Genomic DNA, 286047 nt, shown 5'->3' on the forward strand with positions numbered 1-286047 from the left:
GGCAGCATAATCAATGAAAGAAGTCTCTTCCTGTTTCTCTCCCTTAGGTCAACCTAGCCTAGTGACACCTCGCCTTCAACCATTAGCCTCCTCACGCCCTGCAGCTGCCCTTAGTAAAGATGGCTGACAGTCGCAGAGAAAAGCAGGAAGTGGGCGGGTCTGAGGAGCCGACAGGGGGCGTGTTGGTGGGCGTGGTCTGGCTGCCGCGGGGCCGGGAGGAGTGTGACCAGCCTCCCTGCTGGGTTTTCGGCCAGTGGGGCGCACTCACCGCAGGCGGCCGCGTCCTTCCTAAAGGTGGGTCACCATCGGCCACGCTCCCTCGCGGAGCTTTTCTTCCAAAGTTCCCTTTGGTCTCGGAGATTTGTCCCGAATCCGGCAGTGGTCCTCCAGCTCCACCGCGGTCAGAGTGGCCATGGAGGGCGCCCAGGAGAAACCCCCGGCGTCTAGCTCCTGCGCCCCCGGGTCCGGAGAGCCCGAGGTGCTGTCTCCCGAGGAGTCAGGGGGCTGCGCCGGGCCCCCGGAAACGGTCCCCAAGAAACTCTGTGGATACTTATGTAAGTTTGGTGGCAAGGGGCCCATGCGGGGTTGGAAATCTCGCTGGTTCTTCTACGACGAGAGGAAGTGTCACCTGTATTATTCGCGGACCGCGCAGGATGCCAATCCCTTGGACAGCATCGACCTCTCCTGTGCAGTCTTTGACTGCAAGGCGGACGGCGAGGAGGGGACTTTCGAAATCAAGACTCCCAGCCGGATTATTACCCTGAAGGTAAATGGAGTGGTTTTTCCCTTTTCTGCAGGGATGAGTTCCCAGGGCACGTCCGGGCGCGGGTGGGTGGGCACAGACACTTCACTGGAAAAATGATAACGGACCCCGATCGCCCAGTGAACCCTGGGTGCCCAGGTGTTTGGACTTTGGGAAGCTCATTCACACCCATTTCCTCATGGGATTCCCACAAAGTGTTGGATCCATAGTGTGGGTCGGACAAATATATGTATATATATCCCACAGTGGTGGGTTAAAGAACTGAGACTCATAGGCACAGGTAAAAGTACCGTAAAGTGGTTTCTAGGAGGAGTGGGCTGGGGGTGTAGAGAGTAAAGAAGGATAAATACATGGTGAGGGAAAATGATTTGACTCTGGGTGATGGGCACACAACGCAATCAACAGTTCAAATGCTCTAGAGATGTTTACCTGGAACCTACGTGCTTTTTTTTTTTTAATAAATAAATTTTTATTTTAATGGAGTGACATCAATAAATCAGGGTACATATATTCAAAGAAAACATTTCCAGGTTATCTTGTCATTTAGTTCTGTTGCATACCCATCACCCAAAGAGAGATCGTCCTCCGTCACCCTCTATCCAGTTTTCTTTGTACCCCTCCCCCTCCCCCTTTCCCTCCTCCCCTCCCCCCCCCAACCACCCCACTCCTGTCCATGTCTTTTAGTCTCGTTTTTATGTCCCACCAATGTATATAATCCTGCAGTTCTTGTTTGATAACATTATGCGGAGTGAAATAAGTGAATCAGGAACCTAGGTGCTCTTATTGATCAATGTCACCCATTAAACTTAATTTATAAAAAAAGAAAAACAAACAAACAAACAAAAACTGAGTCAGAGAGGTGAAGTGACTAGCCCCAGGTTGGGCATCCACACTTGGAATCTAGTCTTTCTGCCTCTCAGTACTGTATGGAAACTTTTACTTCTGGGTGTGCCTGATAAAGGCAGTTCCTGTAACTTGCTTAGTTGGGGCTGAAGGATATAGTCAAAATATGAGCTTTGCAATCCTCTCTCAAGGCCTGGATTCTGAATCACACAGTTCTTGATGTTTGGGGCCAAGATGAGTGAGTGCTGAGAAAATGTTGGCAGGTATCGGGAGATAAACATTTAGTTTCACCGATCAGCCTCGGTGGTTTGTGAAGGCATATCTAAACCTGTTTTCCCAGTCAGTAGGTTTTGTTTAATCTTCATGTTTAACTGAGAAAGTCTGAAACATTGAAAAGGCCACTTGGGATTGGATTCCAGTTCTACAGTAGCTACTTACTAGCTGTGTGACCCTGAGCAAGTTACTTAACCTCTCAGAATGTAGGTAGTTTGTGATTTAAAACAAGATGTGTAAGCATCCGGAACATCAGAGGCACCTACAAATTGTTGAATTACTCCCAGCACTTATAGTACAACGTGGTACCTGATGGGTGCTCAATAAATGTTTGTTGAATGAACACACATGGTCATGGAACCAAGGTCAGAATGTTCATGCCCAGAGGAGGCGTCCCAGACCTTACCTGGAAAGTCAGGTCTGAGCGCAGAGTTCCAGGATTCACACTCATCAGAGAAGAATGTGTCAGGAGATAGCTTTCTCCACCCCGTCCCATCTTCCCACCCTTCCACTCTTACCTCCAGCCAATTGGACATCTGTTGAGGCCCACAAATGCAGCCCACAGCTTTAGTTTCCCTTTCCTGGCTCAGCCTGCCCGGTGACCAGGGTTGGGGGATCAGTTAAAATAATGGTAACCAGGAATTCCACCCAGGGAAGGCAGGCATTTCGGAGGGCATGTGGCTTACAGGTCCTGTGTCTCCTCCCACAAGGTGAATGCTGTCTACAGTGTCTCCAACCTGTCTGTTACTTTTCCATTGGTGTGTGTGTGTGTGTGTGTGTGTGTCCATTTCCCCAGCTCTGTGCTAGGCACTGAGGTGTGGAGCAAAATCACACCCGCCCCCTAATGCTCAGTTTAAGATCTGTTGGCTGACAGGGAGATTGGATCGCACAATAGAATGTTATATAGAGACATTGGGAGTCTATACCGGGAAAGTGTGACAGGAGGGGTCAGTTCCACTGAGTGGGAGGGGCTATCCAGAAAGAGCATCATAGAAGAGGGGATGACACCAGAATCTTGAAAGAGGAAATTGTTTCCTACAAGCGGACAAAGAGGGAGAATGTTTTTTCAAGTAAAGAGAGCCCCGTGAACAAATTCAGGAAAGCATGCTACTGCCCAAAGTACCCCTGCAAATCCCAGGAGCCTGGGGTCCAGAGGGGCCCAAAATATGGAATGGAAGAACCTAGCCCAAGGGAGGGGGGGCATTTGTGAGTCATGACAGGGCGCTTGAACTCTGTCCTGTGGGCTGTGGGAAATTGGCAAAGAGCTCTAAGCAAGAAAGCACTATTATATTAGTAGGTGGCAAAAGCTCAGTCTGACTATTGGGTCAAGAACTAATTAGGAGAAGGTGAGGGTGGTGATCAGGGGGCCCACCAGGAGGTCATCGCGAGAGAACAGTGGCTGAGCCAGGTCAGTGACGGTGGAGAGGGGTGTGAGGCAGGAGGAATGCGAGAGGAGTCAGGGTCGGCTCCCGTAGTGGCAACCGCCTGGTTGGGCCGGCCATTTGCTGACAGGTGAACCCAGGATGAGCAGACCATAGGACATCCAGAGGTACGTCCCCCTCAGTAGACCCTTAATTTCCTAGAGAACAGAAGCCATGTCCACTGGCTCACTCCAGTATCTCTAGCGTCTGCCACAGTTCCTGACACATATCGTAGATGCTCAGTATACACTTGTCCAGTAAATTAATAAGATGGGTTTGGGTATCAACGGGCTGGAGCTTGTCAGCACAAGGTCATGGTGAAGCCTTGGGAGGGCCTGAGGTCTCTCGGAGAAAGTGCATAGAAAGAGAAGATAGGGGGGCATTCTTTTATCTTATTGGGTGCCTCCGGGAGAGACCCAGGCCTCTTTCGTGGAGCCCCCTGGCCTTGTGCACACCTCACCTCAGAGCTTCTTGACGGGGCACTTGCCCTGGCTGCCTGTAGCCTGATGCGTTTCTCATGTGGCCATGATTGTGAGCAGCTCTGTGAGGCTCACTGTCCACTCCCAGCCAGCGCCCCAGCTTCTGTGCCCAGCTGATCCCAGGCCAGCTGTATATAAGCCACACCTCCTGGCCATAAATGACAACAAAGCTCTGGTCAAGAAGTGGGAGCCAAGGTTCCGGGACCAGCTCTAATGCCACCTGCCTGAGCCACTTCAGAGCTTTAGTTTCTCCATCCATGGAAGTGACTGACCCCTCCTGCCCTGCCTCCGTCCTGGAGGATCTGGAGACAGAACGGATGTGAGAATAGGTATTCGGACCATCCACTGCTGGGGGACCAATGACCAGCATAGCCATTACCTGGTTGGGGCTGTCTGGAGGGTGCTACTTTGTTGTACTGTGCAAAATGGCTCTCCAGTCCCTAGTCATATGCATGATTTCAGTGCATCCCAGAATAAGAGGAAGTCTCCATTCCACAAAAAATCAGGTCAGACACTGAGATGTCACACAGGGAGATAAAGATAGTGATGGTACCAGGTCAGAGCTTTAAAGCTCTTGACCTCTCTCTTAGCGCCTCCAAATCCCTTTACCCAGGGAGCCCATTCTGAGCACCTGCTGTATGTCAGGTGCTACACTGGCCGCTTCATTACCTCATTTCACCCCCATAACAACCACCCTGGGAAATGAGTGCTGTCATCACCATAGTACAGATGGGGAAACTGAGGCCCAGAAAGGTTAAGGAACCTCTGAGCTGAGACCGGAGCCTGATTATCTTCTGTGGATGAGAAGCGTGTGGTATTTTTGAGGTGGGCACCCAGTCATAGTGAATTTTATTTTTTCTGGGAAGGAGAGAGTTGCCAAGCCTCCTCCTTTGACCTTCCCACACCCCACACCCAGTGCCACCCCATGGGCACAGGGCATTGCCAACTAACCCTTCTGCTTCCCAGGCCGCCACCAGGCACGTGATGCTGTACTGGCTGCAGCAGCTGCAGACGAAGCGCTCAGAGTTCCACAACAGCCCGCCTGCGCCTCCCGCCGCCCCTGACGCCACCCTGGCTGGGAACCAGGCTGCCCTGCGCCTTGAGCTAGGTACCACGGGCTCGCCTCCTGTGCACACCCAGGGCTCTTGGTGACTGAGCCTCTGCCTCCTATTGGCAGTGAGTGGGAGGAGCTGAGGGTTAGTTAGGGCAACGGTATAGCATCGAGGGCAAGGAAATGGTCTCTAGGCCAGGCTGCCTGGGTCCAATCCTAATCTCGTGTGGTCTTAGGCAAGTTGCTTAACCTTTCTGAGCTTCAGTTTCCTTCCCTGTAAAATGAGGTCAATAAAGAAATTATACCTATTTGTTAGGGTTATGGTGAGGATTAAATGAACCCATACACCTTAAGTGGTTGGAACGATGCCTGCATATTGTCAGAGCTCAAAAATGTCAGCTACTGTTACGATGCCTATTATGGGAATGTCTGAAGAAGGGAAACTTTCAGAGCTGCTGTGAGGAAGGTTAATGAAAATATGCAGTAATTGTTGCTGTTTTTTTACACAAATGCTTTTGTGCCGTGAGTTGGGTAGACCAGTGATTTTATCCCTGGTGTTCGCATAAGCCAGAATCTTTCACCTTATGTGGCCCGCAAATGAAGTTTCTTCATCCTAAATCCTAGAACTTCCCAGCTATCCCGACATGGAGGAGTCCTGGAGATCACATCCTCCCAGCCCTGTGCCGAAACCAGGAGTGTGACTGGTAGATCTTAGAATCAGGACAGACCACCCACAGCTGCCCTTGCAGGAGCATAGAGAATGAGGTCCCAGCACAGCTCTGCAGCGTGTCTAAGATGCCTCATCCTCAGTTAGCATGGAGCCAAACCGCTGAGGGCAGGACTGCGGCCCAGTACATGTTAGACCTCTACACCCAGATGTTTTACATGTCCCAAACTGAGCTCATCTGCCCTTAACCCTGCTCCCCTAGTTTTCCTTCCCTCAGTAAATCCCCCCATTTACCCAGTTGCTCCAGTAACCAGGAGCCACCCAGTGTCCTCCTGGATCTCAGTGAGCCAGTCCAGTATGTCACCGGTGCTGGCCACGTCTCCCTCTGGCCTATACGTTGGAGCCGGCCCCCTTCACTGCCGTTGCCTCAGCTCTTAGCTGGAAAATCATGGCAGCCTCCTCTTGGGTGTTCCCATGCCCCAGCCTGCCACCTCCCACCATCCTCCTTACTGCAGGTGGAGGGAGCTTTCTCTGACAGCGGAGCCCCGCCCTCCCCTGGCTGCCCCTCTGTCCCAGGCACAGCCCTCCTGGTCTCACCCGTCTGCTCCCCGTTCAGCAGCCCAGCGGCACCGCCACTCTCCTCTGCCTGGCAACCCCCCGCCTACTTGATGGCCAAGCTTTAGTGTCATCTCCTCTTGCCAACCTCTTGGAAACCTTTTGGGGCTTTGCCAGCTGGACTCGATGAGTCCTCAACACTTTCAGATCATTCTTGAGGGCTGTCACATTGTGGTGGTTGTCGTTTTGTTTTGTTTGATCACATTGTGTTCTAATTAGAGAGTCTTTGTCAGTCTCTGCCCACTAGCCCACAAAGGTCAGGCCGTGTGTTTGTCACCTGTGTCCCCAGTACCTGGTGCCCTACCTGGCACATTGGATATTTATTGAGTGAATATATGAGCAAATACATTGAGTTTTGTAATTAAACGAGGAAAAGAATGTAAAGCCTCTAGCATAATGCAAAGCACATAGTGCTTAACACAGGGCAGCTGTCCTAATAATATTATTACACGTGTGCTTATGTACTATTACTGTTAGAACTGTGTCTTCCTATTGCTAATAATCATCATACAGTAATTTCTTCTGAGAACCTCTGGATGTCTTATGCTTGTAGGGCTTTCTTTGGGGAAGGGTTTATTTATTTTTCCTTCTACACTTTTACTCCACCTCCCACTCCCTACCTCTCAGAGAGCCAGACATCCCTGCTGAAAACTTCAACCTGAGTTGACATAGTTCCCCATTAGCCTTGGACCAGAAGCGTCAAAAAAACCCTCCCTGACTTGAAATGAGAACCAGGTTATTGAAAGAGTAGCTTTGGGCCCTGGCGGGATAGATAGGTTGCTTAGAACAGTGGCAGTCAACCTGGTCCCTACCGCCCACTAGTGGGCATTCCAGCTTTCATGGTGTGCGGTAGCTGAGCAACCAAAGTATAAATAAAAAGATAGATTTAACTATAGTAAGTTGTTTTATAAAGATTTATTCTGCCAAACTTTAAAAAAAAAAAATTTGTTCTGCCAAACTTAGCAAAAATCCGACATAAAGTACTTGGTAAGTAATTATTATTATATGCTTTAACTTGCTGTAACTCTGCTTTATAAATTTTATAAAGTAAAGTTACTCCCTTACTTTATAAATCACCATTACTGTGGAACCGGTGGGCGGTTAGAAAATTTTACTACTAACAGAGATACAAAAGTGGGCGGTAGGTATAAAAGGGTTGACTACCTCTGGGTTAGAACATTGTCCCAGTACCAAGGTTGTGGGTTAGATCCTTGGTCAGGACACATACAAGAACAAATTGATGTTTCGGTCTCCCTCTCTCCCTCCCCTCTCTCTCTAAAATCAATAAATTAAAAAAAATTTTTTTTCAAAAGTAGCTTTGGGACCTACTGTGCTGAACCCTTTCCCAGTTCTTGAATTCTGTGGCTCTGGTTCAGCATCCTTGGTAGGCCTCCTCTGGGCCAGCTCCTGCTGCGGGCATGGAGGCAGAGCAGTGGTTGTCATGGTGACCAGGGCACCAGTCTCCCAAGGAAGACGCTAGGGAGGTACAGGAAGCAGGGATGTGAGTCAAGGAGGCCAAGGGACCGTTTCCACTGTGAAACCTTCCCAAGCTGACCCAGAAAGACATTTCTGGTGTCTTGAGCAAGCTGGCAGGCCCTGGATTGGCAATCTGGAGTCAGCTGCCCCACCTCTGCAGTCTCTGCCCTTCCTGGGAGGAAGCAGGGGCCTGCTGACTCACGTCTGACTCTGAGTCACAGACGCTTCATCTTGTACAGGAGTGTTTCGTAACTGCCTTCGAGTGTCCACAAGCTATGTTCTCTATAGCTTTTAAGTCTTCGCGCCTTTATTTTATATTTCACCTAAACATTGGTCTTACAGAGCCAAAACAAATTCAAAGATAAGCCATCAGACAGATAATAATGACATGTTGCCAGAGTAGAATACATTCTACAAAGCACTTTTATAAATTCATATCATAATAAAAATATGCACACCACTTACACTCTTGTAATACTTTACATGCATCATCTATCTAATCATCACAACAATCTTATGAGATAGTTACTGTTATTCCCAATTTAGAAGAGGAAGCTGCAGGTCAAAGAGGCCAAGGGACCTGCCCTACAGTAAGAAAATGTCAGTGCTGAAACTTGAACCCTAGTCTGCAGACTCACACCTGCAGCCTCAAGCTGAGGAGGCAACTGGCCGTGTGTCCAGGGCCCTCCAGGAAGCCAGTGACCTGCTAGCCTAAGCCCTATTTGTTAGGAGATTACTTCTTCCTACTGCTGATGGGGCAGCCTCTAACGGTTAGGCAAAAGGAGAATTAGAAATAATGTCGCTGAGCCTGACCTGTGGTGACGCAATGGATAAAGCGTCGACCCGGAATGCTGAGGTCGCCAGTTCAAAACCCTGGGCTTGCTTAGTCAAGGCACATATGGAAGTTGATGCTTTCTGCTCCTCCCCCTTTCTCTCTCTCTCTTTCTCTCTCTCTCTTTGTCTCCTCTCTAAAATGAATAAAATCTAAAAAAAAAGTTGATAAAAATATTTAAAAGCATAGTAATAATAATGTTGCTGAAAATTCTTTGTGCGGTCACCTCACGAGGGCATCTCTCCCGGCTGGAGAGGGGCCTGGAGGCCGTAGACCAGAGTCTCGGGTCAACTCTGTTTCCTGGTGCTAACCTTCCCTGTGGCATCGCCACCATGCGCCTCTGATCCTTTGGACGCTCTTTGCCCTGGGAGCTTGTTCCTCCCTGGGCACCCCTCCCTTCTTGGAACTGTCTGCTCATTAAAAAGGCTGCTGTAATAAAGAAAATGAGGGACTCTGTTGTATCCATGACTCTACTAGCAGCTGTGGGCACAACCTTGGTCACAAAATTCACCCTCTCTGAGCTGCTGTTCCCCAGTGGTGACATTTACCCCTAAGACTTACTTCTTTGTGGCCTCAGAGTAGATCTAGATCAACAGGTAGAAGTTAAAGAAAAACATATTGCCCTGGCCGGGTAGCTCAGTTGGTTAGAGTGTCATCCTGGTACACCAAGGTTGTGGGTTCAGTCCCCATCCAGGGCACATACAGGAATCAACCAATGAGTGCATAAGTGGGACAAGTTTATGTTTCTTTTTCTCCACCTCCCCCTTCCTCTCTTTCTAAACTCCATAAATAAAATTATTTTAAAAAAGAGAAAAACCGATATTGGCAGTTAGGGAAATATTTGCCAGGACATTAAAGTCTTAGACATGGTAATATTTTTGTTCTGAAGAAGGGAGAACAAAGATGTTAAGGTATTGATAAACAAGGAAACCTCGGTTATTTTGAATCAGCTCCCATTCTAGATCAAAGACTACTTTGAAAGATGAGCCTCTATGGCACCTGATGGTTTTCTAAACATTTTTATATACTTGAACTCTGAAGGAGACAGGTGCAGAGTGGCCCTCCAGTTTTAAAAATATGGAACCTGAAACTAGAAGAGAAAAAGTGATCGAGTGTGTCACAGCGCCCCCCCAGCATAAGCGTGGCTTGGCCTCAGGTGTCCCTGCTCCGCAGTTGTGGCCCCTTTGAGTCAGCCAGGTTTCCTCAGGCCCCTGCTGAAACCCCCAGGGGGCTCTGCCGTTCCAGTCAGATGAGGGTTCTTCTTAGCCACCCCCACCCCATCTGTCCTGTCAGCTCCTTCTCTGGGTCCTCTTAGCAACCCCAGCTCTGGCTCTGGAACCCCTTGGTAGCCTGTGCTTTCACTGCGGGATCCACCTTCATTCCTACAAGCCCCGATCACTTCAGCCCGGCAGCCCACAGGCTTGCTCAGACAGCTCCCGACGTTGGAGCGGAGTGATAGCGCCCACCTGTCTGTCTTACCAGGTGCAGTGACCCTGGTGGGTGATTTCCCTTTTTTTGTTCCCAGAGCAAGAGGTGGCGGAGCTGGAGGAGTTCCTGTGCCCCGTGCAAACGCCCCCTGGACACGTGGGTGTGGAAGCCGCCTTGCAGCCGGCCCCTGCCATGCCCTTGGCCCTTCAGAACATTTCCCTCAAGCACCTGGGAACGGAAATACAGTAAGTGCTAGGGGGCGGAGGGGCTGGCCCAGAGGCAAGCAGCCCCTTCTCCAGAGCTCACTGTCACTGGGTGAGTCCCAGGAGGGAGGTGGGCCTGGCAGGGACCTGGGCTTTCTTTTCAATTCATCACCTCATTACTTTAAAATATTGCATTCATTGTTCTGGTTTTAAAAGTAGTGCATGTTCTTTGTAGGAAATTAGAAACATCTCGAAAGGTATAACTTTAACATTATCCATAACCTATCACCCCGACAAGCATTCTTAACATTTGGTGTTTCTCTTTCCTCCTTTTCTATACACTGACCTGCGTAATTGAGATAATACTGAATGTAATGTGGTGATGGCTTCATAAAGGTCTACATGAGAGGAGGAGATAGAGAGACAGACATGTCCCCGCATGTGCCCCAACCGGGATCAACCCGGCAACCCCTATCTGGGCTGGTACTCGAATCAAGAGGGCTGTCCTTAGTGCCCAGGGCCAACGCTTGAACCAGTCTAGCCACTGGCTGCGAGAGAGAAAGAGAGAGAGAAGAGGGAAGAGAAGCAGATGATCGCTTCTCATGTGTGCCCTGGCCAGGGATTGAACCCGGGACATCTGCATGCCGGACCGACGCTCTATTCACTGAGCCTACTGGCCAGGGAAAATTATTCATTCTTAAGGTTTAATTTTTTGTATGTCTATCCTAGCTTATTTTATTTAATAACGTATTATGTGTATAGCTTCCCATCGACACACGTTGTTTTTTTTAATAAGTTTATTTATTTATTTTTAATTTATTTATTCATTTTTAGAGAGGAGAGAGAGAGGGAGAGAGAGAGACAGAGAGAGAAGGGGGGAGGAGCTAGAAGCATCAACTCCCATATGTGCCTTGACCAGGCGAGCCCAGGGTTTCAAACTGGCGACCTCAGCATTCCCAGATCGACTCTTTATCCACTGCACCACCACAGGTCAGGCTCAACACACGTTGTTTTAAAGAGTTTATAAGAAGATAGCAATGTGGCCTGGGCTTTGGAGTCAAACCGCCAGGATTTGTATCCTGACTCTACCAGTCATGGCTATGGTATCCTTGGCAAGTTGTTTGACTTCTCTTTGCTGCACTTAATTGTTAATAAATAGAAAATTTAGCAATACTTGCCTTGTAAGGTTAGCACAGGGGTTAAATGGTCAGTGCACGCAAGCTGCTTTAGAACTGCTTGGCAATAGGTAGGCACTTAATAAATGCTATTATCTGCTGCTACTATTGTTGCTCTGACTGAGGAATGGAAGCTTTGGGAGAATTTAGACTATACCCAGTACTGATTCTATTTGGGTGTGAACTTTCTGTGAGGACTTCAGACAAACTGGACCTCTCGGAAAGCAGAATAGATTGCTCACTGGGCTGGACAGAGTAGATTAGAGACCCCTAGCTCTGGGTGACTCCGGCATAGCATTTCCCTCTGTCAGTCTCAGTGTTTGAATTTGCTTGGGTCACTAGAGGGGTAGTGATACTGTTCCCAGGACAGAAACAGCTTTTAGGGAAAAGACCATGAGTGTTCCTTACACCTGGGGGTAGAACTACCCAACAGGCCCAGGATGGAGGAACCTGGAACTCAGAAAGATCTGATGTAAAGAGAGACTTGAGGAGTCCGGGCGTGGCTGGGCCCCCAGTGTGATCGGACAGGGGGGTGCCCTGCTGGAGATCGTCTCTCTGGAGGAGTTGGAGGAAAGGAGTTGGAGGGAACCGGGTGCATCGTGAGCCTGATGGGAGGTTTGAGGGGCCCTGAGAAGTCCAGCCATCTAGCCAGTACCCACCGTATCCAGGTGGTCTCACCAAGGTTGAGCCAGGTCTGTGCCTGATGAAGGCCGTAAATAGCAGAAGTGGAGCACAGAACATGCAGAGACAAAGAAAGGAAGGAAGTTTCAGGATATCAGTCAGTCACCTCCCTCCTGACACTTGCAAGAACCCACAGAAATTATAAGGCAGTGTTGGAATTGCCCTAGGGAGAGCCCAGTTAGGTCTGGGTTGCCTTGTCTCCTGCACACCCTTGCCCTGCCTGGTCTTAGAGCTTGCCGTTGGGTCTGCCATGAGCCCAGGTCCTAGCCTGGGGAAGGGAGTAAGAGCTTGCAGCATACTGTACTGGGTGCTTTATACTCTCATTGAGTTGTCTGGACAACCCTGCTAGGTGCTATCATAAAAGTTAAGTTCTCAGGCTGTGGAGACAGACAATCCCTGTCTGATGTTTAGCGCCACCACTTACCATCCTGTGGCTTTGGTTACTTATCCTTTCCGAACCTCAGTTCTCTCTGTACAATGAAGGTGATAATAGTACTTACTCCATTGGGCTGTTGTGAGGATTAAATGCATTTAATGCATGTATTTGAGGGTTAAATGAGTTGTGTTCCTAGCGCTCAGCTTAGACCCCTGTCCCTAGTCCATAAAAGGGTCTAATTGTTTGTTGTGAATATGTTCATCATCCCCACTGCAGGTGAGGGACCAGGCTCAGAGAGGATAAATGGCTTGCCCAAGGTTTTCTTTATGACCACTACCTTCATGCTGAGCAGGACTTTCAGACCTGGAGAGAAACATACAGAAAATGATCTATGATCTGCTCCAACTTAAGTCAATACATTTATGAAATGGAGGTGCCTCTTCCAAGCATAATAGTTTGGTTGGGTAGAGGCCACATAGTCTGTGTCTGTAGTTAGTGAGCTCCATATCCCCAGAGGCGATGTGGGCCGGAGCTTAGAAGGCCCTTTCCTGCCCTGAGTTTGGGGTTTCTGTGTCTCCCACACCCCAGGAATGACTGCTTGTGAGCTCCGGAACAGGTTGGGGAGGTTGCAGTTCCTCATCAAAGGAAAGTGTGGGCAGCAGTGACTGTCGCCTCACCTAGCCAGTTACTCTGGCTATAGGGATTTGTCCCTGGGTCTTCTCCAAGTAATGTGGCTTGTGGCTTGTGAGATACATTGTAATGGGGCTCAGCTCAGTAGATAGTGCTTCTGATAGTTGTCATCATTCTTTTAGTACGACTATCACCCTTTATTTTTAGATGGGGAAAATAATAACTGGGAAGGGGAAATGACTAGCCCAAGGAGTCAAGCACTCCTTAAAGTAGGACCTTAATAACAGAGTAAAAGGAGTCAGAGGCTGAATTTCAGTCAGGTATTAGGAGTGCTGAATTCTAATTTCTTCTCTGTTCTCCCCCCCCCCCCATTGATTTGAGAGAGAGGAAGTGGGTGGAGGGAAAAGAGAGAGAAGGAAACATCAACGCATTGTTCCACTTAGTTCCATTTAGTTCTACAATTCATTGGTTGCTTCTCGTATGTGCCCTGACTGTGGATTGAACCTGCAACCTCGGCACTGAAACAATGCTCGATCCACTGAGCCACCCATCCAGGGCCTTCTCTGTTGATTAAACTGATTAGTTTTTCCTCCATCAGTCAGTAGTACAGTCTGTTTCTTTGCTTATTTTGGACCCAACTATACCAAAACACTGGATTTTTTTTAAAGATAAGTTTCAGATTAAATAATGGTTTTTTGAAAAAATTGACAAACCTTTAGCTAGACAAAAGAAAGGAATAAGACTCAATTACTAAAGTCAAGAACAAATGAGGGGACAATGCTACCAACCTCCCAGAAATAATATTTGAGCCAGCTGGTTACAATCTCCCAGAAATAATAAAGATTAAAATGGAAGACTCTGAACAAATATTTGCCAACAATTTGGATAACTTAGATCAGTGGTTCTCAACCACTGATCTGCAGTCCCGTGCTGGTTTGTAGAAGAATTAGCCATCTTGATGTTGTATGAAGATTATAGGGTCTATGACCATTGGGTCTGCCAGAATTTTCATGCTGGTCTGCAAGAGTTAACCACCCTGATGTTATTACCTCTTTTGCAACTGGCCAGAAATTTGACTAAACCATTGACTTAGATGAAATAGACAAATTTCTAGAAAGACACTAGTTACTAAAACTGGCTCAAGAAGAAATAGAAAGTCTGAGTAGACCTATAACATGAAAAGATACTGTTTAGTAATCAAAAATTAGTAATCCAAATACCCACAAAAATTAATAAAAACAAAAATAACACCTGAACCAGATAACTTCACAGATGAATTCTACCAAACATTTAAAGAATAATACTAATTCTTCACTAATTCTTCCCCCCAAAAAGGGAACACTCCCAATTCATTCTATAAGGCTAGTATTACCCTGATACCAAAACCAAACAAAGATATAACACAATTTTTTTTAATATGCATAGCTCTCACCTAGAATTTACTTGTGTTAATTTTGCCAGCAGGCATGTTTTTCTAACTTGCCTCTTCACAGAGGATATGGATTTTCAGGAGTCCCAGCTTTGTATAAAATTTCAATTTCAACTCCATACTTTGTATGGGCCCAAATCTTACTTTCTTTCCTCTGTTGCAAACAAGGCTTTAGGTTTTTGGTATCAACAATTGATCTCTGATCACAAGGAAAAAGGTGTAACTGTGGATGAGGGATGCTAACTAGACTTACCGTGGTGATCATTTCACAGTATATACATATATTGAGTAAATATGTTGTATATCTGAAATAAATAAATGTTATTTGTCAATTATATCTCGGTATAAAAAAACAAAACAGTTGATCCCTGGACAGATGTCTAGCCTAGTCAGTTCTCACAGTAATGCTGCAAACACACACTTCAAAATTCAGTGTTATATAATATGCGTTTATTTTGCACCCACGTGGGTTCAGGTGATACAGGCTAGGTTCACCTGGTCATGACTCTTAGCTGTTGGTAAGATCTAGTTCTACATGTGTATCTCATTTTCCGTGCACCAGCAGCTACCTCAGACATGTTCCTCAAGAGAGTAAGTCCTGTATGGAAGCACTGTTTAAGCCTACATCACATCTGCTAAACTCCCTTTGGCCAAAGCAAGTCACGTGGCCACTCTCAGAGTCAGGAGGGGGTCGGGGAGATGCTGGGCTCCCACAGAGGTAGAGGGGAAGGACTGAATACTGGCATACCTTGTTTTGTTACATTTCATAGAGACTGGTTGTTGTTGTTTTTTTATAAATTAAAGTTTTGTGGTAACCTGCACGGAGCAAGTCTGTTAGTGCCAATTTTTGAGCAGGCTTGGCAATTTTAACAATAAGGTATTTTTAAATTAAGGTCTCTCCAAGGTATGCCTACATTTGTTGAACAGTAACCTACATGTTTATGTTCCTCTAGACTTTCCACTTAAGTTTCGCCTACTTGTTCATGTTTAATACCTAGAAATTTCTCTTACTTTCCTGAGAATTCAGCAAAAATAGTTTTGAAATGTGTTTTGTATTTATCTACCATCTGGGTGTTTTGAAATAAAGGTTTTTCAGACAGAGTAATTTGTCCTATATTGCTAGAAGTCGACACTGTACATCACAGTGACATAGAGCCAGGATTCCGGCACAGATCTACAGACTCCAGGGTCCTCTTCTCTGACCACACTACTGCTGCCCTTAAATAAGGGGCTTCCTAGCGCAGTGTGTTCTGTTGACCATGGCCACAGTGAGAAATAGCTCAGTACACACACATATATATTTCACAGAAAACTGAGCCTCTCCAAATGGGATACGTTCTCATGTTTTCCATTTTGTGTTTTAAATGCTGGCTGTGACACTAAACTGATTTTACAATCTACCAATGGTTTATCACTTGTAGTTTGAAAAACACTGACCTACTAAACTCCTTTAATCATTTTTTCTTTCTTGCTATTAATTTTGGAATATGCAAACTTTTATATCTTTGTGAAGGGAAAATTAACTCAATTGAACTGCCTTTTCATCTGACTCATTATAAATTTCTCTGTGTTCCCTAGTCCTAGGCCCCCCTTAGGGTGCTACCTTGTTCCTTCCAATAAACTAAACATGTATTGACCTTGCACTCTGGGCACGTGCAACCCCAGTGCCAGGTGCCAGCAACATGCAGGTAGGTTAGTGCCCAGTCGTGAAGGAAAGACATCGTCATTATTCAGCCTAGCCAAGTACTTGGTCACAGTTGCCCATTCATGAAGTACAGTGAGCTGCTTGGAGGCTGAGATGACCAGTGAAGGCTTCAGAGAGAACAGATAGGAGCAGGGAAAGAAGGCAAGAGCAGAGGATGCTGGGAGATGTGTGGAACTTTTCTCAGCAGAAGTAGGGAGTCACTGGTGGTATATTTGAGCCAGCTGGTCACAAGACTAGGTGAAAGGTTTAGGAAAGTTAGTTTGACAAGTCTGTTCAAAATTCAGTCAATGCATAGGTAGTAAGAACCCTCTATATTTCAGACACTGTTCTGGTCATTCAGAGTACTTCAGTGAACAGAACAGACAAACATCCCTGCCATCATGGAGCTTATACTCCAGCAGTGGGGTTGGAGCAGGGGAGTCAGCGTGTACTGTGTATAAGCAGTGTTGTGGAAGGTGATAAGTACAATGGAATAGTGGAGAGGGGAGGTGGGGGCATCAGAGTGGCTCAGATGGGGTGCATCACACAGGCTACCTGTTGTCTAGCAGACTGATCAAGCCATGACTGAGGGTAGAGGTGGGGTCTGAGCTCTAGCAGTGACAGGTGGGAAGAGAGGGGCAGAATAGCAGGACTGTCAACCTCATGTTCCTCTGTTTTCCTACAGAAATACGATGTGCAACATCCGAGGCAACAGGCAGGCCCAAGGACCAGGCCATGGACCTCCAGAGGAAGGTTCTGCACTGGGCAGGGAGCCTCAGAGGGAGGAGCAGCCCTCACCCTCCGACCCCAGTGCCCCAGGTGAGCCTGTGCCAGGTCTGAGCTGCCGTCAGAGACCGAGTGAGTGCCCTGCTCCTGCCCAGAGCCAGCCTCTGTGCCTTTGTGTGTCAGCGATGGAACTCCCCGGGCCACTCCCCCGGGTGTATGAGTCTAGGAGCCATGACTTATTATTGTTGTTGTTTCTGTGGTAAAGTATACATAACATACGATGTAACCAGTTTCGGTGTACGGTTGAGTGGTTTTAGTACATTCACAGTCTTCTGCAAACAGCACTTCCATCATCACCAGAACTCTCTTCATCTTCCCAAACTGAAACTCTTAGCCATGATTCTTGAAGTTATAAGGGAAAATCTCACTTACCTTCTTAATTTTTTTAAAAAATGTATAAGGAAAGGCTTATTAAAATTGGTAAGATCTGCCTGAAAAAGCGAATCAGGTGACCTTCAGGTACCCACCCAGCTGTGACAGAGTGCTTTATTATGTCTGTCACACAATGCGAGGGACCTCACCATTGGAGGAGGGCAGCTTCTTTGAAAGTAACATTGGTGCCCTTAGAACATAACTTAGAGTTAGGAGAAGAGTGGCCGAAGCAGCGTTAAAGGGTCTTATGGCGAGAAGACCCCTGGGCCATTGAAAAAGTGACTGTAGAAAAAGCGCCCTTTGGAGCAGTGCCTGGTGAGACCTCGCAGACCACAAGAACAGCCCAAGAGCAGTCCTATGCTGAATCAATAATAATAATGAAACTAGCACTTGTATATGGCAGTTACTTTGTGCCAGAGCTACTCTAAGCACTGTTGGGGGGCAGGAGGTGGTGGTGAGAGCTGTATTAGGATAAAATTCACATTCCGTACAGTTCACCCATTTGAAGTATTCAGTTTGTGACTTTCAGTATACTCAGAGTTACGCAGCTGTCACCATAATCAATTTTAGAAAACTTGTAATACCTGCCAAAAGAAACCCTACATCCCTGAGCCATCAGTTGCAACCTCTACCTCCCTCCAACTCTAGGCAACCCCTGATCTGCTTTTTGTCTCTGTCGAGTTGCCTGTTCTGGATACTTTGTTCACATGGAATCATACATGTCCTTTCTGATTGGCTTTTTTCACTCAGAACCTTTTTAGGTTTCAACCATGTGAACTAAGCGCTTTCTCTGCATAAACTGTTTAATCTCTACAACAGCCTGAGCATTAGATACTGTTGTTGTTGTTATTTAATAAATGAAGGAACCGAGGGCAGGAAAATGGAGTGATTGGCTCACGACCTCACTGTGAGTGACAGAACCAGGGTTCAGGCCCAGCGCTCTGGCCCCATCCTGTGGCCTGAAGCCTCTTTTCCTAAACCAGTGATTTTTAACACTACATCTTCATTGCCATGCAACCTTCATGGCATAAACAAATTCTAATATACGGAGCAGGTAACAGCTGAGTTGAGTCATGGCTGGGAGTCTGGGCACCCCTTGGTCCCCCACCTTTGTCCCTCTCAGTCAGCCGTGAGGCACTCCCACGAAATCCTAGGGGACTGATTGAGAAACGCTGCCTTAGGCCTTGTTTTCTCCAACTGCAAAATGAGCACAGTGATCCCTGCGCGGCCTGCGGTCAGGGCTGGTGGGCGATAGAGACAGCGGAGATCAGCGGGGCTCCGGATCTGAGCCTGGAGTCCGACTGCCTAGAGTCCTGGGCCGGGAAGAGAGAGGCACCGCGTCCTCGGAGCTCTGCGGGCTGCTCTGCTCTTAGTTCGATCGGATTTCTTTTAAATCTGGAACAAGACCATTCTGTTCTAGTACCCAGCAAGTTTGAGGAGTTACTAGCTCCTGTCATCTGTTCAAGACTGGCTGGCTCTCACCCTGGTCCCCAGGAGAAAGGTGCTAAGTCATTTGGCTTGTCCTCCAAGCCCTTCCTGCCCCCTTCCCTGGGATCCCATTCCACATCTCCTTATTTTTAACACCTTAGTCTGGGGATAGCTTATTAAAATACATATCTGGGGAAAGAAAGTGAGTGATTAGGGTTAGAAAATTTAGGTATGAGCCTTCAGAGTAGATGTGGGTGGGCAGCAGATGTGGCTCTGAGCATCCCAGCAGCCACTGCAAAAAGGGAGCTGCAGTGGTAAGATTAGTTCCAGTGTCCATCACACCAAACACGTATTTCCTTGGAAGAAGCAAAGCGTTTTCTGTACTGGGGCCTCATAACAGGCGTGATGTGTATGTGCCATGTAACTAAGATTCTAAAGGTCCCTTAACCATATAATCAGTCATTAAATGTTCCTGGTTGCAGACCAGGGCCATTAAACGTCCCTAAAGCAAAGGCTGAAGACAAGGCAGGACAGGGTGGCCTGAATGAGTGACTCTCTGATCTTGAATTTGACTTAAGAATAAAAGCACTGGTCAGCAAAGGTTTTTTGTAAAGAGCCAGATAGGAAATATAGGAGGCCTAGTGAGCCATATGGTCCCCATTGCAAGTACTTGGTTCTGCCTTGTGAAGTAAACCCAGCACAGATGATGCACAAACAAACAGGTGTGGTTATGTCTCAATAAAACTTTATTTACAAAAGTAGCCTGTGGGCCATTAGTTGCTGACCTGGCTCTAGAGGAAACAAAAGGACTGTGCAGCCTTGAAGCAATTAATTGTGGAAAATACGTCCCCTAACTTAGCTTGTAGTAGGAATCAAATAAGAGGTTGAGCTACTCTCTCAGGCAAGAATGCAGAGTACGGCCCTAGTGGGCTAGCTCAGTTGTTTAGAGCATCGTCCCAAAGCACTGAGGTTGCTGGTTCGATCCCCAGTTGATCATATACAGGAATAGATGTTCCTGTTTCTCTCCTGCCCTCTCTCTCTCTCCAGAATCAATGAAATAAACATTTGGAAAAAAAGACTGCAGAGTAGAGATACTCCGTGTTCCTGTCAAGAGACAGGTCTGTGCACTCTGATAGTTGCTCAGAGAGTAGAGGTGGGATTCTGACAGAGCCTGTGACTGAGGGGGCAACCACCTGGCAGACAGCAGCAGGGTAGTCTGAGGTACCCCTGCAGGTTGGGACCCAAGGGTAGGGGACAGGCAGATTAGAGGAAGGGCTGACCGACCTGGCCAGCACGGTGTAATAGTGCTCATTTAGACCAGCCCTTAGAAGCAGCATCAGCATCAGCTAGGGATGTTTGAGAAATGCAACTTCTCAAGCCCACCCCGGGCCTATTGAATGAAGTGCTCTGGGAGTAGGTCCCACAGTCTGCACTTGACCAAGCCCTCCAGGTGCTCTGCAGCGAGCTCAGGTTTGAGAATTGCCAAGACCCCTGGTCATAACCTCTGCGTTTCTCCTGTTGATCAGGGAAAGATCCAGCAGATTCTCTGAAGCCTATGCCCAAGTCCTCGCTGACTGCCAATTTCATTCAGAAAGCCAAGCTCCAGAACAGCACCTTCCCGCTCTTTGCTGAAGGACTCACACGGAACCGGACTGCCCAGGAGAAAGCCTTGGCCTTGGAGCAGCAGGTCCTGGTACTGACCAAGGAGCTCAAGTCGCAGAAGGTGGGTTCTGGCCCCAGAGAGACCCCGGGCTCCAGGATACCCCTCCGGGTAGATGCCAGTCTGTGGTCCCTAACAACCAAACTGGGTGGTTGAAAATGCTCCACTGTTGATTACTTGGGAACATGCTGCCACTCAAACTAGATGACAGAAAGCTACCAAGGGCAGGGTCTCTGGAGACGACTTTAATAATTGCCTCTCAGGCCCCTCCTGAAGGACTATGCGTGGTCTGGCCCCACACCTGAGGAGGGACAGTATTTGGACAAAGGTGATTTGGATGGAGGGTCCTGGAAGGGCCACCAAAGGAACCAGGGGATCTTGTGGGCTGCTAAGTGGGCGTAACTCTGAAGGACATCATGGGTCAGAGAAAGCAGGCACTTCTTCCAGCCCTGGGGCTGAGTCAGACCCAACAGGGGGCAGTAAGAGGGGGAAAGATTTAGGCTTAATAGAGAAGTTAATTAGAGCCGTTAATAAAGAGCTACATGGTCATTGTAGAAAACAGCTCATACACTTGCACAGGCATGAAAGTCATTAAAAACCCTACCACCCAGAGGGTAAATTGTGTTCACATCCAGGGGCAACCTCATGAAGCAGTGAGGGTGACATGGCAGGGAGGCGAGGCGGCTGCAGCACGGGGCAGGGGCTCTCTTTAGCTGTAGTAGCAGCTGCCTGATCCCTGGACCACGACAACTTAAGTCCGAGACCCGAGCCCGGACAGGAAGAGAAATCTGGGATGCAGACACTGCTTCTCCTTTCGCTGTATCTTCCCCTTCCTTCTAGGAAATGGGGCAGCCTCCCTTGACTTGGCCTTTCCTTCTAAGGCATTATGGATTGTCACATGACATAGGCCCCGCGGACCGAGGTTTCATTTCGGTTTGCCCCTGGCAGCCCTGCAGTCCTGGAGGATGCGCCATTCTTCACGGAATGCAGCCAGGGTCTCGGACATCAGTGAGGGCCGCCCAGGCTGTTGGCGACTCCCGGCAGTTAGAGCGAAAATGTCAGGAGGAAGTTGTTAAAGCATTAAAGAATCTGGACTTTTTACTAGTTCACTTTCCAGCAAACCTCAATCCTGTCAGGTAGTGGGAGGAGACCGAATCTTGTGGTTTCGCTTTTGACCCACAATATGAGTGGGTTCTCTGACTCATCTCACAAATGCATTTCAGTCTAGTGGGTAATTCAGAGCATAGGCCTTTACTAAGATGGTGCGGACCCCAGTTCTAGCCCTGAGCAGGTTCCTTAGCCTCTCAGCCTGCTCTGTAAATGGAGTTAGAAACATGTTTCCTGGAGAGGTCTGTGTCCAGATTCATGTCCTAGGCCTGGTCCCCGGCAGCCGCCCAGCAGATTAGGCTTTGGTTATTTTAGCAGTCACTGGCATTCCCCGCCCTTTTTGTTGATTCCTTCCTGCCTTAGAAGGAATGACACCCCCACCCCGAGGGGTTCTGAGAAGAACCCTTCTGAGGAGTCCACACATGAGCCCGTGAGGCTTCCAGGAATGTGGGGCATAGCAGTGAGGACGGCGGTCAGATCTTCATTCCACGTCAGGAAGGGGGAGGCCCGGCCCTACCAACTCTGGGGTTTCACCTGCCCCCGGCTACCAAAACCAAAGGGTGAAGGAGAAAAGGAGGCCAACGCTTCGCCCAGAGAGGGCAGAGGAGGCTGCGCACCCTTGGGATGCCAAGCCCTGGGCACTCCAGTGCTGGTTGGAGAGCAGCTCTCCAAGTCCAGTTCCTCAGCTGGGGAAATAGCGCTGGCCTTCCTGGGCCCACATCTGCGGGATGCCCCTCCCGGGTCTCTGCAGTGGGAAGGCTCCATCTTTCTACCTGAGGCTCCCAGAGGACGTGGGGGCTGGGCGTCTTGTTCTGACTCAGATAGCCAGGTGGCCGTTGCCAACAGCTTTAGTGTTCCTTTAAGAGTTTGTATCTCAAACTCCATTGGATGCTGTGGAGGGCCTGGTCTTTTTCTCCAGGTTCAGGACTCTCGTCACAGGTGCCTCCTCCATGGTCTCGTGACACAGCCCAGTATCAGACACAACTGCTCTTCGGAAAAAAATGCACAAACTCTGCGCTTCCTGGTGTCATATTAAACTACAGAGCGACTCTGATACCCATTAAATTATTATCTACCCCAGGCCCCTGCAGTCTGGCCGCACAAGAGATTTGTACTCCGGGAGATAGTACCAGGTGGCTGCTTGGCGAGGGGACTCGGGCTCTCAGAGTTGACAGAATTGCACCGAGCCTGAAGACCGTCTGCTCCGGCAGATGGAAGGCTGTGGTTTGTGGTGATGTTCACCATCTGTTGGCTGCTGGGGATGAGGAATTCCTCCCGGGCCCTGCCTGGGCCTCTGGAGCCAACACAGCTCACTCACAATTATTTGGTGAAGGCATGTAATTTGCTCAGGAAGCTCAGTGGGGGCAGAGTGCAGCCTGTCATTTCCCTAGAACCCCAGCCAGAGAGTTCAGACTACATGGCTGCTGCAGAGCATGAAGACTTCAGCGTGCACTCCACGTGAAGTGGCTCCTTTTATATTGTTTTTACAGGACAAAAGCGGCTTAAAAACCAGATCACAAGCTTCTGTTTTTGCTTTTAATATTTCTATCTGGTGTGTGCATGCATTTTTGTGACTGGCTTATTTCACTTAGCAAAATGCCCTCGAGAGTCATCTGTGTGTGGTATGTGGCAGGATTTCCTTTATTTTTAAGGCTGAGTAATATTCCAGTGTGTGCGTTGGGCACATTTTACCTGCTTACTGTCAATAGATGCTGGGTTGTTTACATCTCTTGGGCATTGTAAATAATGCTGCTGTGAACATGGCTTATATCCGTTTTTAAAGAAATTGAAAGAAGCATTTCAGTGCAAAATCCATTAACTACACATCGTGGAGAAGTAGGAGATCCTGGGTTGGGAGTTGCGAGCACTCAATTGTTGCATGTTTTTCTACTAGTGGGGATAGGTCCCTTTAGTCATCTCCCTTCTCCTTTCTTCGACTTGTCTCCTGGGCCTCCCAGCCTCCAGGTTTTCTGAATCTGCTATCCATTCCCACGCCATCTTACGCTTCTTACTCTGGCTCCACCCACCACCACCCCTTCCTTTCTTCCTGTCTCACCTTGTTGCAGGGATCCTGAGGTGAGAGGAGAGCCTTCTGGGCTGGTGTCTTGGTGGTCTTGGATTTTGAGAGCCAGATGTGAGAAGGGGAAAACAGCTTGATATAATAAATTGGACTTCAGAGTGGACTCACAATTTTGTGAGGAAAATACCCACCTGGTTCTGAGCCTCAGGCAAGTCTGAACAGTGGTGTCTGGTGGTAATGTCCCCAAGCAGTTACCAAGGTGATCCCCAAATCTCAGCTGAACCAGATAATGCTCTGGGCTTCTCAGTTATCTAGGAGCTGCAGGAATGTTAATCTCTTTCAGCAGGGCTCTGGGAAGCTATTTTTTTTCATTCCGAACATTCCGGTTTTGTTTGCAACCACCCTCTTCCACTTCCCACAACACCCAAGAACTACCACAGCTCCTCACCTGCTCTTTCATTTTTCTGGGGCTTTGCTTGAGCTGTTGGTTGAGTTGTCTGGAAGACCCTTCCTGCCGTCACCTTCTGCCTGCTGACCCTTACCTCCCACCTACTGACCCTCACCTCCCGCCAGCTGCTTGGCCATCTCTGGCCCTCTCTGTTCTTAGGGGTCAGTTGAAACTGACATGCCCTTCTGTAGAAGGTGCTGATCTTCCCCCCACCTCCACCCCGAGCAGAAGTCATTGCTGTCTGTTCTGGGCCCCCACAAACACCTGCTTCTCTCAGTCGCAGGAAATGGCTCTTTTACAGTGGTTCACCTTCACTCCCACCAGCCTGGTTTTTGAAGGTGAGACGTATGACCAGTCAATCTCTAGGTTTCAGCAGCTGGCCCTAGGGGTTGGCACTGAGTGGGTGCTAGGTAAAAGTTGGAAGAGAGAAGCAGAGAAGGAAGAGCCACTAATACTGAGGTTTCAGAAGATGCTCATTAATTTGGTCTCGTCATTAATTTCTTATGTAAAGTCATGGTTTGCTTTTTGTTTTTTGGGGGTTTTTTTGGTTTGTTTTTTTACAGAGACAGAGAGAGTCAGAGAGAGGGATAGACAGGGACAGACAGACAAGAACAGAGAGATTAGAAGCATCAATCATTAGTTTTTCATTGCGCATTGCAACACCTTAATTGTTCATTGATTGCCTTCTCATAAGTGCCTTAACTGCAGGCCTTCAGCAGACCGAGTAACCCCCCGCTCAAGCCAGTGACCCTGGGCTCAAGCTGGTGAGCTTTTTGCTCAAACCAGGTGAGCCCTCGCTCAAGTTGGTAACCTCGGGGTCTTGAACCTGGTCCTCCGCATCCCAGTCCGACGCTCTATCCACTGCGCCACTGCCCAGTCAGGCTAAAGTCATGGTTTGGAGCAGTTCTCCTCCAAAATAGAATTGTTCTTAGCAAATAGCCCTATCCAACTGATCTATTTGTTTAAATGCTCTGGCATGGATACAGTTACTGTGGCTCCAGGAAACCGAGTGTTTTACCGGATGAGGCTGGCGTGGAGCTCAGTGACAGTCTAAAGACCGTCCAGTTCCAGTGGAGCTGGCGGCTAGGCTGCCTGGCTTCTGATAATCTGATCCTGGTCCTGAATGAATCCACACCCCTGCTTTGGGGTAAGATAGGTTCTGGAGAGGTTGGAGGCTCAAGGGCATCAAGCAGGCCTTGAGTTTCCATGTGAATCACATGCTCTGCCAAGGACTAAATTGAGGTCTGTTGCTGTCTGGCTCTTCATTACACCAGCCTTAGTGGCCTGAGGGAGCCGGGCACAAATGGATTGAGTGAAGCTCTCTGTGTGTGGCCTAGCCTGAGGATTGCCACAGTGTTTCCTCTATTGCAGGGGTCCCCAAACTACAGCCCTCCTGAGGCCATTTATCCGTCCCCCACCGCACTTCCGGAAGGGGCATCTCTTTCATTGGTGGTCAGCAAAGTGCGGCGTCGCTCATGTACAGTACTACTTCCGGTGACGCGGGATGCATGCGTCACGGCTCCAGAAGCGCATCATATCACTTGTTACGGCTAGCAGTGACAAATATGGAACCAGACATTGACCATCTCATTAGCCAAAAGCAGGCCCATAGTTCCCATTGAAATACTGGTCAGTTTGTTGATTTAAATTTACTTGTTCTTTATTTTAAATATTGTATTTGTTCCTGTTTTGGTTTTTTTTACTTTAAAATAAGATATGTGCAGTGTGCATAAGGATTTGTTCATAGTTTTTTTTTATAGTCCAGCCCTCGAACGGTCTGAGGGACAGTGAACTGGCCCCCTGTGTAAAAAGTTTGGGGACCCCTGCTCTATTGCTATCTCAGCTAGATTGGTAGTCCCTGATTGGGTGCTATATTTGGAAGGATTCTGAAGCCTCAACGGGCCGAGCAGGAAGGAGTGCTGAGTTTGATTAGCAGTGCCTGCCACAACAGTGAGAGGAGGCAGAGCCATGCCCTGGCCCCACGCACCCCAGCTCTCATTACTGACCAAGCACAGGCTTTGAATCGGGGTGATTTGGGGATAAATGCCATACTGCTGGGCCTCAGTTTGTTCATCTCTGAAATAGACAGGTATTACCCAGGATAAGGGCTCAGCTGCTGTAACAAAGAAGCCTCAAAGTACTGTGGCCTAAAACATTGGGAAGTTTATTTCTCTCTTACATTCTCATGGAAGAATCCAGAGGTAAGCGAGCAGTTCTGAGCTGGGTGGGGGGCAGCTCTGCCATCCTCCCCGTGCACCTTCTGTTGGGAGTGCCATGTGGCTGCTGTGGTTCTTGCCTTTTCTCAGCTGGAAGGAAGGGGACCTGGACCAGGGCAGTATGTAGGTAGTGGATTCAAAGATAAGACCCATGAGCTGCCAATATTTCTTGTATCGGTGTAGGTAGAATTGTCACTTGGCCACACCCAGCTGTAAGCTTGGCTGGGAAACGTGGTCATGAGCTGGGGAACGGTGTGTTGAGCTCAGACTCTTGAACTGAGAAAGAGAAAATGGGTGCTGAGACGAGAGGACCGAGAGGATGGTGCTGGCCACCTCTCAGGGCGGTTAGGACTGCTGAGAGCACGTGCCTCACCTCTGGCACCTCACAGCCCTCCCCTGAGTTCATAAGACCCTTCTGTGTCCCCGCCCAGGATCTGGTGAGGATCCTGCACAAGGCGCTAGAGGCTGCCCAGCAGGAGAAGAGGGCGACCAGTGCGTACCTGGCGGCGGCCGATGACAGGGACCGGCTGGAGCTGGTGCGGCACAAAGTGCGGCAGATCGTGGAGCTGAGCAGGCGGGTGGAGGCCCTGGAGCAGGAGCGAGCGAGCCTGGCACAGACAGCGAGCCTGCAGGAGCAGCAGGTGCAGGAGCTGCAGCAACACGTGCAGCTGCTCATGGACAAGAACCAGGCCAAACAGGAGGTCATCTGCAAGCTGTCTGAGAAGGTCACCCAGGACTTCATGCATACTCCGGGCCAGCCCCTCGTGCCCCCGGATGCTGCTGACAGGGACTTCCTGAGCCAACAGGAGAAGATGGAGCACCTGAAGGTAGGGGCCCCTCCCTCCAGGCCCAGGGCCCTAGGGGAGGGCACTGCTGGCCACCCTAAGGGTCTTCTAGATACAGCAGGCATAACCCTTAATACTGGAATGTTCGCATTTGAAACAGATGTTGGTAGAAATATTGCTACATACTTCCTCACTTTCTTAACCTGAAGGCCCAATGTAATTTGACCTTTTCGTGGTGTTCTGGGCTGAAAAAGGAAGCTATCTCTAGCTTATCAAATTAGGAAGAGCCCAAGGTGGGTCAGAACTGCTGAGGGCCAGACCAGCTGTACACCTGGGCCTGGCCTGTTCGGGTCCGTAGGTGTCACACTGATGCCCTCGGGAGCCCCCGTGGTTCCAGGGCGTCCCCCCAGCAGGCCTGCACACAGCACAGGTAACCTGTAACTGGCGGCGACCTGCCCATAATGATGGCACTCATCACTGCTCCTGTCCTAAGTGCTTATTACCCTGCATTGTGTCATTTAATCCTCGCCCCAGCCCCGCGAGGCAGCCACTTCCGTGCTCCTCACTTCACAGATGGCTGTACTGAGGCTGAGAAAGGTGAAGTTATTGCCAGGGTCATGTGCTGAGGAAGTCGGGGAACTGGAATTGGTTGGAGCACAGTCTGTTCACTCTACTGCCTTCCAGCTTCTTTGCCTCTTCCGGCTATGGCCACCATCCCCGCCTCCTCCTCGCCCAGGCTGTGGCCTCCACCGGGGAAAGGCTGCCCCATCCCACAGGGACCATGGTGGCACGGGAGGAGGAACTTTATTTTAGGTGTGATGCCTGCCATGGGCTGTGTCGTCCTCTCTAGAGGGTGATGACAAGAGCCAGCAGAACACCTGGAGGCCTGAGGCTGGGGATAGGCTCTCATAGTCCCTCGTCCCTAAAGGCAGCGTATAACCAGGGCCAGTCCCACCCCAAACCCTGCCCCTTGTAGCCACACTTGTATACATATGTGTAACCATGGGAACTCCTGTGCTCCTTGACCAAAGAGGTGCTATGGGGGAGGTGGAGGTGAGATCCAGAAGCTTCTAAGAGACCAGTGGGCAGTGTGGACAGGGTACAGTGTTAGGAAGATAAAGGAATATAACAGAAACCCAGATTCCTTTCCTTTCTCAGCATCAAAACCATAGAGCCAATCTCTGAGTCTTCCTTCAAGTCAGATTTTTTTTAGTTCAAAATGAAAACAAAATTCTTTAAATGCAGACACCGCTAGGTTGTTAGAAAGCTCTTCGTCCTTCACCCAGCAGTGAAAATGGCTTCCAGAAGATTGCTTTCCCGCCCAGCTGTGCCACCTTGCTGGAGTCCACTGTTGAAGATGCAGTAAAGCAGCCTGGGTTCAGAGGTCAGGAAAATAGACGCACTGGGTACCTCCAGACGGCCCCAGAGAGCTGGCTGGAAGTGAGCATGCCCCTGAACTTGCATGGGCAGGAATTTAATTTATCACAAGCCCAGAGGAGACTCTGGTATGATTCACATCAACTGAACTTATATATGGAGCTGATCCTCAGACACCCAGCATTTTGTGCTAGAAAGAGTTGCATGTACCAGCGTTCCTTAGTTGTTGGCCTTTAGATGTCTGATCTAGACAAAAATAGAAGACCCATCAACCATCCATTGTCTGAGCTTTGGAACATAGTGTGTCCACATTTCCTGCTTGCCCTGTGATTGAGAACAGCCAGCTCTAAGGAAATGCCTCCTGTTGTTGAAGCTGTCAGTTTGAGAATAAGATCACTGACCTTGAATATCAGAGCTAGAGAGACTCAGAGATCTAGTCTGTCCCCCCTTTATCTGGCAGGACTGCCGGGCCCTGGAGAGGTGAAGGGACTGGTAAGGGTCACACGGCACAAACAGCAGGGTCACACTAGGCCTCAGGTCTCCCCTTCCCCACCAGCACATGGGCTAGTCCACACAGCATTCCCCCTGCAAATTTCCCCGGTTCTAAATCCCTGCGAAATCAGGCGAGCAGACTCCTTCCTTTCACCTGTCGCCTTTCTCCAGTCGTGATTCCCTCCTTTGCTTCACTGGTGACTGTCATGTGGCTTTTCTCTCCTCTGAGATCTCTCTTTTTCCTCCCTACAGTTGTGAGCCAAGGAGAACACTAAAGGTAGGGCGCTGAGCTGAGGGGAAAGTGCTGCCCGGACCCCACCCCACCCCACCCCCACAGCTGTCCCGGGGTGCTCAGCCTTGCCCACACTCAACCCTGTGCAGCATGTTCAAAGCCTGGGCCTGGTGGGAGGAAAGAGGGACGGGCCCAGGTGGTGGCACAGAGCATGCTCAGCAGCAGACTCGGCTGTCCTTTCACCTGGAAGTAGTTTCTTCCTACAGGGGACTGCACACACCTGGGTTTGCCTGCCTCTCTCTGTACTGGCCACATGACTGAGGAGAACTACCTTCTCTGCGCTTGTTTCCTCATCTGTCAAGGGGGAATGATAGTACTTTCATACTCAGCCCACAGCGCTGTGGTCAAGATGAAATCACATACAGTAATGAATGTGGGGGTAATGGGCCTGGCACATAGTAGGGACTCAGGCAGCTGGAAGCTCTTCTTCCTGGCCTGGAGGCTTGTTTATTTTCCCAGGCATTTGGGAAGAACGCACAGTAGCAGCAATCAGAGGTCTTCTTTGATCAGGTAGAGGGGAGCACAGTGGGTGAGAGAGAGTAGCCTTCAGCGATGTGACAATTCTTCATCACTGGAGATGATGTCCAGTGTTCTTGCCACATGCCAGCCACCACTCTAAGCCTTTTGCACATATTAACTAATTGATTCCTCCCAACAACCCCTGAGGTGGTGCCGTTCATTACCCTGCTTTCCAGGTGAGGACACCAAGGCATAGAAAGGGTGAGTCACTTGACCTGAAGCTCAGTGGTAAAGGCAGGATTTATACCGAGGCAGCGCAGCCCTGGAGTCCACGTCCTGACCTCCAGGCAGCACTGGACTCGGGCAGCACATGCGTCACTGACATGTTATTACAGCTTAGGAGAGCTCAGCAACCCTGTGTGCATTTAGCCAGAAGACTGCTAGGGACAGCCTTGAGGGGTAGGACTAGACTTTGACGTCAGTGGATTCCAGTGAGGAGGGAACTTAGAGCGTGTCTAGGCAGTAAATGCAGTGGTTAGGACTTGTCTTTAGAATCGGACAGATCTGGGCTCAATCACAGCCTGCCTCATACCAGCTCTGTGACCTCGGGCAGCTTACTACTCCTTTCAGAGACCTCATCTGTGTTACTGTCTGAGCTGCTGGGAGAATTATGATATATGAGATAATGTGCTCAGGATGGGGGTGGGGGCCATGGCACAGGAAGCTTGCGTAGTCCCTGTGTTTCATGAGTTCTCTACATCTCCAGACACTAAAGTGTAAGACTCATTGGAGTGGGAGTGGTCCTGGGAAAGCCCAGTGCTCACAGGAGGTTGGTCCCTGTGCTGCAAACATGAAGTTTTGCACCAGTCTCACTGCCCCCGGCCACACAAGGTTAAGGAAGTGGGGTCATAAAGGGGAAGCAGGCAGATGCTTGTCCGGGAGAGCAGCTGACACCCTGGCAGCATTTCCAGGAGAAAGAGCCTAGGTTTTGGTCTAGGGCGGGGACACCGTTGGAGGGTAAGAGCAGGTTTGGGCTGGGAGTAGAAGCTGCCTGGGACCTGCTAGGGGAGAGCAGAGAGCCAGTGTAGCCTAGGCACAGCCTTGCAGCCCAGGCACAGTGAGGGGGACGAGAGAAGGTGGCTGGGGTGGGGACATCACGGCGAGCCCCAGCAGATGGGAGAAGCCACATGAGCCACAGGATGAAGTCAACCCAGAGCATTCATTTCCGGCTAAGGAACTCTGGGAACATGTGGCCCTCCCACTGTGTCAACTAGGTGGAAGGCAGCAGGCCCTGGACACCACTTGGAGCTTCTAGGCCGGGAGGGGTCTTGGCCAGAGTGAAGACCCACCCAGGAAGGGTCAGGATCGCCTATGAGCAGTGCACAGTTGACCTTTCCCTGATAATGAGACTTCACAAGCCAGGTGTGATGCTCTTAGTTTCCAGATAATTCAGGACCTAGCCAAAGTCATCCCTACAGTAGTGCCACTCACCCTCACCTACAGCCCGGTATGTTTTCTTGAGTGGAAGGCAAAGGGGTTGAATTTCAGCACATAAATTCCCTAGAATTGCTAGGTGTAGCTGTGAGTGTGCGTTGTCCATTGTTCTGCAATGTGCATCCAAGCAGAATAAAGACTGAGAGCCGTTGCTGTGGCTGCTCCCTTCTGAGGCCCAGCCTCCTACCTGAACCTCCCCAGAGCTTGGCCAGCTTCTCCCTGCACGCCCCAGCAGCAGGCTCTTTCTCCACTGGACAGCTAGGCTTAGGGAATCAAAGCATTATTCATAATCAGAAAACCCTGAAAACACTCAGGGCTCAAGTTAAAACACAACAGCAGGAGGATTATAACTAAGTTATAGTAAATTCACCCAATGGAATAGTCATCTGACATCAAAAACGATCACTAGGAAGTTTCTGTAGCAACATAGAAAAGTATTTACAAAGTGACACTAAGTAAAAAAATTTTCCACCCAAAATTGTTTAGTATGATTGTAAATATATGACAAAATATGTTTATGTTAAAAACAAACATTACTTAGTATTTATGTTTTGGTCGCTGTACTTAGTGTTATGATACATGTTACCTCACTCAGTCTCCCTGCTGCCCAGTCGGGTTGTTGGGATTTGTTCCTTTTACAGGTGAGGAAACAGAGGGTCAGAGCAGTTCAGTGAGTTGCCCAGCCAGGAAGTCAGAGCTAGGACTTGAACTTGAGGCTTGGTGCTCTCTCCACCATTTAATTCTGGGATCAAGATTAGAGGAAGGGACTATCAGTAATATATTTTATTTTCTCTCAGGCTTCCTTTTTTGTTTGCATTTTTGGACATTTCTAAAGAAAGGAATTGTTAGCAGCTCATTTGAGGGTGAGACCAGGGCAACGTTTATGATGCAAGTCCCTAACCACTTTGTTCTCTTCTCCAGGATGACATGGAAGCATACCGGACCCAGAACCGCTTTCTCAATTCTGAGATCCACCAGGTCACAAAGATCTGGAGAAAGGCAGCTGAGAAGGAGAAGGCCCTCCTGACGAAGGTGAGAGGTGGGACCCCTGTCCTGGCCATCTCTATTCCTGCCCCCTTTCTGTCTCCTCACCATCCCACCCGTCTCACTCTCCTCATTCCTCATTACCTGTCTACTCTCCCTCTGGACTCTCCCTGTGCCCTTTGTGAGTTGTCTTCCAAATATCAGGTGCAGGTATTTGGAACAGAGGAAACGGTAGGCAGTCATTGTTGCACCTCCCCCATTATTTCAAGCCCCTCATGAAGAAAGTAACTTCCATGGAATGTAAAGAGCTAGCACTTTTCTTCCACCTTTATTTTTCTCATTTTTTTCCTTTTTGGGAGCCAGATATTAAAGATCAGACACTCAAAAACAGCTGTACATATGTAAAATTAGAAAGTGACCTTGCATGCCCAGGGAAAGCCTCGGAAAAGATGTGAGGAAACCTTAAGTTCACACTTCAGGCTGATCCTTGGCACAGAGACAGCCTACAACAATGAAAAAAAAAATTTTTTTTGAACAGCAAACCCAAGGAAAGAGGGAGAATCTGATTTCCAGAGACACCACATTATTAGATTCAAACATCCAGTTTTCAACAAAATACCACAAGGATACAAAAAAAACAGGAAAGGATGTCTCTTTCAAAGGAAAAAAATCAACAAACACTGTACCTGAAAAAGAACTGATGGCAGATATACTAGACAAAGACTTTAATGCAGTTATCTGAAAGATGCTCAAAGAACTAAAGGAAGATGTAGAGAATCAATAAAGTAATGTATGAACACAATGGAATCTTAATATATAGAACACCTAAAAAGAAACCAAAAGAAATTCTGGAAATGAAAAGTACAATAACTGAATTGAAAAATGCACTAGTGAGATTCAAAGGCAGAGTTGAGCAGGCAGAAAGAATCAGTGAAGTTGAAGATAGGACAATGGAAACTATTGAATCTGAGAAACAGAAAGAAACAAGATTAGGAAAAAATAAACAGAGCCTAAGTGATCTGTGAGATTAAGTGGACCAACATACCCATTACATTATGGGAGTCCCAGGAGGGGAAGAGAGAGACAGAGGGCCAGAGAAAATAGTGGAAGAAATAATGGCTGAAAATGTCCCATATTTAATGAAAGACATGAATATAATTATGCAAGAAGCTCAGTAAACATCAAGTTTAATACAAAATCAAAGAGACCCATACCAAAATGCAATATAATAAAATTTTCTAATGCCAAAGACCGCTATCTTAAAAGCAGAGAAGTGACTCATCACATATAAGGGATTTCAAAAAAATTATGAGATTTTTCATCAGAAACAGTGGAGACTAGATGGCAGTAGAATGATATATTCAGAATACTAAAAGATAAAAGTCATCAAACAACAATTCATATCTGGCAAAACTTTCCTTTGAAAGTGAAAGAGAAATGAAGACATTTTCAGATAAACAAAACCTGAGGGAGTTCAATACCATTAGACCTGCCGTACAAGAAAAGCTTAGGGAGCCCTACAGAGTTAAATGAAAGAACAGTAGATAGTATCTCAAAGCTGTGTGAAGAAATAAAGATCTCAATAAAGGTAAATGCATAGGCAATTATAAAAACTAGTATTGTGAAAATTGTAACTCCACTTTTTGTTTTCTACATAATTTCAGAGACTAATGCATTTAAACGAATTATTTATGTTTGGGGGCACATAGTTTATAAAGATGTAATTTTGTGACAACAGCAACCAAAACAGTAGAAATGGAACCTTAAAGTTACAGTTTTTGTATTTTGTTGAAATTAAACTGGTATAAATTTAAATCAGAATAATATAAGTTTAGGATTCTAAATGTAATCCCCGTGGTAACCACAAAGAAAATAGCTATAGGATATACACAGAAGGAAACAAGAAAGGAATTCAAACATTTTGCTACCCCAAATTAACTAAACACAAAAATGACAATGTAGGAAATGAGGGACAAAAGTTATAAGGTGTCTAGAAAACAAATAGCAAAATGACAAAAGTCCCGCTTTATCAATAATTATTTTAAGTGTAAATGGGTTATTAAACTCTCCAATCAAAAGACAGATTGGCAGAATGGATAAAAACACGTGATCCGACTGTATGCTACCTACAAGAGGCTGACATTACATCCAAAGACACTAACAGATTGAATATGAAAGGGTGGAAAAGATACTTCATGCCAGTAGTAACCAAAAGAGAGCAGGGTGGCTATACTAATATCATATAAAAGACTTTAAATTTTAAAGTAGTTACAAGAGACAAAGCAAAACATTTGTTAATAAAATAAAAAGTTAAATTAAGTGCGAAGATATAATAATTACAAACATTTATACACTTACTAACAAGCCAACAAAGCATAGGAAGCAGAAAAATGACAGAATAGAAGGGAGACATGGATAGTATTACAACAATAATTCTAGACTCTTAATACCCTACTCTGAATAATGGGTAGGACAGCCAGACAGAAGATAAAGAAGAGCCTGGAGGGCTTGAACAACACAATAGACCAACTAGAACCCTCTACCCGACAGCAGTATCACACACATGCTCGTGTGTGTATGTGACATTTTCCAGGACAGACTATATGTTAAGTCACAAATTATGTCTCAACAGAGTTTAAAAGACAGATGTCATACAAAATATATTTTCTAACCACAATGGGTTGAAGTTAGAGGTCAATAGCAGAAATGAAACTGGAAAATTCACAAATCTGTAGAAATTAAGCAACACACTCTTAACGAATCAAAGAAGCAATCACAAGGGAAATTACAAAATATGTAAAGACACATGGAAAAGGACACACAGTGGACCAAAGCTCATGGGACGCAGTGAAAGTCTTGCCAAGGAGGAAATTTATAGCTATAAATGCTATAAAGAATAAAAATAAGGAGCTCAAATTAACAACCCAACTTTACAACTTAAGGAACTAGAAGAACCAAACCCACTTTAGCTGAAGAAAGGAAGAGATTAGAACAGAGACAAGTGAAACAGAGAACAATAGAGCAAGTCAGTGAAACCAAAAGATTTTTTTTTTTTTTTTACAGGACAGAGAGTCAGAGAGAGGGACAGACAGGGACAGACAGACAGGAACGGAGAGAGATGAGAAGAATCAATCATCAGTTTTTGTTGCAACACCTTAGTTGTTCATTGATTGCTTTCTCATATGTGCCTTGACCGTGGGGCTACAGCAGATCGAGTAACCCCTTGCTCAAGCCAGCAACCTTGGGTCCAAGCTGGTGAGCTTTTGTTCAAATCAGCTGAGCCCACGCTCAAGCTGGCGACCTCGGGGTCTTGAACCTGGGTTCTCTGCATCCCAGTCTGATGCTCTATCCACTGTGCCACCGTCTGGGCAGACCCAAAAGATTTTTTTAAAAGATCAACAAAATTGTTGGCCCTGGCCCGTTGGCTGAGTGGTAGAGCGTCGACTTGGCATGTAGATGTCCCAGGTTCGATTCCCGGTCAGAGCACACAGGAGAAGCACCAATCTGCTTCTCCCCCCTCCCCCCTCTCTTTTCTCTCTCTCTCTCTCTTCCCTCCTGCAGCCAAGGCTCCATTGGAGCAAAGTTGGCCCAGGTGCTGAGGATGGCTCCATGGCCTCCGCCTCAGGAGCTGGAATGGCTCCAGTTGCAATGGAGCAACGCCCCAGATGGGCAGAGCATCATTCTCTAGTGGGCATGCTGGATGGATCTGGTCAGGCACATGCGGGAGTCTGTCTCTCTGCCTCCCTGCTTCTCACTTCAGAAAAATAAAAAAAATAAAATAAATAAATAACCCCAAAATAAAAAAGATTATTAAAAAAATCAACAAAATTGATAAAACTTGAGTTAGATAGACTAAGAAAAAAAGAAGACTCAAATTAAAATCAGAAATGAGCCTGACCGGGCGGTGGTGCAGTGGATAGAGTATCGGACTGGGATGTGGAGGACCCAGGTTTGAGACCCCGAGGTTGCCAGCTTGAGCACGGGCTCATCTGGTTTGAGCAAAGCTCACCAGCTTGGACCCAAGGTTGCTGGCTTGAGCAAGGGGTTACTCGATCTGCTGTAGCCCCACGGTCAAGGCACATATGAGAAAGCAATCAATGAACAACTAAGGTGCTGCAACAAAAAACTGATGATTGATGCTTTTCATCTCTCTCCGTTCCTGTCTGTCTGTCCCTATCTGACTCTCTCTCTGTCTCTGTAAAAAAAAAACACACACAAAAACCCAGAAATGACATTATTACTATTGAATAATTCTACAAAAATAAAAAGGATTATGAGAGAGTGCTATAAACCAGTGGTCCCCAACTTCTTTTGGGCCACAGACCGGTTTAATGTCAGAAAATATTTTCATGGACCGGCCTTTAGGGTGGGACGGATAAATGCACAAAATAAAATTATGCAACCGGCGTAAAAACTGTGGTATTTTTAAATATAATTGTCGAACTTACGAGACAAGCATCAAGAGTGAGTCTTAGACTGATGTAACAGAGGAAATCTGGTCATTTTTAAAAAAATAAAACATCATTCAGACTTAAATATAAATAAAATGGAAATAATGTAAGTTATTTATTCTTTCTCTGCGGACCGGTACCAAATGGCCCACGGACCGGTACCAGTCCGCGGCCCGGGGGTTAGGGACCACTGCTATAAACAGTTGTACATCAACAAATTGGATCGCCTGACCAGGCCGTGGTACAGTGGATAGAGCATTGGATTGGGACGTGGAAGACCCAGGTTCGAAAACCCAAGGTCTCTGGCTTGAGTGCAGGCTCACCAGCTAGAGCGCGGGGTCACTGTCTTGAGCATGGGATCATAGACATGACCCCATGGTCACTGGCTTGAAGCCCAAGGTTGCTGCCTTGAGCAAGGAATCACTTGCTCTGCTGCAGCCCCCTGGTCAAGGCACATATGAGAATGCAATCAGTGAACAACTAAGGAGACTAAGGAGCCGCAACGAAAAATTGATACTTCTCATCTCTCTCCCTTTCTGTCTGTCCCTATCTGTCCCTCTCTTTGTCTCTGTCTCTGTCTCTGTCACACACACACACACACACACACACACACACACACACAATTGGATCACCTAGATGAAATGGAAAAATTCCTAGAAACACAAAACCTACCAACACTAAACACAAAGAAATAGAAAGTCTGCAGAGACCTATAACTGGTAAGGAGATTCAATCAGTAATCAGAAATCTCCTGACAAACAAAGAAAGGCTTCACTGGTGAATTTTACCAAACATTTAAAGAGCTAAGACTTCTCAAGAAGGGTACAGTGTGACCAGGCACAGTGGATAGAGCATCAGCCTAGGATACAGTGGACCCAGGTTTGAGACCCTGTGGTCACTGGCTTGAGCAAGTGGTCAGTGGCTCAGCTGGAGGCCCTCATCAAGGCCCATATGAGAAAGCAATCAGTGAACAACTAAGGTGCCGCAGCGAAGAATTGATATTTCCCGTCTCTCTCTCTTCCTGTCTCTTTTTCCCTGTCTCTCTGGCTACGGACCAGTGAGGGAGTTGAATACAATCAAGATGCTGTTGGGCAGGGTTCTTTGGGGCCTAAAGAGACCTGTGTGGGCTGAGGCAGGGAGGAGGAACAGGGTGAGATGTGAGGACTGGGGAGTTGTTGAGGGGTTTGAGTGGGAGAGCCTCAGTTAGACTTTGTTTTGAGAACGCTGTAGTGCTCTGTGGACGTGCAGAGGTGGGCCTGGAGGTGGGACGACTTGGGAATCTGTAGCAGAATCTCAGGAAACGGCCTTGGCAGTAGAGGGAAGCAGAGGTGGGGCCTGCTGACACAGAGCAGGCCCACAGGATGGCTTGGAATTGGTGCTCAGCAAGTATCTGCAGGTGGTGACCCCAGCAGGGGTACACAGAATGGCAGCCTTGCCCAGGAGGCTTCCACTTACCCGCGCCAGGATGAGACAGGAGCCAGGCTGGTCCAGAGGCCGTAGCAGTGCTACAAGGCAGACCTTTCCCATCTCCATCTTACAGAGAAGGAAGACGGGGCCAGACAGGTTACCTGACTTGCCCAGCACTGCCCAACTTGTCTAAATAGAAGCACAAAGTTCAAGGCAGGCCCTGGCCAGTTGGCTCAGTGGTAGAGCGTCGGCCTGGCGTGCAGGAGTCCCGGGTTCGATTCCCGGCCAGGGCACACAGGAGAAGCGCCCACCTGCTTCTCTACTCCTCCCCCTCTCCTTCCTCTCTGTCTCTCTCTTCCCCTCCCGCAGCCAAGGCTCCATTGGAGCAAAGTTTGCCCGGGCGCTGAGGATGGCTCTGTGGCCTCTGCCTCAGGCGCTAGAATGGTTCTGGTTGCAACAGAGCAACGCCCCTGATGGGCGGAGCATCGCCCCCTGGTGGGCATGCCGGGTGGATCCCGGTTGGGCACATGTAGGAGTCTGTCTGACTGCCTCCCCGTTTCCAACTTCAGAAAAAAATACAAAAAAAAAAAAGTTCAAGGCAAAGAAAGTGTGTGCACTGTCTGACCCATGAGTCAGGTGAGAGGTGGCACATTGGAGAAACAGAAGGAGGCCATGTGGCGGCAGCAGCAGGCACAAGGGCAGTGTCCAGCGCTCCACGTCCATCCCCGGCACTGCTCAGTAATCCCACAGACACAGAGCCTACTCTAGGCCGAGAGCCCTGGGAAGGGCTCTACACACCCCAGCTCCTCTAAGCCTCGCCGGAACCCGAGGTGGTCTCTGTGTTATACACAGTGTTCAGATGCAGAAACTAAGGCACAGAGAAGTTAAGTAACATGTCATAGGTCGCCCAGCCAGCAGTGGCTGAACCAAGAGGACAATAGGCCATACAAGAGCCTGTGCTGTCTCACCCACCCCTCCCCACCTGAATCCAGCTCCAGCCCTGGGCCTGCTTGTCTCTTGCCTGGAGCCCTTTCTGCCTTACGAACCCTTGGATTTGGAGCCCATTGCCTTTTCCTTATATGAAGGGCTGGGGGCAGGGAGGGAATGAGAGGCAAAGTTGGGAGAAGGGTGTGCTGCCTAAAGCTGTCCAGGCCTCTGGCCTCTGGGGCAGTCCAAGCCCACCCCAGCGACCTGACCAGCCCCTCCCCACACCTCCTCTACAGTGTGCCTACCTCCAAGCCAAGAACTGCCAGGTGGAGAGCAAGTACCTGGCAGGGCTGCGGAGGCTGCAGGAGGCCATGGGGAACGAGGCTGAGTGCTCCGAGCTGCTCACGCAACTCATCCAGGAGGCGCTGCAGTGGGAAGCCAGCGAGGCCTCTGCTGATGGTGCAGAGCTGAGCCCCATCAGGTGAGCCCAGGGGTGGCCAGGGCACGGCTGGCTCTGCATGACTGGGGGGTCTCCAGCCCCGCTGTGTGTGAGCCCTGAACATTTCTTACCTCCTCGCATCTTCAGATAAATGAGCATGTGGTTGGGACGGGCCTCACTTTACAGCGGAGACAGTGCAGGCTCAGAGGAGGCAGCGCTTTGCCCAAGGCCACACAGCACAGGAGAGCAGCTGACCTGGGTCTGCCTCCAGAGCTCCATTTTTCCACTTCCCCAGGCTGCCTTCCAGAGGTGCTTGTCAGAAAGAGGAGGAGAGGTGACAAGCCACCTGCTTCCCCTTGCTGAGCACAATGGACGAGGACAGTTAAATATGACAGAAGGGGCTGTGGCTGGGGTCAGAGGCCCTAGGAGGATGGGTAGCCCAGTGGCAGGAACCCAGACTTTGGATCTAGACTTGGATCTCTCACTGTGTGACCTTGGACAAGTCACTTGACCTCTCAGAGCCTCATTCAGCCTCCATAAGATGTGTACAAGATCCCTGCTTTGCAAGATTACCAGGATTCAGTGAGATAGCTCATGCAGAGCACACATGGGGAAAGTAAATGTTGAATAAATGAAAGCCACCTAGAATGAATCCCCAACTCTCACATCAGTGTGTCATTGGTGCTCTGTTGCCCATCCATTCAGGGCTTACTGGTGAGGAAGTCGGGTTCTATATTGCAGTGCAAGACTCCTTGGGCCTACGGCAGCATGGAGTAATAAGAGGATCTTTTAAGTTTGCACAGAATGAATGAATGAATGTCTCTTCAGCACTTATTATGTGTCAGGCACTGTCTAGACCTGCAGCAATTTATAACAGGACCTGAGTGGGTCTTCAAGAGGCAGAGCAGGAGTTTCTCTACCCATTGTACAAATGAGCAAACTGAAGTTCAGGTCAGCAAACTGACCTGTCCAGAGCTGCGTGGCTAACCCGTGGTGTAGCCAAGGCAGGAGCCCTGCCCAGGGTGTGCCCCCACCGCACAGCCCCTTATCTGAGGAAGGGCTCTGCGAGGTGTTGCTAACATGGGCTTTTGCTGGCAGCGAGTATGATGAGTATGGCTTCCTGACGGTGCCCAACTACGAGGTGGAAGACCTACAGCTGCTGGCCAAGATCCAGGCCCTGGAGGTGCGCTCCCACCACCTGCTGGCCCACGAGGTTCTGGAGCGGCCACTGCGAGAGCGCTGGGCTGCACTGAGGGAGCTCGCCCCCTCCCTCGAGCTCAAGCAGCTGCTGCGGGTGGGCGTGTCCCGAGAGCACCGGCCCCGTGTCTGGAGGTGGCTGGTCCACCTCCGCGTCCAGCACCTGCAGGCCCCCGGCCGCTACCAGGAGCTGCTGAGCCGGAGCCAGACCTGCAGGCACCCTGCCGCCCGGCAGATCGAGCTGGACCTGAACCGGACCTTCCCCAACAACAAGCACTTCACCTGCCCCACCTCCAACTTCCCCGACAAGCTCCGCCGGGTGCTGTTGGCCTTCTCCTGGCAGAACCCCTCCATCGGCTACTGCCAGGGCCTGAACAGGTGAGCCCCGTGACTCGGGCGAGGACCCGGCCTTTATCCTTCAGAGCAGCCCACTGTCTCTGGAGCCTCCCAAGAGCCAGGATTGGTGAGCCCAGGAGGCTTGATATGATCCTCACTCTACAGATGGGGACAGGCGAGTGAAAGGACATGTTCAAGGCAGATGGGTCAGCGCTCAGGGAGGTGCCACTGCCATAGAAGGCATGGTGAACGGTCCCCTGGAGTTGTGTAATCCACAACCCAGCTCACAAATTGTGGAAGTGTCTGATTTGGGCATCATTTGCTTTAACTGAAACCCACTCAGCAGAGCAGAAGGAAAAGAGAATTTGTAAATGTTGCAGGGGAGCCTTAAACATGCCAGGAAAAGAAAACAGCTAGAGACCACAGGGTCATTGGAAGCAAGGCAGCTGCACAGCCCCAGGGGCATCATTCAGTGTAGTCATGGAGATGAGTCCCCTGCGTGGTAGCTGTGAGATAGTACTGCTCTGCAGTGCCCTGTGGGCTGTGTGGGCTGTGTGGGCTGTGGCTCTCTCACTCTACACTTCTCCCTTCTCTCAGTAGACCAGCCTCTCTGTCCATCATTCCTTGGACATTTAGGGCCTGTGAAGGCTGTCAGAATGGAGACCTCAACCCCTAAGTTTACAGCCTTTTAACTGGTCTTCCCTTTGTCTATGCCCTCATATCCCAGGCCTAAATTCCCAAAGGAAGGAATCTGATTGGCCCAGCCTGGATTAATGTCTCCTTCTAGTCCAACAGCAGGAGACAAGGGATAGGAGTGGGCTGACCTGGTAGGGCTGTCCCCTCCAGGACAGTGAGGGATTCTCATCGGGGCTCCCTGTCATCTCAGTAGAGGCTGTGCAATCTCACATACTTCCCTAAGCAAGTTTTGACTCAGTTGAAACATACATATGCTCAAGCAAAATTTGCTTACGCCATTCTGCTCTTTTGTTCAGAATAGGCAGTGTGTGACATTTATTCGACACAGAATAAACATTCAGACTGCCCCTACTCAAATTGGAATGGTTCCCAAGGGTAGATATTTTTGATACTTTATTTCCAGCCTAAACTGGGTGAAATTGAGAATATAGGGATACAATTAGTGGGAATTCCGAGTTAAACTCCAGAACAGTTTGCCTGTGCTAAAGAGGCATGGGGAGATTCTTGCAGCAGAAGGGGTCTTGAGCCTCTTGGAAAGAAAGAAGCTTCTCTCTGTGTGGAAAGAGGTAGGGGTACAAAGGAACAACTGAGGCAGGGGTACATAGGAACACCTGAGACTAAGGGGAGGGACTGACCCCCCCCCCCCAGAGCATTTCTTTACTTCTTTCTCTGTGTGCTTTTTTCTTAACCAATTATAGGTATTTAGGAAAATATTTATGTTACTCCTTTAAATAGGAAGTATTTGTAATAGAACCTGTTCAAATGTAGACAGTGCTGCTGCTTTCTTTCAAAGACTCTTAAACCCAACCCTACAGGCCCCTTTCACTTATTGAGTGCCACCATCTAGTGGCAGCCACAGGAACTGCATGTGTCGTGTCTTCACACGCAACAAATCCTGCCTGTTTAGAGGATGATAGAAATGACTTAGTGCTCATTTAAAGCAAACATTTTAAAGCCATTACCCTCTAAAATATAAGTGGAGTGCTCTAAAAGTTATTCTCCTCCCATTACCACACTCCCTTCTTTGTAGATCCACTGGGCCTACTTGCCTCAAGTTGCAGTCTGCCTGCAGCCCTGAGCAGTTAGTAGGCCCTAGCTGGTACCAGCAGCCTCACATCACTGACCTTTTAATGTGCAGAAATCTGACCCAATGCTGGCAGCCCGCTCCTGGACTGAGCACATCCTGGGGCTCCAGTAGAATGGGCTGAGGTGGAGACAACACCAGGGTAGACTTGGGGAGCCCTGGGTTCTATTTCCACTCTGTTGCCAACTGCCTGTGACCAACCTTGAGCAAGTCACTTTTGCCTTCTGGGCCTCAGTCTTATTGGGTCTGTAATGTATTTGTCTAGACCAGTAGGATGCAGCTGCCTGAAGCCTTGTCTTGTAAGTTTCTGAGGCGGCCTCCAGACTGGGTGAGAAAGAGTGCCAAGATCAGTTAGTTACGTCTGCCCTGGCCATAGTCAGAGAGTCATCCCTAAACTAAATGACCCGTGAACCCCCTAACCACCACACCACCCCTCTAGGGTTAGTCTCTTCTGTTCCCAGGAGACCTGTGACTCTTCCCTGCATCCACTCACCTCAGACCGTGAGGGTTTGTATAAATATTTTAGTCAGAATGGAGAGGAATTCCTTCTCAATCTACTGGGGAGATAAAAGGAATTTCATTTTTCTTTTGAAAATTGTCCCTCTTTTATTTGTTTGTATTTTTCTGAAGTAAGAAGCGAGGAGGCAAAGAGACAGACTCCCACATGTGCCTGACTAGGATCCACTTGGCATGCCCACTAGGGGTGCTCCGCTGTAACCAGAGCCATTCTAGCGCCTGAGGCGGCGGTCATGGAGCCATCCTCAGCACCCGGGCCAACTCTGCTCCAGTGGAGCCTTGGCTGCGGGAGGGGAAGAGAGAGACAGAGAGGAAGGAGAGGGGGAGGGGTGGAGAAGCAGATGAGCGCTTCTCCTGTGTGCCCCGGCTGGGAATCGAACCCGGGACCTCCACAAGCCAGGCCAACGCTCTACCACTGAGCCAGCTGGCCAGGGCAAGAATTGGCCTTCTTTTAAAAAAAGATAAAACAAAAAACATGAGCCTGAGAAGAGATTGGACGTCATGAGTCCAATCCGGGGAAAGCCCAGAGAAGCATACATATCTGGACAACGCAGAGGGCTCTGTAGCCTGTCAAGAGTGTGAGCCTTCCCGGTTCTATAAACTGGGGCCCCCCTAAGGATGCTCAGGGGGTGCACTAGACAGAAGGGCCTCCCCTGCCCCACTGGACAGCGCTGGGTTCGAAGGTTCTTTTCACTGCAAGATTTCTCAGGGGCTTCTCAGATTTCTCCTTCTCAGTGGGAGCTAGAGTGTACAGCATTCCCTGAACATCTTTGAATATGGGATGGACAGGTACATTCTGGGAAGTATATTATTGGATTAGCCTCAGAAGAGATCCATCAGGAAAGATGGGAGAACTAAATAGTACTTCTGCAAGGCAGACTTTTCTGCTCAGCACTGTGGGTGTTTCCTTTCTTCCCCACGATCTCATTAGAGCCTATGATAACTTGGGGGGGGGGGGAAGCAAAGGAAAGAAAGCACTTTGTGTATTGAGTACCTGATGTGTGCTAGACAGTGAGCAGAGCCCTGTAAGGGCTGTCTTCTCGCTCCGATGCTTCACAGCCCTGAGAGGTAGGTATTATTAGTACCACTTAATTGGTGAAAGGCTCAGAGAGGTTAGCATATTTGCAAAGATCTCAAAGCCTATGGATATGAAGATGAGGATAGCTAACATTTATAAAGCACTCAGCACGTGTCAGGCACTCGGCTGGGAATTTAACATGTGTTAACTGTATTTATCCTCATAACAGCCCTGTGTTTAATAGGAGGATGCTGAGGTTCAGAGAAGTTAAGTAACTTGCCTAGGGTCACCCGGCAAGGAAGTGACGGAACCAGGATCAGACCCAGGGAACAGGACTTTAAAACCCATGCTCTAAGATGATCTCCATTGCCCTGGAAATCCCCTATATAGTCCTCCCCAAAAGCATGTTTGTTCCACCTCAGGTACCAAGAACACCAGTCTGGTTAGGGAGTGGGACCCAGGAGCCTCTGCCACGCACTGCCTGGCTGTGACTTCTCCGGGTCACTCCAGGCCTACTTCCCTCCCGCACAGGCTGGCAGCCATCGCTCTGCTGGTCCTAGAAGAAGAGGAGAGTGCCTTCTGGTGCCTGGTGGCCATTGTGGAGACCATCATGCCAGCTGATTACTATAGCAAGACGCTGACAGCATCCCAGGTAGGCAGGGCAGGGACGGGACTTAGGGGTTATGCAGTCACCCGACTTGTTCCTACAAGCCAGTGAATCTTGGAAAAGTCAGGACTTTCTCAGGCCTCCACTTATCCCTCTGTGCAATGGGCCAGTACCCCTCACTGGCTCTGCTAGGAAGTTCTGGTAAGTTGATAGTCTACAATTTGGGGGACTTTGCCCACAGGATGGACTGTTGTTATTTCAGTGGTAACATTATGTCATTAGAAACAGTTGGCTTCCTGCGGAGGGGAGGAGAAGAAAATCTAGTGTCACCTGCTATTTGCCAGTAAAGAATTTCAAAACAGAGGTTAAGTGGGGTGGGAGATGGGACTGGGAGGAAGGAGGTGGTGACGATTCCTCACACGCTCATCGCTTCCTGCCAAGAAGCACACTGCCTCCACTGTCTCATGACCTCCTCTGCCGTCTGGGCACAGCCCAGCCTGGAGCTGGCAGACTGAGTCAAAGTCAGGCCCTCCAGTAACCAGCTGTTTGGCCTTGGCAAGTGACGTCGCCTCTCTGACCCCGTGTTTGTCCGCTTTTGAATGGGAGGAACACTACTTCTTGGGTTTGTTGGGAGCTGTAAATGAAAAACCATTTCAAACCTCCATCTCTACCGTCCCATGTCTCCCGCCTCGCCCCTTGTCCTGTTCTTGCTGCGTCAGCACCATCTGCTTTGCGGAGACAGGCCACCTAGAGGGAGCTTTCTGACATCCCAGCCCCAAACCTACCAAGCCATGCCTGCGCGCCCATCCTGTCTGCCTTCCTACTGCGGTTGCCCAACACCAATCCCGCCTTCAGGGACACCCGCCTGGGTGGGGGCCCAGGAGCCAGTGGTTGGCGGGTGTGGAGTAGAAAGGCCAGGCTGGAGATCAGGACATAGGCGTCACAGGAACTAGGTGGTGACTTGGGTAAAGATGTGTTTGGCTGCATGGAAGGAAGCCTAAAGCAGCTAAAATGGGGGATTCTTCTCAGGTCATGGCAAAGCTGACGGCTCCTTCCAGCCCTCTGCTCTGCCATCCTGGCGTGTGGCTTTCGTCCTCCCGCCTGTCATCTTGTGGTCGCAGGACGGCTGCACCACCGCTGGCACGGTGCCGTGGCCCAGGCTGGAGGAAGCGGGGGTGAAAGGCAGGACCTGGCTCCCTTTCACAGCTTTCCCCAGTCCCGCAGTCCCTGCTTCCACCTCCTGGGCAGAACCGAACGACACGGCACCTCTAGTTGCAAGGCAGGCTGGGAAATGGTCCATATTTTATTCTCACGTTCTAACAGCTCTGAAGTTGAGGTATGTTGTATAACCAGTGTGTTATGGTGGGTTGTTTTTTCGATTGTTTTTTTTGTTTTGTTTTCACTTTTTCGGATAAAAAATTTTGAATGTCCATAAATATTAAGAAAAAGTATATGAACCTCCATGTATCCAATTACATAGTTTCAATAATTATCAATACTGGGGGCCCCTGATGTGTAGTCTAAACCTCCACCCACTCCTCCCACTCTGAGGAGCTCAAAGTAAGTCTCAGACATCATTTCAGCTCATCCATAACTTCTCCAGGAGGTTCGGTGGCATCTTAAAGTGGATGAATGACCCTAAGTGTTGAGCTGGACACTAGACCTCCACAGCGGACTCGGGCCGGGAGAGGAAGGCAGGGAGGAAGCGCATCCCGCAGCCCACAGCTAACACCTGCCGGAGGACTGCAGGGGACGGGAGGGCTGAGACAGTAGCAGTGACAGGAAAACGGCGCAACAGGAGACTCACAGCGGTCTTGGAGGCGGGAGGCCAGCCACAAAAGAACCAGTCTTACAGCCAGGGAAGGGGCCAGTGCCGGGAGAACCAGCACAGTCAAGTAAAGCAAGGGTGGAGCCGTGACAGGGACCACCGGAGAGGTCACTCAGCCATCTTCCAGCAGCACCCTCCTTTGGGAGGGTTCCCTGATGTTCAGGGTAGCAGAACAGTGTGACTCCTTGCAGGACCTCCGCCAAACAGGCCCAGAGCCTCTTGTGCGTCAGGCCCAGACTGGGTGGAGAAGCAGCCACGTGTCAGCTGGTACAAACCTGAGCTCCTTCTTGGCTTGAGGGGCAAAGGGGCCAAAACTCCACTGGCCACAACCTTAACAGCCCACGGAGACCCCTGTGTCAAAGCCCAGTGCTCTAGCCCAGGGCCGCAGAGGGACATGCCGCAGCCAGGCTGCCTCTGTGCCCCTGGGCAGGACGGGGCCCATGCTGAGAGTCCAGGACTGTGTGGCTGGGTGAAGGGCAGGCAGGGCAAGAGGTAGCCTCTTCCCTGGGGCTGCCCCTTCCCTGGGCAGCAGCTGACGGGCCCTCACGCGGTCTCTAGGTGGACCAGCGGGTGCTCCAGGACCTGCTCTCTGAGAAGCTGCCCAGGCTGATGGCCCACCTGGGGCAGCACCGTGTGGACCTCTCCTTCATCACCTTCAACTGGTTCCTCGTGGTCTTTGCTGACAGTCTCATCAGCAGTATCCTCCTCCAAGTCTGGGATGCCTTCCTGTATGAGGGCACCAAGGTAGGGCACTGCCAGGGGGTGAGGAGGTGGGTCCTGGGCAAGACCCTTTATCCTCTGGGTCCCGATTCTGCCCCTGGAAAATGGGAGGACAGTGACACCTGTCAGGGCTGGTGAGGACATCTGCTGGGAGCATGGCTTAAATTAAAGTGCTTTGCACAAATGAAGGGAAGTGGTTCTGCCTCCACAAGTTGGGGGAGATGGCGTTCCCTGGAGAGGCAGCATGAGCACAGCCCAGGAGGCCCATCCCGCTTCCGTCCATTGCCCTCCAGTCCTCTGGGCCCCTCCTCTTCCGTCCCCTGGGCCCCTCCTCTTCCGTCACCTGGGCCCCTCCTCTTCCTGTCTGTACCAAGCCCTGGATTGGAGGGTCTGGTAACAGCTCTGCCCCTGACCTTGCCAGGAGACCCTGGGCAGGGCCTCTCACACTACCTGATGTGTGGGTTCCCCTCCTGGGGATTACCTGCCCTGGACCCCAGGCCCCACCTGGCCCCCTCCTTGCCCCCAGGTGGTGTTCCGCTATGCCCTGGCCATTTTCAAGTACAACGAGGAGAAGATCCTGAGGCTGCAGGACAGCCTGGAGATCTACCAGTACCTGCGCTTCTTCACCAAGACCATCTGCAACAGCCGGTGAGAGCCCACACCTGCCATCTCCACTACTCCCACTACTCGCATCTGCTCATATGTCACCTCCTCCAAGAAGCCTTCTCTGACCAACCTTTCCTTAGTGGGTTAGAGTTCCCGTAGTCAGCCCTAAGCTTCCTCCTGCCGTAATACATAGGACTTTGGTTGGAAATTGTCTTCTTCCTCACCCCAGAGGCCAAGGGCCTTAGCCATGTGGGCAGGATGAATGCAGATCTGCCTAGGAAAGCAAAGTGAGTGCGGGCCATGGACACGGCTCTGGGCTGACTCTGCTCTCCCTTCAGGAAGCTGATGAACATCGCCTTCAGCGACATGAATCCCTTTCCTATGAAACAGCTGCGGCAGTTACGGACAGCCCACCGGGAGCGGCTGGAGGCTGAGCTTCGGGAGCTGGAGCAGTTCAAGGCCGAATACTTGGAGACCCGGGCTTCCCTGGACCCAGTGGTGCCTGAGGGCTGTACCAGCGAGGATGAGGGGGACGGGGAGGCCTGACTTGGCCACCTGCACTCCCCAAAGCCCTTTCTCACCCTCGACTGGAAGGCCAACAGGAAGAGGCCATAGAGCAATGGTCCAGCCTCCTGAGCCCCATCGCCCTGTGATGCTGGGCAAGTCTCTCCCCTCCGGGCTCCAGTGTTCCCGTCAGCACACTGTCTGCTGGCTGGGCTGCCTCAAGAGCACATGCCCAGGGATGCTGCCCCTTTCTCACTTCCTCCCAGAGCACTTCAGCAGGCAAACAAGAGCACTGTCTTTATGGGAAACCTTGAATGTTCTCTTAAGTTTATCTGTGTAAAGCAGTGTAAATATGGGAACTAGTTCACAAGCTTTGTACCTTGCATGGTTCTCAGTAACTGACCATTCTGGGAGAGCCCACCACTAGGGCCTTCCCAGCCTGGGACATCCCTGGCTGCGGTTTCAGTGGGCACCTCTCCAGGGCCAGCCCCCCCCCCCCCCCCTGTTCCCGAGGAGGAGGCCCTGCGCACTGGGGCTTCTGTCTATCTGGGCGAGAACACCACCCCCGTGCGGTGCTGCGGGGCCTGCGTTCAGGCTCGGCGGCTCCCGTCTGCCGCAGCCGGCTTCCTGAGCTTTGTGCCTGTGCTCTTCCTGCTCACGGCCCACCTGGGGCAGGGGGGTCACAGGAAAACCCTCACCCCCACCAACAGGAACTTATTGTGGGGGTTGGGCAGCGAGCCCTGGGTCAGTCGTCCAACCTGATCTCGCCCCACCAACCTAGTTGGCCAGAACAAGAAGAGTCACCTCCTGTCTGAAACTGGCTGTGTGGACGGTGAGGAAAAGGCCACGAGAGGGGACAGCTGCAGCCAGGCCCTGAGTCAGGGCTGTCAGGAACTCGGTTTCAGTTCTGGGCTCCTCCAGGCCCCCCCTCAGCAGACAGAGGCTTCCACCGTCCCCCTCAAGGCCAAGAGTCAAGGCCGCGCAGTGACTGCGGCAGCTCGCTTGGCGGAACGCATGGCTGAGCCGGTCTGGCCGTGAGCTTGGCAGTCTGGTATGAAGGACTGGGCGTGCGGGGGCCTCACAGGGAAACCGGGCTGACTGAGGCGCCTGCCCAGGGCTGCGGACCAGAGGCAGGCGCTCTGTCACTCACAGGTGTGCACTTGGCTGGCACAGCAGGCCCCAGACCCCGCACACCGCCCTCCACAGCCCTGGGGAGGAACGGGCGGCTTCCTTTCCCTCCCTGTTCACAGGGGCTGCCGGTTGGCCAACGACGCGGGCTTCCTGCAGATTCCCCACACGGGCTTGATGGCCTTTCTCATTTTTACTCGGCTTTTTCCATGTGCTGAGACCCCCTCATCAGGAGCCGGTACCTGTGAAGCGTGGCGGAGGTTGGACTGGGGGTCCTGGTTGTACCCCGACAGGCTGTGTGCCGTAACCCAGAGGGCCGTCGTCGGGGAGATGGCGGTGACACCGGCGCTGAGCCTGGTGTCCGGTCCCTGCAGAGTGGCGGGCTCGGGCCTTCAGGCCCCAGGCTCCAGGATGGGCTGAGCCTCGCTGGTCCCTCACACTCCAGACTTGAAAACCCAGCCCCTTCCTCAGCAGTACGGGGACGAGCCCAGTCAGACAGGGCTGCCCATAAATGGCACCTCCTCCCGTCTTCCCTCCATCCTGCTCCCCACATCTTTCTTCCTCCTCCTTCATCTTCCTCTCCAACCCTGGCCCATTCTCTCCCTCTTCCCCTCCCTCATCCTCCCTCTTCCCCTCCCCCATCCTCCCTCTTCCCCTCCCCCATCCTCCCTCTTCCCCTCCCTCATCCTCCCTCTTCCCTTCCGCATCGTCCCTCTTCCCCTCCCTCATCCTCCCTCTTCCCCTCCCCCATCCTCCCTCTTCCCCTCCCTCATCCTCCCTCTTCCCCTCCCTCATCCTCCCTCTTCCCCTCCCTCATCGTCCCTCTTCCCCTCCCTCATCCTCCCTCTTCCCCTCCCCCGTCCTCCCTCTTCCCCTCCCCCATCCTCCCTCTTCCCCTCCCTCATCCTCCCTCTTCCCCTCCCTCGTCCTCCCTCTTCCCCTCCCCCGTCCTCCCTCTTCCCCTCCCTCGTCCTCCCTCTTCACCTCCCTCGTCCTCCCTCTTCCCCTCCCCCGTCCTCCCTCTTCCCCTCCCCCATCCTCCCTCTTCCCCTCCCTCATCCTCCCTCTTCCCTTCCGCATCGTCCCTCTTCCCCTCCCTCGTCCTCCCTCTTCCCCTCCCCCGTCCTCCCTCTTCCCCTCCCTCATCCTCCCTCTTCCCCTCCCTCGTCCTCCCTCTTCCCCTCCCCCGTCCTCCCTCTTCCCCTCCCTCATCGTCCCTCTTCCTCCTCTCCACTTGCCTCCCCCTCTCCAGCTTCTCACCATCCATTTCCTGTTACCCCTCCCGTCAGAGGAGCAGCGCTGCCCAGAACTGGGTGCCTGCACCTGCCCTGCCCCACAGGGGACGGGGTAAGACTGCAGTCAACCCAGCACTGTGTAACTGTTTGGTTTTTTTTCATTTTTACTTACTGATTTTGGAGAGAGAAAGAAAAGGAAAGAAAGAGAAACATTGATTTGTTGTTCCACTTATTTGTGCCTTCATTGGTTAATTCCTGTATGTGCCCTGACTGGGGATTGAATCGTGGATTGAACCCGCAATCTTGGAGTGTCTGGATGATGCTCTAACCAACTAAGCTACCCGGCCAACCTGACCAGGTCCCTGCGTGGCTACACTGTGGAATCGCCTAAGCATCTTTTTAAAATACTAGTGCTGACCCCACTCGGAGCCTGTTGTGGGGTATGGGCATTATGATACACTGAGGTTTGGGGACCACAAAGCAATGAGGACTATGGGGCCTCCCCCAGCCTTGAAGAGGGAGCTCGGGGCAGACGCAGGAATGAGAACTGCCTGTCCTAGAGCACCACCCCACAACAAGCCAAGCTCAGTTTACAGGGAGGAGACCAAGACTCAGGTTAACTTGGCCCAAAGTCACACAGCCACTGAGTTGAAGCCATGCCCAAGCCTAGAGGCCCTAAGTGCAAAACCAGGGAGGGCTCCTCCCAGCTCACCTCCCTTTGTATGGAGCCTAGAGCCCCCACCTCCCCACCCTCTGCAAGGGCCCAGGGGAAAGGGAAGGCTGCACCGTGGTCTCCTGAGTGGTGGAGGGCCTGTGGGAATAGCTCAGGCAGAGGAAAATGGGAGGAAGAACCAGCCCCGAACAGTCTGTAGCAGGTCGCAGGGAGAAGTGGGGTAGAGTCACTCCTGACAAAGTGTGGGGCTGCTGCTGCTAGAGACCGCCCACCCTCCCTCTGCTCTTCCTGAAGGGCGTTTGGGGCCTACCCCTGGTGTCAGGTTCCCTGCCCTGCACCACAGCTGTCGCCCCCATCCCCAGGGGCCTCTGCCTTCCAGGGCTGGAGGATCTGATCCCTCACAGCCCCCACTTTCCTACCCTAGGGGATGGGACTTCTTGCTCAAAGCATCCCTCTCCAGACATTAGACCCCCAGCAAGCTGAGGTCTACACTCCATTCTGCAGGGGAGGGGGAAGGAGTTACCCTGGGCACCTTCCTGGGCCAAAATCCCCTAGAATAAAAGGACTCTCAAAGGAGGAGGCGGGGCCTGGGGGCACTTTGGGAGGCCCCCCTCACCCCAGCCACAGACAACCTGTGTTCAGGGCTACTCGCCCCCACACTCAGAACCTCACCTCCCGGGAGCTGCTGCTCGCTCTTTCTCAGCTCACTCTCCCATGGGCACAGGGCCATATGGTACAGAAAGCTCCGTGTTGGACAGGTAGGTGAAGAACTTGCCTCTCACACACACACTTATCTGGTCCCTTACATGGCAGGTTAAACAAAGCAGGCCATGTTGACACATAGGGAAGAAAGGTGTTAGTTTCCTGGCCCTTCCCAATCAGCAGTATGGCCCAGTAGGGTACTGGAAGATGGACCCAACTTTGGGGCTCAACCTGTTATGTCCTTTCCTGGGCAAGTCACCTCCACTCTGGCCTGTTACCCCATGTGTGCAATGCAGAGAATGGTCAGGGAATCGCCTTAAATGAACCAGGGTTGGAGGGAGGGAAGGGACAGGATAATGAAGACACCCTCCCCCACATATGCACATTTCCAGGTTGTGTCACAGAGGCCTCTGGTGGCCTCCCCTCTGCCCCTCAGTACATGTGCCCAAGGCCCCCAGAGGTCGCTGTCAAATCAGCCTTTCCCCAAACAGTCCCAGCCACCTACCCTCGTGGCACAGGGAGGAACAATGCAGAAGCGGTGCTGGGAAGACACTCCACAGGGCGTCTGGAGAGGCTTCCTGCGGAGGGGTGCTGGTGCCAAGCCGGGAAGGAAGGATGAATAGGCTTAGACAGTGGAAGGTGATGAAGCACAGAGCTGTGAGTGTGCAGAGGGGTGCGGGGAGGCACCAGAGATACTGTCTAAGCCCCAGGTGAATTAAGATATTCAGATGCCTTAGCCTTCAAAAGGTTATGGTGCCCACCTCTCAGATGTAATTAAAAATAAAGGCAATACTGAACCATAAGTTTAAGGAACTTCCACAACATTCTGATTTTCCATATCCATTTCTGGAACATCAAATTATCAACTCTTATCATCCTGATACCAGAAGTGTGCATTCAGTTGGCCTACTGAGCTGGCCAGCTCCAACAGTCCTGGGTTGGGGCCCGAGGGCTACGGTTTTGCAGGGTGAGAGGCTGGGCTTTGGCTGGTAGGCAAGAGCCCATCTGCTCTGAACAAGGAAGTAGCCCAGTGAACACAGTCACAGGACTTAGCCCTGGCTGTGTTTTCTAAGAAGATCATCAAGAGCCCCCAAGTACTTAGTGACTCTAAGCCTCAATTTTCTTATCTGTAAAGTGGGGGTAATTATAGTGGCCAAATAAAGGAGTTATCAGGATTAAATAAAATAATATATGTAAAGTAGGACATAGTATACACAGTTATTTACTCAACAAACGTTGAGTGTCTGTCAACTAGATTGCAGGCACTGTTCTAGGCCCTGGAGATACAACACAACAAAAAAAGAGCTTTTCTCAAGACAGGTGGCATGGCTATCAGCTTGGGTTTGGGAGCCACGCTGCCTAGTGTTGAATTATTAGCTGTATGATCTTAAGCAAGACATTTAACCTCTGTGCCTCAGTTTTTTATGTGTGAAATGAGTAATAGTGTAACCTCATAGCCTTGTGTGAAGGTTGAATGTAGTAATGCATTTAAGGTGCGAAGAACGGTGAGTGAATCGCTCAGTGTTTGGTGGTGGTATTCAAAGGCCGGACCTCCCCATCTTCTCTGGATGGCCTGTACTCAGGACCCCAAACCTGTCAGGCTGCACAGCAGCGCCCCCTCCTGGCTACCGGGAGAAGGAAGGGACTCCTTCCCCACTCCTGCGGCGCTCCCTGCCCTTTAGCTCCTCGTCCGGTTTACCTAGCGCTTCCCCTGTGACGGGCTCTGCGCGTGCACTTTACGGCGAGATTAGACCTCATCTAATTCTCACATAGCTCTCCGAGACGGACACGATACTTTCTCCATTTTACCCAGGGGAGAACGAAAGGCTCCAGGAGGTCGAGTCCCTTGTCCCGTGCCGCGCAGCGAGGAACCGGCGGGACGTGAAGCCAGACGGGTCTGACTGTTACCAGCCTCAACCTGGTCGCCGGGGCGCCCGCCCCAATCACTGCGGAGTGTGCGCGCCACTGTGCGCGCCGGTTCTGTGCGTGTGTGCACGCCCGGAGACCAGCCCCCGGGGGCCAGGAGTGCGGGCGGGAGAGAGGCGAAGGAGGGGTGGCCCCGCGGGGCGCGCGGGCGGGGCCTGTGCTGGGCTCTTGCCCCGCCCACCGGCCCCGCCCGCCCGGCTGCGGGGGGAGGAGGCGGTGGCTCTGGGCGCCGGGACTCCGCGGGCGGCGAGGAGCTCGGAGCGGGAGCCGGACGCCACCGCCACCTGCGCGGCCGTCATCAAGGTAGGGCGGCCCCGCACCGCTAGCCGTACCTTCCCGGTCTGCATGCTGTGTGCGTGCTGCGTCTCCCGGCTGCAGCTCCCTGGGAGGGATGCTGGGGCAGGGCGCGCCGCGGGGACCCGGCGGGGCGTGGGGGACCTGGCTTCCAGCCCCTCCGCGTGACCTTGCACAAAGCACTGCTCCTCTGCAGGCCTCAGTTTCCCCCGTAGATAGAGGGCGCAGTGGTGGCCTCTTCCTCACAGGGCCGGGAGGAGGGGCCGCCCCAAAGTCCAGGCTCCCGACGGCTAGGGCCCTGATGGGCACTGCCTGTACCGGCCACCCCTCCTGCCGGCAGCGAGGGCCGCTCACCCTGGGTGTGGCCAGCAGCCCGACATGCCCCCTTGTGGCCTGACTGCCCCCCCCCCCCCCCCCCCCCGGGACCTGTGTTGGTACTCTCTCCCTCTTAGCTAAGTGACTTGCTGGGCCTCAGCTTCTCGGTATAAGAAACAAGAGGTGGGGACACTCCCAAATCCCTATCAAGCTGGCCTGGGCATGCAAGGTGGGGGTTGGGGGGTCTGAGGCTGCACACCCAGTCTGCTTCATGGTCTGGAGCTAGGAGATCCCTGGGCTGGAGGTGGTGGGGTCCTTGGTTGCAGACTTGTCTGGACCAGACCCCCATACACACCTGGCTTTAGGGGATGTATGGGGAGTCCCTTAAATATGTTCAAGTGCTGGCACCCAACTCTATGTCCCAGCCCAGTGTGATAAGACTGGCTCACGTCCACGCGTGGACCCCAGACCAGGACAGTACTGAGAGAGCCGTGTCCGGGTGGAGGAGGTGGGTCTGCAACAGAGCACATGTCTGAAGAATTGTGGCTGGCTGCTCTCTGAGTAAATACCTCTGGCATCTGGCCCACGCCCACCTTAAGATTTCCTCTGGAAGGTCTTGCTGCCCATTGCACGCCCCTTATGATGTGATTCTCATTAGCTGTAAACAGAATCTAATGATCCTACTCTGGACACAAAAACAACATCCCACCCTTCCTCCTCCACCAGGGCAATCATCTATCCCATAAAGCTTCTCACCTCCAAGCTCAACAGGCCCCTGGCCCAGCACTGTTTTTCCTGCCTGAGCCAAAGGGAGCAAAGGCAGGACCAGGGAGCTGAGGTGTCTGCCCCTAGCAGGCAGTAATCAGCCTGCGGCTTGTTCAGAACCCACCTGCATTATGACCAAATGTGGAATGTGTCCGTCCCTGCACTTCCTGTGCATCTTTGGGTTAGCAGCTGCCTTAGACATCTGGAGTGAGAGGAGGAGCCAGAGAAGACCTTCTCCAGGCCTTCCTGCTGACTGGTCCTCCTCACCATCCTCTGTTGCCTGCCCTGGTTGAGGCAGTAGTTTCTGAGAATCAAGGCTAGGCCTTCTGGTCTCTCTTGTTTTCCTCATGACCTGCCCCTCTCCCAAGAGCTTTCTTCCAAGTAGGAACTGCCTGGACAGGTGGTGAGCTCTGTGTCATCAGAGGTATGCAAGCAGAAGCTGATGAATATTTGCTCAGGGTGAGCTACCTTTGACCTCAAGTCTGGGATTCTAAGGGCTGAAGTGACCATGACCTCGCCTTCTGGCCATTGTGGAGCTGCGCAGAACTTGGAGCTAGACCACAAATGAGTGTTATTAGACCCTTACAAAAGTAGACTAAATATATGTGCTGTCACTCAAGCGTAGCCCTGATGCTCAGGCTTAAGTGCTTCCTAAGTCTTCTGTCATTCCTATATATGTATAACCTGGGACCCCTTTTCCTGCTTGGCTAGTCCATGCCATTTTGGCCTGGTTTAGGAGCATGACAGATTCTGGTTTTTAAAAAGTCATCCCATGCTAATAATTTTAAAATGCACCATAGAGTTACCAATGTCCAAGCTGAAAGTGATCTTAAGAAATCCTCTCCGCCTGACCAGGCGGTGGCACAGTGGATAGAGTGTCGGACTGGGATGTGGAGGACCCAGGTTCGAGACCCCAGGGTCGCCAGCTTGAATGCGGGCTCATCTGGTTTGAGCAAGGCTCACCAGCTTAAGCCCAAGGTCACTGGCTCGAGCAAAGGGTCACTCGGTCTGCTGTAGCCACCCGGTCAAGGCACATATGAGAAATCAATCAATGAACAACTAAGGAGCCACAATGAAGAATTGATGTTTCTCATCTCTCTCCCTTCCTGTCTGTCTGTCCCTATCTGTCCCTCTCTCTGACTCTCTCTGTCTTTCCCACAAGAAAAAGAAAAAAAAAAAAAAAAAAAAGAAATCCTCTCATCCAACCTCTTCATTTTACAGATAGGCATCCACTGTCTGCAAAGGGGATGTGACTTGTCTAAGGTCACAAAGCAAACCAGCAACCAAGCCTGGGGATCTTAATTCCAAGACGTGTGTGTGTGTGTGTGTGTGTGTGTGTGTGTGTGTATGTGTGAAAACACATACCATATAGTAAATGAAAGCATTCTGTTTTTAATACTATAAAATTAGCAAAATTAAATATAAAAGGATAAACTTCTATGCTAAGAAGTCTATAGAGATTCTCTGGTGGATTTAATTATGCAGGACAATCTGACAGCTTGTTACAAAAGTCCATGAAAATGATCTTAATTTCCTTTCACCCCAGCTTTCCATTCTGAGGACTTTCCCATAAGGAAGTAACTGCAGAGAAGGACAGATGACTATAACGGCCAGCGTAGAAGCAGTGTGGTCCAGAGGCAAGGCCACAAGACTGAAGTCAGCGGACATAGGTTCCAGGGTGAACTCTTCCCCTCCCTCCTCTGACCAAAGGCCAAACCCTCCCTTTTCTGTACCTTACTTTCCCCGTCTGTGAAATGGGGTAGATTCAGTGATTGCTGCATTTTTTTCTAGCTCTGACAACCATGCTCTAGACTTAAACCTCTTTTAACTGAAGCCTCTCTTGGAAACAACAGGGAACACAGAGATAATCAAAGAACGTTCCAGGCTCCCTCTGCCATCATCACATGAATCCCCTTAGAGGCAGGCAGCTAGCCTTTATCCCTCAGGGAGGGACTTTGCTCAGCCTTAACCTTGGCTATTTCCAAGTGGCTAGAACCTGGGTTATTTTAGAGCATAGTGTGTTTTTTGTTTTTATGTTCTTTACCAGATATCAGAGGACGGAGATTTTTTAAGAGGACCAGAAACTAATTCAGCCAGATTCTCTTTTTATTATTTTAAGTCAACAGTCTGTACCTTGCCTCCTTCAGAATGATAGGAGGAGCTTGGCAATCACACTTAATGGGACGGGCCAGGAGTAGAGGACTGCATTTCTGTGGACAGACAGACATGAGGTACTTCCTGTGTGCTAGGCCTTGAGGTGCCTGCCAGGGGCCTGCAGGCCGCCATGGGAAACATTAGCTTAAACTATATGAAATGGCTACTCTCTGGCTGCTTTTGACTTACAAGAAATGGCTATTTTATTTGGTTTAGACTAAATGGGAAAATGTATAATTAAAGAGCAGAGTTCTTACTACCTGCCTGATCTGTCGTAAGCACTTTACGTGGTTCATTTAGTCGTTCAACCATTCACTTATTAAGCACCTGCATTGTGCTAGGTATTTTCTGTAGGGGGCGGGGTCTGGACAGTAAAAAAAAAATAGACCAAAAAATCTGTTGTAGCCTGACCTGTGGTGGCGCAGTGGATCAAGCTTCGACCTGGAACGCTGAGGTCGCCTGTTCAAAACCCTGGGCTTGCCCGGTCAAGGCACATATGGGAGTTGATGCTTCCTGCTCCTCCCCCCCTCCTCTCTCTCTCTCTCTCTCTCTCTGTCTCCTTTAAAATGAATAAATAAATAAAAATAATTAAAAAAAAAAAAAATCTGTTGTAAAGGAACTTACAATCTAATAGAAAAAAAATAAGTAAAACAGAGGGTGATGACCGTGATGGAGCAAATTAACATAGAAGCGCGTTAGGGGTGTGTGAGGGGAAAGGCAAGGGAGGGCTGCTGTTTTCAACAGGGTGCTCAGGCCCTGGCGGGTTCTTGATTGGTGAGAATAGTGTGCCCATATGCAAAAGTTGCTGGTTTGATCTCTGGTCAGGGCACATATAGGAAACAGATTGATGTTTCTGTCTGTCTGTCTGTCTCTCTTCCTCTCTCTCTCTAAAATCAATAAAGACAATTTTTTTAAATTAACAAAGAGGGTGGTCAGGGGGAATCATTGAGAAGATGACTTTTGGGCAAAAACTGGAAGGAGGTGAAGGAGTGAGCTGGGCTGATTTCTGGGGAAAGAGCCATCCCCAAATGGTGGAAGGGTGAAGGGAACAGCCAGTGCAAAGGCCCTGAGAGAAGGCCATGCCCGCAAGTTCAAGGAAGAGCGAGAGAGGACCGTGACAATGGAAGAGGGAGGAGGAGACAGGTGAGAGAGGCCGTGGGTCAGACTGTATACCCCACCCAGACAACACGGAATCCTGTGAGTTTTGTCAGAGAGGTACTATCTTTATTCTTCAGAGTACCAAGCTACAGAGCAGTTAAATAACCTGCTGAAACACTGTCTCACGTAGGAGCCAGGCTGTGAGTCCAGAGCAGTGGGGAGCCATGGGAGACTTTTGAACAGGGAAGGGGCATGGCCAGATTTGACTGTTAGTGCAGTTCCTCCGGAGCACAGACAGGAGATTATGGAAGTAGTCCAGGCCTAGGGTGATGAGGTGGGTGCCTGGCAGTGAACCTGGGGGCAGGGAATTGGGGCTTGGTGCTGGGGGTGGGGTGGGAGGTCCGTCCAGGTGAGTGGGGAGAGGAGGAGGAAGCCAGGCTGCTCTTGGACTTATGTATTTAGCAAACAATAGCATTTCTTTATGCTCCAGGTACCTCTGAGATTTTACAAAGGTTAACCCATTCACTCCTCAAAGCAATCCATTGGATAGATACTATTACTCATTATTATCCCCATTTTTAAATGGGTATATTACATTGTATGTAAAATGTATCTCAGTAAAGTTAATTTACCAAGAAAGTATATTTGTTTTTTCTATTATAAATAATCAATAATGGGGAATTTAGAAAAAGACAGGAAATGAGACAAAATAAATTACCTACATCTACTCTTTATCTCAGATAATCAGTATAGGTATTTTGGTGTATTTACCGTCAGTCCTTTTTTCTACTATTATCCCCATTTTACGAATGAGGACACAGACCCAGAGAGGGTGGGCAGCATGTCCAGGGCCATACATTGAACCCGTGTCATTTGGATTGTGTCCAGGGTCTTAATCCCTGTGCTGCGCTCCTGCAGGCAAACCCTGCAGTGTCAGTCTTTGGGTTCCATCCACCCCACCCCACCTCTCATTCACCCCACCCTGGCACCGTTTCACAGGTAGCATCTCTGACCAGTTGGGAGAAAATATGGGAGGTCTTATTCTAATAAGAAGAAGCAGGGAGCTGAGAACTCATGCAGGATTAGTGTGACAGCTGCTTCCAGCCTGGCCTTGAGCCCGGGGCTTGTGGGGAGCCGGCAGGCGGTGTGACCCTGTCCACAGGGGGTACTTGGGGACTGCAGGGCCAGCTTGTGTTTTCTGGGCCTAAGCCTCATCCTCCAGCCGGCCCTGGATGGGAGGTGGCCAGGTGATGGGAGGGAGAGTTTGGGGCCTTGCCAAACCAGACCTCCTGGGAGGTGTTGTCTCTTGTATCTGACTGCACATTTGTTTCTCTCGTGCCCGCATGCTCCTGGGACTGCTGCTGCCAGGGATAAAGCCCAGGCTTCCTGGCCCCGCCCTGGCCAGGGTCTCTACCTCCACACCTGTAAAGTGGCATCATAATGGTGCCAGCCTGCAGGGCCAGATGGGAAGTGCTGGCACAGGGCGTGGCACATGCAAGTGCTCAGTGGATAGCAGCTACTGTGGCCATTCCTAAGGCTGCCCCAGGGTGGTGGCCCAGGCTGGGGCACTGAGCCTCCCCTAGCCAGAGCCCCTCCCACAGCACGCCCCTTCGCACCTGGCCGGACCAGGTAGGGCCCAACCAGTGCAGGAGGAGCCCAAAATGAACCTCTAGCCGTGGCATGTGGAGTCCAAGATCACAGACAACGAGGGCCACAGGGGAACGAAAGGAGCCACACCTCTGAGGAGGGGGACCTGACCTGACCACTGACGTGCTGTGTAGGCAAGTCCTGTCCCTTTTTTATGCCCTTGTCCTCATATGTGAAATGGAGAGGCTATTTCCTGCCTTGGTACCTATCATGATCTTCATTCCAGCAGCCAGCGATTGGGGGTCTTCCTATGCTTGGGGAGTGTGGATGAGGACAGAAGCCAGACCCACCATGGCCTTCAGAGGCGCACAGCCAGGGGTGTGGTGGGGGTGGGGGAGCCAGGCTGCTCGTGCAGTTTGAAGTGGGCCAGACTCCAAAGGTGAGGAGAGCAGGGAGGTCATTTGGTAAATCACCCCACCTCTCTGAACCTCAGTCTTTTCATCTATAAAATGAAGATAATAGCTACCTGCATAGCCTAATGTATAGGGTTGTTGTGAGACTCAAAATTGGATAAAGAGTATGGAAATGCTTTATAAGCTGTAAAGTGCCAGGCACCTGTTCATTGTTGTTCACTGTGATGTCTGGAGCCCCCGGGGGAGCGGGAGATGCCCAGCCTGCATCTGGGCCGGCGGAACATCGGGCCTGTTTGCAAAGGCCTGCAATCAAATCCAGCAGGGACAGACAGCCGCCACTCACCTCACACCCCTTGATTTAGGAGTTTGAGAGTGCTTCCGGGAGGGTGTGGCTTTGCTTGGCGGGGGGCCCTGAAGGCAGCCATGACCTAATCACAGCCCTGTCCGGAGAGAGGGGGGACAAGTGCCCCCAGAAGCCTTTCAGGCCGTAAGCGCTGCATCCTGGTGGAGGCTGGGCACTCCGGTCAGGCCTCAGGGACCAGCCTGAGGGGCCGTTCGACACCTGCCAGGGGACGGGCTGGAGGATGGCAGAGACCCCAAGGCCACTGAGAGGAAACTGACATGCAGAGAGAGGTCTGCTGTGTCGTGTTAACTAGAAAAGCAGAGGACAGAGCATGTGGAATGAGCCTGTTTTGGTTTGAATGTGAGGAAGGAACATATCTACACACGTGTAAGTGATAAAGAAACAGACACAGAAGCTGGTTATTACTAGATGGCAGAATTTTATTTTCTGTTGTTTTTATTTTGAAATTTTTATATCCAGTAGCTGTTTTATTTCTATAAAAATTTGGCTGTGTGTAATACATGTTACAATATAATAATAATGTAGGTAATCACCCACGCAGTCTGGCCTCACCAGGCCGGAGGGTTTAAGGGGCACCCATGGTACTAGGACTGGGGGGAGGTCTGGATGACATCCCCAGTACTGGCCTTCTAGAACAACTGAGAACAGGGTCCAGGGGTGGCTTGATAAATGGGTCACACTGGAGGGGAGATCTCTGGGTGGGCCCCAGGACTCTCCTCTTGGGACAAAGACTGGGGTTTTAGGTAGCTGCAGGCACGATCGACATTGTGACCAGACTGCCCCCAAAGCCAGGCTCTGCAGGCCATATCCCCAGGAGCATAGGGTCAGATCCAGAAAGGTGAGGGTCTTCCTGGAGTTCCGGCCACCCCTGAGTGGGACCGGGACAGCCATCAGGCTGGGGAAGGGCCTGTGCCTTCAGACCGCCTGACGCTTTAAGGTTCCGTGTCATCATCCCGGACCCAGCAGAGCCTTTTTCCTCAGCCAGGTGTGTTCTTGGTCTTTGGACCCTAGACCCCCAAAACCCTCTTCCTCTTTGCAAAGGAGGCAAAGAAACGAAGCCGCCGCTGTATTCGATTGAATGCAGGGCACCGTCTACTGTGAGAGGCGTGGTTAGTTTATAGTTCATTGAGAAAGGAAAAATGGTAGACAAACTCTGATTAGGAGTTGTATTTCAGTTTCAGAGATGTTAAAATGTTAAAAAGCTGTGTCTTGAAATCAAGTATATATAACAGACAGGCCCCACACTAGACTAGACCCTTAATATACTTTTACTCATCCTACAGCAACCTCTGGCTAGACATTCTTGTCGTATTTGTACAGATAAGGAAATGGGGACCCAGAGAGGTTAAGTGACCTTTGCAGGGTCGCACAGCAGGCAAGAGGTAAAGCTGGGATTTGAATCTCACTCTCACTAGATTCCAATACTTTTTTCTTCCTCCAACCCCACAAAGGAAAGCCTCCTGAGTTCTGGCCCTTGGGAAGAAGGAACTGTTCACACTGCAGAGTAAACCGTATGCCGGTTCAGAAATGCTCCAGGAGCCTGCTCATTAAAGGCCCAGTGCTAGGAGAAATGGGGCGGGCCTAGAGGAGGGCTGGGAGGTGATGGACAGGAAGGAGCCCTGAGAGCTTGTTGGCTGAGTCATTACCCTCATCGTGTTAGGACCATCACCAGTCGGTGGGCCTGTGATCCACCCTGGAGAGACAGAGATGCACCCCACACAGATATGCCTAGAACCTCGCCCAGAGCAACCCGCTTATTCCTTAAAGTTATTTTTTAATTTAATTTTGTGAATGAGACCTTTGGTTACGTACCGATCACTTTCTGCATGTGAAGCACAGCTCAGCACTAGGGATGAGCACAGCAGACATGGGCACTGCCCTCGTGGGCTCATAGACCACAGGAGATACAGGCAGTAATCCTGGAGCCCCACAAGACCTAGAGCAGGTAGCTGAATGAAAAGAGAGGGTGTGACAGTGTACGGAGCAATGTTCCTAATCCAGGGTCACTGCAGAAGGCTGTTCTAAGGAATGGACTTTTGAGCTGAGATCTGAAAAGTGAGTAGGTATAGCCAGGTAAGGGGGGAGGGGAGCATGCTGGACAAGAGAAACAGCTTGTGCAAAGGCCCTGGGGCTGGAGGAATGGGCCTTTGAAGAATGAAAAGCACTGAGTGTTGGTCTGATGCCTGGCAAGGTGAACTGAAGAGGGTGGAATGAGCCATGGATTATGTTATAGAGAGGTCTGTCTGTGGTCCAGGGCTCTCTCCCTGGGTCTGAATCTGTTTTTATTGATCCATCAGGGGTACTGACAAAGGGCTGGTCATATCTGGCAAGAAGCTGGAGGCAGGGAGGGTATGGTCAGCAAGGGGTACTTGAATCAGTGACTTTAGAAGCAGGTGGCACATTTTTACACATTGACAAGGTACAGGGTGTGGCCAAGAGAAGGAATGGTGAGGTCAAGGCAAGGAGACGATTTGAAGATGAGATGGTCCTTGTACACAGGGACACTGAGACCGGTGAGGTCATGGGAGCTGTCTGAGGTCACACAGCTAGGACATGGCTCTCCTGGTATGGTTCTCTGTGCTGTAAGTTCCAGGTTTCAAAGGGTGATTCCTTTCTTGAATCTTCCACTGGAGGTGAGATCCTAACACTACGGCCCAGGCTGGGAGTCAGGAGGCCTGGGAAGGTAGCCGTGGCCAGCTGGGGAATGGACAGGAATGCATGCAGGAAGACTTCCTGGAAGAGGAAGCAGCCTAGCTGAGCATTGAAGAAGCTGGACATACAGAGTAGGAGGGAGTTGTTGGCAAAGGAACCACACAAGCAAGTGGCTGGTAACAGGAAGCATGGGAGCCTGTCTGGGCTGCGGCGCACATGCAGTGGGTTTGGCTCAGTCTACGGGGAATAGCATCAGGCCTGGGTCAGATGCCAGTGGCAGGGAGGTGGGGCAGCCACCCTGGAGGGAGGAGTGTTTTATCACTGACATTTTGTAGAATTGTAGGCCTATTGTGATGATAAAAAGTCAGACTTTTGGACGATTTTATTATTTTTAAGTTTACTGTAGTAGAACATGCACCTCCTTATTGTCTGCACCCAGGCTGACTGTTCCCTCCCTCCTGCCCTGGCTCTCCCCACCCCCACCTTCCCCTTCCCAGCAGGGGGAAATAGAGCCACAGAGACAGGAGCAAGGTTTCAGGCCTGTGCCTCAGAAGGCCCAGGACCCATGTGCACAGCTGCCCATCACCAGGCCAGGCCCGGGCTGGAGCACCCTGGGACCACTGGGCCGCAGGGGCTCCGAGTCCGGCAGCGTCTAGGGCTGCTCTTGGCAGGCAGAAGTAGATTCTCAGGCATTCAAGATTTCTCCCCCAAAACAGAACCTACCAGAGGATAAGGACAGCAGTAACCCCCCTCAGGTTACTCCCCAGCTTACAGATCTCTATGGGACCCCATGGGCACTCAAACAGCAGCCTGAGAGCTGGGTTTGATTATACCCATTTCACAGATGAGGAAGGTGAGGCTTCGTAGTGAAGCAGAGTGCCTCCTAGAACCAAGGCCTGCTGATGGCCCCATGTCCCCCGTCCTGATAGCACTTGGGGATGCACACTTCCCTGACACCCACAGCCACCCTCCAAGCGGGTGGGTGATCTCACTCATAGAGGAGGCAGTCCCAGCAGACTGAGCAGTGCAGGGACCTGCCTGCGGCCCGGTAGGTGGGCCAGTAAGGGGCTGGACTGTGGCCAAGACACGGAGGCAGCCGGTTTTAGCATTAAGAACTAGAGATTCACATTCTTTCTGGGATCTGCCACTGGCCAGCCAGGTGACCTCGGACAGCATCCCTTCCCAGGCCCTTGTGTCCTCACCGGCAGGCTGAGGGGGTCAGACGAAACCATCTCTGTTGTCCGTTGCAGCCCGAAGATTCTCTCTGAGAGTCTCCCTGTCACCCTCTATTCCAGCGTCCTCCAAAGTGAGGTATGTAAGGCACTCTTTGGGGTGCAAGAAAAATATTATCTGAACAAGAAGACAGTTTTGCAAGCTTGGGTCCCGCCGCGCCCACCTCCTGGCCTTTGCTGTGCTGATGCCGCCGCCACCCTCCTGGTCGCGCTCTGCTCGAGTGGAGTCTGATTTCAACATTTTCCTACCCATTTCCAGGGCAGAGACCTCAGGGCTACCTCTGGGCCTACAGCACCACAGCAGGGGGGGGTCTGACTCTAATTGGGGGCTTGGGAAATGTGGGTTGAGTTGTTGTACCCCAATTTACCCTTCCGTTGTAGGGGCTCCTGCAAAGATTGGGGTCTGTCTTCTCTTTTGACTCCCAGGATCTTTCCCAGCCTAAACCACACTCCAGAGAAAAACAGCTCCCCTTCCAAAGACCCGAGCCACAGGGAGGCCCAGTGAGGATGGGTGACCCCTGGCCTCACAGTTAGAAGACCTTTCTTCCCCAACCATCCTTGGAATTTGTCCCTCTGAGAATGGCAACACAGATAAGGAACAAATATTTGGTATAGTATCCAGGCGCAGGATCAAAGGACACTTTGTTCCCTGTCTTGGAAGACTGGCTTGGGTTGGAGGACTGGACACCTGGATCCTATTCCTGGCTCTTCCCCTTTTGGGTGGCCTTGGGCATGCTGACTTAGTTTCCCCTCCTGTATTGCCAGTGCTACTGTTCTGAGCTGTGAAGTCTGGGATCTTTGGAGAGGACCTGCCCTACTGAACGGTTCTCAGGCTCCAGCTGGAGGGTCTGAAGATGGTCCGGGCTCCCAACTGGGTGCGAGATGGGGACAGCTTGGAGCATTATGGGGGAGGCAACCAGAATGGGGGAGAGATGGATGGGAAACAAGTCATACAAGAAAATTCCTGACCCGGGAGCCATCCCAGGGGCACGTGGTCAGGGGCCTCAGATCTCTGCAGGGCTGTTATGGGGCAGCGGATGTGGTTGGTGAGGCTCCAGGCACGGAGACACACAGTGGGGGAAATTGTACATTTCCGCTCAGTAGGAGGAGGAAGTCGAACGGTTCACTGTTCTGCCCCGGAAGAGGTGAGCGTCTCATCATTAGAATCGTACAAGCCGAGACCCTGGCTTTCCAGACGGACTGCTGTGGGAAGGAGGGCAGAAAGCTGGGCCGGGTCCCTGACCCTGGGCAGTCCTGGGATATTGTGTCTGTTTCTCGCCCCCAGATGTAATCAGATCATTTTAGAGTGGCTCTAGCTAAGAAGTAGATTAGATGAGAATGGGAGCTTTAGATTCTCAACCAGCACTAAGGGGAGAAGGGTGGGGCACAGGCTTGCTGCTTCCATCCAGTGAAGGGGGTTTGTGCCTCCCAGTGGAGACGACCTTCCCCATCTCTGAGTCCTTAGGTTGTTATGTATCCGCACTTTGAGTAACAAGAAAGGAACCTGGACACTTTGTGCTTCTGGTTTCACCTCTAACCTCTGTTTAGAGTCCTTATTCATTTTGCTAAATGTTCACTTCAATCCATCGATACAGGTAAACAGCTTAGAACAAGTGACTGCTCACACTGAATAATCAATAGAAGTTACTGTTGTTACTTATCTTGAATTTACCTTGTGTGTACCTGTGCCAGGCAGTGTTCCTGGTGTTTGTCAGATAGGAACTCACTGTTACCATCCCATTTTACAGATGAGAAAACCTGAGGCCTACAGAGGTTGACCTAACTGTCCAAGGTCTTGTGGCTGGTGTGCGGCAGGGCCGATGTTCGAGCCCAGCAGGCCGGCCCTGACCATGTCTGTAACCACTGTCATGCGGCCTCTCGATGTGGTCATGTCACGTAGTAAAGAAACAAAATGCCTGGGCCTCCATTCTCCCTTCACGAGGGTGGCAGGCAGGGATGCCTGGTCCCATCTACGGATGGGGCGCTGGGGCCCAGAGAGGGACGATGACTTGAGCTGGGTCACACAGCGAATGAGGGCTCCTGGCCTCAGAATATCTGTGGGCCTTCTGTCTATAGTCAGGGCCCCCGGCTGAAGCCCTGAAGGAGTACGCGCTGGCCGTTGAGGGCACCGCTTCCTCACGGGGCCTTTCCTTCACCAGGGGTAGCCGGAGCCAGCTCCCCAGAGGGACAGCAAACCAGAGGGAAGTCGACCAGAGCCACCCTTCTGCCTAGGAGCAGGTCACCCAGGCCGTGCTGAAGGCGCCTGGGGGCTGGTGAGGAGCCGCGCCCCACAGGGCCCCTTCTGCCAGAGGCCCAGGCCGAGGAGGCCCTGGCTAGCCAGGAGTGAACGGGGAAGCAGTAGGGGGAAAACCAGCCTGGGCCCCCCATCCACAGGGTTCTTGGAACCAGTTCCCACAGATATTGAGGCACGACTGAAGTTTTGGAGGAGTCATGTGTTATAATGAGGATTTTCGACTGCACAGGGGTGTCGGTGCCCCTAACCCCTAACCCCTGCATTGGTCAAGGGTCAGCTGGACAGTTCTGTGGTGTGGGGTGCTTCACACTGTTAGGCCACCATCACCACCCTGATTATTAAACATTGATTCACAGTTGCCTACAGTAACCTTTCATGGTTCTGCTGACATGTGTTAATGACCATGCTAAATGGTCAGTGCTAAAATATCGTGCTTGACAAAAGGACATCACATAGGCGCTCGCCCGTGCCAGGCTCTACATGCCAGCACTGTAAGTGAATACACTCGTTGAATCCTTACAGCTCCCCTGTAAGTTAGGTTCTATTACTGACCCCAGTTTGCAGATGAGGAGACTGAGGCCCAAAGCGGGTTAGTCTCTTTCCCCAGATCCCTCGCTGACTATCGTCTGGGACCACTGGTCACTCCCGTTTATTGAGGACTCCCTGTGTGCTCAGGCTAAGTGCTCTGGTCAGCCTCCTCCGGCAACCCGGCCAGAGGCAGGTGCCCCTGAGGTGCGGAGACTCAGAGAGGGTGAGTCTGGGTTTGCAGCCGGGTCTGACTCTGAAGCTAGTGTCGACCTCCTGCCTCAGATGGCGAGGCTGTTGTGGGAACCCCTGCCTGGTTCTTACGTGCTGGCCTGAGCCTGTGTTTACGTATTAGGAAGAATATTTGAGAGATGGTAAGCCCCCAGGAGATCACAGCCCCAACTGGCCCGACTTAGGACGTGACTGTGCACTCAGAGAGGACCGGTTCCTGCTGCCTCTTAGTTGCGTAACGGCGTGACCTCAGAAAAGTGACACCGTTGCTCTGAGCTGAGCACAGCTTGCTGCGTTGGTAACATAGGGGTAATTCTCCCCACCCCAAAGTGGGCGTGAGGAGCAAGTGGAGCGGTGAACGGGAAGGACTCTGTAAACCATGGAGCAGGGTGATAGAGCAGAGGTTCCCAAAGAGTGGTCCCCGGGCCACCTGCACCATCGTCGCCTGGGAACTCGCTAGAAATGCAGAGTCTCGGGCTTCACCCCACACCTGCTGAATCAGAAACTCGAGGATGGGCCCAGCAACTTGGTGTTCATGAGTCTTCTCGGTGACTCTCATGGGCTCTCACGTTTCAGACCCATGGCTGCATGCAGGATGTAGAGGAGATACCGTCACCAGTCCTAGCAGAGCCTGTCATCAGCCTGGGGCCCCGAAGTCGTTCCTGCACTCTCCATCCTCAGCTGGGCCTCCTGCCCTCCCTGGCCCGCAGGCCAGTCTGAAGATACCATTGGACAGATGGCGGGGAGGCTGGAAATGGGGAGAAGGTGGCCTCACCCTCCTCTCCCAGCAGCTGTTACAGACGCTACCTGGGGACTTGATTAAGGCTGAGAGTGGCATCGATCTGCAGGCTAATATACGGGTGAAGGAGACGCAGGAAGGAGTTTCCCATCAGCCTCCTGGTGTGCAGCTGAACTAGGAAATTGAGCGCTGGGCTGCCCAGGTGCAGGCGGGAGCAGCAGGCCTCGTCATAGCTGGGGACTCTTATCACAGGGAAGGGGTTGCAGGGTGAAAGAAAACTACCTTCTAATTTAAAAGCCCCAGCTGTTGAGATGTGGCCCAGAGGCCAGGCCTCCGGCTCGGTTGTTCTAAGAGCTAAGATGTGTAGAGGCAGATCAGGCCTAGACTCCTGGTCACCAGGTCCAACCGCTCTGCATACTCCTCCCTAATCAATAACCCTCTCTTCCTCCTGAGCCCAGACCAGGAAGGCCTCTCAATCATCCCCTCCTCCTCCAGCCCACTGGAGCCAGCCAGGAAACAAATCCCACTCATTTTTTCCTTAGACCAAGCCCAAGTTAAGAAAGAAAAAGCAGGGTGAGGCAAGAGTAGGTTTACAGTTGTGAGTATGTGAAACACAGAGTTTATTCTTGTATTATTTATTAATTATTGTATTATTTTCCATGTGAACAACTGTAAGCCTAATTTGCCCCACCCTGTATTTTCCCAGGGCCAATGTTCTAACCACCTGATGGCGGGGGCTAAATCCACTTCAGCTCTGACGAGGTCACACCACCAGTGACAAACGTTGACGCTGCCTGCAGTTGCAGGTGCCAGCTCTGTAGCCGGCACGTGGAGCCCTCCACCTCTCCAGCCGCGGTCCTCACTGCTCCCTGCATTTGCCCAGATCCCAGCAGACCAGACCCTGTGGTTTCCTGGTTGTGCCTTTTGCCTCCCTGCCCCACGTTGCATGCCCCTCTCCTCGCCTCAGCGCTCCGCCCTGAGCCGCGGTGCCACCAGGTGTGACGGAGCGCCGTGCCCTCCATCTGGAGTGCCTTCCCTTCCCTCTGTGCTGGGCACGATCTGTGGCCTTTAAGATTTAGTTCAAAACTCTGCCCTGCAGCCCTGACCAACTCCCCAGATTCCATCTTCCTGCTGCAGCCTGTTTAGCCTGTTTGCCTAGAATTGAGCTTGCTGGCTTCAGGGTGGCCGCCCCCCCCCCATCAGGGTCAGGGTCGTCATTGGCTCTCCCCAACATCTCAGCAGGTGCCCTGCCCCTCAGGGCCTAGGGACCTGGCTCTGTGCAGTGTCAGATGTCAGGAGGGGGTGCGCCCTGGACAGGACAGGCTCTGGGAAGGCCCCAGTGATGCTGGTGGAACTCACTCTGGGTTCCAGGTCCCTTGCAACAGGGCAGGGTGTGTGCTGATTTGTGGGTCCAAGGCAGGGGCCTGCTGACCACAGAATGCAGGCCCTGGCCAGACGCCCATCCCAGGAGGCGCTACAGAGCTTCCGCCCCGTCTCCTGCTCACTGACATCCTTGAGCACTCTTCCTCTCGGGGCCTCAGTATCCCTTTCTGTCCAAAGCCGGATCCAGAAACTCTGCCAGGAATGGATGATGAGCAGGAAGTAGAGGCTCCAAGTTTTCAGTCACTTGGAGGTGTCTTTAGAAAGTCCCATGTGACTCTTATCTCTCGAAACTGCCAGATAAGGAGATCCTGGGGCAATAAATCTGCATGGAGTTTTGGTCAGAGCCTGATATGGGGGAACACACAGGAAGAAGCCCTGTCCATAACTCCAGAGGGTGAAGTCTGGACGTGTGAGGACTGGGGTGGCTGCCGGGCAGACAGCGCCCCACGCACGGGTCCCGGGCTTTGGCGTGGGCAGGCTGCAGAGCCCTCCTCACTGGACTGTCTTAACAGGTGGGCAGGGCGGGGGCATTGCCCTTCTAGGGGTGTGAAGTCAAACCTGAGATGGGACAAGATTTTCCCAAGGTCATGGAGCAAATGGGTGTCAGAATTAGGACCTTCCAGACTGACCAGCACACCAGCTATGGAAGGACAGGCCCAGCCCCTAGGTCCTGTGCCCAGAGTGGGGTCAGGAGAAGCTGGCGGTAGGTGAAAGCTCAGTCCAGAAGCCAGGTCGAGCTCTGTCTTGGTGCCTGTCTGTGGGATCTGACCTGGGGGTGGGCAGAGCAAAAGGGAGGCCCAGTGGGGATGGATGGATAGACAGATGGACAGATGGATGGATGGATGAAGGAAACGGAGCAGGACAGGAGGAAGGGGAGGGAACGTCCACCAGCTGACCCCTACTTAGTACCAGGAATATACAAGGTATCTGCATCCGCTACCTCGTGACATCCCGGCCAGACCCTGAGAGTTAGCTGTTAGGATACCCTCTGCAGGTGAGGGGCTGAGCTCCACAGGCAAATGAGGTCTCGGATTTGAACCTGGTCCTCCTCTCCCCCTGCCATGGGCTACCTCATTGGCAGAGAGATTGCTCAGTCCTGGGAGCCAGGGAAACCCCCTCAAAGTGTTCCTATTTGGACTGGGCTCAGGACAGTGTTGTGAAAAGGAGGGCATCCTAGGAGCCCAGCTAAGTGCCCGTGGACTCATGTGGGCTGACTAGGTTCAAGGCAGAGAGATGGGGTGTGAGCAAGGATGGGGTGTCTGGGATAACACGATGCTTTGAGGGGAGAGCAGATAAATCAGTCTGACTCGAGGGGCAGGTCTGTGGAGGTGAGAAGGCCATGAGGGGGTGTGGGGGCGCCTCACAGCCCAAGTCTAGCTGAGGGCTTTATCCTGAGGACAGAGGGCTGCTGAAGGAAATGACAGGTCAGGGTGGGGGCAGGATATGAACCTGGGAGGGGGTCAGGGAGTGGAGGCCAACAGAGTCAAAAGGCTGCCCAGGCCACTCAGCAGGTGCCCTGCCCCTCAGGGCCTAGGGACCTGGCTCTGGGCAGTGTCAGATGTCAGGAGGGGGTGCTCCCTCAGGCTAATCTCATCAGGAGGAAAAAGGCATCTTCTTGGCTCTCCCTCTGACTTAATCTGTATTTCCTGTGGGCCTGCAGCAGGGCATCTGTGCTGGACCAGGACCTGAGGGCTGGAGGAAGGGCAGTGCGGGAGGACGCGGGAGGACGCGGCAGACAGAGCCTGGAGACAGGACTGTTTTATCCCTAGTGGCTCAGGGGGCCTCTGCCTCCATTGCTGATATGGCGGGGGCGTTCTAGGCAGGGCCGTGCCACCGCCCCTTCCTCCCCAAGAGCCTCGGCCGTCCCAGTCCCCCGAGCACAGGGCTGAGCTTAGCTGCTGGCCTCTCCAGGCTTTTCCTGACCAGCAGCGGCTGCTAGCTTTACTTTGGGTGGTCTGGTCCCTCCATCAATGCAGTAAGCACCAGGGGTCAGGACTTCATGCCTAGCAGGCTGCTTTGCACTTTGAGGTTTGGGATTTGTACTCAGATCCCCCAAATGTTGCGCCTTCAGCACGTACCTATCATGTGCTCAATCAAATCTTAGTGTCTTATAAACATTTGGACCACAACAGTCTTAACAGAAAACATTTGGGGAACGTGAATCATTCACCTACCATCATTCCTTGTGCTGGGTGAATTATCTCATTTAAGCATCAGAGTAACCCTGTGAGAAAGCGTGGACCCAGAACTAAACAGGTTGGCTTTGAATTCCAGCTCCGTTGCCTATTAGCTGTGTGATTTTGGGCAAGATATTTGACCTCTCTGTGCCCCCATTTCCTCATCTGTAAAAACAAGGTGGTAATAATTATTGAATTGCTGTGAGGGTTGAGTTAGTACATGGAACATACTTCACACATAGCAAGCAATGTGTTAGCTATTATTTTTCTGTTACAATCCCTGGTTTTACTGGTGAGGAAAGAGACAGTAAGTCACACAGGGATGATGGATATGTTCTATCTTCCCCCTGTTCAGACGGATACCCGAATAGCCACATATGGCTATGGAGCGCTTGAAATGGGGTAAAGGAGCGGACTTTTATATTTTATTTCATTTTAACTTTAATTTAGAAGTCACGTGTGACTAGAGGCTCTGTGCTGAACAGAGCTGGTGCCCGGGATTTCACACCCAGGGATGTGATTTAAATGATTCTAATGTGCATTCAAAGCTGCAAACCACTGCCCGGTGCTTGGCTATTTCCCTGAGACTTGGAAACATGTGGAAACATGTGACTGAATCGCTGTCTCTGCCCCCCCCTCACCCCACCCACACCCCCACCACAGGGCCTGGCACGGAATAAGCTGATGGAGGATGAATGTCGGTGATTGTATTAAGTCGCAGTCACCTCGCTTTACAAACCTTCTTGGATATTTCTGCTTTGAAATGTTCTGTTCTCTGGTTCAGAATGTTGGGCTCTTTAAGAAGTCAGTTCTGGAGTCTTCTCCTTCCCGGGCAAGTTGTCGGAGCCGTGGTTACTAGTGACTTAGAATCATTGCAGGTAAATCAGCTCCGAGTTTTTGGAGACTTCTGTGGTAGGCGGTCAGGGGAACCACGTGTCCCTGTTTGCCTGGGACTTTCCGAATTTCAGCACTGCAAATTCTCCAGCCTGGAACTGCCATCCTGGGCAAACCAGTAAGGTGGGTCACCCTCCTTCTGGGGACAGCAACAAGGCTGCTTCTTGCTTTGAAGGAGGGACGAAAACTAAGCCTGAGGGATAGGACCCTTGTCACTTCAGACTCTGATGCTGGCCAGTGGCAGTCAATATAAAGACACCTGGTGCCAAGAAGTGACAGCTAACCAGGGCGTGGCCTCAGGGGAACAGAAAGGACTGTAAGATAAAGCTTCACTAGGGAGAAGCTGCTGAGACCGGGTTTCTTCCTTCTGCCGGGTTGGAAAGGAGGCTCCGTGGGAAATCGCTGGTTAAGCAGAACCCTTCACTGACAGCAGGGCACCTTGACCTCACTCTTGGGCCTCAGCTTCCTGATCCATAATCCCACCCTCTCATGGGTGCAGCAGAGGCCCTGATAAGAATTCAGGATAAATTAGAAAAGTGCTTTCCTACTCAAGTTTGGGGCCAGGGCCAAGATCAGGATAAATTCTATGACGGATGATAGTGGGTCAGGGATTAAAGTCAAGGTGGGGGACCCACCCATGGCGAGGTGTTTATTGTGTTAATTATTGGTCTTTGTAGATCACCTTCAAATAGAGTGTTCTGTACTCTTACAGTAATATTTTTTTATTTTTTTAAAACTAGGAAACTTGTGGTTCTAATCTCCCTCTGTTAACTGCGGCTGACGTAGCGTGGTGGTTCGGACTCTCACGAGGCACGCATGGGGCTAGTTCACTGACCACAAGATCAGGTTTTAAGAGAAAAAAATAAACTAAAACTCCAAATATTATATGTGGAACCACAAATTTACAAAGGGACAATGGTAGCCGGCAGCACAAGACATCTACCCATCCCGGATGCTCCAAGACCAAATCAGGTAACTTCATTCTTTCCCGGAGGCCAGGAACAGTGCAATTAATGAATAATCTATTGGGCTGGTGTGCACCACACCCAGGTTGGGTTTCTTTCAGCCACCCTGCAGCTAACCCTTGCTCTGTGATAATTGAGGGCTGGGCGGGGAAGACAGGCCTTTGGAGGCAGGCAGGAAAGTCTCTGTGTCTGTCTGGCTGTGTCTGTCTCTCTCACCTGTCAGAGAGGAGCATGCGGCAGGAAGAGGGGCCTCGGGACAGGATTTGGCTTCTGCCTCCCACCTGCATTACTCCTACACCTACGATCTTGGTCAAGTCGCTTCCACTGCACCAATAGAGACAATCCCCAGGAGAGGAGTGAGGGTGGGACAGGCAGCCAGCCAGTCCACTGCCAGGCACTAAGAAACCAATTCAGTGGGATGTTAAACCCAGAGATGACTAATTCCTTTTGGAAGGGGAGCAAGGAATTCACAGCCCACAAAGCCTAATCCCTTGGCCTAAGGGCCACTAAGCATGCATGGGACAGAACTGGTGCCACCCCTGCTTTGTGCCCCACCTGAGAAGGCATGCTGTGGCTTTGATGTGGGGCCAGCCAGAAGGGACCAGGCAGGATAGGACAGGTGGCATGGGATAAACCTGGCCCAGATCAGCCATTCTGGCCCAGCCCGTGGGCGAGGCCTCGCAGTGCTGAGGACCCACTACCGTCTGCATTTCCAGCAAGTGCCTACTTGTAGGGAAAATAAAATTCCAGTTCTCTGAATTACTGAGTCCTTACAGTCATGCATGCACAGATGCAGTTAAACAGCCAACCAGATGCATTCGTGCATGCACACCACAGGAGTGAGTACGTGGGTGCCTATGAACACCCTGGGGGATGCAGTGCCCAGGTGCAGACTTGCGCACAGCACACACAGAATCGCACAGACGTCACTTGCATAGATGCGTGCATACTCTCGTATCCGGGCAAAGGGAGAGGCAGCTGCCTGGCTTGGTGCTGCTCCATCCCCCACTTCTGTAGGTTTCTGTCCGTGGCAATAGGTCTGGAAGAACCTTGGCAGTAAAGATAAGATGGTGGGAGGGGTGGGGGGGGGGTGGGGAAAGGTGTCTGGGGCAGGGGGGCAGAAGGTCACCGATGCTCACGTTGCTCCGCGGCCAGCAGCCCCTTTCTGGAGGGCGTGCACGCACTTAGTTTCCTGAGCCTGGTTTTCCTCTTTGGTGAAGCGGGGTGATAATGGTCATGGGCTGAGGTGGGATCTCGGGTGTTGTGGGTGTGGAGGAACTTTTGTCATCATGGTGGTGACCTTCAGGAACCTGGAGGTGGAGGCTGCGGGGGCAGCAGCGTTCCTTCCCAGCTCCAGGACTCACGGCTGTGTGACCTGGGACGGGGGGCAGTTACTTCTCTGCCTCAAATCTGCATCTGTAGTGGGCAGCCAGGTAGCACCTCCCTGGTCAGTTCATACAAGGATGGCACTTGGAATGGCACCTGGCACACAGCAGCCACCCCAAAACTGGGAGTTGCTTTGTCCATAGAGGTGACTGTGAGTTCAAGTTGAGCTGTTGCCTAGGGCCCTTGAGGCCCCCTGACCCTGACCCTGGGCAGAGAGCCGGTCCCTCAGGTGTGTGGCCAGGCCCCGGGCTGTGAAGAAAGAGCACTGGGGGTGGCCAGAGGGGCTGGGCTGCTGCTGACCAGCAGATCATGTTGATTTCAGTGGCCGTGACCTGCCCCTGCCCGCCAGAGCCCACCACGGCACTCGGGGCCCAAGCTGGTTGTTCTGCCCTCCGTGGTATTTCACTAGCGTGGCGTCTCCTGCCCACCCCCTCTGCCCTACCGCAGCCCAGGTGACCGTCATCTCTCATCTGGTCCGCCCTGTCTTCTCAGTGGTCAGGAGTCCGTCTGAAAGGGGAATCTGGGCTTCCCACTCTCCTGCTTTCACCTGCAGTCGCTTCCCACTGCCCTCAAGCCCGGGTCCTTCAGCGTGGCTCCCGAAGTGATCCGGGTCCTGCCCTCGCCCACTTCTTCCCTGCAGGCTTCCTGTGCCCTGGCCACTCCAAGCACAGGCCCTGTGTGCCCACCACCATTGGCTGGGCCTGTGTGGGGCGGTGTGTGGGGCAGGATGGGCAGGCTACGCTCCGTGACAAATAACCCCGCTATCTCAGGGGTTCCCTCTTATTTCTCTGTCATGCTCTATGACAGGGGTCCCCAAACTTTTTACACAGGGGGCCAGTTCACTGTCCCTCAGATCGTTGGAGGGCCAGACTATAAAAAAAACTATGAACAAAACCCTATGCACACTGCATATATCTTATTTTAAAGTAAAAACACAAAACGGGAACAAATACAATATTTAAAATAAAGAACAAGTAAATTTAAATCAACAAACTGGCCAGTATTTCAATGGGATCTATGCTCCTCTCACTGACCACCAATGAAAGCGGTGCCCCTTCTGGAAGTGTGGTGGGGCCGGATAAATGACCTCAGGGGGCCACATGCAGCCCGCGGGCCGTACTTTGGGGACCCCTGCTCTATGACATGAGCCAGCTGGGGGTAGAAGCTCGGTTCCATACAGTCCCTGGGGGAACCCGGGATGATGGAAGTTGTGCCATCTAGAACACGTGGCCTTCTCATCTCTTGCACCAAGGACAAGAGTTCTGGAGGGTCACAGGCAGGTTTTCTATGCTTCAGCCCGGAAGTAGCACACGTCACTTCTGCCCGTGGCTGCACCATGGCTGCCTCACTGCAAGGAGGCTGGGACGTGCGGCAAGTGGCGGACTGGCTGGTGAGCATCGCCACTGGTCGTAGACAGGTCCCCCCCCCCCACCCCACTGCTGCTCAGAGGAAGGTGGGGTGGGGGACCTGGAGCCCAGCCTGCTGACTTCTCCCTACTTTCCCACCCCCAGCCCAGACCTAAGGCAGCTTCTCAGCTGCCACCTAATTGACAAGACCTTAGGGAAGTCTGTCCCTACTGTTCCTTTCTCTCTCTTTCTTTTCTTTTCTTTCTTTCTTTCTTTCTTTCTTTCTTTCTTTCTTTCTTTCTTTCTTTCTTTCTCTTTCTTTCTTTCCTTTCTTTCTCTTTCTCTTTCTTTCTTTCCTTTCTTTCCTTTCTTTCTCTCTCTCTCTCTCTCTCTCTCTCTTTCTTTCTTTCTTTCTTTCTTTTTAAAGATTGTATTTATTTATTTTAGAGAGAGGATAGAGAGAAAGGCAAGGGAGGATCAGGAAACATAGTAGTTGCTTCTTGTATATGACTTGACCGGGCAACCCAGGACTTTGAACTGGCGACTGCAGCGTTCCAGGTCAACGCCTTACCCGCTGCGCCACCACAGGTCAGGCTGCTGTTCCTTTCTAAGAAGACTCCCAGGACCCATTTCTCTCAGGACACAGGGCGGAGAAAAGCTGTGCCGCTCCTTAGCAGGGTGTGGCCTTTATCTTGCACACACTGACTAAATCCTTCTCTGATTCTGTTTCCATTATTGAATTGACCGCTAGGAAGCTCATGAGGTCTGCATCCTCTGTGTGGAGGACCAGGCAGCACACATTCAGTAGCCTACCCCCCCCCCCCCCCCCCCCCCGCATCAGATGATCTCTTCTTGTTCCTGCATTGGCCCCTCCCCATTTCTTCCTCATGGCTCTTCCATTGCCTTCTATCTTGTGTCCTATTTCTGTAAGGCTTCTTACATCCTTTCTGGGATCAGATGGGCATTAATTAGCCAGTCCCTGCTTTTTGTAGCCCTGGCAAATACAGCCAGGATTTGGGGCAGGATTCCTAAAAGGAGAGAGGAAATGTCTGAGTTTCACAGGACAGACTTGCCCCCATGAAGCAGATGGGCTAAGTAAGGTCAGGCCCTTGATCAGCTCTACCTCCTGACATCAACAAGTCTAGTCTTGTGCCTTTGGACTGAGCACAGAGAAGAAGAGCCTGAGGGTGAGCTGCCCAGGCTGGGCAAATGCCTTCTTTGTCTTGACCCCGTGGGTATCCGGCCAAACTTGTCCTCCCCTGGGAAATTCCTGGGGTCTGGGCGGGCAGTGCTCTGTGCTGGGCACTCCTGTAGCAGAGCCCGGGCTGTTTGTTCAGGACCTTAAGCTGGTAGGGAAGATGAGACCTGACACTAGACTCCAGATCAGGGCAGGCAGTGTCGGAGGGAGACCCAAGGGCAGGGAGGAGGGGAGGCTGTGGGGAGCAAGGAGAGCATAGCTCTGCCCCTCGGAGCCGCAGGGAAGACTGGGCGCTCGGGAGCTGGGGGACGAGTGGGAGGACGAGTGGGAGGACGTGGACTTGCGGAGGTGACTACAGGCAGTAATAGGTGGCTGGGGAGTTAAGCCACGCTGAGGAAAAGGCAAGGGTGAAGGCCCAGAGAACCAGAGATGCAAGAGCAAGACCCAAGGGAAGCTAGATGGGGGTCTTTATCTGGAAGGTGCCCTTTAGAAGATGAGCGAGAAAAAGTGAATCTTGGAATATGGTGTGGGACCCAACTAGAAGGCCTTGAATGACAGGCTGAGTTTGGCCTTGAACCTGTAGGGAAGCAATGAATGGGAAGCAATGAAGGGTGATAGAAGGTCAGGGCCAGGCTGGTAAGGAGTGCAACCAAGCTCGGTGTCCAGAGGATCCCTCTGCCCTACGTGGGAGTATAGATGGGAGGGTCCAGTGGGCTCACCGGGACTGGAGAGAAGAGGTTTTACCTGAGCAGCGGCGAGGCTGAGGGAAGGCCACACAGTATCGTGTGGTTGACCACTCAGGCCTAGACTCTCCCAGGCCATTCGTGAGCTGGCTCTGCTCTCCTTCAGCTGGTTCTTTTTTTACTCACATCACCAATTTGTGTGTGTGAGTGTGTGTGTGTGTGTGTGTGTGTGTGTGTGTGTGTGTGTATCATCTCCTTGTTAATCTTACCAACCTACCTGTAGTTTCCCAAACATTCCCTATTTTCTTCTATCTCACGGCCTTTGCTCAAGCTGTTCCAGCTCTCTCTTGTCCTGCCAACATGGCTAGCTCCTAGCCACCCTTCAAATCACCGCTCACGTGTCACTTCCTCTGGTAAGCCCTCTCTGACTGCCATGTACAAACAAACCTCCATTATTACCTACAGCCCCCTGGGTCCCAGTGACCCAGACTCCCCCAGTGGCCTCACTCAAAGGACTCTTCACTCCTGTAAGGCTGGGCTCAGGCGGACTCTTTCCAAAACCGCAGTGCCTGGCACAGGGCCTTCTCACACAGGGGTGCTCAGTCCATATTGAACGAACAAATAAATACAAGGCTGGATGAGAAGCGAGGGCAGCTCAGGAAGGCTGGATGATAATTGTGTTCGTAATTATTACTGTTGATGAAGGGATCTAAATGTATCATCTAATTTAATCCTCATGACAAGTCTATGAGACGAATACTTTTGTTGCCCCCATTTTACAGATAGGAAAACGGAGGTTTCAGAACTTAAGTCATTTGCCCGCCCAGCGGGTGAGAGTGGAGCTGGAATTGGAGCGCAGGCAGGCTGGCTCCAGAGGACACAGTGTTACCCACTTGGCTGGGCTGGGAGGGGGTGGGGAGGCTGGCTTGGCCAGTGAGATGGTGGATTGGGAAGGTGGTGAGGTTTCTCTGTTTTTCCGCGTTTTTGGGGGTTCACACTTGAGGGGATGAAGAGCAGACAGGTCAGCAGTAATTATGCGTTATCTCTTCACATCTCCCCAAGTCCATAGAAGCAGCCTGTTCACTTGGTTGGCCTCCACAGCACAGCACTGCCCGGTAGTTCCCTCTTACATTCTCCGGGTGAGCTCCCCGTGCGTCCCACTGTCAAGGCCATGAGCCTCACACTCCTTCTGTCCCGTGTGTCTCCTGCAGATGTCATGGCACCCCCAGTACCGGAGCTCCAAGTTCCGCCACGTCTTTGGCAAACCAGCCAGCAAGGAGAACTGCTACGACTCGGTGCCCATCACCCACAGCGTCCACGACAATCACTTCTGCGCCGTGAACCCCCACTTCATTGCAGTCGTGACTGAGTGTGCTGGCGGGGGGGCTTTCCTCGTCATCCCCCTGCACCAGGTAAGGACGCTTGGTGAGCCCCAGGCCCAAACAGCTCTCAGGAGGCAGCCCAGGACAGAGAGAAGACAGAAAGGGCCTTGCTTTCTGCTACAATGCATGGGTTCAAGTCCTAGACCTCCTATTACCAGCCGTGTGACCTTGAATAAGTAATTTCGCCTCTGTGAGCCTCGGTTTTCTCCTTGGGAAAAAAATATACCTCTCCAGGGATTTCAGCAATTGCCTAGCTATTCCTGGGATTTCCCCTCCATCCCACTGCAAAATAATTCACTCCTGAATAAAATATAGTTTTTAATGCATTGCCAGGCTCACAAGATGTCAGGGAAATCTCCAAAGCCACTTCCCCTTCCCCCAAAAGGAGCCAAAATCTAAGGTAGGAGAGGAAAGCAGTAAATGACCAGGATGAACGGGCTTATCCTAAGGGCAAATGTTGACAGCAGAGGTTGGACCATATACATTTGCTGATATTTAACAATTTTTGATCCCCAAGTGGCAGTATATTAAAGATTAACCTAATGGCAAATCTTTTCAGGAGCCTGAGTCTCTGCCTTAGGGAAGAAGCCTCCAAGAGGACTAAAGAGATTGTGGATTGGTAGTGGCTCTGGCTCGCAGTAAAAGCAGAGACAGTCTCTAGAGGAAAATATTTCCAGTGTGGACAGGAGTCCCATAGATTAAGATCAGGGAACTTGATAATGTGAGATGAGCTAGCATGTAAGCCACCATGAGTTACAAGCATCAGACTTAGAACCCAAAGGACTTCAGAAGTTAAAAGTCAAATTGGAATCAAATTACCCAGGTTTTCTGATCCCAATGCAATCGACTTAGAAATCAATAACAAAAGATAATTTTAAAATTCCTGTTCATTTGGAAATATAAAGACACAGTTAAAAATAACCTCCAGGTCAAAGAAGATATAAAAATGAATATTTAAAACTACTTAGAAATGAATGATAATGAAATATGTCACAAAACTTAAGGGAAAGTGATGCTTCAAGGGGAATGTATAAAATGGTTGCTTGTATTTGAAAATTCATGTTGAGCCTGACCAGGTGGTGGCGCAGTGGATAAAGCGTCAACATGGGATGCTGAGGACTCAGGTTCAAAACCCTGAGGTCGCTGGCTTGAGCATGGGATCATAGACGTGACTCTGTGGTTGCTGGCTTGATCCCAAAGGTGGCTGACTTGAAACCCCAGGTTGCTGGCTTGAGTTTAAGGTGCTGGCTTGAGCCCAAGGTCTCTGGTTTAGGCAAGGGGTTACTGGCTCAACTGGAGCCCCCTAGTCAAAGCATGTATGAAAAAGCAATCGAAGAACAACTAAAGTGCCGCAACTACAGTTGATGCTTCTCATCTCTCTCCCTTCCTGGCTGTCTCTGTCTCTGTCTTTCTGTCTCTCTGTCACTCTCTCTCTTGCTAAAAAAAAAAAAAAATCATATTGAAATGAATGTTCCAACTAAGATGTTAGAAAAAACAACAGATAAACAAAGTAAGTTTGAGAAAGGAGATAATAAAAAGCTGATATCAGTGAAAGAAAATACAAAGATACAGTAGAGAGTGTCAAAAGAGCCAAAAGTTGGTTCCTAGGAAAGACGGTCAGATGGTCTCAAAGCTTTGGTCAGACGGTCAAGAATAAAAGAGGGAAGGTGCAAATAACAACAGGAACAAAAGGCAATATAACAACAGAGTTTCAAAACACAAGACACTAACGTGAGCAATTTTATGATATATTTGAAAATGTTAACAATATGGACATATTTCTATAAAAAATATATAACTTGTCAGTACTAATACAGGTTGAAATAGAAGGCCTGAATAGTCCTGTAACTATTTTTAAAATTATATGATTAAAAAAGATGCATTCTGACCAAGTTGGATTTATTCCAGAAACAATGTATTGATAGATCTTTATATTAACAAATGAAAGGAGAAAAACCATATGGTCATCATAAATCCAGAAAAAACATTTGATAAAGTGCAATACCTATTCATGACAAAAATTCTTTGCAAACTAGAAAAAGGGAATTTCACTAATATATAGGATACAGATTTCTTAAAACCATTTATTTTGAAAGAGTCTCAACCCTATAGAAAAGTTGCAAAAACAGTTGAATAAACTGATTATCCTTCACCTAGATTCACCAGTTGTTAACATTCTGCAAGATTTACTTTTTCTCTTTTATATTTTCCTCTCCATATGTGTTTATATAGAAATTTTTTTCCTGGCCCAGAATCCAAGTAGGATCATGCATTGTATTTATTTGTTCTCTTAGGCTACTTTATGTCATGGTGTTGCCATTTTTAAGCAGTAAAGTCTAGTTGTTTTGTAAAATGTTCCTAATTTGGATTTTTAAAATTTTTTCCTTATGATTATATTGATGTTTTATATATATTATAATATTTATAATATATTTAATATATATTTATAATATATATTATTTTTATATATTTTTATATATTATATTAATTTTTTTAATTATTGATTGATTTTAGAGTGAGAGGAAGGGATATGAAGAGACAAAAGCATTGATCTGCTTCTGTAATGTGCCCTGACCACAACCTTTTCGTATTGGGATGACACTCTAACCAAATGAGCTATCCAGTAAGGGCACATTGATGTTATGCAGTTTTGGCAAGAGTGTTAAACAAGTGATGTTACATCCTTGGTTTATTACATCACATGACACATGTTGTCAGTTTGTCCCATTATCGGTGATATTTGATCTCTTTGTTAATATGGTGCAAGCATCATTTGTAAAGAAAGAATGTTAGGACCTGTGGTGGTGCAGTGGATAAAGTGTTGACCTGGAATGCTGAGGTCTCGGGTTCAAAACCCTGGGCTTGCCTGGTCAGGGCACATACAGGAAGCAACTACTATGAGTTGATGTCTCCTGCTTCTCACCCTCCTCCCGCCCAGTCTCTCTTTTCTCTCTTAAAAACTAATAAGTAAAAAAATTTAAGAACTTAAAAAAAGAAAAAGTTATAAAATAAAAATATAATTTAAAAAAAGAATGTTAGAAACATCACCTTATGTCATCAGTAAAATAAAAAAGGTTCTGGACTGTACAGTAAGACCAGAAAAATAAGTAAAAGTTTTAAGGATTGAAAAAGAAGTAATACCACTTTTCTTTATAGATATGATTGACTACATAGAAACACAGAAGAACATATAGTCAAATTATTAGGAAAAATAATTGGAGTGTTTAGAAGGTAACTGGATTAAAAAAAATCAGAATACAAAAATGAACTGCATTTTGACCTATCAAGGATGCTTACAAAATGTAAACATTTGCAGTAGAAAAAGGAGAATTAATGCCTGGGAGTAAACAAGCAAGACTTAGATGGAGAAGATCACAGAGCATTTCCAGAAACAAATATTAATGACCCAAGCAAATGGAAATACATACCATGTTCATGAATAGCCACTTCTTCTCCCTCCCTCGAATTTCCAGACCATTCTCCTTTTTAGAATATATCCCATAGCCTGTATTTTTCCCTTAGGACACCAAGCTCTGACTACTTTCAATCAGAATCATTTGTGTTCTGCTAGAACCTTCTATACTTGGAATAGGGGAGAAAAAAATGAACCAGTACTTTGTTTATCCAAATATCGCATTGCAGGCACACAATTGGTGCTCATAAGTTTCATTGCTTGAACAAATTCTCTAATAATTGTTCACCCAAATAAATAGGGAGGGCAAAATTGGCGAAGGGACTAGCACAAGCAAAGGCACAGAGGTGGAACTATGTGTGGATGGTTCAGGGAACAATGTAGAGAGCTGTCTGGCTAGAACAGATGAACAGTTTGTTTAGGGGAGGAAGGGAAGTACCCTGCAGAAGTGGATTGGGTCCAGATAAGAAGGGCCTTGAATGCCAGTATAAGTGTGAACTGAAATTTTTCAAGCTGAGGAGGGCTGAGTGTACAATGGGGTTTATGGAAAGACTTGAAGGCGAGCTGGAAGGACCCTTAGAGATGGCCTGTTTGACACTTATTTCTTCTAAATTCTGGGTGCTTTTAAAAGATTCTGTCCACTAAACAAACTGCATTCTTAATTACACATTCAAGTGTTTTCCTGATATTTATTACTCAGACATTTTCAGAACTGTCACAGTTTCCAACTCACATGAAATTTTCAGTGTACATAGGTACTAACAACTGATATTAAGAAAATAAATTGGTTTGATGTGTTGGAATGTGACCTGGGTGGGGAGAGGGGACCCCTAGCTTAGTTAGGAGAATCAGAGAAGGCCTTTCTAGGGAGATGACATTTGGGCAGAGAGCCGCTAGAAATGCGAGAAGCAGTGTTCAGGTGGAATGAATAGCAGGTGCAAAGGCCCTGAGGTGGGAATGGGTTTGGTGTTTGAGAAGCAAACTGGTGTGTTGTCACATAGGCAAGAGCAGTGGGAGGTGGTCAGAGAAGGGAGCAAGGGTGGGACTGAGAAGGCCTCACAGGCCAGGGCAGAAGTCTGGCTCTATTCTGTGTCCAGTGGGAAAGCCACTCTGGACGGTTGACATTCAGTTGTCTTGTGCAGCCTGATGTTGGGTAAAATGTGCAATTAATTCCCTTTGGGTTTTTTGAAATAGTATCATAAATAGCTTGCAGACACATGTTAATTGCTGCTGTCACAGACTCCTAGGAGTCCAGGCATCACAGGAGCTGGAAGCCACTAGTCAGAGCTCAGGCCTGAGCGTCACAGCGCAGGTTCTGATTCCGTGGGCCTGAAGTGAGGCCAGAGAGTCTGCATCCCAACAAGCTCCAGAGTTGCAGATAAAATGTGGGATGCCAGTTAAATATGAAGCTCAGATAAACACCAAATAACTTTTGTTACTTGTTTTTTCTTTTTCATTCAACTTTTTGGCTTTGAGGTCATTGTAGATTCACATGTACTGCAGTTGTAAGAAATAACACAGATTATGTGTACCCTTCATCCAGTTTCCCCCGATAGTAACATCTTGCAAGTCTAGAGTACAATATCACAGCCAGAATATTGACACCAGTACAATCAAGACATAGACTGCTTCCAGTGTCACAGAGGTTGCCCATGTTGCCCTTTTATAGTCACAACCACTTCCCTCACTTTCACTCTCATCTTGACCAATAATCACTCATCCGTTCTCCATTTCCATACTTTTATTTACCATTTTAAGAACGTCCTATGAGCCCTGGCTGGGTAGCTTAGTTGGTTAGAGCATCATTCCGATATGGCAGTGTTGCAGGTTTGATCCCGGGTCAGGGCACGTACAAGGAATCAACCAATGAATGCATAAATGAGTGAAACAACAAACTGATGTTTCTCTCTCTCAAATCAATTTTTTTAAATGTTATATGAATAGAACTATATAGTATGTAATCTTTTGGGCTTGACTTTTTTCACTCAACATTAAAGATCCATCCAAGTCACTGTGCATATTAATAGCTCATTCTTTTTCGTTGCTAAGTAGTATTCCGTGGTGTGAACGCATCACCGTCTGTTTAACCGTCCCCCACCCCCCCCACCCCCCAGCTGAAGGCCATCTGGATTGTTTCCGGTTCAGGGCTGTCATGAATAAAGCTGCTATAAACATTTGTCTACAGGTTTCTGTGTGAACATAAATCAGTCTCCATTTCTATGGGACAGGTGCCTAGGAGTGCAGTGACTACTAGGTCATGAAATGTATTAATTTTATAAGAAACTGCCAAGCTGTTTTCATAAAGAAATTTTCTTAGTGTAAGTAAAATACCGTGTGGGACGTACTTAAACTAAAAATACTATATATTTGTTGTTTATCTGAGATTCAGATATCCCCGGGCATCCTGCACTTCTGTGTGCTGATTCTGGCTCCTCTCCTCCCAGGTGGTACTGATGCTGCTGGCTTGCAAACTGCATTTCAGTAGCTAGACTGTGATCTTGTTCTTCTTCATAATTGTGAAAAAATTTCAAGCACAAAAGTTGATTAAAAACAATATAATGAATTCTGCTATACCCAGATTCTAGAATTTTCAAGACTGCCACTTTTTTTTTTTTTTTGAGAGGAGGGGAGATAGACAGATTTCCGCATGCGCCCTGACCAGGGTCCACCCTGCAATCCCATCTGGGGCCGATGCTCGAATCAACCAAGCTATTTTTAGCTCCTGAGGCTGACGCTGGGAAGAATGAGCCATTCTCAGTGCCCAGGGCCAACACTTGAACTAATAAAGCCATTGGCTGTGGGAGGGGAGAGAGAGAAGGGGGAAAGGGGAGAAGCAGATAGTTGTTTCTCCTGTGTGTCCTGGCCAGAAATCAAACCCCAGATGTCCATACGCTGGGCCAATGCTCTCTCCACTGAGCCAGACAGCCAGGACAAGACTGCAACTCTTGCTTCCTCCATCGCCCCCTTTTTTTTCCCTAAAGTATTTTAAAGCAAATCCTGGACATTTTGTCATTTTATCCCCACAAACTTTAGGATGCAATTCTAAAAAATTTGTACCTTTTCTGACTTGACCCCAGTGCCAGGATCCCAGCACTGACACTCCTGTGTCACTTGATTTCCACTTCATGTGAAACGTCCCTGATGGCCTCATAAATGCCTCTTTGTGTTTGAATCAGGTCCAGAAAGGCATTGCATTTGGTCGATGTTTTCTTAAGTTACCACATCCAGTGTGATGGAGCAGGAGTGAGAGGCCAGCAGGCGAAGCATGCAGGTGCCGGTCCCAGCACACTGCACTCACTCCGGGCAGACAAGACAGTGTTACACTGATGCCTTCATAGCCCGCTGTGTAAGGAGCATCGTCCCATTGTGCAGATGAGGATGCTGAGGCTCAGAGAGTTGATTTCCCCAGGACCCTGAGCAGTAAGGAGGAGGACCCAAGGAGACATCGGCTCCTTGTTGGTTACCAGGGATTTTGTTCCATCCAGGCAGAGGGAGGAAGCTAGGGAGGGACAAGTTAGCTAATTATTTAACAGAGTGTCTGGGTGGAACGTGTCTGGCCTTACCATGGTGTCCCGGAAGTTCTTCTCAAAGGGGCTAGGCTGACCCAGGTGGTATCAGGTGTCTGAAGGGAGTGACTGCAGGTAGGGCCCTTTTGCGTGCGGTGACCCAGAGAGAGCCCACTGGTGGGCGGGGCCTGCAGCCTTGGCAACAGAGGGCTGTGCTCAGGGAATGAGGTGCAGTGGGAAGGTCTGGGCCCAGGCCCGCCCTGAGCCTGGGGACATGCCAGGCTGGGCTCCTGACCCTGGGGCCCAGCCTGCAGCAGGTTCACCTCTGGAAGGGTAGAGTGGTTGCTGTGAGGTGTGGAGGAGGGGAGGAATGAAGGCTGAGGCAGGCAGTGGACGCTGGGACATTGCTGGGAATGGACCAGGCCAGAGGGGAGCCATGGGCCTGAGGGGTCGAATGGACACCAGGGCCTTCAGGTGCCTGGAGAAAGGGCGTGGAGGGCACTTCACTGCTGAGTGCTTAGAGGCCAGATGGAGCCTTCTCAAGCCTGTGTCTAACCGTGAAACTCCCCTGCTCAGATGCCTCCCGGGGCTCCCTGTTGCCGCAGATGAAGTCCTGCCGTCCTCACCAAAGCCCTCCATCGCCTGTCCAGTGGACATTCTGAATCTCGGAGCCTTCCAGAGCACCTGCCTATCCCTTCCACTCTCAGATTCCCCGTCTGGAACGCAGGGTGTGGACTATCCCTTCCACTCTCAGATTCCCCGTCTGGAACGCAGGGTGTGGACTAATCCATTTTATTTCTTTTGTTTTTGTTATTTTTGACTCTTTCAGTTCTATGGATCTATTTGGCCTGGAAGAGAACTTACTCAAGGAATAGGTCCTCTACCTTCAAATTTCCCAGGAGCTGGCCTGGGAGCTGTGGGAGGGGTGTCTGTGGGGTCCCAAAGGACAGAGCCAGGACCAGAAGCAGAAAGTGAGGGGACACACTCAGGGAGGCCACACCAGGCTTGAAGTAAGGAGTGTTTTCTCACAGTAAATAGGGTCTGAAAGTGGAATAAACCACCTGGATAGGAAGTGAGCTCCCCATTTCTGGAGGTGACCAAGTGGGCTTACCAGATAACCTCTGCGGTTCACCACTTCCAGCCCTGGGTGTGGGATTCTGCAGTAAGCCATCTTCATGCTCATATGTGTACTCGTGAGAGGAAGGTTGATGAACGACGCTTATGGGAACACGATTTGCATTTTAGCAGCAAGTGTATTCTCAGGATTAGGAAACACCCCTACCATCCTTCCTTCTGCTCAACTTTCTCTTCTGGACAGTCCCCCTGGCCCCAATCAGGGGCATACTTCTTCTCATCAGGACATAACTCATCTGTCCACGTGTCCGTCTCTCCGTAGCGTCCAGCCTTGAGCCTCTGCAGGGTGACTGTCTCCGTGCCCACAGCCTGACTCCTCCTGTCTGGCCTTCTCTCCCATCCCATTTTTCAGTCTGAGGCCTGTTCCTGGCTGATGGCTGGCTAATGGACAGAAGGGCGGAAGTGACCTCCTGATTATTTAGTAATCTAGAAATACTGGCACTGAGTAATTCTGGTTCACTGAACCTATAAGTTGACAATTATGTTACTAGTTTGGACAAATAACTCCAACCGAGACTTTGTTTATAAAATTCAAAATTCAAATAAACATGCTTTATTCCCTATGAAACCTGAAGAACAAAGAATATGAACAAAGAGCAAAGAATATGAATATTACATTTTATCTCTTAAGTGATATTTATCAGTATTTCATAAACTTGCTTTCTATTGGTAAAGTATTTTTGCACACATTTTCTCCTGTGTTCCTTAGGACGTTGCTAAGGATAGGCATTAATGTTATCCTTGCTTTATGCATGAAGAAATCAGAACTCAGAGAGAGGTGAGTATCACCCTTGGAGTGTACTTACAATTTCTATGTTGGTATTTGCACCATCTCTACAGTTAACAAATATCTTATCTCATATGACCTATGCAAACAGATCAGACAGGTTTAACGGTACCTTCCGCACACAAGCTGCTATGTGTGAATCAGCATGGTTTACAAAATACAACTGGTGAGCTGCATCTGAAGACTATATGAATTTCAAGTCAATGTGTAATTTTAAAAATAATGTTTTGGGTTTTTGCAAAAGGTATATGTATTTGCAAACATATACAGGGTGGGACAAAAGTAAGTTTACAGTTGTGAGTATGTGGAACACAGAGTTTATTTCTGTATTATTATTGATCAATAATTGTATTATTTTTCCATTGTAAATGTCCCTGTCCTGACAGGGCTTTTAGCAGCTCAGTCAATAGCCCACCAGACTGCCTAATGTCTGTTAATGAGGGTCCTCAGCACAGAGCAGCCTGCCAGCCTCAGGGGAGAGCCAAGCTGCCTGGGGCTGGGGCTTCTGCTCTGCCACGCCTGGGAGGACGGCTGGCCCAAGCTCCACTCTGAGCAGCTGCCTGTCTGACCAAGGCCTGGCCCTGACGCACCTCCTGAGCCTGGCTGGGCTGACCTGGGAGCTGTGGGTCTGAACGGTGCTCCTGGCGGTTTGCCACCTGTCAGCCTTGGGCCCGCCTGCAATCAGCTCTTATGAGGCAACCTCAGGCCAGACTGGGTCATGGCCCAGGGCCAGAGTGTAGAGATAAAGGCCCTGAGAGCAATTAGGTGTGCCATAGTCCAAGACCTCACACTGCTCATGCCCTTGACCCAGGAAATGATCCAAGAGAAGAGGAAGGCTGTGTGCAGGAAGCAGGCAGGACACTGACTCAGGGAGGGCTGGGCTCCCTCAGCGCAGTAAGGACACCACAGACTCACACTTGCTGGCCAGAGCCCTGTGCTGCAGCCCAGCTCTGCACCTCACATTCCCACAATCCTGGGCAAGTCCCCCCTCCAGTCTGTGGTCAGGGAGAGAGTGCAGCGATCCACTAGTGGTGCCTGCCACTGGTGTAGGTACGAGAGCTGTGCTGGGTTTTTACTGCTCCTGGTCTCCGAGAGCCCTTCAAGTTGCGCAGTTTTATAACAAATCTTTGGCTAATCCTAGAAGGACCCGTATTTTCAGAAAGTCTAGAGTTTTGTCTTAAATACTTTTCTATTGCAAAATTCACGGTTTTTATAGGAAGTTTGGGAAAAAAACTTTTAAAGACATAGAAGATGATCAAAAGCACCTATTCATCCCGCTATCCAGAGCTAACCGTTAATGTTTTGGTGTGTATTTCCTTCCAGTATTTTCTTCAGTTTTGATACATGTATGTGTGCACACGCACACATATACATATAGTAATAGCTGTTCTTATTTGAGCACTTAAACTCTATAGGGCATGCACAATATCTCATTTTACACCCATAACAATCCCAAGGGCGAAGGGATTATTCAAATTTCATAGATGAGGAGAAAGAGGCTTACAAAACTTGAGCAGACATGATCAGATTTTAGTTCTTTTTTTAAATAAAAAAAAGTTATTGATTTTAAAGAAAGAGAGAAAAGGAGAGAGAGAAAAAGAGAGAAACACTGATTTGCTGTTCTACTTATTTATGCAGTCACTGGTTGATTCTTGTATGTGTCCTGACTGGGGGTCGAACCCACAACGTTGGCATGTCAGGCTGACACTCTAAACAACTGAGAGAACCTGCCAGGGCAGCTCTTTTACTTAAATATGAAAGAGGTCAGGGGAGCGAGCATTCTGGTGGGTGGGCTCCCAGGACCCGAGGCCGGAGGGTGGATGTGGGCAGGCAGAGGAGCCTGTCCTGCTCCGTGTTTTGCCAGGACCATGCAGACTGGTGTGTAAAATGTGTGTGTTGGTCCCTGTCTACTCCAAGTTTCTGTGCCTGAACCCATGTGGCTGCCCCATGACCCAGGGAATGTCCCAGTCTGTCACTGCAGTTGGGAATTTCAGCTTCTGGGCTATGTGGCATGGGCCATGGGACCTGTGTGTCCTCCCAGCCCTGCACGGGAATTCTCAGCTGGAAAGAGGAGAAGAGAAGGGAATTCCCTTTTTTTATTAACTGAAATATAACTCAACGTACCATAAAATTCACCATTTCAAAGTGTGTGAGTCGGTGGGTTTTAGTGTATTCTGTGGTTGTGTAACCATCACCACTGTCTAATTTCAAAGTGATTTCATCACCCCAAAAGGGACCCGCACCCATTAGCAGTCACTCCCACTGCCCCTCCCCCACGCCATCAATCTTTCAGTCTCTACGGCTTTACCTGTTCAGAATTTTTCATTTACATTAATCAGGGTTTTGAATACCAGGTACCAGGGCATCTATTGATTGGCTCAAGCAGTGAAACCACATCTGCTATATCATCTAAGTGGAATTGTACAGTATTTTGTAGCTTCCAATGTCTGACTAATTTCACTTAATGTTTTTAAGGTTCATCCATGTTGTAGCATGCATCGGAACATCATTGTTTTTTTTGACTGAATAATGTCCCATTGTATGAGTATACTACATTTTGTGTATCTGTTCATCTGTTGGTGGACATTTGGTTTGTTTCTACCTTTTGGCAATTTTGAATAATGCTGCTTTGAACATTGATGTACAGGTTTGGGTTTTTTTTGCATTTTTTGTTTGCCCTTGTGGGGGTATAATCTCTCGTGGGGATATACCTGGAAGTGAAGTTATAGGTAGGGTGACTCTGTTTAACCTTCTGAGGATCTGCCGGACTGTTTTCTAAAATGGCTGCGCTGTTTCTGCCTCCCCACCAGCACTGTATGAAAGGAAAAGTCCTTTTATTGAGTACCTACTATGCATTAGGCCTACTATGCATTAGGCACTGTGCTAGACCCTTTCCATACCTCATCTCCTATGGTTCTCACATTGGCTCTGTGAAATACCTGTCATTGCCTGCATTTTGCTGAAGAAGTCACTGAGGCTCAGAGAAGTGATGTGACTCCCCCAGGATCACACTAGGAATAATGGCAAGTGCTAGATTAGACACCTACTTAGATGTCCAGTCCTGCCCGATATGTTTCCCTGTCTACTCGGTGATTGCTGACTGACCAAGTGACTGTCAGACACTAAAGTGGAATTAGCACGCTCTCGTCCCCAACTCTTCTGGACATTGTTTTGCAGACAGGAAAGTTGGACCCCCACTACCCTAAGGTCTGCGGGCACAGAGGGAATGTCTTGGACATCAAGTGGAACCCTTTTGATGACTTTGAAATCGCCTCGTGTTCTGAAGATACCACGGTGAGTGTCAGCACATAAGGCTGTTCCTTCAACCAAAAGGAGCGGGATTGGGGCAGAGGGAGATGGAATGGTGTCGGTGCTCAGCGCTGCTGCTCCTGACCCCCTTCATCCTTCATGAGGGGAGGTTACTGTTTGGGGCGGGGCTGGTTTAGATTCGGGTCTCCTGGAACTAGGGGCATGACTCCTCACTATGGGTCTCAGTTCCCCCACCTATAAAATGGGCATAATAGCTCCCAACAGCCTAGTGAAGATCCAGTGAGATTCATAGTCTAGTGGGAAATCCCATCTTTGGGGGGAACTATAAAATGCTATGAGGGTCATTGTTATTGTGGCCAGAAAATATTGTGCCACTTGATCTCACAGTCAGTAGGCTAGCAAATTTTAAAAGAATAGGCATGGGAAACAAAAATGCATATGGATACCAAAACTATTCCTAAAGCTTCACTTTCACCAACTCTTTTGAGTTCCTATCCTGTACCAGGGACCTTAATCCCTGCCCCCACAATGTTCAGTGTTATTTACTTATCATTTATTCGGTGCCACTTCTAAAACATGGTGGGTCTGGCTTAAAACAAAAAGACACAGATGTGATCTGGTGATTTAAATTAGGAAAAAAGTCATAGTTACCATTTATTGTGAGCCCACTGTGTTCCTGACTCTCATTATACATATTTCACTCAGTCTTTCCTTCCCAGCAATGGGGAAGTCGAGCATCTGAGAGGTTCAGCTACTTGCCCGATGTCACACAGTTTGTAGAGGCAGAGCCAGACTTCAAACTGAGGTCTGAGATCAGAGCCCAGTCTCTTTCCACTGAGTTATGCCAGTTCCCTGAAGGGCTGTAGCCACAGATAGAAGAAGTGGGGAAATAATACCAGAAACGTTGGCATTGGAGGGTTGCAGCTGCTGAACCTTAGGTGTAGCTCAGAGCTGCCTGGCAGCCAAGGCAAAAGAGAAACGGAACGTGTTACAGAACCCTCACTGTCTGGTAAAGGAAACACACCAGTTCACCAGGGCAAGCAGGTAGAAAGTTCTAAGGGCACTGGTGTCGGTTTCCATGGAGGGGATGCTGAGGAACATTAAAGGGGTTCCAGAGATTGTGTTGGCTGGCCCCCTAGTGCCCTGAGGGTTCAGCACGAACCCTTCCTCCTGGCATCCATGGCTCCACCGGGGCCTCTGAGACAAGGGGCAGGGGGAGAGCACTGTTCTTCGGGGGATACCCTATGCTGGGAGACAGATTTTCTCTGACGCCCAGCCAGGGAGTCAGGCCCATGGCGCACCTACTACCCACCACCTCAGGTTGTTAGGATGGCACCGGTTACCAAGGGGCAGATTGGGCGGTACCAGGAGGCAGATTGGGAGGCCTGGACTCATCCCTGGTCAGTGCCAGCCCCTGCATGGGCTGGAGGACCTTGGCAAAGCCCTTGTCCCTCTGAGGTGCCCCAGCTGCTCCTCTACTGAGTGAGAGGTGGACACAGAGAGAACTCCCCAGCCCTTCTGTTGGGCACTGCCAGGTCTTCGGGTAGCAGGGGTGCCGAGGTGGCCCTGGCTAACACTCCCCTGGGCCATGTATCCCCTGACAGATTAAGATCTGGAACATCCCCAAGCAGCTGCTGACAAGGAACCTCACGACCTACAGCAAGGAGCTGGTGGGCCACTCCCGCCGAGTGGGCCTGGTGGAGTGGCACCCCACGGCCACCGGCATCCTCTTCAGTGCGGGCTACGACTACAAGGTGGGTCTGTGGATTAGCGTCCGGGGGCTGCCTAACAAGCCACCAAACTGAGCGGCTTGAGACAATAGAAATTTATTCTTGTACAGTTCTGAAGACTAGAAGTCCTAAATCAAGGTGTTAGGAGGGCCATGCTTCCTCCAAAGTCTCTAGGGAAGAAGGCTGTGTGATTCTTCTAGATTCTGGGGGCTCCAGGCATTCCTTGGCTTATGGATACATCACAACTGTCTTCCTTGTCACATGGCCTTTTCTTCTGTGTGTCTATGTGACCTCTCCTCTTCTTATAAGGATACCAGACATGCCTGACCTGTGGTGGCGCAGTAGATAATGTGTCAACCTGGAACGCTGAGGTTGCCAGTTTGAAACCCCAGGCTTACCTGGTCAAGGCACATACGAGGAGCAACTATGAGTTGATGCTTTTCTCTCCTCCCCATTCCCTAGCCTTGCTCTCTTTAAAAAAAAAGGATTATAACTAATTGCATAAGCAAAGACTCTATGTCCAAATAAGGTCACATACAGAGGTTCTTGGTAGACGTAAGTTTGGGGGAACACTATTCAACCCATTAGTCTGCCTGGAGGGGCTGGGCTGGGCCCTGGGGGTTGGGAAAATCCATGGTATGGGAGACTGAGACTCTATTCTGACCCATCTCTGACTCGCAGTGTGACCCGGGAAAGCCCCTTGTCTTCTCTGAGCCTCAGTTTCTCAATCTGTACACATATGGGGTTGGTGTGACCATAGCTGTGGCTTTTCAGTTCTGCCCTGCACAACTCTATCAGGCTTTACTGAGCCCCTCGGGGCGGGGAGGGCCGCTTTCCCGCTGGATCAGAAGGGCTCTTTTATCTGTCTGTGGAGGGTGACTGCGGGGCTACTGCTGGGCGTTGAGCAGGTTATTCTGTGCACAACTCCAGAGGGCACTGTTCACGTCATGGATTGGGGAACGGGTTGTCCTGGAGCTGTGCAGTGCATGGTAGCCGTGTTTCTGTGTGAGGTGGAAACTGCTGTTCGAAACTGCCTGGACTCGCTGGTCCGCCAGGGTCCCCCCAGCATGGATGCTTTGTTGCCCCAAGGCAGATGGTGTTTTTTATTCTCACTACTAGACAGCCCGACTCCCGGCTTTCCCCGCCTACCACGTGGCAGCTTCAGCCGACAGATCCATCCTCCCACCTGAGGCCTCTTGGCCAGACTGCCATCTGTGGTTCCCTCCCGGGGATACCATGTTTCACTACAGCCTGGCCGGCGTGTGACTGTGGGGCCGGGGGGGCGGGGTGGCCACTGTGCTCAGAGCCCTCTCCCCGTGGTGCAGGTAATGGTCTGGAACCTGGAGACAAAGGAGTCTGTAATCATGAGCCCCGTGAAGACAATTGACTGTCACCAAGACGTGATCCTCTCTATGTCCTTCAACACCAATGGCAGCCTGCTGGCCACCACCTGTAAAGACCGCAAGATTCGGATTCTCGACCCCCGAGCAGGGTCCGTCCTCCAGGTCAGTGCTAGGCTGGAGGCTGGCTTGGGGTCAGAGGAGCAGGGAGTGGAGTGGAGACGGGGAGCCTTCTGATAACAGGGCAATAATGCTGTTCATTACAGTAATATAAGTTTTGGCCAAGCCTTCTCACATATTATCCCCATTTTTCAGATGAGAAAACTGAGGCTGAAGAGAGGCTAAAAGACTTGCCCACATTGAAAGCTGGGATTTGAACCTGGTCTAATGGCAAAGCTTGTTGGTGTGCCTCAGCTCTGTCAGGGGGCATAACGTGGGATTGGAGACCTCAGTGTACCACTATTGATCCATGTGACCTTAGGCAAACGATTTCAGGTGTCAGAAATCCTCTATTTCCTCATCTGCAGCAATGAGTTATTAGTCCTTCCTCTCAGAAGATTAGATGAGATCACCCAGGTGACAGAGCCCACCCATTCCCGTGCTTTGCATATAGTCGGTGCTCAGTAATCTTTGAACAAGAGCGTGAAACCGGGCAGAAGTTTGCCTCTTATAGCTCAGAAACAATAACTCTGGAAGGATTCTCCAGGCAGAATTGGGGTGAGGAAGGAAGGCATTCCAGGTGGGACAGCGGCATAAGCCAAGGCAAGGGAGTCCCTACTGGTGTGTCCCTGCAGGAAGCCAGCTACAAGGGGCACCGGGCCAACAAAGTGCTGTTTCTGGGGAACCTGAAGAAGCTACTGTCCACGGGCACATCCAGATGGAACAACCGGCAGATGGCCCTGTGGGACCAGGTGAGACTCCCACGCAACACCGCCGACATCCCTTCGCTGAGTTCTGGCTTCTTCATTCATTCATTCTTTCATTCACTCATTGATCGAATTTATTGATAAATAACAGGAAGATGCCAACAGCCTGATGGCATGAGCCCAGATCTTGTGCATCTTGTCATTTCAAGAGGGAGACTGGGCCCTGGCCGGTTGGCTCAGTGGTAGAGCGTCGGCCTGGCGTGCAGAAGTCCCGGGTTTGATTCCCGGCCAGGGCACACAGGAGAAGCGCCCATCTGCTTCTCCACCCCTCCCCCTCTCCTTCCTCTCTGTCTCTCTCTTCCCCTCCCGCAGCCAAGGCTCCACTGGAGCAAAGATGGCCCGGGCGCTGGGGATGGCTCCTTGGCCTCTGCCCCAGGCGCTAGAGTGGCTCTGGTCGCGACAGAGCGACGCCCCGGAGGGGCAGAGCATCGCCCCCTGGTGGGCAGAGCGTCACCCCCTGGTGGGCGTGCCGGGTGGATCCCGGTCGGGCGCATGCGGGAGTCTGTCTGACTGTCTCTCCCCGTTTCTAGCTTCAGAAAAATACAAAAAAATTAATAATAATAAAATAAAATAAATAAAAAATAAAAAAGAGGGAGACTGGTTAGGACAGGGGAGGGGAAGGACACAGGACTGCGTCTGGGACCAGGATCGGGTGGAAGGGAGAGAGGGCGTTCTGAGCAGACGGAACAGCTGGAGCAAAGGCTTGGCGTGAACTGCTGAGGCGTGTGTGCAGCAGGAGCCGATGTTTAAGGCGGGGCAGGGGTGGGGCGAAGGCCAGGCAAAGCAGTATTGGTTGTCCACAGTTTCAAAGACTGGCAGATCTCCTTCTTCATTTATCAGAATAAATGACAAAACAGGCGGCGGAGGGCTGAAGTGAGATCAGGTGTATAAGAAGTGACTTGTCAAAGGCTGGCAAAATAACAGGTGGCGGTATCTCTCACACACACTCACACACACACACACACACACACACACACACACTCTCTTCTAGAGCCCTACGGCAGGAATTCTTGGCTCAGAGCGCACCACTGAGGACCCCCCGTGAGTGACTCACAGGCCTTCCTGTTGTCCCTTTCCCTGCAGGACGACCTTTCGGTGCCCCTCACAGAGGAGGACCTGGACGGCTCCTCAGGCGTGCTGTTTCCCTTCTATGATGCGGACACCAACATGCTCTATGTGGTGGGAAAGGTCAGTCTGGCACAGGAGGAAGGGGGCCTTGTGGAATCCTGAGGCAGGAGGGAGAACTACCCTAAGCTCAGCCCCACTGGTGGCCAGACAGCAGCCTGGGGCCCTTGGAGTGCAAGGCAGGGACAAAGACAGGCAAGAGTCACTGGACTCTTCCCCCTGTGGTGAGCCCAGCCCTTCTCCCACCTTCCTGGCTCCCAGGAGCACCTGGGCCCAGAGCTTTAGAAGACCCTGAGCTGGTCCCTCCCCAACCGTGGGTCCAGATGAGGAGGGACCAGTTGGTGTGTCTCATCAGGGGCAACTTCAAATCTGGGCAGAGCAGGTCTTCACTGGGTAGGACCATCGTCTGTATTTGGCAGCCCTGACCTCAGCCCCCCATGCTAACAGCAGCACTCCCCCACACCCCTGCACTGCCGTCATGATGACAGTGACGCCCAGGAGTGCCCGGAGGTCAGACCCACTGGCTGGTCTTAGCACATGCCACTCTGACCTTTGTGTGCAGCTCTTGGACGGGGGTGGGGTTCCAGCCTGTGCCCCCAGGGCTTCTTCTGCCTTGTAAGTACCTGGGCTTTGGGTCATGGTTGGGGGAACTGAGTGTTAAATGAGGACCTTCCTACTGCTTTAATGACAGTTTCCTAGTGTTCCCTTGTGTGAGGTGGCTTTGCCAACTCTTTACCTGCTATAAACGCCACGTTTCTGCTGCGTGGCAGCGGGGTGCGGTGGAGGCTGGTGGGAACCACCTGTGAACCACACCCTCCTCCTCCGCAGGGAGACGGGAACATCCGCTACTATGAGGTGAGCGCCGAAAAGCCTCACTTGAACTACCTGACCGAATACCGCTCCAATCACCCACAGAAGGGGATCGGTGAGTGCGGGCACCGAGGCCGCTTGCCACCTGGGGAGACAGGGATGAGTCAGATTCGGGCCCCGCCCTGGAGGGGCTCACATTCAGGGTAGGAGATGGTGGTCAACAGTCTGACTCAATGGGAGCTCTAGTTAGGTGTGCGGGAGGTTCTCAGGGAGGCTTCCTGAAGGAGGCAACATTTGAGGAACAGAAAGAGGAGGCAGAGCACAGCATGGGGAGAGAATGAAGGTATTCTAGGCCAAGGGGACACAGTTAGACAGTAGCAGAGAGATGGGAGAGACTGACCAAACAGAGCCCCTATTTTCTCAGTGTGTTTGGGGATAAAAAACAAAACCAGACACAACCGTATGTTGTCTTTAAGAAACCACTAAAACATGAAGACCCAGCTATATTACAAGCAAAGAGATGGAGAAAGATGCACCATGCTAACAGTAAACAAAACTGAATAAGCTCTACTAAGAGTATCTGGGCCATGAGCTGTGGGAATGGCAATGGAGGGCCCAGAGCAAGAGCACACTTCCTGCAGAAGTTGATCTAAAATCATTTAAATTCCGCAAGGTGGGGACAGGGTCTGATAACTTCCACCCCATTTCCCCAGCACGGGGCCCGGCCCAGCCGAGGAGAGTGGTCTCTGTTTACACCCAGGTGCGCAGCCTGGCTTGGCCACTCACACCGGGCCCTGGGGCCCCAGCCCAGCTGGAACCGCTTAGCCCTTGTTGACCGTTCTTCTGCAGGTGTTATGCCAAAGAGAGGTCTCGATGTGTCCACCTGTGAGATCTTCCGCTTCTACAAACTGATTACAACCAAAAGCCTCATCGAGCCCATATCCATGATTGTGCCCCGGCGGGTAAGAGTGGTGGGGGGTGTGCAAGGGAACCCTTCCTGGAGAAGGCTGAGCCCGGAGCCCGGGGCCCGGCCCTGGGGCAGCGCCAGAGAGGCTGATGGCCCCTCCCATCAAGGGGAAGCCTTTCCTGTGGTCAGTGAGGCGTCAGTGAGCTAGGAGTCCTGACTTGTCCTCCCTTCTGCTCTTGAGTTGCCCTGTGACCTTGGGCATGACCCTTTGCTCTCTAGGCCTTGGTTTTCTCAACTCATCGGGGTTGGGGAGGGCCTGGACCCCCAGCTATCTAAGCGCCCCCCTGTGGGTGGCCTCCCCGACCCCAGCTCTTACTGTCCTGACTTCTCCTGCAGTCAGAATCCTACCAGGAGGACATCTACCCACCCACCGCGGGGGCCCAGCCCTCTCTGACGGCCAGGGAGTGGCTCAGTGGAATGGACAAAGGTAAGGAAAGCAGCGAGGAGGCTCGGGTGAATGTGGGGGAAATGGAGTGTCCTCTGGCCCAAGTAGCGGGGAGGGGTTGGACTGTATTTGTATTCCCCTGAAACCCCAGAGGACTGGTCCTTGACAGTCCCCAGGGGCTGGGATGGCCACATGGGGTCCAGGAAGGGAGGGACTTGTCCCAAGTGACTCAGAACAGTCCCTCCAAATCAGGGGATTTTGCTCCATGGAAAACTACTTTAAACTCTGGGCTGTGCACAGTGACCAGAGGGTCTCAGCCAGACACCCTTCCCCACGCTGCCACCCCCACCTCCACAAATACTCAAGAGACCCTCTCGGCAGCAGCCCCCACCCAGGCCCTCTGCCCACTGCCTGCCCTGACTCACCCTCCCTGTCCTGTCAACTTAAGGGCCAGCTCAGGGGAAAGTCGTGGGTGCTCCCTACCCGCACCCAGGTGCTGCTTCTGTGCTTGGGGTCTCCCTCCCCTTCTACCCACAAAGCCCTCTTAGGTATAACCCTTAGAGTAGACAGTCTCGCTCCTTTCAGGGCCTCAGTCTCCTCCCCCTCCTCCGTGATGCCTGCCTCCCAAGGGCGTTGGGAGAATTCATAACCTGGTAGATGGCAGAGTGCAGTGTGGGTGGCACTGTCCCTACAGAGCAAGGGCAAGGCTTCACTTGAGCTCTTGGTGTCTGGGGCGGGGCCACCGAGCTGCTCCTGCAAACCGGCCTCTTTAGATAGTCACACATATGAGACTGATTTGCACTGACCGCCCCAATCCGGGGGTTCATACTATCTGCATATGGCAGGATTTCCCACACGTTCTCTGTGTGTCTGCATTTCTGCATGCCCCCATGTGTCAGTCAGTGCCCCCCATGCCCATGTATTTATGGACACTCAGTCCTCACACAGCCCTTGGCTTCCCTCCCAGAGCCAGTCCTGGTGTCCCTTAGACCTGGCTCCGAGCTGCTGAGCCCTCGGCCTCAACCCCCAGAGAGACAGCTCTCCAACCCCACGGCCCCCGCCTCGTCCCATCTCCGGGGCCAGACAGGAAAGCTGGTTGCAGAAGATGGCCGGAGGCGCCTCTCTCTGCTGGAGGACAAGGCGCCAAGATGGCCGGCAGAACACAGGCTGGAGGAGAAGAAAGCCTGGCTCACAAACGGCTTTGACATCTTCGAATGCCCCCCACCAAAGACAGAGAACGAGGTGCGAATGGGGGTGGGTGGGCCTGCACTGGGGGTGGGAGAGTGGAGAGATGAGGGTGGGGAAAACAACCAGCTCTGTGGCCCAGCCTTGCTACTTAATTCACTTTGTTAATTTATTCAACAAATCGGCAGTGAGCACTGTCCGTAAGCCCAGATGGTGAGTTTACACAGATGGTGGAGAACCATCTGGAAAACGAGGAAGGTTTGACTCAATAGGTATTAAAATCCCTTCCAGTTCCGACACTGAGGAATGTTCTGTGCTTTCAGAGTCAACATTTGTTAAGTGGCTGCTGAGTGCCAGGCCCCGTGGTGGACACTGGTACATCATCCGAGTGAATTCTCTCAGCAGCCCTAGGAGTGAGTAGGTGGTGGCTGAAAACTCAAGGGCTGCTGTCTCACAGAGGGATTCCCACGCTGGCTCTGCTGAGCACTAACTGCACGACGCTGGCCCCAGGGGTTGTGTCTCTTCGCTTCAGTTCCTGTAGTGGTCTGCTCTAGTGGGGGTGCTAATAAAGTTGCGAGCATCTAGGGGGAGCACCCAACACCTAGTGCCGTTCTGTACAGCAGCAACAACAGCAGCTGTGATAATGCTGAAGTTAGCTTTCTGACCCCCATTCCCCAGAGGAGGAAGTGAAGGCTCAGAGAGGGTAAGTAACTTGCCTGAAGTCACACAGTTCAGTGGTAGTGAAAACTCCAAACTCCACAATCTCCAGACATCAGGGCCAAATATCCTTTCCTCTATCCCATGGGGGAATCTAAGGAAGCAAAAAAAAAAAAAAAAAGTCTGAAACATCAAAAGTCTTTGATTTTTATTTATTAGGTGAAGAAAACAAGGTTTTTTGTAGAAGATCTAAGCGGTGGTTGCCCCCTCAGGCCTCAACAGGTTCATTTAATTGCCTCCACCTTTCTAAGTCCAAAAGGGACCAGAATGTTTTAACCTTTCTGCTGGCGTCCTGCCCCCCCCCCCAACCCCAGGACTCCTGCGTGACTCTGCCCCCTGTTCTGTGCTTTCCCAGCTGCTGCAGATGTTCTACCGGCAACAGGAGGAGATCCGAAGACTCCGGGAGCTGCTGACCCAGCGGGAGGTTCAAGCCAAACAGTTGGAACTGGAGATCAAAAACTTGCGGATGAGTCCAGATTGGTTCTGAGCAGAGGCCTCTGCCTTCTCCGCCCTCAGGGACACCACTTGGCTCCATGGGGAGGTCCGGAACCACACCACAAGTCCCCCGAGAACAACCACTATTTCTATATTTTTTATCAGAAAATGAAACTCGGTCGCCGGAAGATTCCAGTGGGACATGGTGCCGTTTTTCTATTTGCCTTCTCAAAACAACAGTGTCTCCATTGACTCTTCGTAGATGATAACTTGCCTTCTGTTCAATTCTGTTTGTAAGGGTCCGTGACAAGCTTTAACTTCCCAAGGGAAGGAACATTGTAGAAAGTTAGAGCTAAGAGGACCTAGGAGGTGAACCTGCCGGTGATTTTTAAGTTGTGGCCTACAGAATAGGGAAAAGCTAAGGAGGGCTGTACCTCCCTCCCCCCACTCCAACCAGACAGCTCCCTTCTGTTTTAAATACTGGCTTCAATGGAATACCTAGTTTTGCTACTCAAAAAACATTTAGAAGTCTGAAAACCAATGATTTCCCAGCTTCCTCATTTTGCAGGTGGGGAAAATGATGAATTTCCCCAGAAAGTTCGTGGCAGGGTTGGTCTGAGCTCCTGGTCTCCTAGCTCCCGTCTTCCTGCTGTTTCAGGTCCGATTTATAGTTCTCAACCCACAGAGCAGGAATCCACTGGTTCTGGCCTCAGCCACACCCCTGACTTGAAATGACCTTAAGTCATTCCCTCTCTGGTCTCAGTTTTTCTATTTGTACAAAAGAGGCCCTGGAATCTGCCACCCAAGACCAAAAATGTTGGCCTTGACCTAAGGAAAACTACCTGTAGGGTGATGTCCTGGGTTTGCTGTTAGAACTCACGAGACGTTGGCAAAGGGGCAGAGAGAGTTTGACTTCAGAGGAAAATGTCAAGGTTCAACCCAATTCCAGATTACAGACAGGAGAGCAAAACCATCCTCTTTTCCGCCAGAATCAGCTGGATGTGGACAGACACTCTTGTGGGACACAGACGTCAGGGCGCTGCCCACGGCCACTGACAGCTACCGAAGCCTTCGGGTCACAGAGCCTTCCTCTGCCAGGATAACATAGGCAGATGTCAGTCCAAGGTGACAGTAGAGGCCCCCAGGAGGTAGGGAGCACCAGCACCAGCAGTTTGCCCGCAGAGCCCCCTGGCGGCCCAGCCATGAGGGCTCCTGAAGAAGGATGATTGTACGAGTCAAGGAAGCAAGACCACGTAGCCCTAAAGTTCCTCCCCAGCTTGAGTTTCTTCTGTGTCCCTCCTTTGTGAATCTGTGTCCTGAGCCCTTCTCTGAGATCTCTCTTTTTCAGTGGTCAGTACAGTGGCCTAGCTGGAGATAAGGAATACTGGAAGTTAATGTTTCTCCTTACCGAGGAGGGCAGACGATGAGTTCTGCCCGTTGCATAGGGCAATCCTGGAGCTAGAACGGGGACTGCAGGTCGCCTGGCCTGGTAGGTGTCAACCCAGGCTGTACCTTAGAATCCCCTTGGGAACATTCAGGAAGTACAAAAGCCAGGCCCAACCCTGGACCAGTTGAAGCTGAATCAGCAGACGAGGGCCTGGCCCTGTGTCTGTTTTATAAACTTCCCGGTGATTCTGCAATACAGTAAGGGTGGAGACCCACTGGGCTAGTCCATCTGAACTTACATACAGTAAAGATGAGGACAAGGAGCACCAGACCGGAGCTGGGACTCCAACTCTGTCCTCTAAGCCCTGGCTAGACGCTAAAATCGGGAAGCATTGTTTGAGCCCTCCACCAGGTCTCTGCCCACCCCCACCCGCTGTTCCAGACCAGGGGGCTCTGTGCCCCTGACTGTCCCTTCCCTTAGCCATGGCTATGTCCCCGTCTGCCTGCACATGCCAGAGACCCCAGTTGCTTGTCTTATCCTCCATTTATTTAGTCGCTGGGGCCCTGCCAAGCTTGCCAAAGACCAAATCCCAGGTGTTGTCAGGGAAGCAGAACTCCACTGGATGGGGCCCCTCTCCTGCCTCCTGTGTGGCCAGCACTTAACAGTTTACAAAGCCCTCCCACCTCCGCTCACTGACACTTCCTACTCTAAGGCGGGTCAGGCAGGCACGATTATCCTCCTGTTCAGGAGAGAAGACTTGCTTCAGAGAATAAACTTTCCTGCCCAAGGAACTGGCTACAAAGTGGTGGAGGCGGGGCTGGGTCTGGGGAGCTCCCGGGATGTCTCCTCAGCGTGGAGCCACCCCTTCCCAAACCGACCCCCCACCCCACAGGGACCCAGACCTCAGGCTTAGAAATAATACGAAGGCATCCATGAACAAACTTTTTCTTTCTTTTTTTTTTTTTTTTTTTACATCTAGAGTAAATTATTTAAATTATTTCACAGCAAGGGAGAGGGATAGGTAATTTTTATCCAATATTTTTTTAAGCCATTTTAAAAAATTTCTTTATTGTTTATGTTCTTGACTGATGGAAGTGGAACTTGCCCAGAATTTGCAGGCCAGGCCCTCACGCTCAGGGCAAGCAGGTGTGCACCGGTCTCTGCGCCATGCCCGGGAGCCCCCTGACTGTAGACTCAGGAACTTTCCGAGAATGAAGACAGCCCTGGGAGATGAGCTTCAGGGTGTACCCACCTCAGCGCTAGGGTGGTGGTTCTTCCTGGAACAACACTTGAGATTGTATCACAGTCGGAAGCAGGAAGTCAGAAATTGCTCTATGCTTTTCATATAAAACCGTGCCTGAAAGTTTGTTTTCATGTTGTTTCTGAAATTCCTTGTACCTTTGTAATAAATAAATAAATAAATAAGGGATCGTGCTATGGAAAGAATATAACAAAATAATAATAAACAGCATCTGCCTACATTTTAATACATGCCATTTTCCTTTTCTTGCTTTTTTTCACAAATAACAATTAAGTACCTACTTTTCCAGGCTGGGAAACAGGTCAGACAGAATTTGTCCCTGCCCTCTGAAGTGTTAAGTCATGGTTGGAGGAAATGGGAGGCCCAGGATAGGGGAAATGTAGGCTGCTTTGGGAGAAGCAAGGAAGGCTTTCTGGAGGAGGTGATATTTAGGCACAAACCTGAAAGATAAGTAGGAGTAAGCAGGGCAATGGGCATTTGGGGAAAATGTGTTCTAAGCAGAGAAAATTGCTTTTTTCTTTTCCTAGAAACAAGCCAAGGTTAGAGCACAGACAGGGCAGGGATTAAAGGTATGAAAAATTAAGAGCCTTGTAGGGGGGAGCTGAGACTCCTCCCCCCAGCTTTATTGAAGTATGATTGATAAAAATCATTTATATTGTTTTTTTTTTAACTTTCACAGTGTGGGGATTTAATATATGCATATCCTGTGAAATGATTCACACAAGTTAATTAACACAATTATCACCTCACATAGTTAACAACTGTGTGTGTGTGTTGAGAACCCTTGAGATCTATTCTTAACAAACTTTGAGTATACAATATAGCATAACTATGATCACCATGCTGTGTATTAAAGTTCCAGAATTTATACATCTTATATTGAGTTGGTACCTTTTCCCATGTTTCTACTCTTGCTGAGTTCAACCTTTTTTTTCTTTTTAGATTCCACACATATAAGTGATAACATATAGGTTTTGTCTTTCTCTGCCTGGCTTATTGCACTTCATATGTCTTCCAGGCTCATCCATGTCACAAATAGAAGGATTTCCATTCTCAAGTCTGAGTAACATTTCAGTGTATATAACGTATACCACGTCTTCTCTATCCATTCACCCGCTGAAGGACAATTTGTTTCTATATCTATATCCTGGTTACTGTGACTACAGGAGTGCAGCTATCTCTTCAAGATACTGACTTCATATTCTTCAGATGAATATCCAGAAGTGGGATTACTGAATCATATGGTAGTTCTATTTTTAATTTTTGGAGAACGCGCCATACTGTTGAGGCTGAGACTCCAACGTGGAGCAATTAGAGGGTCCAGGGTTTTTCTAACAGTTTTGAGAATGGTTATTTCTTCTGGGGAAAGGGCAAGAGACAATGAAGGGAAAATGAAAGTGTAGATACATGCATACTACCCTGAAAGGCCACAGCCACCTGGACTCATCCACCTGCCCGATTTTTTTAGCATGCCTGAAATAGCTTCCCTAAGGGGTGAGGGTGGGAGCGAGCCCACCTCCTTCCAGTTAGCTCATTAGGAGTGTGAAAATAAAGGGAACCCTCATTTAAAATGGAGTCCAGAGGCCAGAAGGGAGAGAGAGCCTTACCACTCAATACAGACCCCAATAAGCAGAATTGTCAATGCAAGTGGATACTACCTTACTATACTCCAACAGCTGGAAGATTTCCTTCTTGCCCAATAACCCAGCTGATGAGAAACTGTCACCACTCTGAACTGTCACTTTCCTTCATTGAACTCCAAAACAACCCTCCCAACTTCCTCCTTTTTCTCTACAAAATAACATTCTTCTCCTTTGTTTGTTGGACTTGCCTATGGTTTTGGCTATAGCTCGCTTGTCCCAAATTGCAATTCCTCTCCAAGTAAATCTATTTTGCTGCTAAAATAACTGGTGGTTTTGTTTTTAAGATATGCAGGAGCAAACCCCCATTCTGCTGTGGCCTCCCTCCTCCAGGCCAGCCACAAAGCCGGCTAGAATAGGCCTGAGCTTTCAGCACCAGCTCAACACTGCTGGGGGCAGGTGAGGCGGGAGAGCACCCTGCGGGTCAGGAGGGATGATGCAGCCACGGTCCCCCACCCCCACCCCAGCCCCAGCCGCGACGCCTGTCATCTTCCATCCCAGAGCTGGGCTGGCCCAAGCCGGGGGCCCCGCCCCACCGCCCCAGTTTCGATTCCCCACTAGCGCTTCTTCCTGCACCGCGGCAGCCCTGGCAGCCCGAAAACCGTGCGAGTGAATGGCGGGCGCGGCGCTAAATGGAACACCTGGGGGACCCGGCCCCGCGGAGTCCGAGGACGCGTGCTGCTACCGCTGTCCAGAGCACAGCGACCGCGTGGCAGAGCTCTTCTGTCGCCGCTGCCGGCGCTGCGTGTGCGCGCTTTGCCCGGTGCTGGGCACGCACCTGGGCCACCCGGTGGGCCTGGCTTCGGAAGAGGCGGCGCACGTGCAGGTGGGGTCGCTGGGACGAGCGGGGCGGGGGGTCGAGCCCCCGAGCAACATGCATATAAGAGGCGTGCCCAGGGTCCAACTGCCAGTTCCCGTTAGGGCCTAGAAACCTCAAGGCAGCCCGGCGGTCTTGTAGGTGGCCTACCTATTGTTCAGAATGAGAAATTAAGCCACCTCAGGACAAAAGGGAGCCAAAGTTAACAGTTAACCTGCAGAAGAGGTGGGTTTGGGAGTGCTATACCAAGCACTGGGAGCCTCAGCTGGTTCCCAGATGCCCTTGACCTGTCCACCATGGCGGGTCCACCACTCTGCTCTGGGGCTGGAAGAAAATCCGCCTTTTAACAAAAATTAAAATCCCTCTCTATTAGGAAACAGCCATGGTGCCTGGAAAGCTACACAAACACTGTATCTACGGGTTTTCTCTCCTGGAGCTCACAGGGAGGGACTGTGGACTGCCAGATTGCTCTGGGAGCAGCCTGAACTGTCACCTCTACCGTCCTCCCTCCGCCCTTCCCCCTCCACACACTCTTATTCCACAAGCCCAGCTGCCTGGTGGGAGCTAGGACAGCCATCTTATCGATAAGAAAAGGAAGGCTGTGGAGGCAGAGGCAGGCCTTTGAACCCAGGTCTTGACTAGATAGACTGGGTGCCACGGGATCCATTTCACCTGGAGCCCTCACCCTTGCTTAATTCAAATAGTGGCAGGGGCTCCGCACTCTTGTTCCAGCCCCGTGACCTACTTGTTCTATGGCTCTGCTCAAATACCTCCACCTCTCTGGGTAGGCAGGCCCACCTGGTCTCTAGCAGACATTGATTCTACCACTAACACCTGCAAAGTCTTCCATGATTAACCCAGCTCCACAATAAAGGATCTCTTTCCCTTGTACAACATGATTTAATTTGATCACATTGTTAATGACCTTGTAGCTCCAAGGTGAGAATGGGCCCTGTGAAGGCCAGTCCAGCAGTTGGAATCCTGGGTTCAAGGCCTCCCTATGCCTCTAAGGTCCTCCTTTTTTATATATATAAAGTGGCTTTAATAATAATAGCTCCTCAAAAGGCTGTTTTCCAGAGTTAACAAGGGTGCTGCGCAGAGATACATGGGTAAGTCTACCCATCTACCTATGGGAACCCATTTTGTATCCACACTCTCACCTACTTACCTACTTATTTATCTGTCATCCATCCGTTCATGCATTCATTCATCAAACATCCATTCAGCACATACCTTGTGCCATGAGTCAAGGAATAGATAAATTCTTACCTGACCTGAAGGAGTTCCCTGGCTGGTGCAGGGAGTACAATGACAACACAGTGTGGTGAGTATTGTAACTGGGACCTCTGAGGCAGTGGTCAGTGCAAGACAGATAGAAGACAATGTGAACCAAGGCAAGAAGCCCATGGAGATTTTCTGGAGGAAGAGCTGCTGGAAGTGGCCCTAAAGAATCAGTAGGATTCCACCAAGTACCAAGACAGGAGAAATACCCTGTGACTGGAGGGCACAGGCATCAGGAGGCCGGGGCATCCTTGGCTGATGGGCAGGAGCTGGACTTGAAGGCTTAGAAATCACAGTGGGGTCAGGATGTGCTCCTGGAACTTGAGTTACCATTGTGTCCTGAGTTACCAATGTGTCCCCACTCCCACACTTCACCTAGAATAAAACTGCACAAAGCAGCAAACGCTTATTGGATGTTAAAATAAGGAAAGCTTCATCTATTAAGCACTTACTGTCTGCCAAGCACTACATCAAGCACTTAGAGTACTTATTCTCTACAGCAACCCTATGGGGTTCTCCCATATTTACAGCTGAGGAAGACAAGGTTTAGAGGAGTGAAGTCACCTTCCAAGGTCACGTGGGACTCAGACCAGGCATTCTTATCAGACTGAGACTTGTGCTTATAACTTACTGGGTGGATCCAGGTCTCCACTTGAAGTTGGCAGCCCCTGGCAATTCTGTTTGAGTCAGCAAACAATTCTAGGTCACCCCCGAGTCCCTATGGGGGAGCCAGGAATGGAGCAGGCCTGCCTTCAGGAAGCTGCCAGTCAACGGAGCAGAGGAGCGGAAGGCCAGCTGAAAGAAGGCTAGGATGGGGAGCAGTGGGGTAAAGTCCCACTGGCAGGGAAAGGGTCCCAGAGCAGGCCTTTGCAAAAGTGACAGTTGCAGAAAAGCCGAGGTAGGGAAGGGAGCCGTTTCCAGTCGGAGGGAGAGGAGAGCATAAACCCCACAGACCTCTCACATATGCGAGTCTTCTGAACCCCAGTCCAGGCTAAAGGGCACAGACCCCTCAAGAATGCATGTTCCATGAGAACAGCTCCTAGAACAAGGCCCAGCGCACAATAGGTGCTCAATTAATATTCTCTCTGTAAATGAATTCTCTTTTCCCTGTCCCTAAGCTGCTTGTCCTAAGGTCCTGTTTGAGGGACTAAAAAAAGCAGGTCACAAGCAATCTTGTCCTAGATAAAGAGGGGGAGCCATCACGGTGTGAAGAGTCCCTGACGCGGGCCTCTGAGGACCAGAGGGGCCTTCGTTCCAATTTGCTACTTGACTTTGGGCGAGTCATCTCATCTTCCGAATCTCAGATACCTCAGCTGAAACACAACACAGGGGGGAGAGGAGAGGACCCCTGGGGAGACGTGTTATCTCGGAAGTGGCAGTATTAAGACCTTTCCCCTAACTCCTTCACATACAGGAACTCACCCAGGAATATTTAAAGCAGCTGGAAACCAAGAAGCAGCAGCAAGTGGACAGCAAAAGCCAGATAGAAGACGCTGCCGAACAGCTCAAGGCAAGTGGGCATTTCTTCCTTGTCCTAGTTGAGATGTCGACAGTTCTCCTCAGACAGAAGGTTCTCCCCAGTATGGAGCCAAGGAAAAATAAAAACCAACCTCAAAGGGGGCAAGACAGGCGGGGGGGGGGGGGTGCTGCAGCTGCTATAATTTAGGCCAGCGATTTTCAACCGTAGTGCCGTGAAAAATTTTAAAACATATAATACCTGACTATTTAGTCAGCGGCACTGACCTCTTTTCCCTTAGGTGGCCAAATTTTTTTAAAAAATGACAACAGCCAACACAACAATAGCTGTTCATTGTGAATGAATCAAAATTATACCTATTTTTTTTATGTCACAGCGGCAAAAAGTATATTTTTTTGATGTGCTGCACAATTTTAATAATTAGTTTTTGTATGCCATGAGATGAAAAAGGTTGAAAATTGCTGAGTTAGGGGGTCCTTTTTGAGCAAAAGAACACAGAATTGGGTGCAAGACCACGAAGGGGTCTTGCTAGTGAGGGGCCCGATACTGTCCCATTAGCTTTGTGGCGAGGCTGCCTCTGCCATCACTGTCCCCTTGCCCCGTCACCCCTCACAAAGGAGGACTAGCCTTTTCCTCACCATCGCTAAGGCTATTATTCTCTTGAAGGGACTAGTCCTCCATCCCCTGAACACCTTAAACAAAGCAAAATACATACAGCTTAAAACACACAAATACTTCTTTAGATGAAAGAAAGTAAGGTATAAATATAAATATATTCCACAAATATTTATTTTCTTCAGGCTTTTCCTTTCCTGATGATGTTTATTTAAATGGATTCTTTTGTGGGTTTTAAAAGGAAGTCAGGGCTGGTGTTATCATGAGATGCCCTTTGACTGTCAAAAAATTGTTCTCTCTCCAGAGGCCTTTTTTGTGAACTTGGACAGTCCCTGACCCTCTCAGCTGCAGCTCCCCTTTCTTTAAGCGAGGGCTGGGGTGGGATGCCCTTCTAGGGCCTGTTCCACTGAGGGCTCTGTGAGCCCCAGCCTGGCCGCCACAGGTCGGGCGGGGAGACTGGCTCTGACTATGGCAGCAGACGTTCTCTGTCTGCGCGTCTCTGAGCAGATATAGCGTGATGGCCCCCAAGACGAGAATCAGGATCCACGCGGACAGTGTAAGCGGGCAGGCTTCAGCTTAATCTATGGAATGATTTTTTTTCTTATAACCTCCCTAGCTGTCACACTTTTATTTTGAAATAATTACAGATTCATAGGAAGTTGCCAAGAGAGTAAGTTTTGTGTGCCTTTCACCTAGTTTGCCCCAAGGGTTTTACCTTACCTAACTATAATACAATTTCAAAACCAGAAGATTGGCAGTGTGTATATACGTTCTGTGTCAACCGTGTAGATTCGAGTAACCACCACTGTAATCAAACTACAGAACTGTCCCCTCACCACCAGGATCTACCTCCTGTTCCACCTTTATAGTGACTCCAACCCCTTCCCCCACCAGTCCTTAACTCCTAGCAGTCACTAATGTGTTCTCTGTCTCTGTAATTACGGCATCTGAGAATTCATGAACGCGGTATAGCTCTTCATTGATTTAGATCTTGGTTTTCTTTCATCGGCACTTTGTAGTTTGCAGCATACAAATCCTGAACGTGTTTGGTCGGACTTACACCTAAGTGGCCCTCAGAAGGTAGTAAGGAAAAGTGTAATTAGTGGTCAGCATATTCAGGCTGAGCGGTATTTGTATAACAAGTTAGACGTAGAAAAGTAGGACAATGTGGCCACGCTAAGTCTACCTTCCCACGTGGGAGGCATCGGAGCTGAGCAACAGACATGCTGGTGAGAAGGGCACGTGTTGGCAGACGTCCCAGCCCCCACCTGCCCACTCTCCTCTCTGTGTGACCAGGCTGTTCCCTGTGGGCATTTATATTTCAAGTTCTGATCAACAAGCAGATTTTTTTTAAAAAATTTAGCCATAATTCTACCACTTCAGGTCAACCACTAGTCACATTTTGAGGCTTTTTCTGTACAAGTATATGCTTTTAGATAGTATCATGCCCCAGTATGGAGGTGAGGCATGGTGGTTCGTTTCCCAGTGTGACCCGACATTTGTATCACCATCTTGCCTTCAGGAGGTATTTCCCATGATGTCCCGCATGCCCGGTTGCGAGAGTGCCCCTTCAGAGCACTGTGGCCTGAGCATCGTGGCGGACCCTGCGTTTCGGCAGTTCCAGACTAGTTGTCATGAGAACTTTTTAGTTTTGAGGCTCTGTGATTTCAGACTCCAAGCCTGTTGGTGGGTTTACTGGTTTGTTTTGCTAGTGACCCTCTTTTCTCCCACTATCCTGGATGGATGACAAGATTCCTTGCCACTTCCCCAGGCCAGTGGGTAGAGGGTTCCTGGTGCCTCGTTCGTGGCTGAAGCAGCTCTCTGTGACGCTGGCTCGATGCAGGTGCCCGCTCCCTTCTCAGCTGGAATGGGGCTGGGTGCCCTGGGCACCCTCCTGAATGGGCAGGCCCCTCTGTGGGGTGTTCTCAGGCACCTCCATGGCCCTCCTTCCCAGGGTCACTCAACTCATCTTCTGCCCATGGCTCTGACGTCAAGTTCCCTCTTTGTTTTGGGCACCTGAAGTGATCCTATTTTGTTGTTTGTTTGATTCCACAAATTTTTGTTTGGGGGGGGGTTAATTTTTTTTTTTTTTTTGACTTATCAAGCCATTTTTCTAATGTTGAACATTTAGATGATTTCAAGTTTTTCACTGATAGGAAATAACACTGCAGTGACTATTTGGCACCTTGATTTATTTCCTTCCGGACACATCCCCAGAAGTGATGCATCTGGTTCTGTAGGTGCAGAGGGTGGTGAGGGCTCATGCATCCTGCCCCGCTGTAGCAGGCACACTCTGGGGCCAGCACGCCGCTCTGTGTTCCCTGACACAGGGCAGTACCAAGGAGAGGCCATTCGCCTGAAAATTAACCCATAAAACAGTTTTGTAAATAAATTAAAACCAATAAAGTTCATACATGGTCCAAAGTCTACTGTTCAGAAGCCAACACCCAGGCCTGACCAACCACTCCTTTTCACAGAACAATCAAGAAGGACTTGGTCATTAATCTCCAACCAAGACCTATAAAATGACTTTTTGTGACATCCATGTTAATAGGTTGTTTGCTTCCTTATCAGGGCTCCTCAGGGGGCTAATTCCTGCTGGTGTAGGGAAAATTCAATGCTTGCCTGTTACCCTTACTTTTTATTCAAACTGGGATAAGATGGTGGTATGCAGTGGTTATGGGTCTTCCTTCTGAATCTCCCAAACATTCTACAATGAGCTTTTGATGATTTTTATAAATAAAGAAAAAGTATATATATTTAAATTTGGTTAATGTCTATTGAATCCAGACCTAGGTCAGGTATTTAGAATGTGCACAGGCTGCCAGGCTGAAAGACCTGGGAGATGGAGCCACCCAGGGAGAAGAAGTAATTTATTGGTCAGTAGATAGGTAGAAATGGACCTGGGGCCATGGCTGTATCCATGGGGGTCCACCCAGACAGAAAGAGCCACTTTGTGGGTTTCACCCAGAGGGGATGAATGCAGGGGATGGTGACCCGGCATGGAAGAGACAGAGATGCCAATGAGGGGGTGGAGAGACAGTTGGCACCAGCAGGAAGCACCTTCACCCCTGGGCTGCACCGACAAAGGGAGGAGGTGGTGTTAGCAGAGGGCAGAGTCCAGGGCCGCCTAGGCAGGAGCTGGGAGCAGAGCAGGCCTGTCCTGTCGGAGCAGGAGGGTGGAGGGGACCCAGGGAAGCAGGGATACCTTGGCTGTTCCCCTCAGTCTCTGACCTCCCTCTGGGTCCTCCTCCCATTGGCCAAACTGAGCCTGAAGGGGGATCCTGGCTTGCAGGAGTCAGCCCCTCTGCCCCACAGAACAGAGCAGGGGAAGGCCAGGAACAGACCTGAGGAATACAACCCTAGATGGGTGCCTGGGGACTGTATAAACATCCTTGGTTCCCGGCTTTGTGCCTTTCCCTGTGACCCACCGGAGCTGTAAGGACTGGACCACAGCATGGGATCAAGGACTTAGCGGGATGACATGAACCACCAGCCTTTGCCAGACTGAGACTAGGAAGATGAGGACTCGGGCAGGCCTTGCTGTTGACCCTGACAATGCCTCTGGTCTCCACCACCCTGCTGGGCACAGCCATTCCTTCTCCTCCTCCTGCTGGCCACTGTCATATATCATAGTGCACGGATATCATAGCTAATGTGGTCTGGGCAGGGTTGGCAAGCACACCTCCTTCCCTGGTGGGACACCCTTGAGAGGCATCCATAGCAGGATTGTCCAAAGATGTACTGAGTTTTCAGCAAAGCAGTTCTTCCCATTCTCCTCACAGGCTCCTCCTTCTGCAGGACCAGAGGGGACTTCTGGGAACTAAGCAGAGCTGGATTCACACAGGCACTCCATGTGCAAAAGGCTTCACCTCCCAAGCCCTTCGCTGCTCAAGTTCTTTCTCTCCCACCGTCTTTAGACCTTCCTTAACTGCACTCACCCAGCCCCAGCCCCAGGCCCATCCAGCTGTGTCCAAACCTCAGCCCAGTTCAGTCTGGGATCTAGTTTCACTTTGAACCAATACAGCCTAAACCAGAGAGCATACTTCCTTGTCTCATTGCCAGAGTTCTCTCTCTCCTTTTTTAAAGGTTTTTTTTTTTTTTTTTTTTTTTTTTACAGGGACAGAGAGAGAATCAGAGAGGGATAGGGACAGACAGACAGGAATGGAGAGAGATGAGAAGCAGCAATCATCAGTTTTTCATTGCGACACCTTATTGTTCATTGATTACTTTCTCATATGTGCCTTGACCGTGGGCCTTCAGCAGACCGAGTAACCCCTTGCTCGAGCCAGTGACCTTGGGTCCAAGCTGGTGAGTTTTTGCTCAAACCAGATGAGCCCGTGCTCAAGCTGGCAACCTCAGGGTCTTGAACCTGGGTCTTCTGCATCCCAGTCCAACACTCTATCCACTGAGCCACCGCCTGGTCAGGCTTTTTAAAGTTTTTAACTATATTATATATATAATCAGCCTTATATGCTTATACTTAAAGTTTTCTTGTGGGTATTTTCAGTTATAACAACGTGTGGAGTCATTAAAATTATTTTGCATATTCTTCTTTACAAAGCGGACCTGTAGAAACTTCTTGGAACATAGCTGGGTTGGGAGGAGATATAGTCACTCTTTTGGTTTCTAAAGGAAGGTCCTCTGTTTGTTTATATATCTTGCCTTGAAAATGTGTTTATAAATCCAGGGTTTGAAGCAAAGATATATTTGGGTCCAGGCTCAATGACCCATAGAAACCATGTGTAAATGTAGACTAATTCCCAGGCTAGCCCAAAGACAATTAAAACCAATATGACATATGGTGGTGTAAGCTAGCCTCAGAACCTGGCCACTGCCTAGAACACTGCATAGGAAACCCAGACTTTGGGAACCCACCCCCAGAACCTACCGAATGATATGTTCTTGCCCCACAGGGAGAGAACATGGCATCACAGGGCAGCCTGCCCACCCCATGTCTGCCCAGGTTCCTGGGTCATTCTCTATGTGGGCGATACAAAGAGGCTGGCCAATTTTTTTTTGCAAATGATTTCTCTGTTTTATATTTGTACATTATATTAGTGATATATGAACACATGCTTATTTTTAAAAATGTAAACAGTTGAATATTAGATTATAGTACAGAACTATAGAAAGTACAAAGTGAGTTACTATTCACCATACCCTAAGCCCCACATTTCTGCCCAAACGTGACCACAACTAACAGATATTTTACATACACTTGCAAGCAGATGCATATATCCAAATACTATAGTTGTTGTTCTGTTATCTTTTACATAAATGGGAGCAGCCTATAGATATTATTCTGCAGCTTGCTCTTTATCAAGTGGTATCTCAGAGAGCTTCCATGACAGGACATAGAGGTCCACTGCATTCTTTTGATGTGTATTGTAAAATATACATAACATAAAAGTTACCATTGTAACCATTTTTAACTGTACAATCCAGTGGCATTAATTACATTTACTGTGTTATACAACCATCACCACTGTCTGTTTCCAAAATGCTTTCATTACCCCAAACAGAAACTCTGTAACCATTATGCAGTTTTTTCCCATTCCCCTTCAAACAGCTCCTGGTAACCTCTAATCCACTTCCTGTCTCTATAAATTTGCCTATTTTAAATATTTTATGGCTCTGGCCGGTTAGCTCAGCAGTAGATTGTCGGCCTGGTGTGTGGAAGTCCCGGGTTCGATTCCCAGTCAGGGCACATAAGAGAAGCGCCCATCTGCTTCTCCACCCTTCCCCCTCTCCTTCCTCTCTGTCTCTCTTTTCCCCTCCTGCAGCCAAGGCTCCATTGGAGCAAAGCTGGCCTGGGCTCTGAGGACGGCTCCATGGCCTCCACCTCAGGCACTAGAATGGCTCTGGCCGCAACAGAGCAACACCCAGATGGGCAGAGCACCGCCCCCTGGTGGGCATGCTGGGTGGATCCAGGTCGGGTGCATATGGGAGTCTGTCTGACTGCCGTTCTGCTTCTAACTTCGAAAAATACAAAAAATATATATATATATATATATATATATATATATATATATATATATGTAACATCATGCTGTATTTGTCCTTTTGTGTCTGGCTTATTTCATTTAGCATAACCATATTGTCGAATGTATCAAAACACTGCATTTATTTATTTATTTATTTATTTATTTATTTATTTTAGTGAAAGATAGAGATAGAGAGACAGAGACAGACAGGAAAGGAGAAAGATGAGAAGCATCAACTTGTAGTTACATCATTTTAGTTGTTCATTGATTGCTTTTCATACGTGCCTTGACTGAGGTTGGAGGGGGGGTGCTCCAGCCGAGCTGGTGACCCCTTGCTCAAGCCAGCAACCTTGGGCTCAAGCCAGCAACCTAAGGCTTCAAGCCAATGACCTTGGGCTTCAAGCCAGAGACCACAGGATTATGCGCCTATGATCCCACGTTCAAGCTGGTGACCCCATACTCAAGCTGGTGAGCCCATGCTCCAGCCAGCAACCTCAGGTTTTTGAACCTGGGACCTCAGCATCCCCGGTCAACGCTCTATCCACTGCACCACCACCTTGTCAGGTGAAAGCTGCATTCTTTTTAATCACTATATATTACTTCATTGTATGAATATAACATAACTTATGCAATAAACATGTATGTTATATATATGTATATTTTCCATATTGCCCAACTTTTCTGTATCCCCAAAATTCTGTAGTGTGCATCTTGGTGCACGTGTGAAAACATTTTGTAGACTCAGTTCCTACAAGAGGAGCTGCTGCCTCAAAGGACTTATGCATTTAAAATTTTGATCTTGCCCTATCACCCTGTAAAAATGAAGTACCAATAGACACTGCCCCGCATGTATGAGAGTGCTGCTCCACACACTCTTATAGACTGTGATATCACCGTTCAGTTCAAAGTCTTCCAGTCCAAGGGCCAGAAAGTATTTTCTGATTACACTGCTCACTTCCTTGACTGGGAAGCTGATTTTCCTACATCGTTGGCACTTGCACATCTTTGGCTCACTGTTAAGTTAAATGACCTTTTTTTTACTGTGTATTATGGATAAAAAGCCTGTGTAGTTTGTTAACTGTCATGTAGCTTTGTTTACAGTGCCTTCTGCTTAGGAAAAGTTTCGTTTTTTATGTGTTCAAACCTGCCATGGCTCCCATTTTGCTATATGAATTTGGGGTTCCTCTTACAGAAGTCTTCTTCTCCCAAGTTTTAAAAAATAAAATTGTGCCTGACCAGTGGTGGCACAGTGGATAGAGTGTCAACTTGGGACACAGAGTTCCCATATTTGAAACCCCAAGGTCACTGGCTTGAATGTGGGATCATAGACATGATCCCATGGTCACTGGCTTGAGCCCAAAGGTCGCTGGCTTGAAGCCCATGATCTCTGGCTTGAGTCCAAGGTTGCTGGCTTGAACAAGGGGTCACTGGCTTGGCTAGAGACCCTGGTCAAGGTACATATGAGAAAGCAATCAGTGAACAACTAAAATGACATAATTTTGACTTGATGCTTTTCATCTCTTCCCCTCTCTTTCTCTCAAAAAGAAATTGTATTTCATTCTAATAGGTTTATTTTTCTTTACAGTATTGTGTTAATCTGTTTGGAACATCTTGTTTGTTTTCCTTTTATTGTGAAAAACCACAACCATACACGTGTTTTTAGAAAAAAATATTCAGACATATTTCATCTGTAAAAGTTTAAGATAAGGACTCATTTTTTTAAAGTACAGAATCACAGTATCATCCTCACACCCATGAAAATTCACAATAGTTCCTTACTATCATCAAATATCCAATCAGTGATCACATTTTCTTTTCTTTTCTTTTTTAAAAAAAGATTTTATTTATTGATTTACAGAGAGAGGAGGGGGGTGAGAAGTGAGAAATATCAGCTCATGGTTCCTTCACTTTAGTTGTTCATTGCTCACTTGTCATATGTGCCTTAACCGGGTAAGCCCCGGGTTTTGAACCGGCAACCTTGGCCTTCCAGGTTGACGCTCTATCCACTGCACTGCCACAGGTCAGGCAGTCACATTTTCAATTGTCTTATAAATGTCACATTTTATTTGTTTGAATCAGGAGTAAAATAAAGTTTCAAAATGCACTTGCTTGATGTATTTCTTAAGTTGATGGTTCACATGTTCCTCTGTCATCTTAATTGAATCTTTTATTTAGATCAAGAGGCTTAATCAGATTTAGGTTCACATTTGTTGGCAAGACTACTTCATAGGTAAGGTTCTGTCTGAATTTATTTTCATATATGGCATAAGGACCTAACTGAAATTTTTTGTCAAATACAAGATTAGTTACATATTGTACCAATACCATTTATTGAATTGTAGGTTCTGCCCTCCCGATAATTTGAAATGCTACCATTATCATACATATATGTGTGTTCTTTTCTAAACTATTCTATTTTCCTGATTTTTTTTTTTTTGTCTGTGCCTAAGCCATACAGTTTTAAATCCTGTAGCATTTAATTTGTTTGATATCTAATAAGGCAGCTCGTCCTTCATTGATCGTTTTAAAGCAATTTTTGGCTTTTCTCGTGCTTATGTGTTTTGTTTAATCTGCATGTTAAAAATTTTATTTGGATTGTGTCCAATTTATAGACTAACTTGGAGATAAATAGCATCTTTATAGTAAAGAATCTTCCTCAGCCAGAGATATGTATTTTTCTTCCATGCATTCAGGTTTTTCTTTGCCTTTCAGTACAGTTTCTCTTTTTATTGATTTGAGAGGGAAAGAAAGGGAGAGAGAGAGAGAGAGAGAGACAGGAAGATTGATCTGCTCCTGTAAGTACCCTGACCAGGGGTTGAACCAGAAACCTCTGCACTTTGGAACGATGCTCTAACCAACCAAGCTATCTGGCTTTCAGTACAATTTTATACTTTTCTTTATATAGGTCTTTACAGTTTTGTTAGGTTTTATTTTTAGATATTTTTGTCCACTATTTTATTTTAGATTTTATTTATTGATTTTAGAGAGAGAAGAGAGAAAGAGGGGCAGCAACTTGTAGTAGTGCTTCCTGTATGTGCCTTGGCTGGACAAGCCCAGGGTTCTGAACCAGCAACCTCAGCGTTCCAGGTCGGCGCTTTATCCACTGTGCCACCACAGGCCAGGCTTTTGTCCACTATTTTTAAAAGGACTTTTATTTCTCTATGCATGTTCCAATTGGTTATGGCTGGTACTTAGGAAAGCTTGAGGGGTTTTTTTTTGTTTGTTTGTTTTTTGTTTGTTTTTGCATTTTTCTGAAGCTGGAAACAGGGAGAGACAGTCAGACAGACTCCCGCATGCGCCCGACCGGGATCCACCCGGCACACCCACCAGGGGCGATGCTCTGCCCACCAGGGGGCGATGCTCATGCCATCCTGGGGCGTCGCCATATTGCGACCAGAGCCACTCTAGCGCCTGAGGCAGAGGCCACAGAGCCATCCCCAGTGCCCGGGCCATCTTTGCTCCAATGGAGCCTTGGCTGCAGGAGGGGAAGAGAGAGACAGAGAGGAAGGTGCGGCGGAGGGGTGGAGAAGCAAATGGGCGCTTCTCCTGTGTGCCCTGGCTGGGAATCGAACCCGGGTCCTCCGCATGCTAGGCCGACACTCTACCGCTGAGCCAACCGGCCAGGGCAAGCTTGAGTTTTTATAAGGTGATCTTGTCCCTTTTAAATGTTGTGAGAGCTTTTTCATGTTGATTATTCTGGATTTTCTGGTTGACGCTCATCATCTGCAACTGGTTTTCTTCTTAGGCTCGTGCAGAGTCAAGTAAAACCTGGCTGACGGGGAAATTTATTGAACTCAGATTACTACTTGATGAAGAGGAAATGCTGGCCAAGAAATTAGTTGATAAAAATACCCAGGTTACCCTGCAGGCATACAGGGAGCAAATCAAGTCTTGTGAGGACCAAATCAACGTCTTGGACAGTCTCTCCGACAGGGTCTGGAGTATCAGCCAGGAGCCCAGCCCCGTACAGTTGCTGCAGGTAATGCTGGGTTTCTGCCCTCACAGCTGCCCCCTGCCACCCACGACCCATATTGCATCCTGGTCACTGTGGCACTGAACACAGTATTTACACCGTGAGTAAACACCCAGAGAATTGCCTTGTTAGCAAGTAGACTTTTTTGCCCCTACACAAGTGATCCGAAAATATACATAGTAAGGAAGACAATATACATCTTGGACTAATGAAATAACATTTACAGCCACCATATTTGAGGGTCTCAGTGTTCCAAGTCCTTGATGTATCTTAGCTTTAATATGTACTAGAACTGCAAAGTGGATATTCTCACCCCTCTTTATGAATGGGAAACTAACGCTCAAGTAGATGAAGGGACCCATTTGAGGTTACACAGCTGGTAGGTGGCAGAGCTGGGATCAGATCCCAGGTTTCTCTGCTTCTAAAGCCACAAGGTATCATTGCCCAGCCCTCTACCTATACAGTTGTCACTGAGAGCCCTCCTGGAAAGGCCTGTGTCATCCTGCACAGACCTCACGAGCTGGGTTTGCTCAAAGGGGAGAAAAGAATAGTAGTCCTTGGCCACTGGGCTCTAGTGAAGGTTATTACCTTATACCGAGGGGAAGTCTAAGAACTAGCCCCTGTGATGTTCATGCTACACTTAGCAAAAGCATGTGTTGAGGGTGGGTTCCCTGTCTTCAAGGAACAGGGGAGAAGCTCCTCTCTTCTGTCAGTACTCCTGTGCAGTCACCTGGGCACTTGGACTGTTCCCACTCATATAGTCTGTTTCCTTCTTTGCTGTGGCTTCTGGGAAGCTCAGAGCCAAATCTGTTTCAAATAGCTGGGCTGTGACTTTGTGGCATATATAAGGTCTACCGGAAAATTCTGTCCGTGTTTGGGAATAAAACAAAATACAAATTTTTCTTACTGTCAGTAAACTTTATTAAATAATATAATTGCCATTATTATTAATGATTTCTTGCCAGCATAAGGGCAATTTGTATATTCCATTTTTGAAAAATGTTTTATCTTTTGATGCGAAAAATTGAACCAGTGCTTGATATCTTCTTCATTTTTGAATTTTTGGCCCTTCAAAAAATTTTGTAAGGACAAAAACAAGTGATAGTCGGAGGGTGCTAAGTCCGGGGAATATGGTGGATGTGACAGACATGCTTCTGTAGCATTTCTTCCTTGTTGAAATTCGTAAAAATTACAGTGGCATAAATGAACTTTATCAGTAGCCATGGGTACACTATCGCTTCACACATAAGACTAACGTGAATCAACTTTGTTTTAGTTAATTTGCTACGTCAGTATCTATACATTAAGTGATAAAAATACAGAGGCACACATACACCAAATAAACACGTGCTTATGTGTCGAAATTTGTTGTGATAGAAACGGACAGAACTTTCCAGTAGACCTTATATTCTGTGCCTCATCTCACTCTGGCTTCCAGTTCACATTCTTATCCTGGTTTCCTCTTTGTTTTATTTTTCTCACTGTAAAGGAAAATCTTGCAGCGTTAGACAACCTTTCTAAGATGCTTTAAAGCAGGGGTCCCCAAACTACGGCCCGCGGGCCACATGCGGCCCCCTGAGGCCATTTATCCGGCCCCCGCTGCACCTCCGATAGGGGCACCTCTTTCATTGGTGGGCAGTGAGAGGAGCACAGGATCCATCCTCATCCTGTGCTCCGGGAGTACTGTATGTGGCGGCGCCACAAAGCGCAGCATGGCTCACGTACAGTACTACTTCCGGTGACGTGGGATGCACGCATCACAGCTCCGGAAGCTCGTCATATCACCTGTTATGGCTAGCAGTGACAAATATGGAACCGGACATTGACCATCTCATTAGCCTTTGGCAGGCCCATAGTTCCCATGGAAATACTGGTCAATTCTTTGATTTAAATTTACTTGTTCTTTATTTTAAATATTGTATCAATATTTGTTCCAGTTTTGTTTTTTTACTTTAAAATATGTGCAGTGTGCATAGGGATTTGTTCATAGTTTTTTTTATAGTCCGGCCCTCCAATGGTCTGAGGGACAGTGAACTGGCCCCCTGTGTAAAAAGTTTGGGGACCCCTGCTTTAAAGACTCCTGGGACAAGACAGGGTACAACTAAATAAAGCTGGCACTGAGTCTAACTACAGATTAACATGGGCTCTGGCTGGAAAATGATACAAATAAATCAGGCAATACAAAACCAGTCAAGCCAGGCTGATACTTCCACTCTTGTACCTTTATGTGGCTTTAGACAACTCAGCCTGTGTCTCATTGCTAGCTAACAAGAGAATAAACCTGCATGGATGGACCACAGCATGGTGATTACCAGAGGGGAGGGGGTGGAAGGAGGTAGAAAAGCATATGGCGGGGTGGGGGGAATAGTAGAGATGAAGGAGACTTGGCATGGCACAGTGAACACACAATACAATTTGCAGTTGATGTATTATAGAATTGTATAGCTTTATTAATTGTATAATTTTATTAACCAATGTCACCCCAATAAATTCAATTAAAAAAATAAACCTGCCTGACCGGGCGGTGGCACAGTGGATAGAGCATCAGACTGGGATGCAGAAAACCCAGGTTCGAGACCCCAAGGATGCCAGCTTGAGCACGGGCTCATCTGGTTTGAGCAAAAAGCTCACCAGCTTGAGCCCAAGGTCGTTGGCTCGAGCAAGGGGTTACTCCGTCTGCTGAAGGCCCGCGGTCAAGGCACGTATGAGAAAGCAATCAATGAACAATTAAGGTGTTGCAACGTGCAACGAAAAACTAATGATTGATGCTTCTCATCTCTCCGTTCCTGTCTGTCTGTCCCTGTCTATCCCTCTCTCTGACTCTCTCTCTGTAAAAAAATAAAATAAAAAAATAAAAACCTAACAAAATATTTGGGGTGAGGTGTTGCTCTAGGCTCAATGGATACTACTATACTCTGATGTACATGGGGGTACAGTTTGTCTCTTTTAAAATAACTGTACCCCTGAAGGATAGCTGATTCAAAGGGATGCTCCATGGAGAAGAATGTTATCCTTCTATCACAGATACAGTTTCAAGGCTTTGTCATCTTCTTTCTTTATTCTACGGTGTCAAAGCTACTGATTTTCGTCATTCATTAGTCCTCCCATTCTCATTCATTTATTCATCAAATGTGCTCTGAGCAGCCTGTTCTGCGCCAGGCCCCAGCTCCACACGAGTAGCTCATGGGTGGTAGACATACATGCTCAGGAACAGGTATTCACAACACAGCTCAACTGAGCTAGCAAAAGTGTGTTCAGTCGGTATAGGGGGTCAGGGAAAACTTCTGGGAGGAGGTGATATTGGAGCAGGGGGTGGGAGGATGAGGGGGAGCTCACTAGGGATATACAGAGGGACCCAGCAGAGGGGACATTCCAGGCAGAAAGGAACCATGAGCGGGCGAGAGCTTGGCAGGCTGGATGGAGAAGGCACTGGGCTCAGTCTGGCTAGAGGTGGGGCAGGGGGGACAAGGGCAGGGGAGTTGGGAGATGCAGCTGGATCAGGAGGCCAGGGATAGCGGATGAAGGGCCTTATGTTCCTGGCCATGGAGCTTAGACTTGGTCCTGTAAAGAGATGGGGGCCAGGGGGGTGTTTTGAACTAGGGATGACATGGTCAGGTTAATGTTTTGGAAAGGTCACTTTGGTGAGGTTGGTGGATGGACTAGGCAGGCCAGGACTGGATGCTAGAAGGGAAGTTAGGAGACCACAGTGTCCAGGAGAGAGATGATGGTGGGCTGGACCAGTGAAGGGGCCGTAGGGATGAAATGAAGGCAGGTTTAAGGGATTGGTGATGGAAAGTGGGGGAATCCAAGATGATTGTCGATTTCTGGCTCAAGAAATGGGTGGCTGGAGGCTGTTCTGAAGCTGCAAAGGCAACAAGCAGATGTGCTGTTTCATTCATTTATTTCAACCTAAATGTTTACTGAGAACCTCCTCTGTGTCAGGCTCTGTGCGAGATGCTGGAGTTGGGGGTTACCAGGTGGTGGCATTTGTCCTTCATTCCCCTCCCCAGTCCTATCCCACCCACCTGCCCTCCCTACTAGTGCTCTGACTCCCTGGCCAGCTCCACTCCAGCCCTCCAAGTGTGACCTTAGCCCTGGTTTCCCACAAATTATCTTCATCCCCACCCAAATGAGGATGAACTCTAGACCCGTAGCTTCGCAGGCGGGACGGGGCTTGGGGACCATCTCACAGCCCTCTCCCAAGGTCCAGCATGCTGCCTGGTGGGCCTACCTCTGCCCAACCCACCCTCCCTCCCTGTCTTGGGCAGCACTGCCCACTAGCCAGGGCCTGCTCACCTAAGACAATCTGCTGTCTTCTAACTCCATGCCCAGGACAGCCCTTCAGAAAGTGCCAACAGGGTTCTTAGCTGCAAATAAGAACATCTACTGTAACTGTTTGAAGGAAGAAAGGAGTTTATAGGCCCTGGTTGGTTGGATCAAAGATAGAGCTTTCGACCGGCTTGTGGAAGTCCTCAGTTCAATCCCAGTGAGGGCAGACAGATGAAGCAACCATCTGCTTCTCCACCCTTCCCTTCCCCTCTCTTTCTTTCTGTCACTCTCCCTCTCCCACAGCCATGGCTCAGATGGTTCAAGCAAGTTGACCCTGGGTGCTGAGGATTGCTCCATGGCCTCTCCTCAGGTGCTAAAATAGCTTGGTTGCCAAGCAATGGAGCAGCGGCCCTAGGTGGGCAGAGTATCAACCTCAGAAAGGTTGCTGGGTGGGTCCAGGTTGGGGCGCATGTGGGAGTCTGTCTCTCTGCCACTCTGCCTCTCACTGAAAAAAATAAATAAATAAAGGAGTTTATGAAAGAGTATTAGGCAGCTCCTAGGATCTCCAGGAGGGCCAGAAAGTCAGGATGAAGTCCAGGCCACAGCACAGGTGTGCTCCAGGTTGACCCCCATTGCTTCTCTGCTGAGCAAGAAATCACAGCTCTGGCCCAGGGCACTGGCCCTGAAACCTCCACCACTACTGCCCCCTACAGGAGGCTGTCAGTTCTTCACCTCTCATTTCAGCATGCAAGTCTTAGATTGGAGGTGTCACATCACACGCTTGCCCCACGGGTGGGTGCAAAGGAGACTGGGAGAGTGTATTTTCCAGCTTTTACTGAGCAAAGCCACACCCATACAGGAAGGAGAATTAAAAGGTGCTATCCAGGCAGAAAACAGGACCAGGTCCCCACTGTGGTAGCCACAACCCCTTGGGCAGCATTTCATTTGAATTTCCAGGGGCTCCTTCCCCAGGGAAATTGGCCCCTCACTCTTCTTGTCCCCTCTGTATCTCAGGCAGAACCCTGTCACATTGTCTGTAAAGCTTTCAAGATGGTGAGCCACTTAAAGGCAGAGTAGTCATACTGCCCCCTCTTTCTGCTGCTAATGCCAACGCCTGGCACAGCGAAGGTCTCAGTGAACACGGAGGCAGGAAGGGAAGAAGGGAGGAATGGTGCCGGCACTAAAGCCGGACTGAACTGCCCCACGTCCTCCACCCCAGGGCCTGCTGGGTGGGCCTGGCGCAGTCGCTCCTGGCCGCATATCCCAGGGTGTGGTGGGGCCTGCGCTTGATGGCCCAGGTCTGTCCTGATGTCACTGTGGAGTCACCCTGACCCTGCGTGCCCATGCAGGAGTTCACGGCCACTGAGAAGGAGATAAAGCAGCAGATGAGCTTGGTGGAGCTGTGCCACCCCGTGCCCCAGTCCTTCGAGCCCATCAAGATCTTCTTCAAGGGCTTCGTGGAAGCCATGCAGAACATGATGCAGACGCCACTAGAGGTTCGCTTAAAGGAAAGTAAGTCACCATGTGACCAACTTTGTGTCTCTTACTCCCTTAGTGTCCTTTTAGCCCAGAGACACCTGGGACGACCACCACGGCGAATCCTGTCTCTCCTACACAGAGCCCCTTGGCTAGGTGGTCAAGGATTCCTGGGCCTGCGCCCAGCCCACCCTTCTGCCTTCACTTCCTCCCCCTCCTGAGACCATGTTCTGCTTCTCGAAACCACACTGGTCTGCTCCTGAGTTTCTGCCACACCCCCACCTGGCCTGCTCCGGGGTCCCAGCTGGAATGGTCAACTCCCTCTCCTCTTCTTCTTCCTGGTCGAGTCCCACCATCACTGTGGGTGGGGCCAGCACAGCTGTGCTCACTTATGAAGCCTTTCCACATCACCCTGGGCTCACTCCCTCCCCTGGAGCCTCTCTCTCTGCTCTCCCTCTCCAGCGCCTGCCCTCCCTCCCTCTCTCTCATAATGCCCAGTGGACAAGAGCCATTTTGAGTCCAGCTCTTAGGTTTCTGCAGGGCCTGACACAAAGCAGGTGCTCAGAAATATCTATTCATCCATCCATTCATTCATTCATTTGTTCATTCATTCATCTCTGCTACTATGATTCATTCAGAACATTTATGGAGTCCCTACTATGTGCCAGGCACAGCTCCTGCCTTTGTGGTGCTGTATTTTGGGAAGAAGACAGGCAACAAATGAATATGTGTCAGCAATAGGTGCTCTGAAGAAAAGTAAAGCAGGTGCAAGTGGAATAGAGGGTGATCAGGAGGAGGAGGAGGTATTTTATACGGGGAGGTGGGCGAGTCCTCTCTGGGAAGTGGACGTGGGGACTGACTGGAAGGAAGCGTCTGTGCGCTCCGCAGAGTGGAAGGGCTGGAGAGCACAGGGGCCACGGCACGCCTCGGAGCTACACTGCCCGGGCTCCTGTCCCAGGCCCACCACTTCCCAACCCTGCCATCTTCGGTAAAGCACCTAGCTTTTCTCTGCCTCTCTGTCCACATCCATAACACAGGTGATAATATAGTTCCCCCCTCCTAGGGTTGTGGTAAGAATTAAACAAGTTCTTATATGCAAAGGGCTGAGTGGTGCTCAGGCATAATAAGCATTATGGAAGTGTTATCTGTTACTGATGCTATTTTTACATCTGGGGGAAACATCTAGGCAGAAGGAACAGCATGTGCCAAGGGCCCAAAGTGAGGAAAGAACTTGATGAGTTTGGGCACAGAGAGAGGGGCCATAGTGACTGCAGCACAGTGGTAAGAGATGAGGTGGAGAAATGGAAGCCACCTCGTCAAGTGGGGCTGGCAGGGCATTGCCAGCTCTGATCAGGAGAAGAGGAGGAGAAGAGTGGGAGGACGCAAGGCAGAAATGCTACAAGCACCCACTGAGCACCTCTGGGAAATGGAGAGAGGTGAGGCCAGGCCCTGGCTGCAGAGCAAGCCGAGGTCATGAAGTGAGATACAGAAGACACAGCCAGGGGCCAAGGGAGCTCAGACAAAGGAGAGAGAATTCTGGTTGGTAAACCAGGAAGCCTTCCTGGAGGAGCTGGTACTTGAGTAGGGCCTTAATCAATCACTAAGATTTGGGGCGTGGGAGGAAACCAGGAAAGGCATTTCAAGCTGACACAAGAGGACACAGTTTGGGAAACTAAGATTCACGCAGCAGGACCGAGCAGTGCATTTTCCTAGGCCAGTTTGTCAAAGCAGGTTTTTAATGTTGTGGATGGTGTTCTCTTTGCTCATAACTGCCACTGGAATTTCGAACACATAGTCTGACTGAAAGGTTCTAGAGATATAATTATTTAAAAAGAAAATTACATGTCACAATGGTAGCAGTCAATATATCTCAAGATGAGGCCATCATTCTTACTGTCACAGGTAAGACTGAGAGGTGCCAACTACTAGGAAGGGCCCAAGGAGATGGGACTTTACAACGCCACTGCCCTTCCAGTGCCCCCCCCCCCCACCCCGTGCAGTCCAGACACTGCAGGCTCAATAGGCCAAAATGGAGTCCAGCACCCTCCCCAACCCCACCCCTCCCTGTCAGCTGCTTCTCGACTCCAGTTTGCTCTTCATTCCCCATTCCAGTAAACAGGTAAGCCCTGGCATTTCTGCCACTGCAGTATTTACTGAGCCAGCCCCCTTTCCATCCCTGCCGCCCCTGTTCAGGTCTCAGTCTCCCATCAGGGCCTCTGCCTCCACTCCCATCCTGTTCATCCATTCTTCACGAGAGCGTGCTTTGGAGATCCCTCTGCTCATGTCTATCCTCAGACACCTTTCACGCTCCTCACTGTAGACATGCCGCTCTTCGCTCCTGCCCTTAATGTCTTCTCGCTATACCCTTTTGTTAGGAAAACCTCCCATCCTTTTTCTGGTTGCCCAAATCTCCCCACTCCTTTAGTTGTCAGTGGAGGTGCTTCCTCCTCCGTGATGTCTTCCCAGACCCCTCCAAGCCTCAGAGCCCTTTCACCACTCTTCTCTGTGACCTGGAGCTCCCTCTGCCTTGATTGGTAGCTCCAGTGAGCCCACTTCTCACCCTAAAGAGCTAAATGGCTGACTGAGCGGTTGAAGACAGGACCATGGCTTGGGTTTCCCCCTGAACTCCCTTTCACCCGAATAAGACCTGAACGTTACCTTTCTGGACTCACCTTTAATTTCTTATTTTCTGCCTTTATTCTGGAACTTGCCTGGAACTTCTGTCATGAGGTAGCCCTCATCACTGACTGCTGAATACATAGTTGATTCTGAGGATGGTCCCAGAGCCTGCCATCTCCTCTGTATGCTCGGGACTCAGTCACACGGACCTGCCTTCGCTGAGTTTCCTAGAGCGAACTGGAAAACTGGAAAGTGTGTTTCTCCTCAGATCTGAGCATTGTCCAGGAGTTTTCCAGTGGCTGTGAATATGCATTTCCTACCTAAATTTGCATGGGATTCTAGGAGACAGATTATGTGACTTTCCAGCTTTGTAATGTCTTTAGTATGCTTTATAATTCATGCTGCTTGCCTGAGCGCCGGGCATTCATTTCTCACCGTTCATTACAGACTTGAGCTGCAGGCTCGCCAGCTTCTCTAGCACTAAGCCGGATTCCTTGTTGAAAATCAGCCCCTCACCAGAGCGATCACTCTTCTTAAAATGTAAGACCTCCAGGATGGAGAGGGTGGGGTGCATGGGTGGGAGGGAGGTCACAGAAATGGAGGTCCCTTTTTATCCCTATGAGACCCAACTTGTTTTTTTAACCTTTATTATTAGTTTATTTTAATACAGAAATAATGTTCATTGTAGAAAAATTAGGAAACAAAGGAAAGCAAAATTTTTTTAAATAATTTTTTATTTATTAATTTTTAAAGAGGGGGGAGAGAGAGAGGGAGAGAGAGAGAGAGAAAACAGGAAGCATCAACTTGTAGTAGTTGCTTCCTATATGTGCCTTGATCAGGCAAGCCCAGGGATTTGAACCAGCAACCTCAGCGTTCCAGGTCAATGTTTTATCCACTGAGCCACCAGAGTCAGGCGGAAAGCAAAAATTTAAAAAAGAAGATCACTTATAAATCACTGGAGAGTTTGGAAATTCTTCCATTCATGTCTACCCTGGTAGACATGTAGTAGTAGATAACTACTATTATTTGCCCTCCTAGTGTTCTTTAGCATAACTCTATATACTTAATATATTTTTAACTTGGTATCGTACTATACATACTGTTTGGTAATCTGTGTTTTGTTTTGTTTTTGTTGTGTTTTTTTTTTTGTATTTTTCTAAAGCTGGAAATGGGGAGATAGTCAGACTCCCGCATGCGCCCGACCGGGATCCACCTGGCACGCCCACCAGGGGGCGACGCTCTGCCCACCAGGGGGCGATGCTCTGCCCATCTGGGGCTTCGCTCTGTTGTGACCAGAGCCACTCTAGCGCCTGAGGCAGAGGCCATAGAGCCATCCCCAGCGCCCCGGCCATCTTTGCTCCAATGGAGCCTCGGCTGCGGGAGGGGAAGAGAGAGACAGAGAGGAAGGAGAGGGGGAGGGGTGGAGAAGCAGATGGGCGCTTCTCCTGTATGCCCTGGCCGGCAATCGAACCCGGGACTTCTGCACGCCAGGCCGATGCTTTACCACTGAGCCAACCGGCCAGGGCCAATATGTGTTTTCATTTACTGATATAGTGTGAACATCTCTGTTCTCTTAAAAAATTACACAGGTAATGCATTGTTCTTGTTAAAAATTAGAAATTACAGATAGACAAAAAGAAAACAATTGCTTTCCCCAGAGAAAAATGCTGTTAATATTCTGGCATATATTCTCTTGGACACTTTAAAAGTCAATATGTATATAGATAATTTTAAAAGGATCGTATTATAGATATCCTTTTATCAGTTTCCTTAAATTTAACAGTATAGCTTGAACAATTTTCTATTTCAATACATATAAATATTATTATTTTTAAAAGATACACAGTATTCCATTGAATGAACATGCCATATTTAACTAATCTCATAATGTGGGACATTTAGGTTGCTCTACATTTTCCTTTCTTTAAACAATGCAGCAATAAACATCCATTCTTGTACATACCATATTTCCCCATGTATAAGACGCTCCTATGTATAAGGTGCACCTTAAATTTGAAAACAAATGTATTACATAAAGTTATTGAACTCAAGTTTTATTCATCATAAAATTCATACAACTCTTCATCACTGTCAAAACTCCCATCTATTAGCTTGTCCTCATCTGTGTCTGATGATGAATCACTGTCTTCATAGATTGCCTTGTCCTCAGTTCCATCTATGGCATTTGAAATGCCACAACCACTGTATAAGATTCACCCAGTTTTTAGACTCCAAAGTTTTGAAAAAGTGTGTGTCTTACACATGGGGAAATACAGTACTTGTTGAATTAATGAAACGTAAATGAACACACCTTAGCTCTTTGGATTATTTTTTGGGAGTAATTTCTCAAAGTGAAATTACTGGGCATGCATTTTGTGTGTGTGTGTGTGTGTGTGTGTGTGTGTGTGACAGAGCGAGAGACAGAGATAGGGACAGACAGGGCCAGACAGACAGGAAGGGAAAGAGATGAGAAGCATCAATTCTTCGTTGCAGCTCCTTAGTCTCCTTAGTTCATTGATTGCTTTCTCATATGTGCCTTGACCAGGGGCCTACAGCAGAGCGAGTGACCCCCTTGCTCAAGCCAGCGACCTTTGGGCTCAAGTTAGCAATGATGGAGTCATGTCTATGATCCTATGCTCAAGCCAGTGAGCCCACACTCAAGCCAGATGAGCTCGTGCTCAAGCCAGTGACCTCAGGTTTTGAACCTGGGTCCTCTGCATTCCAGTCCAACGCCCTATCCACTGCACCACCACCTGGTCAGGTTTGGCATGCATTTTTAAAAAGTAAACTTTAATTGAAATCTAAAATACATAAAGCAACATACACGAACCAAAGGAGTACAGCTCAATGATTTTTAAAAAGTAATAGACATTGCCTGCTCCCCAGAGCCTTCCTTGTTCCAGCTCCTAGCCACTGTCCCCCAAGGGTAATGACTCTCCTAACTTCTAACTCTAAAGATTAGTTTTGCCTGCCTTTGACTTTTCTATACTCTTTTTTGACTTTTCTATATTCTTTTTTGTCTTCTGTCATTCAACATTTATGAGATTCATCCATATTACTGTGTGTAGCAGTTCATTTGTATAGTATTCCATTATATGACTATAGCACATTGTATATGATTGAAGAACATTTTGGATGTTTCCTTTTTTGCCTGTTGTGCATAACGTTGCTATCAACATTCTTGTGCACATCTTTTTATACACATATATATTCATTTCTGTTGGGTATTTACCCAAGAGTGAGAAAAAGGAATGCCCACTATAACCACTTTTATGCAATACTGTTCTAGATTTCCTAGACACTATCTTAAACAAGAAAAAGAGGCCCTGGCCGGTTGGCTCAGCGGTAGAGCGTCGGCCTAGCATGCGGAGGACCCGGGTTCGATTCCCGGCCAGGGCACACAGGAGAAGCGCCCATTTGCTTCTCCACCCCTCCGCCGCGCTTTCCTCTCTGTCTCTCTCTTCCCCTCCCGCAGCCAAGGCTCCATTGGAGCAAAGATGGCCTGGGCGCTGGGGATGGCTCTGTGGCCTCTGCCTCAGGCGCTAGAGTGGCTCTGGTCGCAACATGGCGACGCCCAGGATGGGCAGAGCATCGCCCCCTGGTGGGCAGAGCGTCGCCCCTGGTGGGCGTGCCGGGTGGATCCCGTCGGGCGCATGCGGGAGTCTGTCTGACTGTCTCTCCCCGTTTCCAGCTTCAGAGAAATGAAAAAAAAAAAAAAAGAAAAAGAAAAAGAAATGAAAGCTATAAGGACTAGAAAAGGGAGAAAAGGTTCTTCATAAATGATGGTATTTATTTATAGAATATTTGAAATAATGTACAGATAAATTAGAATTAATAAGTGAATTTAGAACAGCTGCTGGATGTAGTGTCAGTGCACAAAAATCATATTGGCAATAAACAATTAGAAAATAAAAATTTTAAATCATTTTCAATAACATTTTTTAAAAGTAGGATTAAATCTTAAAGTATGTGCAGTTTATGTAATTATTCCTCAATAAAGTTATTAAAAACTGTAAAAAAAAATCATCTACTAAGTGAAAAAAATTTCTAAGCCAGCAATTGAATATAGCACAAACTGATACATTCCATATGATTTAGGAGCTTTATTAAATAAAATATGATGTGACACCAAAGTAAATAAATAAAAAAATAAAAGTAAATGTTACTCCGAATTTGGAACAGAACAAACAAACAAAAAAACCAATCTAGGAATAAATCTAACAAAGAATGTATAAAACCTCGCTATGGAAAACTCCAAAACACTGAGAAAACTATTTGGTAGTGTCTTTTAAAGCTGAATATCCACACACCCTACGATCCAGACTTTTTAAAAATCTTTGTCTATGTATGTGGTATAATGCAATGAGAACTATTATTGGGAGTTTAATCACTATGACATTTCTGGAGGATAATTTGGCAATATTTACTAAAAGCCTTACAATCATCCCTGTTGACCCAACAATTACTTTGTCAGAAATATATCCTAAAGAAATAATTAGGGCCTGGCCAGGTGCTCAGTTGTTTAGAGCATCCTCTGAACATGCGTGGTTGTAGGCTTGATACCCCATCGGGGCACGCACAAGAGCCAACCAATAACAGCAGGAATAAGCCGAAAAAAATCAAATGTTTCTCTCTCTCCCTTGTTGTCTCTCCCTTTCTCTCTAAAAATTGATAAAAATTAAAAGGAAAATAATCAAATACATAAAGATATTATCATATTAGTATTTTCAAAAGCTTTCTGAAAAGCCTAAACATTAAAAAGGGGAGGTAGGTTTAATTATAATGCATCCATTCATAAAAATCTTAGCTTTGCAATTAAAATGCTCTTTAAAATAATATTTGCCTGACCAGGCGGTAGTGCAGTGGATGGAGCGTCGGACTGGGATGCAGAGGACCAAGGTTCCAGACCCTGAGGTCGCCAGCTTGAGCGCAGGCTCATCTGGTTTGAGCAAAAGCTCATCAGCTTGGACCCAAGGTCGCTGGCTCGAGCAAGGGGTCTGCTGATGGCCCATGGTCAAGGCACATATGAGAAAGCAATCAATGAACAACTAAGGTGTCGCAACAAAAAACTGATGATTGATGCTTCTCATCTCTTTCCGTTCCTGTCTGTCCCTATCTATCCCTCTCTGTGTCTCTGTAAAATAAATAAATAATATTTGATGTGGTATAATGTTCATAAATATATCATAAATTTAAAAAAGACTAAGAATATGTATGGTATGATACCAATGTTGAGGAAAGCTATAAAGCAGCAAGTGGAAAACTTGGAAGGCTGTACTCCTTAGTGTTACCAGTGATGGGATTATATTTTAGTTAAAATTTTTAGAAATTGGCAACAAGTTTTATGGTTCAAAATGGTACAACAGGCGTAAGGTAAAATTTGCTCTCCTTCCCACGTTCCCTCAGCCGCCTTCCCAAATGCAGAGTTAAAAGGGTGGACTTCCAATTTTGCCCTGGGCGATTTCCGAGTTTACCCACTTTCTAGTGTGAACACGTGTGAGTCCGCCTGCCCGAGCCAGGTCAGTTTCCCGGGGCGGGGGCGGCGCTTGCCCCGCCCACCAGGCCTGCCTTGGTGTCTCCGCCCTCCGCAGACGCGCGCACGCCCACGCTGGACCCGGACACGATGCACAGGCGCCTGCGCCTCTCCACCGACCGGCTGAGTGTACGCAGCGCCCTGCTAAGCAGCCTGGGGCCCACGCCCGAGGTGCGCTTTGACTCGCTGTGGCAGGTGCTCAGCCGCGACTGCTTCGCTGCCGGCCGCCACTACTGGGAAGTGGACGTGCAGGAGGCGGGCTGCGGCTGGTGGGTGGGCGTGGCCTATGCCTCCCTGCGGCGCCGCGGGGACTCGGCCGCAGCCCGCCTGGGCTGCAACCGCCAGTCCTGGTGCCTCAAGCGCTACGACCTCGAGTACTGGGCCTTCCACGACAGCCAGCGCAGCCGTCTGCGGCCCCGCGACGACCCGGACCGGCTGGGTGTCTTCCTAGATTACGAGGCCGGCGTCCTCGCCTTCTACGACGTGTCGGGCGGCATGAGACCCCTCCACACCTTCCGCGCCGCGTTCCAGGAGCCACTCTACCCTGCCCTGCGGCTCTGGGAAGGGGCCATCAGCATCCCGCGGCTGCCTTAGGGGCTGAAATGGAGTGACGGTCCTTGGCTCTCCGGGACTCTGGACACACCCGACCCAGCGGTGGGTGGTGCACCGCCTAATTAAACACACCCATCGTCTCCCCGCAGTCATGCCTTGTGCTCTAACAGTTCCTCTCCTAGGCTGCGCCCTAAACACGGGTCCGCTGCTGCTGCTCTCATCAGAACTCCCCACCAAAGCACTTATGCCACACTGCTTTTAGTCCACGTTCCTGAAAGGCCACACCCGCAGGTAAGCCCTGAGCATCCTGACCAATCACAATACACTATTCTTAGCCTCAGACCGCTTCCCTCATACAGGAGCCAGAACCGCCTGGCACTTAGTAGGTGCACAATAAGTACATGAATGAATGAGTCTCCCAGCCCTGATCTGCCTATCCAGTGTCCCTTGGATCTGCCCCGTCCTTTCCACTCTACTTCAGTTTGTCCATGCTTCCTCCCTTCACATTAGAATCAAGAGCCTCTTAATAGCTCCTGGCCTGAACCCTCTCCCATCCTCTTCCACCTATAGCCAATGATCTGCCTAAAACCACTTACCTTTCAGAACTATGAAAAGGTTCCCAAGGACTACAGGGGGGGATAAAGCACTCACCTCACCTTAGCAATCAAAATTCTAGTCTACCCCTAAACTACATCTCAGCTAGCTTCTACAGCTCTTTTCAGACTCCTGATCAGAACTGTGTCACACTATTGACCTCTGCACCTTTGCAGCTGTCCTGCCCCCTGCCTCATGCACATTTATATAGGAAAGCCCTTTCTTCTTTGCTTGTTTTCCCCAGGCTTACCTGCATCAAGGAAGTCTCCCCAAGCCACAAGAATCTCTTACTATCAGAACCACAAACCTGAGACCTATCTTTCCAACTAGATTGCAAGCTTTCTAAGGGCAGCTATGTCCATACTCTCCCCACCCTGAATTCTGTAAGTCCCTGCCCTCCCATGCCGGGAATAGCCAGCAGCTGGCTATCACTGAACCACAGAGCAGCTGAGCCCGGAGAGCCTCACAGCTCACCCAGCCTGACCTCATTGTACCTTTGGGGAGACTAAGGTCCCCGACCTGAAAAAAAGTTGCTTCAAGTTGCCCATGGTGATTAAGGCTGTCCCGCCCCCAGCCCCCAGGGAAGTATCTCATTTGCTCCTTGGCCCAGCCTTTAACCTGGGAGATACTACTTCTTACTCATTTCTCAGGGGATGTTGGGAAGAACCAGCAGGTGGCGGTGGCTAAGCAACCACTGGCAGTTTCCCCACTGTCTTAGGATCAAAAAGAGAGGAGCTAAGAGTAGAATTTGGGCAGGCCAGACACCCAGTGCTCCTCAGATCCCTCAGATCCAGATGTTGCCAAGGAAACCCAGAGAGGCCCTGGCCGGTTAACTCAGCGGTAGAGCTTCGGCCTGGCGTGCGGGGGACCCGGGTTCGATTCCCGGCCGGGGCACATAGGAGAAGCGCCCATTTGCTTCTCCACCCCCCCCCCTCCTTCCTCTCTGTCTCTCTCTTCCCCTCCCGCAGCCAGGGCTCCACTGGAGCAAAGATGGCCCGGGCGCTGGGGATGGCTCCTTGGCCTCTGCCCCAGGCGCTAGAGTGGCTCGGGTTGCAACAGAGCTACGGCCCCGGAGGGGCAGAGCATCGCCCCCTGGTGGGCAGAGCGTCGCCCCCCTGGTGGGCGTGCCGGGTGGATCCCGGTCGGGCGCATGCGGGAGTCTGTCTGACTGTCTCTCCCCGTTTCCAGCTTCGGAAAAATACAAAAAAGAAAAAAGGAAACCCAGAGAGCCCCATTTTCCAGAAAGAAGTGACAGAAATGGAGAAGGCCAAATTGGCAGGACCTCTCAGAGAGGCCAGCCGACTCCTCTAGCAGGGAGGGAAAGGCCTCTTTCCAAGGCCTGTGCCTCAGTTCTGAAGGTTCAGCATCCTGATTTGTCATATTCCCTAGACGGTTTTTAAGTTATATCGTATTAAAAGTATCTCGTTAGGTGCTTGACAAGAGGGCAGTGGTAGGGCGAGGCAGATGCAAAGCTGAGCCTCCCCTCCTGTTTCAAACACTCGGTGCATTCATTAGTTTGAACAACAAAAAAACCTCCAAAACTGAATTTCCAATAGTTTTTAACCTAAATATGGCACTTGCATAAAAATGGCATTTCAAATACAAGTAGAATACAAGACAGAAGGAACCTCAAAAGTGCCTTTAGTTCTAATCAAATAATTTAAAACTCTGGCTCGGATAGATGTCTATGCACTATGCTCTAGGAATCCTGAGAAAAAGGAAATTAATTCTGTTAGGGATGGCCTAGAAGTGAGGGCATTCCTGACAGGAATACAGGGACACTTGAAACTGTTCATCCCTGCAAACCAAGACCTGTTCCCAGACCCACAGCCACAGAGGCCAGGTAATCCAGCCCTTGCTCTGTCAGGCACTGTTCTAATGCTTTACAACTATGAACTCATTTGATCCTCACATCACATCACGCCTAGGAGGTAGAAAGTTATCCCAGTTTTACACGTGACAAAATTGAGACACACAAGGAGTAACTTGCCCCAAATCACACAGCTAATGGTGGACCTGGGGTCCGTGCTCATGTCCACCAGGCCATACTGTTGGGGGAATGTAGCCAGTCTCTGGCCAAGCACATGCTCATTCTAGCTCCTCTCTCAGTGGGCCTGTAATGCTTCGCTTTTTTTGCCTGGTTGCTCCATGGGATGAGTCTAGCTTTGGATTACTCTATTTTTCGCTCCGTAAGACACACTCCCCCCACCCCAAAAGTGGAGGGGAAAATACCTGTGTGTCTTATAGAGTGAAAAATACAGTATTTTATTAAATATTTTAACACACCAGTTAGTTCAGAATATTTTTTTTTCTTATTTTCCTCTTTAAAACCCGAGGTGTGTCTTATGGTCAGGTGCATCTTATGGAGCGAAAAATACGGTATTTCCCTTGGCCTCTGAAATGAGGCCTTACACCCAGAGGGGTATTTGAGAGTAGCAGAGACAAAGCTGGACTATAAAGGGTGAAAATTGGCCTTTATCAAATTCCTATGCTGTGCACCAAGGCCTGTACTAGCCAGAAAACTGCAGGTTTGGTCCACAATCGTGACCTCAGGCTGGTCACTTTTTACTTCTCGGAGCATCATCTGTAAAATGGGTGTAATGATCCTATCTATCAGTGTTGAGTCTCAAATGAGCCAAAGGATATGAACTTGCCATAAAAACTGTAGAGTTGTGCCTTGCCAGGATGTGTGAGCATCCCCAGCAGAGCCCCTGCTGTGCTTAGTGCTGAGACAATTGATAATCCTAACTAACTGCCACCTGGCAGTAGCAAGGGTTTCCTTGAATATTCTCAGGAGAGGACTGAGCTTCCTTGGGGTTCATGTCTGCAAAGATTCTGATCACTTACTCTTTCAGATTTGAATTTATAGAAATTTACTGGTAACAGCTAATTGCTTTCATATATGTTTTAAATGATAGCAGTGTTCTAATATGTATGTATACATAAAAATAACTATTGTCTCTTTTAACCATGGTCTTCACTGGGAGTTCATGTTGCTTCATGTACACAGCTTCTAGGCCTGGATGGGGTCTTTCTCATCTTCCACACACTCCACAATTTCCTTGCAATGAGTGTCAGCTGGTCTCTGGTTGACTGTCTCCAGTGATGGGGACTTCACCACTTCTGAAGATAATTCACTCAAGTTCTTGCCTATGTGGAAACAAACCCTGCCTCCCTGCTATTCCTACCCATGACAGTATTATGTAGCTTTTGGCATCTTGTGATTATCTTTGATCAACGCTGAAGCCATCTTTGGCCCTTACTAATTCTTACAGATTTCAGGGACCCTCCCTTGCCTACACCATCATCTCTTCTGTTCCTGTAATTGTACCTTGTCAGAAAGCAGGGGACAGTGATATCAATGATGTCAGCCTAGTGGAGGCACAGCCTAGCAGAGGGCACACAGAGGTGGCCCTGCACAGCCAGGGCCTAGTAGGCAAGCATCTGTACTATGGGAAGGGGACAGCTTGCCCAAGATGCCAAGCTAGATGGGGGATAAACGTGAGAGTGGGAAACCCAGGTCTGAGTCTACCATGTTCTGCTCAGGAGCCTTCCATGGCTACCCACTGCCTATAGAACAGAGTCCAAACTCAGGCTTTTAAGTTCTTGCTTCTTTCCTAAGCAATTCCAAATCCCTTCTTTCCTCTCCCATGTGACCATTCCCTGCTAGTCCCTGGACACACACAGCACTTCCAAAGCTATGCCCCAACTCCCTCAGTCATTTCTCAACCTGCAAGTTGAACTAAAGTGCCACCTCCTCCAGGAGGCCTTCCCTGACTATGCCTCCTTTACCATCCCCACTCCCATGACTGCCATGACTCTTGGAAAGCATCTCAGAAATTCATACACATGGGATGGTGTTTGTGGAGGCAACTGACTGGTTCCCTGCTGGAGAGCACCCATTGAATTCTGAATTGAATTCTGTACCCATTGAATTCTGCACCCAGGCCAGGCCCTTGCCTCTCTTCCTGATCCACATCCTGTTTCCAGGCCGTGGAACACATCCCTCTACTGCCATGCTGTGTCTCTTCTTGTTAGGAAGTCTCAGATATTTGCTTAAATGTCACCTTATCTGCTGCTGCAGACAAAAAAAGGGCCATGGAATAGGAAATTTTGATCATCTTTTCAAGGACTGTTTGTAGGGAAAAAGGAAGTTAAATATCAGCTAGAAAGTGATAGTATCACATTTCAGTTCTTAGCATATCAATTTTACGTGTTCTCTTTTACACATGGGTACAAACCAGGATTCCAGTCCCACCCACTCATACAGACAACATGAGCACCTTTCTAGAAACTGTTTTGGAAACTACAGGAGAGAGAGGTTCTATACTCACAAGCAAAGAAACTTCAAAAGGCTAATTTATGCATTTGAAAAGAGATTCAAATACATACTCTGAAATGAGTTACAGTAAACATGGTCAATGTGAACAAAGATTAAGAATTTGAAAATATATTTGAAAAGAAGCATTAATCTCTATTGGTTCAAACGAACAAAGGGGAATGTGACATGAAATCTCTGCGAAAGGTTCCTGCTGCTGTTCAAGGAAGTAAGACAATCTTTTTATTAGCTGGGTTTATAATTTCATTATGGATAGAAGGGCTAATTCCAGCACTACCACCTTATTTGAAGTCTCCACAACCTGCAAACACACCCACATTTCCCATCTCCCGCACAGAGTTCTATTTTTGCCCCATTGCACATATCACCTTTTAACATATGGTGAATTACTTACTATACTCAGGATTCACTGTGTACTGATTAATTCATCTGATTAGAAGTTCCATGAGGAAGGGATCTGGGCTTATCCTCAGGACTTAAACCAGAGTCTGGCACATCGTATGCCCTCCATATCTGTTGAAAGAAGGAATGAATGCCTTTTCCCTCTTTTGTCAGAGATCAGCACTTTGGGTATTTCTCTGCCTGCACAAACTTTTGACCAATGCCTTCTCTAATACCAAGTGATCACTATACAGTTAACTGAACACAGAGCCCCAGAGTGGGCAGGGGATAGGGCAAAGGAGAAAGTGAGACAGCGGGAAGTCTGTAAGGAAGGGAGATTCGGGTCATTTGGGTTGGCTCTGTGGGCAATAAGAATGGAGGATAAAAGGAGAGAACCCATACAGCCAGCGCTGGCCCTCTTGTACCCACACAACTAACTGGAAGTGACGATTGACTTTTGAGCCCACTTCCCCTTCTGGGCCAGCCAACCTCAAGCAAGAGAGGGTTGTATTTGCTCTTTGTATCCCTCCAACAGGCTGGACACAGGCCTGGCCCCAAAATGCCTGCTGTCGGAGGGGGAGTGGATGAGAGCCAAATCTTGTCCCAACGTACCCAACAAGACCAACAAGGCAATTCAGAATTCAGAAAATGGCACTTTATTTTAGGATTTGATTTTTTTGCCATGATGTTCTACCGATTGTTCCATGATAGTGTCATCTTCTTCGATAGTGACCAGGACCTTCTTACCCACTAGATTAAAGATGTCCTCGGGAGGGTAGCCTTTGGGCTCACCCACCTTCACAGTGAGCATGTCCAGTGTTAGAACGGTGCCTTCTGGAATTTTCACTTTGGCCACTACAGACTTGCCCAGCTGTGGATAAAATTCAAGATTCAGTGCTGGTCTTACAAAAGTAACTAGTGCATGTTGCCTTATTCTCACAGCCCCTGATCAGTCTTCACAGGTTACCTTGAGAATAGAGACTCTGTCCCCACCCCCCTTGGTGCCTAGAGCAGTATCTCACTCATGGCCAGGACTCAGCCAGCACAGGGGGAGCTCAGATTCAGAGGAACCTTCACAACAGAATGCAAAGGAAAGGGCTCAGGGTACGGCACCAAACAGAGCCAGGTCTAAATCCCCATCTGCTCGGATTCTTTGTAAAATGGGAAGTAATAGTGCCTCTAATCAGACGACAGTAAGGATTAGTGATACTATATGTAATCCACCTGGAACATAGAATGCTCTTGATAAATGAAAATTGTGTCATTTACTTTCATCTTCATTTAATTCAATATCTCATTTTAAACATGGGGAAACTGAGGCCCACGGAGGCCAGGTAACTTTGCTAAGGTTGCAAGGAGCTGGGATGAGAACCTAGGATTCCTCATTTCTGGCCCACTGCTCTGGCCACCTTGCTCAGTAAAATAGAAATATGGAGATCTCACAAAACGACCAATATGATTGCTACTCAGGACAGGAAAGGGGGCCTCCTAGGATGGGGCAGACAGGATGGTCAGGCGAGCAGAATGAAGGATGTGTGAAACTCATGACATCATTTCTATGTCTGTCCACAATGCTGCTAAACAAATTATTTATTATATTACTCTCTATCCTCTATGGAAGGGCCAAGGAATCAGTTTTGGAATTTAGTACCAGGACAAAACATCTATCAATTAACGATGATCAGATTATGCATCCTGCTATATTTCAGTGTTTGCTCAGGGAGCCAAGAGACTTAGAACCAAATTAAGCACTCAGTTCTCATTCTGGTTTCTGGTACAGTTCTCTCCCCGTTTCTCCTATCATGCAGTTCATTTATTTTATTATTACAACTCTCTGGTGTCCATGCATCTTTAATTTGAGGGGACTGAGCAGGGCCCCACTAGAATAAAAGATAACAATACTCCCCTTGCATGCTTGGTGGTTGACCTTTGCCCTCACACTGACAGCCCACAGCAGAGGAGTGTCTGCACTCCTGGCAGCTCTGGGACACCTGGCTCTATGACTCAGAGGCCAAGAGACGGGTTAGGCCATGGCTTCCAAGAAGGCCAGATGGTTAGTGTGCCAGGGAGTGTGCCTTGGCCTCACCACGCCCTCTGTCTGAAGGTCAATGTTACAAAACTCAAACTGCCCCTTAGGAAATATTTGCATTAACCCCCACCAACCCCCTGACAACCTGCTGCCCCCATCCACCCATTGCTTCCCCCGATAGGGAAGCCTCAACCTATCATAGGCTCGTCTCCCACTGCCCCGCAGAGCCCCTCTGCCTGAACGTCTGTCACAGCTTTCCTACTCCAAGGGACCTCATGAGGCCCTGAACACTACTACCGCCACCTCTTATGTCTCCTGGGGTCTCAAGATCTGGGGCCACAGACTTCAGAGACTTAGTGAGCAATTATAACATAATCCTAGGCAGCCAGAGGAACTGCTAAGTTCCCTTAAGTAGTATGTTTCTTCAGCTGCTAATATGAGCCCAGAGAGAATCAGAGGGTTGGAGCAACATTCCTTCATCTTCCCACTGGCCTGGCCTCAGGCAGGGTAGGTACTGACTCTCCCTGGCAGGTGAGCCCACTTCAGCCCTCTCGAACAGTCGAGTCCAGCAGGTTGGGCAGAACCCACCTTCTCATTGCAGGCCATCTCACAGGGCAACAGCTGCTTGACTGGGGAGCCCATGGCCCTTTCCACGAGGCGCACAGACCGCACTAGCTCGGCCAGCTCTCCAGGCTCCAGTGAGGCCGAGTGGTCACTCCCCTTCCAGGTCTTGTCCAAAGTTATGTGACGCTCCAAAACCTTGGCGCCCAGAGCCACGGCGGCCACAGAGATTGCTATGCCTGTTTCATGCCCAGAATACCCTATGGGAATGTCAGGAAAGAGCTTCTGATATTCCTTTAAAATAGAAAAGAAGAAAAAAGGTTAAATATTGTGGTGCTTTATGCATATATCCCAGAGTCAGGCAGATCTAGGTTAAAGTCCAAGTGTAGCTGCTCAGTATAATTATGGGCAAGATACTCAGGCTCTCTGGGCCTCTCCTCACTGGAGATAATAACAGCTGTCGAGGGTTGCCATAAATGCATGAAAATTACTCGGCACATTGTAAATGCTCAAAAAATAATGACTACTGTTATCAAGAATGCATTTTAGATTCTAAGATGGCTGCAGAGTAGGTGGAAGCTACATTACTACTGCTCCAGCCCCAATCGAGATTTACAACTAAATTATAACAAGGATTTACGGAAGAAAACACATCTATAAGAAGAGTGGAGAGGCCTGACCTGTGGTGGCGCAGTGGATAAAGCGTCAACCTGGAAACACTGAGGTTGCAGGTTCAAAACCCTGGCTTGCCTGGTCAAGGCACATATGGGAGTTGATGCTTCCTGCTCCTCCCCCTTCTCTCTCTCTTTCTCTCTCTCCCCCCCTAAAATGAATAAATAAATAAATTAAAAAAAAAAAAAGAAGGGTGGAGATGTAGAAAGGGCTGTGCCCGCACTGATGAGCAGCAGCTGAGAAGCTAGAGGGATATCTTGGCTGCAAAACTCCTTTCCCTCAAGAGCACAGGGTCTCAGCCCCACACACGGATCCCAATCCAGAGCAACAGAGATGGGAAGAGGAGCCTGCATAGCATCTGGTGGTGAAAATCAGTGGGGACTCAGTCTGTGTGGGAGAGAAGGGAGTCTAGTCTACTAGAGACCCAGACACCAGAAGGTCTAGCATTCCTATTTGAACAGCACCAGCCTGGGAAGTGCATTGCCCGGTCCTCCAACCACTGGCTCCCCACTCTGCCATGCTCCTGCTGGTCCTGCCAAGGGGTCTGCTGGCTGTACCCAGCAGGGACCTCTGAAGTGCTCTTTTTCTGGAGAAGCTGTTGGAGGAGATTCAGAGAGAGACGGACTGTATCGCTTTAGAAAGGGGCCCGTTCTCCCCCACCTCGAGCCACAGCTGATGTGTTGAATCACTTGGCCTGCCCTACCACTCTGTGGCCCTGCCCTGCTAAGTACAGCCCCGCCGAGGGATCAGAGTACCACACAGAGCTGGGACTTACAGCCGGCTCCCAGGGAAGCTTTTTGTGGAGGAATCAGACAAGTGGGTGCTGGGTTCTGTGAGTACATCACAGGGGCTGGGGGGACTGTTATCTCCCCTGCAAATAGCCCGTGCTAGCCTGGAAAGGGAAAGAAGTGCCCAACCCCCCCCCCCACAGGCTTGTTGGCACCACCCCCAATGAGAGACTGTCTGGATCTGCCCCAAGTCCCAGTGGCCCCACTCCTCCTGGCATAACTAGAACTGGAGATTCTGGCCGAGACAGAGGTTCAGCTCTTGAGTAAGGACCACTTTCCCCGCACTGAGTGCCTGACCACTTGGCTCCCAAGTAGGGAACACACTAGTTGTATCCTCCTGACCCTGGCTGCCCTGCCCTGCTGAGCTCACAACCTGTGGAAGGGTCTGTGGCTCATGGCCAACTGGGCCCACTCTCTAGTCTGTCTTTGGAAGGCTCTGGAGGAATATCAGGCAACCTCAGGGGGAGCCGGAATAGCCAAGAGGTATAGGTGGACCTCAGGGAGCCTCAGACCTTTTACAGATCTTCCCCAGCTCTAAGCCAGAGGAAGCTGACCCTTACACAGACTGGCCCCGCCCAAGCATACCCAGGCCCGCCCAGCAGACACAGCCAAACAGTGAATAGCATGGTAGCTCCAGGCAGGTAGCCCAAGGTCTGTTATACACAATGTCTGACTGTATATCTGAACTCCACCCAAGTGGACCCAGAAACAACACAACCAGTGGTGGGCTTCAGACCACACCAAAACTTGACCCAAATGGCCACACAAGTGGCACACCCAAAAGGGATTCCAGCAGGTACCAGACCCTACTGGGAACAACTCTACCTAGTGGGACAGCCCCTGCACAGCAACTCATACACAGTGACTAAGGTTTATCCTTACAGCCAGCCAGCCTGAAGGGTTAACTCCACCCACGAAAGGTCCAACAGCATTCAAGACTCAACTATAATAGGAGGATGCACACAGCCACAAGAAATATTCCTTGGAGCACAGAGCTCAGGTGATCTGGAAGACTGTGCCACTGAGCCCAACAAGACACCTACACCATAAAGCCATCAAAACAAGTTTGGGAGTCATAGCAGATCTACCTAATACACAGACACAAAATGGGGAGACAAAGAAATATGCCTTAATGAAAACATGAGGAATCCCTAGAAAAAGAAATGACATGGAAGCAACCAAAAAATGAGAAGCAAGAGTTTAAAACAATGATTGCAAGGATGCTCAAGGACCTTAGAGGAAGAATGAATGATCTCAAAGAGAGCTTAAACAAAGAGATAGTAAGCATTAAAAAGGACATTGGAACCATAGAAAAAGAATGAGGCATAAATGTAGAATACAATATCTGAAATGAAGACTACATCAGAGACCCTGGCCAGATGGCTCAGTGGAAACAGTGTCAGCCAGTATATGTACATCCTAGGTTCGATTCCCAGTTAGGACACACAAGAGAAGTGACCGTCTGCTTCTCTGCCTCTCCCTCTGCCCCTTCTCTCTCTCTCCCTCTCTCTCACAGCCAGTGGCTCAGTTGATTCGAGCATTGGCCCCAGATGGGGGTTGCCAGGTGGATCCTGGTCAAGGCACATGCAGAGGTCTGTCTCGCTATCTCTCCTCCTCTCACTTACAAATAAACAAAATGAAACAAAAGACTACATTAGAAGGAATCAACAGTAGGTTAGAAGCAGAAAATCAAATCCGCAATTTAGAGGACAAGATAACAATAAGCACCTAAGTAATGCATCAAAAAGACAAGAGAATGAAAGAATGCATCTTGAAGATGTTTCATACTACATAAACACCAGGAATAACAGAGCCATAACCAGATGCCTAAACTCATTCAAAAAGCATCTGTCACATTTAATTAGCCTGAGCTGCTGAAAGCAAGTGTGCTATATGCACAAATATCAACATCAATAATATATATAGCCCAATTTCAAAACAATCCTTTGGTGGAAATGCTAAATAATTAATTAATCTGTTATCTATAATTCACTGAATGCAACAAAAGACATTCTAAGTCAAGTGAGTCTTGTCAGTGAGGGTGACCAGAAAGCTTAAGGTCTTTAGAAAGACCCAGATGGGGTTTAATAAAAGATTAGGACAGCTGAGTGGCAAAGGCCTTGAAAACCAGGCTTTAAGGGTGCATGGTAGACAAGGAAGTGCAGGTTGCTAGGTTGGGGGGTTCAAACTGCTGTAATATGGTGGGCTGGGCCTGTGATGGGAGGGGTGGCACTTTGACATTCACTGTGCCCTGGTATCCAGAGAGCAGATGCATGTGACGGCACCTTGCACAGGTTTAAGAGAAGGGGGACCATGCTACACAGAGAAAGAAAATAAGGGAAAATATTTGGAGTCACATTAAATTGTTGATTATGGTCATCTCTGTTGGATGGGATTAAGAGAACATTCACTTCCTATACTCTATAATTCAAAGGTGACTTTTTAAAAATCATGTTTAAAATTTAAGAAACAACAGCAATTAGAGATGGCTAGAAATAGAGAAAAGTCTATCAACTGGGAGGGACATAAAGTTAAGATAAAAAGATAGTTGTCAGTTTTCAAACAAGGTTCATTTTTTTAAGTGAAATATGAAGACTACAGCAACATTTACAAAAGTTTATACTATAAAAAAAAACTATTTCAGCCTGACCAGGCGGTGGCGCAGTGGATACATTGTCGGATTGGGCTACAGAAGGAACCAGGTTCGAGAACCCAAGGTTGCCAGCTTGAGCGCGGGCTCATCTGGCTTGAGCAAAAAGCTCACCAGCTTGGACCTGAAGTCTGGCTAGAGCAAGGGGTTACTTGGTCTGTTGAAGGCCCACGGTCAAGGCACATATGAGAAAGCAATCAATGAACAACTAAAGAACCGCAATGAAGAATTGATGTTTCTCATCTCTCTCCCTTCCTGTCTGTTCCTATCTATCACTCTTTCTGACTCTTTCTCTGTCCCTGTAAAAAAAAAAAAAAAGAAAAAGAAAAAAAAGAAAAAAAACTATTTCAAAAACTACTGAGATTGTAAAAAGAAAACTGGTCAATTGCAATATCATGATTATATGTGTGTATATAGATTTATAATTACACTAACCCTATAATGTTTTTGTATGGTAATTACATATATGTATTTCTTTTTTTAAAATTAATTTTAATGGGTGACATTAATAAATCAGGGTACATATGTTCAGAGAAAACATCTCCAGGTTATTTTGACATTTGATTATGTTGCATACCTATCACCCAAAGTCAAATTGTCTTCCGTCACCTTCTATCTGGTTTTCTTTGTGCCCCTCCCCTCCCCCCTCTTTCTCCCCCATTCCCGGTTATCACCACACTCTTGTCCATGTCTCTTAGTCTTGTTTTTATGTCCCACATATGTATGGAATCATGCAATTCTTAGTTTTTTCTGATTTACTTATTTCATTGCATATAATGTTATCAAGATCCATCCATGTTGTTGTAAATGATCCGATGTCATCACTTCTTATGGCTGAGTAGTATTCCATAGTATATATGTACCACATCTTCTTTATCTAGTCATCTATTGAAGGGCTTTTTGGTTGTTTCCATGTCTTGGCCACTGTGAACAATGCTGCAATGAACATGGGGCTGCATGTGTCTTTACGTACCAGTGTTTTTGATTATTGGGCTTATATCCAGTAGAGGGATTGCTGGGTCATATGGTAGTTCTATTTTTAGTTTTTTGAGGAACCACCGTACTTTCTTCCATAATGGTTGTACTACTTTACATTCCCACCAACAGTGGATGAGGGTTCCTTTTTCTTCACAGCCTCTCCAACACTTAGTATTACTTGTCTTGTTGATAATAGCTAATCTAATAGGTGTGAGGTGATATCTCATTGCAGTTTTGATTTGCATTTCTCTAATAACTAATGAAGATGAGCATCTTTGCATGTATCTGTTGGCCATTTGTATTTCTTCCTGGGAGAAGTGTCTGTTCATGTCCTCTTCCCATTTTTTTATTGGATTGTTTGCTTGTTTGTTGTTGAGTTTTATGAGTTCTTTGTATATTTTGGATATTAGGCCCTTATCTGAGCTGTTGTTTGAAAATATCATTTCCCATTTAGTTGGCTGTCTGTTTATTTTGTTGTCAGTTTCTCTTGCTGAGCAAAAACTTCTTAGTCTGATGTGGTCCCATTCATTTATCTTTGCCTTCACTTCCCTTGCCTTTGGAGTCAAATTCATAAAGTACTCTTTATAACCAAGGTCCATGAGTTTAGTACCTATGTTTTCTTCTATGTACTTTATTGTTTCAGGTCTTATAGTTAGGTCTTTGATCCATTTTGAATTAATTTTAGTACAAGGGGACAAACTGTAGTCGAGTTTCATTCTTTTGCATGTGGCTTTCCAGTTTTCCCAGCACCATTTGTTGAAGAGGCTTTCTTTTCTCCATTGTGTGTTGTTGGCTCCTTTATCGAAAATTATTTGACCATATATATGTGGTTTTATTTCTGGGCTTTCTATTTTTCCACTGGTCTGAGTGTCTATTTTTCTGCCAATACCATGCTGTTTTGATTGTCGTGGCTCTATAATATAATTTGAAGTCAGGTATTGTAATGCCCCTAGCTTTGTTTTTTTTCCTTAGGATTGCTTTGGCTATTTGGAGTTTTTTATAGTTCCATATAAATCTGATGGGTTTTTGTTCCATTTCTTTAAAAAATGTCATTGGAATTTTGATGGGAATTGCATTGAATTTGTATATTGCTTTGGGTAATGTGGTCATTTTGATTACATATATGTATTTCTAATTAAGTTTCAGGTATTAAGAGGGTTGGTTGGAGACTGTAAGAGACAAAAGATCCTAGCCCCAGCTTTGCCACCAAGCTGCTGTGAGATCTCTAGTAAGTAAGTCCTTTTCCTTTCAGGACTAGACTTCACCATCTGTAAACTGACTAAGTTGCAATGCACAAAATCCTGGGGGGAAATAGCTCCCTCAAGGCTATCGCTGTACACAGTTTGAGCCTCAGGGATGCTCAGAATTACAGGTAGAAAATGAACAGAGCTGGGAAATGACACAGAACCAGAATAGCCAGAAGTTTTAAGGTTGCCTATAACTCAATATGCAGAAAAACAAAAAAATACTTGTACACCAATGGTCCTAACAGCATTATTCACAATATCCAAAAGGTGGAAACATCTAAAATGTACATTGATGGATGGATGAACAAAATGTGGTATATGTACAATGGAATATTACTCAGCTTAAAAAGGAATGAAATGCTGACACAAGCTATAACATGGATAAACCTTGAAGATATTACACTAAGTGAAAGAAGATGTCACAAAAGAAAAAGTATTGTATGATTCCACTTATATGAAGCACATAGAGAAGTCAAATTTATAAACAGAAAGAATGATGGCTACCTGTCAGTTGCCCTGGGAGGGGGGGAATGGGCAGTTAAGTGTTTAATGGGTGTAGCGTCAATTTGGGAAGATGAAACAGTTCTGGAGATGGATGGTGGTGATGGCAGCACAACAATGTGAAAGCATGTAATACGACTGAACTATATACCTAAAAATGGTTAACATTTATTTTACCACACACATATAAGACAACGCACTAAGAAAGGATATGAGCCAGCAACTCACAGAAGAGGGACCTCTAATGGCCAAAACATTTGGGTAAAGAAAATGTATGTATATAATTGTGAGGACTTATATTTTATAATGGGTGAAATTAAGATTGGTTTGAAGAAAATTTAATTTATAATACCCTTTTTAGAATGCATTTACTTCTGCCTGACCAGGTGGTGGTGTAGTGGATGGAGCATCAACCTAGAACACTGAGGACTGAGATTCAAAGCCCCAAGGTTGCCAGGTTGAGTGTGGGCTTATCTGGCTTCAAAGCAGGCTCTTTCGGCTTGAGCACAGGGTCGCTGGCTTGGGCCCAAAGGTCACTGGCTTGAGCCCAAGGTCATTGGCTTGAGCAAGGGGTCACTCGCTCAGCTATAGCCCCTTAGTCAAGGCACGTATGAGAAAGCAATCAATGAACAACCAAAATGCTGCAACTACAAGTTGATGCTTCTCATCTCTCTCTCCCTTCCTATCTGTCTCTCTCTCAAAAAAAAGAAAGACTGCATCTACTTCCTTAGTTGCAAGGTTGGTTCTAATCTGATTCTATAACAGCAAGATTGTCAAAGGACACTCAAATTATGAAGCATTGAGGCATGTCAGCATTGGTTAGGATTTTGGTTGTAAAAGGGCTACTCTTCCCTGCAACAAAGGTCCTAAGAAAAGCCAGCCCTGGCCAGTTGGCTCAGTGGTAGAGTGTGCAGGAGTCCCAGGATCGATTCCCGGCCAGGGCACACAGAAGCGCCCAACTGCTTCTCTACCCCTCCCCCTCCCCTTCCTCTCTCTCTCTTCCCCTCCTGCAGCCAAGGCTCCATTGGAGCAAAGTTGGCCCAGGCGCTGAGGATGACTCCATGGCCTCTGCCTCAGGCACTAGAATGGCCCTGGTTGCAACAGAGCAACGCCCCAGATGGGCAGAGCATTGCCCCCTGGTGGGCATGCTGGGTGGATCCTGGTCGGGCGCATGCGGGAGTCTGTCTGACTGCCTCCCCGTTTCCAACTTCAGAAAAATACAAAAAAAAAAAAAAAAGAGGGAGAAAAGCCATTTTGCAGTAGCTATAAGACAATGGCCCTCCCTCTGCTCACCAAGATGACACGCAGGTTGACATCCTCGGGCAGGAGTGGGTATGCGCTGGTGCACTGGAGGAAGCAGAAGTTGGGGTTGAGGGGCTTCACAATCTCATAGACTTGCTTCATGGTTTCCATAGACTGCATCCCACTGGAGATCACCATCGGGCGGCCTGAGTGACCCAATACCAACACCATCGTCACTTTGTTTTTAGTGGTTCTGAGTCTCCCTCAAGCACACCCCAATTGTTGGTCTCCTCAGTCAACCAAACTTTACAAACAAACATCTCTCAAATATATACTTTGCCAGCCACTGCAGAGGGACAGAGGTGAGCTTGGTGGGTTCCTGCCCTTGATCATAGAAAATGCAAACTCCTCTTATCCCCCAACATTATAGTTTAAAAAAGTGAACGAATTAAGGAGTTAGACAAATTTCACTCTCAGAGAAAGATGAGCATCTCACTGGATTAAGAGGTAGCACTGTGTGGTAGGGTAAACACTGACCCTAGGTTCAAGAGAATGAGTGTGAGGCCCACAGCAGCTACTCACTAGCTATGTGGTCTCAGATGCCTGGTCTAGGTATAAAGCATCATGATCACATGACCTACTTCAGTCCCAGGGTTGCTGTGAGAATCAAGTGAGATCACTCACATTGTAAAATCTCCTTACGGACTGTAACATGCATATATTAGATATTAAAAAGAGAAAGAGAAACATATATTAGATATCATATACCTACAGAATATTTCTCGAAGTCAGAGCTTCCTCTAAGAAGTTTAACATAATAGTGTCATATCCTCATTTTTGTATAATTTCTTATGAATTAAAAATAATTTTTAGTTACATCCTTATAACAACTATGACATCCTTAATTTCTTCCCCTTTCAAGTCAGCAAATGAAAAGGTGGAAGTATGTGCAGATTAAAATGAGTTTTCTAAAGTCTGATGTCGTGAGGCTCCTTTAGCTGCCACTAAAGGAGTAAAATTGTGGTTTGCATTTCCTCAGGTTTAGGACAAAAATTAAATACTCACGTGGATAAAGCGTCAACCTGGAAATGCTGAGGTCGCCGGTTCGAAACCGTGGGCTTGCCTGGTCAAGGCACATATGGAAGTTGATGCTTCCTGCTCCTCCCCCTTCTCTCTGTTTCTCTGTTTCTCTCTCTCTCTCTCTCTCCCTCTCTCCCCCTCCCCCCTCTCTCCTTTCTAAAATAAATAAATAAAATAAAAATTAAAATTAAAAAAAAATTAAATACTCACCTTTTTTGGCTGTCTTTTCCAGATAAGGAAAATTGTTAGTGTCCCCAGATCCAACTTTGAAAAATGGAACATTTAGTTCATGCAGAAACTCAACTGCCATCTACAAAAGTCAAAGAAGGAGCTTTTTTTCACCATTTTTCAAAAGCACTGCCCCAAGACAGGCGAGGAGCCACATAGAAACAGAAACCCCCCCCTTTTTTTTTTTCTTTTTTCCGAAGCTGGAAACGGGGAGAGACAGACAGACAGACTCCCGCATGCGCCCGACCGGGATCCACCCGGCACGCCCACCAGGGGCGACGCTCTGCCCACCAGGGGGCGATGCTCTGTCGCGACCAGAGCCACTCTAGCGCTTGGGGCAGAGGCCAAGGAGCCAACCCCAGCGCCCGGGCCATCTTTGCTCCAATGGAGCCTTGGCTGCGGGAGGGGAAGAGAGAGAGAGGAAGGAGGGGGGGGTGGAGAAGCAAATGGGCGCTTCTCCTATGTGCCCTGGCCAGGAATCGAACCCGGGTCCCCCGCACGCCAGGCCGACGCTCTACCGCTGAGCCAACCAGCCAGGGCCGAAAAACCCCCTTTTACCAGCAAGAGGGACTCTCAACAACTTGAAAGCAGGCAGAGATTTGTTATCAGTCATTTCATTCAACTTCAAACATTCTTTCATTCATAGCCCCCATACATTTATCCAGCAAACATCGCATGCTGGCCTGGCTGAGTACAGAATCTGGAAAAGAATCAGACCCCCAGCCAGGTCTTCTTCCCCAGGGGCACAGGGCCCAGTGAACAATTCAAAGGGTTATGACCTAATCTTGACCCAGAAAACCAGGCAGTGAGAAAATGAATGTCTCTCAAAGGCCTTACCCTTTTACACAGGACCAAGAAGCTGGGAAAAGAGGCGATTTCAACCCTTGCCAATAGTGGAAAAAATGGAGCATTTGTTGGCCCAACCCTGACACAGTGATCCATAGCTGGCAGGGCCTATCAAACCCAAGCCCTTTCAGACTCAAACTGTGCTGTCCACAAGGACAACCTCAGTTGCTTTTTTTTTTTTTTTTTTTTTTTTTGACACATGCTTGAAATCACCTATTTAGGGCCCTTCGCCATCCTCATCTGGTTTCACAAATAAGACTCAGGAGACTGGCCAGTGTAGCAAACGCCTGGAGAATGAATCAGAAGACCACAAGTTTTAAGAGTAAAATCTCAGTATGCTGTCAAATTAAAATAATCCCCAAACTACCTTTTATTACTATTTTTTACAAATTGAAGTTGAAAATCAGAAGTGCGGGAAATCAATGTCTTGGAATGTTTTCAAATAACTAAGTTCTGTCTCCCCAAATACTGCCTGAGTTTCAGAAGTAAGTTTGGAAGACTTGAAGAACCAGGCCAGTGCTTCTCATGCTCTACCTTGGGTACACAAATCTGCCAGGGATCTTATTAAAATGAAAAGCAAACCCTGATTGTCCGTCTAGGGTGGGGTCTGAGAGTGCATTTCTAGTAAGTTCCTGGGTAATGCCAAAGCTGGTGCTCTGTGAATCATACTCTGAGTAGCAAGAAGCTAGGTCATCATGCCTGGAAATCTGAAGGGCACAGGGGTGGTGGGAACAGTATGAAAAGGTCATTTTTGCCAGCAGGCTCTTTAATCAACCCACTGTGGCCTGAGCTTCCGTCCATCTTCCTAGCAGGTGGTGAGCTACTCCAACGACAGTGGCTGCACTCAGAGAATAACTTTTCTCATATGTAAGTCCTCTAATAATGTACTGGTTATAGCTGCTGGAGAGCCATATGAGTGGCTACACAGCCAGTGAACAGTTCAAAGACAGTTTACAACGCCCTACACTCATGAGACACAGTCCAGTGCGGCCGAAGTGCCACTCACCTCCAAGTGTGCTAAGCGACCTTTGCTGTTCTTGTGGCCTCCTTTATTTCTTCCTTGCCTCTTTCCCTTCCATATTTTTCTAGCTCACTCTCTCCTGTTTATGTGGCTCACACTGTTAACCAGCCCTAGAATGGAACTGAAAAACATCCTTTAATATGTTTACTAAACAAAGTCAAAATTTTCCACGCCTCTCACTCTATCTGGGAAATAGAGTGTTTTATATTTTCAGAGGGGAAAGCCCTATGCCAAGTTTTCTTCTATCTAATGTTCAACTTGTGAGAAAGTGGCTCATGATGAAAAGGTCCCCAAAGGACATACAAATGGATAAGCTCACTCAGGAGAGATACAGAGCAGGTGGGGACAAGGAGGGGCCAAATGCAGAAAAAAACACTTCACAAAGAGCTTACCTGTGAAGGTTGCAAAATTTACAATTTTGTAGAGAGAGAGAGAGAGAAAGGACAAATTCCATAATGGGATAGGCGTGCCGCATTTTGCAGGCCTCCTGGGGAACCATCCCCACCTAGTGGCTATTTAGAAAACTGCTATTTTTGGATTGATCTCTGTAAAGGGTGCCAACCTCCATCCCTGTGCCCTGGCCTCCTCAGGCTACATAAGTGCCAGTGGCTTCTTCTTTCTGTGGACTCCTTGGCTTCCCCTAACCCTGCCCATCTGGCTGTTTGTCCCCTTTCCATCTAGGGGCACAATGCGGCCAGGCAGCCTCACAACTTCTCCCTCCCACCTGCAGCAAAATGCCTTTTGGAGTCCCCTGGACAGAACTTAGCCAGTGTGACCGTCCCTGGGCATCCAACTGGGCTAAATACCAGAAAACTGGTTCGGGTGCAATACTGCACTGCCAGAGGTCCCTCTTAAAGGGTCCTTTTATTTGGGGGAAGAGGATTTACTGATTCTAAATTAATTAATGGGGATTGACAATGTGTGCCCAGAACCCTTTCCATATCACGTCCTGTGAGGAAGTTGGAAGCACGCTGATCTAAGGGGTAACAGAAGAGGAGCTGGGATTTTTCTAAAGCCCCTCGCACTCCCCTTAGTTTTGGGATCCTGTAGTGAAGGAAAAAGAAGCCCATGGTGATGAGCAGGAGAGCTGCCACGGTGAGGATTAAGCGGGGAAGCACGGAACCAAAAAGGGGCGGGGCCTCCCCGTAGCCAAGTGGCCTATCAGAGTGTACCAGGACTTGGGCAGGAGGCGCCCTGCTAGCAGGGGAGGCCAAGGGAAGAAAGGGAGAAGGAAAGAGGGCACCAAAGAGGCAGGTGCTGGGAGGGAAGGGCGGCCCTGTTGGGATGGGTCATTTGTGGTGAGGGGCCGCCTCTATGGTCATGGATGCCATTGGCTTTTTTTTGTTTTTAATTTTGAAAGTGAGAGAGAGGGAGAAAAGAGAATGAGAATCAATTCATAGATGCTTCACTTTAGTTGTTGTTCATTGATTTCTTCTCATACATTCCCTGACTGGGAGGCACAAGTCAAGTCAGTGACCCCTTGCTCAAGCCAGCGACTTTGGGCTTCAAGCCAGCAATCTTTGAGCTCAAGCCAGTGACCTTGGGATCATATTGATGAGCTTAAGTTCAAGCCAGTGACCTCAGGGTTTCGAACCTGGGACCTCAGCAAACCAGGTTGATGCTCTATCCACTGCACCACCACGTGGCCAGGCACCACTGGCTTTCTGAATAGAGAACCAAAGGCACTCTGCTTGTTTCAGGGAAACTGCGCAAACCTCTGAGCAGCTTCTGACCAGGTGCCCTGGTAGTTTATTTGGTCTTAATAAAATTCTGCCACACCTTAACCTTTCCTTAGCACACAAAGAACACCCGAGAGCAGCACACAGAGTGGGGAAAATAGACACTCAGTGAATGCCTGCTGCCAATGAGGAAGTTAGGGTGGATGAATACCCAGAGCCATGTGCTAGGTAAACACGAAACAAGGGAGCAGCCCATTTACCAAAGGCCGGGTAGACCGGACATGCTGGTACAGCACAGGGACCTGGCCGGCAAAGCCAATTCACTCTTGTAAAGGCTCTTAAGAATGCATTTCCCCTCACTATCTGTGCCCTAGTCAATCAGGGGACCAGCTGGGAATACATGGCATTCCTAGGACCAAGGAGCCTCCCTGCAAAGATGGGGGAAAGCAGAAAACTCAAGGGTTGTAAGTAACAGAACAGCTATCATTCAGTGGATTCAGGTCTTGCCCTGGCCTGGCACCCACAGGCTTATCTCATTGAATCCTCACCCAGCCCTGTAGGGTGGGCATCATTGTTATCCTACTTTTACAGACAGGGCATCTTGGGCTCAAAGCAGTTACATGACAAGCCTGAGCCCACAGGGTGTCAGTGCCAGGACCTGAACTCAATGTGGCTGCAGAGCACATGTTTGACGCACCAAACAGAAGCCTCTTGGGAAACCAGAGGCTGCAGGCTGAGAGGCAGCCCCCAACGGCCAACACCCAGGCTCCTCTCCATCTCCCAGCCGCTTCTGCATCTCACCTCGAAGCCACCTGGGAGCAAACAGCCTAAAGAAGTGGCCTTTCCTAAGCAGCCTCAGAGGCAAGGAGGTGCCGTCTCCCTTACAGTCCACATCCAGGAGCTCAGGTGCCTGGAAACAGGGACCGAGCCGGCAAGTCCTCATTCCAGGTGTGTCACCTTAGTGAGGTCTTCTCTGGTCCTGAAATGACTCAGGACATCAGAGCTGGGAGAGCCCTTGGACAGCAGCCTGTTCACACACACACACAGTGGGAAGGGACTCGCCAAGCTCACACTGAGATTATCTCAGAGCAGAGCGGGACCGGAACCCAGGGGTCCCGACCCCTGGCTCAGGTTGCTTTCCTCAACTGTAGCTGGGTGCTGTGCTTTAAATGAATGATCATTTAATCCTCGCGACCGTACAAGGTTCAGGTACTAACCTACTCTACAGTTGAAGAAACGGAAGCCAAAGTTAAATAACCTCCACATGACATACCAGGCATGACAGACAGAACTATGTATATTCAAACTCAAAATCAATAACCTCCACATGACATACCAGGCATGACAGACAAACTATGTATATTCAAACTCAAAATCTGACCCTGGGTCCACGCACTTCACTACTGGACCACACAGCCACGGTGTGCACCACACAGGACAGGCCCCAAATGTTCTGGTGTTTACACTCTAGAGAGCTTTGTTTATGTAGGTATTATCCATATTTACTGAGTTAAAATTAAAAGCAAAGCATTTTGTTTTCTTTAAATTTTAAACTTTTTAAAATAGTAGCTTCACATGCAGCTGTAGGAAATAATGCCAGAGATCCTATATATACTCCAGCCAGCCTCCCCCGCACGGTAACATCTTACTAAAATATAGTGTAATGTCACAACCAGGAGAGTGACTCTGAGAGAGCCCTCTGATCTTATTCTGATTTCACCATTTTTACATGTTCTCATTTGAGTGTGCGTGTATTTAATTCGGTACAGTTCTACCACATGCACAGACTCATGCGACCACCACCAGTCACAACAGAGTTACGCCATCGCTACAAAGTTCCCTCACATTACTCCTTTGTAGCCATGTCCACTTCCTCTCTCTAACCCCCGACATCTGTTCTAGTCCAAGTCACTTTCCACTGGGAGAAACTGGCCCAGTGGGGGTCTCCCACAGGCTTGAGGGACTCCGGATACTGGCGTGACTGGCCCCTGTTCCCAGAGACAACTTGTTTTAAAAACTACGGTACTCTTCCCACAAACTCTCACTGGGCCTCAGCTCCTTCTGGCCTCCCGTTTAGTTGGGCATTTATCTGGTTATTGCTGTGGAGAGCTCTGGGTACAGGAAGCACAAATAATCCTAATGTGAGCAAGGGCTCTAAGCCAACAGCCACCAGGCCGCTTGCTGTCCCTTAGGTCTGCTACAGTAGCAAATGACAGGGTGGCAGAGGGCTCACCTCATCCATGCCGGAGGCAGTGAAGAAGATGCCAACCTCCTCGGCATACCTCTGCAGCTCCCGGTACTGGGCGTGGCTGAATTCCAGGTGGCGCTTGTGCTCCCCGTACGTCTTCCCCCAGGAATGCTTCGAAGTATACGGCCTCTCCAGGGCTTTCCGATTAAACTTGTACTCCAGCTCGCTCTTCTGAAACTTGGCACAGTCAGCCCCGCACTCCTGCAATACACAGCAGGGCTCCTTTCAGTGACCTGCCCTGGTTCTCAGAGAGAAGGGAAACGTGGGGGCAACTGCTACGACATCATTATCTTTAAAATCAATGTCAATCGACAGAGGCGGTTAGAACCTCCAACGAAGAGGAACAGGAGAAGCAAAAAGTCTCAAAGGAAGTAAAGGTTGGGGATGGGGCTTCTCTCTCTATTTTTTCCCCTAAAATGCAAAAAAAGGGGGGGGATTTTGGGGCTTTCTTTTGCATTATAATATTAAAAATAGTTAATCAGACAGTTAAGGAAGATTTTAAGTTGTGTAACTCAGCAGAAGATAGTAAAATAAGCATTGGACCAGAATTTAGGAGAAAAAAATTCAGAACCTGACCCTAATTCTTGGATAAGTCACTTCCTGTCTCTGGGCTCATTTTCTCCATCTATACAATAACTGCTTTGGGCTAGTTCCGGACCTGTCACGGTTCTGAGGAGCCCCTTGAGCGGGAGGGAAGTAAAGGAACAACTCTGCTTTTAGCTGTCCTGCACGTGTACTTTTCTGCATGACATTTTGTTTGAAGAAGAGGTTCTGGGACAGAAAACAAAACTGGCCCTGGCTGCGTACTCAGTTGGTACTGAGTAACCTGGCATGCCAAGGTTGTGGGTTCAATCCTCAGTAAGGTTACATACAAGACCAATCAATGATGGCATGAATAAGGGGAACAACAAATCAGTGTTTCTTTCTCTCTGTCTCTCTCTCTTCCTCTGTAAAAGAAAATCAACGAATAGTACAAAAAAAAAAAAAAAGGCAAACAAGACTTAGAAATGCCCCAGCCTTCCTGAACAGAAGTTATGAAAGCTGGATTGTCTGGCTATAAAAGCTATAATTCTATCACCAGTCAGCATCCAATCTCACAAAATTATTTCTAAAAACCACTCAATAGAAATATTAAGGAAAACCCTCTAAAGAGTCAGCTTATTGACATTTCTGTAGACACAGAGGTATTCATTGATTTTGAAAACCTTGGCTTCAGAAATGTCTGTACTAAGAGTGCTGCTCCCACCCCTGGAAAAATAACAAGATGGAACAGTCAGTACATGATACTGGAAAGAAGTTCAAGGAATGTCAAAACTAACAGTGATGTAGGGCAACACTGTTCCCACTCTAGATGAAGATCCTAAGGCCCAGAGTGACCTGACCAAAGCTTCAGAATGAGTCTCCGGCGGAGCTGTTCAGATCACTTTCCTAAAGGCTGCAGACCCTGTGTGTGTGCCCTGGCTCAGGACTACAACCTGGATCTGACTGCACCCAGGCCTCTAGCAAGCTAATGAGGAGGTCCTCACAAAGTGCTAGTTAGGCTGGCTCCCTTTTTCTCACCTCTACATAAAGACATAGACTTTCACCCAAGAAGTGCAAAGGCTTATCTCTATCTGGACAAAGCTCCCTTTATAGGAAGATGATACAAGCAGAGTGGCAGAAGCCACATGCCATACAAGAGCAGTCATAGCAGAAGACAGGTTCCTCTTCTTCTCAGCTTCTCTCCTAAAAACGAGCAATTTTCTTATCTGTTTAATGCTATGATAAACTCCAGGTTCAGAAAATGTAATCATTGTCTGTTTTACTATTAGGCTGATGGTTTCTTTGTTCAAGGTTTTACTGCTTCTCTACTGGCAAAAAACAAGCAGCAACCTGACCGGGCGGCGGTACAGTGGATAGAGAGCGTCAGACTGGGATAAGGAGGACCCCGGTTCAAGACCCCAAGGTCGCCAGCTTGAGCATGGGCTCATCTGGTTTGAGCAAAGCTCACCAGCTTGGACCCAAGGTCGCTGGCTTGAGCAAGGGGTTACTCGGTCTGCTATAGCCCCACAGTCAAGGCACATATAAGAAAGCAATCAATGAACAACTAAGGCGTCTCAATGAAAAACTGATGATTGATGCTTCTCATCTCTCTGTTCCTGTATGTCTGTCCCTATCTATCCTTCCCTCTGACTCTTTCTCTGTCACTGTAAAAACAAAAACAAGCAGCGAAACCCCAGGCTGGGCCAAGATGTGATACTCCATTTACATCAAAATTTGAAAGTGAAAAGTATATTCAATCAGCAATCCCTAATTATAATAAATTTATATTATATAATTATAATAAGATAATAATTGAACAAACTCAACCTTTAATACTGCAGACACATTTGTTGTTATGATCAAGCCAACTTTTGTACACAACAGACTCCGGGTAATTAACTTGAAAATGTGACTCCCATTTGGCAACTACAACAAACAAAAATTATAAAATATAAAGATTTCAAAAAATTCCACTGCTTAAAATAAATAAAATAAAAAAATAAATAAAGCGTCGACCTGGAACACTGAGGTCGCCAGTTCGAAACCCTTAGGCTTGTCTGGTCAAGGCACATATAGGAGTTGATGCTTCCTGCTCCTCCCTCTTTCTTTCTCTCTCTCTCTCTTTCTCTCTCTCTCTCATCTGACTGTCTAAATGCTAGGGTATATACCTGAAACTAATATAGGATGTCAACTGTAACTGTAACTGAAAAATAAAAAATGATTTAAATAAATAAAAAAAAAAAAAGCAGGCATTTTCCCCCTAGAAAACATTATAGTATAAAAGCTGGAGCCCTGTGGCTAGGAGCAGAGCTCTGAAATCCATCATTCACTAGCTGTGTGTGTCACATATCTTCTCTGAGCCTTTAAAATGAGACCAACAATGTCCACATTATGTTGTAAGAATTAAATGAGATGGTACATTTAAAGCACTTAGCCCAGTATCTGACATAAACATGCCAAACTGTTAGTGACTATTACTCTTTTTTTTTTCTTTTTTTTGTGGCAGAGACAGAGTCAGAGAGAGGGACAGATAGGGTCAGACAGACAGGGAACGGAGAGAGATGAGAAACAGCAATTCTTCGTTGTGGTTCCTCAGTTGTTCATTGATTGCTTTCTCATATGTGCCTTGACCGGGGGACTACAGCTGACCGAGTGACCTCTTCCTCGAGCCAGTGACCTTGGGCTCAAGCTGGTGAGCCTTGCTCAAACCAGATGAGCCCATGCTCAAGCTGGCAACCTCGGGGTCTCAAACCCAGATCCTCCGCGTCCCAGTCCGATGCTCTATCCACTGCGCCACTGCCTGATCAGGCTTGTGACAGAGAGAGAGAGACAGACATACAGACAGACAGAGGGGCAGATAGGGAGAGAGATGAGAAGCATCAGTTCTTTGTTGTGGCACCTTAGTTGTTCATTGATTGCTCTCATATGTGCCTTGACCGTACGGCTACAATAGACCGAGTGACCCCTTGCTCAAGCCAGCAACCTTGGGCTCAAGGTGGTGAGCTTTGCTCAAACCAGATGAGCCTACTCTCAAGCCAGCGACCTCGGGGTTTCAAACCTGGGTCCGTCACGTCCCAGTCCAACACTCTATCTACTGCGCCACTGCCTGGTCAGGGGTGACTACTACTCTTTTAAGAATATTTTTGTGGTTCAGTAGGCTTCTATAAAAGTAGTTAGTCCTGAAAGAGTAAAACAATACTTAATCATGACCACTGACAGTTGTTCAAGAGGGATATTTTCTAAGAAAAGCATTCTTAGGTGATTTTACCATTGTGTGTGAATAGCACTGACTGAGTGCACTTACACAAACCTAGATGGTACAGCCTACCACACACCCAGGTTATATGTTTTAGCTATTGCTTCAAGGCTACTAACCTGTACAAAATATTACTGTACACAACAACATGGAATTAAACCAAGTACAAGAGAAAATGATATAATCAAGACACAGTAACAAGACCTATGAGGCTGCTGTGTAACAGCAAACTTCTGTTTTAATAAGCAGAAAGAGTATCCTCTACAATAAGTATAGTAAATATATAAATCAGTAACAATCATTTATTATGGTTATTCGGTTTTATGTACTGTACATAACTGTATGTGCTATACAGTTGACTCTTCAACAACACGGTTTGAACTGTGTGGGTCCACTTATATGTAGGTGTTTTTCAATAAACATACAGTCAGCCGTCTGTATCCCCAGGTTTTGCATCCACGGATTCAACCAATCTACATATGCAGCGGGCTGACTGTATGCATTGTTCTTCCATTTTATATAAGGAACTTTAACATCTAGGATTTTGGTATCAGCCGGTGGCCCTGAAGCTTTTAGGAAGTCAAGTTATATACAGATTTTCAATTGTGCAGGAAGATGGGGATCTGTGTCCCTAACCCCTACAACTGTTCAAGGGTCAGCTACTTCTATACAACTGGCCGTGCAGTAGATTTGCTTACACCAGCATCACAAATATGTGGGTAATGCATTGTGCTATGACATTAGGATGGCTACAAATTCACTATGTGATAGGAACTTCTCATTATAATCTTATGGGACCACCATGCATCAGTCCTTGACCTAAACATGCGGAGTATGACTATATTGAATACTATGTGCCAAATACGGTGCTTTGAGCTTTTCATAAGTTATCTCTTTTGATCCTTACAACTCTGAAGCAAGTACTATTATTATCAAGCCTGGTTTTCAAATGAGGCACTGAGACTCACAGAGATAAGTAGCCCTCATTCATACAGCTAGTAAGTGGTGGAGTCATGATTTGAACCCAGAGTCTTGGCATTTTAACCATTTCACGTTCCAAACACAAAAATGGCAGGAGAAACCATAGCAACTTCCAAAAAAATTTTGTTAGTAATTCAGTGTTGCTGGAAGATGTTAGAGATAGAGATTAAAAAAAAAAAAAAGCCAGGACGGGGACAGGTCAAGGTCTTGAAGGCTACATTAAGGTGAGGAAAGAGTGAAGACAGGTAAAAATGGGAGTCATTTTAACCAAGCTACTAAATTACTAACATTATGATGGTTGAGGCAAGGGGAAAATGATTCTTTTTCTCAACTTGCCTGGCAACTTAAAATTTTGAACTTTCCAGGCCTTCATCACTACCTAGAGATGTATCAGTTGGTTTTGTGTCAATGCCCAAACATACATCAAACCTGACTATTCCCTAAAAACTTAGAACATGACCAGACTACCTGGCATACATCACCCTAGCCACCTGAAATCCAACTGATAAGCATCCCGGACCAACTAAGAATGCAGAACTGATTAGTCTCAAGCCTTAACTTTGAGAACTCCTAACTTACTTTTCTTCTTCAGAACACTTCTAGGTTTTTCCCTAATTGTATTTCCAAACTCTAACAAACCACTGAATCTTTGTCGTTTATGTCTAGCCAAAGCCTCCTGACTCTTACCGTTGGACAAAGGATTCTCTCTACCCAAGGTCACTGGGGGGCCACTGACGGTGGCAGCAGGGGCTTACACCTGATCAAATAAGACCACTCGGCCACCAGGAGGGGGCGAGGGAGGTCAGGTTAGGATGGTTACGGTGGAGCAGGAATGAAGAGGACTTGAAAGATTCAGAAATGGACCTGGCAAGCAAGACGTCAGGCCTGCTGCAGGGCAGGAAGCAGAGAAAGGTGGTCTGGAATCCCCGCGACCCCTTCCCTTTCCAGATCCCCTGCCAGGCCAGCCCTCCCTCTCGGGCCCGCCCGCCCGTCCGTCCTGGCACTCCTCTAGTTTGGAGCGCTCTACTCACCTTAGCCATGCGGATCATACGCTTGGCCACGTCCAGGTCACCCTGGTGGTTCTGGCCGATCTCGGCAATGATGAAGCACGGGTGCTCCCCGCCCACCCAGCGCCCGGGACACAGCTCCAGCTCCAGCGGCATTGCTGCTGCCCGCGCTCCTGCGCTGCTCCACCCGCCCAGGTCCTGCCTCCCCGTGGCCTCAGCCCTTCTAGTTTGCAACCCAGGGAGCCCACACGCAGACACCGCCACGTCAACCGCGCCGCTGCGCAGCCAATCGCCGGATTCCGCCACCCAATCGGGGGAGGGGGCGGGGCTACCCGCTAGCGAGGGCGGTGCCACAGATTGAGGAAGCCCGGCTCCCTTGTGGGCGGGGCATTTGGCTCCAGGCCTGGAAGCGTGGTCCGTGATGGTCACAGGGTCTCTCCCAATACCGATTAACATTCTAAGGAGGCTGACGGCAGACTTTTGAAGGGCGTAATCAGATCCAGCTCTCAAGGGCGTGGGGAGAGGCTGATCAACAGACCCTGCATACAGAGAAAATGAAATCCAACCATAAAGTAACTCAGTCACTTTCAGCTAAAGAAATTTTTATGGTTTTGCGTAATTTGTGAATAAGTGGAAATTAAGTTTAAAGGGGAAAAAAAGGAGAAATACCATTTTAAAATATCCCACAAAAGCAAGTAAGGCTGGTGTTATTTGTGATTAAATGAGAGCTTTTAGTAAATTACAGTAGTACTACTTTTACTGTAATAAGGGGGAAAAGACACAATTTTCATTCCATTCTTGTTCTTTTTAAAGTTCTGATATTTTGGTTGCTTTTTCTGCTTAGATAATGAAATCAATGTACAATCTGTTGAAACAGATGAGAGCATGTGGGAAGATCTTTAAAAGAAAACCAATGAGGGATTTTTTTTTTCTGTTATTGGTAGGAGAAGCAAGAAAGCTTTGGAGAATCTCGAGGACCCAGAATGCTGGGTCTTGGGGATCAAAGAAGAGGATCAGGGTCCGTTCCCAGACCTGAGGCCTCAGGGTCCCAGTGGCCAGTCTTACACTAAGCTCCTCCTGAAGTTGGCTCCTGCAAAGCCTCCTCGAACCTAGGACTCCTGCTTAACTTTCTGCAGCCTGTGCTGCAGCTACACTGTACTATTTTGAGTTCCTAAACGATCATGTTCTCTCATCTCCAGGCTTTGGCACAGGACGTTTTCTGAGCCTACACGCTTCCCACTTCTCAACCCTCACCATACTGAGCCATGCTTGGCCACATTCTGCAGGTCCTTCAGCCTAGAAACTACTTCCTCTCAGAATTTTCTCTGATCTCCAACAACCTTTGCTGCTGTAGGACCTTCTTCTTCACCTACTGATTACCCTTTATGGTAACTACATCTTCTCATTTGTCATTCCCTCTAGACTGTAAGCTCCTTTGAGTCGGGAACCATCTGGAGCACCTACTCAGCACTAAACCCAGAGCAAAGCCCTAGCAATACAATGGTGAACAAGGCAGACCAGACCCTGCCCTTTATATTGTTTAGCTTTGTATTTAATGGTACTACAGGGCCAGGAAAAAAGGGTCTGGATTGTTCCTGCTGTATCCCAAGCACCAAGCACAGGATGTCTTAACACTCAGTAGGTAATCAATAAGCATTTTCTGAATGAGCGAGTGCAGGAAAGGAAAGATAACAAGGAAGACTGAGGCAAAACTGACATCATGTTTACTCCCCATCTACATTCAGCCTCTTAGGGAACCATGACTTCCTGAGTCAGCTTTCTGGAAAATTTCTATTAAGTGAAGTAATTTATCCACCCAAACTCCCCAACCCAGAGTGGTAGTTGTCAGTATTTATAGATTGCTCACTGTTTGCCTGACCCCTAAGCATTTCATGATTTTAATTCTGAAAACTAGCTCTGTTCTCAGTCTGTCCTGAACCTCTGGAAACAACAGTTTTGTTAGCCAGCATCTACTTTGCTCCTACTGAAGAGGAAGAAATAGGTTCACTAACTTCCTCATTAGAACAGAGCTAGGAGCCAGAGGGCCTAAGGAGGCACACTGGGCGAAGAGTAGAAACTTTTGGACTCAGGGAGGGCTGGGTTGAAATCCAAGACGGGCCTGCCATTTACTGACGGGACTTTGGGTAAGGCACTTCACCTCTAAAACCTTCCGTTTCCACATCCGTAAAAGGGGATTACAGTGTATTATTTCCCCTAGGGGGCGTTGATTAAAAAAGAATCCTCATAAATGGCCATCTGCTCCCTCCCTGATTTGGAGCAGAAGTGCCCCCTAGTGGCAGATACATGTCCTGTTTATGCTAATATAAGACTGCAATGCTACTTACCAGAAGATGGGCTAGAGTTGAACTAGTAAAAACCAATACGTATTCTAGTACTCCTAATACAATTTTTGGAAGACACCTTATTCACTGTCAGTCCTGGGGGTGCAGCCCTCATACAGCCTTTTCCAGATAACAGTCACAACATCCTCTCTGGTCTCCTGCTTTTTTACTCTGTTGAGTCCAAAGCACAGCTCACATTTTCCACTAGCCCAAACCCTTATTTACTCCTTGGGAGGGCGCTGGGGAAAATGACAGTAACAGCATGAGGAACTACTAGCATTCTGTTGCAGGTTAGAAGTTGGAGTGTACCCCATCCAGATTTACACAGCTGGAATGGAGCTGCAAGCCCACTTAGCTTGGGCCTCATATTTTCAGTTGAGTCACTGACAGCTCACAGAGGAAAAGTGACTCAGAAAGGTCACATACCAGCCAGTAGCCAGACTGGGGCTGGAATAGGTCTTTGGATGTTTGAGGTCTCCCTCACAACTCCACTCTTGCTTTCTCAGGGCTGCAGGGGGTAGTGCCATAATACCCCCACCCCACCCCCACAACCAACAAACCTCTTCTGAGCAGGGGTAAAGCCCCTAATCAGAATAATTCTCAAGGTCACTTTCTTTTCCCTACATGTTCTCCCCAACACTGCTGAGACAAGTTATAAAGAACTTGGTCAGAGATTATGATGCTGACCTAATTGGCCCTGGGAAGAACTTCTACACTTGCTATATAATCTTGGTGGTTTTCCCGCAGAGCAACTGTTCGGCTGGCCGAAGTTTAAGTGGGCTGGTAACTTGACTCCCTTTTCCAACTGTCAACACAGTGGTATCATCAGCTTCATTAACATTAATGTCAGCATCACTTGACAAGGCTGGGGGAAAAGGAAGGTCATGGACTAAGAGGAGAAATGTCGGTTCTCTCACCTTCCTCCGGTTGTAGGGTAATGCGCCCAAATAGAAATGCTAGAAATGCAAAGGACTGACTCGGCTGTGACTACTATCCTCACATGTGACGTAGGAGTCCTGGAGATGGGGTAGGGGACTAGCGTCTTACACAAGATGGTCTGCATTTCCATGAGAAGTATTAAGTCACTGTCCAGGTCCTGGATTCCTGTCGCAGGAGTGAATTCAGGTAAAAGCACAAACTTGAAATCGGCAGTTTCTGGGCTAGGTTCTTTCACTACTTCACCAGTTGGGCCAGCTTTTGTCTCTCTCCTGTGCCTCAGTTTCCCCATCTCAACAATGAGCAATGATTCTAACCCTTTTATTATTAAATGACAATTCAAATGCAATCATGACATTCTAATGTATCACATAGGGACAAAGCAGATGCTTTCCCTGCTGGCAGGGGTGTGAGAGATGCCTCCACTGACCACAAGGATCGAGTGGGCAGTACTCATCCAGCCCCTCGCATCTCCCATCCAGCACATATAGTTTAACTCAAATATTCACTGCAAAAGCAGGAGGCAAAGCCACTCAATGAAGGTCTCCTTAAGATGGAAAACAACTCTAGAAATAAGGTCTGCTCTGAGTTCATCACCAAAAGCTTGCTTCTTCAATTTAAGAATTGTCACTTGTCAAGAACAGCTGAGTTGGCCCTGGCCGGTTGGCTCAGTGGTAGTGTCGGCCTGGCGTGTGGAAGTCCCGGGTTCGATTCCCGGCCAGGGCACACAGGAGAGGCGCCCATCTGCTTCTCCACCCCTCCCCCTCTCCTTCCTCTCTGTCTCTCTCTTCCCCTCCCGCAGCCGAGGCTCCATTGGAGCAAAAGATGGCCCGGGCGCTGGAGATGGCTCCTTGGCCTCTGCCCCAGGCGCTGGAGTGGCTCTGGTCACGACAGAGCAAAGCCCTGGATGGGCAGGGCATCCCCCCCCTGGTGGGCATGCTGGGTGGATCCCGGCCGGGTGCATGCGGAGTCTGTCTGACTGCCTCCCTGTTTCCAGCTTCAGAAAAATACAAAAAAAATAAAAAAAATAAAAAATAAAAAGAACAGCTGAGTCACATGAACCTCCCAGAGGCAAGAATGTCACAGGCTTCTGGAAAAACCAATTTTAAGAGAAAAACATGATAGAAATGAAAATCTGGCTTGATAATTCCCTAGACATACTCACTGGCCACATGTAGTAGGCCAAATTGACATTTTCCAAGTGAATGCACAGAAAGGTTCACCTTCAAGGCCCCCTAGGATAAGGTCCCAATTACAACTCGTCTCACCTGCCGTATTTTCTCATTCTCTAGTCACACTTGCCTGTTTGAATCTAAATGTACACAGCAACCTCCACCTCTGTCCACCATGCTTTCTCCATTCTTATTTCTGAACAGTAAGCATATTTGCATGGACAGCTCCCTTTCCTATCTAGGAAACCCACAATCTTCTCAGTTGGAAGCCACTTTTCCAGCCTCGGAATTATCCTAACACTAAGTGGACCTCTTGTTCTGATGCTATCAATTCCACGTTTTCTCTTCCCTGCTCCAAGCAAGGAATGGCTGACTGTCTCTATCCCAAACACCCCTCCCTCTTGCCCAGCCAGGAGCCTGGCATATCCTAGATGCTTGGTAGATACTGGAAAGTTCTGTAAACTTGAAAAAGTAGGAAAAATAATCACCCAAAGTTACTGTTTGATATTAGAAAACATCTATTAATATAAAACCTAAGGACACTTAGGCTACAGAAGAAACTGCTTAATAATGTATTGAAGGTGTGCCAAATAGCAGGTAAGGCCTGTGGCTGGGAAAAATGAATACCTGCTAAATCACAAATTAAACCCAATTTTCTTGAATTTCCTTTGCAAAAAGCAAATTCCACTTTAAAGAATAGAGACTTTGATTTAAAAATAGACATTTTGGGGGGTTCCCATGACACTATGTAACTTTTTCTAAATAAAAATTCAAATTAGGTTCCAATCTTTAACATTGCTTTTACATGAATAAAAGCCCCACTCATTCTAGTAGTTTATAGCTAAGTTTTACTAAAACAATCCTCAAATCATCACTACAATATTGACAGTGTAGTCACACTTCTCTTAAATGGTTGAGCCATCAATTGCAGACTGCAGAAAATCTTACTCCTTCCTCCAAACCCCTTAACATCTAGAGAAAAGTTCCATCTTCTGGAAAAGCTGAGCTGATGTCAGGCAGTAGTACCTACCCGCTCTTCTGCAAGGCTTTTCACGTATCATTCCTCAATAGCACATTTGTCTTGGTAACCATATTCTGTTCACCTCTCAGTCAAAGCCTACATGATTCAGCCTGGGTGCAAAGCTCATTTTTTTCTTCAGACCTTCCTGTCAATGAAGGTCAGACCATCAGTGCTGCAAGACTACAGTAGTCATATGGTCACATATCAATTTTATAGACTGGGAGGTGATCCAGAGGTCAACACAAGGTCACACAGGAAATCCACTGAGCCACTGAGCCATAACTAGAATTCAGATCTTCCGGGACTCAGGGTATGCCTTTTCCTTTACACTATCCTTTTCCCTAATTCAGCTATTTTTTTTTTAAAGATTCTATTTACTGATTTCACGGGGTAGAAGGAGAGTGAGAAATATCAATTCATAGTTGCTTCACTTTAGTTGTTCATTGATTGCTTGTTGTACGTCAAGCCAAGGGTTTCGAACTGGCGACTTCAGTGTTCCAGGTCAACGCTTTATCCACTGAACCACCATAGGTCAGGCTCAACTATTACTTTAACCTAAAATTATTCTGACTTGCCTTCAGGGGCTGCAGAGAACTGAATTTCAAACATTATTTGTAAAAATTCCACCTTGTTTACTACCAGTCATCAAGAATGAGGATCAGATTTAGATGTGGAAAGACCCTACACACTTGTGCATTACTCCAGTAACCTCAGTATAAAAATGTCAAAGAAACCAGTTCTTGAGTGGGTTTTAACATGAGCTTACAATTCAAGTCTAATTTAAAAATGTAAGCATACAACTAGGCTTTACCAAAGAGGAACGTGTTTATTTCACTTAAATTCTTAAAAATACTTTTTGGCAGTTGTCACATAAAATGTCCTATGTAAAAAAATTTCATTAAAAAGAAAAGCATGAAAAAAAAAAACAGGCCCAAAATGTTAAGATTTTATTTACAAAGCTTCTTGTTGTACATAAAGTAAAAATGCTGTTACAATCTTGGTGTAACTGGTAGCCACAGATGGTTGACTCACCAATCACAGCTATCCACACTACTCAAGAGTCTTACACAAAAACCTAAACAATGCTTACAGTTCTGTTGGGGTGCAGTCCCCAGGCTTGGAGGTGAATTTCCCAAAGGGACTAAACTGAGGAAGGCGGAATGTCACGGGAACTACTCTTTGGCTCGTCGGGTAGGTGGGTCCTGGGGTTTGTATCACAGCTAACTTTTTTTTTTTTTTTGAACAGCTACCAAATCCATGAGCAGTCCAACCAATACTGAACAGTTCTTTTTTTTTTTTTTTTGCAGGTTACTTGGGGTCTTAATCGTCTTCTCCTTCATCATCTGTTTCTCTCTTCCGCTTTTCACCTTTACCGCTTTCTTCCTCCTCTGTATAATAACAAAAGTCACTTTGAGACAACTGGAAAGGCATTTTGCCTAGGTTATTGCTAACAAAAGTAAAACAATGAGTTTCTTGATGGTTGAAAGATAAAATGTCAGCTTGATCTGATAGATTGAGTTATTAATTTTATTTATTTCTATCTTTATTTTAGAGAAAGAGAGAGGAGACAGAGATAGACAGATAGACAGGAAGGGAGAGAGATGAGAAGAATCAACTTGCAGAACTTGTAATTGTGGCACTTTAGCTGTTTGTTGACTGCTTCCCGTATGTGCCCTGACCAGGGGCTCCAGCCAAGCCAGTGACCCCTTGCTCAAGCCAGCAACCTCGGGCCTGAAGCCAGCGACCTTTGATCCCATCCATGGTCAACACCTTATCCACTGCACCTCCACCAGTCAGGCATGAGAAGTATTCATTTTAAAAAGTATAGTAAAAAAAAAAAAAAAAAAAAGTATAGTAACCACAGAACCAAGAAGGGCAAAATGCCCAGCAGCACCTCAAATCACAGCAAAGTTAAATCAGTTTTCTCAATTTTAAGTTGCAGTCTTCCTTCCAAATGTTTCTCACACTTGTTGGTCCAATGAGATATTAGCAGTTATTAAAATGCATAGCAAAGCCCTGGCCGGTTGGCTCAGCGGTAGAGCGTCGGCCTAGCATGTGGAGGACCCGGGTTCGATTCCCGGCCAGGGCACACAGGAGAAGCGCCCATTTGCTTCTCCACCCCTCCGCTGCGCTTTCCTCTCTGTCTCTCTCTTCCCCTCCCGCAGCCAAGGCTCCATTGGAGCAAAAATGGCCCGGGCGCTGGGGATGGCTCTGTGGCCTCTGCCTCAGGCGCTAGAGTGGCTCTGGTCGCAACATGGCAACCCCCAGGATGGGCAGAGCATCGCCCCCTGGTGGGCAGAGCGTCGCCCCCTGGTGGGCGTGCCGGGTGGATCCCGGTCGGGCGCATGCGGTAGTCTGTCCGACTGTCTCTCCCTGTTTCCAGCTTCAGAAAAATAAAAAAATAAAAAAATAAAATAAAAAAATGCATAGCAAAGATGTTGGAGTTAGCCACCCAGTTTTTGACCCATGTTCGCCAACAACTGACCTTGGGCCAGTTGCTTAACCCCTTCCCTTTAAGCCTGGGTTGCTTGCTTATAAGATGGGGACAATGATACTGACTTGGAAGGTTATTCTGATGATTAAATGAGATAACAAAAAGTATTTAGCCTTGAACATGGCAAGACTCAAACTGTAGTTACTACTAACTAAAAATATTTCTTAGACTCCTTAGATATTTGAGACCTACCTATATATCACTGTTCTTTCAACTAGTAAAAATTCATGGCTATTTCAATAAATTAACTAAATCTGTGTCAAATTATGTTTCAAAAAGCTCCTTGATGGCAGAAACCAGGTCCTAAAAATTGTTCTATCGTTGTAAATTTAGTCTAGTGCCTGGCACAGAGAATAGATGCTAAAAAAGTCTGAGCCAATGAGAAGCAAAGCAAACTACCTGGTATTCTAACACCTATACAAACATAACAAGTATACCTTCAACAAGTAATAAGTAAATGGCTGTTTTACTGGTTTTGGTTGGGGGAGGGAGGAATAACATGATAAAATTGGAAAGGTGGTATGTATATATCCTGCAAAAATTAGGACGCAATTAAGACTTTTTAAATGAAATAATTCAAAACACAGAAATCTCATGCCTAGCAGCAACCCAAATGATGGGGGTGTCTAAAAACAAGGTTCAAGTGTAAGGACTGAAAACTGGGCCTCCTTCCCTCAGATAGGCATGCTCCATCACTCACTGTAGAGCAGGTGAGCTGCACTAGTGTGGACACACCAACAAGGCTATTGCCTGTGAAGACCACCAGGGCAAAGAGTATGTTATTTTTTTTCTAAAGGTTCCAAATTCTAAATTAATGGACAGCTGCCCCAACCCCAATTCAAAAAAGATATATTTATTGATTTTAGAGAAACAGGAGGGGAAGGAGGTAGGGCAGGAGAGAAACATGGATTTGTTGTTCCACTTATTTACGCATTTATTGGTTGATTCTTGTATGTGCCCTGACCAGGGATTGAATCCAGAACCTTGGTGCATCGGGATGATACTCTAACCAACCAAGCTATGTGGTTACAACCCCCACCCTGATTTTTAACTGAGGCAGAACAAAGTATATGCATTAGACCTACCTTCATCCTCCTCCTCATCTTCATCATCTTCATCTTCATCAGCTTCTCCGTCATGTCCCAATTCTTCTTCCTAAAGAATAGTAATGGCATATCATAATTAGATGAATTCTGCCAAGTTGAGAAGTACAAAAACTATATAATTTCCCCAAAAATGTTAACAACCCATAAAGAGAAAACTGTAATGTTATTTTTCTACTTTGATGTACTGAGATCTGTTGCTTTTTCTTAATGAGCTTATTTCAAGTTTTTCTTTAAAAATTGCTTTTCAGAAGTAAGCATTTTATTGCCACATGTTTAATTAGTACACAACTTTAAATGAATAATTCAAGAAATGATTTTAAAATCTTGAATTTCAAAGCAAGATTGGATAAGGATTTCTACATTACCATTGTTATAAAAAGCTTCTTTCAGGAACTTAATTTCATTATACACCTATGAAATTATACAAATGCTCAGCCTTATTTCTGTTGTAAAAAAAGAACGTCTAATTTTCTTTGCCTATTTTCACAAACCTCCTTGAGGGTCAAAGTTAAGTCATGCCTTTCTCCTGTCCTTCTATGGCATTCAGCTCCTTAGAGATATTGTATTACTAGGGGTCCCAATAAACTAGACCAGTGTTTTCAACCACCAGTCCACAGACCAGTCCACCAGAAATTTCAAGCCGGTCCACAAAAGAGTTAACCACCCTGATGTTGCATGAAGATTAGAGATCCAATGATTTTAATGGAATCTGCTTGCACTCAAGATGCTTTCTGCCATAGCAGTCCCTGAAATAATTCTATTTTCTCTGGTCCCCAATTGTAAAAAGGTTGAAAACCACTGAACTAGACTACCTGCTCTTTCAGGGAAGGACCTCATTCTTATTTAACTTTGCAGCCCCAGCTCTTTAAACACAGGAGGCACATAATTACAGAATTAAGCTGAATATACAAGAACAAGTTCAAACTTGGTAAACATACTCTTCCATTCAATACAATAAAGGGAGAGACATACCTTCAGTTCTCAATGTTTCCAGTTTTCTCACCCAGCTGAATGAATACTCAACTTACTGCTTCCTCCCAAAGTTAAAGGGTCAAACTTATCTTACAGAACTAAGCACTGTGTCCAGTTAGCATTCACTAAGCATCCCATTTAGTATTTATTAAAAGGGGACAGGGGTTACAAGAGCTAAATTACTCACACTGATATTAATCTATTCACAAGTATACTGATTCCTTCCTTTTATTAATAGTTTTTTAAAACTTACTGATTTTAGAGAGATAGAGGAAGGGAGGAAGAGAAGGAAGAAGGGAGGAAGGGAAAGAAGAAGGGAGGAAGGGAAGAGGGATAGAGAGAGGAGAGAGGAGGGGGAGCAGAGGGGGGAGGGAGGGAGGGAGGGAGGGAGAGAGAAAAGCAGTCAACTGTTGTTCCACTTAGCTGTGCATTCATTGGTTGCTTCCTGTGTCACCTGATCAGGGATCAAACTCTCAACCTTATTGGTTTGGGACAACGCTCTACCTGACTGAGCTAACTGGCCAGGACTTCCTTTTCTTTCTTTCTTTTAAAGAAGTCTACATTTTAACTAATTTTAAATAGGAAGCAGGGCAGCAGAGTTGCACTGACCTCCCCACTGACTTCATCTTCATCCTCTTCCCCTTCTACATCTTCGTCTTCATCTTCATCCTCTTCGTCATCAAACTCTTCCTCCTCACTATCCTCATCCTCATCTTCCTCATATTCTCCCTCTGTAAACAGTCCAAAAGGAATTCATTAAATACTCTTGATATCCCATGGGACACACCTGCTAAGGTGTTGGGGAACTATGGGTTGGTCTACAGGACAATTGCTGGGCTACACCAACATCAAGGAAAACTGTGAAGTGCAGTCACTCTCTTTCTCCCAAGCTGCTGTAGTTCAGTCCTTTGGTCTAACATAGTCCCATAAAATGTGGAGGCCAGGATTCCTGATAGACTAGATGTACATATGTATAACACTTATTAAGAAATAATAAAATGTCTGGCATTTGATTCCAAGTAAGGAAGGGGGAAGAGGGAAGGGGGTGGGTATGTATAAAACAAAATCAGCAACAAACCAGTAACTGTCAAAGTTCAGTTATGGGAACATTAAGTTTTACTATTATTTCTACCTTTGTCTATGTTTAAAGTTTTTCATGGTAAAAAGTTACAAAATATTAAAACAAAACACCTCTGAGGTAAGGGTACCACCACAAAGCCACCCACATGGGGAATTTGGGATCCACTCACTAAGAACCCTGTGATGAGATTGGAGACAGGCTGAGAGGTACCTCCATGCTGTGTTATCTACTCCATTTGGTGGAGGCCTCTAGTCAAGCAGTTCTTACCTCTGCAGGTCCTGGAGCTTGTGTGCACTCCTGCCTCCTGGCCTCTGACCGCTCTTCCCTTTCTCTGCTTGGCTAACACTGATTCAACCTTTGAATCTCAGTTAAAAATCACTTCCTCACGCAGACATCCAGATCTCCAAATCCCAGCTCACACTCACACAAGCACCTAGTGCTTCTCCAGTACCACACATGTTGCTCATTTGTGATTAGTTATTATTATTTTACATTTTCTTCTTAGTAGACAGTAAGCTCCAAGAAGACAGAAACCATTTTTTTTTCTTTCAAATATATTTCCCAGTGTCTGGCGCATAGGAAATGCTCAAATATTTATTTGTTGCCTTGACTAATCTTTACTCTCAGGAACCCTCCACCCTTCAAAGAATTTCCTTTACAGACTCCTGCACATGTGACCATTCAACCTGTTTAAATGAACTTACATAGACAAGAGGCACAAGGGTTTTTAGGAGTAACTGAGAACCTGTGGTGAGGGGAGTAAGTGACATAAATTTGGCACAAGGTAAGATGTCCCTGCCTGTGTCCACTTGACCACCTTACATCCCACCCTATCTCTTTTTGCCCTGTCTCAAATCTACTGCAAAACAAAACCGTGAAAATGCTTCCAGAGTACTACACCAATAATTGCACCCAAGTGCCCATGTTCTTCCTCCTCTGCTTTTCTTGATCATTTTTCTTACGTAATTTTTATCTTTAAAAAAAAGATATTTAAAATTATGCTTCAGCCCTAGCCAGGTGGCTCAGTAGATGAAAGCACTGTCCCCATGTGCCAAGTTCATGGGGTCGATCCCTGGTCAGGGCGTACAAGAAGCAATCATTGAGTGCATAACTACATGGAACAACTAAGTGGAACAATAAGTTGATGCTTTCTCTTTCTTTCTCTTTCCCCCATTTCACCCTCAAATCAATGAAAAAAAATAAATAAATAAATAAATTATGCTTCAATGTAAAGTACAGCATAGGGAATATGTTCAATAATATTGTAATAATTATGTATGGTGTCAGGTGAGTACTAGACTCACGAAGGCATTCACTTTGTAAGTTACATAAATGTCTAACTACTACACTATACACCTGAAACTAATATAAAATACTGAATGACAAATGTAATTAAAAAATAAAAATTAAAAACAAACTCAAAATAGATCATAGACATAAATGTAAGAGCTAAAACTATAATACTCTTAGAAGAGAAAAATAAAAACAATGCTTCCTATCCAAGTAATACCACAAATTCCAACAATGTCAGGAATTCTAGTAGAACACACTTCCTTCATACTGACTGATGTGAAAATTAATCACTCGGTTTCCTCTAAGCAACTTGGAGGCGAGAAAACATTTATCCTGAGAGGAACTCAGTAAATGCATCACTGTACAAGGAAGCACAAACTGATCAAGGAGGATTTGGGGGGGAGAAAATATTCAAAGAATCTTAAAGATAACTGGACGTAAAAACCTTGATCAAATGTCAAAAATAAAAACTACATTCTTCTTCCATGTTATAGCCAGAGATTATTTCCCTTATTAATAAAAAATGGAATCTGCAGCTGACCTGTGGTGGCGCAGTGGATAAAGTGTCGACCTGGAAATGCTGAGGTCGCCGGTTCGAAACCCTGGGCTTGCCTGGTCAAGGCACATATGGGAGTTGATGTTTCCAGCTCCTCCCCCCTTCTCTCTCTCCCTCTCTCCTCTCTCTCTCTGTCTCTCCCCCTCCTCTCTAAAATGAATAAATAAAAAAATTAAAATAAAAAAAAAATGGAATCTAACATATAATACTCTGAAATCATTACCTTCATAAAGCCCAGTCATATATTAAAGGCAGAAAAGCTATTTTATTTATACTTAGATATATAACAAACATGTACCAAGTAACTATTAAGTGTTGGGCCCTGTGAATAGAGAAAAAAACCCTACCAAGAAGATCAAGTATAGTTGGAGGGAAAAGACCAGCAGAGAGTTACAAGTGCTATGAAAGGGGATGTGCTAGCACACTCATGACCTTAACCTCACATGGGTGTCACAGAAGTCTTCCTGGAAGTGCTGGCAAAGATGAGTTTGTAAGGATAAGGAAGCAGAAACTAAGACGGGAACAGTTAGAGGAGGAAGGTAAGACACAAAATTTTGGTCTTTTCAGTCAACAGTAAACTACAGGTATTTCAATGGGTTGGAGCGATCTATGATATCTAAGCTCAAAATTCAACACATTAGCTTAACAATCCATTTTTATTTGGAATCATTTAAAGGCTTCCATGTCCCAAAGAGCTTATTAAAATTAAACAGAGGCCCTAGCTCCAAATTTAACAGAACGACATGCATGGCTATAAATTATCTTTTCTCAACAGCAAGAACATCCAGCAGCTTTATCAAGACCCTTGAAAGGCAGAAACTGGGTTCAATGGATGTTATGCCCAATCACCTTCATCATCGTCTTCTTCATCCACACCATCCACCTCAGCGTCTGAGTCAGGAGCTTCTTGATCCTCTCGGTCATAGCCATCCAGGTAGGTCAGCTGGGGCAAGAGCTTAAAGACACTCTCTCGGTAGTCATTCAGGTTAGTAACCTCACAGTTAAACAGATCCAGGCTTTCCAGACTTTCCAACTTTTTCTGAAGAAAAGGATAAAAAAACACACGTCCTAAACCAAAAGAACATAAGCAACAAAACCTATCTCCTAAAGAGGTAAAACTCTAGGCTTGTATTAAATTAGCTATTATCCACTCAGCCTTGTAAGTACACAGGAAAACATTATTTCAAGTCCTTTGCAACATTTATATTAGAGGCCACTAGATTTTTAATTAGTCCTTCCCTTCTATATCTACCCTTGTCAAAGAACTGTCTTTTCTGGCAGCATTAGTCTTAAAAATATGAATTTGAAAAAGTTGTCATTAAAACTGGATTTTTTTTCAATAAGACAAATCAGAGAATTTAATAACTTTGGTTCAAAACTAAGTTTAAGCTTAAATAATCAAATGGCCAGTAAGAACTTGGTTGGTATCAAGCACTGTTTCCAATGCTCTGGTGTAGTAGTATGAAAAAGAAATGAATTAAATCAATCAATTCAATCTCAAGGTGTTTGAGATTTCTACTTGGGGACACAGATGTGAAACACTAGAGAACAGACTATAATAAAGTATGCACTGTGGTGATGCAGACATTTTCTGGAGAGACAAGAATCAATACAGGCTGGGGAAAAAGAAGGGCAAGTTAGAGTTCAAACTTCAGAAACAGAGAAACATTACACTCTTTTCTTCTTTTTTAATTTTCGGGGAAAGGACTGACACTATCACCAGACTTTTCCATGTAAAACTCTTCTGATGTTACTGTATCTTGAAACTTCGCTGCAATTCCACGTTTGTTTGGAACCTTAGTTTCATTTATCTAAAATAGTTAAGATCTAATAACTTGGCCCAAGAAAAGCTTTCTTAACAAAGTAGATAGAAAAATTCCCAGGTATTTTACTTAGATCTTCATCGGTTATGACATCAGTCTATTAGTACTTCAATCCTACATCTATTAAGTTTTGATTATACATCTATTAAGTTTTGATTAAAGGTGAATTAAGAGATTGGGAGGGCCAAGGTTTTATTACAAGGCAAGTAAAGAGAGAGCAACAGAAAGTGACTGCAGACCCTCTTAGTGAAAAGACAGGGCAAACATATATAAAAAGCAAACATAAAGCACAAAGTGCTATGTAGCCTGGTGCCTTTTAGAATAGGAGCAATAGCCCTGGCCGGTTGGCTCAGCGGTAGAGCGTCAGCCTAGCGTGCGGAGGACCCGGGTTCGATTCCCGGCCAGGGCACTCAGGAGAAGCGCCCATTTGCTTCTCCACCCCTCCGCCGCGCCTTCCTCTCTGTCTCTCTCTTCCCCTCCCGCAGCCAAGGCTCCATTGGAGCAAAGATGGCCCGGGCGCTGGAGATGGCTCTGTGGCCTCTGCCCCAGGCGCTAGAGTGGCTCTGGTCGCAACATGGCGACGCCCAGGATGGGCAGAGCATCACCCCCTGGTGGGCAGAGCATAGCCCCATGGTGGGTGTGCCGGGTGGATCCCGGTTGGGCGCATGCGGGAGTCTGTCTGACTGTCTCTCCCTGTTTCCAGCTTCAGAAAAATGCAAAAAAAAAAAAAAAAAAGAATAGGAGCAATAGCCCTGGCTGGTTGGCTCAATGCATACGGCATCAGCCCAGCGTGCAGACATCCTGGGTTCAATTCCCAGTCTGGGCACACATGAGAAGCGACCATCTGCTTCTCTCTGCCTCCTCTCTCTCTCTTCCCCTCTCGCAGCCCTGGGTGCTGAGGATAGCTCAATTGATTTGAGCATCAGCCCCAGATGGGAGCTGCCAGGTAGATCTGGGTTGGAGCGCATGCAGGAGTCTCTCTATCTCCCCTCCTCTCACTTAAATAAAAAAGAAAAAAAAAGAGAGAGTAAGGGCAATAATCCCAGAGGGTACATGCTATATAGCTTAATAAATTTAGCTTTTAATGGTTCTAAATCAAGAGAAAAAGCTTGGAATTCTATAAGAAGTAATAAAAAATATTAAGACAATCTCTGCATGGAGTTAAGTTGCAAAAAATAAATATTGATGTTTAAAGACTCTGATGCTTTATTGGGAAAACTATTTCAACATTTACAAGGACCTGGAAGACATGCAGATTAAACAAAACCTTGTCTTTAGAACTTGAGGTATCTGTCTAATTCTAGGGAGTTACAGAATGATTTTAAAATCTTTGCTCTAAAGCGGGATTGGCAAAGACGGTCTGCTGCCCCATTCAGGCCTACCGCCTGTTCTTGTTAAATAAGTTTGTTCAAACACATTTGCTTGTAGTGTACGGTTTCTTTTGTGCAAAATGGGAAAGCTGAGAAACTGTGAAAGAGACTGAAGCAAAGCCTAAATGATCTATTACTGATCGGATCCTTGAGAGTCAAGTGTTGCTGACCCCTGCCACTTACAGAATCTTCATCTTCCTAGTCAAAGATGAGGTTCCCACACTTGAGCAGCCCTAGGGAAACTAAGAGCCAGAGAAAAAATATAGAGCAGGGTTACAGCAACAGGGAACTGTACTTCTGAAAACACCAATGTACGATTATCCAAGGGTTTGTGGGTCAAACAATGTGCTTATGTAAGTCAGTTCCCTGAGAGCTTAAGAAAGCTGTCCCTAGTCCTTCTCATCATGGGGAGAGCTGCTTTTATGTCGTGTACCTTTCAGATTAGGTTCCCCACTGGGCAGGCTCTGACCTCCAGAAGGCCAGGTATGAATTCTTGCCAAGAGAAAAAAAAATACTGAAATGCCACCCCAGACGACTAGCTAGCATACTGGGATCTCTTTTCACAAAAAGTTGACTCTATACCAGCTAGGATACAACCACATGTAAATTTAGGTAGCTTTCCCAAAGAGGCTTAGTCTAAAAATTCATTGTTCAAAGGAATGACCCATGTATTCTCAAAACTATTCCCTAGGAAAGGATAAATAAAATTGCATAAAGCCCCGATCTCTAATGCTCTCCAGTGCCCCAAGCCCTTCCTCTAGTTCTGTCACCTACCCCAGCACACAGGATAGTTGTACTGGGCTCTCCTGTTTCTAAAACTCTACGAATCCATGATATTTTTGGCTACTTCTTGAGAAAGGACCCATTATAATTTGGACATGCCAAATAGTATGCTAGAAGACTAAGTGAAAGCAAATAACCAATAAAATCACAAATAATTATAGTACCCTAGAATTGTTTAAAGTAGTAAACTTATACTTTAAGGCCCCAAATACACTACACACAGATCATTCAGGATCCCAATGTAATGTCTAAATACTGCTAAAAAAAATCACAACGCTATCATATCAGAAATGTGGCCTAAAACTAATAGGCTAGCCATAATAAACATTAAACATTTTATTAACAATAATTTTGCTTGCCTTCTTAGAATTTAGAAGGGCTTTGGGGGATGGTTTGGATGGCCCAGGTCTCTTAAAAAAGGTGTCCAAGGAAGTTTGAATTGATGCCTTCTTTGTCTCTCGATTAATGTCCCTGTAGCAAGCAGAGGTATTCCCAATCATTGCATTGACTGTAAGTACTGGGCTCAATGTAGATGGTGTTTAAAATGTATGTAGTTAATGAGGAAATGAGGATGAGGATGGTGTTTTTCCCCACTGAAGAATACTTTCAGAAGTCAAAATGGACTCAATATCCCCCCTTCGCTTTCTCCTACAGTTTTGTTTTATTTCAAGTTCTAGCTTCAGCAGACCCCCTAGCACCCCTAGGAATCTGAGCAGCAAGTTCAGAAGGGCGGGAGCTCAGGCTTTCCCACAGTCCTGGGTGTGCGGCACTGCGGCCCTCTCACTGGCTAGCCAAGTGTGTGACTCTGGACAAGGGATTGGGCCTCTGCCAAGCCTCAGCTTCCTCATGTGCAAAACAAGGGCCATATTATTTCTATCCACTTAGTAGTAATGTCATTTGAGAATTATTAATAACATAAAGCATCCACTACGTAGCAGATCCTCCAAAAATGATAAATACAACAATGATTATTTCTCATTCTTAACTGCGCCAGGGAACTGAGACTTTTCCATAGCCAGCAAGTGGCCCTCATATATCACTGAACAGGTCAGGAACACCCAAGCTAACAGTTCCTATACATGATGTCTGCTTCTGCTCAGTCTCTGAACACCAGGACTCTGACAAAGGCTTCTGATGAAACATCAGAGGACTCAGGTTGTCATAAGAATTAGGCAATAGCCAGTGACGTAGCATGGAAAGGTACTACCTGATACTGTACTCGGGTTCCAGAAAAAAGGGGTTCCTGTATACTCATGGTGACCCCAACTTGACTGGCCTGTCATTAACACAATACAGGCTTAGGGTAGGTGTCTGACTAGGAGACTATCAACACTTAATTTAGTGCTCCTGTGGAATAGCTTAGGTCAATTTGTGTATGGAATAAATTTGTAGGTAAAAAGAGAAGAACAGATCCCAAGACAGCGCAGAGAACGCTGAACTCAAATTTAAATCCCTATTCTGCCATTTATCCTGTGACCACTGAGTAAATGAAGTTTTCTAAAGTTGATTTTCTCTACAGTCCTCTCTTCTGTGGCTTATATGAGAATACTAAGAGCAAATGTTAATGTCCTTGAATAAAGCAAAACTCAAGAAATGTCTGTTTAAACACTGGAAATGGGGTTTGGTATGGAGGAAAAGAATACAACTAATAAAAATAAGAGAGCCTAAGTATCTGGGTGTACCTATTTATAGCAGAAAGATGGGGCAGAAGTCATGGAGCAAAGGTGAGAAACAGGCTCCCAACATTTATGAGCTAAACGTGGTCCACTTAATGAAATGTACACATAAAGTTACTCAGTAAATGACTAAATCCACACTGAAGTAATGCCTCAATTATTAATTAGGAGAGAAAAGACCCTATAATTCTGATAGAAAACCCTCTTTTTTGAAAGAAGTCATAATTTAACTCCCTCTTCTCTGGAAGTATCTACAGAACGTTCTGTACAACTAATGTAAAATCCAAATATTATAAATATACTGTGACATCAGAAAATATAGGTAGCAGAGGATGCCTTATCCTCTTGGGTTCTGCTCTTCTGGATCCTGAAAGACAACTCCTATGTGCTCTGTAACCCTCTCCCAACTGATGTCTGGAAGTGAATGGAAACACTGACTTTATATACAGCCTCATTAAAATGGAATTCTACCTGAATGCCAAACTTATAGAATGTCGTATTCAGGGAAAGCAGTCATTTAACAATCTTGAATTCATGGAAAGTTCCAGGTGTCAATCAACTGAACAGCCTGTGGGGCTGCCCACACCCTGCATTGACCCGCCTCCAAAAGCTCTGTTCTGGCCACTACAACTTCGCATGGGCTGGACCCCAGGTAGCATAGCTTCCCAATTTACAAAGCAAAGTAAGTGCATTACCTGATTTTATTCTCAGAACTCCTAAGTGAGTAGGCAGGGATTATTATCCTGTTTTTGAAGTGAGGAAACTGAGGCCCAGAGAAAGGCAATCTGCCCAAGGTCACACAACAAGTCTATAACCCACTGCACTTTAGCTTAACTTTCTGTAGCTTATCCCAGTGTGTAAGACTGAGGGATTCTGGGGTCCCTTGCAAAACTGGGCAACAGTGATCCAGCCGGAGCACAAGGTCCTGAATCAGGAGACCTACAACTTACTGGACCTGTCCTTGGACTTCCATTCCATCTACAATCTAAGTATGCCTCCCAATATAATAGCTTTTTCTAGAAAAGTGTAAGATAGCCTGGACAGTCTGGGGAAAATAATACATGTTTAATTTCATAAACATGAAATTTTAAAAGGACAAAAAATAAAGAATTCCCTTTTGAAGGAAGCTACCACAGCATCAGGCAATTACTATTTCCAATCATTTTCCTCACTATAAAGAAATATGAAAATGAAATGACCAATAAGTCCTGGTTTCCAAATTCTCAATTACTTACCAAAGGTTCCAAGGTGCTGATATCTTTCAGTTTATTTCCACTTAAATTTAGATGTGTGAGATTTGGAAGTTTTTCTGCCAACATGTCCAGATATCCATAGATTCTATTGTCACTGAGCTCAAGCTGCAAGAGAAAATGCGCACAGCATACACACAAATATATGAAGAAACACAATCATTAAGGTGTTCTGAAGAGCAAATACAGTTCTTAAATATATACTTACCAAGATCAAACTGTCTCTATTTTTATTAGTGCATGTATATTCATTTTGTATGGTTAAACTAAAATAAGTAGTTTACAGATCCCAGTAACATTTTGGAAGAAGAGAGAATAAGATGAGCAGATCTATGTTTTCTTGACTAGCTGCTAGTTATAACAGTTTGCTCAAGAACTGGTCCCTAACTTCAGTGAATACATTTTCTTACCTAAAAAGTGGGTCAAAGCAAATTAGAATTCTTTGAGAAGTTGTAATACTCTATACTTGCCAGGAAGGGTGAATCGTCTACGCATTCTAAGCAGCTTACTGTGTGTGCCAAGCAAAGCTCACTATGCCCACTTGAAACCTAATCTGGTCCTGTACAGTGCTGACACATTGTGGAGTTCTACAACTGGAAGCCACCAGGGAATGCTGCTCTGAAAACTTTAAGAGTAGTACAGGCCCCCAAACAAGCCCTGAAAAATCCATGACCTCAGAAAAGGGAGTGGGGCAACAGCTTCAGGGTTGATAACAACCAACTCCCTGGAGGCCACTTCTTACATAAACCTGGCCTTTATAAGGACCTACTCTAATTTCTTAGCTGCAGGTCATGTAGCACAGCAAGTGGTGTGCCAATAAAGGAAATAAACCTTCAGCAAGGAATGTTAGAATCTTAGAATAAAAGATATTGGAGCCTGGAAAAATTAGATAGTCAAGAACATCTAATTCAAATCCTTCATTTTGCAGGGGAGAAAACTTAGGCCATATAGCTGGTTTTAATTCCCTATTTTAAGTGCCAACAATAGTAACTGTATCTAACCCTTACTTAGTACTTAAGTGCCAGGTACTGTTCAAAGCACTAGAAATACTACATGAACTCACTTGATCTCACGATAACCCCACAGGGTACGTTGAATTACTACCCTACTGACAGATGAGGAAAATAAACTACAAGGAGACTTAGGTAACATGTCCAAGAGCACACAGCTATTCCAGTGGTGGACCGATGACTGGAAGCTGGGCAGGCTAGTTTCAGAAGAATCCATGCCCCCTGCACCATGCTAAGAACCTTGAAGAGCATGAAACTGTCATGTGATTTTGTCTATGGCATGCGATGACATGAACATATGATACAGAATAGAGGAACTTTTAAAAATGTAAATAGTCGTTGAAAGAATAAGTTTAAAAAACAATTCAAGTCTGCTGCTGAGGTGTTATTAAATATTTCAGAAGAGGAAAACATAACATTTCAGAAAAAGTTTTCTTTCTAATGGGATATTCCAGTCAAATATCTAATCATTTTCTACATTTAAAAGTATAAGTCTGTAATCAACAAAGACCCAAGTGTTAGCTTTATTGAGACATTAATAAATCAAAATAAAAAGAGAACACTTCTTTTTGTTGGTCAGAATATCACACATATGTAATACTCATATTTTTTCAACATGAATATCTTAGGGAATAGAAATAAGGCAATCCACCCAGAAATTTAGTGGCATATTTATTTTGATATAAAAGCAATGTGTAAATTTAGGAAACCTATGACATTTAAACACCAAATTTCTTTCAGATCCTATTTCTTGTTATAAAACAACCTCTAAGGTAGGAAGAAGATAAAGTCCTTATCGGCTGGGAGAACATCTATTTGTCTTTAAGTTCGATTTATAGATTTCTCCATTTCTCCCTAACTTTACAAGCAACTGATTAAAATAAGACTTCAGAAGGATTTGAAAAAGCCTCTGTATAGATGGTCACCAATACACTTACTTTCTGAGTAAGTCTGATGGTATGCAGACCATAGTAATTCAGGAAAATGTATCAGGATACTAGGGAAACAGAACACAAAACACATACTACTAAGATCTGCTAGCATCAAGTTTTTGTAGACAGATGCTAAAAAAGCCATCAGTTGTTTAATTGGCTAATCAGAGCTTCCAGGTAACCAATAAGCCATGCAAATAAAAAGGATGACTCAAATTGATAAAGCACATACTCATCAGAATAAAGGGAAATTTTACTCATTTAAATATAATGGGATTCTCCTGGATAGGAAGCAAGTTACCCTGAAACCCATGAGGACTGCCTGAGCATTTATTATTTGCCTAAATTAGGCAAATAAGTAAAAAGCATTTCTGGTTTTTAATTTCTGTACTAAAAAACAACAAGTCCCTCTCAGGACTCAAAAGCAAACAATAGGAACAGCCTATCTGCTCTTTGCTTAAATTTGATTACAGATTTCCTTCTATGTGTACTTTGTTTAGACATAATTTCAACATAAATTCCCTAATAAATGAACACCTAAACAGTAAAAAACTGGAACATTTACATGCCCACTTACCTTTCTGTATGTAACAGAAAAGGTACTGGGATGGGAAATAGAAGATACAGGTTCTAGTTTTGGCTCTAGTACTAGTAACTTCTGTGGGTGGCTTTAGGAAAATTACTATACCTTTCTAGGTCTACTGGCATGCCTGTAAAATAAGTGGCTAGTCTAGAAGATCAAAGTTTCCTCCTGTTTTGACATACTGGGGGCACAGTGACAGTTAAATATGCAAAGACACAAAAAAACATTTCTCTTGTGTTTTTATTGGGAAAGGGGAGTTGGAGGGGGTTAGTGATTGGTTTGCAATTAGACCAATGAAACGCTAACAATGGGCCATCAACTAGGATAGGGAAATACAAAAGCTTTGCTACTATGAATTCTTGTAGTAACTCACAATACATTTTAAATTTTTAGTCATTAAAAATTATGCATTGGGTACCTGTGTTTCCTGAACCAGAGCATACTAAAAAGAAAATGTATCTTAACATTATAACAAATTTGTAACAAGTAATAAATTATTCACAAAATTATTCTTCCTAACTATTATTTAGCATCCAACATGTATTATTTCCAAACATCACAGCAATTCTGTAAGGTCAGGTGGTATCACCAGTTTACAGGTGAGGAAATTGAGCCTTAGAAGGATTAAGTAACCTGCAAAAGATCACCCATCAGGGAAATGATAGAGCTGGAATTCAATCCCAGATATGCCCAGTTCTAAAGGCCATGTGCTTTCTGCTACACTAACTGCTTCCTTAGAGGTAAATCATATATTTCCCCCTTCCTGGGATGGTCCTCTCTTTTACTGTTACAGAAAAAGCACCTACCTTTTTCAATTTTGGTAGTTTGGGGAGATTTGAAACTGAAATCAAGCCTACATTTATTAAACTGAGGAACTCTAAGTTCACAAATTCAGCTGTTAAGCCCTCAATCTGCCCATCACTTGATTTGCAATTGTCCAGGACAAGTTCTCGAACCTGTAGATGACAAAGAAAAAAGAAAAGCTTTCAAAAATATACAGAAAACAGAACTCCCCCAAAGCAAAAACTCCAACCATAAATACCCAGCAAAAACACCCACATATTGGGGCAGCCTCTACTTAGACCTAGATCACAGTTATAAATAAATGAAAAATGATTAAGCCTTTAGTAACAATATACTAATAGATACCAAGGGTGGAATGTTACACCATGGTATAAATAAAGATTTAAACTCTTTCCTTTCCAGAGACAGAAACTACAGTTCTTAATATGTAAGTGAAGAAACTATCTTCCCTATTCCTTTTCCCAACTCCGTTCCCCAAGGGGTAGTTTCAACTACAAATGCAGAGGGAAGAAACCCCTCACCCCTTTTAGGCTGAGTCTACCTCAACGCCCAGGGTACTGACACAAGGAAAATAGGAAAGCTTTATTATTCTTATTAAAATCACTAAGAGATTTTGGCAACACTATACATTTCCACTTGTGGTTTTATTAATCTTTACTAAGATTATTTTGACACTAGAAAGAGGTCAAGATGAAAGTGACCTTAATTCAAAACAAAGATTGATCTGGGTTATACATAAGAATGACAGGAGAGAGAATGGTTAGACCTTAAATTAGGTTCCTTTTTCCAGCCCATAAAAATCTCCTTTGGGGGCCCTGAGATTCAGAACTCAAATTCACCCACTGGTATCAAATCTGAAGATTTTGAATACTGATTATTTAATAAAGTGTGAAAACTATAATAATCCTTATTACCATTCTTGCTCTGTGGTTGACTCTGAAACATGAAACATTTTAACACATTTTGATCAATTTACAGTGATGCAAATTAGTTTTAACTGCAAAAGGCATTCTTGCAGTAATCTACCAAGCTTAATAGCATTCATCAAACATGTGTGTATGTAACAATTATACACACATACATACACACAAACATATATATATGGAAGGGAGATGCTGATAGTCCTAAAATAAGGATAGAAGCTAGTAATGTCTTCATCCTCTCATAAAGAATCTAAGAATACTACTCTAATAATTTCCATCATTTATGGAGAACTTGTTATTCTTTGCACCACCATTCCCCCATGTCCAGAGAAGGAATGAAATTTATAGAGCCAGTGATACCCACAAGACCACAACTTCTCAGTCACTTCCTTCACTACTTCTCACTGCCCTATTTCTTCCTCAGAAGCCCTGGTTTCAGTCACGATGCATGCAGTCCTTGTATACCGTTTAACTTCTTTCCTTCCTTCCACTTTTTTCTAGATACCTCTGGCATTCTTTCTTCTTCTGATAAAAATCAGCACATTGAAAACCTAAAAGGTCAACTGAGGAGAGCTGGGCTCTGGAGACAGGTGCCTGGGTTGAATCCTGGCTCTGCCACTATAACCTGTGATACCTTAAGCAAGTCACTTAACCTCGCTGTACCTCAATTTCCTCATCTGTGAAGTGGGGAAAAAATCATACTCACCTCATGGAGTTGTAGAGAAGAGTGCTTGGGACACAGTAAATGTCAAAAAAAGTAACCTCTGGGGAAAGGGAGTAGGGGAATGACAGGGACCTTTGCTGTCTATTCATATCTATACTTTTTTTAACAAGCAGGTATTACTTTTGTATTACCAAATCAAAAAACAAAAAACAACCCAAAACAAACAACAAAAAATACCCAGCCTTGGCCGGTTAGCTCAATCGGTTAAGAGTGTTGTCCTGAAACAATAAGACTGAAGGAAGGTTCGATCCTAGTCAAGATACACACGGGAAGCAACCACTGAATGTATGAATGAGTAGAACAAGTGAGTGCTTCCCTCCTTCCTTTCTCTGACTCTCATTAATACATACATACATACATACATAAAAATAAATAAAGCTCCAGCCAGCTGGCTCGGCTTGCTAGAGCGTCATCTCCACATGGAGGTTGCCGTTTGATCCCTGGTCAGGACACATACAGGAGCAGCTTGATGTTCCTGTCTCTCTCTCCCTCTCTCAAAAAAAACAAACAAAACCCCCAACAAACCATAAAAATGGTCAATTGTAATCATCTCACACCTAAGTAGTATACTGCAACACTACTAAAATGGTCTCATTTAGTATGGGGGATTTCTTTTTTTCTTTTTCTGAAGTTGGAAACGGGGAGGCAGTCAGACAGACTCCCACATGTGCCCGACGGGGATCCACCCGGCATGCCCACCAGGGGGCGATGCTCTGCCCATCTGGGGCGTTGCTCTGTTGCAACCAGAGCCATTCCAGCAACTGAGGCAGAGGCCACAGAGCCATCCTCAGCGCCTGGGCCAACTCTGCTCCAGTGGAGCCTCGGCTGCGGGAGAGGAAGAGAGAGATAGAGAGGAAGGAGAGGGGGAGGGATGGAGAAGCAGATGGGCGCCTCTCCTGTGTGCCCTGGCCGGCAATCGTACCCGGGACTCCTGCACGCCAGGCCGACGCTCTAACACTGAGCCAACCGGCCAGGGCCAGTATGGGGGATTTTTTATGACTTTTCTGACAGAAAATCCAAAATTATTAAACGGAATGACACCAATATACCAAAAGCCAATTGAGGAGGAACTAGAATTAGCCATATTACCTTTTAAGCCTTTTGCCTCCCAACTCACTGGGTGAAATCACCTTTTGGAAAATTTCTCTCAACTAGTGAAATACACTTTAACTAAAATCATCAAAAACTACCACCTGACTGCAGTGGCGCATCGGGTAAACCGTCGACCTGGAATGCCGAGGTTACCGGTTCGAAACCCCGGGCATACCTGGTCAAGACACATATGGGAGTTGATGCTTTCTGCTTCTTCCCCTATTCTCTCTCTCTCTCTCTATCTAAAATGAATAAACTAAAAAAAAAATAAAAAAATAAAAAAAACTACCATAAAGCATTTAAGTATGAGTTAAAATGTTTGCTGAACCACACAGCAGAAAAGGAATTAAGACGAAATTGGGAGGAAAAAAAATGTTAAAGTGGTTCTAATCTGCAGGTTTAGCTACAGAAGATGATGGAGAGGAATTGAGGTCTTGGTTTAGTGAAAGGGGAACATATCGGTAGATGGAACTAAGAAAGGAACAGCTGGTTGAGGGAAGTAAGAAACAGGAAAAGAGCTATCAAGCTTAAAGTTCCCATCGGATGTCCAGATGAAAGTATCCCCAGGCAGCTGGACACGTGGGTTTGGAGTTGGGGAGTGAGGTATGGGTTGTAAATTCTGTATTTGGGAGTCATCAGGACGCAGATAGTAGTGGAAGCTGGAATTCCTAAGAAGAGGACCAAGGATGGAACCCTGGGGGAGGAGGAAACTGCAAAGGAGACTTGGAAAAGTTAGGAGTACCCAAAAATGAAGCATTAGTATAAAACACCCAGAAAGGCTTATAAAATAAGGCACAGGAAGTGACTAAAAAATTAGAGAACTTAAATGCCCATCAAAAGGGACTCATTTCCAGGATACATTGTGGGATGAAAAATGTACAGAATGGATGTTATGATTTATGTAATATATATACATTCACTTTCTTACATGTACATAAAACCTCACAGGGATAATCTCTCAGGGACAGAAAGTAAGTGACCAGGAGACTTTTCTCTAGAACCTTATTCTGCACTTCAATGATGAAATTATTAATTTATTTTAAAAGTAAAGGTAAAATATGTCACTGCTAGACTTAAGAGTACTGCATAGAAGAAGAGGTTTGTGTCAGAATTATAGGGGACTGAGCAGATGATGAAATGAGAGACAACTTGGATATAAACAAAACCTACTTTCTGACCATAAGTATAATCACATTAATGCAAAACATATTAATATTCACCATTTGATATTTTGGTATATTTTTTGTCTTTTATATTTTAAATATAGGTGAGGTGAAACTATATAACTTAGCAGACTTTAAGATAACAACACTGAATACCTGTTAAAAGCTAAAAAAATTAAAGTATACTGATGTACCATAAATTACAATCCTCCGTATAGAACACAGCCCCAATTTTCCGTTATAAATAATGCCATGATTATCTTTTTGTGTAAAATTTCTTCTGTAATTAGGATTGCTTGTTTCCTCACAAACTATTGCTAGGCAAAAGAATATAAACATTTGAGTCTGTTATTGAGTTATGAGTTCATTATTTAAAATGGCAACCAATCCCTCTTTTTAACATTTTTTGTGACCTTTCTTGATATATGAAAATTGTAGGTATTTGCATTGTTATGTTTTTCTTTTCTTTTTTTAATGTTTGATTTTAGAGAGAAAGGTAACAATGAAAATTGTCAGGGAGAAACAGAAAACATCGATGTTTCTGTAAGTGCCCTGACTGGGGATCAAACCGGGAACCTCTGTGCTTAGGAATGATGCTCTAGTCTAATCAACAGTTATCTGGCCACAGCTAGTTACCTTTTATCTTGAGAATACTGTTTTTATCCTAGTGAGAAAAAAATAAACACCTCAAAAGAAACACTGACAAAAACATCAGACAAGTCATAAAATACAAATCATCAATAGGCATTAAAAAAAACCTGTTCAACTATAAGTAATACAAATGCATACTAAAAATGAGATGTATCGCTACTGTTGTTGGAGGCAGGGCAGCTCTTCCTGAGCAGAAGACAGCTAGGATGGGCACAGGTGTAGCTGAGTTTATTAGTGGGAGAGCAAGAAGTTCACATTGAAACCTTTAATTTTCTCCACGAGTAGAAGGCAACAGAATTTACTAAGGTGAGTAGAGTAGAAGGCTGTATGGCTCAGGAGAGAAGGCATGTCCCTTTACTTTTCTAGGAAGGCTGAGGACACAAAGAAACGTGCTATCCTCAGAACAGGGCTCTAGATGCACAGTAGAGGACAGAGCAGAGTGGAAACTACTGTAGAAAGCAGAGACCACAGGAGGGTCCCCCTTCCTGCCCTGCTGAGTCTGACAGGTCCGAAAAGCCTCTGTCAGCAGCCTTCCAGCCTGTCTAAAGTTCTATGCAGGACTTGGGAGAAAAGGTGTCGTCTCTCAGGCACTGTCAGCAGCATTCATTCTCCCCAACCCCCACTCCTTCCTGCAGCATGAAGGGACCCAGGCTGCCTTGCAAGGGAGAGTACAACTGTGTAAGAGTGTGCATGGGGCGGGTGTGTGTGTGTGTGTGTGATATGTATATAACTCCATTGCCTCCCAATCTAGATACAGAATAAATGGGAGTTTCTAATCAAGGAGAAATGGCCTTAGTTTCCCTTTTTTATGCCCCAAATCTTCCATGGCTATCTAAGGAGGGAAGGTTGGGCAGGCACTTGTACATTTGCAGATGGAACTGGGGGGGGGGGGGGGGCTATTTGGTCCAAAATAGTTGACTTTCTGCTCAAAAATAGATGGTTTAACTTTTGCTTTTTGGAGTCAAATTCACTCTTCTTCATACCTCATTTTCCAATTAAACTAGCTTTTTCTCAAACATGAATTTAAGGTAAACATTTACGTACTAAAAGCAAAAATCCATTATTTCCTATTTACCATAACTTGTTTTGTTTTTGTTTTTTAAGCGAGGGACGGAAGGTAGAGATAGACTCCTGCATGTGCCCTGACCAGGATCCACTTGGCAACCCATGTCTGGGGCCAATGATCAAATTAACCAAGCAATCTTGAATGCCTGAGGTTGAGGCTCAGACCAGCTGAGCCACTGGCTGCAAGTAGAGAAGAGAGAGAGCAAGGGAGAGGGAAGGGAAGAGAAGCAGATGTTCACTTCTAATACGTGCCCTGACTGGGGATTGAACCTGGGCTGCCTGCACATCTGGCCGATGCTCTGACCCTGAGCCAACCATCCAGGGCTTGTTTCTCTTTCTATAGTTATCAGCAAAACACTGTTTTGACTGAAAAAGCTGAGCTATATTGTAGCCAAGTTATGGGAACTGGAGCTGGGAGCTTCAGAAGACATCAAGCCATCCTCTCCCATCTGCTCTCACTCCCCCCACTTCCCTGGTTACAGTAAAAGAGAGACAATTTTATATAACTGGTTGGATGACCTTCCCCAATTATGTTATCCTTGTTACAAGGGGGCAAAAAAACAATTTTTTTTAAATACGGAGGAATTAAAGATCTTTTAAGTTACCAATTCTTTTCATTAGAAAACATGATTATTGTTATAAGTGAAATAACCCCAAAATGTAGAAAGAAAAAGTAACTACTGCTACTCTTGCTAATTTTCATTCTTCTGAGTTAACTAATGTTCAAACATTCTACCCTACTATTTCAAAAATGTCTTCAAAGTAACAATAGCACAGATTTATATTAGTAGTTCTCAAACTTAGGTGGCAGAACTACTGGTGGGTAAAAGGAACCATTCTAAAAAGCAACTTGGCAGAAGACAGATTCACTTTGAGAGGTTCATTTCAGTAATATTTAAAATGGCAATGCCTGACCTGTGGTGGCACAGTAGACAGTGCATCAACCTGGGACACAGAGGTCCCAGGTTCAAAACCCCAAGGTTGCTGGCTTGAATGCGGGCTCATCCAGCTTGAGCGTGGAATCATTGACATGATCTCATGGTAACTGGCTTGAGGAAGGGGTCACTGGCACAGCTGGAGCCCTACCCCAGGCACATTGAGAAGCCGTCAGTGAACAACTGAAGTGACACAATGAGCTGATGCATCTCTGCTCTCTCTCCTTTCCTGTTTCTCTTAAATAAGCAAGGCAAAAACCCCCACAAAAAACAAAAAACCTTCTAACCACCCCATGGGGATGGTGAAATTATAATCTATGCAGACATTAACCATGATGCTATAATACATAGTATAGTAACTACATAGGAAGATAAAGATATAGACAACTAAATAAATGCAACACACTAGACTGTCTAAATGGTAGAATGGGGGTAAGATTTCTATTTTCTTTAATTTTTGGTTATCTTTATCTACTATTTTTTAGCTTATCTTTATTTTTTCTTCAATGAATATGTATTACTTATACAAGGAAAAAACCCCAAGCAGTTGCTCTCCAACCAATTAGAATATCCCACTAAGCTCAAAATTGTATCACAATAGACAAATAGACACAACAATAGATGCCTAAAGTTGGGGAAAAATGTGAGGAAAACGTAAAGCCCCCCCCCCCCCCCGTAAAATAGACTAAGGAAAGACTACTTTGGCATACTTATGGCATATGAAATGTCTCAGTCTAGCATACAGCCCAGCAGTGTTCCATATGGGCACAGACTATGAACCTCAGGAACTTCTTGCCTTTCTAACGAAAAACTCAAAACAGAGCTAGTATCAAGGCTAGCTGTCTGAACATACCTCTTATATAGAGTTCTCCTGGACTTAGGAAAAAATTGAGCTATACATATATTTTTAGCCCCCCCCCCCCCCATAAAAATACCTGTGTTTAAAAAGAACAAGGCTATAGTAATAGGAGAACTAAACTATTAACTTGATTTAAGCCTTTGGCCACAGAACACAAAAAGGTAAAGCGATAATCAGGGTCTTTTGCAAACCCTCAAATAAAATAACAAAAAAGCCACACACACATACCCTAACATTTATGATCAAACATCCACTTATCCTCCTCAAACATTTAGATCTCACTTGATGACATTAAGGTCAACCATGGGATAGACTCTTGAACATTTAAGAACCTCCTGTTAATACAGTCAACAAAGAAAGAAAATTTTTTTTCTCCAAATGACAAAAGTCTTCAGGATCCCAGAGCCTACTAAGAATTGGCCCCACACAGAAGGAGCCATGACTAGTTGACTTTGGTTTTAAAGGAGTTGTCTTGGAACTTCTCATTTACCTTAAGGATGATGCTTTTGTGCAAAAACAGTTCTTAACTTCTGTTATAAATTTTCCTTCAAAATCTACAGCATTTTTTCCCCCTGGAAAGCCTCCTGTTTAAGGTCAAACCTTTACTCTAAGAACTCAACTCTTACTGGTCTCAGTCTCCCTTGTCAGAGTCCCTAGTGGGATTGTGGTGTAGGCTGGCTCCTAAAACACTCAAGGCCCCTAACCAGCAGGAGTGCACCAGGCAGCACAGGGGTCTAAGCCTCATGAGGGAAGGCACTGCTCTTTAACTTGTTCACACTGCTTTTCTAGGTCTCAGCACAGTGTTGGTATTTAATAAACCATTGGATTACTGTAGACTAGTCCTGTCCAATATAGTAGTTGCTAGTCAACTGTGGCTTTTGAACACCTGAAATGTGGATAGTGCAACTGTCAAACTGACCTTTTAACTGAATTTTAACTAAGTAGCCATATAATGCTGGCCTGCCTTTTGCAGGAGGGTAAGGACTAAGTTGACTACTTGAAAAATTAACACTTGCACATACATGAACTTTTTTTTGTTATTATTATTTTTTTTGTATTTTTCCGAGGTTAGAAGCAGAGAGGCAGTCAGACAGACTCCAGCATGCCCACTAGGGGGCAATGCTCTGCCCATGTGGGGTGTTGCTCCTTTGCGACCTGAACGATTCTAGCACCTGAGGTGGAGGTCATGGAGCCATCCTCAGTGCCCGGGCCAACTATGCTCCAGTGGAGCCTTGGCTGTGGGAGGGGAAGAGAGAGACAGAGAGGAAGGAGAAGGGAAAGGATGGAGAAGTAGATGGGTGCTTTTCCTGTGTGCCCTGGCTGGAATCGAATCCAGAACTTCCACATGCCAGGCCAACACTCTACCACTGACCCAACCAGCCAGGGCCGTATATGTACTTTTCAAAAGCAACATATTAAGTTATGTATGAAAAAATTCCATACAGTGGGAATATCAGCCTAGTTTTATTTCCCAGACGGAGCAACACTGCTCTTACTGCTCAACTTGTGCTGTAAGGCCCTCCCTTCTCTACTTTTTTTTAACGTTTTAATTAAAAAAAAAAAAAAATTTATTTTTATTTTTCTTAAGTTGGAAACCAGGAGGCAGTCAGACAGACTCCCGCATGCGCCCAACCGGGATCCACCCAGCATGCCCACTAGGAGGCGATGCTCTGCCCATCTGGGGCATCGCTCTGTTGCAACCAGAGCCATTCTAGCACCTGAGGCAGATGCCACAGAGCCATCCTCAGCGCAGGGGCCAACTTTGCTCCAATGGAGCCTTGGCTGTGGGAGGGGAAGGGAAAGACAGAGAGGAAGGAGAGGGGGAGTGGTGGAGAAGCAGATGGGCGCTTCTCCTGTGTGCCCTGGCCGGGAATTGAACCCAGGACTCCTGTATGCCAGACCGACACTCTACCACTGAGCCAACCAGCCAGGGCTTAATTAAAATTTTTGGTGACACTGGTTAAGAAAATTATATAGACTTTAGGTGTACGATTCTGTAATACATCATACGTATATTGCATTGTGTGTTCACCAACCCAAGTCAAGTCCTATTGAGTACTTCAATAGCAGTTTAGCTTGCCCACAAAGAATTCAAATTCTAAATTTGAAAACACTTAAATCCACATGTGTATTTTTCTTATGGAAACTTTGCCTATATTTAATTACTCTACATTCTATTAACTTATAACTACTCGGCAATAACGTAATCGCCTGAAATTAATAACTCAAAATTAGAACACAACTCAATGAGTATTATTACTGTGTGAAGATTAACCCTTTAATATACTAGCACGTGGCCAACACAAAATGTCTGACTGATAAACCGAAGGGACGAATGTGGTCCGATCTCAACCTTAAAACTCGGGGGCCTTGTCAGGATGCCCACGCCCTCAGATCCCCCAGGGATGCTCTGGGTGGCCACACGGTGCGGCGCCCCAAACCTCATTTGTGGTGACCTCAGTGAGTCAAAATCTCGTGGATGAATTTCCACAAGTTGGCAACTTGTTACCCACAGCTACCTGACTGCACGAAATGCGCCCCTCGCTAGTCTGGGGGAGGCTGGGAGGATTTCCCCAGGGCTACCCCAGGCCAGAGCGCGCCACTCACCCTAAGAGGGGGTCTGGCAGAGGCGCGGCCTCCCCGCGAGGGGCCGGGAAGCGCGGCCCCGCAGCCGGCCGCGGGAAGCCGCTCCAGTGCGCAGGGAGGGTAGGGGAGAAGAAGGAGGCAATTTTTAAAGGTCCGCTGGCCGCTCACGCAGCCGCGGCCGGCGAGAGCAGGCCCCAGTCGGCCGCACTCTAACATTTGCGGAGGCGGAGGCCAAGGCCACCGAGGCCGTCCGCACCCTCGGCGCCTGGCCCGGGCGGTGCCGGCCGCCAGGCGTTGCCCTTTTAAGAAGGCGGGGGGGGGGCGCGGGGGAGGAGGACGGAGCGCTCCGGGGAGGAGATGAGTCGGCGGCGGAGCGCGCAGCTCCCGCCAGTGCGAGCTGAGCCCCGGCGCGGCGGGCTGGAGACACGCCGCCAGGTCGGCCTGGGGAGCGGCGCCCGGGAGTCACCGCCGGGGGCGGGCGGGCAGGGCCGAGCCCGCAGGCCGGCTCTGGCGGCGGAGGGAGACGGTGCCCGCCAACATGGCGCTGTGTCGGCCTGTGGCGCGCCCCGGCTGGCGCGAGGAGCCTCCGCCCGCCTACACCAAGGGGCCAGCCTCCCGGACAGGGGCCCCGGGCTCCGCCGCCGCGGCGCGGGCGGTGGGGGTGAAGCCGCCACCTCTACGGCTGGCTCGGGCCGACCGGGGCCCGCCCTGGAAGGTCGAGAGTGGGCAATGCCCGGAAGGCGCAAAGGGAGCGACAAAGATGGTGGAGAAAGTTTTATTTTTAGGCTTGAAAAATGGCGGGAACTGCGTCCTTTTTTCAAACTTGGCCTCGGGAGGGGCGGCGGTTGCGCCACCTCCGCCGCCGGGGCTCGCCCCTCCCCCGCGCGGCGCGCGCCAGGCCGCGCCCGCCCGCGGCCCCGGACCCCCCGGGGCTCCTCGCCCCCTCCGGGGCTGAGCGCGCCCTCCTCGCCTCAGGGCCCCTGCCCTCGGCCCGGCCGGCGCCAACCGCGAGACCGGGCTGGCCGAGCCGCCCCCGGACCCCTGTGGTCGAGGCCCTTCTCCGGCCGGCCCGGGGCTCGCGAAGCCCCGCCTGGCCTGCCGCGGGCTCAGCCGGGGAGGGCGGCGCGGCTCCTCGGCAGGCTCGGTACCTGCCGAGGAGCCGCGCATCCCGGGAGGCTGCAAACATGGCTCCCAGCGTTACACAACCCCCTCCTGCCTCCCTCGCCGCCGGCCACACGCACACGCGCTCCTCCGCGGAGGACCCCGGTGGGCGACGAGCTCAAAGTTTGCTTTCCCACACCCACCGCCTTCCCCGGACCGCCGCGGGGCCCCGCGGGCTCGCTGCCCCCCGCAGCCTCCCGCCCGCTGCCCGCCTTCCCCGTCCGAGCCCGCGAGCTGCGCCCTTCCCCGCTCCGGGGCCAGACACGCGCGGCCGGGGGCCCGCAGGTGGCCTCCATTACATGCAAGTCACTGGAGGGAGAGGGCACCCGAAGGGGCTCCGCTTACAGCCGCTGGGGTCCGGTTCCTCAGCTCCAGGTGGATCCTCCTCTTCATGGCCATGTTTCCCTCTTCCCCCTCTTCAAACTTAACTTTCCGCGGAGGGGGCCGAGGGGGCGGCGTCCTGGCCTGCGCAGCTAGGGCCGTCGGAAGGGGTCTGGCGTCGGCAGAGGCCGGCGGCGCGGGGCTGGGCAGCGGGCGGCGTGCGGGCAGGCGAGCGGAGCCCCCGGAGCCAAGTTACTCACGGGAGCGGAGAGAAACCACGGAGGGAAAAGGGGGCTGGAGCGCTGCGCCGGTCTCACTACCGCCGCCCCCGGCCGCGGCCCCGCACTGCGCTTAAACCGGCGACGCGGCTCAGGCGGCTGCTCCGCTCGACTCGGCCCCGCGAGGCGCCGCTCGACTAGGTGGCCGCGGCTGCACCAAGGACGGGGCGGGGAGACGCGGCGGGAGGGGCGGAGGCTGGGGGGAAAGGCGCAGCCCGCGGGACTGGAGCGACTGCCTCCCCTCGCTCCCGCTGCACGTGTGGTGGCTGATGTAAGAACTTGGTCGGAGGCTTCCCCGCTCGCCGTCGAATTGAGACCCCTGGGCCCCACCTCGCTTCGCTCCGACGTCGGTCTGCGGACCGCGCTTGGACGGTTGCTGGGAGAGCTCAGAGGGAGTCTTTACAGCCGGGCTTTGGGGGTCCGTAAGGCCAGGTCCGGCTGTTGAAGCTCGACCAAGCCAGCTGGACGTCCGCAAAGGCGGGACACAGGAAGGGAGCATAAGACAGGGACTTTTTGCGATCACCTTCTGCACCCCGTAGTGTCGGTCAGCAGCCCGAACCCAGCCGTGTCCTTGGCCAGGCGGGCATGGAAGGACTACGGAGACCCCGGTAGGGAGCGGAACCACGCCCCCCTCCCGCATTGTAACGCATGGCACCCGGTGAAGTCGGTCTTTGCTGGAGCAGGAGCAGCTCCGTCCACTTGCCCAAGCCGTAGAGAAGCCCAGCGTACCGAGTTCAATAGACTCTCCCTGGGTTTCTAATATTTAAATGTAGGCTAATAAGGCAACAACCAGCATTTCTAATGGAGTCTTGGAGTTTTACAGTTTTCCCGAATACTTTTATCCCATTATTTCTTAGGAGACCCCTGTGAGGTATGTAAATTCTTGATGGTCTCGGTTTGGGAAACTTGGCAGGTAGCCTTTGTAATGGTCTGGTTCAGAGAGCACTCTTGAGAGCCAGGGTTAGAGCACCAAATTTGCTTTGCACACCTAGAGTAACATAACGGTTATATTCAGCTTAAAATAAGTTAATGTGTCACGTGTCTAATCAGATACCATCTTCTAATACAGAAAAAAGTCTCCAAAGATTAGTAACAACTTGTGAATAGAGAAAATTTTGTACATTAACCTAAGATTTCTTAACGTTAAGACTCCCCCTCCTATTTTACATATGGCAAACAAAACCATTTTAACATTTTGTTTGTTTGTTATTTTATTCTCTGCAAATTATATGAAAAAGTTTATTTTGAAAGTTACAGAGGTAGTGAAAATGAGCCTGCTGGGCTGCATGAGTTTAGTAAGTAAGTTGCAGAAGCAAAAGAAGGGCCCCTAGAGCTTAGATGAGGGAATGGCAAAAGTAACAGGCCTATGGGGGAAGAAGAAGAGGAAGATAAAGGCGAGGGCATGCTCCCCAGAGGGAGAGTATCCACTTAGATCAATTTTTAAAATACACAATTAATTAAAATTTCAACGCAAAAAAAAAAAAAGTTTTTAAAAGGCTTATGGAGCCTGACCAGGTGGTGGCGCAGTGGATAGAGCATCGGACTGGGATGCTGAGGACCCAGGTTCGAGACCCTGAGGTCGCCAGCTTGAGCAAAAGCCCACCAGCTTGAACCCAAGGTCGCTGGCTCCAGCAAGGGGTTACTCGGTCTGCTGAAGCCCCACGGTCAAGGCACATATGAGAAAGCAATCAATGAACAACTAAGGTGTTGCAACGTGCAATGAAAAACTAATGATTGATGCTTCTCATCTCTCTCCGTCCCTGTCTGTCTGTCCCTGTCTATACCTCTCTCTGACTCACTCTCTGTCTCTGTAAAAAAATAAATAAATAAATAAAAATTTAAAAGGCTTATGGAAAAAGGCAAAAAAAAAAAAAATTCTAGTATGTTGTTTCCTGAGCTTCGTATTTACAATGAGTCTTAGCCTTAGCAGACATTTCTGTGGCAGGAAAATGGTGAAGGAGGTGCTCTTCAGGGTGACGCACAAGGTCTAGCTATAAGGTTATGAGAACCCCAGGGCCATGAGAGAAAGGCTTTTACAAAACAAACAAGCAAGTCAGTTTCATGAGTTAGCAAGCAATGATTTACCACCCACTTTTAGGGCTTGATATGTTCTTTCTCATTGAATCAAAAAACAACCCTGTGAAGTAGATTATGTTTTAATCATTTTACAGGTGAGAAACTGAGCCTTAAGCTGCATGGCCAACAAGAGGTGGAAGTAGGGTTTAAATCCAAGTAGGTCTAACTCCAAAGCCTGCCATCTTTTCTCCTATGTCATCAGTCTAACTGGAATGAAGTCCTAGCATGGGGTGGGGACCTGATTTGGAGCAAGAGCTTGGGAACATTTGTACAGAACCTTTTATACTAAACATGCAGGTGCCATCTTGCAGGTAAAGGGGAGATGCTGAAGAAGATTGAAACGTGGTAGGTCTGTGCTAGAGCCAGTGGTAACCTGGTGGCCCATGGGGGAGATGATACTGATCACTAGTGAGACACCAAGCAGGTCTTGGAAACCTGTTCTGTATGACCAACTCAAGGGTATTGAAGGACTCTCCTCACAGGGTAAATGTGTGTTTTATAAGATTATGCTACAAAGTGATTAATAAACATAGCCACAATGTGCAGTAAATAAAAAGAAAGCAAAAGAGCTAAAGGAGGAGAGACTACAGACCCGGTACTGTCCCTTCTGACACAGCCGGTGCTGGCATGCACCTCTATGAACAAAGAGCATGTGTTTCAGTGACATGCTTCTTTGTCAGGGGCTTCACTGCCAGAGGCATAAATAACACAGGCAGAAACAGGGTGTGTCTCACTGCCCTGCCAACATCTTCCACTGGACTGTCAGTCTGCAGGCCTGAAGGGGCTGTTGTCATAGTGCCCTGGTTTTGAATATTGCTGTGCTTAACATCATTCTGAGTATCGTTCTGGGGGTGAGAAAACTAAAATACATAATTGTATCTAATCCATGGTTATTACCATGTTCATGGATTTATGGATTTGAATAAGAGCTGGAAGGGAATAAGGAAATGTGAAAACAGCTTGTTAATTTATTAGGGAGTCTGAGCTATTGGTGAATCCTTTTTTCCATTGACATTCATGTTTGCCTTATAAGTAATGAAAATATCAAATAATCCCCAGTTTTTGGCACCCTTTAAAGTCTTAAAATTGCCTATTAATGAGAATGTGTGTGTACTCCAATAAGCTCCATATAGTCTGAGGAGAACACTAATTTGTAACTGCTTGGACCTGCTCTCCACTTCACTGCCTCAGCACCAGGAAGTCATTCGTCAACTCATCGGATGACCTGAGCTTTCCACAAATTTTGTGGCTGGTAACAAACTTGAATAAATCTGAAGATGAGAGGAAACAGCCTCATTCAGGCATTGCTTTAACTGGCTTTCAAACCAGTTGGGCAGAATGGCACCCTTTTTCTTTTGTAAGACAGTATATGAAGCTAATGCATAGAACAGGGTGGAGAAATCATTACTTTTTAAAAACTAAAAACTTCCATTCTTACCCTCCTCTTCTATATACATATGCACCCATTGCTAAATCTGTCCTCTAGCATTCCATAGCATGGTGTGTGTACCTGTTATAGCTATTAGGTAACACATGGGAGTTGTTGAAGGATCTAAGATTTCAACTAGATTGAGCTCATATGAATATTTCTGGATGATATAAGTGGAGAGTAAGAGCCTGGGCCATCTTTAGAACATAGGTGCTTTGCAAATGTGTATTATGTTGAAAATAAGTTGCATATACTCAAGAATACTATTTAGGCAGCTGATATTATTGAGACAAAAGGAGAGGGAGAAGAAAATAGTTAGATGAAAATAGGGTAAGGAATGAGATCCTGTAAGTCTCCAGATGGTTAAAAACAGAGGAAGGGAAAGTGTCAGGTGTGTAGGCAGCTGCAGGTCTAGTAAAGGCCCCTTGCCAAGGGAACCAGATTCCTTTCTGCTCTCTGAAACAGCTGTAGGTGCTAGGCCTTCTTGGGGCAGCAAGGAAGAGTTATGACTACAAGACTCAGGTTTAATATTTATTAAGTACCATCCTTATGCCAAGTACTGTGCTTGAGACTTTCATGTATATTGCATTTCAGTTAATCCTGGCAACAGCTCACTGGGACAAGAGTATAATCCCCTGTTATTATTTTGGAAACAGACTTGTATAAGCCAAGTAGAACTCACATAGCTCATAAGAATCTGGATTTCTCTGTCATAAAGATCTCACTGTAGCCCTGGTTGGATAGCTTGGTTGGTTAGAGCATCATCCCAAAGTGCAGAGGTTGCCAGTTCAGTCCCCAGTCAGGGCATGTACAGGAAGAAAGGATCAATGTTCCTGTCTCTGTCTCCCTTCCTCTCTCTAAAATCAATTTAAAAAAATCTCATTGTAATTCATTCTCATTACCTTGTCCTACTATTCCTCACAACTGCTTCTGAAAAATTTTTTTTGTTTTCTTTGCTTCAAGATTTTCTTGCTCACTGGGAGGTGGGAGGGAACAAAAAACTCAGAAAATGAAATTTAAAAATTAAATTCCTGCCATTGAGATATACCCACTATTAAGGTATATATTCTTGAACCTTTTTTTCTTTATTATACAGTTGTGAAAAAAAATATTAGAATCAGATTGAGGATTTTTCTGGAACTTGTTTTTCTCACCTATCAGTACAAAAAATAAGTTAATATGATAAGTATGATTATTATCTTTGCTCATTGTTGTTTTCCTTCTTAGAGAGGGACTCTAATGAGGCTTTTGGACAAACCACATAACCTCTCTGAGCCTCAGGCAGCTCATCTCAGGACTGTTGTGAGAATTAGATATAATCATGAATACGAAGCTCCTATGTGGCTCAGTACCCGGCACTCTCCTCTGTGCCCTGCCACAGTCACTGCAAGCCCCAGTCCCTTCCTTACCCTAAGTAGAGGCTTGGAGCTTGCTGGCCTCCTCTGAGGCTATAGAAGTTTTGCTGTGGCCATCAGTCCTCTACCTCTGCTCCATGTCCTTTGTTTCCTGTAGTTATCCTGCCCTTTACTGAGAAAAGGGCTCACCCCAAACCAATATAACTTTTGACTCTTACATGGGGTGGACTCATCTTCCATTTCACACAGTCCCTGGTCTCTTCATGGACTGGAAATGTGCTTCTGAGCTAGACTGGAAAATATCCGAGTGGCCCCACAGTGCTGGATATGCTTCTCCTCCATAATTAGCCAGTGTCCCCACCCTCTGGACTCTCCTACCTCACAGGGATTTCCTTGTCCCCACAGAGCTACCCAAAAGTCCAGCTCTGGCACAGTGAACTTTCCCATCTGTTCTTGAGTTTGCTTTGCCAGCTCAGGTCCAACCAGAGGCCCCTTGGTGGTCATGCAAGGTAGTCCTCCCTCACTCTAGAGTCTAGACTCTGACACTCCTGAGGTAGTTTGTGTGCTAATTTGTTAGTCTCATTTTGGTAAAGGCCAAAGACCAGAAGTCCCAAATATCCTCACACTCTACTTCTTGAAAAGCAGGGCAGGAGCACCTTTCCAGTTAGATGAGATACTGTCTGATTCATAAATCACCTAGTGAAGCCAATAAGAGCTTTAAAAAAAAGAAAAAAGAGGAAAGCAGTACATAAAAAGGTTTCTTTTTATGTCCATCTATTCATATACTATAGAAAACTTGAAAACTATACTTAACAAAGAGAAGAAAATAAAAATCTCAATTCAGAGCTAAGCATGCATTGGTCACATTTTGATGTCTATTCCCCCAGTCTCTTCTCTGTACACATCAGTTCTCAGGTTGCTAGAAGCATCAGCTCTTTAATAACATATTTTGAGGGAGGCAGCAAGGGGGAAATCCACCACATTAAATATTCATATTGATTATAAGAGACATCCTTACTTCAGAAATGATAAGTAGTAAAAAACAAACAAAAACTACCATAGTACCTAGGAAATACTATATTACATTTAAAAAATATTTTCAGGCCCTGGCCGGTTGGCCCAGTGGTAGAGCATTGGCCTGGCGTGCGGAAGTCCCGGGTTCGATCCCTGGCCAGGGCACACAGGAGAGCCGCCCATCTGCTTCTCCACCCTTCCCCCTCTCCTTCCTCTCTGTCTCTCTCTTCCCCTCCCGCAGCCGAGGCTCCATTGGAGCAAAAGATGGCCCGGGTGCTGGGGATGGCTCCTTGGCCTCTGCCCCAGGCGCTAGAGTGGCTCTGGTCACGACAGAGCGACGCCCCGGATGGGCAGAGCATCGCCCCCTGGTGGGCGTGCAGAGTGGATCCCGGTTGGGCGCATGCGGGAGTCTGTCTGACTGCCTCCCCATTTCCAGCTTCAGAAAAATACAAAAAATATATATATATATATATTTTCAAAAGCCTGATACTGTAACCTGCTTTTTTCACTTAATATATTATGAACATATTTCCATGCTATTGAATAAATCCCCTAAAATATATATTCCTTGTCATTTTCCTACAACACGAAAATAGCTTTTTCTGAATGTAAAGACAATACATATTCAAGTAGCATTCATGCAATGCAAAAAAGTATAAAAAAGAAAAGAAAGCCAAAATCCCATTACCTAGTGAACCACTGTTAATATTCTCGTCTTTTCTGAGCTATCTCATGAATGTATATGCATATGTAAAATATATTATATAAATGCATACAATAAATGGTACTTTGTAATATGCTCTTATTTTTTACATAGCAGTAAGTCACAGGCATTCTTCCAAGTCAATATATACAAGTCTACTTCATCATTTTTAAAGTCTATATCATATTTCACTACAAATATTGATCGACTTACGACCTATGCAACTTACGACCATTTGACTTAACGACCACAATCGCTAGCCACGACTGCTCCGCATCTGGCAGCACAAGCGCTGCCCAGCTGGGCATACGACAGTGCGGACCAGCTTCCGGCAACACTACCATCTCCGCGTGCACCATTTCAATTGTTATCCCAGACTCAGCACAGCAATTTGTGTTTTGTGTCTTGGATATTTTTCATCAAACCCCTCCCAAGATGTCTACCAAGAGGAAATTGTCTTTGCAAATATTAAACCAGTTGTACTGGTAATGCAGTGTTTTACTTAAACCTGACGAATGTAAAAATAAGAAACAAAATGGTGTAGAGATAATACAAATGGCATAAAATGAACAAAGAAAATTATGATATATAACAATAAAAGAAAATTATGATGAAATATGACTTAAAGATTTTTATAACATTATTTCACAGTACTGTACAGATAGCCTACTCAGCTTACGACCAAATTGTGTTACGACCGTCTGTCGGAACCAATCGTAGTAAGTCAAGCACTAGCTGTATATGGATGTAGCATAATTTATTCACCTAGTTTCCTACTGATTGACATTTAAGTTTCTTCCAGTTCACCATTATATAAAACATCTTTGTATGATTAGCTCCTTGAAATAAATTCCTAGAAATGTAATTCCTGATCAGAGTATATATATTTCAAATTTGGATATGCATAGCAAATTGCACTTCAGAGGCTGTATGGCTTTTATACTCCTCTTATCAGTGTGTAAGACTTCCCTTCATCATTGCCTAAACTAGGTATTATCCTTAAATTTCTTTTGTTGTTAATCAGTTTTAAACCAATGACAAGGTTGAAAAGTTAAAGGTGGCAAGACAATTCAATGCAAAAAGAATAGTCTTTTAAACACATGGCATATTACATATCCACATGCAAAAGAATTAAATTGAATCTCTACCTTACACCATATACAAAAATTAATTCAAAATGAGTCATAGACAAATATAAAAGCTAAAACTATGACTTGGGCGGAAATATAGAAATAGATCTTTATGACTTTAGATTATGCAAAGCTTTCTTAGCTATGACACTAAAAGCACAACGAGGAAAAAAAAAGATAAATTGGCCCTGGCCGGTTGGCTCAGCGGTAGAGCGTCGGCCTGGCGTGCGGGGGACCCGGGTTCGATTCCCAGCCAGGGCACATAGGAGAAGCGCCCATTTGCTTCTCCACCCCCCCCCCCTTCCTCTCTGTCTCTCTCTTCCCCTCCCGCAGCCAAGGCTCCATTGGAGCAAAGATGGCCCGGACGCTGGGAATGGCTCCTTGGCCTCTGCCCCAGGCGCTAGAGTAGCTCTGGTCTCAGCAGAGCGATGCCCCGGAGAGGCAGAGCATCGCCCCCGGTGGGCGTGCCGGGTGGATCCCGGTCGGGCGCATGCGGGTGTCTGTCTGACTGTCTCTCCCGTTTCCAGCTTCAGAAAAATACAAAAAAAAAAAAAAAAAGATAAATTGAACTTAATCAAAATTGAAATCTTTTATGCTTCAAATGACACCCTTAAGATAGTAAAAGATAATGCATGGAATGGAAGAAAATATTTCCAAATCATATATCTAATAAGGGACTTGTATTCAGAATATAAAAGAACAATTAGAACTCATCAACAAAAAGGCAAATAACCCAATTAAAAATGAGCAAAGGATTTGATTAGACATTTCTCCAAAGATATATAAATGATTGACAGACATGAAAAAAAGCTAAACATTATTAGACATTGGGGAAATACAACTCAAAATCACCATGAGATACCACTTTATGCCTACTAGAATGGCTATAATAAAAAAGGACAAGTGTGTTGAGGATGTGAAAAGGTTGAAACTCTTGTACATTGCTGATAGGAATGTAAAATTGTGCAGCTACTGCAGAAAACAGCCTGACAGTTCCTCAAAGAAGTTAAACATAGAGCCAGCCATTTCACTTCAAGGTATAAACTCAAGAGAATGAAAATATATTTTCATATAGAATTTTTATGTGCATGTTTATAGCAGTATTATTCATAATAGCCATAAGTTTGGAAACAATTCAGAGGTCTACAAACTGGTGAATGGATGAACAGAATGTGGTATCTTCATACAGTAGAATTTTTTCAGCCAGGAGAAGGAATGAGCTACTTATGATACACATGCTACAACATGAACGAACTTTAAAATATACTAAATGAAAGAAGCCAGATATGAAAGTCACAAACTATATGATACTACATGATTCCATTTATGTGAAATGTCCAAAATAGGCAAACCCATAGAGTAAGGAAGCAAATTAGTGGTTGCCAGAGGTTGCAGGAAGGGAGAATAGAAATTTACTAATAGCTGTGGGGTTTCTTTTTAGGGTGATGAAAATATTCTGGAGTTATATGGTGATGATTTGGTTGTACAACTTTGTGAATACACTAAAACCCACTGAATTGTATACTTAAAGTTAAACATAGAGCTACCATATGACCTAGCAGTTCCATTCCTGGGTGCGTATCCCAAAGAACTGCAAATGTAAATCCACAAAAAACTTGTGTAGGAATGTTCATAGCAACATTATTCATAGTAGCCCCAAAATGGAAATAACCCAATGTTCGTCAACTGATGAATGCTTAAACAAAATGAGGTATATCCATGTAGTATAGGCAGAATAATATCTCTCCAAAGACGTCCATGTCATAATCTCTGGGATTTGTGAATGAATTCCTTGTATGGCAAAAGTGATTTTGCAGATGTGATTAAGGATCTTGAGTTGAGATTATCCTGGATTATCCATATAGGTCAAAGGTCCTTAAAATTTGAAGAGAGAGGCTGGAGAGAAAGGAAGAGGGAGATTTGAGTAGGAAAGAGAAGATAAGAGTAATGTGACTTGAGAGGGGTTCAACCTCCCGGTGCTGTTTTTGAATTTAGAGGAAGGGAGTCTTCCTCCTTTTTTAAAATTTTATTTATTTAGTTAGTTAGTTAGTTAGTGAAAGAGACAGAGAGAGGAACGGATGGGGACAGACAGACTGGAAGAGAGAGAGATGAGAAGCATCAATTCTTCATTGTGGCACCTTAGTTGTTCATTGTTTTCTCATATGTGCCTTTACCAGGGGGCTACAGCAGAGCAAGTGACTCCTTGCTCAAGCCAGCAACCTTAGGCTCAAGTCAGCGACCTTTGGGCTCAAGCCAGCGACCATGGGGTCATGTCTATGCTATGACCCCACACTCAAGTCAGCGACCCTGTGCTCAAGCTGGTGAGCCTGTGCTCAAGTGGATGAACCCGTGCTTGTGACCTTGGGGTTTTGAACCTGGATTCTGTATCCTGACAGGGAATTGAACCCAGCATGTCCATATGCTGGGCTGATGCTCTATCCACTGTGCCATTGGCCAGGGCGTATACTTTCCTCTGGTACTTCTGGATTCATTTTTATGCAAAATCTTTATATAGACTAATATTTTATTTTTTGTTAAGAATACAAATTTTGCTCCCTGGCCAGATAGCTCGGTTGGTTAGAATGTTATCCTGAAGTGCAGAGGTTGCTGGTTCAATTCCTGGTCAGTGCACATATAGAAACAGAGTGATGTTTTTTGTATCTCTCTTTCTTCCTCTCTCTCTCCTTCCCTCTCTCTTCTTCTTGCTAAAATCAATAAATTTTTTAAAAAATGTAAAAAGAGTGAGAATTTTGAAGTAAACAGTACCATATTGTTAAATGTAGACCCAGGTTGTGCAGAAGGGCTTGAGAACTTAGTCATCTTGCATAACTGAAACTTTATACCCACTGAAGAACAACTCCCCATTTCCCCTGTCCCTCAGCACCTGGCAACCACTATCATATTTTCTGCTTCTATGAGTCTATTTTAGATGCCTCATATGAGTAGAATCATACAGCCCTTGTCTTGCTGTGACTGACTTACTTCACTTAGCTCAATGTCCTCCAGGTTCATCCATGTTGTCACAGATGTCAAAATTTCCTTCCTTTTAAAGGCTGAATAATATTCCATTGTATATATTCACATTTTTCTTTTCCTTTTTAAAATTGAATTTAAAGGTTTCAAGTGTACAGCTCAATAAAAAATCCTCTGCACACTGCTTCATGCACCCATTGCTCCAAGCAAGTCTCTTTCTGTCCCTATGTCCCCCACTTTGCCCTCCACATGGCCCCCACCCCTTTCCCTCTGGCTCTCACCACACTGTTGTCTGTATCTACATGTTATGTATATATGTTTTTTGGCTAATTCCTTCACCTTCTTTCATTCAGTCCCCTACCCACCTCCCCTCTGACAGCTGTCAGTCTGTCCCCTGACTCTTTCTATTTTGTTCATCAGTTTTATACAGACTAATATTTTAATGTATGGTTTGATGTAAAGGTCTAACTATTTTTTTAAATTTATTGTTTTGAGAAAGAGAGAGAAACATTGGCTTGCTGTTTCATGTATTTATGCATCCATAGGTTGATTCTTATATGTGCCCTGACCCACAGATGAACCCACAACCTTGGTTTATCTGGATGACACTTTAACCAGCTGAACTACCTGGCCAGGTTTACTTTTAATGGTTAGCTAATTGTCCCAGTACCACTTATTTAATGACAATCTTTTCCCAGTGAAATGTGAATTATATTCTTACATTTTTTTGAGAAAGAGAGAGAGAGACAAAGAGAAAGAGAGAAAGCATCAACTTGTTGTGCACCCATTGATCGCTTCTCATACGTGCCCTGACCGGGGCTGGTGACCTTGGTGCTCAGAGTATGCTCTATCCACTGTGCCATGGACAAGGCCACATATATATTTTTTCTTTTTTTTAGCAAGAGAGACAGAGAGGGACAGATAGGGGCAGACAGACAGGAAGGGAGAGAGACAAGAAGCATCAATTCTTCATTGCAGCACCTTAGTTGTTCATGGATTGCTTCTCTCATATGTGCCTTGATCCAGAGGCTACAGCTGAGCCAGTGACCACTTGCTCAAGCCAGTGACCTTGGGCTCAAGCCAGCGATCATGGGGTCATGTTCATAATCCCACACTCAAGTCAGCGATCTCAGGGTTTTGAACCTGGGTCTTCTGTGTCCCAGGCCGACGATCTATGCACTGTGCCACCACCAGGTCAGGCATGGGCACATGTTCTTAAGTCTTTTTCTGGACCTCATTCTTTGTTTATCTATCTATCTATCTATCTATCTATCTATCTATCTATCTATCATCTATCTATTTATATGTCTATACCCTTACTAGTACCCATTTGGGAGAGTTTAGAAAATGGAGCCAATAGGCAAATGGCAGAGGACCAGAAGTTTACTTTCTGGAGAAATGGGCTCAGAGCAGTGTGGGACTTAGAGACCCAAAGCACATGTGAGGCTGCACCTCCATTAACCATGCAGAAGTGGAGAAGATCCCATTCAGAATGTGCAGTACCAGCATTAGTCCCCATTTATCTCCCTCTCCATTCCTTACCTCTTTCCCCCCAAAATTACCCTACTAGTCTAGATGTTCATTGATATCAGAAGGATATCTGGTTATTCATGATACATTTAATTTACATGCTTATCTCCACACCCTCCCAAACCCTTAAAAGGATTTAAAGATAAAGTTGAAATTTTCCCAGAAAGTAGAACAGTAAGATAAATTACTACAGGCAAAGGAAAAATAAAATTAATGGATCAGTCCAAGATGTCCAATATTTGACTAATCAGAGTTCAAGAAAGAGAGAAGAGACTAAACGGAGAAAATTGTGTGGAAGTCTACACCCCAAATGGTGAGATGTCAACTCCAACCCCTCCGCCTGAACTTGGTTCCAGAATGCTAATAGCTAATATCCAAAATCAGGAGACCAGAAGATTCTTTTCCAGGGAAAGTGACTGAGTTAAGGAAAAAAAAATCTAAGATAACCAAAACTGTTTTATTTTCATTTCCAAGGTCTCTTTCTTGTTCTTCATAATTGTTCATTTTTCAGAGTATCTTGTTTTTATTTCATTGATGTAACATCTCTTTTATCTTTGAGGAGATAAAAATTTTGTTCTGGTATCTGAATGGTCTCCATCTTCTTCATGTTTGTTTTTACTAACAAATTTCTGGCTCCTGTGTTAAAGTCATTACAGAGTATCTGATCATCCGTGATTATCCATTTATATTTACAAGAGGTACTAAAAAGGTGAATGGAAACTTTGTACACTGGTAGGTCTTAGAGACTAGTGAGGATCACTCCACAGTGATCAGGAAGCAAACTAGCATTTCCATTGTGAGACTCCCAAATGTCAGTATTTTCAGTACCCATAGCTGTAAAGAATGAAATTACAAATTGTGTACAACATTATTCCTTTGGATTTCCAGATTGAAATGTCCCAATAAAGTATATTATAATGAAAATTTAAAAACCAGAGATCCTAAAAGTGTCCTAAGAGAAAAAATAAGTCATAATCAAAGGATCAAAAATCAAAATGAAATGAGACTTCCCAACAGAACAAAGAAAACTTGAAGACAGTGGAGCAATAGATATCTTTTGGAGTAATTCTGAGGAAAAGGATCCTCCTTTCACAACTTAACATGCAGCCAAACTATCATTCAAGAGTGATAGTAGAATGAAAATATTTTCAGACATTCAAAATGTCAAAATATTAACCATCAATGCACCCTTTCTCAGAAAGCTACCATAGAATACACTCCCACAGGGTATCTATCTGTGCAGTGGGCCAGGAGAGCAACCCAGGGCAGTAGAACAGGAAGTTAGAGGGATGTTGGAAAATAACAATGAAGACCATCACCTGTGTGACCACACTGAGAGTGACTTTACAGCTCTGATAAGCAGAGAAGTGAAAACAGTAAAAAAGGATTCTTAATTCCAGGAAAAATAAAAAGTTGTACCAGAAATTATAATTACATTATGTTATATGTCTCATCTGTATGCATTGTGTGGTCACATTAACATAAATAACCAATACCGAAAGGAGGGGCGAGTCAAAGCTGTGTGGAAGTGAGAGTGTAGAGAGTCAAATTCGTACTTTTTATAGTAGGAACTCAATAGTTAATATGAACAGTTAATGTCTAAAATTAATAAAACAGAAATAGTATAACGGCATTATTTATATAAAAGGAAGCAAACATCAGAGGCAGCAGCTAAAAGAGTTGAAATTGTCATCTCTAGAGAATGGCGAGTGAAGCAGGAGGGGCAAGGCAAAAAGACAGCTGTTTGGTGACAAGGTCTGTCCCATTTGGTATTTAGAACTGTGTCCATCTATTACTCTGAAACAAGTGAAATTTAAATTAATATACAATGGGATAAAGACAGTTTCTTCAATAAATGGTATTGGGAAAACTAGACAGATACATGCAGAAAAGAAAAATGAAACTAGCCCTGGCTGGTTTGTTCAGTGGATAGAGCGTCGGCCCTGCATCAAGGCACACACGAGAAGCGACCATTGCTTCTCTCCTCCTCCCTCTCCCTCTTCTTTCTCTTTTCCCCCTCTTGCAGCCAGTGACTCGATTGGTTCTAGTGTCAGCCCCGGGCACTGAGCATAGCTCAGTTGATTCAAGCATTGGCCCCAGATGGGGGTTGCCAGGTGGATCCTGGTCAGGGCACATGTGGGAGTCTGTCTATCTCCCCTCTTTTCACTTGGAAAAAGAAAGAAAAATAAGCCTGAGCAGGTGGTGGCCCAGTGCACAGTGTTGGCCAGGGATGCAGAGGACCCAGGTTCAAAACCCCAAGGTCTCTGGCTTGAGCATGGGCTCACCAGCTTGAGAGCAGGGTAAGCTGGCTTGAGTGTAGGATCATAGACATAACTTCATGGTCACTGGCTTGAGCTGAAAGGTCACTGGCTTGAAGCCCATGGTCGCTGGCTTGAGCCCGAGGTCGCTGGCTTGAGCAAGGGGTCACTCACTCTGCTGGAGACCCCTGGTCAAGGCACATATGAGAAGGCAATCAATGAACAACTAAGGTGCCACAAAGAAGAATTGATGCTTCTCATCTTTCTTCCTTCCTGTATATCTGTCCCTGTCTGTCCCTCTCTCTGTCTCTTTCTCTGTCTCTCTTGCAAAAGAAAAAAAGAAAAGAAAAAAAAATGAAACTGGAAAACTTTCTTATGCTATATACAAAAATAAACTCAAACTCAAAATAGATTTAGTCTTAGATGTAAGATCTGAAACCATACAATTCCTAGAAGAAAACATAGGCAATAAACTTTTTGATATTGCTTTTAATAATATTTTTTGGATATATCTTCAGGGGAAACAAAAGAAATATAAATGGGAAACAAAAGGAAAAATAAACAAATTAAACTACATCAAACAAAAATGATTTTGCACAGCAGAGGAAACCATCAACAAAACAAAAAGATGACCTACTAAATGGCAGAAGATATTTGTCAATAATATATTTAATAAGGGGTTAATACCCCAAATATATAAAGAACTCATACAACTGAATATCAAAAATGTCTGTTTTAAACAATAGACAGAGGACCTGAATAGACATCTTTTCAAAGAGGATATACAGATGTCCAATAGACATGAAAAGATACTCAATGTCACTAATGATAAGAGAAATGTAAACTCAAACCACTATAAGATATCACCTCACACCTGTCAGAATGGCCATCGTCAATAAATCAACAACCAAATATGGGCAAAGATGTAGAGAAAATGGAACCTTCATGTACTATTGGTGGTATGGCAAATTGGTGTAGCCACTGTGGAAAAGAGTGTGGAAGGTCCTCAAAAATAGAGCTGCCATATGATTCAGCAATCCCACCTCTGGGTACCTATCTGAAGAAATTCAAATCATTAATTTGAAAAGATAAATGCATCTGTATGTTCATTGAAGCATTGTTTACAATAGCCTAGATATGGAAGAAGCCTAAGTGTCTATCAGTAAAGAAATGGATAAAGAGGGTATGGCACATGTATACACTGTAATACCATTTGACCATAAAAAAAGAATGAAAGCTTGCTATTTGGGACAACACGGATGGGCCTAGAAGGTATTATGCTAAGTGAGATAAGTCAGACAGGAAGACAAGTACCATATAGTTTCACTTGCGTGCTCCACCTAGCAAACAAAACAAACCAACAAAGAAAATGGAAACAGACTCTAAATACAGAGAAGAATCTGATGGTTGCCAGAAGGGAGGGGGTTGGGGGCTGGGTGAAAAAGTTGACGGGATTAAGAAGTACAAATTGGCAGTTACAAAATAGTCACAGGGACCCGGGTTCGATTCCCGGCCAGGGCACACAGGAGAAGCGCCCATTTGCTTCTCCACCCCTCCGCCGCGCTTTCCTCTCTGTCTCTCTCTTCCCCTCCCGCAGCCAAGGCTCCATTGGAGCAAAGATGGCCCGGGCGCTGGGGATGGCTCCTCGGCCTCTGCCCCAGGCACTAGAGTGGCTCGGGTCGCAATATGGCGACGCCCAGGATGGGCAGAGCATTGCCCCCTGGTGGGCAGAGCGCCGCCCCATGGTGGGCGTGCCGGGTGGATCCCAGTCGGGCGCATGCGGGAGTCTGTCTGACTGTCTCTCCCTGTTTCCAGCTTCAGAAAACTGAAAAGAAAAAAAAAAAATAGTCACAGGGAGTGTAAAGTACAGTGAAGGGAATATAATCAATAATATTGTAGGCCCTGGCCGGTTGGCTCAGTGGTAGAGCGTCGGCCTGGCGTGCGGAAGTCCCGGGTTCGATTCCCGGCCAGGGCACACAGGAGAAGTGCCCATCTGCTTCTCCACCCCTCCCCCTCTCCTTCCTCTCTGTCTCTCTCTTCCCCTCCCGCAGCCAAGGCTCCATTGTAGCAAAAGATGGCCCGGGCGCTGGGGGTGGCTCCTTGGCCTCTGCCCCAGGCGCTAGAGTGGCTCTGGTCGCGACAGAGCAACGCCCTGGATGGGCAGAGCATCGCCCCCTGGTTGGGCGTGCCGGGTGGATCCCGGTCGGGCGCATGCGGGAGTCTGTCTGACTGCCTCCCCGTTTCCAGCTTCAGAAAAATACACACACACAAAAAAATATATTATAATAACTATGTATGGTGTCAGGTGGGTATTAGATTTACGGGGGGATCACTCTGTAAGTTATATAACTGTCTAACCTCTATGCTGTATACACTTGATACTTATATAATATTGAATGTTAACTGTAACTGAAAAAAATTGTTTTAATAAAATTTCTGGAAAGGAAAAAATGTTAAAAAGCAAGCCAGTTGAGAGAGGAGGTTTCTAACAGTGGGTGTGGATGCTGGGGAAGGTGTTCTGCCTGCCTCAGAGATCTATCTGTTCCCAGAGTGCTGAATGTCCCCAGGGTACAGAGGACAGCTGGTATGGGCGTGACCAAGGGCCTTCCTGCCTTTTCTCTCAAGCAGTCTGCTCCTGGAATGAAAGCGGGTATATGAGCTCAAAAACGGGTCAGATTTTCTTAATCCAGCTACAGCATGCACTTTAAAAGAGTAGAGATGTTGCCAAGACTAGGGCATTGCATTTCTCTCAGATCCTGCACGGTGTTGGAAGATTCCTAATTTCCCATTTCCTTCAAATGTCTTTTAGTGAGAAGTTGAGAGATAGCAGGGGGCTAATAGGGAGCCACTGTTTTTCACCAGACAGCCAAGTAGTTCTTTCTCCAACAGCCTCAGCATGGTGGCCTCTCTCTCTCTCTCTCTCTCTCTCTCTCTCAACTTTCTAATTGAGAAAGTTACATGCAGTGAAATGCACAGATGTTAAGCATACAGCAGTGTTTTGACAAAGGTGTATACCTGTATAACCAACACACCAATCAAGATAGGAAGCACTGCTAGCACATACCCCTGTGCCCCTTCCAGTGCCCCATGTGAGCCAACCCCTATTTTTACTGTATCACCAAGAGATATTTTGCTGTTCTTGAACTTCATGTGAATGAAACCATGGCACACATTCTCTCTTGTGTCTGACTTCTTGCACTCAGTATATTTGAGATTTATATGTGTTGTTGGGTGCATCAGTAGCTCACTTCTTTTTATGGATGAGTAGTATTCCAGTATATGAACAAACTATTGAAGTACAATTTATCTTTATCCAAGGATTTTCTGAGCAAGTTTCTTCTTTCCAATGACTAGCCTGTTGTGGCGCCGGAGCATGTCTTCCTTGCATGACCCTTTTCACTAGCACACTAATGGGGTTGTTTGTACTACGTGGACTTGAAGAATAGAAACCTAGGCTTTTTAAAGGATCACAGTAAAGCCAGAGCCAGGGCCCAGAAGTAGTTACAGCCAAGGCCTCAGCTGATCCCACCAGAACCTCAAGAGCATGGCCCTACAGAGTTGTCCCAAATTGAAATAAGGGGGCCAGACCTTTGTATTCTCACATTAGCCAGTCACTGGCCTCGGGCTTCACCCTGGGAGGTGGGGTGTAAACCTCGGAGGAAGTGGTTTCCAGAGGCTGACAGCAAGAATATGTCTAGCAGCTGAGGGCTGTGTGGGCGCCCCCTGAAGAGGGGGTCTGAGTGGAGCCTCACAGTGTCCACTACAGGCACATGTCCCAATCTAGATTAACATGTTCACTAGGGTCTCCTGAGAAAGAGGCTTCCAGAAGCAACCTTTTTCTGCCTGGCTATGGGTGAGGAGCCCTGGCCCATGTGGGCAGCCACCTCACATGGAAGTCGGCTTTGATAACATTGGTGTTCTGCTGAACCAAACCAACCTTGAAGCTTGAAATACCCTAGACGTTTACTGTAAGCTCTATTGTTATAGTCAGATTTTCAGTTATGTTTTAGTTACTTACAGATAAACATACTTTGACACAATCTGCCAACATGGAGCTATGTTTTCTGGTAATAACCTGAGTTGCAGCTGCCTTCCTTTTAGATTTGTCGCTTGGTTTCCAGTTTACTAGAAGTGGTAGCAGAGAGCTAAATCCTAATCTAATAGTAGGAAGTCAAGAGATAATGTCTAAAGTGGAAAAATCAGGAAATAGCAGCAGTAGCATGTGTTTATAAATAAGCAGGTAAACATCAGAAGAAATAGCTAAGAGCTCGCAGGAGTTGCCTCTGGAGAGATCTATCTGGGTTAGATGGAACAAGAGACCGCAGCTGGTTTTTGAGGGGAGCCTCTCAGAGCCCTGACTTGAAGCTTGGGGTGCTCCTGTTGAGAACACATGTTCTGGGGTATCTTCGCTGTGCTCTGTGACCCTCCCATCACTCATTTCTCCTGCCTTCCTTTTGGGTAGGGGTTTCCTAAGTGCTGTGAATAATCAATAAGCTTATGTTACCCTTTCTCTCTTATCTTACTTGCCCTTCTGCATCTGGGAGACTCCTTTCCCTCCTCCTGATCCCTCCCCTTTAGCTCTACATCCATATTTCCTCCACAGGATCCCCTTGGAGCCGACAGCCCTATCTCTAGCTCACCTGAGGGGGAGGCCATCGCCCCTCCCTGCTCTGACACTCTGAGAGGTCTAACACAGAGATGGGAACATTGAACAAGTCATAAGAATGTAGCTCATCAACTTAAGAATATTAGTTATTTTTTCTTTTATCAGAAGAAACAAGCATTTATTGAACACCAATCATGTGCCATGTTTGATACCAGATGCTGTCATATGGTTTTGCTATTTTAACATCTTTTCATGGCCTAAAGTTTTTGTTTCCTCAGATTAAGTATCTATAAAATGTATATAAAATTATAAGGATTGAGTCAGTGTTTGTGAAGCATTTTTAAAAGTACTTAACACTGTTATTAATTAGCATAACATTTGGATGTGTGTGTGTGTGTGTGTGTGTGTGTGTGTGTGTGTGTGTTGTGTACTGGGCTTTAGGAATAATAAGAAAATATTCCTGTCCTTAAGTCATCTTTTAGGAGAGACAGACACATTAACAAAAAGTGCTATTTAACTGTAGTTATAATGTGACAAGATCTTATTTCAGGAATATGATATGAGGGCCATGACCAAAGTACTGTAAGAATCCAGCCTGGGGGAAGGGACAGCGCTTCCTGGGGTGGTTGGAAGTGCAGGTCCAGGAAGGGTTCACCAAGGGAGCGTCATTTTAGGTGGGCTTCAGAGAACCAGCGCAGCTTTCTCTGAAGCCCACAGAAAGGATATTTCAAGTCGAGAAACTAGCATTAGGCAAAATCCAAAGAAATAGTATGAAAGGGCTTAGCATGTTAGGGGAATAAGGAAAATGTCTCATTGCTTTAGAAGTAGAGCTCTTGAAAGACCTGGCAGAGAACTTCCAAGGAAACACTAAAACAGCTTCAAGTCGGGGTGGAAAGAACCTCTCACACAGTGTATAATGTACAGCCTTTACTTTTTAATGTTTTCTCTTTTTTTAATTTTAGTAAAATTCACAAACATAAAATACACCATTTAAATCACTTTAAAGTATACAATTCAGTGGCATGTAGTACATTCACGGTGTTTTGCAACCACCACCACTACCTGGTTCCAGAACACGATCACTCCCCCCCCCCGACCTCCCCAAGTCTCTGATAGCTAAGTATCTGCTTTCTCTCTAAATAGGTTTGCCTAATCTGAAATGTTCATATAAATTGAATCATGCAATGTATAGTCTTTCAATACCTATAAGAAGTCAAATGACATCCTATGGAAATAATTTTGATCTTATGAACCCCCTGAAAGAGACTCAGGGTTCCCGAGAGGTCTGCCGGCCAGACTTCCAGAACTGGACCAGCAGGTCTAGGTCACCCAAGGCGTGAGGCGCCAGCTGCCCATGATAGCTCCCTTCCAGCACAAGGTGATGATCACCTCCCGTGGCCAGCCTGGGGGCCTCCCCATCTCGGCCTCTCATCTCCCGGGAAAACTCTGTCAGCTTTCTTCTGCAAAATTGAGATCAGTAATATAGTAATAGGTTCAAAATTAAACTGCTCAAAGGAACCAAACCACCAAATGGGGTCAAAATTTACTAGTGATAAATCAGAATATGGTAAACAAACAAACAAAACCCAAAAAAACTGTACCAAAAACTTATTTGCAGTAAAATTCTGATCACTCCCTGCCACTATCATTAGATTGTGTAATGACAGTAATTACCTGTTACCTGTGATGAGAGACGTCATGTACCTTCAAACATCAAGTGGCAGTGGTGCCCTAAATTGCTAGCCACCTTCTCCTCTAGTGATCCCAGCTTAATTTATTCTTCAAGTATTCTTCTCAGAGAAATTAGCACGTTTATTACCCAGCATATTTAAATGTTAATATGCACATTGTACTGGTGCTATTATGAAACCCATTTTGCTCAGCAGCTAAAATTATGTTGCCGTTCTGCCTGGTGTTAGAGGTTCGGTGCTTGAAACCTGTTTCCCATATGCAAAGAGCCACGGTTGTTTAATTAGGATGCTGAGCTAGAGGGAGAAGAGTCAGACAATATAGAACCTGTAAGCTAAACGCGATGAGCAAGGATCAAGCCTACACATTTATTTTTTTTTTTGTATTTTTCTGAAGCTGGAAATGGGGAGAGACAGTCAGACAGACTCCCGCATGCGCCCGACCGGGATCCACCCGGCACGCCCACCAGGGGCGATGCTCTGCCCACCAGGGGGCGGTGCTCTGCCCCTCCGGGGCGTCGCTCTGCTGCGACCAGAGCCACTCTAGCGCCTGGGGCAGAGGCCAAGGAGCCATCCCCAGTGCCCGGGCCATCTTTGCTCCAATGGAGCCTTGGCTGTGGGAGGGAAAGAGAGAGACAGAGAGGAAGGGGGGGGGGTGGAGAAGCAAATGGGCGCTTCTCCTATGTGCCCTGGCCGGGAATCGAACCCGGGTCCCCCGCACAAGCCTACACATTTTGAATGGACTATCCATCACTGTGGAGACAATATTTGAGCAGACTGGCTTTGGGGTATGTTTAACATCGTTCCTCCAGGATCTCTACTAAACTCTGCCTCTGCAGCTTAAACTGCCCCAAATCACAGTTCTGACCACTGGAAACATTTTCCTTGTACTGTGCTAAAATCTGCTCGAATTTTCACTTGTTTGGTTTTGTTCTGCCCTCTGGTGATGTCTGCTCTCCTCTGTGACTGCCCTTCAGAGATTGAGGAAAAGGACCCTGTCCCCATGGTCTGCTATTCTGACTCAGTGGTCCCAGGTCCTTATAAGACAGGTTACCAGTCCCTTTACCATTGTAGTCACTCAATTTGTCAATGTCTCCACCCCTTTTTTATTTTAATTTCTTGAACTTATTGATTTTTAGAGAGAGAGAGAAACATTGATTTTTCTACCCATTCATGCTGTCTGTCATTGGTTGAGTCCTGCATGTGCCCTGACTGGAGGTCGAACCTACAACGTTGGCATGTCGGGACAATGCTCTAATCAACTAAGCTACTCGGCCAGGGCAGTCTCCCTTCTTTTTAAAGTGAAGTGCTCATAACCTGAAACAATGATTCAGGTGCAGTTAGATCAATGTGGAAATGAGTCAGGCTCTTTGGGATATGAACACTCTTGTTGTATATGGTTCTATTAGTTCTTTCCAAGAGTATGTAACCTGGTTATCCAGCACTGATCCATAATCAGTTAAAACAACCAAGTCTTCTAAACTATATATTGGTACTTAGGCAATTAGCCATTTTCACCCAAATACAGGGTCTAAGCTTTGTCATTGTTACTTTCATCATGTTAAATTTGGTCCAATGCTTTGGCCTGTCAAGAGTTTTTCTGTATTCCGAATCAATCCTTTCCATTCATAAATGTATCAATTTATCAATATTGCTGTCTTTATATAAACCAAAGTTAAAAGCACCTGACAGAAAATGTCTCAGGATGGAGCTCTTCTCTTACTACCAGAGACCTCAAATCAAAATATTCACTCAACCAGCCCTGGCCAGTTGGCTCAGCGGTAGAGCGTCGGCCTGGCGTGCAGGAGTCCCGGGTTCGATTCCCAGCCAGGGCACACAGGAGAGGCGCCCATTTGCTTCTCCACCCCTCCCCCTCTCCTTCCTCTGTCTCTCTCTTCCCCTCCCGCAGCGAGGCTCCATTGGAGCAAAGATGGCCCGGGCGCTGGGGATGGCTCTGTGGCCTCTGCCTCAGGCGCTAGAATGGCTCTGGACGCAACAGAGCGACACCCCAGAGGGGCAGGGCATCGCCCCCTGGTGGGCATGCAGGGTGAATCCCCGTCGGACGCATGCGGGAGTCTGTCTAACTGCCTCCCCATTTCCAGCTTCGGAAAAATAAAAAAAATAAAATAAAATAAAATATTCACTCAATCAGTTGTAAACCTCCCTCCCACGCGCAATACACATGCCTCCATCTCAACTCTTCTTCCTCTAACTCAAGTTGTCAGGGAGGGAAAACATCACTGAATATTCCAGGTTACTAACTGGCTAGTGAAAGTGGCATAGAAAAGAAACCAAGGAAAGGAAAGGAGGGAGTGAATAAGACCTAGTGAAGGAGACCTGCTCGGTTGTTCAGTGGTTAGAGCATCGTCTGGATACTCCAAGATTGCCGGCTTGATCTCAGAAGAATCAACCAATGAATGCATAAGTAGAACAACAAATCGATGTTTTTCGCTCTCTCTCTTTTTCCTCTCTCTCTAAAGTCAGTAGTTTAAAAACAAAAATCTAGCCTGGCCTGTGGTGGTGCAGTGGATAGAGCGTCGACCTGGAATGCTGAGGTCGCCGGTTCGAAACCCTGGGCTTGCCTGGTCAAGGCACATACGACAAGAAACAATCAAGCAATAACCAACTAAACTGAAGCAACTATGAGCTGATACTTCTGGCATTACCCACCCCAACTCTGTAAAATAAATAAATAAAATCTTAAATTTTTTTAAAAAAAAAATCTCTGTAAGACCTAATGAAGGGTCAAGTGTGGCAGGACAGGATTCTGTGAAGCTACTTTATCCAGACCCGCACAACAGAACAGGCTGGGGCAGTACTAAGGTATGAGTCATCTGGAAGATAGTCCAGGGTTTTTGTTGTGATGAGAGAGAGAGAGAAAATTAATAACCAGGAAACAGAAGCAGTGCTGGAAGAGAGCCAATTAGTACATCAAATTGGAGGGACGAGGCAGAAGAAGACAAAACCGGGCAAGAATCACAAGGAAAATGGAGCAGAGAATGAACACGTATGTGTGCTCCCTCTCTCGGGAGCAAGTCTGTGCTTTTCTCTCCCCTTTCTTCTTCCCCCAGGTTCCCCCAGGTGAACCCTTCTTCAACCTCTGTGAGTGTTTCCTGAGCCTGTGCAGCCCAGCTGACTCACTTCTACCACCTCTATAACTTTCTAAATAAACTTTCTCTTATAATTAAAAAAAAATGAGCATGTGGAACAGAATCTGGGCATGCTAAGTGAGCTCCAGAGCTGTGCTGTCCAATATGGTAGCTAGCCACTAGCTACAGGTGGCTAATTAAAGTTAATAAAAACTAAGTGAAGCCTGACCTGTGGTGGCGCAGTGGATAAAGCATCGACCTGGAAATGCTGAGGTCGCCGGTTCGAAACCCTGGGCTTGCCTGGTCAAGGCACATATGGGAATTGATGCTTCCAGCTCCTCCTCTCCCTTCTCTCTCTCTGTCTCTCCCTCTCCTCTGTAAAATGAATAAAAAAATAAAATAAAATAAAAGTTTAAGAAAAAAAAAAAAAACTAAGTGAAAAAGTCAGTGCCTCAGTCACAGTAGCCACATCTCAAGGGTTCAGTAGCCTCATGTAACTGGTGGCTACCGTAGTTAATAGAACAGAGAATGGTTCCACCACTGAAGAAAGTTCTATTGGACACTTCTGCTCTAGAGTATTCTAGGTGTACTAGCAAATGGACAAACCAGGTAAGATATTATTTTAATTTACTTATTTTTTCCCCTCGAGATCCAGTTCAAATACTAATTCTCCTGGGAATTTGCCTCATCGTGAGTCTATAATTGTATGCAATAGGTAATGGAGCATTCTGAGCTATAAAGTTCTTAGTGATAACTCATGGATCTAGAGAGCGCCCGGTATGAACATCTTAGCACAGCTATTTGTCAATCCTTAACCACAATGTGGTCCTTTTTCTATCTGGGGAAGGCATCCTCCTTGACAAAGCAATTAGCTTTGAAGCTAAGACATGTAGGGCAGTGGGGATCAAATAAGTTTGCAAATATGATGTATATGTTTGCTTGCTTATAGTTTGCATTGGGTGTGGAGGACAGGCTGTAAGCAGGCAGGATCCTTTTAGCCTAAGGCTTAGTTTTAAGACTAAGCCTTTCGGCTTAGTTTTAAGACTAAGCCTTTCCCACCCCTTTTTTTTTTTAATTTTTTATATATATATATATATTTTTATTCATTTTTTAGAGAGGAGAGGGAGAGACAGAGAGAGAGAGAGAGAGAGGAGAGACAGAGAGAGAGAAAAGGGGGGGAGGAGCTGGAAGCATCAACTCCCATATGTGCCTTGACCAGGCAAGCCCAGGGTTTCAAACTGGCGACCTCAGCATTTCCAGGTCGACGCTTTATCCACTGCACCACCACAGGTCAGGCCCACCCTTTTAATACTAAGATCTTCTCAACACTAAGCTTTTCCCTACACCCTTGACTGTTGCATGATGTGGGGTGGTGCACTGTTATGAGGAATCCCATTTATGGCTCATATAAGTGGCTTTTATTTTTTATTTTTATTATTATTATTATTTGTATTTTTCCGAAGCTGGAAACAGGGAGGCAGTCAGACAGACTCCCGCATGCGCCCGACCGGGATCCACTCAGCATGCCCACCAGGGGGCGATGCTCTGCCAATCTTGGGGTGTTGCTCTGCCGCAATCAGAGCCATTCTGGCGCCTGAGGCGGAGGCCACAGAGCCATCCTCAGTGCCCGGGCAAACTTTGCTCCAGTGGAGCCTTGGCTGCGGGAGGGGAAGAGAGAGACAGAGAGGAAGGAGAGGGGGAGGGGTGGAGAAGCAGATGGGCGCTTCTCCTGTGTGCCCTGGCCGGGAATTGAACCCGGGACTCCTGCACGCCAGGCCAACGCTCTAACACTGAGCCAACCGGCCAGAGCCTATAAGTGGCTTTTATCAGAGACTTCCTTATTTGTATTCTGGCTTAAAGGCTTTAATTTCTACACTATAAAATAAAGGAGACCAGGGGCTCTCTCTCTCTCTCAGTTCCTGAAATTAGCATTGCAGAGGAGAGGCAGCCAAGATGGTGGAGTGCTGAAGGAGAAGCCAGTTTGTGCAGGGAGAAAGAGATGGGGAACAGAGATGAATAAGGCTGGTGAGGTAGAAACCTTTGATTCTAGGAAACTTGGATGAGTCAGTGGCTTTGGGAGCCCTGAATGGAAAGGGAAGTGTTTTCCCTCTGTGTGTATTTCTTGCCTGTTGGGTGCGAACTAGGATCAATGGTAATGGCCCACCAGTTCTTGGCTCCGTTTTTTCATTACCATCTGTCCAAATCAAATGCAAACCTGCATGGGCCAGGTGGCTGTGAAGGTGGCTGTGGCTACTGGCTTCACAGGCAGGCGGGAAGAAGGAAAGGGGAACACTGGCTCAGCCAGACACATTTGCTGCATCCATCTTTGTAGCTGTAAAAATGATTTGTGACTAAAGCTTTTGACCTCCTGTCTACAGACATTACTGGGGCCACCTTGGCCATGCAGCCAGGAAGTGGAAGTCAAGTTCTGATTTGCCTGATGTGAGATATCATCTTACCTGTGGGCCCTCAGTAAAATTTCAGTCTGCTTGTTTCCCTTTTAATTTCCTGTGCCAGAAGCTCTTCGGATTTCTCATTAGACCTATCAGTTCTACCTTCTAAATCTCTCTGGAATCTGTCCCTTTCTTTAATACCTTCAGTTAATTTATCTTCTCTCCTTTCCCACACAAGCCCTACACTGCCGCCGAAATGCTCTAAGAAACTTACCTGCCCTTGACGTTCCCCTCTCTCTCTCCAGCCCTTCCGTGGCTCCCCGTGATATCATAAAGGCCTGCTCCTTGGGCCCCCAACTACATTTCTGGTGTTGGGTCTCTCCACTCTCTGATGCGCGGCACATGCTCCAGCTCCCCATTGCTCAGAACTGGGGTGCCCACTCGCACCTCTGTGCCTTTGCACTTGCAGCTCCCCTTGTCTGAAATGCCCCCCACACTTTATTTCCCCCGGGGAACTTCTCTACCCCCATTAAAGTTCTATTTAAACCTCATGTCCTCTGAGAAACCTACCTTCAGCCTTCAGAACAACTTAAGTGATCCATTAGCTGTGCCCAAACACTGTGCAGGCTTGGGTCTTGACACACCCTGTGTATGACACTCATGAGTCTGTTTCTCCCACTAAACTGTGAGGTCTCAAGGGCAGGCAGCACATCTGACTCATCTCTTACCCTCAGTTGCAAGCACAGGACCTGACTCATAACAAACATTTGCCAAAGACCCGTCAGCATGAACAGCGATCTTTGCCATTATGAGGTTTGACTGTGACCAAAAATGAAGTCTATGAGGGTCCTCTGTGTGGTCTGCTACTACCATGCTCCCTGGGTTCACCCACGCTGACGGAGGTTTATGTACAAGTGGCCTGTCTGGTATTTGAGGGTGTGGGGGAAAGCAAGAGACCTGCAGCTGTTCCCACTGAAAGCCCCACTTGTACACTGGCTGCTGCCCCAGCCGACTCCGTGACAACACAAACCTAGTCCGTGTGTGTGTGTGTGTGTGTGTGTGTGTGTGTGTGTGTGAGAGAGAGAGAGAGAGAGAGAGAGAGAGAGAGAGAGAACACAAAACCAGCCCCTTGAAGGATGCTCTTGTAGGGACCATCTGCAGGTATCTCTGGAGGGAATTACAAGCAAGGAGAAGCCTCCTAGCAGAATGGAGAGGGACGGCGCTCTGCTGCTCTTTTTCAGCTGGCAAGGGAACGGAGGAGCTAGCAGCAATTGTTTTTATGAGTTAAAAAGTATGCCATGCCCAGAAAAATAGACACTCAGACCAATGGAACAGAATAGAAAGCCCAGAAATAAAACCACATATATATGGTCAAATAATCTTTGATAAAGGGGCCAACAACACAAAATGGAGAAAAGAAAGCCTCTTCAACAAATGGTGTTGGGAAAACTGGAAAGCCACATGCAGAAGAATGAAACTCGACTACAGCCTGTCCCCGTGTACTAAAATTAATTCAAAATGGATCAAAGACCTAAATATAAGATCTGAAACAATAAAGTACATAGAAGAAGACATAGGTACTAAACTCATGGATCTGGGTTTTAAAGAACATTTTATGAACTTGACTCCAATGGCAAGAGAAGTGAAGGCAAAGATAAATGAATGGGACTACATCAGACTAAGAAGTTTTTGCTCAGCAAGAGAAACTGATATCAAAATAAACAGACAGCCAACTAAATGGGAACTGATATTTTCAAACGACAGCTCAGATAAGGGCCTAATATCCAAAATTTACAAAGAACTCATAAAACTCAACAACAAACAAACAAACAATCCAATAAAAAGGTGGGAAGAGGACATGAACAGACACTTCTCCCAGGAAGAAATACAAATGGCCAACAGATATATGAAAAGATGCTCAGCTTCATTAGTTATTAGAGAAATGCAAATCAAAACTACAATGAGATACCACCTCACCCCTGTTAGATTAGCTATTATCAACAAGTCGGGTAATAACAAATGTTGGAGAGGCTGTGGAGAAAAAGGAACCCTCATACACTGTTGGTGGGAATGTAAAGTGGTACAACCACTATGGAGGAAAGTATGGTGGTTCCTCAAAAAACTGCAAATAGAACTACCTTATGACCCAGCAATCCCTCTACTGGGTATATACCCCAAAACCTCAGAATCATTGATACGTAAAGACACATGTAGCCCCATGTTCATAGCAGCATTGTTCACAGTGGCCAAGACATGGAAACAACCAAAAAGCCCTTCAATAGAAGACTGGATAAAGAAGATGTGGCACATATACACTATGGAATACTACTCAGCCATAAGAAATGATGACATTAGATCATTTATAGCAAAATGGTGGGATCTTGATAACATTATACGGAGTGAAATAAGTAAATCAGAAAAAAACAAGAACTACATGATTCCATACATTGGTGGAACATAAAAACGAGACTAAGAGACATGGACAAGAGTGTGGTGGTTACCAGGGGCGGGGGGAGGGAGGACGCAGGAGGGAGGGAGGGAGAGATTTAGGGGGAGGGGGAGGGGCACAGAGAAAACTAGATAGAGGGTGACGGAGGACAATCTGACTCTGGGCGAGGGGTATGCAACATAATTTAATGACAAGATAACTTGGACATGTTTTTCTTTGAATATATGTACCCTGAATTATTAATGTCATCCCATTAACATTAATAAAAATTTATAAAAAAAAAAAAAAAAAAAAGTATGCCATGCCTATGGTTAATGAGATACTTCCATTGCTATCTTCTTCAGCCAGTTATCCAAGCTGGGCTTGTTATTTATAGATAAGGAAATGGTTATCTGAAGAGGTGAAGTGACATGCCCAAGGTCACATTTTGAGCAAAGGCCCACAAAAATGAAGCAACTTTCCCAGGGTCATGAAGCAGCAAACAGACCTATAACATATGGGGGTTACTTTCAAAATCTCCGCTGGCTTTTCTTTAACAAAATGTTTAAAATCAAAAACATTTTCTAGCCAATTAAATCTGTAGTGGGCTTTCAGGCATCTCTTGGGAAGTTTGACAGGTGACATTAAAGCTATGAAAGTTGGTGTTCCCTGTTTCCCAAGCTCGTGTAACTCCATGAAGTACAATTATCAGCTTGCAAGCAAGTTCCAAAATAAATAGCTCCTTTGCCCAGCCCAGCATCTGTATGACTCAGCAAAAAGTCTCCAGCCCATTGCTTACTTATTCCATCACCTAGTCATCAATGTATTTTTTCCAGGACTACTCACTACAACATGGTAACTCTATTACTTGATCAGTTGTTCGTTTCCTCTGTCAGAGATAACTAGGATTTAGAGCTAGAGGCATAATTTCTCTATAAGTCTAGAAAGCAGAACTGTCATCATGTGTTATTGAGATCTTAATTTAATTCCCACTAAAGGGGAATTCAATTGACTGGATTAGTAAAGATTCACTCTATTTGTCCCTCTTCAGAGAGATGACTAAATTTAGTCGTGTGGATTTAGTGGTACATAAGAATGAAGTTTTCCATAGGTGTGTAACTTTCTGGATGGGAAAGTCTGCTTCGGTTCGATGGACCAAAGTATTTAAGTTTAGTCTGACAAGATTCTCCCCAGCCTCCCTGCATGAGACAGATATTGTACACCCATCTGCACTGGGTAAGGACAGAATCTAAGAGCAGCTCTGTGGAAATAGATGCCCTACCTATCTCGGATTGCGGAGTCCAGGCTTTGTCCGCTGCACCATATACTCTTCAGACTCATAATTGCACCTCTTAGTTAATGTTTCCTGAGAAGTGAAGTGCAGCGTCCAATTTTAATGATAAAGACTCTATCAATAATAACATGTAACATCCTATTTGTTTTCAGCAAAAAGTTCCAGGCCCTTCAGATGGAAGAATTATGGGTAATTCTGAGTGTTATTGGCAGTTCATTGAGGATGGCTATTCTGTCTGGGTTTGTCTTAATTTCTTTCAGTTACCAAGAACATTATGACACATGTTAGAATAAGATGTGCTCATGCTGACAGGGAGGGGCTCATTACAAAGTGTTGGCAGGCCTGCCACCTTCCTTTCTTCCATTGGAGCACCAGCCTTTGCTATACAGGTGACTCCCGCACAGGTGTCTGTCATCGCCGGGCCCAGCTCGCTTCCTTGGAATGAGATGAGAGTACTAACAATAAATGGCGACAATGCAGAACATAAAGAAGCACAAAGGAAGTCTGCATCCTCACACAGATCTTGCCCAGGATATATGCTGATAAGATCAGATCCGAGTATATCCTTAGCTCCATCTGTTAAAGGTGCTCACGGCCGCTTAGAATGCCAGGCCAAAGAGACCTGGGAATACACTTCCTGCCTGCTAAAGTAGTTAGTTCCCTTCCCTTCCCAACCTGGCAAAAATACAACCTATCACTAAAACACATACAATACAAAAAGCCTACCATTTGTTGAACAGATTGTGATAGAATATCAATAAGCTAAGTGTTTGGTATGCAAACATGCCCAGTGCTAACTCACCCAGAGGAGGACTTGGAGGGATGGGGAACACAGAATGTCAAGAATTAGGGAGCAAGCAGGTTGCCTCAATGGGGAAGTGCTAGACTCACACAGGGGTAGTCAACCTTTTTATACCTACCGCCCACTTTTGTATCTCTGTTAGTAGTAAAATTTTCTAACCACCCACCAGTTCCACAGTAATGGCGATTTATAAAGTAGGGAAGTAACTTTACTTTATAAAATTTATAAAGCAGTTACAGCAAGTTAAAGCATATAATAATAATAATAATAATAATAATTACTTACCAAGTACTTTATGTCGGATTTTCGCTAAGTTTGGCAGAATAAATCTTTATAAAACAACTTACTATAGTTAAATCTATCTTTTTATTTATACTTTGGTTGCTCCACTACCGCCCACCATGAAAGCTGGAATGCCCACTAGTGGGCAGTAGGGACCAGGTTGACTACCACTGGTAGAGCCAAAGCTAGTTGACCTAGTTGACAGGTGAAAAGGGTGCCACTGATGTCCACCTGGTGGCAGCAGTTCTAGCTAGAGGCACCTGTACCATGGTTGGTTCAGGTGATGACAATGAAAGTATACCTTGTGCCCCGGTTCTGGCGGGCAGTGGGGGCTGGTCCATGTGGAAGGTTGCAGTTCCTGAGCAGTGGTTCCTCTCAGGCATGGGGGGTGATCTCGGATAGTCTAACTCTAAACTCCAAGTCCAGGCGATAGAATCTGCTGGAAGCAGGGAGTTAAAGTTTCCAAACAAAGAGGACTAAAGCATCATTAGATGTTTGTACATATTCTATGCCACAGTAGCTGAAACTCCAATGGGTGAAGAAATAGTGAAAATTAGAGGGGCTAGTCTTCAACTAGAGACACCACTGAGAGTAGCTGATATGAATAACAGTGGGTTCATGACAGGCCAGGAAGTGAGTTGGGTCTTTTTTTATGTCCCTTCCAAATTATCAACCACTCCTAAAAAGGGCTCTTTGGCTTTAGAATAGATTCGTACATGATCTATAAATTCTGTGAAATGAAAAGAATTCACTGATTAATTCCACAGGTCTGCATTTCCCAAGATGTGGCATGCATTTTACTCGGGAAGTGCAAATAATTGTAAAGGAAAGAGCTTGTATTTTAATAATTCAGTATTTATTTTAATGTGCCTTGATATTGTCCTACCTTAAACCTGTAATTTCACAGGTGATATTGTTGGTTTTCCATTTACAATGGTGATATAAAATTTTCATTTTAAATACTTTTAATGGACCTGGCCAGTTGGCTCAGCCGTCGAGCATCGGCCCTGCGTGTGGAAGTCCTGGTGCAATTCCCGGTCAGGGCACATAGTAGAAGCAACCATCTGCTTCTCTAGCCCTACCATTTCCCCTTCTCTCTTTCTTCTCTTCCTGCAGCTATGGCTCGAATGGTTGGAGCAAGTTGGCCCCTGGTGCTGAGGATAGCTCCATGGCCTCACCTCAGGCACTGAAATAGCTCGGTTGCTGAGCAATGGAGCAGTGGCTCCAGATGGGCAGAGCATCACCCTATAGGGGACTTGCTGGGTGGATCCCAGTCAGGGCACATGTGGGAGTCTGTCTCTCTACCTCCCTGCCCTCTCACTTAATAAAAATAAATAAAATACTTTTAGTAAAAATATATTTATTTAAAAGCAAATGTTAAGTAAATAACAGAAGATGTTATTATAAGAATTTGGCAAAAATCACAAACATGGAATGTAAACACTTGGAAAGTTTGGGAAATACTTCCATAAGCTAGAGAATGAGGTAGATTGACTTTAAACAGAAGAGTGTGGAACACCAGACAGTTAAAGGGAAAATGGCAGAACTCTCAGGGGATATGGATTCTAGTTCCAACTGGCACTCAACCTGTGTGACAGTGGCCTCTCTCTGGATCTCCATTTCTTTCTTTATAAAATAGCTCTAATGCCTTACCTAGCTTTATTATTTAGTGGTCTATTTCACTTATTACTATTGAGATATGAACAATCATAACAACAGCCAGTGCATTAAGGTCTGCTGCAGGCTGGATGCTTTCCATAAGTCAGCATCATAATTCACATAATGGTTATGACAGGTAGATGTTATAATATCCATCTTATGTGAAGGAAGTAAGGTTAGAAGATTTTACGTAACTTGCCCAAGGTCACACAAAACCTGATTAGAATGAACTTATATCTAACTCCAGAGCCTGTGTCTGTTTCCTCTCAGTCTTACTGTGTCTCAGTAGTTAATTCCTATTCACCCTTCAAAACTATGCTCAAGATTATCACTTCCAGAAAGACTTCTTTGACCTCTATCTCTCCATCTTGGTTAGATGTCCCTCCTCTGTGTTTCCTTAATTTTCTCTGTATGCTGTTTTTTTTTCCAAGTGAAAGGAAGGGAGATAGAGAGACAGACTCCCACATGTGCCCCAACCAGGATCTACCCAGCAACCCCCATCTGGGGCTAAGCTCTGCTCATCTTGGGCCAAGCTTGCAACTGAGCCATTTTTAGCTCCTGAAGTGGAAACTCCATGGAGCCATCCTCAGCACCTGGGGCTGATGTACTTGAACCAATCGAGCCATGGCTATAGAGGGGAAGAGAGAGAGAATGAGAGAAAGGAGAGGGAGAGAGGTGGAGAAGGAGATGGTTGTTTCTCCTGTGTGCCCTGACTGAGAATTGAACCCAGGACATCCCCACGCCAGGCCAACGCTCTACTACTGAGCCAACCGGCCAGGGCCTATATGCTGGTTTTGTTTTTTTGGTTTATTTTTAACATTTGCCTAGGATTCTGCATAGTTTGGGACACAGAGAAGGTAGTCAGCAAATTGCAGAAATAGGGAGAGCATAAGGGAGAGAGGAAAGGGGAAGAAAGGAGAAGGGGATCAGGAAGAAAAATATATTGTTACTTTATTTCACTAAATATGAAAGAAGTAGAATTGAGAGATAAGAGAGCAAGGTGACCTTCTGGATGCAAAGCACCCAGCTTTGCCACTGACTAGTATGTGACTTAGTGCACAGGTTCAATGCCGTGTTTCCGTTTCCTCATCTATCAAGCAGAGATAACAGTAGTACTGACCTTAAAGGCTGTGTAAGCACTAAATGAATTATTATATATAAAGTGCTTAGAATAGTGCCTGTGGGAAGTAGGTGCTCAATAAACATGGACCATTATTATTATTATTTCTGTAGAAATAAAAAGAAAAAACTAAACACTACTATAAAGTGAAAAAATACATAATGCTATTATATACATATAGAAGCTCTGCATTTTCCTGGCTCTACTTGTTTTTTTGTTTTTTTTTAGTGACAGAGACAGAGAGAGGGACAGATAGGGACAGACAGACAGGAAGGGAGAGAGATGAGAAGCAACAGTTCTTTGTTGTGGCACCTTAGTTGTTCATTGATTGCTTTTTCATATCTGCCTTGATTGGGGGACTACAGCAGACCAAATGACCCCTTACTCAAGGCAGTGACCTTGGGCTCAAGCTGGTGAGCTGTGCTCAAACCAGATGAGCCCGCGCTCAAGCTGGCGACCTCGGGGTTTCAAACCTGGGTCCTCTGCATCCCAGTCCAATGCTCTATCCACTGTGCCATTGTTTGATCAGTCCCTAGCTCTACTTCTTGATCAAAGCAAAGTCATTTTAAGGCAGTAAAGAATAAAGAGAATTATAGCCCTAGGGTGCACAGTATAATATCCTTATCTTTTCACTTCTATGGCCGCAGAATGAAGCATGCCACCTCTGCTCTCAGAACATTTGGAAATATTGAGATTATATTATCATGCTGTATTTTATTCTAAATTCAGATTTACTTCATGTCTATCATCCTCAATTAGACTGAGTTCCTTGAAGAAAGGACTCCTGCTTAATTCTTCTCTATGGTTTCAATTATTAGTAAAGGGGCTGGCAAGAAATAAATGTTCAATAAAAGTTTGCTGAATGAATATTGTTGAAAATATGTGTACACATGAACAATAAAAAATTTTAAATGAAGTAAAATTTACTATACAAGAATCTCAAATCAAGTGTGCTCAGAAAGCTATATGATAGGAGAAGGTAGTAGAACAGATGGTTAGATCTATGAATGTTGAAATCAGACAGCCTTGATTCTGAGCCCTAACTCTGGCACTATGAGCTTATGTGACTTTGGGATGTAACCTAACATCTTTAAACAATAATTTCGATAACAGTAAAATGGGGATAATATTAGTTGGAAGAACTAACTGAGATAATGTATGTACAACATCAGGTAACTATCATGTGTTTGTAGAGTGGCTAACATATCATTACCATCATCACTGTCATTGTCAAAGGCTTTGTGGTGGAGGCACTAACTCTCTGGATGAGCAGATATAAGGGAAGAGTACTGAACAGCCAGGAGGTGTGACTAAAGGTACGGAGGGTATTAGAGTCGAGGCCAAATAAGGTGGTAAGTAGCCCTGTTTAATTGGAATATTGGGTATTTTCAGGAAAGTAATGTTAGAGAATATTGGAAAGTTGCCTTTAAATGCTAGACTGGAAAATTTCATCTTTATTCTGCAAATGACACTGAGACTTTACAGAATTCTAAATGGGGTAGTGACCGGTTCAGAGCTCGCTATGGTGGAACATTCTGGCTGTTTGTACATGATGGCCTGGGGAAGGTGAAGGGGGATGAAAGCAGAGAAACCACTTAGGGAGCTTTTCCAACATTTCCAATAAGAAATCGAGGTCCTCCTCTTGGATAATGGTCTGGGACAGGAAAAGAGGAATGAGTATGTAGGACACTGGGAAGAATAAACTCATAGAACTGAGTCCAACTGGATGTGAGAAGCAGGGTGAGGAGGCAGAGTTGAAGACAGTTAGAACCAGATGACCTGGAGCATGGTGCACCTATTCTGGCACAAATAAAGCAAGGAGGAGACTGGTTTTAGGGGGAAGATATGTTTGCTTTTTACTGTGTTAATTTTGAAGTACAGTGGGATACCCAGGTGATGAATGATATCCAAAAGACCCTTTAAAATGTGATCTTAGAACTCAGATGTTTATTTAGAAGCTATTTGCATAGAGGTAATAGCTAAAGGTGTATAGTTGGATCGATGTCTAAGAAGGGTGAGAGTATACAGACAAAAGGATGAGGGTGTCCTCCTTGGGAAATACCTCCCACATCTAGAGGAATGCAAAAGAAGCCAGAGAAGAAGGAAGAGTGGGAGAGAGATAGGCAGAGACCACCCTACTATAGAAGCCAACAGCGGAGCAGGTTTCAGGAGGGGTAGACACGGTCAGAGGAATCTGAGCTGCAGCCAGCTCAAAGACAGAGTACTGAGAAGCCACCACCGGACTTGGCCATTAGGAAACCATGATTACTTATGAGAGAAAAATATGTGGAAGAAAAAACTCGAGTGCAGGTGGGAAGGAATGAAGAAGTGGTGTGGGAAAAAAAGGTAGACCAACAGTACATTGTTAGTTCAGGAGGTTCAGGGACGAAATGATAGAATAGAGAGCGATGGTCACTCAAGGTGGGACGGGCAGGCTGTTCTTCCCCAGGTAAGTGACCGCTCACTAACACTTACCCAGAGATGTGAATTTGTCTACACATTAAGAAATAGAAAGTAATATTAGTGGAGGAGGCCAGAGGAAGGACCCTGGAGCAAACTAGATTGAAAGCCAGGTTTGAGCCACTCTAAAGTTCGAGAACATATTATCTGTATGCGGACAGCAGCATCTGTTTTAGCAGACAGACTCATTTATCATGCATCGACAGACTGTGAGAGGGAAACAAGAAACTCTCCTCCCCCGCTTAGGAACACAAAGCTAGATCCACTCTTTGAAAAGAATTCAAACACTTTGAAAAAGTGTTTCAGCAAGGAAGCAACACTAAGAAAAATAAGTGCACAGCATCTTCTCTTTCTTGTCTTTTCCACCCAAATGAACTCAAGAAAAATGTGCAGGGGTATCGTTAGAACATGCTAATAATACTATTAGCATTCCCCGACACTATGGTACTTATATTTGCACAGTGATTTTCATTTTATAGGAAGTGCTTGTGATCTCTTTCATTCTCACAGAATCCCTGTGTGGCATTACTTTTTGACAAGGGGAGGAACAGTATTTGGAAAAATTGGTGTTTTCCCCCCTAAATTTCAGAGCCAGGAAATGGTAGAGTCCCAGACCCCTTGCTCTTGTTTGTACATGTTTTCAAACACTGCTCACCAGGTCTTCACAGTATAACCGTCCTGGTTTGGAAGGACAAACCAACGCGTAGCTGGACTCTGATCTCCCTGTTTGGGGACTCTATAAGTTTATTGGAATAGCCTAAAACTGCACTAGGTCTGGGGCACTTTTATCAGGTCATATTTATGACTCAGTAATACCCAGTGCTCCCTTTTTACCCTCACTGTAAAGAGTCCAAGGACAGAAGTTCTGAGCAATGCGCTTTCTTCCCTCCTACATCTGCTCAGTTCAATCAGGCCTCTGAAATGCAGGAACAAGACCTCAATACTTACACCTTCCCCAGGTGGGGCCAGAAGGCAGAAAAGCAATTCTCTCCCTCAATATCTAGTTTGGGCTAGTAGGAAGATGGCCAGCCTGGGAGGCTGATGGCTCAGGTTCCAGGCTCAAACTACCAGTCTAGCTCTGTGACCTTGGTTAAATCACTCTATACGCTGAGCACTAGTGTCTTGGTCTGAAAAATGATATTAGCTATTTCATACGTTTACTGCAAGGATTCAGGAAAATCCTTATGAAAGTAGGGCCCTGTGCTGGATTTAATTTCTCCTGTCTCTGTCTTAAAATTCTTAGTTTTTGAAGGAGGAGCTCTGCATTTTCATGTTGCTCTGGACCCTGAAAATTAGATAGGTGGTCCTGTCTAGACCCTTGGCCAGATTATGATATTTAACCTCTTGGGGCTCTACAGTCTATAATGAATTGAATTAAATGTTAGGCAGTTCTCAATCTTTTCTCCACATATTGGCAAAATTTGACACTCTTTCCTCCTTGAAACATTTTTCCTCATGGCTTCCCAGACATTATGCTTTTCTGGGTTTCCTCTGCCTCAGTGGCTGCTCCTTTGTTGTTTCTCTCTAATCTATTAGCATGTCCACAGTGAAACTCCTGATCACTGCTTGCAAGCCGGCTCCTCCTGGTCTGGTCTTTCTCATCTGTTCATGGGAACTCCATCCTTTCAGTCACTCAAACCAAAACCCCTATCATAGTTCTTGACTCTTAATCTCTCAGTCCATACCCAATTTGTAAGCTGCTCCAGAGGGTGACCACTTCCCCACCGCCATTGCAGTCCAGGTCTCTCCCCTGGATTGCTGCAAAACCGAACTCATCTCCCTGCTGCCTCCTCTCCTGTGCCCAAGGGTCTGTCCTCCACACAGTTTTAAAGGAATAACCCTTTAAAAAGAGAAGTGTCGCTCCTCTGTTCAAAACCATCCCATGACTGTGCATCTCAATCAGAACAGAAATCCCCACAAGAGGTACTGAACCACCTCTGGGAACCCACCTCCTACTCCCTCACCTCAAGACATTTGTCAGTGCCCCTTTGCCTGGAATGCCCTCCCCGATATCAGTCTGGCTGGCCCCTCTGTAAATTGTTAGGTTACAGTCACATCAGCCCCTCTGCGTATATAAGGTCCTTTCACAGGCTGTAGGTGCATGAAGCCGACCCTGCCACAGGAGTGAGGGCACTGACGGGGCTGCTGTGTGCCAAGCCTCCCACCAGATGGTACTCTGAAGACAGAAAGGCGAGACTAAGTTTGTGGCCGAGAGGGAAGTTTCATATATTTATGCAAAAACTCTAGGACAAGGCAGTGTTTATTTAAAATATCCAGCCTTTAATGCCTAACATCTCACTTTCTGGCAATGTCTCTAGAGTTTTCTACAGAGAGAAGGAACAATGAGCTATGGCTTGTGAACTCACTGTGTGGCTATTTCTGTCCCAGACAAGTTCCTGCTCTGGCGTGCTTATCACACCAGAGACACCTTGCCTGACTTCCAATCTAGTTTGCTCCAAAGTTTCTCCTCCGCCGGCCCCCTCCACCCAATATTGCCCCTTAATGAACTGTTAACTTGAGACCCCACCCTCTTCTAGTCCCTCCATGTTCTGCTCCCTGATACGGGATCATGAGGCAGGGGTGGGATCAACTCAGGAAGGTTGAAATAGGAAATAAAAAATCTAAATATTTCCTTATGATAAAGATGTATAGGTCTTTCTGTGAGCTCACAGAACATAAAACTCAGGGACTACATCTTTTCATCTTTGTGGCTTGACAGCCTTGCTCAGTATGTGGTATAGAGTAGGCATTCAGTAGGGTTTGCTGACTCACTCAATGGGTAAGCTCGGAGTAAGGACTCATATTTAAAAAGTACTTTCACATCCCCTGTAAGGTGCCCAGAGGTATTCTGTAGGGTTATTTTACTGAGCTGTCATAAGAAACAATCTAACCGATAAGAATGAAAATATCTCAAATAAACGAACCAATATTTAAAATGCAAGTTTAAATTATAAAGTGCTATTATAATTATCAAAGTTGTTTTAATTTACATTTGATTTTTTAAACCCTCTCTCTGAAAACCTAAAATAAATAATCAAGTGATAAATTACAAAGCCTGCCTCATATTTCCTATAGGGCTCCTTTGTATAGAGGCGCCCTGAACTTATCTGAAGTTTTAGATAGAGACTTGGGAGAAAGAATGAAGAATTGAGAAATTTAAAGCTAAAGCATTAGGATCTGCTCATTAAAAACCATGTTAAGTTTTGGTGATGGGTAATTGTGCGTGTGTTATGTGACTCTTAATACTTTTCAGTGTGTATGTTTACATCACACGTACATTTGCATGCCCAGGTGAGATCAAGCTTAAGAAGATAGCCCATCTTATAATCAGTAAGAGGTGCTGCCAGCAATAAGTAAGACAATTTGGGAATCCTTCCTCAGTAATCCTTCCTCAGTTAACTGAGTAAATCCTTCCTCAGTTATCAGTTTTTTTGTATATGAAACAGAGGGAGAAACTGGACGGTTCCCGGGGCCTTCCAGTTCTAATGTCTAAGAGTCTAAGGAGGTAGGGCACCTATTCACATTATAAAGGATCTCATGCAAATTTTCTGTTTCTTAAATGCTTTTAAACTATGATTTGGTTTTTCAAAATCCGGTTACTATATTTTTATTAATAAAAGCAGCTAACAAGTAAGCAAATTCAACATGTCAGGTACATAAAGTCCCTTATATGAATTATTTGATTCAGTCATCCAGTAACCCCAGGAGGTAGATAATGATATTGTCCCTGTGTTGTAGATGGGTGAAGTGGCTCCATGACCAGTTTGCCTAAGGTCACTGAATTAAGGAACGTGGCAACACTGGAATTTCATCTCTCTTCCATTCAATCTGTGACTCCAGAACAGATTGTTGACTCTGCATCTCCCAGACTGGCTGCAGGTATCGGGAGGTGTCCAGTGTTCTTCTTTAGTTGAACAACTGTGGTTCCTGCATCTCCAGACTGGCTGCAGATATTGGGAGGTGTCCAGTGCTCTTCTTTAGTTGAACAACTGTGGTTCTCTGTGCCTTTAGTCTTCACAAATGGGGTGACCGATTGGAGATGGCGTGATTCCTTTGGCTTCTACTTTGTTTCTGTGACACAGCGTGGTGATATTTTCATTAAGAAATGTTTTTAGACCTTCCCTGGATGAGTTAACAGTAGGTTTCACTAGTTATCTGGAGTCACTTGTGAATGGTTGGGTTAACAGAAAAGGGTTCAAATTTGCTTTGAATTCTTATTTTGGTTCTTTATGTCTGTTATCTAAGTCCACAACAGCACACACAAAAGACTACATTAGTTTGCAACAGACTAAGGTGAAAAAAATGCCACATGCAGAAAAACAGTATAAGATGAATTCACATCTGTGTGGTGCACTTCATAATGTTCACATTTATTATTTTCACTTTCACAAGAACTGTGTGAGGTCTGCAAGTCAGGAATTATTTTTACCCACTTTGCAAATAAGAAATGTGAGCCACAGAAAGGGGTAGGTGACTTGTTCTAAGGCATGGACCTGGCTAGATCCTAGACCTAGTGTTCTTTCTGCACTGTGCCACCCCCTTATGTAAAACAGAACCCCAGACCCAGGCACTTCTCAGCAGACAGGACCCGATGGTTGCTATACCGGAGGCCATGCTGTACCAGGCTAGGGCCGTGGTGCTCCTGTATAGCAAATGTGCTAGAAGATGAGGACACAGCAGCAGCCATGACCCCTACCCACACCTGTGCAGTGTGATAAAGAAAGTAGAACTAGCTGTGGTCCAACCAGATAAAAATTTTAGGCGGGAAGTCAAGTGACAAGTAAACTTGTATGGGTGTGTGTGTGTGTGTGTGTGTGTGTGTGTGTGTGTGTGTGTGTTTAAACTGTTAATTGCTTTTGTATATTTTTTAAAAGGCAGCTTGAGGAAGTCAGACAAGCTAGCAGGAAGGTATTTCAGCAAGATGGATTTGGGAAAGAACCAATCTCGCTCAATTCTCCATCAGACTCCTGATCCTCATCAAGAAAAGAACCACGTTCCAGGTAACAGAAGAGGTTGTATCTGTTGGGAAGAATTCGGGCTATGATTATTATCCTATTTTTAATGAATCTGTCAAAAAATAAATAAAGAAGGAATGGTTGGGTACATCATTAGAACCATAGGTGGGAAGAATCAGGGCTATGTATGTTCTTGACGTGCCTCCTACTGCTAAGATTCTGATAAGCCAGAGAAACGCAAGGGAATAACAAATAGATTATTAATAAGAAATAAATTTAAATGAAAGATAGTGAAAATATCCAATACTGGATGGTTGTGGTAAAATAAGTACATCTATCTGCTTCTATGGTAGTGTAAATTTGGCATAACTTTTGGGGTGATACAGCAATAGGCAGCAAGAACTACAGTGTTTATTCTTTTGGTTCATGAATTTTACTCATTGGGTCTAGCCTAAAGCAGCATTTCTCAAAAGTTTTGCAGAATCCTAGGCCTTGAAACAGTGTTTAAAAATGTGTTGTGTTTTTTTTTGTACCTTGGGTCCCTTTGGCTTTTGATGAACCACTGGATTTCTTCTTAGAGTAAATATTTTAAATACACAAAAGTAAATGAATAGGCTGACAAAGGAAAAAGTTAAGATACAGTTGTCAAAATAAAAAACTATGATATTGTAACATATGTGCTTATCTATAGACTAGAAAGCCTGGTGGTCATATGAAATGACTGCTGTTCTAGATATTATAAATTGTAATTAAAATGATTTGTGCAAAGGTGTCTGCTAATTCAAACTGAATTACCCAGGGCAGGCGGTGAGGATACCCCTTTGCTTAGTGCCCCACGGGGTTTCCCCTTTCTACTTGCTTAATTGCTTAAAGTAGAGTGCAATGAAGGAAACCACTGGTGGTACATTTCTTAAGAGCCACCACTAGCTCAATAAATAAAGGTGATTTAAATAATAAAATGTTAATTCACATGTCAAAGATCTCTTTGTACACAACATTTCTTGTGTAGATCTTTCCATCATTTTTAAGCTCGCCTTGCAGAGGACCATCAATTATTTTTAATTTTACGTCCGTTCTTTCACGAACTCTTGGGACAAATTTGCTGTCACGTCACAGGTTCTAAGGAATTCTACATTGAGACCCATTAACTTTTTCTCAAACTTGGATGGCAAAAGAACCTTTTTTGGTGATACCTCTAATATTCCAAAGAACTTGGAGAAACACCATTCTATGGAAAAAATTCAAAGTAAAAATGAAAGCTATATACATGAGTATGTTTATTATCATTTGATTTATAATGGCAAAAAATAAAATAGTAATTGGTAACAACCTACATGTTGAATACGAGTAGAATGACTGGGTAAATGAGAATACATCAACTTAAATAGGTATCACAGTCATTGTTAAATTCCTTCTTAGAGTAAATATTTTATGAAGACTATACTTCTGAGGACTAGATCATGGCAAATATTTCTGATATAACATTAGGTTGATAAATGACAAAATTGTGCTATGCACTCATTACAATTTTGTGTAATATAGAAACTAGATGGGTATAAGGAATAAAATGAAAACAGGTTATAATGTTAAGGTTGGCAGAATATGGCTGCTTTACCGGCCTTTTCCTTGAAAAATGTTTACTGTACGACCCTTGCTGATAAATGTCATAGATCGTCACTATATCCTGTAACTTCCATTTGATCCCACAGAAGTCATTGGATCTTGGAGTTTGCGAAACAGAGAGCAACTCAGAAAAAGAAAAGCGGAAGCACAAGAGAAGCAAACTTCGCAATGGCAATTCGGGTAAGGCACCTTGCTGGGGAAACTGAAACTGGTACTTATCCAGCAGATGCCATGTGCCAAGCACTGCTGAGCATCCCACACAGTATGTGCTATCGTTCCAACAATCCTGTAAGCAGGAACTGCTCTCCCTAGTTACAAAAACCAAAAACCAAAAAACAAAGCAAAAAAAATCAAGTGTCCAATGGGTTAAATCTCTTGCCTAAAGTCACAAGTCACACAGCTAGTTAAGTGGCAGGAACAGAGTTTTATCTCTGGTCTCTCTCTTTTTAAAAAATTTTTATTTATTGATTTTAGTGGGAGAGAAAGAGACAGGAACATTAATCTGTTCTTGTATGTGCCCTGACTGGGGATCAAACCAATAACCTCTGTGCTTTGGGATGGTGCTCTAACTGAGCTATCCAGCCAGAACTCTGTGGTCTCTTTTAATTAAAACACCAGGCAATTGAAATATTCTGCAGAGAGGTCTGGTGTTCAACTACTCTGGTAACATAAACATAGAAAAATCTTGTTGGGAGCAGGAGACACTGTTGAGAAAATCTCCGAGCTTGTTCTCCCAGCTCTCTCTATTAGTAATCCTTATCAAATGAGTGTGATTAACTCTCCACAGAGGTAACCAAAACACAGGAGTAATGTGACAGGAGGTGTGAGAGGTTCTAAATTGCCAGTCTAAGTCTCCTGTCTGTCATCTCAGGGAAGGAATATAAGAACATGATTAAGTAGCATCAAGCTACATCCATTTAGAATGTGGCTTGAAAACGATACTGCTTGCTTGAAGATGGAAAAGGGAAGGCCAAGCAGCCAAGGAACTTAGCATCCATCAAAGCCAAGGGTTCTGTACTTGGCACTGTTGATGCTAAGGACAGGATACTTCTTGTGTGAGCAGCTGTCCTGCGCGCTGAGGATGTTTAGCAGCATCTCTGGCTAGTAGCACCGCCCCTTCCCCCACCTCCGGTGTGACAACCAAAAATGTCAACTGACATTGTCGAATATCTCCTGGGGCAGGTGCAGAATCACCCCCACTTGAGAACCACTGATCTAAGCACTCTTCTTAAGAAAGGGCATCTGGCCCTGGCCGGTTGGCTCAGTGGTAGAGCGTTGGCCTGGTGTGCGGAAGTCCCAGTTCGATTCCTGGCCAGGGCACACAGGAGAGGCGCCCATCTGCTTCTCCACCCCTCCCCCTCTCCTTCCTCTCTGTCTCTCTCTTCCCCTCCCACAGCCGAGGCTCCATTGGAGCAAAAGATGGCCCAGGCGCTGGGGATGCCTCCATGGCCTCTGCCCCAGGCGCTAGAGTGGCTCTGGTCGCGACAGAGCGACGCCTGGATGGGCAGAGCATCGTCCCCTGGTGTGCGTGCCGGGTGGATCCCGGTTGGGCGCATGCGGGATCTGCCTCTCCGTTTCCAGCTTCAGAAAAATACAAAAAATAAAAATAAATAAATAAATAAATAAAATTAAAAAAAAGAAAGGGCATCTATCCCCAATATGGTCTGAGTATTGTCTTTTCTGCTATAACACCAATTAGTACATATATGATCAGTAAATAGAAGACTGATGTCTCCATAATGTGGAAGTTGTGTTGATTCATGATTTTTTCCTAGTCAAAGGAGTCAGGATAGTGGGAATAGAATTAAAACCTTTAGCAGGAAAGAAAAACACCCTCAGCTTGGCTGCTGTATAGGCAGGATCCTTTTCAGCCTGCATCTAGGGCTCTTCCCCAACAGAAGGGTAACAGGTTGCACTTCCTCCTGTGCCCAACATCATGGCAGCCCATCTGGCTCAGTGTACCACTCTTATTTGCATGATCTCGGCACCTGCAAACCTGCAGTTACACTGTTGTTTTTGTGCATTTTTACTATCCCCTGAAGCAGCCTCCAATCATGATAAGCCACCTATCTGAACTATTCAAGTTATCTCAGGTACCAATTATTCTTTTGGTTAGTGTTAAAAAGTTGCATAGGTTTTGAGTCATTTCCCCAACTCTATTTTTTCCCGCTGTTACTTTTAGTGCATGATTTTTCAGAAAGTGAGGTTCCTCAGGAATGTGTTTATTATATTTTGGCAGAAACATTTGTATTTGGGTCCTGTGGCAGGCGACTCTGTTGAAAAGTATCCAATTAGCTTCCCTAATTCTATACTTGCCAAACAACCTTCTGATCATCAGTGGGCTTCCTAAGTACTTGCTACAGAGAAAGCATGCATTCATTTGTCAGCCCAAGTATTCTTTGTTGTTTGACTTTGCATTTCTCACTGTTCATTTAAAAATGGGTCTTTGGGTTCACATATCAGCCTCTTGGAGCTGGTTGATGAGCTCTGCCCCTGATTAATGGAGTCAGGCTTAGTGTGCTGATAGAATTGGGTCTCAGTGCTTGCTGGGCTGGGGAGCCAAGGCTGAGGAAGTCATTGAAGTAGATGACACCTTGGTGAGCCTCTTGGCAGCTGGCTGGTTTTGCTCTGGTGACATATTTCTATACTACCGAGAGCTGTTCTCATCACAGCATATCACACAGCCCAACAGTAGTTCCAGAGAGAAGCAGCAGAGCGCAACGGCGGAGAGCCTGGCCGTTAAAGCCATAATGACTACATTAGATGCCTGGCTCCCCTGCTTCCTAGCCATTTGATGTTGGATGATTTAGTCACTCTCTCTGGGCCTCCATTTTGTCATCTGCAAAATGGAGATAATAGTATCCACCTCATAAACTGATATGAACATTACATAACAGAACAAGAAAATTACTTAAAACAGTGCCAGGCACATAGTGTTTCCTATGTGAATACAAGAGTGCTACTTTATATTTGGGTATCCAATCATGTAAGTTATCACATGCAATTCTTACAACAACCACATGAGGTTGGGGAGATACTATATACTCCATTTAATCTATGAAGAAACCAAGGCATAGACTTTAAACTGGTTTTGGTAAGGTAATCTTTAAATTTTTTTCTGATTGTGAGCATTTTCAAACGTACACAAAAGAGAGTATATTTTTTAAGGTGTGCAAGGAACTATGAGCACTTCAGAGATATGAAAGACACTGGTTTTTATCACTAAAGAATATCTAGTTCATTAAAAAATGTTTCTCGGCCCTGGCCGGTAGGCTCAGCGGTAGAGCGTCGGCCTGGCGTGCAGAAGTCCCAGGTTTGATTCCCGGCCAGGGCACACAGGAGAAGCGCCCATCTCCTTCTCCACCCCTCCCCCTCTCCTTCCTCTCTGTCTCTCTCTTCCCCTCCTGCAGCGAGGCTCCATTGGAGCAAAGATGGCCCCGGTGCTGGGGATGGCTCCTTGGCCTCTGCCTCAGGTGTTAGAGTGGCTCTGGTCAACAGAGCTACGCCCAGGAGGGGCAGAGCATCGCCCCCTGGTGGGCAGAGCATCGCCCCCTGGTGGGCATGCTGGGTGGATCACAGTTGGGCGCATGCGGGAGTCTGTCTGACTGTCTCTCCCTGTTTCCAGCTTCAGAAAAATACAAAAAAAAAAAGTTTCTCCAGAAATAACTACAGATTGAAGTGGTCTTTGTTCCTTGCCTTAAGCATGGTCCTCCTAATAAATCACATAGGCGTGCCCAGCAGGAAGCGCAGTTCAGTCCTTGTGGTCTGTAAGAGAAAGCTCCGTGGAGCAGGTAGCATGGCACAGAATTTCAATAGGCTTAGAAAAATAATGAAGTGTTTATTTATAGTACCATTTGCTCCTCCCCCCCCCCCCAGTCCATCTGTATTAGCCATCTGTATCTGGTTATATTTGCAGCATCTAACAATTTGTCATTGGCTACCATTTCCATGCATATACTTTCATCTCGTAGGTCTTTAACGTAGCTGTGGTTTCAGAGCAGGCTTGATAGGGCCACTCACGCCTTTCCACCGGGCTTGTTAACTTCAAAGAATGTGTTTTTTGTAGCTTTTGACCCAGCTTATAGTATATCTCACTTGATGTGTATTGTGGCTACTTAGCATTCTTCACACAAGACACTCTGTTAGATAAGCAAGCCATATACATCATCCACCTGTGGACTGCACAGACAAGGAGTGATGTCTGGACGAAGGATCTAGAAATGCAACTGTATGAGTTTACCCAGGGTGTAGTGGGACTAACTCACACAGACTGAACTCAGAGAGACTAGAGTATAAATCAGAATGCCAGTCTATTCATTTATAACATCGATTACACATTTTCCATAATCAAACCTTAAGTATATGCTCTTAAACACACACACTACATTTCCTGGTGAGCAAGGTGTCAGAGACAAAAAGTTCCCGAGGGACATTTCTCCTCCCGACAATGGAGAATATATAACACTGCTTCTTTATTTTGCAAACAAGGAGATTGAGGCCCAGAGAGATTAAGTGACCTTTTCAAAGGTCCTACAATGAGGCAGTGGGAGATCTGGACAGTTAATGACCAAGCATTTATCTGAATGCTGTAGCCCCGTTGCTGACCCTAATTGTGATCTCTCCACAGAGAGAAAAAACACAAGCGGCAGAGAACAGAAAAAGGAAGTCAAAGAGGCAGAAAAAGACAACACAATACAGAACTGAAGGTGGCGCCTGGATCACAATTAGAAAAGGAAATTCCGGAGAAAGCATGGGCGCCTACAGAGAAAGAAAATGAATTACCAAGGAGTGTAACAGAACCTCTCCTTCTGGTAGCCTCCCCCAAAGAAGTTGTATCTGAGAAAAGTTTTTCTCCAACAGGTCAAGAAAGCATTATACATCAGGAAAATTCTTCTGAGTACCAAGCAACAACGGTACAAAACCACTCTTCTGAAATAAGCCAAGATATGGCTGAACCCGAAGACCTCTCTCCTAAAACGTGCCAAGAAATAGCTGTAATTCAAGACCATCCTTTCAAAGTGTGCCGTGATATGGCCGAACCTGAAGACTTTTCTCCTAAAACGTGCCAAGAAATAGCTGTAATTCAAGACCATCCTTTTAAAGTGTGCCGTGATATGGCCGAACCTGAAGACTTTTCTCCTAAAACGTGCCAAGGAACATCTGCAGCCAAAGCCCTTCCTTCTAAAACATCTGAAGACAGAGCTGACATGGAAGGATGCTCTCTTGAATCATTCCCCAAACCAGCTGTGCCTGAGGGCTACAGTCTTGAGACATGCCAAAAGAGAGCTGAACCCAGGGAAGATAGTACTGAGCCAGGCCATAGCACAGCTGGGACTGAAAGTTTTCTCCCTAAAATACAGCAAGAAATAGCTGCACCTAAAGACCTTTCTACAAAAACATACCAAGAAATAGTTGAACCCGAACACTTTTCTCATAAAGCATATAAAGAAATTGCTGTGATTAAAGCCCTCTCTCCTAAAACAATCCAAGAAACACCTGGGCCTGAAGACTGTGCACCTGAAATATACCAAGAAACACCTAGGCCCCAAGACTGTGCACCTGAAATATACCAAGAAACACCTAGGCCCCAAGACTGTACACCTGAAATATACCAAGAAACACCTGGTCCTGAAGATCTCTCTACTAAGACATATAAAAATAAGGATGTGCCTGTAAAATGCTTTCCAGATCCATACCAAGAAGCAGGTGGGCCCCAAAGCCAGGATCCTAAAGCATACCAGGAAGGTGCTAACGACGATTATACTTTTCCTCGAGGTATGTGTTGTTTATAGGGGACAGGTCAATGACATGTTCCCATTTATGATTAGCACCAAATTCATACATCTCTGTCACAGTGGTGATTTCTAGCCTTTTTTTTTTTTTTTTTTTTGACAATCCTAGGTTATCTCCAGTTATCTCAACAGGTATTATGAATGTCATTGGCTAGTTTTTCATTTAACAATGTCTGTTTGGCACTCTTCCAAAGAATTAAAAGAAAATAATTGAGCCTGGCCTGTGGTGGTACGGTGGATAAAGCATAGACCTGGAATACTAAAGTTGCTGGTTCAAAACCCTGGGCTTGCCGGGTCAAGCCACATACAACCCTCTCTCTCTCTCTCTCTCTCTCTCTTTCTCTCTCTCTCTAAACAAAAACCCCCCAAAACAATAAAAGAAAATAATCAAAAATATGCATATGTGGAAGGTACTTGTACACACTATTCATTTTGGGAAACTTTAGCCAAAAACTAAAAAACCCAAATATTGGATGATTGAGTGCAAAATATTTTAAAGGATAATGAATTTCAGATTTACAAGAAAACTTGAATCAAGTTTTTCTTGAAAATTAAAATTTCCTGGCAAACAAAAGGCATATAAATTGATGGTATAAGGTACTGAGGGAGATACAAAGGTGTAAAATGAGATCCCTGTTACTAGGACTTATCATGTTTACTAAAATCCCTTTCGATTTCAATGTTTGTTCCCGAAAGGCTTTCTCCTAAGCACAGCATTTTGAAAATAATGTGACTTTTCTTCAATTTGACTCGCCTCAGGGACATAACTGAGAATCTTGATTCTCTTTGTACAGTATTGTAGAGGGCACTATAAGAAAATGGGCGAACACTATCAGCTGTAGTTATCTCCAGGGAATTGTTTTCTAAAGAAATTCCTAAAAATAGAAAAAAAAATCCGTTTGATAGTTTATTTGCTCTTTCTTCTAAAAGAAGAGTGCAACAAAACCATGGGATTAGTAGGGCTCCAAGTAATGTTTTAAAAACCTTTGCCTGTTGGTTAGGTTAAAATAAAAACAAAACCTAAAATAAATAAATAAATAAATAAATAAATAAAACAAAAAAAACTAATTGTTTTACTTTTTGATGACTAATGCTATGTGACATCTTTTTGTGATTATTACAAATTTGAGTGTTTTTCTTTTAAGAATTGCCTGTTTGAATCCTTGTTCTATTTTAAATTTGGGATCTCTATCTTTTTTGACTGATTAAAAATTTCTTTAAATAACAATTATTAAATCTTTACCTACATATAAGTTGTAGATATTTTTCAGTTGTTTGTGGTTTAACTTTGTTTATAGTGAGTTTTCTCATGGATATGACATTTTAATTTTAATTTTAGTTTTTAGTTGTTCAAACCTGTCAGTCTTTTCCTGTATGGTTTCTGGTCTGTGTTCTGCTCAGAAAGGCTTTTATAATCCTAAGATTATAGAAAAATTCTATTGTTTCTACAATATTTATGGTATTTTATATTTAAATCTTTAATTCATCTGAAGTTTGTTTGTTTTGTAAGGTATGAGTTGGAACTTTTATTCCCAAAATGGATAGTCAATTGTCCCAAGACCATTTATTGAACCTATTTTTGTATTTCATTTGATTTTACAGAAATGGAAGAAAAACCCAAAGCACAAGAACCAGAGATACGAGCAATTCCAAATGTTCCTCAAGAGATTCGCCCTGAAAATGACGTCTATAGTTATGTTTTGTTTTAACAATGCTCAACCATATCACAGTTGTGCAACAAAATACACATCTTATTATATGCGATTTCCTCAAAATAGTAGAGAAATCTCTACACTATTCATTAATATTTTAATAATTTTTTTTCCCGTGTAGAGACCATATCTGAAGAGAGAACTAACCTGTTTCTCAGGCTGTACTACATAGACAATATCCTGCAGTGTGTGTGCGTGCGTGTGTGTGTGTGTGTGTGTGTGTGTGTGTGTACACTGGAGTGAGGAGAGTGGTGGGAAGAGACAAAAATAAGAAAGCGGAGGCTGAATAATTTTTCCATAAGAACAAACATTTCTTTGATTCATTCTTAAGAGCAGAAAAATTAATAGGTCTGAACAGTTAAAATTTGGGTGAGTGTATAGTTTTCTTGTAAACTTAGTTTAACTATTAATGTAACAACAGCATCAAAATTTTATTCAGGCTTTACTTGGCCTTTTCAGTTAATCTGAACAATTCTTATCATTCTGGGATCCTTCAAAGATATTTTGGAGAGTGAATGTAGTTTTGTGTGTTTGAGTTTTGATTTTGCTATTTTTACTTTTTACATATTGTATTTGTGCAAAATGTACATTAAATCATTATTACATGTTTAACTGTGTGGACCACATCACAGTAAGCATTTTGAGGGTCAGAAGACCTATAGCACATAATCCTTGCCCATCAGGGTTTTAATCTAGTTTCATGGGGGAATAAAACAGAAAACAAATAATTACAAAAGAAAATTGTAAATGCTAGTGCCATTTGAATAGTAGATACAATAAAGGGAATGCTCACTTTTTGCTGGAGCAACCTAAAAAAAAATCACACAAATGGAGCCTTGTAAGAGGAAAGGATTGGTATTGTACATGAGGAGAACTGCATCACTATTATATGTGACACAGAGCAGTGTGGATTTAAGCATTCAAGACCTTCAGTTAATGCGGGGTCTGTGTGGAGTAGCAGGCTGTCTGCTAAAAATCTTGTATTAGGCCTGACTGGGCGGTGGTGCAGTGGATAGAGCGTCGGACTGGGATGCGGAAGACCCAGGTTCAAGACCCTGAGGTCGCCAGCTTGAGCGCGGGCTCATCTGGTTTGAGCAAGGCTCACCAGCTTGGACCCAAGGTCGCTGGCTCGAGCAAGGGGTTACTTGGTCTGCTGAAGGCCCACGGTCAAGGCACATATGAGAAAGCAATCAATGAACAACTAAGGTGTTGCAATGCGCAATGAAAACTAATGATTGATGCTTCTCGTCTCTCCATTCCTGTCTGTCTATCCCTCTCTCTCTCTCTCTGACTCTGTTAAAAAAAAAAATCTTGTATTAGTAGAGTGTACAGAATTTTACATACTGAACTAAGAAGTATATCACTTACTTGTTAGGGAATGGGGAACTAAATAAGACTTTTGAACAATGAAGTGGCAGTTGTATTATTTTAGGAATATTTATGCGGTGATAATGGTCAGGATTAACTGGAAAATGACAAGAGACTGGGGGCAGGAGCAGGAATTATTCTGAGAAGAGATCTGAAAATCTGGTATTTTGGGGGAGGTTGGGCATTGTTTTCAGTTTTTCTTCTGTTGTGACAGAGGACTCAAGGTAAAGCAGATTTCTACAAATAAAGTTTGGTTCAGCAAGGGCACAACTGACTAAGGTCTCTCTGTAGGCCTTGTGCTAGGTACTAGGCTACAGTGAAGGACAAGACAATCGCAGTCTCTCAAACATTCATGGCACAGAACAGTGGTTGAACCTTTGTGGAATATTAGAATTGCTGGGGAAAATTTCAAAATTACAGGTGCCCAGACTTCTCCCTAGGGCTTCTCTTCACTTGTGTAGGGTGACATCCAGACATTGGTATATTTATTTTTAATTACTTTTGCTTTAAATAAATTTTTGAGGAATTATTTTAGAATTATAGGAAAGTAGAGATAATACAGATATTCCTGTATACCTCTCACCCATTTTACCCTAACGTTAACATTTTACATAACCACGGTTCCTTTATCAAAACTTAAGAAATTAAGATTGTTACATTGCCATTAAGTGAACTCCAGCTATTATTTGGATTGCATTAGTTTGCCTACTAGTGTCCTTTTTCTGTTTCAGGATCCAATCTAGGATACAACATTGCATTTAGGGTATTTTATTTTATTTTATTTTATTTTATTTTTGTATTTTTCTGAAGCTGGAAACGGGGAAAGACAGTCAGACAGACTCCCGCATGCGCCCGACCAGGATCCACCTGGCACGCCCACCAGGGGCGATGCTCTGCCCCTCCGGGGCGTCGCTCCACTGCGACCAGAGCCACTCTAGCGCCTGGGGCAGAGGCCAAGGAGCCATCCCCAGCGCCCGGGCCATCCCTGCTCCAATGGAGCCTTGGCTGCGGGAGGGGAAGAGAGAGAGACAGAGAGGAAGGAGGGGGGGTGGAGAAGCAAATGGGTGCTTCTCCTATGTGCCCTGGCCAGGAATCGAACCCAGGTCCCCTGCACACCAGGCCGACGCTCTACCACTGAGCCAACTGGCCAGGGCCCATTTAGGGTATTTTAAAAGCTCTCCTGATGCCTGACCAGGCGGTGGCACAGTGGATAGAGAGTTGGACTGGGATGCGGAAGACCCAGGTTCAAGACCCCAAGGTCACCAGCTTGAGCGCGGGCTTATCTGGCTTGAGCAAAAAGCTCACCAGCTTGGACCCAAGGTCGCTGGCCCCAGCAAGGGGTTACTCGGTCTGCTGAAGGCCCGTGGTCAAGGCACATATGGGAAAGCAATCTATGAACAACTAAGGTGTTGCAATGATGCTTGATGCTTCTCATCTCTCTCCATTCGTGTCTGTCTGTCCCTATCTATCCCTCTCTCTGACTCTGTCTCTGTAAAAAAAACAAACAAAAAACTCTCCTGATGATTCTAATATGCAACTAGAGTTGAAGACCATTTGTTTAGTGGGAGGTAACAATGCTATTTCCCTCCTATTTGCCATGCCCCCACCCAAAAACTTTAATATCCTCCCTCAGGGTATATTAATTGTACAATAATTACTCATACCCCATTATATTACTCAAGTAGCATATTGAGGAAAGCATATCATATCCTAGTCCCCTCTAAGCACATCCTATGATAATCTCATTTCTGGATAACACTTTAGAATTTATACTTTCGCCTGACCTGTGGTGGCGCAGTGGATAAAGCGTCGACCTGGAAATGCTGAGGTCGCCGGTTCAAAACCCTGGGCTTGCCTGGTCAAGGCACATATGTGAGTTGATGCTTCCTGCTCCTCCCCCCTTCTCTCTCTATCTCTCTCCTCTCTCTCCCTCTCCCTCTCTTTCTAAAATGAATAAATAAAAAATAAAAATAAAATTAAAAATAAATAAATAAATAGAATTTATACTTTCAAATATACTTTTTAATTTGATCTGTACAAGAGTTTTAAATAAGCTGGCAATGATTATCATTTCCATTTTACAGATGAGGGATTAACCTCAGAGAGGCTGGACCACTCACCCAAAGTCACATCTAACTTCCCTATTGCTTTTCATGATGGTACTCAATCTTTGAAAAATTTGTCTCAATTTCCCCTGCCTGAGTGGGTCAAGATTAGAGAAAAGAGAGTGAACTAAATCTCAAGTTCTAATAGCATTGAATTAAAATGAACCGTAAGAGATCTGCATATGTACCATGTATAGGGGAACAAGCATTGGGAAGGAGATGGAATAAGGCACATGCTACATTGGAGGAAAAAGGGATTGTCCATCTTTTCTACCTTTAGGACCCTTTCTACCTGCCCTCTTTACCCTACTCCCTCTACATGTAAAATCTCTGCTTGCTCACTCTTCTCATTCAAACACCAGTGATCTTCTGAACATTTTCCAGTTTTCTTCTTGGCTTAGAACCTTGGGGACACAGCCAGAATTAAAGTTTTGTAAGTATCTAGGCCTACTTTGTGCTGCTCTCATGTTCTAAAAATAAAAATAAAAAAGCCCTATGATAATATAAAATGATGAGTGAGAAGGTCCAAAAGTTTACTTGACTTCAAAGGGATCCTCCACCAAAATGCAAGATTAAGTCATTATACTGAAGTGCTTCTCAAAGTGTGGGCTGATGACCACCTGTATTAGAACCATTTGGGTTCTTTTTAATACATATTTAAAAAATTTTTATTTATTGACTTGAGAGAGAGGAGAAGAGAGGGAGAGAGAGAGAAAGAGAGAGAGAGAAAGAGAGAGACAGAAACATCAATCTGTTCCTGTATGTGCCGACTGGGGATTGAACCAGCAACCTTTATGTAATAGAATTACGCTCTAACCAACTGAGCTAAAGACAGATTCCTACGTCCTACCTCCAGAGAAAGGATTGTTTCACAAACTACAACTAATCATATATAACTCTAGACAGGTTAACAAAAACCTCAACTCATATATTAAAAGTGCTACTACATATTTACATTTCAGTTTTCCATAAAGAGAAAATTTACCTTTAAAACAGGTAGCAGACTACTCCATCAGTGTCTCTAAGTCTGTCTGATTTTAGTACTTGTCACACTTGGTAATTAATGTGTTTTGTGTGTGTGTGATTGTCATAAGATATGATATCTAAGCCCAGGAAGGCAAATGACTCTCTCCTTTTCCACACTAGTTTGTCCACAAATGAAGACTGTCAATTCTACAGCACTACCATCTAGTGGCAAATACAGCGATTACCACCTCAGTTTTACAACACGTACATAGCTCAGTGATTCTCAAACTTGTTTCTTCAGCTACACAGAGCTGTTTCCAAATGGAAACCAGAATAGCATTATCATTATTTTCCAAATTGTCATGTGAAAAAGACCTATCAGAGGACACGTATATGAATTTGATCAAATTTTAAAGTGCCTTTCCCCCCCCCCTTTTAAACCACAACATTCTCTTTAAATCTTTGACTCTTTCTGCTGGTTATTTTCTACTAGTAATCTATTAACCCATGACAAATGAACAGGTTTAGAAACAGCTTTATATATGGTTAAGCTTTTAAATCTGTGGGCTTGCATGCTTTTGAATAATTTATATGGCAGGCAATACGTCTCCACTCCCCCCCCCCCCCACCACCACCAAGAGAACCAACAGGATAGAAAACAGAATTATGCATACAGAGAAACTTAAAATGGGTGAGAGTATATTACAAGTAAGTGGGTAAAAGGATAGGCTATCCATGCTGGGATAACTGGTCATCAAATGGGATAAAAAATGATTCTTGTTGGCTCTGAAGAGCTGCCCAGAAACAAGGGCCACAATCCCTTCGATGTTAACATATTGACCTACTCAATTTCATTCTTACACTATTTCCCTTTAGGTAGGAAGCACAAGAAACAGTCCCCACTTATAGGGAGTATAAAATTAAGGTGACCAACCTTTTATAATGAAAAGGAGGACAAAAATAAATTGAAGAAAACAATATCGTAAATAAAAGAAACATTTTATTCATTGCAACAATACATTATGACAAATGCATAAAAACATTTGTAATGTTTTATATTGTAATTATGCTTACATACCAATTAATTTTTAATAATAATTATAAGAAAAAAGTACTCATTTAGATACAAATACGTCACATCACATGCAATGGATCGACTCTGCATCGATTGAATATGGACATTTACAGATTAGTCTTCCAATATCAAAAAGGAGGACATGTAGGAAGACACTTTTCGAGGGAGGACGGAACTTACAAAAGAAGGACTGTCCTCCCTAAAGGAGGACGATTGGTCACCTTAATAAAATGTGCTGCTCCCTCCCTTGGAAAGCGCGAGAACTCGGATTGCTGACTGCCTTGAAAGGGCAGGCATCTGCAGTAGATCCGCGTGAGACACCTGAGACACAGGTTCCGGCCAGGAACAACAGAGGCGGACATTCCTCTGGGCCATAACAATAATCTCCGAGTTGCCCCGCACCCTACTCCCAGCACCGGCGGGACACTAACCAGCACCCCTTCGCCAATGCGGCTTTGCGTAGGCGCCAGGATAGAGACCGGAAGCGGAAGGCTGGAACGCGTTGGGCGGGCACTTCTGTGACCACTAACCATGCGCGGGTTGGAGGAACAACGGCCTCGGCCGCTTGCGACCGCGTGCGGGTGCGTGAAGCCGGCTCTGGAGACAGGTAACTTGTGAGCAGCTACTGGTTTCGCACTCGGAAGAGGCCTAGGTTTGGGCAGCCCAGTTTACTGCAGAGAGGGACGTGATATGCGAGACCTGGAACTAATGTGCGTTATTCGCACACATTGCAATGGCTCGGGTCACGTGCCCCGGCGACCACGTGACGTCTCAGGCGGACCGGGTTAGGTCATTTCGTGTCTGGCTACCTGACAGCCGCCTAGTTTTGATACGGTGCTGGAAACAGGCACGTCCCTTGCAACAGGCTTCTCTTAGTCGCTTTTCGGCCATACAGTTGAGAGAATGTTTGCCGCTGGTGTTTTGCGGGTTGGGAGTTAATAAATGCCACTAGCAGCAGGCGTCCTGTGCTGTAGGAAGTGAGGAGGGCACCGGGAAAGGTCAGAGGAGGAAACAGTTTTAAACCGGGCCCGGGGAAAATGGATATGGGTTTGATTCTATTTTCACTTCTTTTTAAAAAAAAATTTATTTATTTATTTTGTGACAAAGACAGAGACCGATAGGGACAGACAGACAGGAAGGGAGAGAGATGAGAAGCATTAATTCTTCGTTGCAGCACCTTAGTTGTTGGTTGCTTTCTCATATGTGCCTTGACCCCGGGGCGGGGGCTACAGCAGACCAAGTGACCCGTTGCTCAAGCCTGAGACCTTGGGCTCAAGCTGGTGAGCTTTGCTCAAACCAGATGAGCCAGCGCTCAAGCTGACGACCTCCAGGTTTCAAACCTGGGAGCTCCACATCCCAGTCCGGCGCTCTATCCACTGCGCCACCGCCTGGTTAGGCCCTTGTGTATGTTCTAAATGTTTGATTTAAATTTCCTAAAAGTACTGTTACCTGGTCAAAGGTTGTGCTCATTGAAAAAAAAAAAAAAATTGTTGCACACTGCCAGATTACAGGTCTAATATTTTGATAGGCAAGAAAGTGCATGGCTCAAAGGTCTACAGAACATGGGATTAGGGAGCTGGAATCCAGAAGTACTGGATGGACAAGATGGTTTGGGAACTGTTGGTTGAATTCAGACAGCAGAGAACCTTGTACACTGGCTCAGAAATGTGCAATCTGTTAACAGTGGTAAACATGGAAAGTTAGAGAGTAGCAGGACATAAGGAATTCAAGAATCTGAAGGATTACTTGACCAGGTGGTGGCGCAGTGGATAGAGCGTTGGACTGGGATGAGGAAGGACCCAGGTTCGAGACCCTGAGGTCGCCAGTTTGAGCGCGGGTTCATCTGGTTTGAGCAAAGCTCACCACCTTGAACCCAAGGTTGCTGGCTGGAGCAAGGGGTTACTCCGTCTGAAGTCCCATGGTCAAGGCACATATGAGAAAGCAATCAATGAACAACTAAGGTGTTGCAAGGAAAAACTGATGATTGATGCTTCTCATCTCTCTCCCTTCCTGTCTGTCTGTTCCTGTCTATCCCTCTCTGTGGGGAAGAAAAAAAATAGAATCTGGAGGATTAGTGTAATGAGTTTTGAGGAGGGAAGGGACTCACAGAGGGGAGACATTATAAGAAGGGTAATTTAATAATCCAGGCAAGAGGTGGAAAGGACCTGAACTTTTCTGTCTGCACAAAACATTAATAATTTGTTGGGGTTTTGTTTTTTTTTTAATTTTTATTTATTTATTTATTCATTTTAGAGAGGAGAGAGAGAGGGAGAGAGAGAGACAGGGGGGAGGAGCTGGAAACATCAACTCCCATATGTGCCTTGACCAGGCAAGCCCAGGGTTTTGAACCGGCGACCTCAGCATTTCCAGGTCGACGCTTTATCCACAATTTGTTGGGGTTTTTTATTTCACAGTTAATACAATTGTAATACATGCTGTTAAACGGAAGGAAAAGCCTGAGCAAGGGCTTGAAAAACCACTCCTCGCAGAGCGCTGTCTGTTGTAGTGGGCGCTTCCCATATTTTAGTAATATTATAACTTTCCAATATAGCTATTATTATCCTTGTTTTATAGATGAGAAAACTGGGGTTCAGAGAGGTAAGCAGTTTTGCCCAAGGTCACACAGCTAGTATAGTGGCCCTGTGTTGTTTTTGTCCCTTTTCTCTTCTGACACCTGCCCTAACCTTCCCATGGTACTTTAGGGAATCACTTCACCCCAATTTAATGTGGTTCTCATCCCAGTGTTACCCTGGCATACCTATGCTTATCCCTGTCCTGAATGTAAGGCATTTTGGTGTGTGTGTGTGAGTGTGAGAGAGGGAGACAGAGACAGAGACAGACAGACAGTAAGGGAGAGAGATGAGAAGCATCAATTCTTCGTTGCAGCACCTTAGTTGTTCATTGATTGCTTTCTCATATGTTCCTTGACTGGGTGGCTACAGCAGACCGAGTGACCCCTTGCTCAAGCCAGCAACCTTGGGCTCAAGCTGGTGAGCCTTGCTCAAACCGGATGAGCCTGCGCTCAAGCCAGTGACCTTGGGTCTCGAACCTGGGTCCTCCGTGTCCCAGTCCGATGCTCCATCCACTGCGCCACTGCCTGATCAGGCTAAGGCATTTTGATTTAATTTTGATTGTCCATTTCTGGCAATATACTGGACACCCCTCAGGGTTAGAGCTGTTTTTTATTTATATCTGCACTCAGGCACTTAGCACAGCACTTATATCAAATGGTAGGTGCTTAATGTTTAAAAAAAATTTTTTTTTTTTTTTGAGATATGAGGCAAGAGGAAAGAGATCAAGATTCCCCTGGGTGGATGTTCTCAGGCCTCCAAGTAGAGCATTCAAGTAACATTTATATTTGGAAAGCATTGAGCATTTGTATTTCATAGCATTTATATACTCCCAAGAACAGGGCACAGAGAATATAATAATAAATAATAAATAAGTTCCAGAGGGTTCAGACATACTAGAATATGTTAAGTTCCCACTAGGTTATTAATGGACATTTGATGTATTGAGAGTGATCTCAAGGTCTAAGAGTGATGTGGTGGAGGGACCTCTACAACATAGCTCCTGAGTAAGCTTTTAGTCATTGATAGCCCAGTGTTATCTTGCTTATGTTCTAGATAGAGATGTGCAAAGAGGAGTGGAATACACTGATTGGTTACAATTTATATTCATCATAGCTTATGTGTAACTTATGAAAAACAGGTATAGACTGTTTCAATGAGGTGGTAGCTCAGTTAGCTATAAACTTGTAGGTCCCTAATCAGATAGTGAAGGGCAGAAGTCTTTGATCATGACTGCAGGTACATGTGAGATTCTCCCAGCCAACTGTTAACTCCACTTTGATAAGAGTTCTTGCTTTGTATCTTTTCTCCAAATTTAATACAATGTCAGGCAATTGTAGCCGGTTGGAAAGTGTTAAAAAAAAAACAACCCATAAAACAGGACACAAGGGGATCCCAGATGATTAGAAGTCCCTTTTGGCCATTTGTCTTCATGACATTTTAGTGAACACCAGAAAATTGTTTGACTTCAGTTTCTTCTTTAAAATATTTACTATGTGTATTCCACAGAAGATTTTTTTTTTTAAAAAAGGAATGCCTGTAAACATACTTGGGAAAAAATTTAAAGTCATCAAAAACATCCATAATGTGCGTGGATCTTAGAATCCTAGTATTGAGAGGGAGAAAGCAAGTCTGAGAAGATAACATACAGTTTTCAACCTGTTTTTATAGCACTCAAAGACAAAATAAATGAAATATTGTTTAGTTATACATATGCATGTGATCAAATCATATTTAAAAAGGAAGTGAATGAGCCTGACCAGGCGGTGGCGCAGTGGATAGAGTGTCGGACTGGGATACAGAGGACCCCGAGGTCGCCAGCTTGAGTACGGGCTCATCTGGTTTGAGCAAAAGCTCACCAGCTTGAACCCAAGGTCGCTGGCTCCAACAAGGGGCTACTTGGTCTGCTGAAGGCCCGCGGTCAAGGCACATATGAGAAAGCAATCAATGAACAAGTAAGGTGTTGCAACACGCAATGAAAAACTAATGATTGATGCTTCCCATCACTCTCTGTTCCTGTCTGTCTGTCCCTGTCTATCCCTCTCTCTGACTCTCTCTCTGTCTCTGTAAAAAAAAAAAAAAAAAAAAAAAAAAAAAAGAAGGAAGTGAATGATAAAGACCAGGTCAGGCTCCTGTTTATCTCGAGGAGAAAGTATGGTTGTGGGGTAGGAGAGAAACAACATAAAAAAATACAAGTTGTGCCTGGCCAGTTTGCTCAGTGGATAGAGTGTCGGCCCATTGTGCAGATGCCCAAAGTTCAATCCCTGGTCAGGGCACACGTGAGAAGCGACCATCTGCTTCTTTTCCCCTACTTCTCCCTCTTCTCTGTCTTTTCTCTCTGTTTTCCTTTTACAGCCAGTGGCTTGATTGGTTCCAGCATGGCTCTGGGTGCTGAGATAGCTCAGTTGATCCAAGCATGTCAACCTCAGGCACTAAAAATAGCTTGGTACTTGAGCATCAACCTGATATGGGGTTGTTGGGTGGATCCTGGTTGGGGCACATGCAGTAATCTCACTATCTCCCCTCCTGTCGCTTAAAAAAAAAAAAAAGACGTACATAATCCTTTTTTCCATAACACATGAATTTTTTGAATACCTACACTCTTGCAGGCAAGTTCTATTAGACAATGAGAACACAGCAATAAACAAAAACAGAAAAATCTCCCCACTTGGAGCTTACATTCTAGAGGAGTCAAGTGCAACTAGACCAAGCCCAATCTGAAATCTACCTGCCTGTAAATATTTTAGTAGTATGATCCCATGCATTCATGTTATTGCTTAATTAAACTAGTTTGTTTCATATGTTGTTTTCAACATATGAAAACATCTTTACTTAAATACAACTACTATCTCCTACCATTATTCTTTGCCTTGTATTTTATACCCCAGCCAAACAAAGTAGCTTGTTCCCTGCATATCCAATAACATTTCTCATTTAACTTTGTGCATGTTATTCTCTCTATATGAAATACTCTCTTAGCCCTCATCAGTCGCATAACTTGGTAATGGAAGCATAGAATTTGAATTATGGCCATAGTAGGTCTTCTAACAATGTCCTCTTCCTTTCCTTCTTTATTTCCTGGACTTATGCTCTTTCCAGTATATCATCGAAAGTAACAACTTTAACCTTTTCAGCTCATAACACACATAAACTAATAACTAAAATTCTGCAACATACTCAAAAATATATTTTTGCCCATCTGACAAAAAACAGGTATAATTTTGATTAATTTACTTTAAAAAAAGTAATTACCTAACCTTTTTGTTCCAAAGTGACTTTTAGGAAAATTAGGTACCTATACATTTATGTATAAAAGGATTACTGTTACCAAGAATTAACCAGTCGGACACAACCTTATTTGTGGCGTGACCAATAAGATGCAACTCTATTGTATGACCTATATATTTATGGTTCAAGACAAAGCGTTTATAACAAATGGCTCTTGTTGTGTTGGCTCTTGTCATTCTGAGGGAAAAGAGGTCAGTGCCCCTGACTAAATAGGCATTGCATGTTTCAAAAATTCTTACGGCCTCCCGTTGAAAATCTTTGGTATATAACAATACATATATAATGATGAGGATATTTATATGTATTCATCAATACTATAAGAATCATGTTCTGTAGTTGTATGTATATCACCTAGTATAGTGGTCGGCAAACTCATTAGTCAACAGAGCCAAATATCAATAGTACGACGATTGAAATTTCTTTTGAGAGCCAAATTTTTTAAACTTAAACTATATAGGTAGGTACATTCCTTATTGAAGTAGCGCCCGCACGTGGTATTTTGTGGAAGAGCCACACTCAAGGGGCCAAAGAGCCACATGTGGCTCGCGAGCCGCAGTTTTCCAACCAGGGACCTACTAGATTTCGAAACTGGAATATCCATGCATTTAAAAAAAACATGTTTTCCTACATCTTCGATGACCTTCTCACTAATGATTTCTTATCTAATTTTCTTCTGTAGGGAATCTTTTAACTGAGCCGATTGGCTACTTGGAATCCTGTTTCTCAGCCAAGAATGGTACTCCAAGGCAGCCATCCATTTGTAGCCATTCAAGGGCTTGTTTGAGAATTAGAAAGAGCATCTTTAATAATCCTGAACATTCTCTGATGGGCTTAGAACAGTTTTCTCATGTTTGGTAAGTGTTTTACAGTTAGAAGTGGTACTTTGGGCCAGAGCTGCCCTCAGTAAAAAGTATTCCAGTTGATATGCCCCAACTGATGGAGGCAACCTTGGAGCCTGCCATCCAGACCGCCCTTGTCTAGTACATGAAATTCTTATCCTACATCTGTGTGCATGATTGTCTGTATAACTGGGATACCCTGAGGGACGCTTGGGATCCACTGAGTGGGCTAGTCCGTTTGCGGTTCTAACTGTGATCTACGCTTTTCTATTGAGCTGAAATCTGTAGACCTCAATTCTGACTATGAGTAGTCATTCTGTCCTCTACACCAGGAGTGAGCAAGCTGTGGCCCATGGGCCAAATCCATCCCACCTTCTGTTTTTGTAAGTGAGTTTATGGGAACAGCTACCCATATTTGTTATGTTACAGCAGTAGAGTGAATAGTGATAGCACAGACCAGTTGCCCTAGACCAGTGGTCGGCAAACTGCGGCTCGCAAGCCACATGCGGCTCTTTGGCCTCTTGAGTGTGGCTCTTCCACAGAATGCCACATTTTTAGCAAAGGCCAGCTTAGGAGTACCCTAAATAAGTTAATAACAATGTACCTACCTATATAGTTTAAGTTTAAAAAATTTGGCTCTCAAAAGAAATTTTAATCATTATACTGTTGATATTTGGCTCTGCTGACTAATGAGTTTGCCGACCACTGCAGACCCATGAAGAATTAAGTCTACTCTTCCTAAAAGACAAAAGAGGCCTTAGAAATCTGGATACTTTAAATAAAATATTGCCTATGTTAAGGCCTGTGTTATATTAGTGTCACTTGAAATTCTATCTGTCTGTTCTTCCTCGTCCCAACATCAGCAGTATGAATTTGTCTAATTTTACTGGTGAAAATCTAAAAGTAAGTGTTTAATCTGACATAGTTAATTTTTTCATGTTAGTTTGGGAACATGGGTAAAATAGAAAAAAATATGAGTGTTCTGATATAATGTGTATACTTTTGGTTGAATTATTTAAGTTAGAAACATTGCTGATATAAAAAAAATTGACATGGGGAATTTAGATTTTTTGTTATATCTCCTATTTTTCTCCTCTTTAATCCTTACCCCTGAACACTCTTCAGGGATTACTGCTGCTAACAGCTTAGTGTATATCCTGTCAGACCTTTTCTTTCTATTCTTTTTTTTTTAAGTGAGAGGTAGAGAGACAGACTTCTGCATGCACCCTGACTGGGATCCACTTGCAAGCTCCCTAAGTGGGTGATGCTCTGCCCATCTGGGGCCATTGCTTCATTGCTCAGCAACCAAGCTATTTTTAGCACCTGAGATGAGGCTATGGAGCCATCCTCAGTGCCTGGGGCCAACTTTGCTGGAACCAGTTGAAGTCATGGCTGCAGGAGGAGAAAAGAAAGAGAGAGAAGGGGGAGGGGAGGGGTCAAGAATCAGGTGGTTGCTTTTCCTGTGTGCCCTGACTGGGAATTGAACCTGGGACATCCACATGCCAGGCTGATGCTCTACCACTGAGCAAACCAGCCAGGGCCTTCTTTTTCTTTTTTGATACACATAGAGACATAAATGTACACATACAGAATAAGTTTTTTTAAATGGAATGTTTTTTCACTTAGTATATATCATAATAATACATATAGATTTACCTTTATTTACCTAAACAGCTGTCTATCATTGCAAAATATAGATGTACCATGATTTGATTATTTCCTTGTTAATGGACATTTATTTTGCTATTACTGTAATGCTGTAACAAACCCTCATACACACATATTCTTAGGCACGCATATTTTTATGAATAGGATATCAGAATTGACTGTATTGGGTCAATACTTACCATTTTGGAGAGCTGCTGCTAAATTGCTCTCCAAAAAGCTTAACCAATTTCTATTTCCAAAGTATATGAAACTGATCTTTTCCCTACATGCCAACACTATGTTATTAATTTTTTGCATTTTTGTCTGACAGGAAAATTTGTTTTTCAGTTTAACTTCTTAACTATTAACAAAGTTCAACATCTTTTTATTTGGTTGTTAGCTATTTCTGTTTCTTTTGTAAATTACCTATTCATGTTCTTTGTTTAGTTTCCTATATTGGGTTGTCCTTCACTTTGTGATTTGCAGGAATAGTTTATATACCACAGATACTAACCCATTGTCTGTTACACATACAGTAAACATTTTCTCCTGGGATGACATTTTGTAGTGCATAAACTTAATGATTTCAGATCTGTTATTAACATTTTTCTTTATAGACTCTTGTTTTTTATCTTGTGTAGGATGACTCATTTTCTTCATCCTTAAAATGGGGGCTACTTTATATTTCTTTGGATTGTTAAGCAGATTATGGTAAATGAAATGAGTATAAAATGTCTAGCATACTGCCTGGCATATAGCAGGCACTTACCTAGTGGGTATTGTTTAGTCAGGCACTTGACAAACATCTATCCAGTTTTTACTATGTGCCAGTCATTGTATTAGTGGCAAAGCATACAGAGATAAGACTGCCTTCCTTAAAGATGCAGGAATGGTATTATTTTTTTTTCATAAATACATTTTAATACCATTAAAAATATTCTTTTTGTTTTACTTTGTAGGGATTAAAGTTTTTCCCCCTCAACTCATTATGATAAATTAGCTTTTGCCTTTTCTTATTTGGTGCTTTGCTTTATTTTCAATAGGATTTTGTTTGTTTTTCACAAAAATGGTCATTTGAGCTATAAGGCGAAAGTGCAGCCTCCTAGGCTGAACGGTGCGAAGACTGGTGTTTTCTCCACCAGGAGCCCACATCGTCCCAATGCAATAGGACTGACCCTGGCTAAGCTGGAAAAGGTGGAAGGTAACACATGTCATATCTACTTTTACCTTTCTTTCCTTAGAAAGAAGTTTTATAAAATCAACATAGTATTCAGTCTTGGCTGTTACTCAGACAGGTACCATTGGGGTTAACCCTTCAGAACCTCCATCCATTGAAGAAAATGAAATGACTAAAAGAATGTTAGCGCCTGACACGCTGAGGACTTGGGTTCAAAATGCCAAGGTCACCGGCTTGAGCATGGGTTCACCAGCTTGAGAGTGGGGTCGCCAGCTTGAGCATGGGATCATAGACGTGACCTCATGGTAGCTGGCTTGAGCAAGAGGCCATTGGCTCGGCTGGAGTCCCCTGGTCAAGGCACATATGAGAAGCAATCAGTGAACAACTAAGGTGCTGTAACTATGAGTTGATGCTTTTCATCTCTCTCCCTTCCTTCTCTCTCTTGCAAAAAAAAGAAGAAAAAGAATGTTAGCATTGAAACACTTTGAAATAATCTCTCAAAGGATGCTAAGAGCTTGCTTATATTGTTAAATTTATCAAAAGTTTAAATTATTTAAAAATAATTTTTAAGATTTCATAATCATTAAATTAGTAACCAAATTTTCTCTGACTTGGAATGCAGTAAAACACAAAATGATTAAAAAGTGATTGGAGACTCTGGCCGGTTGACTCAGTGGTAGAGCGTCGGCCTGGCGTGCAGAAGTCCCGAGTTCAATTCCCGGCCAGGGCACACAGGAGAAGCACCCATCTGCTTCTCCACCCCTCCCCCTCTCCTTCCTCTCTGTCTCTCTCTTCCCCTCCCGCAGCCGAGGCTCCATTGGAGCAAGGATGGCCTGGGCGCTGGGGATGGCTCCTTGGCCTCTGCCCCAGGCGCTAGAGTGGCTCTGGTCGCGACAGAGAGACGCCCCAGAGGGGCAGAGCATCGCGCCCTGGTGGGCAGAGCGTTACCCCCAGTCGGGCGCATGCGGGAGTCTGTCTGACTGTCTCTCCCCGTTTCCAGCTTCAGAAAAATACAAAAAAAAAAAAAAAAGGTGATTGGATGCTTTCAAAATTGAACACACAGTAAACTGGATGTGCTTGCCTTTGTAGTAATCACATAGGGTGTTGTGTCATTTCATCCTTTCAGCCTCGAGGATATGAACATGCATGGTGGCTGCAGCACATAGTCAGTTGTGATGTGTGGCAGAGAACCTGGGAGGAATCACACTAGAGGCTCGAACATCTGTCAGACTGTGGAAGTACCTGTGTAGAGTACAAGAGTAGTTTTCATTCCATGTTCATGTATAGCCTAGTTACAGAACCACACATTTTTGGAAGGCAAGCATTTCTTTCTTGAATCACTCTGCCCTAATCAGCACATTTGTTAGAGAGGCAGAAGGTGAACAGCAGGTAGATTGGGAGTCAGGAGACCTTTCCAGGCTCAGCTTGCTTATTTGTCCAGTGGGCAGAGAAGAAGGATCTACCCTCCCTGGAACTCTGCATGATTTTTTGAGAATCTTGTGAGACAAAAGCTGTAAGAGTACTTGCCAGACTGTTGGGTGCTAAAAATATGAGAGCAGTTATTTTGCTTATTCTTTCCCAGAACTTGAACTCCCTGCTGGATTGTATTCAGCCAGGCCTTGGGTACCTTTACCTTTCTTTCCTTAAAAAGAAGTCTTTTTTTTCTTTTTTTTCTTTTTTTGTATTTTTTTTGAAGTTGGAAACGGGGAGGCAGTCAGACAGACTCCTGCATGTGCCCAACTGGGATCTACCCGGCACGCCCACCAGGGGGCGATGCTCTGCCCATCTGGGGCGTCGCTCTGTTGCAACCAGAGCCATTCTAGCACCTGAGGCAGAGGCCACAGAGCCATCCTCAGCGCCCGGGCCAACTTTGCTCCAATGGAGCCTTGGCTGCAGGAGGGGAAGAGAGAGACAGAGAGGAAGGAGAGGGGGAGGGGGGGGGGGGAGGAGATGGGCGCTTCTCCTGTGTGCCCTGGCCGGGAATTGAACCCGGGACTCCACTCCAGGCCAACGCACCACCACTGAGCCAACCAGCCAAGGCCAAAAAGAAGTCTTATAAAATAAACAGAGTACTCTGGTAGGTTTTCTGGGAAAATTCTGTTGCTGATCTAGCTTGAGTGTTATCAGTTTGTGATGGCTAACCAACCTGGGTAAACAGGACTAGAACATTTTATGATCATTCGTCTAATCCAGGGGTCCCCAAACTTTTTACACAGGGGGCCAGTTCACTGTCCCCCAGACCGCTGGAGGGCCGCCACATACAGTGCTCCTCTCACTGACCACCAATGAAAGAGGTGCCCCTTCCGGAAGTGCGGCAGGGGGCTGGATAAATGGCCTTAGGGGGCTGCATGTGGCCCGCGGGCCGTAGTTTGGGGATGCCTGGATATTTTCTGAGCACTGACTATGCCAGGCATTGTTCTGGGTGGTGGGGATATAGTGGTAAGCAAACCAGATAAAAATCCCTGCCCTACAGAAGAGCTTCACATTCTGATGGGGGAGATCAGATCAGAAAAGTGAAAGGCAAGCAGTAGCATTGTAGACACTTTTACTAAGTAAGCAGTATAGTGACTACTAGCATTTGTGTGGTGTTTACAGTTTATAAAGAATATTCATTTATGTTATCTCACAGTGGCTCTGGGGGTCCGATCGGATAACAATCTCCATTTTATGGATTGAGGGCACTGATATTTTTTGATGTTAGGTAATTTATCTAATAGCATCTAGCCAGGGGTTGTCTGACTCCAAATCCTGTGAACTCTTACCTATGCGACAGTGCCTTTCTTTCTTCTGTAGACATTGTTAGGCGTAATTTAGAAAGTGCAAAATCATTTTTCCAGAGTTCCAGGCTCACTCACAGTAATCATAATTTTAAAAATCAAAGTTCTTTTTATTATTATGTTTTTAAAAATAGAGATAGAATTGAATGTGATCACATAGAGTTTTTGTTTTGTTTTTTGTTTTTGTTTTTTTTTCATTTTTCCAAAGCTGGAAACCGGGAGGCAGTCAGACAGACTCTCGCATGCGCCCGACTGGGATCCACCCAGCATGCCCACCAGGGGGCGATGTTCTGTCGCTCTGTTGCATCCAGAGCCATTCTAGCGCCTGAGGCAGAGGCCACAGAGCCATCCCCAGCGCCCGGGACATCTTTGCTCCAATGGAGCCTCGGCTGTGGGAGGGGAAGAGAGAGACAGAGAGGAAGGAGAGGGGGAGGGGTGGAGAAGCAGATGAGCGCTTCTCCTGTGTGCCCTGGCCGTGAATCGAACCCGGGTCTCCTACACGCCAGGCCGACGCTCTACCGCTGAGCCAACTGGACAGGGCCCACATAGAGTTTTAAAATTCTTATTTAGCCAGGTTCCCAGGGATCAAGTTAGTAGACTTTGCACCAGTAGTAGGAACTGGATAGCAGCTGTGTAAGTGAGAAAATAAGGACCTGTTTTTAATATATGGCAGTGGTGATGTGTGTCCTGCTTAATTGTTTGAGTCTTGATAGAGTATTAGATTTCGATTGCTGCATAAGAAATTATGCACTTATTGGTTTAAACAATACACATTTATTATGTTTTTGAAACATTATTGTTTTTGGAGGTCAGGAGCTGGGTCCTCTGCTTAGGGTCTCACGGGGTTACAATTAAGGTGTTAGTTGGGATGAGTTCTTACTGGAAGCTTGACTGTGGAAGAGTTCACTTCCAAGCTCATTCAGGTTATTGGCAGAATTCACTTCCTTGTAGTTGTGGAACTGAGGGCTCCAGCTTCTTGCTGATTGTTGGCTGGTGGCTGCCCTGAGCTCCTAGACAGCGCCTGCACTGCCTTGCCATGTGGGCTTTCCCTGCTTGGCTGCTTACTTCACCAAGCCTCCGGGGAGAGTCTCTTGAGTGAGTCTGCCAGCAGGCACAGGAATCTTTGGTAACATAAGATAGTCACTGAAATGATACCAAGTCACACTCAAGGAAGGGATTATACAAGGCAATGAACCCCAGGAGGTGGGCACCATGGGGGGACCCCTTAGAGTCTGTTTGATCCAACAGAAACCCTCGTCGGTCCCACAGAGGTACATTGAGGACACTGATGTGCCTGCATCGGAGGTAGAAGCCCCGGTGGATCGAAGATGAGTCGGCCCTGCCCAGTGCTGAAGGGCTCACGTGCTCACTGTCGAGGGAGAGAGACTGGAAGAGGGTCATTGCCACACCACGTGAAACGGCTCGAGGAGATGTTCATATTCGGGTTCCTCTCAACCCAAAGGAAAGAGCACTTAGGTCTGAGGAGCCAGAAAGGCTTTGTAGAAGAGGTGTTATGGGAGAGCCTTGAAGAGCAGGTAGGAGTTTGAGGTATAAAGGAGGACGGGTCTCCAGTGTGTGTCAGCACTGGGTGAGAGAGAGCCTGGTTTGTAGAGAATTGGGAGTAAGGTTGGTGAGACACAAAGATGATGTTGGTTCTCCAGTTGTTTGCACTATTCTTCATTATTATTTCTAAGAGGTATTTTTCATGTTATAGGTGGAGCTATATACCTTTCTGGAATTGACATGATTCATGGCACACCTGTACTGGACATAAAGCCCTACATAGCTGATTATGACTCACCACAAAATTTTAGTGAGCCTTTAGGCGAGTGTAATTTACAGAATAACCAATATAAACTGAAAGTTGTGTCTCGGTCTGATGGCAAGACTGACAGCTCTGCCCAGCAGCAGCTCTCAGGGTACAGTGACCCGCAGCCCTGCAGTCTCACTGAGGAGAAACCTAAAGGTTCCGAAGACAGAACTTCAGCAGAAAACGACGTGCAGCACAATGACCCAGCCACAGCCCCGCGGAGCTTGCCTGAGCACAGAGAGGTAGCAGCAGACTCGGGTTTAGAATCAAGAAGTGATTGCAGGCTGAGTGTGGCAGAGGAGCAGACTGGCCCATATTGCCCGGAGAAGAGCTCTTCAGAGGAGGGCACAGTTCAGAGGCCAAGGAGAGGGAGAGGAGCAGGGGTCCCACAAGGAGACAGTGTGGAGGTGCAGCCCGTGGCTCCTCAGTGCACTTCCAGGGTGGCTGACGCAGCCCACCGCAGCGTGGTTCCCGCCTGGGTGCGAGATGCGCCAGCGGCCACCTTGCAAGTCCGGTTTACGTCTCACGCAGAGATGGACCTTGAGCACCTCGGGTCAGAAGCTAAACCAGGTACTTCCCACTTCTTATTTCTGAATAAGAGAAGAGCTTTTGCTAGGAGATTTAGGCAAATTTGGTATTTCTGAGAGCAGAGTCTTTCAGTACAGAAATTGTCCCCATCGAGTCCTGCCCTGGAGACCTGCACTTTATTGCAGAAGAGAGGCCACAGGGCTTTTACTTGGACCCTGTTTACTTTAACACACTGTTCTTAAAAAACATCATTATTTGGTTTCTCCAGCCCAGAGCAGACCCCAAGCGGCCATCTAACATGACGGAAGGGGCCGTTATGAGGTCGGTGGTTCCAGTGGAAGTAGCCAGTTATGAAGGAGATGCCAGATTTCACTCCACTGAAGGAGTGTGCTTCTTATTCTTTTCAAAGGCTTGACGTTTAAACAAAGCATTTGGTTTGAAATTGATCTCTTTATTTAAAAAAGTTTTGTTGACCCTGGCCTGTTAGCTCAGTCAGTTAAGAGTGTCCTCCCGAAATGACAAGGTTGTGGGTTTGTTCCCCGGTCAGGGCACACATGGAAGGGACCAATGAGTGCACGGCTGAGTGGAACAACAGATGAATGCTTCCCTTCTACTTCCCCTCCACTTCCCCTCTCTCTCCCTTCCACTTCCCCTCTCTCTCCCTTTCTCTCTCTGACTCTTTAAAAATCAATAAAGGTTAAGCCCTGGCCAGATAGCTCAGTTGGAGCACAGAGGTTGCTGGTTTCATTCCTGTCAGGGCACATACAGGAGCAGCTTGATGTTCCTGTTTTTCTATCCCTGCCTCTCTCTCTCTCTCTCTCTCTCTAAAAAAGTTTTGCTTATGAAAATTGTTTTATCACTACATACATTGATGGAGAGGAGGCAGTTCAGTTTTTTTTTTAAGACTTTATTTATTCATTATAGAGAGGGGAGAGAGAGAGAGAGAGAAGGGGGGAGGAGCAGAAAGCATCAACTCCCATATGTGCCTTGACCAGGCAAGCCCAGGGTTTCAAACTGGCAACCTCAGTGTTTCCAGGTTGACGCTTTATCCACTGCGCCACCACAGGTCAGACAAGCTTAGTTGTTTTTGTTTGTTTGTTTCTTTGTTTTTTGTTGTGTGTTTTTTTTTTACAGAGACAGAGAGAGAGTCAGAGAGAGGGATAGACAGGGACAGACAGACAGGAACGGAGAGATGAGAAGCATCAATCATTAGCTTTTCGTTGCGCATTGCGACACCTTAGTTGTTCATTGATTGCTTTCTCATATGTGCCTTGACCGCGGGCCTTCAGCAGACTGAGTAACCCCTTGCTCGAGCCAGCGACCTTGGGTTCAAGCTGGTGAGATTTGCTTAAACCAGATGAGCCCATGCTCTAGCTGGCGACCTCGGGGTCTTGAACCTGGGTCCTCGGCATCCCAGTCCGACGCTCTATCCACTGCGCCACCACCTGGTCAGGCGCAGTTCAGTTTTAAAAGGATTTTTGCGGTAGAACAGAGCAGAAAATTCTGCTGCACAGAAAATTCCTGATAGTATTTATACTGCCCCTTGTCTTGTGGTTATTGTTGAAGGTTACCTACTTTGGAAAGTTTTATCTTTTTAAAACTATAGTGTTGGCCTTTATTGATTAAAAATGGTTGAAAAGAAATTAAGCCTGACCATGTGGTGGCACAGTAGATAGAGCATTGGCCTGGGACGCTGAGGACCCAGGTTTGAAACTCTGAGGTCGCTGGCTTGAGCGTGGGTTCATCTGGCTTAAGCACAGGCTCACCAGCTTGAGTGTGGAATCATAGACATGACCCCATGGTCACTGGCTTGAGCCCAAGGTCTCAGGCTTGAGCAAGGCCTCACTGGCTCAGCTGGAGCCCCCAGTCAAGGCACATAAGAGAAGGCAATCAATGAACAACTAAGGTACCGCAATGAAGAATTGATGCTTCTCATCTCTCTCCCTTCCTGTCTCTCCCTGTCTCTCTCTCACTAAAGAAAAAGAAAGAAAAAAAGAAAAGAAAAATGACAAAATATAACTCTAAAACGGACTGATTTATAATAGACAGCAGAAGTTCCAGTATAGAAATAAGAAATGACCTCAGAAAGTTCAGAATCTAGAAAAGATGAAAGATATTGAAATGGGGTGAGTGAGTTGGTACTGGAATAGAGTGTTGTGGGAACATGAAGGAGAGAAAGATTCTGATTTGGGCAGGGGGAAAAATCAGGGAAAGCTTCCTGGAGGAAAAGGTATTTGAGCTGAGCCTAGAAGGGTAAGTAGGCAGAGAAGTGAGGAAAGGCACCTATGCCAAATGACAGCTGGGCAAAGGCCTGGAGCTTCTGTCAGACACACTGTTACTGAAGTGTGTGATGTTTAGAAAACTGCTTTTTTGAGTGGTCTTACAGTCATTTTATGAGCCATGCAACAAAGAAAGCTTTGCACAGTATAACTGGTCCTTGGGTTTTTTTTGTTTTCTTTATTTTTATTTTATTTTTTTTGTATTTTTCTGAAGCTGGAAACGGGGAGAGATAGTCAGACAGACTCCCGCATGCGCCCGACCGGGATCCACCCGGCACGCCCACCAGGGGGCGATGCTCTGCCCCTCCGGGGCGTCGCTGTGTTGCGACCAGAGCCACTCTAGCGCCTGGGGCAGAGGCCAAGGAGCCATCCCCAGCGCCCGGGCCATCTTTGCTCCAATGGAGCCTTGGCTGCGGGAGGGGAAGAGAGAGACAGAGAGGAAGGAGGGGGGGGGTGGAGAAGCAAATGGGTGCTTCTCCTGTGTGCCCTGGCCGGGAATCGAACCCGGGTCCCCCACACGCCAGGCCGACACTCTACCACTGAGCCAACCGGCCATGGCCTGGTCCTTGGTTTTTGACCAGAAATTGAACTTTATGGCTTTAGTTACCAGTTTATTTATTGGATATAGCCCAGAATGATTTTTGGCTGTTTTTAAAAGTTTAATTTACTTTCAGAAGGATAAAAACCCATAACCACTCTAGATGATATATTGGGCGGAGACAATATTGTTTAAACCACACACATTTCTGGAAAGGCCAGCCTTCATATGTATGTATATGTTATGTTGTGGCTATTAAAAACTAGGTCAGAGTTTATTTTTTATTTAAGACTTTTAAAAATTAAAGTATCTTGCTATAAATGCAGGAAGTTTTGCCATTTGGCAGGGTAGACATCTGTTTGCCTGAAATACACACCGGGGTAGAAGGGGGAGGCCTGTTCTTTAGTGAGGGCGTTTACCTGTCTCAGTATATCTGTCTTACGGCTTTCAGAAGGACTCTCTCATGTCCTTGTTTCTTAGAGAATGTGGTGGTACTTAACTGGGGCTGTGACACTTGCTCTCTGAGGCACCCTCCCTTGCCTATAGCTAGTGCTCTGGGTGTGTGTGACTTTCTGAGGATGCTGGGACTCATGTGTTTCCCTGACCACGTCTCCATTTCCTCTGAGAAGAAAATGATAAGGAATTGAATGAGCATCTACATGGAGCATAGAAAAGTGACGGTTAGGTTGCTAGAAAATGAAAGCTCAGCATAATTTTGAGTGTTATGCTGTGTTCTCATTGCAGATGTTGGTCAGCCTTCATTTAAGTATTTCCAGTCAGCAGAGGAAGCAAGGCGTGCCATCGAGGCTGTGTTGTCCGCCGACCCTCGGTCTGCGTATCGGCGGAAGCTCTGCCAGGACCGCCTTTTCTACTTCACTGTAGACATAGCACATGTCACTTGCTGGTTTGGTGATGGCTTTGCAGAGGTTCTGAGGATCAAGCCGGCTTCTGAGCCTGTTCAGATGAGTGACCCTGTGGAGTCCTTGGTGTCTCTGGGATCGTAAGCAGCTTCCATCACATTTTTAATACAGTCTATTTGATTTTGGTTGTGACTGGTGGATTCTTTGTACCAACTAATATGCTTTCTTTGCAGAAAGAAGCGACACTTTGTGGTCTCACCGCTTTGATTGATTTGAATTGTTGATAATATTTATTGTAAAAACATGCATTTTAATAAACTGAAAGATAAGATTTAAAAAGATAGCTATATGCTTCTTGATTAGTTAATATTGAAGAATCCAAAGGTGATGCTGTCTCGGTGGTTTCTGAAAGAAGCTGATTGTTTTTGGCATTTGATAAAATTTGGCAGAGATCATTTAGAAGGGACTTTCAAGCTGAGGGGACCTGTTCAACAATTCATACTGATTTTCCTGTTTGCAAAATCTTAACCTCTATTTTATTCTAAATCAAACTGAGTTACTATAGCTTAGGAAGCGAACAAATCAAGAACAAGTGGTTATGAAAATCTTTAGAGATTAAACCTCTGTGCTTCAGAGACACACACTCTCTCTCTCTCATACACACTCTCTCTCTCTTAAACATGATTCCAAAATAGAGATTCAGATTTCTTTGTAAAAGAAAAGAAAATCACCCCCAGAAGTCCAAGAAAATAAAATACTAGTTTTATTTCTTATTTATTCTATGACTGTATATTGGATTAGGTTTTGGTGATAAAATGAAATAAACAAGATGCAGTTTTTGTTGCAAATCATAGTGGTGGAAGAAGACATAAGGACATTATTGCATTCAGTTAGATATAGTAATTAGTAATTATATAGTAATTAAGTTTGTACATGGTTCCTGTATAGTATCACATGGAAGCAATTGTAAGAATGTTTTTTATAGATGATTTTATCATTGTGATCTCAGATAAGATTTACGATAGCACCTATAGACATGACATAGGCTTTCATAACCACAGTTGTACATCCTCACAGCTGGTTGACCATGGTTCTGAAATGAGCCCTGCTGCCTGCACCTACTTGCACAGAGTAGTGGCTTATGGCACTGCACTCTTGAATCAAACTGGGGAAGTGTCTTTTATTTGATTTTTAAAAGCTTTTCTTTTGAGATCATAATAAATTCACAAGAAGTTGTAAAAGTAGTGTAGAGGCCCCAAGTATCCTTCACCTTAATTCTTTTTTTTTTTAATTTTTAAAAAATTCATTTTAAAGGGAGGTATACAGAGAAAGAGAGAGAGAGAAGGGGGGAGGAGCAGGAAGTATCAACTCTGATATGTGCCTTGACCAGGCAAGCCCAGGGTTTTGAACTGGCAACCTTAGCATTCCAGTTTGACGCCTTATCCACTGCACCACCACAGGTCAGGCCTCACCTTACTTTAGTTGTGATCATGTCTTACTTCACTATAGTTTAATGTTAAAACGAGAAAGTTGACATTTGTATAATCTATCCTAAATTTTGACTTAGATGTTTTTCTCTTAAAATTATTTTGAGACGAAATCAGGGCTAGAAGCACAAAATGTTCATACTTAATATGGGAAAATAAATCTGAGGACTGTGCCATTCAGCCTTCTAGCAAGAGGACTGTTCAGTTGTTTGGAGTTTTAGTATACATCCTCAAATGTTTAGAACTAAAATCCTGAAAGTAATCCAGCTTAGTTCTCTGCCAGCTCACCAGTCTCTTCAATATTCCTAGTGTTTGACCTGCTAGCCCTGAATAAAACCCTTGGTGATGATCCTTCTCCCCATCATTATGTATGGACCACGTTCATTATTAAAATTTCCTTCTTTGTATGAGATACAATCTGTCCTCCAATAACTGCCTGCCATTGTGACCACATAGCATAAGGCTAATTTCACTTCCCTGTTAGCCTGTCAGATACGATTCCAGCTTCCCACCCTTCAGGCCTCTCCTATGATATGAGCACCCCTGTTTTCTCCAGCTGTTTCCCATCTAACATGTTCAGAAGCCCCTCTCCACCCCAGTCCTTCAGCCCCCCAGTGTCCTGTTGTGAGGAAATTTGGATCTCTAGGTCATGACCTTCCATTCCTCAGAAAGAAAAATAGTTTTAAGCAAGTCTTTTTTGTTTATTTGTTTCTTGTGGGATTTTTTGTTTGTTTCTTATTTTGTCTTTTTTTTTATAAAGCAGGTCATACATCTTTTCATCTTGGAAGTTTTATCAAAAGAAGAGGAAAAGGACGCAATTCTCTGTATTGGGCATCAACATCTACCTTAAACTTAGCCTTTCCTTTTTGGTGCCTGTAGGTGGAGCCCTTGATAGATGATTATTTTCACTAGTTTGGAGATAAACTTGAGTTCAAGCTGTTCAAGTAATTTGGGTTTTCTGCCCTCCTGCCACACCCAACCTTCCAGAACAGTAATTCCCACAAGAAATGTTGATGCTTGTCAATCATACATAGGAAGAGATTAGAAGGATGAGTGCCACTTATTAAATTTTAAATTGGAGCTTGACTTACGGGGTAGAATGCATTATTCCAGCATGTGGAGGCTATGCACAGTCAGACTCATTAGCCAAACCTACAAGCATGTGTACAAGGCATTCATTCTGTTTATGTGTTTGTGACATTTTCTCTGAAAAGAAGAAAATGAAGTCAAAGACATGAATTCACCTTGTCTTGATTTCTTTTTATGATATGGTCTCAAAGAAGGCAGATGAGGACTCAACAATAATAAGTCAGTTACTGAACTTTTATCATGTCCGTGCCACTAGGCTACATGCTTTTCATACATTGAGCAGAGGTTAAGTCATGCTGAAGCTCATGTAGCTGATCAGCATGCATCGAGGATTTCGGCCCACCCGGTCCGGCCCAGAGTGGGCTCCCTTCCCAGCGTAGCTGTACTGCCTCCACCAGTGCAGGTGTAGATGCTCAGCAAACCATGCTGGTTTATTTGAGGGTCAGCCATTCTGTACGCTTACTAAGCACAGGAAGCTTTACTTAATGTGATATTTATGGGAATTCAACCACTAACTGAAGAACAGAGAGGAATAAAGGCAGAAACATTTATTCCCACTAGATCTGTGTGGAACCTCCTGGGAAGTAGGATGAGAGATAGGAACACTGAGTTTGGGCTCAGAAACTTCAAGTGCAGTTTTCTGCTCTGCCCTGTCCTAGCTGTGTGACCTTGAGCAAGTCACTGCATCCATCTTCAACTCCCTGACCTGACAGAGTTGTCACAGGATAATGCTTGGGAGAATATTTTATGAACTTTCTAATAGTCTGTTAACTTAGGTAATATTTTTATTGGGTCTATAATCATTAAATCCTTTCTCTGAGAATCTGCTCCAGCTTACCTGGCTGGACAAACATACTCGGGAGAATCAAGGGGTCCCTAAAATCCAATGTATAGATGCCTCAGTTTTCTGTATATATTATATACATGTAATACATAGACACACACACAGAGATATTTAAAAGACTTTGTTTATTGATTTTACGGAGAAAGGAGAAGGGGATGGGGAGCAAGAAGTATTGACTCATAATTGCTTCACTTTAGTTGTTCATTGATTGCTTGTCATATGTGTTTTGACCAGGCAAGCCCAGGATTTTGCACTGGCAGCCTCAGCGTCGCAGGTTGACACTATCCTCTGCGTCACCACAGGCCGGGCAATATAAATGTATATATATTTTAAAAAGTCTCCTCTTAGCAAGTTATAGGCTGTTTTGCTAAGGAAAATATCACAAATTGCCCCCACCTTAAGGACCCAATTGACATGCCACATGCCCAAGGCAACTTCTTCCCGCCTGGCTTTCCCTTCTGGTTGCACACGTACCACGGACGCCTTCACTGCCCAGGCATACAGTCACCAGCTCAACCCCTTCTCACACACGATCCTTGTTAGCACCCTTTCTCTTCTACCTTCTTTCCTGATTTCAGCCCAGATATTTCAGGAAAATCTCTGCATTTAAAATTGTAGTCATGGAGTGAAAAATATGTGAGTTCAACTTCCGTGACAGAAAAGAGGCAAGTCATAAGGATTAAAGCTCAATGAACTGTAATAGGGAAAGTTTTGTCATTGTTAAAAGTAAGGCTCCTAATCTAGATAGTTAGAAATGACACTTCAGCACCCTCTCTGTCCCTCTCTGTCCTGCTCTGCCCCTGCTCTGCCTCTGCTCTGCTTCTGTACGTTCTAGCAGGAGCAACTCACAGATTCAGGGTTTGGATCAGCTCATGTGACTGCGTAACAAGCATAAGAAAAGCCTTGTTGCCCTGGCTGGTTGGCTCGGTGGTAGAGCGTCGGCCTGGCGTGCGGAAGTCCCGGGTTCGATTCCCGGCCAGGGCACACAGGAGAAGCGCCCATCTGCTTCTCCACCCCTCCCCCTCTCCTTCCTCTCTGTCTCTCTCTTCCCCTCCCGCAGCTGAGGCTCCATTGGAGCAAAAGATGGCCCGGGCGCTGGGGATGGCTCCTTGGCCTCTGCCCCAGGCGCTAGAGTGGCTCTGGTCATGACAGAGGGACGCCACAGATGGGCAGAGCATCACCCCCTGGTGAGCGTGCCAGGTGGATCCCGGTCGGGCGCATGCGGGAGTCTGTCTGACTGCCTCCCCATTTCCAGCTTCAGAAAAATACAAAAAAAAAAAAAAAAAAAAAAAAAGAAAGAAAGAAAAGCCTTGTTAATGACCACGAGTGGCAGAAACTCAGTGATACACTCTGTTTTTTGATGCAGGGAACTTGGCCTATGAATTCACAGCACACAAACCCAATTTGAGTCAATGTGTATTTATGTTGTGCTGACAAAAAAGGAAAGATTCGATGTAGTGCAGTGTTATCTGTCTCTTTCGCTTTGTAAATAACTTGAGAATTCTATTCTGATTCTTCACTAATTCTTTATGCAATTCAAAAAATATATATATAAAGCATTTTTATTCAATATTGACAGTTTTATTTAAATAAAATTACCCACATGCTAAACACTGAAGAATGTGATACTCTTCACACCGGTATAGACATTTTGGTTTACAAAGCAGTTTTAAATACATATGTTATCTCATTTGGTATTTTAGCTACATTTTATGAGTTAATTTTGCTTCTGGGGCCTAAGCTGGGGGCTTAACCTCTATTTAAAGCAGGGGTCAGCAAACTATAGTCTGAAGGCCAAGTTGGGCCCACAGCCTGTTTTTGTATGGCATAAGTGCTAAAGTTAGTCTTTACATGAAAAAGATTATAAACAAAAGCAAACAATAAATTCCAGAGAACACATGACAGAGACTGTGGCCCACAAGGCTGAAAATATTTTACTGTCTGGCCCTTTACAGAAGAAGTTTGTTGACCTTGATTTATTTTTATTTTTTATTTTTTATTGTATGTATTTATCAGGGTGACACTGGTTAATAAAATCATACAGTTTTCAGGTGTACAATTCTATAATACATCGTCTGTATATTGTATTTTGTGTTCACCATCCCAAGTGTGTTGACCCTGATTTAGAACATTATTTCTCTGAAAAGAGGTTTTGAGTTCCTTCCTGAAAGGTTATTTACAAATTAAGTTTTGGGGTTATCACATGCTTCTAAGTCAGGGACTACCTATAGGTATATTTTGAAAGGATTTAGTCCTGTACCTGCATGAGAAAACTTATAAATGCAACATAAATAGCAAGTATGTATTATAATATCCTATTCATACATATGAAACAAGGTTATACAAATTCATGTTACGCTCATATAGAAAATTTCTAGAAGGTAAATAAAAATATGCTAACAGCGGTTGCCTTTAGGAGGTGGTCTTTGGAGAAAGAAACTTTTCATTTTATTCTCTTCAGTATATTGTAGATATTTTTTCTAATCATGAGCACATTATTTTTATATGTGAAACATAAGGAGAGTAAAATGTAAGTTAAATAAGTTAGATTTCTATATCTAAATACATAGCTATATTTCCTCCATGCCCCTATTTATTTATTTATTTATTTATTTTGTAAATGTAGTTAAAGACATTTTTACTTTTTCCTGGAACATCACATGTGGATCGCAAAACCAGAAGCCATCCATGTCACACAATGGCTGTGGAACTGAGCCCATTTGGAGCTGGTAAACTGGCTGGGCCTAGGCACCTTGTCCCTGAGGGTGCACACATTTTCTGTCCTTCCAGAGACAGGCTGTTGTTAAAGCACAGTGCCTTGGCAGAAGACAGGCGCCCATGCAGATGGAATTGCTGGCAGAGGGCTGAGCCTCCGAGAGGACATTAGCCCAGCACTCACCAGAACTCTGCAGTTTGTCCCATCTGGACTAAGGGATAGGTCTCTGCTTGCAGGATCCACTCACTCATCACCATCAGCTCCGCCCAATGAGCTCATGGGCCATGTGATTGGTGGGGATCACTTTCCCTGTATCCTTAGGGCTGGCTCTTACCCACTGTCAGAATGAGAACTCTGAGCTCAGTCAGCAGAGGGAATAAAATGGCTCAGAGCTGGGAATCAGCTATGCCCATTGGGTAAGGGGCTATGCTGTGATGGAGGTGGGGCAGGCTAGGAGGAAGGACAGGCTGGCCTGTTGGCAGGTGGCAGAGCAGAGGTTGTGTGTAGGAGTGGAGTAGGGCTGTCAATCAATATGGAGACTCGGGCTTTGCCTGGGTTAGGGGGAGGAGTGGAGGTCTGAAAACTGGCAGAACCTTGGCAGGACTGAGTCCCAGAGAGGTTAAGCAGGTTATCCAGGGGACCTCAGCGACTTCAAAACAGGGACACTCCCCCCCATTTATCATTTGTTTCTGCTGCCTGCTAAAATTCCATTAAATGAGAGCAAAAATGAAGGAATGAATGAATAAAATTAAACACAAAGTAAGCAGGTAAATACTAAAGATCAAAACAACAATCAATCAATGAAATAGAAAACAAAAATAAAGGAAATAAAATAAAAAACTGGTTCTTTCAGATTCATAAAGTTGATAAACTGGCCAGACTGATTTGAAAAAAAGAAGACAGCAATTAACAGTATCAGGAGTGAGAGGTGACACCTCTATAGATTCCACAGGTATTTAAAGGGAATATTATGAACAACTTTATGTGAGTAAAGTTTAAAACTTAGAAGAAATGAATAAAAATATGAAATATATAGATTACCAAAATTTACTCAAGCAGAAATAAATAACTTGAATAGCTCATATTTATTTAAAAATTGAAATTGTAGTTATAAATCCTCACACAGAAAACTTTAGGTGCAGATAGCTTCACTGGTGAATTCTACCAAACATTTACAGAAGGAAAATTTAGACAAATTCTTTGAAATATTGAAAAGGATGCAATACTTTCCAACTCATTCTATAAACCCAACGTTATCTTGATACCAAACCATAAAACAATAGTACTAGTAAGAAAACTACAGACCAATATCTCTCATGAGTATATTTGCAAAAGTTCTAAGAAATATTTTAGGAAATTTAACCTAGCAATATATTAAGGGATAGTACATCATGAACAAGTAATATTTATCCCAGGAGTGCAGGGTTGGTTTAACATTAAACAAATCAATACAATTCACCATATTTACACACTAAAAAAGAATAACCATATAATCATCTCAGTAGATACAGAAAAAGCATTTGATCAAATACCCATTTATGGTAAAAAAAAAAAAAAATACAGGAAACTAGGAATAGGAGGGAACTTCCTCAATCTGATAAAGGACATTTACAAAAAACCTACAGCCAACATCATAGTTAAGGTGAACAACTAAATGCTTTCCACCCTAAGATCAAGACAGGGATGTCTGCACCACTTCTAGTGAATATTGTACTGGAGTTACTAGCTAATACAGAAAGACAAGATAAAGGCATAGAGATTGGAAAGGGAGAAATGTAATTGTCCTTGTTTGCAGATGACATGTCTATGTAGAAAATCCTAAAGAATCAACAAAAAAGGCACTAGAGTTAGTTTAACAAAATCACAGAATATAAGGTCAAAAACATCAATTTTATCTATATATTAGTAATGAACAATTGGAAATTTAAATAACCATTTACATAGAAATACAAAACACTTGGATAAGAGTTACCAAAATTTTCTGTGTAATACCTGTACACAGAAAAATTATATTACTGAGGGAAATCGAAGATCTAAATACATGAAAAGATCTCAGATCTAAATACATGAAAAGATCTCCAATGTTCATGAATTGGATAGTGTGGTATCCTTAAGATATCAGCTCCTCAAATACATGTATCGATTCAAGGAAATGGGGTAAGCAGGCTATCTGAGTCAAGGGGCACTTCAATGGGAAAACCCTGAGGCTGGCTCTGTAGCTCTACCTCCAACATGAGCCTCAATTCATCAGCAAACCATTCTTTAAGGCTTGGCCATTCCAGATCTCGGGCAGCCAACACTTGGGCATTCCTTGGTTACTGGAGCCCCTTGACCACTCAGCAATTCAAAGTCTGTGCCTCTCCCAGCTCACTGGCTCTCAAGATATCTTTTTTTTATGTTTGTTTTTTTTTAGTTTTTTTTGTTGTTTGTTGTTTTTCTTTTTACAGAGACAAAGCGAGAGTCAGAGAAAGGGATAGATAGGGACAGACAGGAACACAGAGAGATGAGAAGAATCAATTATCAGTTTTTCGTTGTGGCACTTTTAGTTGTTCATTGATTGCTTTTTCATATGTGCCTTGACCCTGGGCTACAGCAGACCTTGGGTCCAAGCTGGTGAGCTTTGCTCAAACCAGATAAGCCCATGCTAAAGCTGGCGACCTCCAGGTCTCGAACCTGGGTCCTCCACATCCCAGTCCAACGCTCTATCCACTGCGCCACCGCCCGGTCAGGCTCAGGATATCTTCTGATTGTGGTTTAGGAGTGATAGTCTTCTTGGGCTCTTTGGCCCTTGAAGGAATCCCTAAGTTAATCTCCAACATCCTATACCTAAAGTGGAAATTCCCAGAAGATGCTCCCCCCTGTGATGATCCCCTCCAGACATTCTTCTCCCTGTTGTCTGCCTCTGGAGACAATCTGTCTTCTCCCTGTTGTCTGCTCCTCTGTGGCTGGCTTCTCCCTGTTGTCTGCTCCTCTGGCTGTCTTCTCCCTGTTGTCTGCTCCTCTGTGGCTGTCTTCTCCCTGTTGTCTGCTCCTCTGGCTGTCTTCTCCCTGTTGTCTGCTCCTCTGTGGCTGGCTTCTCCCTGTTGTCTGCTCCTCTGTGGCTGTCTTCTCCCTGTTGTCTGCTCCTCTGTGGCTGTCTTCTCCCTGTTGTCTGCTCCTCTGGCTGTCTTCTCCCTGTTGTCTGCTCCTCTGTGGCTGGCTTCTCCCTGTTGTCTGCTCCTCTGTGGCTGTCTTCTCCCTGTTGTCTGCTCCTCTGTGGCTGTCTTCTCCCTGTTGTCTGCTCCTCTGTGGCTGTCTTCTCCCTGTTGTCTGCTCCTCTGTGGCTGTCTTCTCCCTGTTGTCTGCTCCTCTGTGGCTGTCTTCTTCCTGTTGTCTGCTCCTCTGTGGCTGTCTTCTCCCTGTTGTCTGCTCCTCTGTGGCTGTCTTCTCCCTGTTGTCTGCTCCTCTGGCTGTCTTCTCCCTGTTGTCTGCTCCTCTGTGGCTGTCTTCTCCCTGTTGTCTGCTCCTCTGGCTGTCTTCTCCCTGTTGTCTGCTCCTCTGTGGCTGTCTTCTCCCTGTTGTCTGCTCCTCTGTGGCTGTCTTCTCCCTGTTGTCTGCTCCTCTGGCTGTCTTCTCCCTGTTGTCTGCTCCTCTGTGGCTGGCTTCTCCCTGTTGTCTGCTCCTCTGTGGCTGTCTTCTCCCTGTTGTCTGCTCCTCTGTGGCTGAAGTCTGTTGGGACACAACTCGACCTTCATCCCTTGGGTCATGTCCTGTCATTGTATGACTTGGAGTGACTCTGGACTGTCTCTCTTGTGTCCCTGTCCCTCTGCCACAATTTATCCATGAAGGATGGGTGTGAGGAGCTAAAAGTTGTGTCTGCTCTTCTTGGACTGAGGGTCTGATGTGAAATATGACCAACATTTCAGGGCCCTCTGGCCTTCCTTGCTCAAAGCTGAGGAGGCAGGAAAAGGACTATCCAGGATGGGGACTGAGCTTGTGACCGGCTTGTCTCCCGACCAGCCTAAGGGTTTCTTTTGAAGAGCTAAGTAACCTTGGCTCAGCCTTCCCTGAAACATGGGTGACTGAGGGATAAGGGTGGACTGGGGAAGGGGCCATGGTTGGGTCTCTATCAACTGTTTTATGAATTTGAGGACCTTGAAAGGTAAGCTCTGCCGCAAACCATGTGCTATGGGCTTCTAGTGCCTGTTTAATGCCTGGTCAATGGAGGAACGCTTCCAGGAGGTATTCAGGTAGCGTTCCTGGTGTATTGAAGGTGCAGAATTTCCAGCTTCCAAGTGGCTTTAGGACTTCATAGGAGGGAGCAAACACCCAAAACATTCCAGCTGCTTTTGCAGTAAGTGCCAATCCAGGCGTTGAATTTCCTTTGGAATGGGGTCTAGGGAAGGACACTCCACAAGCCCTAATCTGGGGCAAGAGAGTAGGAAAGAAATTGAAGGTAAGGGCTGGGATTCAGGCAGGGTTTGAGATAAGAGTGGGCTGTCCCTTTGGATGGGAAAGACGCTGGGCCTGGGGTGAAGTGGAGATTCTTTAGCCTGAATGTGGACCGGGCCTATTAGGGAATCCACTGAATAAGACAAAGGGAAACTCTAGGGGGAATGACCCACCAGAAACCAGGACAGTGGCCCCAGAGACCTGCTATACAGAAAGAGGGGAGACCCTGGAAGCACTGGCTCCATTTGTGCTGCTTCCACCTGTTGGTTCCCAGGCCATCCTTTCTACTGGGCACACCACTATCTAGGGGTCTCTGCTTTAACAAACACACTGCATCCTGGAGGATTTCACTCTACTCTTTCAGGGGGTTGCCTTACAGATGGTGCATCAGTATGCCTTTAGAGGGGGCATTTCAGCATCGTATGAGGCTGGCTGCCTCTGGATACAATATGATATCAAGCAGCATATCCTGTGACTACAGGGGCACTCCCACACTTCATTTCCTGGGAAGTGAGTCCCGGTCCTATGCTCTGCATGGTGGGATTCCATGCTTTTGGATCAGGCAATTCAAAATCATGGGCGGTCAAAAGTACCAGGATGAAGATAATGGGAATCATATAAAGGAAAGAGAGGGTGTCAGCTGACAATAGTAGACCAGTGAGTGGTAAAGCGAAGAGAAAAGAAAGAGGATTCTGTAGACTCAGGAAGTTAATCTTGTTCTGTCATCTTGGGTCGAAGCTATTCACTTGTGCAAGATTCTGGATATTCCTAAGAATTCTCAGTCTGAAGTTTCCTGATGGAATGGATGTCTTGTCTTGTAGTCAGGAGAAAGTGGTGTATGTCTTTTCAGTTGGCAAACACTTTGGAGTTTTATGCTATGTCAGTTGCTAACTGCAGGGAAGGCCCTTTCCACTGAGCTCCATTGAGACATCAGTTTTCCGCTAATGTCTTTTCAGAAACCAGGCCTCTGTATTCCAGACTCTGCAGAGGCTATTTAGGTGGCTATTTTGGAAACACAAAAACCGGGAGGAAAAAGAAAGTTTCCGCCACTTTTCTTTGCGTGCCTGTTTCTTCCACTAATCTCCCCAAGGGTAGGAGCCATTTCATAGTCATATCCGTCTCCCCTCTTCTTCTCCAGAGACCCACACAGGCCCAGGTGCAGGTAATAAAAAATGTTGAACAGAATGGGATTGTGCCCACCTTGCTTGCAGTGGGCTTGCTCTCAGCTAGCAGCCACTCATTCTGCCCACGTATCCAGCCGGTGTGTCTGTGCCATAGCATGCACTGCTTCAGTCCTGAGAGACCGGCCGCATTCCAGGGCAGTGCTCACTGCTTGAAGAAGCCAGCGGAATGCCTGCAGCAGATGACCACATTCCCATCCAGTGTGTGAATGGGAGTGACATCACTGCAGCTTCCTATGGGGAGTCCAATGCCATGTCCCCAGCCCTAACAGGAAGGTGCTGGCAGGAACATGAACAAGAACCGATTTTCCAGAATGCAGAGTCCATGCATCTGGCTCTATCCAGAGTCATTGCCATTGGAGTGTAGCTTTATCTTTTCCTTTGACTTCCACCAGGGAAAGATTGCATTTGTAAGATTTCCTGACATCCTCACTGGCTCAACGGTGGAATGGGCTGCCGTGGGAAGTTGTGAGTGCCTGGGGTGCTGGATAACTTGTTGGCAGAGATGTTGTGGAGATAGGATGACTCCCAGGCCCAAGATGCTGTGAGTCTTTGGTGCCTATTGTCCCTAGGACGCCATCAGAGGTACGCAATCTGATGCGGATTTCGCAATGCAGCTTTGAGGTTAGTGATGCAAGTTCATTCAGGAGAAAACTGGCTGGTGAGATGGACCCCAGGCTGCTACTGGTGCTCAAAGGGCCTGACTCACGCTTCACAACCCCTGCCAGCATTTCCAAGGGAAGCGATGTTGTCTCTCATTCTTCCTCCCCTCATCCCCTAAAGGTAGATAGCTGTCTTGAGCTCCCCTCTCTTTCATTTCACACTACCCCCTGGGAAATTTCACCCACACCCCTGACTTTACCCCTACCTCTGTGATAAATCCTAATCTGTGTCTCCAGCCTTGACCTCACCCTTAGCAACAGACCCATATAACCAACAGTTTATTGGACATCTCCATCTCATCATCCTACATCCCAAACACTCTATACCAAACCGGGATGTTTCCTCTTCAAACGTGACACCCTCCACCCAGCTGGCCCCCCATACAGAAACGGGCCTCCACCTCTATCCTAAGTTCACTTCTACATTGTGTCCTTGTCCTCTGTATTCATCCCTACTTTCCTTTTACCCTTTGAGTTTTATTTTATCTTTTTTTTTTTTTCTGTATTTTTCTGAAGCTGGAAACGGGGAGAGACAGACAGACTCCCGCATGTGCCCGACCGGGATCCACCCGGCACGCCAACCAGGGGCGACGCTCTTCCCACCAGGGGGCGTTGTTCTGCCCCTCCGGGGCGTAGCTCTGCCCCGACCAGAGCCACTCTAGCGCCTGGGGCAGAGGCCAAGGAGCCATCCCCAGCGCCCGGGCCATCTTTGCTCCAATGGAGCCTTGGCTGCGGGAGGGGAAGAGAGAGACAGAGAGGAAGGAGGGGGGGGTGGAGAAGCAAATGGGCACTTCTCCTATGTGCCCTGGCCGGGAATCGAACCCAGGTCCCCCGCATGCCAGGCCGACGCTCTACCGCTGAGCCAATCGGCCAGGGCCTTATTTTATCTTTTTAAGTTTATTTTTCAGTTGCAGTTTGCATTTAATATTATTTTGTATTAGTTTCAGGTGTACAGCATAGACCACGGGTAGTCAACCTTTTTATATGTACCACCCACTTTTATATCTCTGTTAGTAGTAAAATTTTCT

The 286047-nt window shown here is 46.3% G+C and overlaps 7 protein-coding genes across 13 annotated transcripts; 5 read left to right on the forward strand and 2 right to left on the reverse strand.

Annotated features, from left to right (window-relative positions):
• The first annotated feature begins 274 nt into the window (after positions 1–274).
• Positions 275–50349, forward strand: TBC1D2 (TBC1 domain family member 2). 2 transcript variants are annotated; one of them, XM_066367580.1, is made up of 13 exons: positions 275–766; positions 4746–4887; positions 9946–10093; positions 16712–16845; positions 20139–20335; positions 26495–26890; positions 31884–31994; positions 39028–39212; positions 40269–40745; positions 44549–44669; positions 47011–47196; positions 47699–47820; positions 48169–50349. In XM_066367580.1, the coding sequence occupies exons 1-13, from the start codon at positions 413–415 to the stop codon at positions 48620–48622; spliced, it is 3027 nt and encodes a 1008-aa protein (XP_066223677.1). In that variant the 5' UTR covers positions 275–412; the 3' UTR covers positions 48623–50349. The 2 variants fall into 2 exon arrangements, with proteins under 2 accessions (XP_066223677.1, XP_066223676.1); XM_066367579.1 differs by having other exon boundaries at positions 48117–48445.
• A 3745-nt stretch (positions 50350–54094) lies between these two features.
• On the forward strand, positions 54095–104590 carry CORO2A (coronin 2A). 3 transcript variants are annotated; one of them, XM_066367581.1, is made up of 13 exons: positions 70311–70464; positions 73764–73995; positions 79813–80013; positions 92000–92116; positions 93697–93846; positions 95148–95327; positions 95957–96073; positions 97172–97276; positions 98042–98138; positions 98873–98985; positions 99327–99417; positions 100343–100617; positions 101633–104590. In XM_066367581.1, exons 2-13 carry the CDS (start codon positions 73939–73941, stop codon positions 101762–101764), a joined length of 1635 nt encoding a protein of 544 aa, XP_066223678.1. In that variant the 5' UTR covers positions 70311–70464; positions 73764–73938; the 3' UTR covers positions 101765–104590. The 3 variants fall into 3 exon arrangements, with proteins under 3 accessions (XP_066223680.1, XP_066223678.1, XP_066223681.1); XM_066367583.1 differs by lacking the exons at positions 70311–70464; positions 73764–73995 and adding an exon at positions 54095–54249; XM_066367584.1 differs by lacking the exon at positions 73764–73995.
• Positions 104591–106560: 1970 nt separating this feature from the next.
• Positions 106561–136229, forward strand: TRIM14 (tripartite motif containing 14). The gene is made up of 6 exons (XM_066367602.1): positions 106561–106826; positions 109513–109608; positions 119923–120156; positions 125769–125931; positions 128962–129054; positions 134106–136229. The coding sequence occupies exons 1-6, from the start codon at positions 106614–106616 to the stop codon at positions 134639–134641; spliced, it is 1335 nt and encodes a 444-aa protein (XP_066223699.1). The 5' UTR covers positions 106561–106613; the 3' UTR covers positions 134642–136229.
• Positions 136230–140553: 4324 nt separating this feature from the next.
• Positions 140554–163700, reverse strand: NANS (N-acetylneuraminate synthase). Its single transcript, XM_066367598.1, has 6 exons — positions 163474–163700; positions 157669–157884; positions 151872–151971; positions 150633–150787; positions 142531–142797; positions 140554–140784 (listed from the first exon to the last, which is right to left on the reverse strand). Exons 1-6 carry the CDS (start codon positions 163603–163605, stop codon positions 140575–140577), a joined length of 1080 nt encoding a protein of 359 aa, XP_066223695.1. The 5' UTR covers positions 163606–163700; the 3' UTR covers positions 140554–140574.
• A 6153-nt stretch (positions 163701–169853) lies between these two features.
• Positions 169854–198434, reverse strand: ANP32B (acidic nuclear phosphoprotein 32 family member B). Of its 2 annotated transcripts, XM_066367587.1 has the most exons (7): positions 198158–198423; positions 186656–186805; positions 183310–183432; positions 177272–177461; positions 174102–174223; positions 172500–172569; positions 169854–170308 (listed from the first exon to the last, which is right to left on the reverse strand). In XM_066367587.1, the coding sequence occupies exons 1-7, from the start codon at positions 198209–198211 to the stop codon at positions 170241–170243; spliced, it is 777 nt and encodes a 258-aa protein (XP_066223684.1). In that variant the 5' UTR covers positions 198212–198423; the 3' UTR covers positions 169854–170240. The 2 variants fall into 2 exon arrangements, 1 of the variants encoding a protein (XP_066223684.1); XR_010749194.1 differs by lacking the exon at positions 174102–174223 and having other exon boundaries at positions 198158–198434.
• HEMGN (hemogen) lies at positions 196991–249512 on the forward strand. 2 transcript variants are annotated; one of them, XM_066367586.1, is made up of 5 exons: positions 196991–197086; positions 239579–239700; positions 241365–241458; positions 245906–247053; positions 248673–249512. In XM_066367586.1, the coding sequence occupies exons 2-5, from the start codon at positions 239622–239624 to the stop codon at positions 248777–248779; spliced, it is 1428 nt and encodes a 475-aa protein (XP_066223683.1). In that variant the 5' UTR covers positions 196991–197086; positions 239579–239621; the 3' UTR covers positions 248780–249512. The 2 variants fall into 2 exon arrangements, with proteins under 2 accessions (XP_066223683.1, XP_066223682.1); XM_066367585.1 differs by having other exon boundaries at positions 197015–197086; positions 239575–239700.
• Positions 249513–254296: 4784 nt separating this feature from the next.
• TRMO (tRNA methyltransferase O) lies at positions 254297–277335 on the forward strand. 2 transcript variants are annotated; one of them, XM_066367588.1, is made up of 6 exons: positions 254297–254903; positions 260834–261008; positions 263684–263841; positions 268309–268974; positions 272494–272749; positions 274857–277335. In XM_066367588.1, the coding sequence occupies exons 1-6, from the start codon at positions 254828–254830 to the stop codon at positions 274993–274995; spliced, it is 1470 nt and encodes a 489-aa protein (XP_066223685.1). In that variant the 5' UTR covers positions 254297–254827; the 3' UTR covers positions 274996–277335. The 2 variants fall into 2 exon arrangements, with proteins under 2 accessions (XP_066223685.1, XP_066223686.1); XM_066367589.1 differs by lacking the exon at positions 274857–277335 and adding an exon at positions 266611–266673 and having other exon boundaries at positions 272494–273258.
• Positions 277336–286047: the final 8712 nt, after the last annotated feature.

Source organism: Saccopteryx leptura, chromosome 2, assembly GCF_036850995.1.
Source record: "Saccopteryx leptura isolate mSacLep1 chromosome 2, mSacLep1_pri_phased_curated, whole genome shotgun sequence".
Lineage (NCBI taxonomy): Eukaryota > Metazoa > Chordata > Mammalia > Chiroptera > Emballonuridae > Saccopteryx > Saccopteryx leptura.

Coding starts and splice junctions, on each gene's coding strand:
- TBC1D2 (XM_066367580.1), top strand. CDS start 413: ATGGAGGGCGCCCAGGAGAAACCCCCGGCGTCTAGCTCCTGCGCCCCC. Junction 767..4,745: donor GCCGGATTATTACCCTGAAG/GTAAATGGAGTG, acceptor TCTGCTTCCCAG/GCCGCCACCAGGCACGTGAT. Junction 31,995..39,027: donor AGAAGGCCCTCCTGACGAAG/GTGAGAGGTGGG, acceptor CCTCCTCTACAG/TGTGCCTACCTCCAAGCCAA.
- CORO2A (XM_066367581.1), top strand. CDS start 73,939: ATGGTAGCCGGCAGCACAAGACATCTACCCATCCCGGATGCTCCAAGA. Junction 80,014..91,999: donor TCGTCATCCCCCTGCACCAG/GTAAGGACGCTT, acceptor ATTGTTTTGCAG/ACAGGAAAGTTGGACCCCCA. Junction 92,117..93,696: donor CGTGTTCTGAAGATACCACG/GTGAGTGTCAGC, acceptor ATCCCCTGACAG/ATTAAGATCTGGAACATCCC.
- TRIM14 (XM_066367602.1), top strand. CDS start 106,614: ATGGCGGGCGCGGCGCTAAATGGAACACCTGGGGGACCCGGCCCCGCG. Junction 106,827..109,512: donor AAGAGGCGGCGCACGTGCAG/GTGGGGTCGCTG, acceptor CTTCACATACAG/GAACTCACCCAGGAATATTT. Junction 120,157..125,768: donor GCCCCGTACAGTTGCTGCAG/GTAATGCTGGGT, acceptor GTGCCCATGCAG/GAGTTCACGGCCACTGAGAA.
- NANS (XM_066367598.1), bottom strand. CDS start 163,605: ATGCCGCTGGAGCTGGAGCTGTGTCCCGGGCGCTGGGTGGGCGGGGAG. Junction 150,788..151,871: donor GGAAAAGACAGCCAAAAAAG/GTGAGTATTTAA, acceptor TGGGTCACTCAG/GCCGCCCGATGGTGATCTCC. Junction 142,798..150,632: donor TCAACCTGCGTGTCATCTTG/GTGAGCAGAGGG, acceptor TCTATTTTAAAG/GAATATCAGAAGCTCTTTCC.
- ANP32B (XM_066367587.1), bottom strand. CDS start 198,211: ATGGCCATGAAGAGGAGGATCCACCTGGAGCTGAGGAACCGGACCCCA. Junction 183,433..186,655: donor AACTACCAAAATTGAAAAAG/GTAGGTGCTTTT, acceptor TTTCTCTTGCAG/CTTGAGCTCAGTGACAATAG. Junction 177,462..183,309: donor TCAGCACCTTGGAACCTTTG/GTAAGTAATTGA, acceptor CCTTTTCTTCAG/AAAAAGTTGGAAAGTCTGGA.
- HEMGN (XM_066367586.1), top strand. CDS start 239,622: ATGGATTTGGGAAAGAACCAATCTCGCTCAATTCTCCATCAGACTCCT. Junction 239,701..241,364: donor AGAAAAGAACCACGTTCCAG/GTAACAGAAGAG, acceptor TTGATCCCACAG/AAGTCATTGGATCTTGGAGT. Junction 247,054..248,672: donor CGATTATACTTTTCCTCGAG/GTATGTGTTGTT, acceptor TTGATTTTACAG/AAATGGAAGAAAAACCCAAA.
- TRMO (XM_066367588.1), top strand. CDS start 254,828: ATGCGCGGGTTGGAGGAACAACGGCCTCGGCCGCTTGCGACCGCGTGC. Junction 263,842..268,308: donor TAAGCTGGAAAAGGTGGAAG/GTAACACATGTC, acceptor TTCATGTTATAG/GTGGAGCTATATACCTTTCT. Junction 272,750..274,856: donor TCCTTGGTGTCTCTGGGATC/GTAAGCAGCTTC, acceptor TTTTTTATAAAG/CAGGTCATACATCTTTTCAT.